The 229,840-nt window shown below is 37.2% G+C and overlaps 3 protein-coding genes across 3 annotated transcripts; all 3 read left to right on the plus strand.

Annotated features, from left to right (window-relative positions):
• Positions 1-7,306: 7,306 nt before the first annotated feature.
• Positions 7,307-55,646, plus strand: LOC145998783 (chitinase-3-like protein 2). Its single transcript, XM_083135374.1, has 8 exons — positions 7,307-7,612; positions 17,464-17,603; positions 28,394-28,653; positions 34,033-34,157; positions 35,232-35,465; positions 36,551-36,766; positions 40,875-41,082; positions 48,143-55,646. The coding sequence occupies exons 1-8, from the start codon at positions 7,536-7,538 to the stop codon at positions 48,272-48,274; spliced, it is 1,392 nt and encodes a 463-aa protein (XP_082991500.1). The 5' UTR covers positions 7,307-7,535; the 3' UTR covers positions 48,275-55,646.
• Positions 55,647-58,729: 3,083 nt separating this feature from the next.
• On the plus strand, positions 58,730-162,243 carry LOC145998328 (uncharacterized). Its single transcript, XM_083134733.1, has 21 exons — positions 58,730-59,027; positions 65,101-65,214; positions 73,582-73,660; positions 74,735-74,910; positions 75,824-76,003; positions 81,837-81,992; positions 82,927-83,074; positions 86,155-86,300; positions 87,948-88,167; positions 89,539-89,663; positions 92,106-92,242; positions 96,048-99,459; positions 104,935-105,404; positions 110,052-110,269; positions 112,715-112,845; positions 114,618-114,803; positions 120,519-120,554; positions 130,597-130,721; positions 131,960-132,107; positions 143,138-143,227; positions 157,179-162,243. Exons 1-21 carry the CDS (start codon positions 58,941-58,943, stop codon positions 157,218-157,220), a joined length of 6,426 nt encoding a protein of 2,141 aa, XP_082990859.1. The 5' UTR covers positions 58,730-58,940; the 3' UTR covers positions 157,221-162,243.
• Positions 162,244-189,968: 27,725 nt separating this feature from the next.
• Positions 189,969-226,025, plus strand: ATPsynbeta (ATP synthase, beta subunit). Its single transcript, XM_083135375.1, has 10 exons — positions 189,969-190,127; positions 200,416-200,592; positions 203,363-203,497; positions 204,385-204,546; positions 209,025-209,209; positions 209,874-210,032; positions 212,011-212,133; positions 221,999-222,211; positions 224,033-224,212; positions 225,587-226,025. The coding sequence occupies exons 1-10, from the start codon at positions 190,007-190,009 to the stop codon at positions 225,701-225,703; spliced, it is 1,572 nt and encodes a 523-aa protein (XP_082991501.1). The 5' UTR covers positions 189,969-190,006; the 3' UTR covers positions 225,704-226,025.
• The last annotated feature ends 3,815 nt before the right edge of the window (positions 226,026-229,840 follow it).

Below are 229,840 nucleotides of genomic sequence, written 5' to 3' on the forward strand. Positions count from 1 at the left end.
TTATTTCACCTCAAGAAATGTTCCGCAATGCAGGATAGTACGTTAGCAATGTAAAAAATTGCGAAATAAATCATTGATAGGTGTCTCTGGTATAGTAAAGTAGTACCATAACACTAAAGCATGAAGACAAAAGCATTGTCAATCCCCAAGATGTAGCATCAAATTTCAATAAATACTTTACAGGGATAGTAGAAAAAATAACAAAAAACATCCGAAAACAAAATTATAAAACTAGTGATATAACTAAAGTGGATTCTAGCAGTGACAGCTGGCAACTAATATGATGGGTACTGCCAATATGATCAAGAAATCAAAATTTTTTTGCTAGCATATGTCATAGAAATCTAATGAAAGAGGTAATTTTAATGGAACTTTGTTTACTAAAGTTAACTCTCTCTAACTCTCTAGCCTTCTCAAACCTGAAGGTTCATGGCTGCAGCAACACAGGCCTTCCATCTGTCCCTACCTTGAGCAAGATCTATATATTCTTTTCCATCCTTACCGATTTCCTTTAGGTCCATCTCAACGTTGTCCCTCCATCTTCGTCTTGGCCTTCCTACAGGTCTCTTACCATCAGGTTTCCCAACAAGAATACTCTTTCCTCTCCCATTCGTGCCACATGGCCTACCCACCTAACTCTTCTTGATTTAATTATTCTAATAATATCTGGACATGAATACAAATTATGTAGTTCTAAATTATGTAACCTTCTCCACTCACCTGTCTCCTCATCCCTTTTAGGTCCAAATATTTTCCTAAGGATCTTATTTTCAAATACTCTCAATTTATGTTCTTCTTTCAATGTAAGGGACCAAGTTTCACACCCATATAATACTACAGGCAAAATTACTGTTTTGTGTATTTTAACTTTTAGTTTCTTAGATATTAAACGAGAAGACAATAGTTTATGAAGAGAGAAGCAACATGCATTTCCTGAATTAAGCCTACTTTTTATTTCCTCTTTAATATAATTTTCACTTGTTAATATTACTCCTAAGTATTTGAATTTGGAAACTGGTTCAAACGAGTTATCAATAATTAGATTTTGATTATTACCTAACACTTGGTTTCGGCCTGTAAGCATATATTTAGTTTTATCTTTGTTAACTTCCAAACCTATCTCTTTAGCAGTTTTGAAAAATATTTTAGCATTATTCTTAATTGTATTTATATCATCCCCTAATAAGTCTACATCATCTGGATATGCTAACAACTGAGTCATACTATTTAATTTTAGTCCTTCGTTAGTTTCTTTTACCTTCCTAACAGCATATTCTAAGGCAAAATTAAAGAGCAATGGAGATAATGCATCTCCTTGTTTTAACCCATCATGAATTGTAAATTTGTCAGACATATTAATACCCACACGAATTTTACTTTCTGTTTCACTGGTGCATACTTTTATCATACTAACAAGTTCTTAGGTATTCCAAACTCTACTAATATATTATATAATTTATCTCTTTTGACCGAATCATATGCTTTTTTGAAATCAATGAATAGCTGATGGACATTTTGATTATATTACCACTTTTTTCAAGTGTCTGTCTGATGTGAAAAATTTGATCTGTAGTTGATTTGTTATGTTTAAATGCACATTGATAATCACCAGTGGCATAGCGTTATAGTACGCCTGGCGTTCCCAGATTTAAAATTTCAAAAATGCTTAAATGCTGTGATTATAAAGTAAAACGTGACTAATTTCATATATGTTTGACCTTCATGGCATTATAATAGCTATTTTTCGCGATCCGCTTGCAACGCTCCACTCTCAACACTCGTTCTAGCATCTCTTTTCAATGCCTTTCCCGGCCGGATGCCGAGCAGGTTCGGCGTACAGGACTCTATATTCCTTGCTGCCTTTCTGGAGGGAAAGCTTCGATTTCTACAGCACGTGCGTAAATGGTCTCTCTTACGCCAGCGTACGAGAGGTCTACCGTGATTGGTTCATGTGACCCTTCCTGCCTTCTGAAGCAGATGACAGCGGCAGAATTCCAACCCGGTTCTTCGATCTTCGCGCTCATGCAACTCGTGCTATATGATGCTACAATACGCAATATTGACTGACGTAACTTTACCAATCTCAAATATACTGCTTCTTAATGGCCACTGCATTGTATAATTTATCGCACGAACAGCGATGTGTATTAGAAACTAAAAGATCAACACAGTTTTTGTCAAATAAATTGGTGAAGTCCTCGTGGTAGAAATTCAGCCTGTGCCCGACCCTGTGGCCGAGTGGTTAGCACATCGCGCTGCGACGCCAAGGGTCCCGGGTTCGAATCCCGGTCGGGCTTGGTTGTTTGTGAATGTCCATTCATCAATTTCATCATTTCATCACTCATCCCCATCTTCGCAAATTAGCCAAGAGGCACAAAACGCGAAGTAAAATAAACTAAATCAAATCAAAAATCAAATCAAATTCAGCCTGTGGCTGCTCTGCCACTTAACCTGCAAAACTATTATTTTTTATTGTATTTTTTCGTTATTATCAAACTACTTAATAATGTGTGAATGGAAATGTTTAGCATTCATTTGAAAACTCTTAACATCGAATGGTCTCTGGAGAAAATTATTTTAAAATGTTTAATCAGCTTTCTCAAGATGTAATAAACAGTGGTCTGAATTACTAATCTGCACTGTTACGTCAGTAGAGTGTACAATATTTGGATCATCCACTCTGCTTTTCACAGTGTGCCAAGACGACAGAGGTCCCTGGTTCGAATCCCGGCGTGAGCACGCGTGTTCTTTGTCAGTGTGCCTTCATCAATATCATCACTCATATTCATATTCGAAATTAACCAAAAGTTGTAGAAAAGCGAAATAAAATAAACCAAATCAATCAGTAGTTGGATCGCCCACAACAATGACGTCTACTGTTGTGCAGAGGCGCTTGTGATTCAGGTAGGTTTTTAATGACTTGCGAAAGATATAAAAAAAGGTATAGAACACCAGAGTTCAAAACATCTGTGGCATAGTGAGGCATCTAATTTTCTAGCTAAAACATGCAATGATGATGTTTTATTGAAAACCCAGCTTACTTCAGGCAAATAATACCTGTGGCGACTAATACCATAAGTAAATTATTAAGCAAGAAAGGGCCGACTCTTCCTTCGGACTTGGCGTTCCCACCCGAAATGTCCATGCTACGCCACTGATAATCACCTATAATTTCATTAGCATATGGGGTTAGTCTTGTTAGTTAGATAATATTTTTTATGTTGTTGAGAGTAGAGAAATTCCACGGTAATTATTGCAGTTCATTTTATCACCTTTTTTAAACAGGAACAATTATGGATTCTTTCCACTGTTGAGGGATTTCTTCTTTATTCCATATTAAACAAATTAATTTATGAATTTCCACCATATTTAATTAACTCAGCTGGTATTAAATCAATGCCAGGTGCTTTGTTATTCTTTAGCCTTTTAATAGCATCTTTAACTTCAGTCAAGTTAGGTTCTGGAACTAAAGGTTCTGCTATGTGCACTTCATTTACTTCTGATTTATCTCCTATATGAACATTTAAAAAGTCATTAAAGTAGTTCTTCCATCTATTTAGAATATCACTTGGGTCAGCTAGAAAAATCACCGTCTTTATCTTTTATCAAGTTTACTTTAGGGTGCCACCCCTTTCTAAATTCATTTACACCTTTATTTATTTATTTATTGTTTACTAAAGTTGCAGACAAAAATTCAGAGTTCCTAAGATTGGTTTATTTTACTTCGTATTTGTACTAATTTTGGCTAATCGCGAAGATAAGGACGAGTGAACACTCTCAAAGAACACTGATGCCCAGGTTGGGATTCGATCCCGTGCATGCCTCTGCACACAGGACAGACTATGCTGGCCCAGAGCAATTGAGAAAACAGCTGGGGATGTTGAACGCTTACGAGATTTGAATTTCCTCGTTCGTAAATGTATTAACTATATTTTGGCAAAGCCAAGTGCTTTTTTCTTTTTCTGAGGGTAGAGCCATGGCACGGTGGCTCTCCCCTTAGAGCTGCCGCTGTATTCTAGTACTTATTCCTTGCAGACAACAAGGAAATATTTAGTATAATAAGTCGCTTAAAAAACAATTATTCTGTTGGCATAGACGAGATACCTGACATTGTAATTAAAAATGTGCAGCACACCTATCCAGCCCAATATGCCATGTAGTTAATCTAAGTCTCTCTACTGGTAAATATCCAACAACAAGGCTGCCATAGTAAAACCTTTGCACAAGAAAGGGTGAAAAAAAAATGAAATGAGTAATTACAGACCAATATCGCTTCTCCGGGTCCTCTCAAAAATACTTTAAAGGGTTGTGTACAATAGATTCATAACATTTTTCAACAAATTTTCCATCAGTTCAACATGATTTTCATAAAAGGAAAATCTACACAATCTGCTATACACACATTCACAGAAACAATTAGAGGAATTTTGGATAAAAAAAAGAACAATGTGTAGGGCTATTTCTTGATCTAACAAAAGCATTTGACACTGTCAACCACAAAATTTTGGTAAATAAAATGGACCAATATGGGATCAGGTGAGTAGCAAAAGAATGGTTTAAATCATATCTAACGGACAGGAATCAAATAGTAGAAATATCTCACACCGATAAGGCTAATAACAAGGGAAATTATCGATCAGAAAAACTATTACATGTGGTGTGCCCCAAGGATCCATTTTAGGACCCTTGCTTTTTTTAAATTTACATTAATGACCTTCAACAAAACTGTAGAGATGCAAATGCAACACTCTTTGCAGATGATACAACCATTAACTTTCAAAATCAAAGCATAGAATTTGTATCTAACATCAAATTTCTTGGCGTACAACTATCTGAAAATTTAAAGTGGGATCTACATATTGAAGCTACAGCAAACAAGGTTAGTGGGTTTTGTTATGCATAAAAACAGTAAGAAATGTAGTAAATCTAGAAGCAGTAAAAACACTATACTATGGCATCATTTATTCTGTACTGTGGTATGGCATAATTTTCTTGGGGAACATGAACAAAAGCATTACATTATTCAGTTACAAAAAAGAGCATTTAGAATTCTGGCAAATGTCCCAACAGATGCACCATGCAAACCATTATTTAAAGAACTACAGATTTTACCAGTTCCATGCATATACCTGTATGAAATCCTAACACTCATGAAAATTTGTCAAATGTATGTACGCAGTAAATAGGAACTACCACACACACAACACAAGGGGGAAGAATGACGGTACCAGTTTCATAGATCGGAGACACATTAAAATCGGATATTTTGTGTTTCGCATGGTTCGTACTTACCAATTGTGTATTGCAGAACGTAGTTCAAGGTGCCATTATGCTTTTTACATGAAAAAAACAAAACAATTTTTCACATAGAGAGTAATTTCTTTGACTCCTTTTTTCGCTTCCATAACACAGAATATGGCGGGCAAATCTTGACTACCGTAGTGGGCATGCAGTGTATCAAACATCTTTCACCGAAAAATACCTACTATCGTGTTCGTCACTTGTGCAAATTGTACATTATGCACGGGTAGCTGACGGATATCCTCACAAACCATTCACGGATAGCCCCACGAACCATTTAAGATAAGGTTAGGTTTGGTTACGTTAGGCAAGCATAGTAAAAAAAAAAGGGGGTGTTTGAAACGCTGACAGAGGCTTACATCATCAAACGTACGCAGCATCCGGTTGTCGTAGGGCAAGCAAATAAAAGCAATGGAATTGTGCGTCGGTATGATATTTCTCTTGAAAAATACATGATTTCCCAAATATATTCCACGATGAAAGAAAATACCTCGACGAATGTTGTAAACCTTGGAGAAACTCATTTCCGTAAGTAGTTTTTTGTGTAAAATTGAAGAAATGTGTTTCCGATGTATGAAACTGTTAACAGAATGACTTACATATATGGAACTGCACAATACCACATTCTACCAAAAAGGGATAACATATAATGGCATACGATTATTTAACATGCTAACAAATGCAATCAAAGACATAAATTTATTACCAGTGTACAAGTTAAATCTAAAAAGATTCCTAAGGGAATATTGTTTTTACACAGTACAAGAGTACATCGATACCGTAAGTGGCAGGAACAACAATAATAATATAAAATGAAGCTGCATGCATTATCATCAGTATTTATAACTTAGTTTATTTTCCTATTCCTTTGTAGCTTTGATTGCAGTTTAGTTCCATTTATCTAGATGTAAATATAGGTGACTATTTGATGCTCTTGTATAATATTGTAGAAGATGAAACAAACACAAATTATATTTTATCTCTTGTAATTTATATAATGTATTATGCCTGTAGTTTTACAGATGTATTCTGTTTGTACATGTACAATTCCAAACTTTGTAAAAGTTGAATGGATGCTAATAAATCAATCAATTAGTATCCAGATAATGTATGAAGGACATTAATAACTCTCATAGTTAGCTCTAACAGGCAGATCTCTCATACTTATTCCTAAGAAAAGATCTTTGATATGCTATTTTTTTATGCAATTTCAATTTCTTGCTTTAATATTAACTGACTTTGAAAGTGCAAGGATAGGAGGTCAGACACAAATGCTGCATTAAATACTAGATTTCTCTGCACATGAAATAACTAACACTGGAGCTAATCTCAACTTCCATAGGAAATTTACCCATTGTGTACTAATTAAGTATACACAAAATACAATACAATTTATTGATAGAAACATTTTACAGCAAGTTTCCTATTAATATATAAAAAGTACAAAAATTAGTAGCTGCTGGTCCTAGAAAAAAGGCAATTAATATACGTTTGCATGAACATATGTCCAAGTTCAATTCTGAATATTTATTTGCTTTGTGTAAAACACTGCTGACAGTCGCTATCTTGACACATTTATTTCAGGGCTCGGTCTCACTAATCTTACCCAGGGCTCAATTATCTATTTCTGCTTTCTCATTGTAAAACTCTCGACATATATATATATATATTTTTTTTTTTGACACTCCAGTCTGGTTTCGAAATTATGTACGAGCTTTTTCTTTTTATTGCATTTTAATGTTTTTCTCTCTGTCATGGAGACACATATCAAATTCAACATTATAGGTAAACGCCAGACAAAACATAGGAATGAAATTTTACTTGTAAACTATCACTAATTTGGAAAATTGAAACATTGCTTCGTGTTATGTTTCTTCAACATGTTTTGTACTTCTTTCACAGCAGAAGACAAATATTGGCACGTCACTTCCGCCAAGTCAACCAATCAGGGTGGCAACTGGTCCATGTGACTGACATGACAGTTCCGTGACTTCCGTTAAAAACAACAGAAATCATACGTCCTGCTCTGCCTGTAGCTCTGCCGATCTGTATCGTACTTTTTGGTTCAGTTGTGAAAGAGATTGCTTGTATTTCTAAAAACTATTGTTTAGTACAGTGTTAAGGAATGGAATTTTATCCAGTAATGAAACTTATGTTTATAAAACTAGAAATGTCATAGTGAATATAATAGGACAGGTGCTAGGAGTATTTAGACGTATTGATAGAGCAGAGCGATGCGTCGCGTTCCAGAAAATCAACTGTCCGTGCGTCCTTTTAGGCCTGGCGACGGTATTTCAACTTGGACGAACAGGTGGGTTTTTTAAAAAGATAAAACACAATATGTAAAATCGATAGAAATCAATAAAATTTACGTACACTTCTTAGAATTGTGTCGATATGAAAGCACACAACCATCACCGCGCCTGGCAAACATAAAAATAAAGGGGTCCTAGGTTCGACACTCTCTGGAGGTCCAGTTCCGATTAGGCTTTCTGTGCATAAAGTGGATTTCAAACACAAACTCAAGTTTCAAATTAAAGATATTATTCTTATCACTTCCTCTTTCCAACTTCAAAATAAGAATATTAGTAAGCAAACAGTAATGTGTAATATTCGGTTTTTATTGTTCTCAGAATCAACGTTTTCTTTTTTATTTCAGTCCGCAGATTTTGATTTTCTACGTTACACAAATTTATTTCAAGACGCCGCCAAATCACAAGTGACCGAGATATGGAATACCCTTTATATGTACACACAAAAGCCAAAATAAACATGGAAATGCTAACGGCATCGAACTGGCGGTAACAGTTTAGAATGTTGAATGATTTTGTGTAGGAACATTAGGTTGTTTTGTAGAATACTGGAATGATCGTAGAAAAAGCTTGAATATTGCAGAAAGTAATTAGCGCAGTTTCAAAGTTTCACAAATTATTATTTATCCGAGAAAGTATGATTTCAAATATAGCTTACACAATCATCTGCATTTCCCACCAAGCAGCCATTCTTTGTTACTGTCATCTTGCACCCACGCACACACACTATTGCTGGAGTTTTGTGTGTTACTTGCAGAGGTTTACTGCTTAAGGGCATGAGGGAAGAATGTTCATGTGACCATCCTCTCTGCGTGAGCTAGAGCACTGTTGCCTTTGGCTGTGAACTGGGTCGCATGCCTCCCTGCGCCACTATGGTGCCATCACTGGCTTTGGCTTACATAGACCAATTTCTGCCATAAGAATACATTTTGCACGTGATTGTTATATTTGCTTCATCACCCCACCCCCTCTTACCTCTCCAGCTACTTTTTTTTATATCACCTTGGCTGACGTGAAGAGAATGTAATATTGTTATCTAGACAGTGAAACACTAAGAATAAATTGCCATCACTTTAAAGCTAACAGTAATAGTAGTACCCCCCACCCATTTGACACCTAAAATTACCCTAGGAGGCACTTTATACAGTTTCGTAAATGTAGTTCCTTGAAAGTTTTTACTCCATTTACGGAGAAATTTAGCTCTTTTATGCACATCAGGTTTTGCAACACTGCCAAGATGACCATAGGAGGCAAGGAGAAATGCATTGCGCTTATGGACGTATTATTTGATTTGTTCTCCTGGGAGGTAAATTTCTTGTATCGGACAAACTGATTTATTCAAATTTACAGGAGAAATTACTTACCGAATGCAGTTTCTTCATACTTGTGAAAGTTTGGGGAAGTGTTTTCTTGCATCGTTCATTGAATTTTGCACCTAAATCATCTATTTTTCGATATAAATGTGTGACCGATGCACGAAAGCTCTTGCATCCATTTACTTCCAGGTGGATGTAGCCTGTGTGTGATAACGTAATCCCGGTCATTGTTTCCAAACATGTGTTTTTGTTACTGAAGAAGGTATGTTTCCACAAATGGTTTGTGGGGCTATGTGTCAATGGTTCGTGGGGCTATGCGAGAATGGTGTATGGGGCTACGCATATTTTTTTCGAAACCAATTTTTAACTATTGTAACCTATACGTGACCCTACCTAACCTAACCTTACTGGAAATGGTTCGTGGGACTATGTGTCACTGGTTTGTGGGGCTACGTTGGTATTTTTGGGTGCAGTGGGGTGGAAACACTGCATGCCGAGTACGGCAGTGAAATATCAGGCATTTTGCATGTTACCGAAGGCAAAAAGAAATGAAGAAAATTTACTCGATATGTTGCAAATAGGGCATATTTCCATGAAATAAGCGAAATGCCACCTTCAGCAATGTTTCTCAATGCAGAATACGTAAGTACGAATATTCAAATTAAATGAATAGCAAATTTCAGCCGTTTGTCCGTTACAAGAAATTTACCCTCTTGGGAATATCAAACTTCCGATGGCATAAGAAAAATATATCAATGGTAAAGGACAGACTGAAGTAGTAATTGAGAGGCAGAAAAGTGAAATCTTCCATTTGATTAGCCATAACTTGAAGTTGATTCCCCATAAGAAATACATGGGTTTCTGAAAATTTTTATTCATCATATTTTTCAAACATCGTATCTAGCAATATAAAAGAGTAAATACCTAAATAGTATCAAAAAATTCACAACTTACGTGAGAGTATAAATTTATCCAAACTACGTTTCGGAGGTCAATATTTCATCCTTCTTCAGGTCCACATGAATATCTAGACACCAATCATGGTGTACCCATGACCAGTTGGTGTTTTTAGCTCCAGTTTCCTATTCATTCTCTTTGTTAAATCAGGCAGAATTCTTTGTTCTTTCACTAAGTTCCTGACTAAATTATCAGAAACCTTCAGTTCTTCACATATATTTTTTCTTGACCAAGTGGTAGCAATCAAACTGATGATTCTGACCTTTTCAACATTAGTTTTCGCTAATCTACATTTTTCTTTGTATAATTTCCGTGATATGATTGTACTGGCCATGCAAACGATTGTCACACTTGCCTTCCATTTCTTTGGTTCTAATAATTGGTGAAAAGCAACTTTCCAGTTTCCTTTGCACTCCTTGTATGATGTGAATAATTTTTCGAGGAAGAGCTCTTTATTGTTTTTCTGCAGTCAGCCTCCTCAGTTTTTAAACAGGAAATACATCAAAAACAGAACAGACTTCATGCATTTCCTTTAGTTTTTCTTGTGTCGGCACAAAGACATCATTTCCATTCTGGCATTTAAGTGAGTCACTTTCTCCAGATATGAAAATTTTATTCCAACATGTCAGGCATATTGATTTAACTGGTATAAGGCTTACTTGATACTTTTTGCCTTACTATATGATGCAAATTGATTTTAAAAATTCCCTTACTTAAAGAAAAAGTTAACTGGTACTTCTGAAAATCACATATTTTACCATATAAAAAAACATTTTCAATGGTATTTGCATATTGTCTCTAAGCCATCCACCTGTAGCCTTGACCTAAGAAGTGTATTATCATTTTCACTGAGTTCCTTAAGATTAATTATGTCTTTGAGAACCTTACCAAAGTGTATTTATGACAGTCCTCTCCAGTTTAAAATTCTACAGGACACTACATTTCCAGTCACTGATAACAAACATTCACAAGTCACTACTCTTGGCACATTGGGCAAAGGAAGAATGATAGCAGAGATTGTCCATGCACTGATCAATTCCTGGCTTGCCTTACATCAGCAGAACTCATATCTACTTCAACGAATGTCTTTTCTTGAAGAAAGAAAAAAAAACGTGGAAAATAAAGGAAACAAAAATAATATATTCTACCAGCTTTGACCCTCCAAAATAAATAGCCTACTCTCAGCGGAGTGCCCAAGGAGGGGTTGGTGGGGGTTATAACCCAATACCTTTGGCCTAGTATCCATAAACAATTATGTCAAAGGCAGGATAATGTGGAAAAAACAGGGCTGTATACTAAAAAAAGTATATGGAACCCCCTCCCACCCCTTTCAAAATTTCTGGGCATGCCACTGCCTATCTTAAGTGCCATGTACTGCTACATTTAAAATATATGGGGGAAGCTCAGTTTTGGAGCTGACAATACCAACTGGTCATGGGTACCTAATAAATCAAACTTTTGCAATTAGATTTCACAAATTTTCAATTTCTGGTAAGTCAAGTGTTAAAACCTTATGTTACTATATTTTCTGAAGCTTTATTTAACCCAAATTTAAAAAAGAAAAGACTTCATTATTCTAAGTATGGGATGTAGTTTAACCTTACTTTGCAACATCAGAAATTAGGTGACATACATTACCTCATATTCACCAAAACGAGTTGAATCTAAAAGTTGAGATTTTTACTGTGAGTTAGGTTCGTGCAGGGCTTCTTTTGTGCCAAATTTCAGAATTTTTCAAGAGTACCGATCTGATATATATATATATACACACAGGAATAGGGTCAGAAATGGTGCCGGAAGATATATATATATATAACCCCAAAAACTGTCAAAATTCAATGAATGGCCATGTTTGAGCCCATGCTGTAAAAAAGGATTGCATTTCTAAGCACTGGTAAGCACTAAGCACTGCCCTGCAGGCAGATCTACACATGAAAAAGAAATCAAGCCTTAGATTAAACCCCTTCACTGAAAAAATCGTACTTGAGAATCCAATGTTTTAACTATTGTTACTCCAATTTCCACCATAATTTTCGTACTTACGATGCAATTTTATGCAAAACATACTTGAATATCATAGAAAGTATACTTCATTAGCTACAAAATGAATTTTGTTTCAGGTCTCTAGCTCTTATGGTTTTTGAGATATTAAGGTTTCTGAAAAGTGCTACATGTGCAAAAAAAGCCATGTGCCATGTTGGAAAAATGGCTGCCCCAGAAGAACTAAAGACAATAAATTTTCTTGAACATTGGTTTTGATATCTAGAAACATGTACAAACGTATGTACTAAAAATGAAAATTTTCTAAAATAGTCATGCAACCACCATTGGACCGTTTGGCATGGAATGGCCCTACAGGGATGTCATGTTAATGCTAAGAGCCCTAAACCTGACCCTCCTCACCTAACTATGAAAGCTGGTACAATTTATTAGCTTATCATGATGTGAGAGTAACTTGTTTCAAGCAGGAAACCTCTTCAAAACCACATGCAAATAGCAGCTGCAATCCACATTACCCAAGTTACAAATTTAATTCCAAGCCAATCATGGTACACACACGTGAGCCAAAACTGTATATATTGATAAATTAGGGTGGACAGGTACAAATTTAACACATTATGAGTTCTGCAATTATTTAATCTTCCTCTGTGCCTTTCACTCGATTTTCTTCTTAGGTAGGAAGCTGATTCATAATGAACCGATTGAGGTATCTTTTGATGGCCTAGATATTATGAAATATACACTATAATTAACCTTATGGGACCCAAGCGTCTCGATCGAGATACCCAAATGTAACCCTCCCGGTACCAAGCATCTCGATCGACACGCTGTGTCAAGGTCGTAGTTTTTACGTTATAACTTTTCTATTTTTGGCTAGAATTTCGATTTTTTTATATTGTTCCTAACATGTATTTAACAGAAATGTTTTTTTGCATTTTTTTGTCTTCATGAAAATGGAGGGGAAAAGGGACTTCTCTTTTGCGTCTCTTTTCAAGGTCAAATTTTTGCCGACAAAGGAAGACCGGCTTTGTTGTTCTAAAGCAATGCTTTTCACTCCCTCCTGTTAACTGCATTCGAAGGAAGCTTGTTTATCAGTATCCGATGTCAAAATGAAAGTTTTCCGTGAGGCTGCAGCAGGGGGTGGGGGGAGGGGGAAGACTGGTTGTTGAATCTGCGTTGTGAATATGGAATTTCGAAGCGCGCTGAAGGAAACCTATGTTTTTTTAGCACAAGTGTCCACAAGTTGCAACAGGGGTTACCCTGCATTGTCTAAAAATAGAATTTCAAGCAGCTGCAAGAATCGGCGCTCATTTTTCACTGCGTTCTAGCTTATTGTGCGTAGGTGTCGTTTTGTGCCCAAGTGCGAGGACATTTTTTGGGTGAAGTGACAATTTTTTAAAATAATTTTTGAGGGTTTTCTCCCTTCCCCCTCCATATATACGCCGAATGTGCATAAATTATATATCGTCTGAATCTGTGATTCATTCTGCGTACAACGTTATATCGTTCATATCTCCAGGGCAAATAGTCTCTGAGCTAAAGTCATTTCAAGGTACCGCTGCATTTTGAAGCTTGAATCAGTGGCGTGCCGACCATTCCTTTTGGGGGTACAACTCAAGTTACATTGGTCATATGATAATAATGCAAATATTTTTGTGTTCCTTACATGTCAGCGATCATTTCCATGTGCATGTCGACACTGTCATGTACTTTTTTCTTGAGGGGAGACTGGGGGAACCAAATTTTTTTTTCCGAAATTTTGGAATTTTGAGAGTTAGCCCCCTCCCCCCACCACATATACGCCGAATTTGCTTAAATTTTATATAGTCTGAATCTCTGTTTCATTACGCGTACAACGGTATATCACTCATCTCTCTAGGGCAATTAGCCTCCGATCTACGCTCAATTAATTGAAACTCTGCATTTTTCCTCAAAATCAGCTTGGACATCAAGGGGGTTACATGTGAAAATTGCCTTGGGCACCAAAAGGTTAAATTTAAATTTTCTTTGGTAGAAGGGAGCCATTACCAATTTAATTATTTTATTATCAGAATCTGAAAGGTTCAGTTGGCATTCAATCACTGATGCCAAGCAATATATTTTTAAATCTGTGTGGCTTAGTTTCTCTTTTTTCTCCATAAATACAACCTCGAATACACCGGCTTCATCCCTTCCCAACCTCCGTCCAGTTTGCTGTCACACTCTAACGTCTCTCTCCACGTCTCCAGAAGAAGTGCAACACATCCTATCTTCAATGCCTCAAAATCGCGCCAATGGTCCTGATGAAATCCCTTCTATTTTCCTAAAAAATGCTGCTTCCTCTCTCGCTATTCCCTTCTCTATTTTATTAAACAGATGCTTCAATGAGGGTACATTTCCAGATTCATGGAAAAATGCTAACGTGGTACCATTATATAAATCTGGAGACAAGTGTGCTGTTTCTTCTTATAGGCCTATTTCCCTTCTTTCACCACTTTCTATCGCCTGTGAAAAGATAATAAAGGACCGACTCTACAAATTTACCTCTCCATATATAAATACAGCACAGCACGGCTTTTTACCAGGCAGCTCCTGCTTAACCAACTTAAGCATTTTATTATCTGACGCTATCAACTCTATATCCGGAAACTCTCAACTGGATGTAATATATATCTGGATTTTTCGAAAGCTTTTGACTCTATAAACCACAATTTCCTGCTTCATAAATTATCCCACCGTTTCAATATTCATGGAAACTTTCTCTCTCTGCTCAAGCACTACCTCCAAAACAGACAACAAAAAGTTGTTCTTTCCGGAATGTCTTCTTCTTATCAAGCTGTATCTTCTGGTGTACCTCAAGGCAGTGTTCTTGGACCTCTTCTCTTCATCCTGTACCTTGATGATCTTCCAGAATATCTTTCCGAGTCATGCAAGAACCTTCTCTTGTTCGCTGACGATTGCAAAATATATAGTAAAATCTCCAATTTCAGTGACATGACACTTCTGCAAAAGAATTTAGATTCTCTAATAAAGTGGTGTGAATTATGGAACTTAAAATTCAACCCTCAAAAATGTACCATGATGACCTTCTCTTTAAAGAAAAACACATTTAATACTAAGTATTTCATAAGAAATAATTGTGTTCAAAGAGTTGCCGCACAAAAGGACCTGGGCGTCATATTTGACGAGAAACTTTCCTTTTCTGAGCACATCTCTACAGTCACAAGGGGTTCAATGCGTATGCTGGGTCTTCTTTATTGTTTCACGGAAATAAACAACTTGACTGCCCTCGGCACCTTTTACAAATCTTTTGTGTCACCTAAAATTGAATACTGTTCTCCGATCTGGTCTATGGCATGCCCCTCAAATTCAGATAGACTTAATTCCGTCCTAAATTTCTTCCGAATTCCATCCATAAAACACTTGCAAAAGTCCATCCTCCTGCAAATGTTAAATATCCAAACTCCACAAGAAAGACATAGACAGGCTGACCATATATTTCTACAAAAAATAGTGAATGGCAACATCAGAAGTGACTGCCTTCTTCAGGAAATTCACTTTCGTGTGCCTGCCCGCTCAACAAGAAGCACTCAACTTTTTGCCTCTCAGAAGCCGAGATTGTGCCTCATCCAGCACTCTCTGTTCCATAGACTGCCCAGTGAATATAATAATCTAGGAAGCCAAATAGACATTTTTGAAAATCTGGACAGTTTTAGAAGAAAGTTAGCAAAAAATATGTAAGTCTCTTAACCACATGTAATTTTTTTTATGTTATTATTTTTGATGTATTATGTTGTTATTTTTTGTCCTTATGTTCTATAAAAACGTTCCAATGTAAAATGGCTAACGCTGTATTTGGAATCTTCTATTAAATAAATAAATAAAAAGTGTTACATGGTTCTTTTTGCTGTCTGAATATCCCGAAAATTATGCATTTTTTGTGAACATTTTAAAGCAAAACTGGTGCCATTTACCCACTGTACCCCCTTGAGAATTATGTTGATTTTTATTTAATCGATATATTTTGATGTTTTACGTAATATAAAAATTGCTTCCAGCACGTGGAAAACACAAATGCTGGAGATAATATGATCTCAAAGTATGGCCCATGTAAGTAAAAGCCTGCCAACTCAGGTGTTCTTGCAGCTTTTTATTAGTAAAACCATTTGTATGCATACTAAAATAGCAAACTAACATGTGGGAATATCAGTGTTTCTACGTGTCTGGAAATTTGCAAAATGAACAAGCAGCTCGCTGCCACTTTTGAATTCGGTTCTTGTGATTCCACTCTCCAAAATTATTAAGTTCAGAAACTTGTTTCTTTTGTTCTTATGATTCTCAGTCTTGTGCAAAATTATGGTTCCTTCGAATTTCTGTAATAAATTTTCACTTTTATAATTCACTAATTTTTGAAAGAATCTCAAAGTAAAACTTGCAGTCCAGATATCTGATTGATAACTAAAGTACATTGACAATATGATCACAATTATCTGAAAGGTTGGTGAACATGAGGTTATTGTCTAGCTATTATTTTATAATCTTAGTCTTGTTGGCATTTCCTATAGAATTCCTATGCAACAAAAATTTCTTCGGGTCCAGTGTAAGCAAAAAAAGCAGTATTTTCTATGACACTATAACTCCGAAAGAAAATGAAAAACTGTGTATGGTTTATGAACTTTTTTCTGTTGTTTTTATATTATGGAGATCTGTTATAGTGAAATAATGTATGTCTGTTACCATAGCTTGAAGGCTAGATTCACGTGATTGTAGCACCCAATACATTTGATGCTGATTATAATTTTACATTTTATTCTTCAAATTTTCACGTGTTTTTGTGCATGTAGAATGAAATTTGCTTAAAAAGAAAGTGTTGTAAAAGTGAATATTCATAATAATTAACGGATTATATATTTAATTGAAAAACAAGATTCAAAGGCAAAAATCATGATGAGAAACATGTCTGGAAAAATTTCATTTTTGGACTGGAAAACCTGGAAATGTCAGGGAATTTCATAACCAAAAAATCGTAGCTACCCTTGAATATGCTATCAGCTCCAAACCTAACACTCCTAACCCAGTGACATAAAATTATAGCTGCTGTTGTGGAATGCCATGTTGAGTGCTATATTCACTTGCGCGAACCCTTTGAGTTGCTCTGTTTCATGGTAAGATAACACTCACTTTACTTCACAAGAACACATTTCCGCGAGCTAAAAACAACTGAAAATGTTCAAAAACAACAAACAATCTTCATAAACCATGCAAGGTACTCCAAGGGGATACAGTGTGTCAAGAGTACCACAGAAGTTTATTGGATTGATAGAGTATAATTCCAATGGAAATACCTATACATGAAAATTTGTAAATTCTGAACTGCTTTGAATTGCTACAATTTTCAAGTATCGATTTAACCTTGGTGGAAATCTGTAAGGTGTTGATATCACTAGCAGTTCAAAGTGATATCTGCTTAAATCTAATCTTTCCTCATTTAATTTCTTGATTGCAAATATAAGGCAACATTTTTTTCAAAATATTATTTGAATAATTTTTGTATGTAACTTTTTGTCTAGTGCACTGATTCACCTTCTTGATTGCAGATTCCCTGTTATCTTAGGATGGAGTCTTCTAATACTGGCAATAATTCTCACATTAACCACATTTTCTTTTCCGATGGTTCATGGTCCCTTAACTTGGTTTTCACCATACTCTGTGATAGACATAACAGGAAACACATCTGGTAAGTTTATATGTGCTAGTTTTAGAAAAGTTGTACAAACGTTTTAAAACAAGTTATTAATAAATTAAAACTGAGATAAAATTTCACACTACCTGAAAGAGAGAGTCATGGAAAGGTTAAGACATAGTTAAAAAGTATATAAATTTGATGTACTGTTCAATCTCTGAAGCAATCAACCATGTCTTGCAGCTACCTTGACGTGACATCAGCATTTACCATCAATTCTTCTATACCACCACCTGACACAGCTACATGCGATTTTATCTTGTTTTTAATATGTTGACAAAATGTGGTTCAAATACAAACTTTTCTTTTAAACAATTGTATTCGTTAAGTAGTCATCAATTGTACAGTTTTCTTTATATTGTTGTATAAATATGTATTTTATCTTTCATGCTGAATTTCTAATAGTTGTGAAGTTGAATATTGCTTCTGTTCCAGTAAACTAGGGCCTCTCCAATGGCACAGTGGTAGCGTCGTCGCCTTGTAATCAAGGGGTCTCGGGTTTGATACCCGGTGGAGGAACATAGTGGTTCGGATCCCACTCTAAACTGTAGGTCCAGTCCCGATTAGCCTTACTGTGCATAAAGTGGACTTAAAACAACAAATCAATCAATCAATCATGTTCAAGTAAACTATTGTTGTATGTTGTAAAAGCATAGACTATAGGAAGCACAGTTCATAGCTTAACTTTTAAAAGCAACAAAGAGGATACTGATCAGTTTGTTGACAGTATAAAAAGTCAGTCGTTCTGAACTGACAATAAATGGGCAAATGGTGATGGTAAATATTGTTGGGCACAGGAAAAGTAGTAAGATGCATACTACTATAAAAAGAAAAATATAGGAATTTTCATTGTTCCAGTAAAATTCGTATCATGTGGTTATTAGAGATGCTTCATTTTCACAGTGTCTTATATTAATCAGACATATAATGTCAAGAAAAAAATGAAGCTTGTATACTTTGAAAGTGACAGGCAGAGTTTAGTTCAAACTTAGTATCTTCATTAAATGTTGAACTGATGAATTAACGGTCACAAGAGTTGGATGCCGTAGTTGGATATATTTTTATATTTGCACACTGCTTCGTGCATAAGCACTGAAGACGGATGGTTGGGAGATTGCCGTCTGGGAAGAAGTTTCAATTTCAGAGAAGTGTTTAGCGCACCGTGCTATGACACCAAAGGTCTCACAGGGTGGCGACAGACCTGGAAAACCTGGAAAACCGGGAAAAGTCAGGGAATTTGAGGTGTCAAAAAAAGTCAGGGAAATGTCAGGGAATTTCGTCTTCATTGATTTTTATTTTTTTTTATTTTTTTTTTATTATTATTTTTTTATTAAGATATCGTTATGGAACTCTGCACGGGAACAGGAAATCTCGTTCGCAAGTTTCGGCCCCAACTTTTAGGCCCCTTTTATGCGCAAAACCATAGAACTAACTTTTCTATGGCAACACGACCACGGCGCCAGAAACCAGTGATGCCAGGAGGAGGAGAGAGAGAAATTTTTCTCGCCCGGGCTTCTCGGCGGGAATTTTAAATTCGAACACTCTTTGGAGGAAAATTGTTATAACTCGGGCACTATGTGAGCAATCTACTTCGGATAACTTTCGTTTTGCAGCTAAAACATCAGCGCATGCAACCGTGTACAATTCAGAACGCCGGACTGAGGAAAAAGGGACTTGGGGGGCACGTCCCCCGAATCTCAATGGAAAAAACAAAAATCTGGTGTTTGCCCCCTCTTCTCCCGCTATTTTGGAGAGAAGGCGAGAACTTTAGTATTCTTTTTAAAGAATGTACATTTTTCAAGAGAATGAAACATATTTCACGTTGTTGGTTGCCATACAAGTTGAATAATAAGCCAAAATATTATTATTATTTTTTTTTACGAAAAATAGGTAATTTGCATTTTTGGAGGAAAATTGTTATAACTCGGGCACTATGGGAGCAATCTACTTCGGATAAGTTTTGTTTTTCAGCTAAAACATCAGAGCATGCAACCGTGCACAATTCAGAACGCCGGACCGAGGAAGGGGCCTTGGGGGCACGACCTCCGAATTTCAATGAAAAAAAAATGTAAAAATCTGTAGTTTGCCCCTTCTTGCCTCGCTATTTTGGGGAGAGGTCGCGAACTTTAGTATTCTTTTCAAAGAATGTACATTTCTCGAGAGAATGAAACATATTTCATGTTCTTGTGTGCCATACAAGTTGAATAATAAGCCAAAATGTATTTTTTTTTTATGAAAAATAGGTAATTTGCATTTTTGGAGGAACATTGTTATAACTCGGGCACTATGGGAGCAATCTACTTCGGATAAGTTTTGTTTTTCAGCTAAAACCTCAGATCATGCAACCGTTCACAATTCAGAACGCTGGACCGAGGAAGGGGGCTTGGGGGCACGTCCGCCGAATTTCAATTTAAAAAAAACTAGTTTGCCCCCTCTTCTCCCACTATTTTGGGGATAAGGTGCAAATTTTAGTATTATTTTCAAAGAATGGACATTTCTCAAGAGAATGAAACATATTTTATGTTCTTGGGTGCCATACAAGTTGAATAATAAGCCAAAATGTGATTTTTTTTTTTACGAAAAATATGTAATTTGCATTTTTGGAGGAAAATTGTTATAACTCGGCCACTATGGGAGCAATCTACTTCGGATCAGTTTTGTTTTTCAGCTAAAACATCAGAGCATGCAACCGTGTACAACCCAGAACGCCGAACCGAGGAAAGGGGGGGGGGGGTTGGAGGCGCAACCTCCGAATTTCAATATTTCAATGCAAAAAAATAAGAATAGGTACTTTGCCCCCTCTTCTCCCACTATTTTGGGGAGAAGGCGCGAACTTTGTATTATTTTCAAAGAATGGACATTTCTCAACAGAATTAAACATGTTTCATGTTCTTCGGTGCCATACAAGTTGAATAATAAGCCTATTTTTTTTTTTTTACGAAAAATAGGTAATTTGCATTTTTGGAGGAAAATTGTTATAACTCGGCCACTATGTGAGGAATCTACTTCGGATAAGTTTTGTTTTGCAGCTAAAACATCATAGCATGCAACCGTGTAGAACTCAGAACGCCGAACCGAGGAGGGGGGGGGGAGGTTGGGGGTCGCGACCTCCAAATTTTAATGGAAAAAAATAAGAATCTGGACTTTGTCCCCTGTTCTCCCGCTATTTTGGGGAGAAGGCGCAAACCTTAGTATTCTCTTCAAGGAATGGACGTTTTCAAAGAGATTGATTGAAACATGTTTCATGTTCCTGGGTGCCATGCAAGTTGAATAATGAGCCAAAATGTGAAACTCTGTTCGGAAATGTGGCTTTGATATGTTGCGGAGAGGGGGCGAGGTTGGTCTTCAATATGAATTTCCCAGGCTTGCTCCAGGCCTGTGTCTGAGTTTTCACCCAAACATAAGAGTTCGAAGTTCCAAAAAGCACATTCATTTCGTAATCAGCACGATGATACCGTATGGTATCATCGGGGCAGTACGACCTTACTCTGATGATACCATATGGTATCATCGGGGGAGTAAATGTTTAGTTTAGCCTCTAAATATTACGTGGAAAAAACATTGAATTATCATTTTTTCTTGTCCGCATGGGAGTAGTAAGGGGACTTGTCAGCAGATGGAGGGGATAAGAGCGGGTGGCGCCGTCCGATAGTAAGGCATTTTGTTGGGCAAACTGAAGGAACTTGGAAGAAAATAGGTTCTATTGATACATACAATTTTTATCGAATATCGCCACCCGACAAAGTATCTCACTACAACATGCGACAGAAATTGCATGGACTGCAACATCCAACAAAAATCACATGCATAAACAAGAAGAGCTTTAGACTGAAAATATGCTGCTGGAATTTTATTACTCTTCTGGCTCACTTCACCTTATTTAATGTAGCAGTGCTTACGAAGGTTTTCTTTCATCATCCTGACGTATTACCGGTTTCGCACAAGTTAACATACGTTTACAGTGACATTGCACTATTTTTAGATATCAAGAAGAATCCAACCAAACGGGACATATATTGAATACTATCACGAAAAAGTTAAACATAAATCTGCATTGGTGAACATTATAAAAATTGGCAAGTGCATGCTCGCAACCTCAAATTTACTGCAACACTAGTATTGCAATTAAATTAACGCCACTCTCTGTCCTGTCTGTTTAAACTCGTGAGAGATGGTCATTAATCTCTCACTGAGTGAAGTTAATGTCCAATATTATGAAATAAAATACTAATAATAAATACGTAAATATTTTAATATCATATTTACTCGAATCACTCAATCATAAAAGCAAATCACTTTTTTCAAGAATTGACTTTTCTCTGCCAGCCCTGCTAAATTTTCACTTTTCATCTACTGATTTATACAAGGGGTGGCCAGAAAGTAATTTCCGATTAGTAGGGAACCGCAAATGCCAAAACCGTGAAAACTGGTAATTGCTGCGAAGTTATGTTTAGGAATGTGCAGTGATGTCTGGACTAGGGATGGCCAGATCCGGATCCGAAATCCGGATCCTAAAATTTTTTGGATCCGGATCCGGTACTTTCGGATCCGGATCCAGAACTTTCGGATCCGGATCCAGATTCGGTACTTTTGGATCCGGATCTGGTACTTTTGAATCCGGATTCGGAATTTTCGGATCCGGATCCGTTTTGCCATCCCACATGCGCTTCTTTGGAAAGTAAGAATGTGTTTATAACATATTGTTACCTGCTAATATACATATATATATAATATACATACACACACACACACACACACATATATATATATAGTGTGTGTGTGCACGATTTGTAATTAATTAATACACTTACAAGGGAGGTCTAAGTCTCCCCCTCAGATTTCCATGAAACTTGGCAGGTGTATAGAAGCCCCCCCCCCTCAAACGTCAAGATGAGGAGAAATTGAAGTAGAGATCTGACACCGAAACCACGTAAATAGGGCATAGGAAGAAACAGGGGGCATAGGGTCTCTCCATACACCTGTCAAATTTCATGGGAATCGGAGGGGGACACAGGGGTCAGATGATCCCCACGTCAATTTTTCCTCATCTTGACATTTGAGGTGGGTTTTGCCCCCTAAAACAGTTTTTTAGCCGAAACAAAAAAAAAACACGTATTTCTTCCTTTGGGCCCCTCTATACACCTACCACGTTTCATGGAAATCGGAGGTGAACACAGGGGTCAGATCCCCACTTCAATTTTTCCTCATCTTGACATTTGAGGGCAGGTTGCCCCCTAGAACAGATTTTTAGCCGAAACAAAAAAACACGTATTTCTTCATTTGGGCCCGTTTATACACACACCTGCCAAGTTTCATGGAAATCGGAGGGGGCCACAGGGGTCAGATCCCCACTTCAATTTGTCCTCATCTTGACAATTGAGTGGGTTTTGCCCTGTAAAACAGTTTTTAGCTGAAACCAAAAAACACGTATTTCTTCCTTTGGGCCCCTCTATACACCTACCACGTTTCATGGAAATCGGAGGGGAACACATGGGTCAGATCCCCACTTCAATTGTCCTCATCTTGACAATTGAGTGGGTTTTGCCCTGTAAAACAGTTTTTAGCTGAAACCAAAAAACACGTATTTCTTCCTTTGGGCCCCTCTATACACCTACCACGTTTCATGGAAATCGGAGGGGAACACATGGGTCAGATCCCCACTTCAATTGTCCTCATCTTGACATTTGAGGGCAGGTTGTCCCCTAAAACAGATTTTTAGCCGAAACAAAAAAACACGTATTTCTTCATTTGGGCCCGTTAATACACACACCTGCCAAGTTTCATGGAAATCGGAGGGGGCCACAGGGGTCAGATCCCCACTTCAATTTGTCCTCATCTTGACATTTGAAGGGGTTTTGACCCCTAAAACCGTTTTTTAGTTGAAACAAAAAAACACGTATTTCTTCCATTGGGCCCCACTATACACCTGCCAAGTTTCATGGAAATCGGAGGGACACAGGGGTCAGATCCTCACTTCAATTTGTCCTCATCTTGACATTTGAGTGGTTTTTTCCCCATAAAAGAGTTTTTTAGCTGAAACAAAAAGACACGTATTTCTTCCATTGGGCCCCACTATACACCTGCCAAGTTTCATGGAAATCAGAGGGACACAGGGGTCAGATCCTCACATCAATTTGTCCTCATCTTGACATTTGAGGGGATTTTGGCCCTTAAAACAGTTTTTTAGGTGAAACAAAAAAACACGTATATCTTCCTTTGGGCCCGTTTATACACACACCTGCTAAGTATCATGGAAATCGGAGGGGGACACAGGGGTCAGATACTCACATCAATTTGTCCTCATCTTGACATTTGAGGGGGTTTTGCCCCCTAAAACAGTTTTTTAGCTGAAACAAAAAAATATGTATTTCTTCCATTGGGGCCCACTATACACCTGCCAAGTTTCATGGAAATTGGAGGGGGACACTTATATAACCAACCTCCCTTGTTAGTCTTACACTTTGTAATTATATAACACTGCATATATTATAATGTTTTATTTTAATTTTTAAAACTGTAACTGTAGAACAATTGTATAATTTTTGTATAACATTTCTATCTTGTTATATGTGTTAAAGGTTTCATCCTGGAATGGAATGTCTCACATTTATGTGTGTTTTCATTTCCAATATATTCGAATGAATACATATTCATTTCAATGGCATTTACAAAATCACCTCTGACATATTATGTTAAACAAGTAAGATTATTTTTGTGTACGAGTGTGTTAGCCGATGCGTAGCAAAGTATTTTAGGAACAACACTTGAAAAAAATTCTTGTAGGACTAACTAATGAAAAATTTCTTTGTAATCAAAGATCATAATACCTTTTAAGGTTTGATAATATTATAATGGGATTGAGATACGAAACTCTCGGATCCGAATCCGGATCCAGATCCGAAACTTTCAGACCCGGATCAGGATCCAGAATTTTCAGATCCGGATCCAGATCCGTAAATTTTGGATCCGGACCCGGATCCGAATTTTTCGGATCCGGATCCGTTTGGCCATCCCTAGTCTGGACACATTTTTCGCCCGTTCGAAATATCGAAATAATGCGAATTGTTGTGTTGGCGCTTTTAGCGATTTTTTTTAAAGAAATGTCCTAAAACAACGAAAAATGTCATGAAATACAACATTCTTGTATTTTCTAGGCCATGTTTATGTACAAAGAACATGCAAGTTTTCCAACATTTTACTCAAGAGTCAACTATATAGTTATACGTACATGGAATAATTCCGACAGCCACCTTAAATCATGTATTTCTCTCGATTTTTTCAACTTCTATCGAAACCATTTGCATCACAGAGCAAAGCGGCTGGGTTCTAACAGGAGATCGAGTGCGTATCTACCGTCACACGAGAGCCACATCTTCGTATTTGTCGCACCAGATATGTTTTGAATTACCAAGCTAAGTGCGCACCATCGGCATTTGTCGAGCGAGTAATAATGGAGCTCAGTCGTTAGGGCATCTGACTACTATGCGAGAGACCCGGAGTCGATCCCCTGCAGGGGAGAACCGGGATGTTTTCCACCTATTCAAACTGCTCCGGCACCCACCCAGCATCATATGAAGCTGGTACCTTGAGGAAACTTTGAGGGATAAATGTAGCCAGGAGCGTGGTGCTGATCAAATCACCCCCACCTTCGGCCGTGATCAAGAAAGTGTGGGACCCTAACTCCACACCCCTATACACCTTCATGGAAAAGTGCAGGGGAGCACTTTACCTTTACTTCCTCAAAAATCTGTTCCAACATATCAAACTGTCACGAAATTACAAGCACAATGGAGCATTAAGTTTCGGTATATCTGGCAGATAAATGTTTCGAAAACAAAAATGCAAATTTTGGGAAATGTAACACTAACAAATCAAAAAAATATAATGCCAATTTTTGGTGCCATAATATATCGGTATCTGTCACGTGAGATTGATTGATTTTAATTTTTTGGGTGCATCGCCACTTATGGTTAGTGTTGCCCACGAGACGAGACTTTGGCCTGTCTCGTCTTGTGGAAATGCTGTCTCGTCTCGAAAATATTCGTTTGTCTCGGGACACATGATCAATCTCGTCTCGTCTCGAATTTTTAAAAGCCTGTCCCATCTCGTCCCGTGGGCAACACTACTTATGGTCATTATGCACCCTTCAGTATATAAGGAGAAAATTCCATTATCTAAAATTCTTACCTTAGAATTAAGAAAGGGGTATGGAAAATAACTTTCCCAAAATAAATTTCAAGATATCAAACTCTCACGAAGAGGTGTAAGCCATGTGACTTACAATTTGAAACAGTAGTTTTAAAACACAATGAAGGTATAATTTCAGATATTTGCCAGAAAATGCGCTAAAATGAAAATGTGAATTTTGGGAAAAATAACACCGTATAGTAAAAAATAAGAAAAATAAGAAAATACACCAATTTTAAAAAAAATAACAAAATAGTCTGCCGATTAGGTATAAATAAGACAAGAATATCAGTTGTAATTTATTGCATTAGACACAGTGAGTCCTAACCTAATTTTCGGCATAATCACCACCGTTGTTCTGGCATTTGTCATAGCATGGCACTAAATTTTGTATGTCCATGGTATATGTGTCTGACAGCAAAGACTGGAACTATATCTACCGCAGTGTAGCTGTCAAATCCTTGCCCTGCCAGAAACCTCTTCAGTTAAGCAAAGAGATGAAATTCGGTACATTCAAGGCCAGGGCTGTTCAGGGAGGAGTGGTCCAAGATCTCTCACCTGAAGTGATGCAAAGGGCCCGTGTGTACTCAGCTGTATGGGGTTGTTCACATTCGATTGGCCTTCCGTGAATTGTCTGCACCATCGTCTGACCATACTATCACTCATGACGTCCAATCTGCACACCTCACACGATTGCTGGTGGCTCTGTGCCAAATTCTGTGCGTGCAATGTATGCTACATCGTAGTCGGTGGGAGACTGTGTGAGAGCTGCAATCTTTAACCTAAAACTGTCCTAAAACGGCTGTATTGCAACTGTACCAGATTATAGCTACATGCCACTTCTTCCTGCCTGCATTTGTGTGTGTCGCTCTCCGACCACTAGTGTTGTGTATAGGCACCATTGGAGCTTTTTTCAGGATGCCCCTCGTATATGAACTTTCAGAAGCTTTTATTATTAGTGTTTTCCTGTTTTAATATGTGGTTAGCTAAATCAGGTACCTATACAATGCAATTCTATAAATTCCTTGCGTTAAATTTCTAATACCTACATACCCTTTTTGTCAGCAATAATGGTATAACTGCATGTTGTGAGTTTCACAGTACTTCACTTGGATATACTGTACTGAAGCAGAAATCCCATTGATAATGTAAGGAAATATGACACTTTATTTTGTTCGATTCAGTTCACTTATATGCAAGAGTTAATTTGTTTGCTTTACATAGAAGAGAGAAGTAGCTTTATGCATTGAAAAATGAGTCTGCACTCATGGTTCTTGCAAGCAGAGGGTTCTAACCTCAGTGCAAATATCAACATATAATACCGAGAATGTATAAGGAGACTGATAAGTTACAAACTGTATTTATTAATCAATCTCTCTTCACTCTTATCTCATTTAGTCGTAACTTTAAAAATAATCAAGTATTTTATTTTAAACTTACTGCGTATGACAAAATTCCGTAATCCTTCCGTAGCTTGTGAATTGTAATAATTTTCCAAATTCACTATTTTGCAGCTTGAATTCAAATCATAGAGAATAGAGAAATTAAGTCAATTTCATAGAAGATAATATTGGTACTTAACAAAATCATACGTGGATCTGTATAGTTTATTATTTCCATTTGGAAAAACATCGATTTTGTTTAGTTTGTAATTGTCAGGGAAAAATGTAAATTTTGTCCTGGAAAACCTGGAAAAGTCAGGGAATTTCATTTCTGCTTGTTTGTAGCCACCCTGTCTCAGGTTCTAATCCTGACCTTGGCATGGGTGTTCTTTGTGAGTGTGTCTTCATTATTTTCATCACATCACTCATCCCTACCTTCACGATAGCCAAACGTGGCAGAAAAGCTTAGTAAAAGTTAATCAATTCAGAGATGCAGTGGAAGATGCATTAAGAACATCTAGAATAAAGTAGCCTGAAAGACTGTACACAAATGGTTAAGCTGCTGAAACGTGGGTACAAACTTAGCCATTCGTTTCTTCAACAAGACTATTGAAATTGTGAACTGAAATTTTCAAATTGTATTGCAGTGTGTAAAAGTTCCATTGACAAAATTTTGTTCCAGCAACTTAAAAAGTAATGATTGATTAAAAAATAATGTGCCAATTGTAGAAATCACATACCATGTAGGGTTCTTATGGATACAAGATAGAGTTAAGTAATTTTATAAGAACATTCAAAACCTTGATAAATTGTGAAATATTGTTGTTGGTTGTATAAATTATGAAGTTTTTACATACTTGTAAGTAATATTTTGTCTGTGTGCTGCGAAGCCAGAGGTACCAGGTTCAAGGCTTGGTCAAACATAGATGTATCATTATGTTTGTTCCATCATTATTCATCCTCATCATCATATTAACTCAAGAGGTAAAGTAACCAAAAATGAAATAGAAATTTCTTGTCTAACATGACATGTACTTAAATACTGTATATTGCAATTTTCACTCTGTGACTATTCTGTTTTTCAATGGCCTTTAACTTTATTTAAAATTATCTTTAAAAATTGGGATTTTTTTTTTGCCAAAATGACTGGGGACCCTGTTGTAAAATGAGAACCACATAATTTTGCATTATTATTATTGCAATTCTCTTTCATAGGGGATTTAGCAACAAAACATAAATGGCCTTCATTAGACATGAGCTCTGGCATCTATCAGAAGAGTGCCTTACCTGAAACACAAAGTCCGCATGCACAAGAAGGAAGCAGCTATAAGATTGTTTGTTATTATGGTATGCCCCGATCAGAATCAAATCTCCAGCCGGAAGAACTTGACCCTTTTTTGTGCACTCACATCAACGTGGCTTTTGCAAGAGTGCGTAATTTGACACTCGTACCTGATTTACCCAAAGACATTGAGGTAAGTTTAGAAGTAAAATTTGCATATTGTCAAAACAATAATCTGGCAACCCTTGGAACTCAAGAGTTGTGGTGTGTTAGAGAGTTTGTTTTCAAAGAGTGAGATATTTTTAATATATATGGTTAGTAATACTGCAGTTTACACTCCAATGCTTGACAAGACAGGCCAGTGATTGCATTTCTCCTACATGTTTATGCACAAGAGTATATTAACAGTTTCCTGGACTCTGGAGATGAGTCTCGCCAATGGTGTAAGTTCTAACGCCATTACCTCATAGTCAGGGGGCTTGGGTTCGATTCCTGATGGATACACATTGCACAATTTTGGATTTCACTTCAAATTGTAGGTTCAGTCTTGGTTAGCCTATCAGCATAAAACAAACTTTGTAAAACTTTTAAATTTATTTTAACCTACCTTTAAGTTATGAGAATCTCCATGGTACATAGATGATACTTCAGGCCTCGTTTGTTTGGTCCAAGGTTTGATACCTGGTGGAGGCACATTGCACAGTGGGTCAGATCCCACTTTGTTTGTGGTGATTGTTTATAATGTTTGCAAACATTGAAAATTTGACACTGTATAAGACCATTCATGGTGTTCTCCAGCATCTTTTGAAATTGAACTTTTCTTTGCAATTTTTTCATAGTTTTCTTTATCTGAAAGTGAAAGAAGTGTGATTTGTTTATTCTTCTTGCTAGGATTTGGTACAGTTACTGTCACTTCCTCATAATGACCATACTGGCTCATTTCAGTCAGGAAGTCCCTGTGACTAAAACTGTCATGCAATAATGAGGAGAAAAAATATATCGTGATTGGGATAACCAAAAGCCATATCTCAAAATTGTGATTTTGAGTTATGCCTGTAGTTTATAGATTCCATGAGGTCTTCCAGTTGCTATAAAAACCATGCACAATGCACATATACAGTGTGTCATTAGAATGGTGCCTAGGAACCACAGAAATGTACAGAGGACACAAAAACAAATAACTTTTCTCAGTACCATTTTTGTCGTTGGTGCGTCGTTTCGGCACAACAGACATTCGAAAGTACTGTTTTGCCGCATGTATACTGGCAACCAGTGGCGTCTCGTCCCTTGGGGCTTAGCCCCTAAAGAAAAACGGACGTATTCACGTAATTATCAATCACCATAAGGCATAACTATCACACAGTCTTTTAAAAGGCGATTTTTACCCACGTAAATTCATCGTCTGTTGCAATGGATACGACAGCACTCCTAGCGGCTTACTTACTTATTCCGATCCTCTTCTACCGATTGGTGTCGAGGTTTTGTAGAGAGCTCGCCATCTGTCACGATCTTCTGCCAGCTTCCTTCCTTCACTCCACGAGATGTTCCTTCTGCTCAGGATATCCTTCATTCCCTCATTCCATGTCCTACGTGGTCTTCCTTTCGGTCTCTTTGCACCCAATCCTCCCATTCTTGCTTCCCATACCTGTTTAGGTATTCGATGTTCAGGCATTCTGCTGAGGTGTCCAAACCATCTGAGTTGTGCTTGCTCCACATCCTGATATATTGGTTTTGTGTTTAATGTTATTCTGATTGTTTGATTCCTGATTTTGTCCCTTCTGGTCTTTCCCACTGTTCTCCTCAAATATTTCATTTCTACTGTTTGTAAGTTTTGTTTTTGTTTTTCATTAATTATCCAGGATTCACTTCCATATATCACTGTTGGTACATAAGTTGATTTGTACACAATCATTTTTGTTTTTTGGCTTATTTCCTTTTTCCCTAAAAATCCTTTGTTTATGGCATAATATAATCTGTTTGTATTCTTTATTCGAGTGTTTAATTCTGCATCTATTTTTCCATTACTATTGATTGTAACACCTAGATACTTAAAACTTTGTACTTGTTTTAGCTCTGAATCTTCAAGGCTTATTATGCAAGGTGTTTCTATTCTCCCTATCCTTAACACAGTTGTTTTATCTTTGGTTATTTTCATATATTTCTTTGACATATTACCATTTATTATTTCTAAATTTCTTTGTAGGTTTGCTTGTGAATTTGCAAACAATACAATATCATCTGCATATAAAAGTTCAGATACAGTTACAGTTTTCAGTTTCCAATTTCCTACTTTGAATTTTCTCATCTTTGGTTTTATTTCTTCCAGAACATCATCCATTAGAATGATAAACAAGTATGGGGATAAAATATCACCTTGTCTTACTCCTGTTGATGTTTTGAATTCCTCTGATCTGTTATTGCCAGTTCTGACATAGCATCTATTTGTTCTGTAGAAACTTTGTATTGCTTCTACTAATTGTTTGTTTACATTGTTTTTCTTTAGGGTTTTCCATAGCTCTTGCCATGGCACCCTATCAAAAGCCTTTTCCAAATCTATAAAGCATAGGTATAATTCTCTATTGTATTCTATAACTTTCTCTATTATTTGCCTTATTGTAAATATGTGATCTTGGATACCTCTACCTGGTCTGAATCCACTTAGTGTCTCCTCTAATTTATCCTCGATTTCTTGTCTTAGTCTAGTTTCCAAAATTCTTGAATAGACTTTGCCAGGCACACTGGGGAGTGAAATACCTCTGTGATTTCTGCATTCCCTGTTATCTCCTTTCTTATATATTGGTATTAGTATTGATGTTTCCCAATCCTTCACTATCTTCTTTTCCTTCCATGCCACATTTATTATTCTGAGCAACAGATCTTCTCCTTCCTTTCCCATATCCTTGATCATTTCTGGTGCAATGCCATCATGACCAGCTGCCTTTCCTAGTTTCATTCTACTAATAGCTTTCTTTAACTCTTCCCATGTAATTACTTCTTGTTCTACATCTAGCATATCTGGTTCTTCAGGCCTTCTCTCCTCCTCCTCCTCCTCCTCCTCCTCCTCTTCATTTGGTACGTTTCTTTCGTTTTCACTTAATAATTTTTGGAAATAGTTTTTCCATCTTTTCATTATTTCTTCAGAATTTGTTAATAATTTCTTATTTTCATCATATATAAATTTTAAATTGCAATCTTTTTGTTTCCTCATGTTCTTCAAAACTTTGTAAAAAAGTTTTTGATTTTCCTCACGATTTTGCTCCATATTTCTTCCAAATTGCTCCCACATTTCTTTCTTTGCCTCTTGAACCACTTTCTTCACTTTATCCCTCTGCTTTCTATATTCTAAATGCCTCCAGAGTACCCACTGACAGGTATTTCTTCCATTTTTCTTTCTTATCTTTTACCTCTGCTTCTATTTCTGGATTCCACCAATTTGTTATCTTCTTGCTTCCTACTCTAGATGTTCCACATACTTGTTGAGCAGCAGATATTATTGCCCCTTTCCATTTACTCCAGAGTTTTTCTAAGTCATCTTCTCTTTCTTCTACTTGCTCATTCGCTAGTTCTTCTTTCACTTTCTTTCTAAATTCTCCTTGAACATTTTTCTCTTTCAACTTGTATAACTTTATCTTCTCTCTTATGTTGTAATTTATAGTTTTCTTCCTTCTATTCATCCTTGATGTCTTACTTTTAACCCCTATGGTCATATCTAATATGAGAAGTTTATGATCAGTGTTTACTTCTGGCCCTCTTTTAACTCTTGCATCTCTTATGAACTTTTTCATATCTCTCCGCACAATGATGTAATCTATTACAGATTTTTCATTTCTACTTGGTTCTTCTCTAGTATATTTGTGTATGTCTTTATGTATATACATAGTGTTGGTGATAATCAGATCATTTATTATGCAGAGTTCCAACAGTCTCTCTCCATTGTTATTTATAACTCCTTCTCCATACTTTCCTATTACTTTTCCCCATCGATCAGTTTTATTTCCCACTCTGGCATTCATATCTCCTAGGATAATAACTTCTTTATCTATGTCTTCAATAGTTCTTTGTAGTATTTCATAAAACTGATCTTTGTTGTTTGAAGTTTCATTCTCGTTAGGGGCATATACAATCACTAGAGTTAATTCTTTCTGCTCTAAAATGTCTACTGTCATTATTCTCTCATCTATAAATTTCCATCCCTTGACATTTTCCTTTCTATCTTTATGTATCATACATGCCACTCCTGATCTTGCTCTTTCTTGTTTTGGTACTCCACTGTAGAATAGAAGAAAGTTTTCATCAAGTTCTTCAATTCCATTAACTTTCTTCTTTGTTTCTGTAACTGCAAGGTATTTCACTTTTGTTTCCTTTATCTCTCTTACTAATTCACATTCTTTCCCATTTAGACCCCTTACATTCCATGTTCCAACATTCACTGAGCCATATCCTCGCCAATTCGTCGTCGTCGTGATCTGTCCGGCTTGCTCTCTTGTTCTTCTTTTAATCATTGTAGGTTCAAATGTGCAGGGGATTGGCCTACAGCATTTTAGCCCAGTGGAGGGGCTGCCTCCTTTCTGCCTCTGGGCTTGCAGTGAGCATAGCTTAGCTGTTGTTAGCTGTTCTGCTCTACGTTTTACGGGTAGAGTTAAAGTCTCTCACTCCAACCCCTTAGCCTTTGAAGTTCCCCTTCTCCACAAGGCAGTGGTTTCCCTCTTCTCCCGTTCCGAAGGTCTCCTTCTCCGCCACAGATGTCGTTGAGGTCTTCACCGTAACCCTGGCAAGGGACCCTTACAAGGTGCTACCATCCGGAGCCAGATGGATCAAGTTTTTTTATAGAGGTATTACTCCTCTAGGTTCCTCCGCCTCCTCAGCCGTTGAGATGACCATCCATCTTCTTCCGCCTTTGGAGTCGTTGACCGTTAGGTTGCTTCTTAGTGTGGCTCTTTACCCGCTAGCCTGCCCGGCATGGGAGACCCTGCCAGTAGCTATGCTACCGCCGGTATAGCCTAGGGGATCATCAGAGCACGCAAGCCCCACCACCAACTACAAGGTCCTGCAACCACTAGGTGGGGAAACCACAGAAATGTATAGAGGACACGAAAACAAATAACTTTTCTCAGTAACATTTTTTGTCGTTTGGTGCGTCGTTTCGGCACAACAGACATTCGAAAGTACTGTTTTGCCGCATGTATACTGGCAACCAGTGGCATCTCGTCCCTTGGGGCTTCCGGGGCTTAGCCCTTAAAAACGGACGTATTCACGTAATTATCTGTTGATTTTACTTATGTCTACATGCTTGAATTTTGCTGGTCTCTGTGGAATAATTTCCTAGAGCTAAAGGTTTGAAGTTTGAATGTAGAGTTGGTCATGAGTGTGTCATTTCCTTTATCCTGTCATGTTTTTCATGATTCATTCTAGATGGAGAGAATAAATTTATGTAAAAGAGCCAAAATAGAACAAATGGAACATGTGTTGAAATTAAGGAAAATTATAAGAATTGAAAAGTTCATTGTTTTTCTTATTCTTACTTGAAATGCATTGTAGTTTTATGAAAGTTACTTTTCTTTTGTTTTCATAGACTTACAAGAAGGTATTAGCTCTTAGAAGCAAGAATCCAAATTTGAAAGTGCTTCTGTCCATTGGAGGTTATTCTAGGCATGGTGGATTCCCCGATATGGTAGCTACAAGAAAACGAAGATTTCGGTAAGCCCTCTAGTTATATTTGCAGTGGTTCTTCCAGTTACATTTTGTTTTCATCAACTTTGTCATTTGTTGATAGTAACTGTAGTGGCAGTGGTTTAATTTTCAAGTTATCTGATACCTACCTAGCCTATCAAGTAAAGGAAAGGTATTCAGTGTGTTTGATGTTCACACTATCTCCGACTTTGGCCAAGATCGAGAATCCCACAGTCTCTATGCTAAGCATCAGTATAGCATTTGATTAATTTTTATTAATCACATTATTTTTATGGAATGAATTTGGCAGCATTATTTAATTTGCTAACATGAAATGAACACACAAGATTAAGGAATACAAAGTGAATTGCAGTTGTATTACTGTATTGTCTAGTGTTGTCAGATGACATTCAAATATTGATGCAAGGCTATACTTGATAGTTTAAACTACTTGAATGCTTTTTATGTATTTATTTACATCATGATTGTCTTAGACGTATTAGTTCCCACAATAATGAGAATGGTTAATAATTAATGAAAAAGTCTTAGAACTGCCACTTTTGTGTCACTGTATTCTGAAAATGTACTAACCTGTGGACCATTAGTTAGTCAGTAGAAGTAATCTAATATTTGCCTTGGATTTGCAATAACAAATGCAGGTGCAGGTACATTAAATTGATTGATTGATTTGCTTTATTTTACTTCACTTTTGTGCCACTTTTGGCTAATTTGTGAAGATGGGGATGAGTGATGATATGATGAAATTGATGAATGGACACTCTCAAACATCCATGCTGGGATTTGAACCCGGGACCCCTGGCGTCATAGTGCGATGTGATAACCAATCCACCATGAGGGCCGGTGCACATTAAATTGGATTGATTGCTGACTTCTTAAGTGGATCGAGACATTTGGCATTGAAGTGTGTCAAATTAAACAGTGTATTTACTTTTTAAGTAAAATGTGTCAATACATCCTACATTTGCAATGTAAGGAGTACTTTAAGGCAGTAACTATTGACACAAACACTTGTGCATGTTTCATACCAGTTGTTTTATAGAACATGGTTTTCTATTTGGATAACATGTATTTTCTTTCCAGCTTCTTGCTGAGAACAATTACGTTCCTGGAGGAGCTTGGGTTTGATGGAGTAGATTTTGATTGGGAATTTCCTTCCTGGAATGGTCCAGAAATTGAGAGATTCCGCTTTACATACCTGCTGGAGCATTTCAGAAAGGAATTTACGAAGAGGAATTCATCGATGCTTCTCACAGTTGCAGTTGGTGCTCCTAAGACCATTGTTGATACCTGTTATGAGACGAGGAAGTTGGCAAGGTATGTGTTAGTTCAGTTTTCTATTTTATTTCTAACGAGTAAGCAATTCTGCCCAAAATCAGAGAATGCTTGATTTCCCTCCAAACTACGAGGAAAATTTATTTGTGTCTGTGATATATGCGCCTTGTGAATAGATTGATATTTCACTTGAAAATACAACATATTGATAATTTGGAAGAAATTTTTTATGCCACATTAAAAGAAACTTTAAAAAAGGACTGATTGAACATTTGCTATACGTAAGCAGTAACAAACCAAAAGTTGGGATTCTCCAATCACATGAATATGGAAAAATATACAAATTGCAATGCAAATTATTAAAGCAAGCACATGGAACTCAACATGAGAATTATTTACCATTCTGCATGCATGTGAAATGTAAACTTGCATACAATAATATTTAGACACTGGCTGTCTGAAATTCCTGGGAAATTTAAATTAAAAACAAAGTGTGTCACCCCTACACGTGTACACTACTCATTTTTACATGCATTGTATATGCACATCCACCCAACCAGCCAGTCATTAGCACACACTTTCTAACACATACTTTCCATTCTAAAGACCTGCTAAGAACTGGCTTACTCCAGAAGCAGCTTGTGCAACACAATTCTGAGCAAGAAATATCACGAATATGTCAAGTCAAGAACTTGTGATCATGATATCTACAGAAGACATTAATACTCCAATGAAGGCATATGTTGTTTAGTAGAGGTAGACCAGACTACTCTTGGTTGTTTGGTTTGATTCATATTGCTTTTGTTCTATTAATAATGTTGTTTTTTTTGTATTTTTTCTTCTTCACATTGCCAGCATTTTGTAGATGTATTCCTGCAATCCAATGTTAGTAGATAAAACTAATAATTTTGGTTGTATGAGCCCTGTCTAGTTCGCTGCACTTTTTCACTCTCTTTGCACTTGCACATCTAGTTGGTTACAAAGTACAACAACGAATTGTCTACTTTGTTGATTTGATGTAATGTAGTGTATTTGGTTTTTGCACCACATTCAGGAACGGTGTAGTCACATGGTTCCTTTTAACCAATCAAATGTATGATGAAAGCCTGATGTTCTTTTTTTTTCAGACTCGTTGACTTCATAAATTTGATGTCGTATGATTACCACTACTATCTGTGGTATTTGCCCATGACAGGCATGAATGCACCAGTATACAAGAGAGAAAATGAAGTGGGCCTCGCAAGTACACTTAATACTAACTGGTCATCGTATTATTGGGTTGAAAATGGAATGCCGAAAGAGAAAGTAATCGTTGGAATTCCTGCATATGGACACACATACACGTAAGTGTTTGCTCAATTTGGTATGAGCACGTAAACTTAAAAGATCATGAAACATAATCAGAATTTTAATGTTTTTGCATGACGCTGCTTTAATAATAAAAATACAAAATATGTGTTTCTATTTGCGTATGGTGTGTGTTATTCACTATATAATATAATCAATACTAAATTAGTATAAAATTGAATTTTCTTACGTGAGTGAGTATAAAGTTTAGAAAACAACGTTTCAGGGTACAACTGCCCCCTTCTTCAGGTTCTTATTTTCTCTAGGCACTAATCATAATGCCACGTCACGAAGTTAGAAAAGGATTAAGTTAGAGGTATTAGTTAGAAACACTTAAAATAATCACAGCCAACATTCCTGTCCAAAAACAAGCAGTTAAAAATCCCATTTTAAAAAGTTCCCTATTTCCCCTCGAGACCTCTTAAACCCGGGGGTCTTATACAATCGGTAAAACACGTTCAGTTGCACAGCCAGCACTGGCGACCAACTCCTGTTCAAGAAGTCATGAAGGTTATTTCCCCTCCTTTGCTGTTCCACCCTCCCCTCCATTATGTCACCATTCCAACTTAAATTCCCGTTCCACCCCGGCCGCTCTGGCAACTTCTGGAGTAACATGGAATCCCATCTTTCGTTCTTTTCTCATTGTTCTGTCCCATTTTTTGAAAAGTTTTACCCATCCTTCCTCTAAGTTACCATCATCTCTGTTTAGTTTTATATTTCTCCCAGTGCAAATGTTCGTAGTCTCATAGACATTTCTATTTATTTTTTTGTTTTCTTTTCTAATAACCTCTTTCTTTATGATTTTATGCCCGCTCATGATTATATGTTCGCATAATCCAGTTTTGGGGACTCCTTCTCTAATATTGCCCTCGTGTCCCCCCCCCCCCCCCCCCCGCCAATCTTATACGCATGCTTCTTCTAGTCTGTCCAATATACTCTTTGCCACATTCACATTTAATTCTATATATGCCTTTAGATTCCTCTGGGTTTCCTTTTCCACCCTTTTTGTATTCGGTGGAATGTTTCTCTATACTCCGGGGGCCTTCATCCCACATCTAATCCCGTATTCCCTTACGGTTTTCTCAATTTTTTCTGATACCCCTTTAAAGTACGGAATCCCTACAAAACTAACTTTCTCCGTACTTTTTTCTTTTTCACCCTCCCTTGTTATTTCCTCATTCTTATCCATGTTTGTCTCTCTGTTGATAATTTTCTGCGCCATTCCTTAGTATTCTTTTCATTTCGTTTGTCTTAAAACCATTTTTCCTTCCTACTTTCATTATCCATTCTTCTTCCTTTACTCTTTCCTCCTCTCCATTACACAATCTTTCTGCCCTAATGAAAAAAAATTCTTCCGCGCTTCCTAACGAAATGCTAGTTTCAATCCCCTTCCTAACCTCATTCCTGATTTTATTGATCGGGTTCCCCGAAATTTCCTCAAAGTCGTCATTTTCAAAGCTCTCCTTCAATTTCCTATGATATTCTTCCTTTCCCATTACTACCATCTTATTTTCTTTATCTGATCTGATTATGTATGCCCCTTTATCTTTTACCCATTTTTTTACACTAAGTAATCTTTCCGTAAGGTCTTTATCCTTTTTTCCAATTCTTCTTACATTTTCGTTTCGATTTTTTTTTTTTCAGTTATGTCGTGCATTTTTTGCCTGACTTCCATTTTGTCATCTTTGTCATCTAAGCTTCCCACGATCCTTTCTGTTGCTGTAATAAATTCGTCTTTCTCAATGTTTTCACTTTTCATAGCGAACTTCTGCCCTTTTTCCATAATTTTCATTAAGCCTACAGGTAGTTTATGTGTTGTTAAGTTAAAAAGATTATCCTCACTTTTCCCCCTCCCCTCATTATTTCCTGATTCCCTAGTCATCCCATTATTTTTTCTTAACTTCGCTAGCTTATTCTTTATTGTTTTACTCTCGTTAGCCCTAACTATTTCTATGGTTCTGAAATGTCTTTCTTCAATACGATTACATGTTATTCCGTCTAATCGTCCGCTGACCTCCAAATGCAATTGCATACATTTTCTTAGATCTTAGCATCACAAAAACAGGTAAGAAAATAAGAATGGGGGTATACTATAAACAGTTAGTCGGGGACCTGTACATTAATAAAAAATCGGAACATCCAGGGAGGATTAAAACGAACGTATTCCTTAATTTCTTCATTAGGGCAGGAAGATTGTGTAATGGAGAGGAGGAAAGAGTAAAGGAAGAAGAATGGATAATGAAAGTAGGAAGGAAAAATGGTTTTAAGAAAAACGAAATGAAAAGAATACTAAGGAATGGCGCAGAAAATTATCAACAGAGAGACAAACATGGATAAGAATGAGGAAATAACAAGGGAGGGTGAAAAAGAAAAAAGTACGGAGAAAGTTAGTTTTGTAGGGATTCCGTACTTTAAAGGGGTATCAGAAAAAATTGAGAAAACCGTAAGGGAATACGGGATTAGATGTGGGATGAAGGCCCCCGGAGTATAGAGAAACATTCCACCGAATACAAAAAGGGTGGAAAAGGAAACCCAGAGGAATCTAAAGGCATATATAGAATTAAATGTGAATGTGGCAAAGAGTATATTGGACAGACTAGAAGAAGCATGCGTATAAGATTGGCGGGGGGGGGGGGGGGGACACGAGGGCAATATTAGAGAAGGAGTCCCCAAAACTGGATTATGCGAACATATAATCATGAGCGGGCATAAAATCATAAAGAAAGAGGTTATTAGAAAAGAAAACAAAAAAATAAATAGAAATGTCTATGAGACTACGAACATTTGCACTGGGAGAAATATAAAACTAAACAGAGATGATGGTAACTTAGAGGAAGGATGGGTAAAACTTTTCAAAAAATGGGACAGAACAATGAGAAAAGAACGAAAGATGGGATTCCATGTTACTCCGGAAGTTGCCAGAGCGGCCGGGGTGGAACGGGAATTTAAGTTGGAATGGTGACGTAATGGAGGGGAGGGTGGAACAGCAAAGGAGGGGAAATAACCTTCATGACTTCTTGAACAGGAGTTGGTCGCCAGTGCTGGCTGTGCAACTGAACGTGTTTTACCGATTGTATAAGACCCCCGGGTTTAAGAGGTCTCGAGGGGAAATAGGGAACTTTTTAAAATGGGATTTTTAACTGCTTGTTTTTGGACAGGAATGTTGGCTGTGATTATTTTAAGTGTTTCTAACTAATACCTCTAACCTAATCCTTTTCTAACACTTAGTGACGTGGCATTATGATTAGTGCCTAGAGAAAATAAGAACCTGAAGAAGGGCGCAGTTGTACCCTGAAACATTGTTTTCTAAACTTCATACTCAGTCACGTAAGAAAATTCAATTTTATACTAATTTAGTTTGATTATATGTGTTTTTGTTATTGAGCATTACTTTTCTGCCACTTTTAGCTCGTTGCAACAATGTGGGTTTGTGATGATTAGATAAAATTGATAAAGGGATACTGACAAAGAACGTTTCCAAGCTGGGTTGTGTTGGGGGTGGGGGTAGCTGTTGCCATCCAGTTTCCTTGAGTGTTTTATGTTGTTATATCGAGATGTATTGCTGGGAGAGGTCACTATATTTTAGACAAGGAAAAAACGGGGGATGTATTATAAAACCCCATTTTAATCTAAATGACGTTCAACATCGACACTTGACTATTCTTCCATAGTTTTAGACATCTCATGTGAGGTGATTGAGGTTACAAGGGGGAGAGTGTTGATTCTTATGTACTCTTATGTTGTTAGTTTTTGATATCTCAAGGTGGGTTCCAGACATTATTCACATGCTTAGTAAAATATATTTGTAAATATTTAGTGTAAATGTTAATATGAATTTTTTATAACTTGATGTTATTTTTTACCTTGAATTTTTGGAATGGAAACTTGAATTTGTACTTGAATTTTATTTGGATCATAGAGCAGCCGCCGTGTAGTAAGTGCCTCCTCCAGTGGCTAAGGAAGGAATGTAGAATTTACAAAACATACAGCAAGGGATAACATGTAAATTTAACTTAGATTTCCATATTGCCCAAGTATGCAATGGAATTTGTTTCTTCAAAAAATATTTCTTATAATATTTATATCATACCTTCTCTTTCCTAGCCTGTCAAATGCAGAAAATAATGGCATAGGTGCACCTGCATCCGGAATCGGTTCTTTGGGAAGTGGAGGCTTTATTAACTACCCTGATTTGTGCAAGTTTTTGTACAATGGATCGACAAGAGTTTTTGACACAGAGAGCATGGCACCTTATGCGTACAATGGCATGCAATGGGTATCTTATGATGATGTACCGAGCGTGACATTTAAGGTAAGATGATAAGAACATCTTCTGGGTTCTTATAATTTTAATATTAATTTTTAGAATGCAGCATCTTCCAAGCTCTAAAGTGTCCTTTATCATGCTTGGGGGGGGGGGGGGGGGGGAAGTGAAGGAAAAAAAAACACGCTTGTGAATGAAGCTTTAATTGATCTGTAGACATAAAATTATTAGCTTACTTGCAGTGTCATAGTTAAGGCCTTAACTCCATCGACTAAATCATTTTTTACATTATCGTTTTTGACGGAAACATGAAATGTGAAATAACATGCAATGAAATGAACTGCAGAATGCAAAATAAACTCTTAGACACGAAATTTAGAGTTCATTTACTACACAACATGTTCTGAAGTCTGATTATTCTGTAAGATATGCAAAGTCATGGAAAATTGATCAATTCTACTGTAAAAATTCGAGAAGCAAAAGTGGAATTGTACACCCAAATAAACTGAACACCCTGAGAGCTACAAAAATGTGCTATTATCCTTGTACTTTTGAACTTTTCAACACCTTAACCATATTCCTGTGATTGTGTCATCATTGGGGGCATGCATATTTCGTTTTTGACGAAAAAACGAAATTTGAAAAAACACATTGTAATGTTAATTTTTCATGTTTTTGAAAGGTGCGAGATGCATTTTGTGACCATGTTTTGTCACGAAATATTGCGAAATGAACTGCAAAAAGCGAAATTAACTCTTAAACACGAAATTTAGGGTTTATTCACCGACGCGGCACCTTCTGAGGTCTGAATTATCCTGAGAGTTATGCAATTCCCGGAAAATTGATTAATTCTGCTGTTAATATTGGAGAAACAAAAATTGATTCCTTTACGCAGAAATAAACTTAATACTCGGATAACTACATAAATGTGCTATTAGAAGTGAAATGTAAATTCTGTGGAATAAGTGTAGTTTTTAAATCAAATTTAGGATTATATTCACAATTTTAAAACCAAAATGTATTTTTATATACCACTTTTGATCCAATTTTTCACCGCTATAACACCGATATTTTATTTTATTTACCGCTTTTGAAACCGAAATTGACTTAGTTTTTATACCGAAATTTTGCTTTTTTATTTACCAAAAATATGTGCCTCTAGTCATCATAGTAGGGATGGTACAGATTAATTGGTATTCTTATCAGTATTGGCTGATATAGGCATATTGGTTTATCGGTAAAATTACAGATTATTTTACCGATCCGATATATCTATAAATATCTTATAATTTAGTGCAAAATTCTGCCAGTTTCTTATAATTTTTATGAATGATCTCCATGTCGTACTATTTAAAAAAGTAAACGTCTAAATGTGCAACTTCTTTTGCACTCCAGTCACCTGGAAACACACATTTATTAAGAAGGTCAATGAACTATTCAGGTGCTTCAAGGTCAATTAGGAATTTTATATCAGATTGGTTATCGGTATTGGTAAGTTTTATATCAGTACTTCACCGGTATTGGCCAAAATTTCATATCGGGCCATCCCAAAGTCATAGTGCCATTTTAACATGAACATTAAGTTTCTACGAAAACAACAGTTCCCTGCGGTACATTGTAAATTTATTTTCTTATAACATTTAAGAATACAGAAATATGCTACCATATTTCTTCGAATCCAAGATGCCATCAAATGTAAGGTGCACCTTAAATATTGCTTCAGCCTTTGAGAAAAAGAAACACGGTACACAATGCCATAGTATTACATTTACATTTTGGTTACCATTCACAATACTACCATTGCCATTAATATTTCCATTTGATGATACCAGCACATTACACTACAGGGTGTATCAGAAGTGATAGCACAAACTGAGAAGCTGAAAAGTACACAATAGTAGAAGCAAAAAAGTCTCGGTAAACACAAGGTTGCAAACAAACCGTTTCCGAGATAATTGTGAATGTATGGTTATGATCCACCCCTGTCTTGATTGTAGGCATAATGCTTGCAAGCCTACCTGGTAGAATACCATGTGCGAAGGTCCCATATTCCCTGTAGCATTGATGTATCCTTGTGAATGTGCGACTTTCGGGGTGCCTGTTGTGCCTTCCATTCTGTACAGGACTTATGGTTTGCAGTGATCAGAAGTAGCATGCTAATTGTAGCATTGCTACTGTAGTTACCTACAACAGTTGTAGCAGTAGCTGTAGTGGCGCTACATTTTGAAAATTGTAAATGTAGCAAAGCTACAAAATTCCTGTTACAGCTACATTTCTTCTCAGAATTTTGAGGAAAATTTGGATGTGACCACAGCATCAAAGAAATATTCGACAATAACGCTTACTTTTGCAGTAGGTTCATAAAGACAAAGTCTATTAGATGGAAATAATGTAGATTATAAATATCTTGACATCACAGATTATAGATATCTGCGTAATTTATTTCATTAGTATAGAATAAATCTAATATCCAGATAACTAAAGCGAACTGGCATATATGAATGAATATATTCTGGCTAACAGCTACGTTTTTTGAGCTGCATCGCTATTTTTAAGAGAGACATGCCCCTCTTGCTGCACCCCTGGGCAAAATGCCTAGTTTGCAGCAGCCCAGGAACAAATCCTGTGGATATCCCTGGTGTAAGAAACAGGTAAATGTTATTAATTACTGTGTAAAACACACCTTGCAGTGCAAAAACGAGCGATCAATGGATGGACAATGACAAGGCAATAGTGCCAGCATTCAATGGCTCAGTACGTTAACAGCATAGATCATTGATAGTACATAGGATCTCACCAGCAAAAAATTATTGTTACAAGAATGATAGACATACACTTTCGGGAATTTCAATTATTTTCTTCATAATATTTGTTCACAAATGTAAAAATTGCAATATGTTTAGAACACTCGGGTTTACACATGAGTTTCCTCAGTATGTTTTATGATATTGTAAGAAGTATGTACGAGTGATTGACTTTTCTGCAGAAACTATAATTTTCTTTAGTTAATATGCAGTTTATTTATTGAAATTTCCAGTACAGCAGAAGCCATTTTAAACCAGAAAGAAACAACAGTAAAACAATAGACTAAGATTAAAAACACAAAAGAAAGGATAACATAAAATAAACAAAAATAAAACAAGCCAAAACAATACCAAGGTAAATAGATCAGTTTCACAAAAGCATTATTTATGTACAATTTTTTCTATGTTGCTGATAAAAAATGAATATGAGGTGAATATATCTATTTGGTTTGAGATTATATTGAACTGATTCGGTAGCCTATGGAGTAGTGAACGTTGTATGAGTGAGAGCCTGGGAGTTGTAGTGTGGAAAGTTTCCTTGCTCCGTGTTTTATGTCTAGGCACTCTGAGTGAGAGTTCGTGGAGTGGGATGCTGCATCTTAAGTTTCCATTTATGATCTTATATAGCAATTTCATATCTGCAATGTATCTACAAGTTTCTGGAGTATTAATGTGCAGATTTACAAGCAGATCTCTCTTAGACAGGTGTCTCAGGGCAGGCACACTATATCGAACGATGGAGAGGAAAAAGCTGAGAACACTGTCGATCTTGGAGGTATGAGAATGTGCAGCCATGTTCCAGATTGGTGAACAATATTCTAGAATGGGGGACACAAATGTCTTGAAGTAAATGGAAAGTGCTTTCGGGTTATTGATTTCGGTGAATCTGTAAAGTAGGCCTAGCATACGCATTGCCTATTTTGTGATTGTTGATATGTGATTATCAAAATTTAGTTTTGAATCTATGAGGATACCTAGATCTCGGTGTTGTGTTTCTTTTGCTAGAGGGATTTCGGTGAGCGTATAATTGCCTTCAAGAATGTTTTGTTTCAATGAAATTGTTATGTAAGAGCATTTAGAAGGGTTTCTGGACAGTTTCCATTGCTTACACCATTCAGAGAATCTGTTAATGTCATTTTGGAGAATTTGCATGTCTGATGGCTGTTTTATTTCTCTCATAATCTTGCAATCATCAGCAAACATTAGAATTGTGCTTGAGATGGGGGAATTAAAGAGGTCTGTGAGATCATCCAGATATAACACAAATAACAAAGGGCCAAGAACGCTTCCTTGCGGCACACCAGATATAACAGGAAGTCAGTTAGAATGAGTTCCAGGAAGTACGAGGGTCACTATTTATATTTTGAGCCTTGGCAACACTGATTGAAGTTAGGCGCGATTTGACGTTTGCACGGAATCGTCTGGCATTATTGACCATAACGTACTTCAAATGTTTTGTCAATAGCTTCATTTGTGTTGTTTTGCGCGACAACAATAAAATTGAATTAACTCGTGAACATTTTTGTGCGATGATTTTTTACGATTTTCGACGTGGATTATCAAGACAAGAGTGCATCGATCAACTTACTTCCACATTTGGCGATGAAGCCCCATCCTTTGCCACTGTGAAACGCTGGTATAACGAATTTAATCGTGGCTGCCATTCGCTCACCGACGAGATTCGCGAAGGTCGTCCAAAATCAGTTGTTGTTCAAGAAAACATTGATGCTGTGCAAAACCTAATACTGCAAGATCGTCATGTGACATACTGTGAGATTGAGGCAACCATAGGCATTAGTTCCACCAGCATATATAAAATATTACATGATCATTTAGCTGTGAGAAAGGTGTGTTCTCGTTGGATCCCACCCAATTTGACAAAAACTCAAAAAGACGCTCGCGTCAATTGGTGCAAACAAATGCTCGATAAATACAATCGTGGTGCTTCAAAAGACGTATATAAGATTGTAGCAGGTGACGAATCATGGATATATGCATATGATCCGGAACGTAAACAGCAGTCGACTGTATGGGTGTTTCAAGATGAACCCAATCCAACAAAAAGTTGTTTGCGCTCGAAGCACATCGAAACAAATGGTCGCCTGTTTTTTCGGGAAAACTGGTCATGTGGCAACTGTGCCTTTAGAGGAACGTAGAACGGTCAACTCTGAATGGTCCACAACAATTTGTTTGCCAGAGGTCTTCGGTCAAATACGGAAAACAAACAAACGCCGTCCGATCATTCTTCATCAAGAAAATGCCAGCTGTCACACATCTCGTCTAACAACCGACTTTATGAACAGTCAAAAAATCGAATTGATGGGTCATCCGCCGTACAGTCCTGATTTGGCACCCAATGACTTCTTCTTGTTCCCGAATGTCAAGAATAAATTACGTGGACAACGATTTTCGTCGGCGGAAGATGCCGTCGATGCGTTGAAAAACCATATTATGGAGGTGTCTCAAGAAGATTGGAAAAACTGCTTTGACAAATGGTTCGAACGAATGCAAAAGTGTATTGACCATACAGGAGAATACTTCGAAAAACAATAAAGCAGTTTTCAATGCCAAATTCCTGTTTTTTCATTGTTAGGTTCAAAATATAAATATTGACCCTCGTATAACGCGTTGTTGTCTATTTCTTAGATAGTCTTTCACTAATTTTAACGTGTTTCCTGTGATGTTAAATCTGTTAGATAATTTATGCAGTAAATAATGGTGATCCACTGAATCAAAAGCTTTGGACAGATCAAAGTAAACAACATCTAACTGATTACGATTAGTAATTGCGTTTATGGCACAGGATTGCATACAAGACAGATTGGTAAGGCATGAAGAATTTGGAAGAAAGCCGTGTTGTGCTGGGTTAATGTAAGGGGATGTGAATTTCAGAAGTCTTTTTTTAAGAATCTTTTCACAGACAATAGCATCTGTGGAAAGGAGAGAAATGGGCCTATAACATGTAGTATCGTTATTATTTCCAGATTTAAAAATAGGAATGATATTTGCTTTCTTCCATTGAGTGGGAAAGCAGCCTTCAGAGAAGCACCTATTGTATAACATTGCAAGAGGAGTAGCTAGTGAGTGAGCTGTTTTTTGAAGGAAAATAGTAGGAATATTGTCTGGTCCAGATGCTCGGTGAGAAGAAAATGTATGTATTTCTTCTAATTTTACGTCGCTTTTCTGTAACTTTTACTAATCATGACAATGAGGATGAATGGTTTATTTTGTTATTCTGTTAGCTAGAGTTGCTTTTTGCCACTTTTGGCTAATTGTGAGAATTAGGAAGAATGATGAATAATGATGATGATGAGCAGCGTGGGGAGTGGAGGAGCAGGAGGATCCATCCTTCCAACTAGGTGTCTTTCGTAGTTTTTGTATTGAGTCCACTTTATGCACAGGTAAGCTAATTGAGATGACCGAATCACTAGTGCGCCTCGGCCAGGTACCGAACCTGGTGCCCTTTGATTACAAGGGACAAAATTTCCACTGTCTTCAGGAAAGCATTCCCAACAGGAAACTTACATAAAGCATCGCTCCACCTGTTGCTCATTCGCTTGCTATCCGTAATGTTGCAGGAAATATCTAACGGATTACGGGAATTATGATAATAAATAACGATCTATTTTCAAGTAAGTACAGCTATCATACTAGAGGCTTCTTTTGAATATCCATGTGGTGGTTTCAAGTTTTTTTTCTTATGCAGAAGTAGCATGAAAGTAGCAAAGTAGTGAATAGCGCACTTGAGTAGCATAGCGATCTACTTTTTGGTAAATGTAGCTGTAGCTGTAGTGAAGCTACATTTTTGGACGAGTAGCGGTAGCTGTGAAGCTACTTTTAAAATGCAGCATTCTGATCACTGATGGTTTGTTTACAGCGCCCCCTTTTCCCATTGTTCAGTTTTAAACAAAGAAACCTCGGACTGCGCAAGGAGACAAGCATACTGTGTGTACAAACAATCATGTTAGTGGTCGATCATAACCATACATTCACAATTATCTCACAAATGGTTCATTTGCGATTACATGTTTAATGATACTTTTTTTTTTTTTTTTTTTGCTTCTACTGTCGTGTACTTTTCACTTTTTCAGTTTGCGCTATCACTTCTGGTATACCCTGTATATGACACTATACCATGGTATATTTGTACATATGTACTCAAATCCAGATTGCTCCTAAATTTTCAACATCCAAAATCCGAAAAAAATGGTGCAACTTAGATTCAAAGAAATATGGTAATTGCTTCTTCTACTGTCCAATTTGAATATTTTACTCAAATAATACTAAAAATATATTTTTTGCAGGCTGAGTATGTTAGAAACAATAGCTTTGGTGGAGCCATGATCCTGTCTCTTGATTCTGATGATTTTCAAGGAAAATGTTTGGGATACAGCTTCCCCCTATCGAAGGCTGTCAAAGGTGTACTTGGAACATAAATAATTTCATGGGTCTATGGATTATTCAGATGTATTCTGCGACCTTGTTGTCGACATGAAGAACAAAACCAGAAGTATTTTTGTACCTCATTTTTCATAAAATTGTCTTGTCAGTATGTGAAAAATCTTAGTCAATAAGTTAACAATATTTATAACTCAGCAGTGTTTCCATCTCACAACTTAATGTTGATTTTCCAGTATTAATTGCAATTTCATTAGTAATGTGTAAGTTACAATTCTTTAAGGACCAAATGTAATGTGAAGTACATCAGTGCTAAAAAAAGAAATGTTTAATATCTTGTATGTATGATGAGGGACGAATATGTACCTATATAAAATATTTGTGTAGCAGCTTTAGAATAATGTAGGATGGAATATTGTTTATTTTTCATGAAACTCAAATAATGTTTTGTTTGTAGAAGATATGTTCTTTAACTGTAATTGTTATTGTTTCATGGTTGCTGTTATTGCAAATTGCTGGCCATTAAAATTGCAATGTGATGAAAGATGATCTATCAAAACCATATTTATTGTACAGATGGTACAAGGGTGAAATGATTACATTTACAGCTTGGTAATCTTTGCATTGACCTCCCATTATTTACGCATTCTGCAAACATTGAGTTGATTAGGAGTATCTTTCCTGATGGTGTAAATTTCGTGGCCAGCAGACTGGGTTTAGTAACAAGTTTGTACATATTTAAGTGGTTTGGATCCCACTTTAAACTAAAGATCTACTTCTCTTAACTACAGAATAAGCAATAATATATAATTATTATCTTTCCCCTGCTTCCTAATGGAGCTAATTTTACAAACTTAGTGCATGCAACAACGTACATAGATGTAATAATTTTCATGGCATGTGGAAGTTTTACAGTTCATCAAACTATGATTCTCTGTGATGTGTTTCTCAGGTACTCCTTAACATTTCATTATGTGCTACCCAAAAGAAATAAACTGTGATCTTATTTTTAAATGAAAAACTTGCATCCCACCTAACTGTAATTGACATAATAGAAAAGGAGCATTTTTATAAGACTGTTGAGAATACTACCTTATTGTTTCTAGCCACACAACTCCACATCACCTATTGATTCTAGTTACTCATTGATCATTTTTTTTACAACCTTGGTGAATATGAAAAAGACAATGTGGTCTACAAGACTCAAGTGAATGACAATAATAAACTTTTCATGGTGCCAGTGACTAGCATCAAAGCATGTTAATTAACACTTCAAAAATTTATACATCTGCTGGAGGAGTAAATGGTTGCTGGACAAACTATGCAAATTTATGTGGTAATGAAAAAAAATATGGCAACACTGGATATAATAAAGACTAAGTCTTTTGGTGAAGCCCAATATTTATAGCGATTATAATGGACTTGAACTAAAGTTTAAACAACGGGAGTGGTCACTACGATATAGTTAAATTTCTTCTGGAGCATATATCACTTGGATACATTTTACCTCCTATTTTTTTTGCTTACCTCATTGCTAGCACACCTTGTAAGACACTTTGGTTTATTTCTTCAATTTAAAGTGTGTGTACCTTTGACTGACTTTAAGAACAGTAATAATGATTTTAACCCATTAGGTTTTCCAGTTAGATATATGTACATTGATATTTGATATACATTGCAGTTGTTAGTCAACATCACTGTATATAATTACTATGACCATTCTGAACAGGTACACATACTGATGCCATTGCTTGAAAATTGTAACAATTAGCTTTTCAAATTGTGATTAATATTAGTATGTTAAATTTCCACTCTACATGCATAAATTTACCAGAAGTTTGCTTTGAAATAATCAGGAATCACATCAGAATATTGAAATACATGTTATCTAAAAAACAGTTTTTCACACAATACTTGTGCAAAATAAATGCAAACTTGAATTTTGATTAATTTCCAGGATTTTTGGATTCCACAAAAGTGTCACACGTAATTGTTTGCAAAGTTCATAAAAGACCAAAATGATGGAAAAGTATTGTTACATAAATTCCAACCAATACTTTCAAATACTGACACAATTGGTATCAGTTCAGCCCCAATAATTTTCAAATTCATTATTTGAAATTATCAAATTCGATATTTAAATTTTTCGCACAAATTTGCAAGACTCAAATTCTAAAGGTTCATGTAATTTGGTAGAAATAAAATGTATATGTTACATAGTGATGCATTTCCTCGTTTCGGTGGCTAAAACTGTTAACTCTGTAATCATGAGTTTGCCCAGTAGATGTATGCAAAGTTTTTTGAAACATGCACTCAGAACAAACATTGCCATCAGGCATGTGCTTGGTTTAGGTGCATCTTTTTCCAACACTATTACCTTAAGGACATGAAAATTACAAGATAGCAGCCAAAACCAACATTGTGGCAGCTTACAGTATGAGAATATTCCTCCTAAAGAGGAAAAGGAATCATATGTTATACATGAATCAAATAATTCATATACTTAACATTCCATTGGGATACATTTAATTTGGTCATAGTTTATAGCATATGAAACTCTAAAAATATTATTTAGACCCATGTACTTGTAGGAAGAGAGGGGCATTCCCAATGGCATAGTGTTAATGTCGTCGCCTTGTAATCAAGGGGTCCCAGGTTCAATACTCGGTGGAGACACATTGCACAGTGGTTCAGATCGGGTAGGTCCAGTCCTGATTATACTATCTGTGCATAAAGTGGGCTTAAAACAACAATTCAATTCAATAGTAGGAGGAGAGTGAAGAGATATACCAAGAATTGAATGACAACAATGACAGATAGGAATTTGGCATAGGGCAGAAGCAGAGCAGATAGTTCCATTTCAGATAGTACAGGTATTGTACACTTGTTTATTAATAATAATATTTCTTGTATTATGCAGAGTTTGGTATAATTGAGCAATAAAACTGCTTGGAAATGTGATTCCTTCAAATATTTTACTTTCTATGCAGATATAGTGGACTCGATTTAATTCAAACTTGGATAATTCGAATTACTTGGTTATTTGAACAGAAGTTTATTCCCCTTGGAATCGTCTTTGATGATACATGTTCTTGTTAATTCGAATTTTGGATAATTCATTTTTTTTTGTGTCCACTTTGAGTTTGAATTAAAAAGAGTTCACTCTATTAGTTTTAAGATGTTTATATATGATCTAAACTTGTTAAACTTGATTTTCGTGTTATGAAGTATACTGTATGAAAGCTGTTATAGCAAGCCCTTTTCAACCTTTTAATTATTTGTACAATCACTGAATTTCCCTTGAAGTGATATTCAGGTATCTGTGTAATTTAATCTGCTGTAGATTTGGAACTCAGTGTTCATGATCTGTTCCAATATTTTTGTCACACCTCAGAATATTGCAGTGATGTTTTGTGGTACAGTGGGATGCACAAGTATTGCTTGGCAAATTGGCCATGACTATTTTCATTAATTGTTTGTCTTGCGCAACCTATGTGATTTTAAGGAGTGAATTTTTATGTACATTGGTGCAAAGGTTACAAGCAGCTTGTTTGGCATGTTGTTTCTATTCTTGATGCTCTCATGGCATAAAACAATGAGAATAAACATGGTGATGGACAATTTGTTTGCAAATACTTATGCAGCCCACTGTACAAACTGCAACCCAGTCTGGCCAGTGTATTCAAATTTGTTGACTGTTGTGGTGAAAGTGAGATAATGTAATCAGGCAGTGGTTGCATGTGGGCAGCTATTTAAGTTGAACAGTTTCTATTGTACAGTGGGATACAGAAATAATACCAGATAATTATTTTTTTCTGATGCTGGTGCAGTGGGTTTCAAAGGTTGTTGCTATTTTGGTTCGGTTCTTGAACTTTTCATACCACAAAACAAAGTGAACGATCAACAATTATCATTCATTGTTGGTGTTTTAAGTCCACTGTATGCACAGTAAGGCTAATTGGGACTGGACCTACAGTTTAAAGTGGGATCCGAACCACTATGTGCATCCACCGAGTATCAGACCTGGGACACCTTGATTTGATCAACAATTAGCATGTTAATATGCAAACATCCCAGTCTACCACATAGTTAAGTGGTATTTACATGAATCCTTAGATAATTTGATGATTAAACCAGGGTTGTTAAATGTCCGGGAACCCATAAATTGTAATCAGTTCTATTGGGTTCAGTAACATTGAACAGAACCTTCTTCCTCACACAATTTAAACATGGTACTGTTTCTTTTCAGTACTGAAATTGGACCATTTTTAAATGGGTTCTAGGAAAATTATTCTGGTTCGTGGTAATTCCGGTTTTATGTGGATTCCAAATTGATTCTCTTCTCAATCAGGTAGGTCTATAAATGAGTATATTTTATATTGAAATGGCACACTCCACAGTTATAGAAAGACATAGTGCAGGAAAGCAATGTCATCACTATTGTGCTCTTATGGGCCACATTCATAAACCTACCTTGGTGAAGTGTTGACACTAGTGTGCTGCAATGAGCATTTTTTACTCGAGCAGCAAATAGTTCGCACGGGCAATGCTAGATGGCATGCAGAATTGATAGGTCTTACGCTCAAGCAAAAAACGAGCGAAATACACTCGAACTCTCGTACCCTATTAATACACATATTTCAGTCATTTGTCTATTATAGTGGGCCCTCAAAAATGGCTCGTGAAGTAAAAAGATTAAGTGAAATTGAAAAATAAGTGAACATACTCATCATCTCCATGTAAAAATGCAGTTTTGTGTATCTTACCGAGATATGTGAAAATGAAATAAATGATTATGGGCTGAAACTACCTAGACTGACATTTTATGTTTCTACGATTATTGTCACATTGAAATGATGTTTGATTGAATGTTATAACTACATTTTATTATTTCGAAAAATATTATTATCCTATTTGGTAAGTGCACAATGATGTACACGTACTCGTTGCACTGTGATACGATATTTGTAATTGCTTAGGCAGGTCTGTCAGCATGTGTATCCATTTTACGTTTTCGTCTAAAGATGTTGCATACTTTCATATGTGCTGTATTTGAATCTTACATAATATACAAAATTATTATTTAGAATTGTAATTGCATAGAGTGGTTTTCTTCCATGTATGGGTTTTAGGTTAACAGTGCTGCTTATTAGGCTCTGAAATACAGGATGTTGTCAATCATTCCACTACGAGTGCAATACGTTCGACCGTAGCATGCTTGAGCGTGAGAGATTGGAACGAGTTTGAGCGAGTTAAAGTGGTCCGATGCAGTACTCTAGTTGACAAAGAGTAAATCTGATCAAGAATGAAATGTGAAAAATGGGTGTTATTCACCACAAAGCAAGCATCTGACAGAAAATGATGTATTGGAATTGGCTAAATACAGTTGTGAATTCTTACATTTTCCCATTTTGTGCATTAATTCTTCTTGATTTCTTGATTGCAATGAGGCAACATGTTGTTAAATTTTCTTGCAAAAATGTAATATCCAGATTTCACTGTTTTCAGTATAGAGTTATGGTAGGATAATTATTCTGTACAAATATATCAGTTAAGGTACCATAATCCAAAATAAAAAGTCTCACAAAAATGCCTGTTTGCTATCTTGGAATATCTTTTAGACCACACAAAAGTACTTTCATCAGTTATGTGGAATAGTAGTGAAAAAAAACCACTAAAACTGTATTTTTTACTCTAATATAGTTTTAACATCTTTTGTTTACACTATTTAATTTGCAGAAGTGGACTTTTGTTTTTGTTGTGTAATCGAACTTGTATAGCTCTATTATCATATACCAACACAAAATTGTGTGTTAACTTTTGAGAAAGCACAAATGTAAGTTTTTTGATTTGTAAACTGTATATGAAACTTGTTAAATGAAAATAAACAGATAATGGAACTTTGAAAAAGTCTTTCAGGTGTAATAAAAATAAAAGTGTGACTGCAGGGTGATATGATTTTTAAGACATTTGATATCTGTATAAGTTGTTACTAATGATGTTATCAGTTCTATAAATTTTACTACACATAATAATAATGTTTTATTTCTGTAGACCTATAGTATGGTTGCATATATTTTACATGAGATATTACAAATTTATCACATTATATTTACTATCATTGTATACATTAATATGATTAAGTATTTTATTTACATATCTGTGAGAGTACTAGTAACTTTTTTAGAATTATTATAAAAATTCAGCAATAAACATATTTGAGGTAATAAGCATATTATGTAAGTTTCAGTACCAGGTTTAGTATGTTTAAATGTGGAAGCTGACCAATAATTGATCCGGAAATATAAATTTGTACTTTGCACTATGCATGTACAGAGCATTCCCTGACATTCGCTACAAGACTGCGGCACGGCGCCAGCGCTTGTCTTTCCCAGCAAACGGGTCTGCGACAATCTCACTACAGTCTGTTCTTTTCGCTCTGTTTCCCTTTCTGTTGACATTGCAGACTGACGCCAGTATAATCCTCCCTCGGAAGTTGTGTTGTGTTGTGTCATGTCGTGTTCGTGTGTTGAAGATTGTGGCTTAATATGGCACCACAAAAGTTTACATTACAACAAAGGATTTATCTTGTCGAGTGTTACTTCGGAAAAAGGAATTGTGGAGAAGTGCGACGACGTTTTGTAACGAAATTTCCTGGTGTTCCCGTTCCACATAGAACCACTATATTAAACCTCGTAAAAAAGTTTAGAGTAACAGGGTCAGTTCTGAATAAAAGTGGAAAGAAAAATGGGAAAATCTAAAAAAAATAAAGTATACAAAGACAATCCGCACACCATCCGGGAGTTAAAAGAGAGTATTGTACGAGAAAATGGGAGAATTACAGTAGACGAACTTGCACGTGTAAATGCCAATTTCCTTTGGAGATGCCAGGAATGTGTTGAAGCAGAGGGACATCATTTTCAACACCTTCTGTAGTCAAGGTTAGTACACAATATGAAAACTGTAATTTTAATAGCCGACTCAAGCGACTGTCACGGACCCGTTCACCTGGAAAGTCAAGCGCTGATGCCGAGCCACTTGCCACCGAGTCTCGTAGCGAATGTACAATGTACAACATGTTAAGTAAGTTTTCTCTTTTTTGTGTTACTATGTTGTCTGTTACTTTAAATATTTGTTCTTGATAAACATTTCTGCTTATTGTTTTGTGAGTGTGAATTTGATTATTTATGGACATTTCACTAGCATTTAGAACAATCAATATGGCAGTACACAGTCATTATTCTTTTCTCTTTGAATATTTCTTTACATGATGTCCTGTATCCTAATTTGTACATGAAACTTATATACTGATATGTGTGTATTTAATTTTAAGAGAGAACAGAAAAATATGAGTTGAAGTGTTCTTGTTACAAATTCTATCTTGAAAAGAAACTGAATAAATAGAATTTACAAAGCAACAAGAACATTTATTCCTTTCATTAAAAAGATGCAGGAAGACAAGCTTTTAATGAGGGAGAACCACATCAGACTGCATATATACTGGGGAAGGAGGGTGGGGCTTGTTTAGCATGTGCTATGCCTGTCTAGGGGATGACTGGTCAGCTGGTGTTGAATATTTTGGTCAAGTTCAATGTGAAAACTGTGATAGTGCTCGTTATATTGCAGTTCAGTTCAGTCTAATAAACTTACAGTTCATTTTTCCATGCAGTTTTTGTTTGCTATCGCTACTTTTCTGGTGGCTTCTTCATGTATGTACTGGCTTGCTGCAGGTGGCGTGGTTCTTTCTGTCCTTTAGCACGGGCACTGTACTTCCTTCTTCGGCCACACATTGGGATTTTGGTGCTGTGTGTGTATTTTCTGTATTCTCTTGGTGAGTATGACACTTTATCTTTCTTGTCACTATACTGACAAAAATATTCAATATCCGCCAACCACCCACCCCTTAGCGGTAGCATTCACTACCCATGGTTATATGGAGTGCCCTCCACTGGATACAAGAATGAATGAAATGTTACCAGTTGAGCTCCTTTTCGGTGATCGTGGCTGCTAGGATTATACAATTGCAACTGTAAGCATTAACTAACTTAAAATGCTTATTTTTATCACCTGAACATTTTAACTATTTTGTTAAGCAGGGGAGAAGGCTCAGACTGTATCTTAGTGGACTAACACCACCACCACACAAATGACAGCACCACCCTACAACAAATACGACAACTTGCCACTAGATAGTAAGTCCTATGTTGTTTATGAAAATAAGTTCTTCACAAAAAAAATTATTGTGTTTCATTCGAGGTACATATCAAGAGAACAGGAATCTAAATTGATATTTGGAAACAGTCGGTGACGGCGATTGGGTTCCAAAATTGGTGGGGGTGGGAGGACAGTTTACTTTCCATTTATAGATAAGGTTTAGCATAGTGCAGGAGCAAAAGGGGGAGGGAACCCAATCGCCACCACTGGAAACAGTTGTAGTGGTGAATCACAACCCTCAAAATGAATGTACATGACATTAATGAATTCTTTGAAATTAACATTAAATTTGTGAATGAGAAACATAGTAGACTGAATGAGAAAATTAGATTCTGGGTCGCATCTAATGAATTATATATGCATGTGTATTGGCAATTTAATATTGTTCCTAAACTTTAAAAGTGTCTCAACATATTTCAATATTGCCACTTCTACTCGCATGGCATGCACCTACTGTGTCATGATTAACCCAAGAGAGAGAGAGAAATACCTTGATCAGTTTAATCATAGAGTACTCACTAGAACTAGTGGGTACTCCGTGGTTTAGTTCAAAATCAAGTTATTTCAGTGCACCTAGATGTTTTGGATGTTGTAACATCTTTTAGGCCATCACCCCTCCCTCTCCACCAGACCATGCACTTTTGAGAGTTCTAATTGCAACTGTAGCCCAAATAATATCTAAATGAAACCCTTGTGAATGTAGTTCTCAAAGTTTAAAAAAATGTATTCAAAACAGGGTTTTGAAGATGTGAAAGATGAGGACAGGTTGAAAATGCTGGTACTGAGGACATTTTGAATGTCATAAACAGTTGGACCCCCCCCCCCTCTCCCGTAACAGCATATCTCTTACACTGGCTCTTGCTGTCTGCATTCTATTGTTAAAAGAGCCCTTAATTTTTCCATTATAGTGGCCCCAGGGTGCAATTGTGATGATACTAGTTTTGTTTTCTTCATCGAGTTTTTGGCTGGCAAGATGTCAACTTGGTGAAACATGGAAAAGTATAAAGTATAGACAAGGAGCTAGCATGAACAGAGAATCACATGTGTTTCTTCAGTGGAAAACCAGCAGTCAAAATATGAAGCACAAAAACATTTTAAACACTGGTATACGCAGGCCGACCTGATGGGGCTACACCTCCCTCTGAAATTTTAATAAAACTAAAATTTTTAAATGGAAGCAGAAAAGAAATTGGGAAAACCGAAAGTGCAAAAGTGGTAATAAATGCAAGTCGTCCTTAAAATGACTCCCTTGGTAGATAAGGTTTAGCATAGAGCATGGGTAAAAGTGGAGGGAACTGGCCCCCATGACCCTAATCGCCGCCGCCACTATTATTTTACAAACTATAAAATTGAAACTGTCTTGAAACTACTTTGGCATTGTTGACAAGGTTAAGTACAATATTTATATAGAAACTGGATTTGACTTGCATCCTTTCAATAAACACACTCCTGAATGGTTCCTGATTTTTCTACATTTCCACCGATAGCATAGAATAGTTAGGAGACAGTCAACGTGATAACGTTCTATCGTCTTTCTTGTTTGGCGTGACAGTTAATTGATGTAACTTACAGCCTGTAATGAAATATACGTAGTTACAATTTCAAGATTCAAATTATTCCAGATACGTAATTCAAGGGGCAAGAATCCCCTGTACATTCTTGTGTAAAAAAAATCCTTCGAAGTTATTTTATTTATATATTGGAATGAGACAAATTCAGGTGTGTTTTATATTTTCAAAACAAAAAAAAGTGCCGAGTGTGGAGAAAATTACGTGAATGACGGAATTTTGTGGGTCTTCCTTATTCCACAGCTCTTCTGCAACCTTGTGTTCTGACGTCAGATGAAGAATTCCTACGTTGTTAGGTTAGGTCTGTTAGGTTTGGTTCTATTAGCATAAATACACTGCAAATTTATTATCTATGCTAGGAAAACTAAACCTAGATAACCTAACCTAGCAACTTTTGTATTTAGCCTAAAAATAAGATTAGTCTATTGACGTCAGAACGCAACGTTGCAGGAGTGAAGTGCGATATGGGAGACCCGATTTCCGGGTCTCACTTATCGCACAACAATTTAGCAACCTCGTGTTCTGACGTCATGGGAGAAAGCTTTTTAATCTTAGGCTAGATGATTACTTTGTTAGGTTCGGCTAACTAGGTTTAGTTCTCTTAGCCTCAATAATAATTTTTCAGTGTATTTATGCTAATAGAACAAAACCTAACCTAACCTAGTAAGTATTGTTCTTCTGACGTCAGACCACAAGGTAGCAAAGTGTTGTGCGACAGGAGAGACCTGAATTTTCCAGGGAAAGTAATACGGTTTACGTTTCGCGACTGTTTACGGAAACGCGTGTGCATGGGGTGTCGGGTCGAGGGTGATTTTACGCATTATTATGACAAAACAGATGATAAATTTTGCAAACGTAAACAGCTGGATATGCAATTAGTTGCATCATTAAGTATTGAGCTGGTGAAAAGATAAACGAAGAGATGTTTAGGAAATTGAAGGATAAAATAGCTGAAGAAGTTAAACAGTCACCCCTAAAACTTCAAAGTTCTGTACAACAGCTAGCTCAGGTAAATATCATTTAACGAGTAGCTACTGTATCAAAGCTATATTTTCCTTTGAATTCTCATTACAGTAAACTATATTTTGTTGTAGAACTGATATTTTCTTCTCCATTTGTATTTTTCGATTTCATAGCTTATGCCCACGTATGTAAAGAATTTCCAGTGCAATATTGACTCAATTTATTGAGAACAATTATGATTGTGATCGATATATATTTTTATACACTGTTTTGAAATATATAGAAAAAAAGAATAGCCTTTCATATAGATTCATGTCCCCCACTGTTTTAGTATCGACGTAAAGAATATTGTAATTGTCTTATTTTACATCGATATTCTGTACTCTCGATGATGATGATGATTAGATGCAATCAATGGACACTCGAACACTAATACCCAGGCCAGGATTCGAACATTGAACCTTTGGTAGTGAGATGACGAGTTGGCTGCTCAATGCACTTCACCACCAAAGCACCCTTGGTGGTACTACTTTACTATACCGGAGACACCTATCAATGATTTATTTCGCAGTCTTTAACATTGCTAACGTACTCTTCTGCATTGCGGAACATTTCTTTAGGTGAAATAATGAATTACCTATATTAACGAGTACTTACTGTTGTTCCTCATTTCCCACAAACCATCCACGGGTAGCCCCAAAAACCATTGGCGTTAGCCCAAAAATTCACGATAGCCCAACGAACCATCACGGGGACGAGATATGCCTACTAGGTTAGGTTAGGTTCCATTAGCACTCCTTTTGTTCAATTTAGCATATATGGACAACATCGTGGCGGCAGCAGCAATAGCACATCGGAAATAGATTTTCGTAGAAAACCACATGCATTAGCATTAAAATGGATCAAAACTACATTCCCGAACGTCAACAATGCTACACAAAATGATTTGCGTAAGTACTTTCTCCTGTAAATTTGAAGAAATCCGTCTCCGGTATAGTAAAGTGTTACCCCCTTTGCAAATAAATGTTCGGTAAATTTCAGCTGAAATTTGCTAGTTCATTTAATTTGAATATTCGTACTTACATATTCTGCATTGAGAAACATTGCTGAAGGTGGCATTTCGCTTATTTCACGGAAATAAGCTCTATTTGCGACATATCGAGTAAGTTTTCTTCGTTTCTTGTTGCCTTCGGTAACACACAAAATGGTCCATGTCCATGCACCCAAAATTACCTACGTAGTCCCACAAACCATTGACGCATAGCCCCACGAACCATATCTGGTAAGGTTAGGTTAGGTAGGGTCATGTATAGGTTACAATAGTTAATTGGTTTCGAAAAAAATGTGTGTAGCCCCACACACCATTCTCACATAGCCCCACGAACAATTGACACACAGCCCCACGAACCATTGACACACAGCCCCACAAACCATTTGCGAAAACGTACCTTCTTCACTTACAAAAACACATGCTTGGAAACACTGACCGGGATTACGTCATCACACACAGGCTACATTCAAATGGAAGTAAATGGATGCAAGAGCTTTCGTGCATCGGTCACACATTTATATCGAAAAACAGATGATTTACCAGCAAAATTGAATGAACGATGCGAGAAAACACTTCCCCGAACTTCCAGAAGTATAAAGAAACTGCTTTCAGTAAGTAATTTCTCCTGTAAATTTGATGAAATCCGTCTGTCCCTTACGAGAAATTTACCAAATGTTCTGTTTCATAAGCCCTCAATCTGGAGGGGGGGGATGGTGACCGATCGTAGCCTCTCGGAAATTCCAACTTTTTCCTTGACCCAAGTTCTTTTTGTTTTATTTACAATTTTAACATGGGTTGATTAACCACATACACTGCGAAGTTTTAGCGATTACTTAAGATTTTGTTCAATATATGCTTTCGTAGTTAGGTTAGGCAGGCCAGGTTTGGTTCTTTTAGCATTAAAATAAAGACCCTAAATGCATTCTAGTAAGGTTCCGATTTACTTCTACATTAATTCCCACTAGTCTACAATACTTACAGTTGCTTGTCAACAGGAAATACATTGTCCATGGGAAGCGCGCATGTTTGTGTAAGATGATTTTAAAGTTGTTTTTCTCAACATAAATACCTTTTTTTCGAAATCCAATCAGTGCTCATTACTTTAAGGAAGGTTCAAATTTCGTGTGACAATGATTGCCAAAATTCTACGATAATTAGTCTTCCTGCTAGAAGAATTTGAAAAAAAAATAATCATAAAACAATCGGAACTCTTACCCTTTTCTTTCCAATATGCACATTTTGATGTTTAAGGTGCCTGAAACTGATTTTAACATGCAGAAACCACAAATGAGCGAGATATTTATTCTCTAAATATGACGACTTTCGCCACTTATTTGAAGATATTTTCATCCTACACATAAGAAACCAATGACAGATATCAAAGGATAATGCGTAATTACTATCACCATGAAAAATAAAAAGTGTAAAATTTTAAAAATAATCTCTGCTATACCACACATTTCTTGTTCTTGGCAACTCACGAACGTACATGCAGGCTCTCTATTGAAGAAATCTTAAATTTGAAATGTAGTAGAACAACGTGACAACATGTTTGGTATAACACTTTCCACTTGTGATGTTCACTTCAACGATATTTATGCTAAGAGAACCAAACCTAACAGGCTTATGTACATCTACGAGGGAGAATCAAATGAAAACCGCAATTAATTTTTTCCCACTATTTTAATGCAGGGATTATGTTTAGTTGTACATTATTTTTCTATATAGTCCCCTCCCAGTTCAATGCACTTACGCCATCGGATAGGTAGTGCTTCGATACCGCGTGAGAAAAAATATTTCGGTTGACTGTGTAGCCACTCGTGCACCGCCGATTGGATGTCTTCATCAGACTTGAAACTCTGCCCTGTTTTAATGGACCAAAGATGTGGAAATCAGATGGTGCCAAATCTGGTGAGTATGGCGGATGTGGTAGTCACTTGAACCGTAGGTCATCGATGGTTTTCATGGTTGCACGAGCAGAATGAGGACGGGCGTTATCATGTTGAAGCAAAACACCTGCACTCAGAAATCCCTTCGCTTTGTGCTTATCGCTGGCCTCAAATGGTTCTTGAGAAGCTCAGTGTAGGTGGCACTAGTCACTGTCGTACGTGGGGGCATGTAGTGTTCCAGAATAGGACCTTTCTTATCCCAGAATAAAGTCAACATGACTTTCCCTGCAGAGGGCTGGCTGCGAAATTTCTTTGGTTTCGGCGAAAACAAATGTCGCCATTCTTTGCTTGCACGTTTCGTCTCCGGTTGAAAATGGTGCACCCAACTTTCATCCCCAGTGACAATGTAAGCTAGGAAATCCTCACCCTCCTCTTCATAACGCCTCAGCAGCTCTTGACAAGCATCAACCCGACGGACTTTCAGTTCCTGCGTCATCTGTCGAGGAACCCACCTGGCGGACACTTTTCTGTAGCGGAGTTCGTCATGCACTATGTATTGTACAGAACCGAAACTCATATTCAGAAAAGAAGCCATTTCAGTCAGGGTGACACGCCGGTTTTCCTGAATAAGCCGATCTGCTGCGGCTATGGACTCCTCTGTCAGAACTCGCTGAGCCTGGCCCGGACGGGGAGCATCAGTCAATAAAGTCGTACCTTCTGCGAATTTCTTGCACCAATCGTAGACTTGCCGCTGTGACAGACAGGCGTCCCCATACTTCGTCTGCATTCTCCGATGAATATCAACCGGTTTCACACCTTCACTCCATAAAAATAGAATAACTCCACGCGGTTCCTGCTTGGTGCAACTGCGTAGTGGTGCCGCCATCTTGAATCAGCTGTTACTCACATCCAACCCCACCTACCGGCACTGCTTCGTACTACCAGTTCGGAAAGACATCAAGGACTGTGTCTGCAAATTTCGAAACGCCTAGAAAGAAAAACAGATTTTTAATGGCACTTTTGCGGTTTTCAATTGATTCTCCCTCGTATGTCTATGAGCACACAATGAACAAGTTTTGTAACTATGTATTTCTTTTTGAGTATGCACAAGGATTTATTCCATCCTAAGGTTAGAGAGATCAGGTTTCGTGCTCTTGGAATTATAATTGTGCATACCGTGTTAATTAGGTTACTATGTTTGAATGTCTTAGTATTTCCACACTTTGCTTCATATCTCTACATGTGTATACTCTTTTTTTTTTCTTTGCCGGAATGCCTCAGACAGCAGCAAGAGAGGTCACATGCACAACCATTTTCAGAACATAAATTCTTAGAAAATCATACTCTAGCCATATTTACAATGGACAAATTAGTTTTGTCTGAATTTCAAATTCACTTGCACAATCATTCCCAGTATTTTGAATGTATTTCTCAGCCTTTCTCCACACAACGTGCAAAAATTATTACACATTCGGAACTGTGACTGCAGTGCCTGACTCACCTTATAGTTCGTTTGTATAAGCTTGTGGTTTGTGTCGAAGCACAGATATCAAGATGACGCAAATCTTGAGGCAGACATGAAACATATCTATTGTGAATCGTACGAGAGATGAATTAAAAGTAAAGGCACAGGAATCCCGCACAAAATTTTTGATAATATTTTATTTTCTAAGGCACCGATAAGTGAAAAACAATCACACTTTCTTGTACAAAGTCGAAAAAGGTGGTCAAATTTATCAGGAGGAGAGACTTGTAAAATATAGATCTAACTTTTAATTCTTGGTGCTTTTAGTTTAATGCTAATAATTTTGTTAAGGAACAGGATAACAATTTGGTCAGGCTACGGTCAAATGTATTTTGTAGGTAGTTAATATTAACTTTAATGCTTTTGGTGATGGCAAAAATAACATGAAATGTGAAAATCGTAACGAAAAGTCTATGAACTAGGAGATTGGTTAGTACAAAACACCGAATTTGCACTATATGTGTGTGTGTGTGTGTGTTTGTTTTTAGAATATGTATACTTAATCTTCCAGTAAACCAAACAAAAAATATTTTTTTTTTTTAATTTATCCCTTACAGTTTTGCCTGTTATATTAATCTGCACGTTCAATTAATTTTACCAAGAACTATATTTCTGTGCAAATTTTCATATACACTGCAAGACTTAGTGGAATTGATTTTGTATTGTATTTTAATGAAAAACTTATCTTTTGAAATATTTGAAAAATAGTAGGACACTTTTACGTTCCTATAGGTAGGCAAAAAGGCTGAATATTAACCCCTCATGTCATACTGCATGAAAAATAGTTTGCCTCCTAATGTTAAATGGTAGCTTAATAATTAATCAACCATAGTTACCAGAGGGCCATTCTATGCCAATTCAATCAAAAAATAGGAGTTTTGGAACCCATGATCTCAGATTTTGATGGAACGTGACACATTTAATCCTTCCATGGTGGTGAGAAACCACATAATTTTTTTTTGTCTCTAACTTGTCTGGTTTCATTTTTATTGTCCTTCCATTCCCAAAGCCTCCAGTGTGAGCTGCACTGTCTTACGGGGGAAAAAATCTACCTCCCTTGTAAATTATTCAATCCTTTTGAAATGTCACAACTATGTTAACCAAATGATAATGATTTCAGAAGAAAATATTACATCATATCACATTCACATTGTAGTACACTAAAAAATTAGTAAACTATTATTATATTTTGCTGACCTCCATGGCGGACGGGTTAGTAAAGTGAGCTATGATGCCACCCCAGGTTCGAATCCTGGCCTGGATGTTCCTTGTTAGTATCCCTTCTTCAGTTTAATCATATCATCATTTTCGCATCTGCCAAAAGTGGCAGAAAAGCAAAGCATAAATAAACCAAATCAAATCAATCAATGATTATTACATTCTACAATATATTTTCTTAATTTGAACTTACAAGCATGTGAGTGAACTTGAGTATTGAAAAAGTAATGAGGGTATTGAAATGCCTTGTGCAAACTAATTAATATTAATTTAAGATAATTCATCAGTTTGTAACTGGAAACTTTGTATACTTTGTGCAAGGTCTGGAACATATTAAAGTTATATAATTTTGTTCTGCATCATCATTGTCTTTGCATGTTAAATCTATAGACATGGCATCCATTTTTGTTCGTTGACCATTGAGATTGTTTTCCAGTTTTCTCCATTTAATCGCGACGTGCTACAGAGAAGTGATCTGAACAACTCCAAAGATCATTCGCCAACCCAGGAAACAAGCAATGAGAAAGATACAGCTTCAGAAACAGAACCGGTAACTTGATAGTTTTGAAACTGCAAGACTAATAAAACTCACCCACTGAATGAATTTTGATGACTTCCTAGAATTGGGTTCTGTCCAAATAGCATGTTGTTCTCCTGATTCTCTGCTAACATGGTTAGGCAACTGTTGACAGAAATGTGTCCTGTAGCATCTGTCACTTTGAGGTTTCTTTATAAGGGGTATTTCTACTGCATGAAACTGATGTTTTGTACTGGTATTGGTGCATATAGTAGTTTGCAAGTTGGGATTCAACAGTGTGTAAGTCTATATGTAGGTAGTAGTATACTCTTGTATTATGTGCTATGTCTGGAAGGGTTATTAGGGGTAAGGTACTAGAAGGTTCAAGTATAATCCTGTTAGAACTGTAAAGCCATGCAGTTTGAACAAACATCTGGATTTGAATGATTATGCATGCAAAGTGCTCGTCCTGTAAGAGAATTTAAGTGCAACCCTGTAATTTTATAATGTTTATGTAATTTGAATTAATACAGTTCCTAAATGGACCATGTTAGTGTAACATCTAGAGCATAAAACTGAGCATGATTGAGTCCAGACAAACCTTCATGCGGCGTTTATGTACGCAATAGCATTGGATTTTTCGTCGCAGGGCATAAATGTAACTTGGCGGGGTCAAGAGGACCACTTGCCCCCCCCCCCCTTCCAATAAAATTTTCAGGTTTATTAAAATTTACAAGTTAAGGGTACTTTTGTTAACATCCTAAGACCTGAGGAGCTAAGTAATAAATAAGCTATAATTGTTTGGATTTTTACATAAATAATAATCTTTGTTAACCATTAGTCAATATGTGGCAAGTATTTCGTAAAAGCTTACCTCTGATACTCCTGTCAGTCGGTTAGTTTCTGTTCAGCTTCTCTTCTCGTTATTACTTTTAACATGTGAAGTGAATATCTTAAAAACTTAGTTAAGTAAAATTCGTAAGTGTGATGTTTAGCTAAAGTATAGTGACCGTCTTATACACATTTAAATACAACAATTACTCTAACGACTAGGTCTGGAAAATTTTGCTTCTTGGTCTGGAAAAGTCTGGGAATTTTCCTTTTATGAAATGGTAGACACCCTCTTGAAATATTACACATACCTTGCAGAGTCAAAAGTAACAAATAACTGGAATAAGAAATCAAATAAAGGGCGGCTCCTAGCTGGCAACCAATGTATGAACCTCACCCAACAGATGGCACATCATGGCAACGGCATGCCAGTTGAGCTTCGGAGCCAGGATGGCTCGATTTTCTTTAAAAGTGCATGATTTCCTTCCTTCACCGCATAATGAGTTTGTGCTTGGATCTGCTTGTGATGTCACCACTAATAAGGTCCATTTGTGAAGTACTTACTCCCATGTCAGACCTCCTTAATGATGCCAATATGTCCAGTCTTGTCTTCTAATTTCTGTAGGTCCATTACCATGTAGCATTGCTCGACATTTTTTTTTTTTCTAAATTTGATTGTGCACCCTGATGCATAATAGAATTTATTTCCTTTTACTAGTCTTACTGAGACATCTGCCTCTTCATCATACTTGTTAGTTAAAAACTCAAAATACTGACCAAGGCAGTAATTTATTTTATTTTAAAAACATAAACTAAACGTAACGTTTCAACCTTCTAGCAAGGTCTTCTTCAGACTCTGTATCAAGTACAAATGTAACAAGATACAAAAACAGGGCATTATATATACACAAACATTACTCCCTCCAGACTATTAGAAAGTTGTTCTGGAACTTTCTAGCAGGTGGCTTTCCCTTGTCAACTGTACTTTCACCTAAAAGGCTAAACATATTTGCTTCTATATAGAATGTGGTTGGACTTTTTATCTCACGCTCTTTTTCCTTCATTTTTCTTCCTTCTCCTCTCCTCTTTCTCTCTTGTCCTTTCCACTCTTTCTAACACCTTCATCCATGCTTTGTTTAACTTCAGCCCCCCATTCCAGTTCATTGTGTCTTCTTCACCTTTCTTCTCTATTTCCTTCGCCACCTTCAATTTTCTCACTAGCATTCTCTTCTCCCTTCTTTTCTGCTTAGTCTCATCCCACTCTATGTCATGTCCTGTTTCTCTCGTGTGTTTAAATATCGCATTTCTTTCTCTCTTAAGTCGTACATCATCCCTATGTTGTTTCAGCCTGTCTTTCAGCCTCTTTTTCGTTTCTCCTTTGTACACACACTGACATTCTTTACATTTCACTTCGTAGATAATCCCTTCCTCTTCTCTGTTTTCCTTTTTCTTGTTTGCATTCTTTGCTATTCTTAAGATGCTTCTCCCTCCCTTCCTGTAAGTGTTAATGCCCACTTTCCTAAGCAGTTTGCATATCTTTTCTGTGGTCTTCCCCATACTCCTTATTCCAAACCTTCTCTCTTTTTCTTTCTCTCCATCCCCTTTTCTTCCTTCTTCTGTTTATGTCCAGTCTATCCTGCTTCTCATAGCCATTCTTTTCCAGCTGTGTCCATAGGCTATTTATTTTGCCTTCTTTTTCACATTCTTTCATGCATATTTTCTTTATTCTGTCCTCCATATTCTTTATAAAATTTATTTTTGTCACCTCACTCACATCACTTCTTTTGTGGCAGAATAATCCTGCTTCACACTTCTTCTGATGCCAAACGGTTTCAATTTCTTGTCCTCTCTTCCTTTTCATCAATATATCTAGGTAGCTTAACTTGTCTTCTTCTATTTCAAGTTCCAATAATATCCCTCTTTCTTCATCTTGTATTTCTTTGGCAAAAATGTCGAGCTGCCTCTTCATTCCCTTCCATATGCCAAAACAATCGTCCATGTATCTGCAAAACAGAATTATTTTGTGATCTCCTTTTTCTATCACTTTCTTTTCCCATTCATTCATAGCCAATTCAGCCAATGCTGGGCTTAGGCTAGAACCTATATTCAGTCCTTCACTCATTAACATTATTTTATCTCCCATTATACTGTAACCGTTATTCCAAATGGTTTCCAGCGCCTTCACTACCCTTTCACTATCCCATTCTCCTATAATTTCTTGTCCCATTTTTTTTTTTTTTTTTATGTCCAAAACGTGTCCCCTCTTGATGCTTGGGAACATACTTTTCACGTCTAAGCTAAACATTGTCGTCTTCATCTCATTTAACTTAAGTCCTTTTATGAGGTCTACTACTTGTTCACTGTTCTTAACTGCTCTGCTTTCTTGCTGTGTTACTAACACTTCAATAGCTTTCTTTAATTTCTTTTCCGAGGGTTCCAAAATATTGTTTCTGCAGTTCATTACTGGTCTTAAGTTTATCTCCTCTTTGTGTATCTTTGGAAAGCCTTTCAAACTTGCTAGTCTTCCTGTCTCCTTTATGCATTTCTTGAATTCACTCCTCCTACAGTCTTGTATGACCCTTTCTTTTATAGTTTGTTCTTCTTCTGTTCCACAAATCTCCTCATATCCGTTTTCTTTTAGGTCTTCAAACTTCCTCTCGTACCATTCTCTTTCCATCACCACAATTGCTCCTCCTTTATCTGCCTGCTCTATCACCACATCATTTCTTGTCTTGATTTTCTTCATCCCTTCCCTTTCTTTTTGACTCAAATTATCTACTTTTCTTTGTTTTCCCATTTCTTTCTTCAGTATGGCTACTGTTCTTCTTCTAATCTTGTCTCTTTCTGGTGCTTCTTTTATATGGAGCACTGCTTCTTCAATGTCATATAACTTCTTCATAATCTACATTTCTTTCTTTAACTTTGAAACCTCTTCCTAGTTTTAAAAAAGCTTCCTCTTCTTTTGATAGGTCTACATTCCCTATTACCACAACTCTTCTTCTGGTATCCTCTTCTTCTTCCTCTTTTCCCCTTTCTTCTTTCCATCCTAATCCCTCTCCTTTCTTCTTCAACTTTATTTTTATTTTCTCTCTAAATTTCTCCTGCCAGCTTTTCATTTCGTAAAATGTATATTCTCTCGTAAAAATGGTGAGACCATATTCAATAGATTTTTCAATTCTTGTCAGGTTCTCCTTTATTGTTTTTATCTCCTTTCTTCTTGCCCTTATTTCATTCCATATCAGTTCTTTTTCCATTTTCTGAACCAATATCTTCCATCTCCTGGTGTTGCAAACCACTCCCTTTTATTTTTAATCCTTTAGGCACTGCCTCTCTCCAAACATTTTCTCAGAAACTTCTCTTGTTCGTCTTTGTGTATTTCTTTCCTCTTCAAGTCCTTCCAGTTGTTAATTTTCCTCATCAGCCTTGGAAAATGTCCAATTATAACACCGTTAAGCATTGTTTCCATGATTATGAAAAACTAAATATGCTGACCAAGGCAGTAATTTATTTTATTATGAAGGAAAAAGAGCGCGAGATAAAAAGTCCAACCACATTCTATATGGAAGTAAATATGTTTAGCCTTTTAGGTGAAAGTACAGTTGACAAGGGAAAGCCACCTGCTAGAAAGTTCCAGAACAACTTTCTAATAGTCTGGAGGGAGTAATGTTTGTGTATATATAATGCCCTGTTTTTGTATCTTGTTACATTTGTACTTGATACAGAGTCTGAAGAAGACCTTGCTAGAAGGTTACGTTTAGTTTATGTTTTTAATAAAATAAATTACTGCTTTGGTCAGCATATTTAGTTTTTCATAATCATGGAAACAAGGCTTAACGGTGTTATTGTTAGTTAAAATGGTTTCCAGATATTCAATCTGCTTCACTCGATGAAACTGGCATCTTATTTTTATGCTGGCTATACCATTCCATTTTCCCCTCATTCCTAAATGATGTCATGTGTTTTGTTTTCTGCCTGTTTAGCAGCATCTTTGGTTAGTTCTAATGATGTTTGTTTAGTGCATTTGTGTTTCTTCTGATTCATCAGTATATGATATTGGTACGAGGCGCATCCAGAAAGTAAGTTTCCCTTTTTTTAAAAAAAAAACAACAACACAGTTTCAGGAAACCATTTATTGGCAACAGGTACAACAAAGGTTCAGCTATTTTTCAACATAGCAACCACCAGAATTGAGACACTTGTCGTATCGTGGTATCAACTTTTGGATCCCACTGTCGTAGAACTCTGCCGCCTGTGAATGGAACCAGCGTGTGACAGACATCTTCAGCTCTTCGTCGTTGCCAAAACGCTCACCGGAGGACAGGAATTTCTTGAGGTGCAAGAAAACGTGAAAATCGCTGGGAGCCAGATCAGGACTGTAAGGTGGATGATCAAACAACTCCCAGCCAAATTCCGTCAAAACAGCTGCTGTGCGCCGAGCCGTATGTGGACGAGCATTGTCATGGAGGAGCACAACACCTGCAGTAAGCATGCCACGCTTCTTGTTTTGAATGGCACGTCGCAATTTCCTTAGTGTTTCACAGTAATGGTCAGCGTGCACCGTTTCACCTCTGGGGAGAAAGTCAATGAGCAAAATGCCCTTCCTGTCCCAAAACACGGTGCACATCACTTTCTGTACCTACAGCGTCTGTTTGAATTTCTTCTTGACCGGAGATCCACTATGCCGCCAATGCATTGACTGCTGCTTGGTTTCCGGGGTGAAGTGCGAAATCCACGTCTCATCGCCCGTGACGATCCTGTTGAGGAAATCATCGCCGTCATCATGGTACTGTTGCAGGAATGTCAGTGCTGCTCCTGAACGTTTCATTTTGTGTTCGGGTGTCAGGTTTTTCGGCACCCACCTGGAACACAATTTTTTGAACAGCAGGCGCTGCGTGACGATCTCATGCAACACGGATCGCGATATCTGCGGAAAAAGGCTACTCAACTCCGTAATCGTGAAGCGACGGTTCTCTACGATGCGCTGCCGCACCAGCTCAACCAGATCATCAGTGATGAGGGACGGACGCCCACTGCGCTCTTCATCATGGACACTTGGACGACCTTCCGAAAACTGCCGACACCAGCGACGCACCATCTGCTTACTCATAATGTTCGCCCATAGACCTCACAGAGCTGACGATGAATGTCAATTGGAGCAATGCTTTGTGCATTCAGGAACTTTATCACCGACCGAACCTCGCATGCATCAGGATAAGGAATACGAGCTTCCATTTCGGACCACTGCTGCCTCGCTACCGGCATGCGGCGGGAGAAGGAATACGAGCTTCCACTTCGGACCACTGCTGCCTCGCTACTGGCGCCGGGCGAGATCTGTCCGCCTGGCATATGATTGATACGTCTTAGCTCTGCTACGACGTATCAATCAATATTAGCTCATTATGTTTACTTTCACGGGAAAAAAATAGGGAAACTTACTTTCTGGATGCACCTCGTACATACATACCATCATGTACTGCCTCAGCCTGTTAATTTGGGTGAATTAGTTTTGAGACTATGTTATATCAGGTAGCATACCTATTAAATTATTTCAGTGAAGGCACAAATGGAAGTACTGATTTAATAAACTGTTTTAAAATAACTAAATGTACCATTGTACTTCAATCTTTGTAAATTAGTTACATATTATTATTGGATTGCTATAATGAATTCCGTTGTCTTCGTAATGTATGTTCAGCATATTATTTATTTGCACACTATGGAAAGAGAAATGTGTTCTCTTGCTTCGAACATAACATTCTTGCACCATATTTTAAATTTATAACAAATTTAATTTTATAATAAGCTGAATATATATGAAGTAAAATTAGAAGCATTTCTCCATAAAAAAATTGTGAAATAAGTACAGAAAAATTAAATAAAATGTTCCGTACTGGTTATGGTAAGACTGAACATACAATCATAGTTATCTTCGTTACTTTCTATCTATGCTGAACATTTGTTTTACAGATGTTACTTTTGATTTCCTTTCTTCTTTTCAAGTTCGTAAATTTTTGCATTTCCGGAAGCTCAAGAGATTTTTATATCAGTGTTTGTTGATATACTCCCCCCCCTCTCCCTCAAAACTACATCTGAAACTGCACAATTGAAACGTTAGTTAGTATTGGTACATATATATATATATGTGTGTGTGTGTGCACACACACTCATGTTTCCATCAGGATGAAGATTTTTCCTTCTCTCCTAAGTGTAAAATTTTAATTGGATATTTTGTGTGGTCACATATTTTTCAAGACAACATGAACTGATATTTCCATTCTGAGGTGAAGTTGGCTGTTTTCTGATTTCAGTTTTTTGTAGGGCTTCCACACAGTAGGGTGTTTATTTATTCCTAACATTTTGATGCATTTTAAGTCATGTTTGTGCAAGGATTCAATAAAGGCTCCTATTGCATTTTGTGCAAGCTGTCACACATTTGATCACCAGTGTGGGGTCCAAAATTTGTGAGGATAATTGCGGAGCTGCTTGAATGGAAGAAGTAGCATGCTGCCAGAAAATAACTGCGATGGTACTCAATGTACTGACCCAGTGGAAAAGCACTTGGCCCTCAAAGGGCTGTTGAGCCGCATAGTCCAATTTAATTTATTTGTAACGATCTCAGGTTCTGAATAGCACATCGATGTTGAGTTATTTTTTCAGTGTAATGGTTCCTAAATTCAATTAGATTTCATTCATAATAATTAGACCCACATATTTATGGTTGAATGAAACATCAAGATTTCGGTGCAAGAACTGGTCACATTTTGGTATCAAGACCGGTATTGAAAAATAGCATAACACTTATTACGTAAAATAAACATTTCCCTTCTAATAGAACATTTATTTAGTTATCAGAGTAATAAGCTTACTCCTGCGTAAAGGAGTCCATTTTTGCTTCTCAAATATTTGCAGCAGAAATAATTCATTTTCCATGATTTGTGTAACTCACAGGATAATTCAGACTTCAGAAAGGGTCGCATTGGTAAATAAACTCTAAACTTTGTGTTTAAAAGTTTATTTTGCATTTTGCATACTTTCACGACAAAACATGGTAGGAAAATGCACCTCACACCTTTCAAAAACATGAAAAATGAGCATTACAATGTATTTTGTATTTTCATCAAAGTGAAATATGCATGCCTCTAACAATAGTAACTTCAGATATTCAGTGCAGAAACCAGTACAAAGACAAAATGTAGTCTCATCACTGCATCTATCACACATCACACTATCGAAGTTTCCATGGTGTAGCTTTCTTGCCAAAGTAGTATTGCATCTCAATTTTAGCAGTGAACTTAATTATTAAAGGTATAGCAAAAGTTGATGCAATCCAGGCAAGGGAAAATTAATAAATTTACATGCATTATGGTAATATCTTGGAGCATATATTAAGAATGTGATAGTCATATGTGAGTGTCGATATGCTCCTGTTGTTGCGTAAGTAAGTATTTCACCTCTTATGTTGTAAAAAATAAAATAGAGATCATAGCTACTAATGAACTTTAATGTCTTATATGAAATAATTCTATTGCGTGTGGATAATTGAATTAAGTATTGGCATTATTGTTTCAGTCTGTGGTTACATCATCAAGTAGTTCGGTTGTAGAACCAGCATCAAATGATCATTTTACCATTGGAGATGACAGTGAAGGTAGGCATTTAACTTTAGATGATACCTGGTGATTGGTTACTGTCATATTACTATTTTTTATTCCTACCTTTTGTTAAAACAGTAGGTGCCTAAGAAGAAACACTAGTTTTATGCCAGTATGGTGAGGTGATAGCATATCAACATTATGAGTGTTGGGACAGCACTGTATTTAGTGAAACCTAGATGATAAATTTTTTTTAGAGGTCAGAGGCTGAAATTTTTGTGGAATACAAGAACAATCAGAGTTCCGTTCCATTGTGTGTGTATGTGTGTTGGTGTTTTGACAAAATCTGTACTCTTCTTTGATTCCAAATATCAATTGAAGGGCTCAGGAGTAAAACATGGCAAGTGACATTTTGGTCGGTATTGTGTTTATTAAGCAGAAAGTTTATTAGAAGCTATACTTGTGTTGTGTTTACCAATTTCAGAAGCGTTCAATGAGTCCAATGAAAATTACATTACTTTGGCAATTACACATGAACATTGAAGAACGCCTCTTTTTACCTTGGAACTCAATGATGACCGAAATGCCACTTGATTTACTCCCAAGCCCTTAAGTTTTTATTATTTTCACTAGAAGTATGTGTTAGAGAATTTGATTATTTTCTTAAACATTATGTAAAAGTTGAAAGAAGCATGTACAAAATAATTTAACTTTAGAACTTTAACAGCTTAGAAGTATGTGGGTAATTTCTAGTGTTGGCTGACATTTCGTCCAGATGATATATCGTGATATTGAAAAAATATTGACCAGGCAATATCAACTAGATGATATATTGTCATGATGTTATGTTGGCAATATATGGGCACAATTTTTTGGCTGTATATATTTTCACAATATTTGGCAATATATGTCATGTTGGTGATATTTATCGTGTTGGTGATATATCATCATGATATTTAGTGATATATATTGTGGAGGCGATATATTGCTGATATCACGATATGGAAAAAAAATTGTATTATCTGTGACAATATTTTCTTGATGATATATTGCGATATAACATTTCCAATATCGTCCATCCCTAGTAATTTCCAGGTTCTACACACTTTGATTTCCTTCTTATTTTACAGAAACGCCACAAAATTCTCCTGCCAAGGATGCTTTCCATACAGTTGATCTGCGAGATATTTCCTCGCCACCACCTGCTTCAGGACACAGGTCACGCCGTTCCTCTACTAGCTCTGTTATGAGTGACACTTCTTTGTTTCCAATATTTGAATCCTCAACACCAACATTCCACTTACAGGTATACTGTGAACTATGTTATTCAAGATTTAAACTAGATTGTATGGGTAGACATGGGGACCATAACAGTTGAAGCAGTAGCTAGGTGTTGCAATGGAATTCTGCTTTTATAATGTGACCCCCATTGCAACATTTAGCTTTATGAAACTGTATAGTGTGTCATTGTTGCATGACTTTCAGTAAAATGCAAGGGATGAAATTTACTAGGATTTAACTATTTGCATTGTCTCTTTATTGCAAATGCCTTGAAATGTTAATTGTACATTTTTCAAATTGGGGTGGGGGAGGGCAAGTTGTCTAGGGAAATTTTATAACTAGTATGGGGAAATTGTAAAATCTTTGCATTAGGGCTGAGCCGATACCACTTTGACCCAATGCCGATACTCTTACCGATTCCCACCGATATTGGTACTGAAAAATGTAATAATTAAAATTTGTTCTCAATGTGTGAATCTTCTACTCTGATTATGTGTATGAATTTGAAAAGAATTTCGCTTTAAAATATTCAAGAATTTGTGCAGAATAAAAATAAAGTTAGAATTTTGCATAATTTCTGTGAAAGTGTCGCGTGGTATTTTTGCAGACCACGTGAAGGTCCAAAATGCCAGAAAAGTATCAACTTGTATCAGTAAATAAATTCCAACCGATACCAGTGGCATCTGTATCAGCTCAGCCCTAGTTTTCATACATGTCATTGTATGTAAAGTTCTATTTTAGTTCAACCATTCAATTTGATTATTATTTAATGTCATTATAGAGATTGGATTTTCTAGTGAGTAATATGTTTGTTGCCGAATTTCAGAATCATATTAATGCATAATACTTGGAATGTTATCATAATTATTACCACATTTGCAGTCTTAAGGAGAATCCATCATGGTATTTATTAACTATAACTTGGTGATATATTACAGTCTGATCTAGAATCTGCAAGTGAAGTAGATGATTCCTCCTACCAGTTAGATATTGTGACAAAAGAGCAGCTACTCCTTGCTTACAAAAAGATGCAACAGAGGTATAATAAGTACAAGGGCAGATATGTTGACCTGGCAAGACATTACCGGGAAGTTGAGAGAGAAAATGTGAAGTCCAAAGTAAGTAATTTTATTTCTTTGTCATCACGGAATATTTGCTTACTTTATATTATTAATAATAGTTTGTTATATTTGAGTATTAGCATTTTATTTGACTTTCACAGCATGCTACAAATGCCTGGGTACCAGGTTCGAATCCTGGCCTTTGTGAGTGTCTCTTCATTAATTTCATCACTCATCCTCATAGTCGCAATTAGCCAAACGTGGCAGAAAGGTGACATAAAATAACCTAATTCAATTAATCAATCAATTTATTTGACTTAACCTTTTGCCGCCCAAGGCCTTTTTCACAAGTAAGCCTCTATTGCCCGAGCCGATTTTGAGTAAAATGCAGAGTTTCAATTAAATGAGTGTAGATCGGAGGCTAATTGCCCTAGAGAGATGAGTGATATACCGTTGTACGCGGAATGAACCAGAGATTCAGACTATATGAATTTTTTTGAAAATTCTGCGTATATGTGGTGAGCGGGAGGGGGCTAACTCTCAAAATTCCAATATTTCGGAAAAAAAATTTGGTTCCCCCACCCTTCCCCCAAGAAAAAAGTACATGACAGTGTCGACATGCACATGGAAATGATCGCTGACATGTAAGGAACACAAAAATATTTGCATTATTATCATCATATGACCAATGTAACTTGAGTTGTACCCCCAAAAGGAATGGTCGGCACGCCACTGATTCAAGCTTCAAAATGCAGCGGTACCTTGAAATGACTATAGCTCAGAAACTAAATGCCCTAGAGATATGAAAGATATACCGTTGTACGCAGAATGAATCACAGATTTAGACGATATATAATTTATGCACATTCGGCGTATATATATGGAGGGGAAAGGGGGGAAATCCCATGAAAGTACTTTTTTAAAAAAATGGGGTTCCCCCCCCCCCTCCGAAAAAAAGGATATGAAAAGTTCAAAATGCACTTAGAAATTATCGCTGGCATGTAAGAAACAGAAAAATATTTGCATCATTGTCGTATGACCAATGTAACTTGAGTTGTACCCCCGAAAGGAATGGCCACTGATTCAAGTTTCAAAATGCAGCGGTACCTTGAAATGACTAGCTCAGAAACTAAATGCCCTAGAGATATGAAAGATATACCGTTGTACGCAGAATGAATCACAGATTCAGACGATATATAATTTATGCACATTCGGCATACATATGGAGGGGGAAAGGGGGGGAAATCCCCTCAAAAATACTTTTCTTAAAAAAATTGTGTTCCCCCCCCCCCCTGCCCCGAAAAAATGTCAAAATGCACAAAATGCAAAATTTATGCAAATTTGGTGTATATATGGAGGGGGAAGGGAGAAAACCCCCAAAAGTTATTTTAAAAAATTGTCACCACCCAAAATATGTCCTCGCACTTGGGCACAAAACGACACCTACGCACAACATTCACGGACGAAAAGCTAGAACGTAGTGACAAATGAGCGCCAATTCTTGCAGTTGCTTGAAATTCTATTTTTTAGACAATACTGGGTAACCCCTGTTGCCACTTGTGCTAAAAAAACAAAGGTTTCCTTCAGCACGCTTCGAAATTCCATTCTCACAATGTAGATTCAGCAACCAGTCTTCCCCCTCCCCCCCTGCTTGCGCTCTCACGGAAAACTTTCATTTTGACATCGGATACTGATAAACAAGCTTCCTTTGAATGCACTTAGCAAGAGGGACAACAAAGCCAGCCTTCCTTTGTCGGCAAAAAATTGACCTTGAAAAGAGACGCTAAAGAGAAGTCCCTTTCCCCGCCTTTCCCCCTCCATTTTCATGAAGACAAAAAAAAAATGCAAAAACCATTTCTGTTAAATACATGTGTTAGGAACAATATAAAAAAATAAAATCGAAATTCTAGCCAAAAATAGAAAAGTTATAACGTAAAAACTACGACCTTGACACAGCATCTCGATCGAGATGCTTGGTGGCCTGAGGGTTACTTTTGGGTATCTCGTTCGAGACGCTTGGGCAGCAAAAGGTTAAAATGTACAATATTAAAAATGAGATAGAAGTACAACACATACCTTGTTTTATCTTCCAAATTTCTGCACTGACCTCAATCCTTCTTCAGGGATCGGGCTGTAACCACGTTTTTACTTTTCCATAACACATTCTTTTCTCCCACCCTTGAAGGATAGAGGTCAGTCCGAAAATTCAGAAACAAAACAAAGTATATTTTGTGATTTTGATATTGTGTTAATATGTTGATGACATGTGGTTAGAAATACTACATTTGTGTAGAAAATGTTAAGATCATTCCACAGTTGTAAATTTGGATCTAGTCATCATGGTATTCATACATGTCCAAAAAAGGTTTTTGCTAGCATGAAAGTAGGGTGGGACAGATTTATTGGTAAGTCTTTATCAGTTATATGTAAGACCATATCAGTCTATGCATACTTGTCAATGTCGTGGTACATTATGTAACGTACCAGGTGGGTAAGTATAAATATGCAAAGTGAAGCTGTGCATGAGGCTGCAAATCGTCAACTATACCCTATCCTAGTAACTTACAAGTCACTGGTTAGAAGCATATGACTTGTTACAAATCGGTTCTGTCTCAATTGAGTGTTACAAATCGGTTCTGTCTCAATTGAGAACCAAATTGACAATCACAAATATCCTTTCAAACACGTACTTGCGATTTAACCAAGGTAATCTAATTTGATTAATTAGCATCAATTACCAAACGTCGATTCATCAAATAATGCACACACTCTTGTGGACAACAGTTCAACACCACTCAATTAGTATGCTTCTTACACTAATATAATTTGTTTGTACGACGTAGGCAATAATAACATTCATGTCCATTTAAACGTAACAATTTTATTATAACGTTAATGCATTTCAAGAATGAGGTTTGTTAAAATCAATAATAACAATGACATACCAGCGTCATCATTTCTGTTTCAAAGAGGGTATTCATAACAATGAATCTTTTGTTCAAATTCTCAAATTATTAACAACAATTACTTATCTTTTCATTCATGTAACATTGCACTCGTGTCAACATTACTGACCATCCACATTAATTAGGTTTACTAAGTTCAAGGTGCACTAGTCAATTAAACCCCTCCCATTTAATACCCTGATGCTCTTTAACATTTATTCTCCCGATGATACCATATGGTATCATCAGAATAAGGTCGTACTGTCCCAATGATACCATATGATATCATGGTGCTGATTACAAAATGAATGTGCATTTTTGACCTGCATACTCTTATGTTTGGGTGGAAACTCTGACACAGGTCTGGAGCAAGCCTGGGAAATTCACATTGATGACCAACCTTCCGCCTCGCACCCCCCCCCCCCCCCCCCCTCCGCAACATATCCATGCCACATTTCCGAACAGAGTTTCACATTTTGGCTCATTATTCAACTTGTATGGCACCCAGGAACATGAAACATATTTCATTCTCTTTGGAAACGTCCATTCTTTGAAAAGAATACTAAGGTTTGCACCTTCTCCCCAAAATAGTGGGAGAAGAGGGGGGCAAACTCCAGATTTTTATGTTTTTTTCCATTGAAATTCGGGGGTCGCGGCCCTCAAACCCCCCTTCCTCAGTTCGGCATTCTGAATTGTAGAGGGTTGCATGCTCTGATGTTTTAGCTGAAAAACAAAACTTATCCAAAGTAGATTGCTCCCATAGTGCCAGAGTTATAACAATTTTTCTCCAAAAATACAAATTACCTATTTTTCGTAAAAAAAATAAATAAATCACATTTTGGCTTATTATTCAACTTGTATGGCACCCAAGAACATGAAACATGTTTCATTCTCTTGAGAAATGCCCATTCTTTGAAAAGAATACTAAAGTTCGCACCTTCTCCCCAAAATCCCAAAATAGCAGGTGAAGAGGGGTCAAAGTCCAAATTTTTATGTTTTTTCCATTGAAATTTGGGGGTCGTGCCCCCCAAGCACCCCTTCCTCGGTCCGGCATTCTGAATTGTGCACGGTTGCATGTGCTGATGTTTTAGCTGCAAAACAAAAGTTATCCGAAACAGATTGCTCTCATAGTGCCTGAATTATAACAATTTTCCTCCAAAGAGTGTTCGAATTTAAAATTCCCGCCGAGAAGCTCAGGCGAGAATGGGGATACTTTCGTAAACCTGCTCGATAGTGTAAAGGTTAAGTACTCAAATGGATAGAAAGAAAGTATCATTTATTTTTCTACTAACTCTGCACGTAACTGTATTTGTGATTCTACTTGTCTCATTTTTGTCCAACTCTAAATAGTTCTGGCAAGACTTTTGTAATTTTCTCTTTATGATTGGTTATTACGTTCTGTAAACACACATCTGTACACAATGTGAAATTTCACGAGGTAGTTTTTACACTTTCGTTCTCTAGTTTAGTGCAATTTGTGTGAACAAAAATAATAATGTCACTGATAATTATTCTTTAATTTTTTAGGCAATATAATTCACTATCAGGTTCGAGCGATCTTTCACGTTATGCACGCAAACTTCACAGCTGCACTTTTTTATGTAGTACACCTCAAAATCTAGTAAAGGCATCCTGTTGAACTGGCGAATCGTGACGGCTTCTTCTTCCGCTACTTCAAATGACGTCATGTTCCGTTTTCCCTCTCGTACTCCAAAATCGTGCAGAAGCTCTTCGGACTGACGCGGTACATCAAAATTCAATGGGTCGTCAAATCGTGATTTGGGGCAACTGCGACTCTTCTTTTCCAGCCATTCCCACTCGTGACGTATCTTGGATCAATTCGTCAAATTGTTCTGCATCGTCATTGATCAGTCTTCGCACGTACCATCCTACTTGTGCCTTAAAGCGTTTTCATTCCTCCAGAATAACCGTTGTGGGTATAATCCTTAACGTGCCACATGCCCATTCGTAAAATTGACCAAACTCTCACATGCTGTTCCCATCAAAACTGTGTTTGGCGAATACTTCTTTTGGCCTTTTTTTTACTCACAAAACACGTTGAATGGGACACTCGTCAAAACTCTTCTTGCTGGCTAAACTTCATGGTACACGTAACTTCACTAAAGAACCTGCATCAAAGTACGCGTGTACTTTGGTATCCAAACCAACAAGAACTTGGCACTGCAATTTCGCTATCCATGTATTCTGTCCTTTCCTAGAATCCTTGCGAGTCGACGACACATACAACTTCTTCCTTCCTTCCACGTACTCGTACAGCGAGAACGTACTCGTACAGCGAGAACGTACTCGTACAGCGAGAACGTACTCGTACAGCGAGAACGTATGCCAAACTGTGTGTGTGTGTGTCTCACCGGACTGCGTGTGTTTGTAGCCGAGCGTAGCAATGCTGAGACTAAGTAGAGTGCCTCTAGCGGAGAATTCTGCAACTACCAACCAAAACACAATCGTGACACAGAACGCATGCCGACTGAAACGAGGTGAAACCTGTGACATATTTTGCGGCGTAAATTCACAGTTAAAAATACCTTTTGTAACTGCCGCAGGAAAATTACGTCACAATTACAGTAACTTTATGAATCTGGTGTTTCTAAAACTGAGGTCAAAATTCTGCCATTTTGTTATTGTTTTGTATGTCTTATGAATAATTAATGTACATGGTTTTGTAAAGTAAATGCTTAAATATGCTGTTTATTTTAGCAAACCCATTGCAGTCACCTGGTTACATACATTAATTAAGAGGGTGAATAAACTGTTCAGGTTTGTTGTGTATCAAGACCTGATTTATTGCAGTTGTAAAAATAAATTGTTGAAAATTGTCATTGGTGTGTTGTTGATGATAACTTAAAATTGTAGTGTGTGACTTGGAGGCAGAAACTAATGTATTGTGAATTTATGTTTTGTTAATTTATTTTCTTTTCTTTCAGACTATTCTGGCTGATACTCAGGACAAAGCCTTGCGTAGAATTGCAGAATTAAAGGAGCAGTGCCAACTAGAGCAAAAAGCCAAAGCTCACTTGGAGGAACTTCTGAGAAACGACTTGGAAGAAAAGGATCATTTAATTAGTACGTTGCAAACAAAGGTCAGTGATATACATATGTCTGCTTTCAGTTGAAAGGAAAATACACTTAATTGCATATCCTGTTCATTTTGAGAAATTGTAGGATTTTTGAGAATGAATTGAGATAATTTTTCAGCTTATATAATTTCAGGGCTTACTCATAGGATAATAAATTGTGAGATACTTTACGTGAGCAATTACTTTTATGCACCACAAGTTTCTTTTGTGTGCTAGAATGTGTTTAGTATTAATGCTGTATTGTTATATGTAGGACTGAATTGATATTGATCCTGATGTATTAGTATCAGTATCGGAAAGCATCAATTGGTATTTATTTACCAATGCTTGCTGATACTTTTCCTCCTTTTTGGCTTTGCATGGGTGTGGGCAAAAAATGCCATGCAACACTTTCGCAGAGTAAAATTATCCTGGAAATTATGTAAAATTCAAGGTTTCCATTTATTTTGCATCAGTAGTTTGTAGAAAAATCTGTATTTTGTGATTACAGAAGAAGCATATTAATATTCTGATATAATTCTTGAACATTTTGAAGCAAAGCTCTGATAAATTGATGCTTGTAATTGGAATGCAATACTTTACTTTTAATACAGTGGAACCCCAATTTCCTGGATTTTACATTTTCTACATTATATGTTCAATCTTGATGGTCACAACATAGGAAATGTTTTAAATTTCCCTCGATTTTACTTTTTCCCCACATTTTAAGTATTTAAGTAATATCGAGGTTCCATTGTAATTACAATTTTCAAGTGTCTGTATTGGTGGAATTTGGAATGGGTATCAGTTCAAAGTGGTATCGCCGCAGTCCTAGTTAGATTGCAAACCACTGTGCAGTGTAACTGTAAAATGTGAAACCTTAGCAAGTGCCACACCAAATATTGATTTCTTTATAAACAACAGGTTTTTAATTATTGCTGCATTTTAATTTCAATAGATCAAGTTGCTGAAAGAAAATGGAGCTGTTGAGAGTGTTGAATTACAAGTTGCAGACAAGGAAAAGCCGCTTATTGACTTGAGTCCAGATCCTGCTTCAGAAGAACAGGAAAAGGTGAATGATGCAAATGAAGCGGCTGCATTACAAGGTAAAACACCCTTTAATACACTTTTTTACGCACACATACAGTGTTCGTAACAATTATAATTTGCTATTGGTATTTTGATCTAAATTTAAAAAAAAAAGAACTTAAACAAGTTATTGTTACAAAAAAAAAAGAGACAAGAAAATCAGATGAGATTTCGTATCTCTCATTTATGAGTCGCAACCCAACCCACAGATTATCTGATTCAAGCTTAGCAAGCCACTGATTTTTTTTAACATGGAGATGTATTGGGTTGATGCATAGGTTTGTAGCATTCTTTTAATGTGTCAAAAGTTTTCATTTTATTTTATTTGATACTCAATTGAAATGACTAGAAGACAGAAACTAATTAGTGATATGTTCTCCTTTATTGTCCATGACTGTTTGTCAACGCTGGGTCAGATTTTTGGATTCACTCCTAAAGAAATCAGCTGATTTGGAGTCAAAGAAGTCGTCAAGCCAAGTTTGAAAAGCATTTTCTTTATCAAAGGCGTTTACTTGAAGATTGTTGGATAGAGAGCGACAAAGGAGGATATCCAAGGGTGCAAGATCGGATGGATGTTCCCAATAACTCTCCAACGAAGTTTCTGGATAGCAGCTTTGGTGATGTTATCGTAGTGCGGGCATGCATTGTCATGTTGCAGCAGTGCTTGATGCACTCTTCCTCATCGTTTTTCTGGAATTGCAGCCACATGGCATCTGAGGTGTACCCATTTTCCAATTCTTGGGTTGACTGACTTGGATCATCGTGGATTAAAGCATTTAAACGGTCTTCGTCAGAGCTGAATGGTCTTCCTCAACGTGGAGAATCACTCAAGTCAGAAAGGTGCCCTCTTTGAAATGACAAAACCCTTTTCTTGGCGTGCTTTTCCCTGATGGCATTCTCCCCGTACAAGGCACAAATGTTCCGAATATCCTCTGCTGTCTTTGCTCCTCTGTTAAACTCAAACAGAAGATGAATATGTGGGAAGTGTTAGTTTCCTCTGCTTGACACAACATATTCTTTTGTCCACACATAACACTAACTTCCTTCAAATACTGCAAAATTCAAGGCGTATTCACAAGCAGAACAATGCCACTCCAAATGACGAACGTTTAACTATAAACAAACTCCTAACACCGCAGTGTTGCCAATCAAAAACAAACGCTACGAACTTATGCATCAACCCAATGGAAACATGAATACACAAGATGAACCTGCATTTCCTGTGTAACTGCACAGTGTTCCATATGTTCATTGAACAAACTGACCACTCAGAAAAATTTATATAGAAATCAACGAATGTTTTTGATGGGTCATTTAGTAACACCAAATTTTATATTTCTTTTTATCTACAAGTAATCAGTAGGGATTAAATTATTCAGTTGTAGGCTTGATCAGATTGATTAAGAGGCCAGTCATGAATAGTATGTGAGGGGTGACTTTTCCGCATGGCACTCAAGTGCTAAGCTCTCTTCTTCTTAGTACACTTGGAAACATCACTGCAGGGCAATGAGGCTGTGGTACCAGAATGGCAGTTGTTTTGTGTGCCTAGTGCTTCTAAACATCTAACAGCTGGAGGTTTCAATTACTCCTGAGGTACTTGCATTGCCTGAGATATTTTCATTATGAGTTGTAATCCAGAGCTGTGTTCTCTCTTGTATTTAGTTTTTTAATCCCTTAAGTGTGGATGGCACATATATATACACACCATCTGCAATGTGCTGTTGCAATGTGGAAGGCATATATACACTTTGTGTTTGCTTTGACTAGATTCGCCTGCAGGTGGCATATATATTTGCCTAGGCATTGAGAACATACCAATCACGTTAGGTGAGATTATGATAGCTGTAGTAAAAAAAAGCAGAAGAAATATGAGAATGTAAGTTAGATGTAAGAAAAGTTGTCTGCTTTTGTGTGTTGTAGTTCATGCGTAATAGAAACAGAAATTTGGCTCAGAAATGAAGTTTGTGTTAACGTGAACATTGAGTTCCTCTTGTTTCAAAGGCTTCCACACCAGAAAGATTTATTCGGCTTGATCCCAAAGTACATACATGCCAACAAGTATGTATTATTGTATAATTGTATTTGTGTATTATTTACATGCGTCAGAATGTGAAAGCAAATTACATAAACAACACTGCATAATAGAAGAAAGCAGACAAATAAAACACTACATTTTCCACTAGCAACTTGTTCAGAAAGTTCCACACTTAATGGGTTAGGGCAAGGGTTCCCAAATTTTTACGTTTCACGGCACCCTTTGTGTTTCAAGATATTTTTGTGGCGCCCAAGTCAGAGTATAAGCCTATCTAACACTTGCAATGCTCAGTTAGTGTGGTTAAGTTGCTTACCTGAAGTTAAAAAATAAACACACATTTAAAATTCATAAACATTTTATATGTAAGAAGTACTAAATAAGCACATATTGAAATATTAAGTGGCATCTCTGCAAGTCAGTGGCATCTCTGCAAGTCAGTGGTACCACTTCACACTCTGGGAACCACTGGGTGATGTATTGTAATATTCTTAAGTGCTAAGGCACTTATAATTTTATTCCAGTCAGTTATATGAAGCTTGTGTTTTTTATAGCTTGAGTACAGTTTAGTAAAGTTACTGGTTGATATATTGGTTTCTCATCTCTAACATAATAAAATACTAAATAATAACATTGGTATTTGTCATGCAAGAAATAATGGAAAATACTTCCTCCATAATCATTGTCATGAACAGGTGTAGGCCATGTGACCTACAATTTGAAATAATAGTTTGAAAGTGCAATGAAGGCATAATTTTAAGTAAATTTGCGTGAACAGTGTGCTGAAACAATAATGCAAAATCACACACGCACACCCAAAGTGAAAATTGAAGTCCCTATCCATTGGATATAATAGCATAAACAGAGTGTTTGTAATACATGATCAGCTGCAGTTTAATGTGCAGTTCATGGTTATAAATGAGACTGTATAACACTGCAGTTCATTCATTGATAGTGAAAGGCACAGTTTGTAACAGATTAATATGTTATTTTGTAGTAGATATGCCAAGTTCTTGATTAGTGTTGAATACTTGATTACTTACCTTACATCTCCTTTTATTCTAGAGAGAGTAAAACGTTTAGAAGAGTTCCTGAATAAATTCAAAGATTCCTTGAAGAAAATGAAGGAAAAGAATTCCCAGCTCTCTCAAGAAAAGGAACAGCTTGAAGTAAAGTTGAATAACAAGGTTGAGGACATGGAAAATTTGAAGGTTAGTTTTGTTTAAGTTTTAGCAGAATTTCGTAAATACTGTAATTCACTGCACAATTTTATGGCAATTTTTTTTATTTTGCAAAAAGTGGGTGTGACTATTATGTGAACCTTTTTTTTAAACAAATATATATATATATATTCTGCGCCTCTATCATTAGATTTGTTATCCAATGTGACAGTGACTATGAAAAGTTATAAACCAATTTTCGGACTGAAAAATCAGATTGCAATGATTATGTGGTAAAATACAGTCTTGCTTGATTAGTTGTGAAAAATTTAACTTGCACTATTGTGATATTTTGGATGTGACATGGTCATTGATATTGATGGTACAAATTTGAAGATATTGTTAAGGAAAAATCACCAGTTTCTTTCTTTTTTTTTCAATATTGAGTATGGATGAACCAGTATGGCACTTTCATCATTAAAGGACTGATACCAAATTAACTGATACCAATAACGGATATTCTTCTAATCCATTGTAAACTTGCAAATTATCCTCAAAAACATGAATGGGTTGTTCACCTTCTTAAATTAACTAAATGACCAGTTGAATGTTGGGCTGAGCCAATATCTATGCCAATGTATGGGTTGGATTTTATTTACCGATACCGTTTTGATACTTTTTCATCAGTTTGTTCTTGGTCGGGTCTGCAAAAATGCCGCACAATACTTTCACAGAGTCTAATCATTCTGGAATTCAAAACTTTTTGCATCAGTATTACATATATATATCTTAATATTCCAATGTAATACTTGAACATTTTGAAGCAAAACTCTGGTAAATCGATACTTAGAATTGGAGTCGAACGCTCACTCACTAATATTAATCAATATTTTGAACATCTTTTAATTGTTGCAATTTTCAGTGCATTGGTACCTTATCTGTGTGAATCGGTAAGTGTGTCGGCATCAGTGTGGCTATCTGTTGAAAGTGGTATTGCCTCAGCTCTACTGGAATGGTATTTGTATTGGAAAGTATTGGTTAATGTGGAGTCACTAATACAAGCTGATATTTTTCGGGAGTCTGGGTAGCTTGCATGTATCGCTTTTGATCCCATCATGTGCCCAGATTTTGTACTGAAATCTTGATCCTTTATTCACCATGAACACCATAAATGGCCTAATTGACATTTAATTTTTGAAAATAATTTCTGGCATATGTCCACCACAACTAGCTGTGATGAACCGGATTCGATCAGTCCAATTTTGAACCACTTTTCAAGTAATTGGGGACGTATGTCGTTAATAACACGAGTTATGTTGGCTTCCAAAGCGTCAATTGTTGCTGGTTTATCAGCATAAACCAGAGACTTTAGATATCCCAAAGAAAATAATCCAGTGGCGTTAGGTCCCATGATCTTGTGAGGCCAATTCACTGACAGCGCCGATATGTCCGAAGTGCTCTATACGTTTGGCGAACAGAACATTGATTTTGGAAATATATTTCCACAATTTGTAAACGTTGTTGCGGCGTCAGTCTTTCCATGATCATTTGCCAATGCTCACTGATATGAAATGACAAAACAACATGTCATCAAAACAAAACAAATGACAGCTATCCTTATCGAAAGTTTAAAAAAAACTCTTAAAAAACACCTTTTATCTCTGGAAGATGTTGATTTTTTTCTTGATTTTTTTATAGAAATCAAGTTTGGAGCAAATAAGTGCCCTGCAGGGGGAACTGGATGCAGCAAAGGAGAACCTGAGTAAGGTGCGACAATGTGAAGAGGAAGCTGCACTATCTATGGCGGAGACAAAGATGCAGATTCATCAGGAGTTGGAGAAGAAGGAAGAAGAGATGAAGCAGCTGAAGAGCATGTTGACTACATTGAATACAGACAAGGAAGAACTAAGTGCCAAAGGTTTGTTCTATGGAATGGATTATTTTTTTTCTGCTAGGTAATAATATATCAGATTGATAGAGTATTGGTGATAATGGTGATTACATTTCTTATTGGTACTCAGTTGCATTTGTATCAACTTAAATACAGTGTAAGCTCAATATTATGTTCTTGCATTTTATGCAGGAACAGTTTCAGTGTCCAGCCAGACACTAGCATCTGGAAAGGCCATAAACTGACTTTTCTTCACGGCGAGCTGGAGTAAGAGAGATATCTGTGCACTGAATGGTTGTAGGAGGGGGAGATACTTAACATTACACTTATGGCAGTATTATTTTACCTGTTCTCTTGAAATATCAAACTTCCGATATCATAAACACATGAACAGAAAGACCGGTTGAAGATTTTGTTTCTGCTGAGAAAAGTTGAAACTTCTAGAAATTCATACTCTCTTATACATTTTTTTCTTTTCTTCTTCAGGTATTGAAATACCTAAATGATCAACTGGTCTGAAACTATCACTCTTCACCTTTATATGTTGTCATCCAGTTCTTGGCAAAAGGCCATGTTAATTAATGGGTCATTTATCTCAGTCTAATGTTTGCCATAACTCCCGTTCCCTGCTTTGTATGTTTTTATAACTGTGCTGGTGTCATAAAATGTGCCAGAAGACTGATCGATTGGCCATGCGACTTCTCCCTCTCCTTTTCCTGTACCTAAGGGTCCTGGGTTTGAATCGCAGCCTGGGCATGGGTGTTCTTGGTGAGTGTCCCTTCATCAATTTCATCATATCATCTCATCCTCATTGTTGCAATTAGCCAAAAGGGGCAGAAAATGCAAAATAAAATAAACCAGATTAATCAATCAGCCAATTTACCTCTTCCTTACTCTTGCAGCAGTTTCATTCACAAACCAACTTTGAACTTCCTGTGGGTAGACCTTTCATGGGAGAGGATAGAGGAGGCGTAACTAAGTGCCGAGAGGGGATGCGCAAGTTACATTTGTCGTACCTTCCTTGACCTACAGGAAGGAAAACTTCATATAGCACATCAAGTAGAAATTGGTCAAGGACTTACGCCTTAGGAACATAGAACAAGCGCACTGTTGCCAAACTGATAGTCACTAAATCCTCCTTTTCCTAGAGTTTGAATACAATCTAAGAATGTGACAGGTGTCTTTGTTTACCCTTCCCCCTCCACCTAAGCATGCATGAATTATTAGCAATAGGGCTCGATCACAATCACTTCTTTACCCATGATTTTATGGAATGCTTCCTAGTTGATGGGGGGAGTGGGTAAAACTTGTTTTGGAACCATAGATGTATTTTTCATAGAATGAGTTATTTTTTTCTTTGTAGGCAAGCTAGATTAATAATTTATAATTACGTTTCAGCAACAGCTTTACAAAATGAAATGGCAGAGCTGAAAGCATCCCATGAAAAGCAACTGTCGGAAGTTCAATCCCAGATGAAGAAATCTGAAACTAGCATAGAGGAAGAGAAACAAAACTTGATACAGGTAGGGTGAGAATCATTTCAATAATACATGGTATAAATGTTTCAAATCAGAGCAAACTTAAATTGAAGGGGATTCAAATCTAAATGGCCTTTGTCATCAGTGGGTGATTGGTGTGACTAATACTTCATGATATGATTCATGAAATATACCACTTAACTGTTGATGATATGAAATCTACCACTTAACTTACTGTTCAGGGTTGAAACCCGAGAGTCCTAGAGGTGCTCTGTGTAGAGACATAGCCAGAAAAATTCCCACCCTGGGACTCAAATCCAGGTTTTCTTTGTGGCAGCCAGATGCTTCACAATACAATTAATATTATGTACACAGTCATGAGATTGTTGAGAAATGAAATAAGGTTAGACACGAAAGAAACTAAACATCCTTATTCATATTATTAATAGATTATTAACATGTTTATGTGTTGTGTGAGTTACTCACTGTATAATACAATCTATACAAATTTTGTATAAAATGGTCGTACTTATGTGAGTGAGTATTGAATTTCGAAACTACATTTCGGGGTTCGACTGCCCCCTTCTTCAGGTTCCTTTTCTTCTAGGCACAAATCATTTTATGCTGCATCAAGGGTGTTAAAAGGTTTGGTTAAAAACACTTGTTAAAAACCAGTTCACAATTCCATTAAAACCCCCCAGCTAAATATTCTGCTTCAAGGTGTAGCCCATTTTCTGTAAAACCTCTTCTCCCCGGGATCCTATTAAACTGACTAGACACCTCCTGTTGTTCAGCTTGCTCCGAAAGTTTACTCCTGACTGAGAAGTCGTAAAGGTTATTTTCCCCTCCTCCTCCACTCTGCCTTCCCCTACTTGTGTCATCAATCCAACTCAAACTCTCGTTCCATCTCGGTCACAGGGACCACTTCCGGAGTAACATGGAATCCTATCTTACGATTTTCTTTCTTTGTTATATCCCATTTTTGAAAAACAATTCACCCATCCCTCCTCTAAATTTCCATCATCTCTGTTCAATTTTTTACTTCTCCCCGTGCAAATATTTGCAGTCTCGTAGACATTTCTATTCAATTTGTTGTCTTCTTTTCTTATAACCTCTTTCTTTACGATCTTATGTCCGCTTACGATTGTGTGTTTGGACAATCCGGTTTTGGGGACTCCCTCCCTGATGTCGGCCTCGTGTTCCCCCATCTTATACGCATACTTCTTCCCATTTGTTCTATATACTCTTTGTCACATTCACATTTAATCCTATATACGACTTTGCCTTCCTCAGGGTTTCCTTTCCCTATTCCTCCTTTTTTATATTCAGTGAAATATTTCTCTATATTCCATGGGACCTTCATCCCACATCTAATCCCATACTATCTTACTGTTTTCTCAATTTTCTCGGATAACCCTTTGAAATACGGGATCCCTACAAAACTAATTTTCTCTTTTTCTCCCCCCCCCCTTTGTTTCCTCATTCTTATCTTTAATCATCTCTCAGTTAATGATTTTTTGTGCATTCCTTGTATGCGTTTCATTTCATGGTTCTTAAATCTATTTTTTCTTCCTACTTCCATTATCCATTCCTCTTCCCTTACCTTTTCTTTCTCCCCACTACATATTCTTCCTGCTCTAATAAAGAAGTTGAGGTATACGTTCCTTTTAACCCTACTTGCATGTTCCGATTATTTATTGATGTACAGGTCCCCAGCTAATTGTTTATGATATACCCCCATTCTTATTTTCTTACACGCCTTGTTAATACTGAGATCTAAGAAATTAATTTTATCATCTACAAGGTTTTCTCTATTGAATTTGATCCATTCATCCTGTTTCCCCAAACATTCAAATACCTTATCCAACCTATCCTTCTTCCCTATTATTAAAATATCATCCACATATGTCCCGTAGTATTTAATTCCATCCCTTACCTGTTCTAGAGCTGCCTTGACGCCTTAAGACTCTTGACGCAGCATAAAATTATTTGTGCCTAGAAGAAAAGGAACCTGAAGAAGTGGGCAGTCGAACCCCGAAACGTAGTTTCGAAATTCAATACTCACTCACGTAAGTAAGACCATTTTATACAAATTTTGTATAGATTGTAATAGATTATTAATAATTGTTACAATATTGTAATGTGGATGTGTCTACATCGACACTTTGCTAAGATTTAACTTCACAATATGTGCTCATAATTGTGAATTACTCTTATCCTTTGGAAAGAACCGAGCCCCGTGGCAGATTGGTTATCACATCCCACTATGTCTTCAGAGGTCCCGGGTTTGAATCCTGGTCTGGGCATGGATGTGTTAGTGTCCATTCATCCATATCATCACTCATCCCCATCATTGCAATTAGCCAAAAGTGGCACAAGAACAAAGTAAAATAAAGCAAATCAATCAACCTTTGGAAAGAGGAGAGAAGTGTTAAGAATATACTAATGTAGATACAAATATAGCAAGTCTTTTTGTTGTAATTCCAGGAATTTTCACGAGGTAAATCTGAGGCCATTCGCCTAATGCAGCATGAAATGCAGAAAAAACTGGAAGCTGCTGAGAAGAAAATGAATGAAAGTTTAAAGAAGAAGGAGGATGAATGGACAGAAGAAATGTTGAAAAGGTTCTTGTACTTTTTTTAGTTGCTACAGTGAACTGTATTTTAATGATATAAATGTTTCTTTACTTTGAAATACCATTTTTTAATGGTTTGTTTGAAGATGGCAGACTAACAGCTTGAAATTTAGAATGGTAAAAATGTTATTCTGAAACACAGTACTGACCATATTATCCTTGTTAAATGCACAGAGATATGTAAAAGTAAAGTTCTTGCCTATAGCCAGTATTGTGACTCAGGATCATATAGAATTATTATTCTATGATAAAAGTATCTTTATTAACAGCAGTTATTTGCACAGAGTTTGTTTCTTCAAGATCAAAGCCTTTGCTTCTTTGATGCAAGCAGTAGAGGAACTCTGTGTTTTTTGTTATAGTTCTGAGTAGTTAGTAGAGATTAAATTGTTCAAGATATGTAAATGTAGATAATTGAATAGCATGCAGAATGAAGACTTGAACTTTTACTTGTAATTATATCCATACATGATGTGAAGGTGATAAAGCCTTTGTATGTTCTACAACTTTTTAACCCAAACTGATACGTGCATTATTGTGCAAACCACAATATTTCATCAGAATAAACAGCTTTCATTGCTGATCCCACCAAAGATGCCATTTTATGATGTACAAATTCTCAATTTCAGTTAGAGTACATTTCTTCCCACAAATTAATTATGCAATCACCCCTTAGACTGAATTAACATGCCGATACTACCATTCGAGTTCAGTAACCGCAGTTTGCATATAGAGGTCTGAATTTTCATATTATTTTTTCCTTAGAAGCAGACCAATTCTATTTGGAATATGTAAAATGCTCCATAACACGCTTTCTAGTCCACCTCCATTCCTCCATTGTATGGCTTTCCTTTCTATTTACATGGATATTAATTAGAGCTGAGCCAATACCACTATTGATATCAATACTGATTCTTGAAAATTATAACAATTCATAGTACTTCCTTTAAAATAATCATAATTACACATCCCCTGGAACTGCAATCTTTCAGATCAACAAGGCTCTGGTGCCTGGACCCACAGCCAGTATAATCCTCTGCGGGGTCATGTTGTCGTGTGTTTGTCCCAATATGTGTGCTGAGTGACCCTTTGCAGCCTCAGTTTTTAACCTAGGTATGAAGATTTTATCCTTGAAGATAGGGTAGTTTAAGTTGCTAAGAAGTCTTGAGTTTTTGAAAATACATTTAATTTTATTAGGTCGTATCCTCATTTTTGTTAAGGGGCTTGTTCCCATACTGTGTGACAGGCACAAATAGCTTATGTGCCCATAATTTAAAATCAATCAATTATAATTGCACATGAGATCACAAAATCCACTTCTTCTCACAACCTTGCTGTAAAAAGAAGATAATTATGCATTTTGCATAATTTCCAGGATATATAGAATGCAAAAGTGTTATGTGGTATTTTTGTGAACTCCACAAGAGACCCTGGAGAAGTATGGATCCAGCTTTGAAACAAAGTAGGTGTGGCCAATAAGTTACCGAAATTTGTATTAATGCGTGCGGTGCCCACTTTCTATTTGCCATCACTTGCTCCTCCCTCCTAGCGCACATGTTATCTTCAGTGTCAGTATTTTCCACATGTCAGAACTAGAGTGACCTTTTTAAATGCAAATATTAGTTTTTAAAATGAACAATGTTTTAAATATGAGAGATGAAAAAATATAATAAAAAAGAAGAAATAACTTACCAATGATGTCAGTTCTCTTCGATGGGTAATATAACATGTAAGAAGTCTTAAGAATTCAAAATTGAAATCGTGCAGGAGTTAATTTAACGTCGGGACGACTAATCTTGCACATATCAGTATTATTACTGATTTCAAACAATAATTCATCCTGCTGGGCTCCGTAGTGGAGTGGTTATCACTGTGTGGTACGATGCCAGGAGTCCTGAGTTCGAATCCCGGCCTAGACATGGATGTTCTCTGTGAGTGTTCCTTCATCAATTTCATCATATCATCTTTACGATTAGCCAAAAATGGCAGAAATGTGAAGTAAAATAAACCAAATCAATCATTCAATAATTTATCCAGCGTAGGCAAACTCATATCCAGATAAAATGCATTCACTTTTACTTCTGATGGTAGTAAGTCCAAAATCGGATAAAATGTGTCCTCTGCATTTGTGTTCGGCTGTTATTTCGGAGTAACCACTGTACCATTTAGCTGAATTTCCTTGCGGGCTACATACATGCTTGTTTTCAAAACACCTGTGCATTCAGAAGTTAACGATTCCACACAACACTGGATTTTTCTGTGTAAGATAATTGAACACATTCAGCACAATTTTGTTATCGCCACTTGTTAAAGGTTTCAAATGGAGATGCTTTGTAACACTTGCTGTTGAAACCACATCAACATTCAACGATACATGCAACCAATATAAACACTACACAAAATCTCGAGAACCACACCACAACCGATGACAATGGGGCAGGTTTTGCAGGGGTCGAGGAAAGCTATAAATAGCTGTGTGCTTGAGGGTAACCATGTTTCAGAGGATTCTTGACCAGGAAAAGTAGTATCTCCAACTTTTAATTTTTCCCTGTTTGAATTAGATACAATAAATGTGAAGGTCTTATTACGTACACACATGTTGGAACATTAATAAAACTTTGTAGTTGCGAAGTTGGCTGTATAGCAGTTAGATACAATAACAGCTTTGTAATATTACGGAATGGTAACGATGTTTCTATAAAGATTGGGTAGCAACACAGAATGGCAAAGTTTGCCCATTTGTAACGCCAAAAGCTTGTGTCCCCGCCCTCTACAAATTCCTTCTTGAAAGCAGTTGCCAGTGTATACATCTGGCATTTTCTTTGACAAGCTGGGGAATTCAGATTCCTGGAATCTGCACATGTTTTATTGGGAAGTAAAGAAAAGGAAGCATAGGTGGAACATTTAATAAATGATAAAGTAACATTCCGTGTGATTTTAAGCATCACTGGTTGTATTTGCACAAAGCACAGTGCCTTTCTCAAAATTTTCCCTACAATCTTTTGTAATGGGTTGATGTTACTGTTCTAGATAAAGCGCATGAAGTTTGAAAGTATGTGTGTGCCTATTTGTAGTATATACATCCAATGCATGTGTAATCTAGAGATTCCCACGTCAGTCACTAGCTGTCGAAATCATGTTTTCTAATTCTGTCTAGTCCGGTGTTTCAAGACTATAGACTACTTAAATTGCGAATTTGCAACACTGCACAACACAGAGTGACGGACAAGTAGCAGAAATTTTGTTAATCTGAATGAGTGAATGTCATCGTAGGTGCTGTACTAAAGAATGGTTATGAATTCATAAGCAAGGATAAGGCTACTAAATGCTTTGAACAGCATACAATGCTGTATAACTCTAGTTTTGAGATGGCATTGAATGGACTATCTTATCAGGATGCAAAAGGTCTGCGGAGAGACTGCTGCCATAATCCACCAAATAGGGCTGCACTGGCGTTCTCTGGAACACACGCTTTTGTTTACATCCACTTCGTAGTGGAAAAAAAAACGGACGTTAGTGTCTGTGATTAATTTCCAATACTTTCTGATATCGATACATCAGTGTTGGCTCAGCCCTAATATTAATATTTAAACACTAATAATTTATGTCTATTGATGATCAAATCTGGAATTACTAAATATGTTTTTATATCATTATGGTTTCAGTATTTCTATTTTTCATGAAAGCATCATATTTGTATGTATATTTTTTGACAATTACTGTGTGTATTTATTGAACTTGTTTTTCATGTTATTTTCAATGTCCAGTTTGCTAATGTAATGTTATTTTTGCTCTAGTCAACAGGATGAGGAAAAAAAGCACAAGCAACAAACTATGGAATATGAAAACAAGATTGAAGCCTTGAAGAAAGAAATATCAGACTGTGTGAAGGAGAAAGATAATGTGATTAAAGATCTAGAAGAAAAGTTGCATGACTCACATCTGACTGCACAGAAATTGGAAGAACAGGTAGAGATTGCAGAAAATAACATTAAATCGTTGACGGTAGAATGTGACACTGCACAGAAGCATGTTGTAGATTTAGAAGAGAAGTTGACGCAGAGCGTGCATAGTGCTAATGCACTTAATGAAAGGCTTAAGGCAAGAAATGTGGAGGTTGAGAAGCAAGGCGAAGAGTTCAACAAGCACGAGTTAACTCTGTCGGAATTGAAAGTGAAGATTCAAGAGCTCGAGGAAAGTTTGAAGGAAGCTGTGGAATCAAAGAATGAGTTGCAAGGAAAGTTGAAGGAACTAGAAAGCATTAAGCAAGAAGCTACAGAAATGAGAGCTAAGATTGGTTTATTAGAGGATGATTTGGCTTCTAAGTGTAATGAAGCAGAGCACCTAAGAACGAAGTACGAACAGGAAATGTCTGAAAAGGCCCACAAGGTGGCTGAGCTCGAAAGTATTGTAGAGCAGCACCAGAAGGATATTTCCGACAAGGATCAGCTCGTAATGTCCCTGCAGAATGACCATAAAAATGATTTGGAGAAGCAACAAATAGATTTGAATGAGTACAAGGAGAAACTGACCGATGGCGAAGGAAAATTCAATTCAGTCATTAAAGAGCGGGACCAACTAAAGACTGACAACGAAGCTAAGGTGTCCCAAATCGAAACTATGCAGTGCGAGATTGAAGCATTAAATGAAGCTCTGAAGCAAACACAGAGTAAGCTTGAAGAAGTGGAAAGGAGCAGAGGGAAGGCTATGAAAGAAAGAGAAAACATTCTCCATTCTCTGAAGCAGAATCAGACAGTGATAGCAGAGCTGAAACATCAGCTTCAGATTCTGAAAGAGGAAACCAGAGAACAGGTCGACGATGTTGTTTCGATTGCGAGAATCGCAAATGAACGATACGAGGTTGTTGCTCACAAGTTTTTGGACGCTGTCACCTCCTTGGAGAGTTTAAAAAAGCAGTTGGCTGAGAAGGAGAGCGGAGAGCAAGAACTTCGGTCCAGATTGGCAGATCTCGAGCAACAAAGGGAAATGGAAAAGAAAAGTTTGCACAATAACATGGAAGCATGCCTCGAAAGTAAAGAGAAAATCATGCAGAAACTGGAAGAAGAGAAAAGCACTCTACTATCCAAAGTGAGTCAAAGTGAGAAAGAGATTCAAATGCTCCAGCAGAACCTGAATGATAAGTGTAAATCTGACCAAGATAAAGGTAATTGCATTTTGCTTCTGCAGGATGCTTTGGAAAACATAAAGAGAAGGATGGAATCAAATGTATCTGAAACGAACAACAGAATCAACTCTCTATTAGATTCCCAGAGTAAAAGATTAGAAGACAACAGCTTGAAGGTGAAGATGCTGGCTGAGTCTGTGAATAATCTGAGACAATTGCTTACAGAAAAGAGTAATTCAGAGAGAGACACTAGTGAGAGATGTGAGTCTTTAAGCAGCGAAAACAGTGACCTTGTAGCAAGACTAGATGTTGTAATGTCTCAGAACACTGAGATGTCTAAAGCAATGGCGACTATCAAGGAGGAGAATTTGAATAGAAGAATTAAAGAAGAGGAAGAACTTAGAGAGGAATTACAGAGAAGTATCCTGAGCTTAAACAGTGCTCTAGAATCGATCCGAATGGAGAAGACGCAACTCGAAATGGAGCTGGTACAGACAAAGTCCTCCGCGACTACCTTGTGTCAGGAACTTACGTCATCTCTCGAAGTGAGCGAGGAAAGTGTGAAAAAATTACAAGAAGAAAACCAGAACTTATCGACTTTGTTGAAGAACTTTGACAAAGAGATGGAGTTGAAGGAGCTCGACTTCGACGACAAGATGCAGGCAGCAGAGAAGGAATGGGCAGGCCAGCTGGAACAGGTGAGTAACGTTCAGAAAAAGGAACTAGAGGATGTAAATAAGAAATGGGGTGAAGCTATGGAGGAGAAAGAGGAGCATATCTCCTGCCTTAAAAACGACATACTTGCCAAAGAAAGGTGCATATGCGATTTGCAGTTTAGAGAGAAGGAGCTTAGCGATTTGCTAGAGAAGGCAAGAAAGGATTACGACAATAGCTTATTGTTAATGGGTGAACGGGTTAGGGGCGATATCGATAACATGAGAAAGGACACTGAAAATTTGACCACGGAGCTTGATATGCTGAAAGCTCAGCTTCAGGCTAGTAAAATAGCTCATGAAAATAGCATACAGCATTACAAGCAGGAAATTGCTAACCTGTCAAATGAATTGTGTAAAAAAAGCGATGACTTGAATCATTGCAAGGCAGACAAGGCAACGCTAGAAGACAAGCTGAAAGAGTACGAAATGAACAACAAAAACATGAAACAGGAATTTGGCATCATTCTGGCTGATTCCGAAACTCTCCGCAGCCAGTGTGACAATTTGAAACAGGTGCTAAGTGAGTTGAAAGAGCGAAATAGGACTTTGGAAGAAGAAACTGCCAAACAAAAGCAAGTAATAAGCGACATCGATGTAATAGAGGAAGAGTATTCCAGAGCCTTAAGCATAGCTGAAGCAAATTTGAAGCAGAAGTACGTAGATTTCTTAAGAATATTTAAGACTGAAACGAACGAATCTTTGAAGGCACTGCGCTCTTCACTTCACGGTTTATACGAGATGGTTAAGGATTGGGAGGATGACTTTTCTACCGAGTTTCACGAAAACCAGAGAAAATGTTCCCATCTTTTGCAACAAAGTGAATGTCTTATTAATGACTTGAAAGAAGAAATTGTGATGCGTGAAAACTTAAACTCATCCTGCATCGAGGAAGAGAAAATAACCATCACTTTGAAAAAGGACTATGAGAATTTTCAGAATTTATGGAAGAAGAAATTAAAAGTGTGTCATACAATTTGGATAGCTACCTTGACGTTTCTAGGACAAAGACTGGAAACATTAGTGAGTGAAATTATATGTACGTGTCTTGCTGTTAGTGATACTGTCAGTTTTGAACAGAATCAGCAATCGCGTGTGAAACAGTGTGAGCACGTGAAAGGTGAAATTAAGGAGCTGTTAAAACTTGCTAAACAAAGATACGAAGCTGATTTAAAGACATTGCTTTCCCAGTTTTCAGATGAGACAGTTAAACAGCTGGAAAGTGTAGAGCAGTGTGCAAATTCTAATTTAGAAGCTGAAGAAAGTACTATTCCTGTGGACACGGACATGAATTTGATGGAGGTGCGCAGCGAAAAGGAAGACACTGATGACTATGGCAGATCAGCCGAGAGCAGAGCAGATGAAATTAAGGTAGCTCCTAGTTTATGCGTATAATGAACACAATACGCACACACCTGTAGATTTTTATTTGTGTTGCATTCGTAGATGGAATTTTTTATTTGGTCACGCTTGCATGAGCATATTAATGTGCATTGAATTATGAGTGGCTGGCATGAAAGTTGTGCTGTTTGAAAAGTCATAACTGAGTTAGGCATTTGCTTTGGTGTTAATATTCCATTTGGAATGAAGAATGTTCCGATTTGCATCAGGAATAGTGTGTTCCCATTTCACAACATTTATCACCTGTTTCAAATTGTCTGTTTGAAAATTTGGTTAGCGCACTCCTGTATTCAATAACAGCTTTGTCTTGATGTATTTTTAGTGAAATGCGTAATACTTTGCTGCTGTAAAATCAATAATTAGTTGCATGAACAGTACAGTTAATTACATACTGCACTGGTGATTCAAGATCATGTTGTTGTTTTTTTTTTTTTTGCATGTTGACTTGTATGTTGGTATGTACAGTGTTTTATTTACAGCTTGCTTGATATTAATTTGCTTTTTTTTAAGTTTTTAGTTACAATTATTAACATTATTTTAAGAGTAACCTTATTTGTATTCATGTGTGTGGCTTTATGTTTACATTGAAAGTAGCCATTACATTTCAGTAATTTGGCAACAATTTGAATAGTAGTGAATGTTAGAACTTATTATTAAATTAGTTTTTACCATGTCTCAATCAGATATACTTAAACATCTGACACTGTGAAAATCTCAAATTCGGCACACTATTTCTTCCTGCCATTTCCAAGAAATGTCTTTCACTTAACGATTTGTGTGCATAAAACTTCCAGAATTATTTACAGTGAAACCTCGATTTTACACTTTTCAGGGGACCAAGCTGAAAAAAAACTTTTAAATGCGGGAAAATGTAACATCGAGGAAAATTCTATAACATTCTACCATGTTGGGACCATCAAGATTGAATGTATAATGTGGTAAAATGTAAAATCGGGATTCCACTACTCTTAATTACCATTTGACATGTGGCCGAGCCTCTGTGATACGGAAAATCAGAAAATCATTTTACAAAGTTAATTGGCATATAAACTTTCTTTCTCTACTCTGGTGCTGATATTTTGTGACCCTGCACACCCTGACCTGGCAGGAATCTAACAGACTTTTGATTGTAAGACAGCAGTTGTGTTAAAATCTGCGAATCACTACATGTTACATATTAATTATATACCCAAATACAGTGAAATCCCATTTTACATTTTCCTGCATTATACATCCAATCTTCATGGTTGCAATAAAGCAAAATGTTATAAAATTTTCCCAGATTTTAAGTTTTTGTGCATTTTATGTTGTTTTTTTAACTTCGTTCCTTAAAAAATGTAAATTTGAGTTTGCACTGTACATCTTAACTTTTATTTTTTTTGCTTCCCAGTTGAATCTTGACCTATAGAAATTACCATAATTATTAGGAAGAGCCGGCCACTGTGGAGTAGTTGTTAGCACAGTGTGCTACATCACCAGGGGTCCTGGGTTCAAATCACAGCCTGGGCATTGGTGTTCTTTGTGAGTGTTTCTTCGTCAATTTCATCTCATCGTCACTCATCCTCATCTTTGCAATTAGCCAAAAGTGGCAGAAAAGTGAAGTAAAATCAACCAAATCAATCAATATGTATGCTACGAGGGCTGCTGGAAAAGGTTCTGCAATCAATATGAAAAAAGACGTGAAATTCTTGGAATGGGAATGGCTGTATTGTTTTTCAAAGTATTCACCCTTAAGATCGATACACTTTTGCATATGCTCAAACCAATTTTGAAAGCATTTTTTTCCAGTCTGAAGCTGATACCTCAGAAACAGCCATTCGGAATTGCATCAACAGCTGCTTCAGGCGACACAAATCGCTCACCATGCATCTTATTTTTATATGTGGGAACAAAAAGAAGTCATTAGGTGATAAATCAGCTGAGTACAGACAATGAGTCATTAATTCGACATTTTTACTGGACAAAAAATCAACAGTTTGGTGTGCTGAGTGGGAACTGGCATTGTTGTGGTGAATAATAATGCTATGATTTGGGTTTGTTTTACGCAAATCATTGTTGACCTCTGACAAACAGATGGTTGTATACCACTCAGCATTTACAGTCCTTCGATCTTCTAAAGCTATTGCTGCCACATGTCCGGTATAACCGAAGAAACTAGCAATCATTTGCTTGGCAGCACTCTTTGAACGAACAAATTTTGTTGGTTTCGGCTCACTTTGACACACCCAAACAGTGGATTGCTGTTTAGTTTCGGGTTTGTATGAATAGATCCAAGTTTCGTCCCCTGTAACGATGTAGTACACAAAATTTGACTTGCATCGGTTGAATTTTTTGAGTATTTCTTTACACCAATTTACACGAGCCTGTTTTTGAGCTTCGGTCAAATTGTGTGGGATCCAACGGCTTGAAAGTTTTTGTACGTTCAGATGACCATGCAAAATCGTATGTATTGCTTTCATGTCAATGTTTAAGGATGCCTGAATCTCACGGTACGTCACATGCCGATCTCTCTCAATCATTTCACACACGCATCAACATTACTGGCAACAACAGACGTGGATGGACGACCTTCACAAAGTTCATCACTGAGAAATGTGCGACCATGCTGGAATTCGGAAGACCAATTGTACACAGTCCTATTGGATGGTGCTTCATCCCCAAAAGCTAAATGAAGTCGCTCGATGCATTCTTTCGGTGTTAAACTACATTTGAAATCATAAAGAAATCATTGCGCAAAAGTGTTCACGAGAAATTTCCATTTCTCACATGAAACTACTTCTTCAAACTGCTGTGAAAAATAAAAGAATAGGCTTAATCGAACAATCAAAGATAATTTAAACATAAAAAAGGTCTATTCTTCCGATTTTTATAATAGCAGAACACGAGCGCCACTGTTGGTGGTAGTTTGCAGAAATTTTTCCAGCAACCCTCGTATAATGTTAGTACAAAGAAAATATGGAGAGAACATTACACTTAAAGTGATAATAGATCAGTTACATAGTAACACTTTATGTTTTGTAATATGCTAAAACAAGACGAATCATATTCAATGTTACTGCATAAATTATTTTTGAAAAGTTGCATATAGCATGTTTATGAATGTGAAATGCTATAATTTGTTGATATTATTTGCATGCCAAGTTTCAGTTGTCTTTCTTTCTCTCTCTTTTATTTTCACATTTCCTTGCTGTAATTGCTTCTTCATAATTGTGATAAAGAAAATGTTTAGCATCATAATTTAATACCAATGAATTGCCTAGATTAACTTTTTTGTATTGCATGTTGCTTATGTTGCTGGAAATAATGCTGTGAATGTTATGGATTGTCAAATTTGTGGATTTTTGAGGATATTGGAGGTACAGCCAAGAAAACTTGAGTGTGTAATGCAGTCTGTGTTGGTGTTGTCTTCTGTTTGCAGACCTCCCTGATGGCATTGTGGTAACGTTGCCACCTTGTAATCAAGGGGTCCTGGGCTCAATACCTGTTGGAGGCACATAGAGGTTCCAGAACCCACTTTAAACTGTAGGTCCAGTCTCATTTACCATTTCCATGCATGAAGTGGACTTAAGAAACAAATTCACTGTAGTTTACGGAACTTGAACTTTCTTTAGGAAATTCAAAAAGTTTGACATGTAAAAGTTCAACAATTTAAAATTTCACTCCACTGTTCTATTGTCGCTTCCATTGTGAGAATTCATGAAAGTAGATGAAATGGTGGTAACAAAGTTAATGTCCTTTCAGTGGCATGTAATTTATTTTATTTTATTTAAATGCATTTTGATATATGAATTTGAGGAACCGTTGTCCACATCACTGCAGCTGATATTGCATTGTATTTACACAATGCCCCTAATCGAATTATTCTTATTAATAATTTCATTCATTGTATCACATAAGGTAACATACTTCAGTGTCTTTGTGGCCTATGTTTATCATGTTAGGCTGCATTTCTGTGGACATGTTAAATGTTTCTTCATGTACTTTTTCTGATCATTCATTTTCTTCGTATGCATTCATCCGAGTGGTGTATAATTAGTATGCAAACACAGAAGAATCATTTGTGCAGATATTAAATTACAAGTATACCATTTTTTAAAAATGTATGCTTGTATGATCATACGCAGATGTTAGTTGTTATTAAAATATAAAAGCATAGGGATGGGAATTCGAATTCAGACAACTTAGTTTATAATAGATAGAGGCATGCATATTCCGTTTTTTTACAAAAACACGAAATTCGAAATAACACATTGTAATGTTAATTTTTCATGTTTCTGAAAGGTGTGAGGTGCATTTTCCTACCTTGTTTTGTCACAAAATAATGCGAAATGAACTGTAAAATGCGAAATAGACTCTTAAACACGAAATTTAGAGTTTATTTACTGACGCGACACTTTCTGAAGTCAGCCCGACCCTGTGGCCAAGTGGTTAGCACATTGCGTTGCAATGCCAATGGTCCCGATTTCGAATCCCGGTTGTTGTTGTTTTGGTTGTTTGGTTGGCTTGGTTTTTTGTGAATGTCCATTCATCAATTTCATCATTTCATCACTCATCCCCCATCTTCGCAAATTAGCCAAGAGGCACAAAACGCGAATTAAAATGAACTAAATCAAATCAAAACTTTCTGAAGTCAGAATTATCCTGCGAGTTATGCAATTCACGGAAAATTGATTAATTCTACTGTAAATATTTGAGAAGCAAAAATGGACCCCTTTATACAGGAATAAACTTAATATTCTGGTAACAACATAAATGTGCTATAAGAAGGAATATGTTTATTTTGTGTAGTGCAGTTTTAAAATCAAATTTGGGATTATATTAACATTTATAAAACCAAAATGTCATTTTATATCCTGCTTTTTCATCGCTATAACAGCAAAATTTTATTTTATTTACCACTTTTGAACCCGAAATTGACTCGGTTTTTGTACCAAAATTTTGCTTTTTTATTTGCCAAAAATATGTGCCTCTAATAATAGGTATTACATCTTATGTTTGAGTTTTTGTTAAGTCCACTTTATGCAAAGATTGGCTAATTGGGACTGGAACTACAGTTTAAAATGGGATCCGAACCACTATGTGCCTCCACCAGGTATTGAACCTGGGACCCCTTCATTACAAGGCAATGATGTTACTGGTATGCCATAGAGGAGGGCCACATTACATCTTAAGCTTATCATTCTATGATAGCAGTGGATTGTGCATCCATGTCAATACTTGATGGTGATCGTTTGATAAGCAAAATATACACCAGAATTATAATAAAACCGTGATTTTATATAATTATTACTAGTTTGCTTTACATTATTCTTAGATTCATTGTTAGAGTTTTCAGAATTAGTGATGGTTGACAAACGTTTCTTTAAAGTTTATTCTGATCAAGACTTCTTGTGTTGTTTTGAGAAGCAAGTAATTGCAAATTGTTAATCACTTTATTATTTCCAGACTCTTGCTTCTAAAGAGAGGGAAATTAAAGAGTTGAAGGAAAATAACAAACAATGTGAAGAGGCATGGAATAGTAAGTATGGTGAACTTCAAACCAAATTGGATGAAGCTGTGCAGAAGAACAGTGCTAATGTGGATATGTGCAAGGAATTAAAGTGTACAGTTGACAGGTTGTCAATAGAAAAGATGGAGCTTGAGGAAACTGTGTCACGTTTAAGCTCAGAGTTGGAGGAGTGCAAACTAAAAGTCTCCGAGAGGACCGACCGGGAGAAAAACTCTAGGACAGAAGTGGAACGGTTATTGTCGGAAAAGGAGAAACTGGAAACCCAACTTGACGAAACACTGCTTGCGTTGCAGGGGAAAGAAGTGCAACTTACCAAAGTGATAGAGAATTTGAAAACTGAGCTTAAGTGCTCAGAAGACAAGTTTACCAGTCAGCTACGACAACTTCAAGAAGAGACTAGTCAAAGGTATTTGGTTTTTTGTTTTATGTACAGCATAAGTAAGCAAGCAACTTTAATATTTGCATTAGCCTAATTGTCTACAAGTAATGATGATGATAATGGAATTATATAATCTTTAATAATTTATGGGGAATAAATCAAATTAAATACAAGGTTAGGACTTTGGGTCCAGTTGTTTTGAATGGTTTACTCTGAACTATGGTTGAACCAATACTAATGCCGGTGTATCTGTACCAGTGGTAACAATATCAGAAAGTATCGGTTGGATTTTATTATTTTAGTTACTGATACTGGCAGATCCTTTTCGGGCATTTTGGTTTAGCGAGATACTTTCATAGAGTCTAATTATCCTGGAAGTTATGCAGATTTCAAAGTTTGGATTGATTTTTCACAAGTATTATGTGTATTTTAATATTCTGATGTAATTTTTTAATCAAAACCCTGCTAAATTGATGCTTATAACTGGGGTGGAATACCCATCCACTAATATTTTTAACAACTTTTAAATGTTACAATTTTAAAGTATCTGTATTAGTGGGGATCGGTAATACTGTATTTACTCATGTATAATGCACACTTTTTTCCAAAATTTTTGCCTCCAAAAACTGTGGCGTGTATTATGCATGGAATAATTCAGACAGCCAACATGAAACCGTACAGGGTCGTTCCATAATTTTGGGACACTTGCATTGATTTTTCATGTTTACGGAAAACTCTCAAGTTATATATCATTGCAAAGCTTTGATCCTGCAGTTCCTGAATATGGCAACAGTATTTCATTCAAGATGGCGACCCTAATGTGCAATGAGGTTGAAATAAGCTCATCAGATAATGAAGGCACGTTATGATTTTTATCGTACTTTGGATGAAAGAAAAGATAAGGAAAAATAAAATAATAATTAAAATGTATTACTGAGCAAATAATACGACATATTTGGAGTGTGTAAAATCCTTAATGGAAGAAATCTTGTTCTGCTAACTGCTAGTGTGAGGGTGTTGAATGTGCCTCATATGAAAAACTAAATATACTGACCAAGGCAGTAATTTATTTTATTAAAAACATAAACATTACGTTTTTATTTTATTAAAAACATAAACTAAACGTAATGTTTATGTTTTTAATAAAATAAATTACTGCCTTGGTCAGCATATTTAGTTTTTCATAATCATGGAAACAAGGCTTAATGGTGCCTCGTATAAATGTTACACATAATCACGGAAGAAGTATATATTTTAAAGTTTTTTAGAAAAAGTAAAGAATGAATGAATGAGCAAAACCACCTTTTAAAATTATAAAGGCAATTTCCCATGATTTTTCACTTTATAATGTAATATTCTGTGACACCAAGAAAAGCAGTGCCATTCTGGTGGAATTTGAGCATGGACCTCCCATAACATGGGATGCGTATCAGTGGTATTTGTTGGGCGAGAAAAAGTAGAAAATAACTTCCTGAGCACTGCAAATCCATAAGGTAATTTTGATCTTACTTTCTACTATAACAGAATAAATAATGTGGTTAAAGAGTGAAAGCTTTGCGATACTAAACACAGTGGAGGGAGAGAGGGGAGGTGGTGTAGTTTGGTGACTTATTGTTTACACAAGAAGATAATCTCTTGGTCCACATAGCAACAGGTGACTTATTGAATAGATCATTCACTCTTGATTGGCATAGCAACAGCTTTATAACCTACAACTAAGAAAGCCATTTCTTAGAACTGGATTGTACCATGCATTATATACGAGATATAATTAATTGTCTCACTTTTCCCCATCAAAAACCAGTGTGTGCACTATACACGCACGCGCATTATACACGCGTAAATATGGTATATCAGTATTGTTATGGGCATCAGTTCAAAATTGTTTCGACTCAGCCCTACTGTTTAGGTGCAACTTTACTTCCTCTTTTGAGATAACAAAATGTATTATTGCACTGAATTTGCGAGAATGCTCTTAGCATGCAATGTTAATTCGACATTATCCATTGTCTAGTGCTTGCTCTTGCCATATCTTCTACATGCACTGAGTACATTTGAAGGGAAGGTTACAAACTACACCCAGATAACCTTTTTTTGCCATATCCCACATGTTAGTTGCTGTTTGATTTCTATTTTGCTATTACTGTATTGGCCAAAAAATGAGCCACACTCAGATATAAGCCACATCCTAAAAATTCGAGAGGGAAAAAGAAAAGACAACACCCAGTTTTAAGCTGCATCCTTAAATTTTGAAGATGGAATGGAAAAAAAAAAAACTATATCGGAGATTGAGGGAATAAAATTACCAGTATCAATTTTATTTGATATATACACCTATACTGGTTGCATTTCCAGCTGTGGCGGCTGGGAATCAATGAATCAGCAATCAGTTGTATTCTCTTCGACTGACATTGGGCATATTCGTATCCAGTGGCGAAGCGTGCTGTCTCGGGAAGGGTAGGCACAGGACGGAGCAGGGTTTGGGGGGAGGGGAAGATGTGATTTTTTTTAACAGTAGTATGTTAAAATATAGCCCCTAGAAAATAAAATAAAACATATTGCCTGAATCTCGTCTACTTAAGTCGGGATAATGTAGTGATTAACGCTCTCGCCTTATAATCAAGAAGTAGAAGGTTCGATTCCCCCTGGAGGCATTGGTTCAGATTCTACTTTAATCTAGTCTCGATTAGATATCTGAGAATAAAGGCGAAGGCTTCTGTCTCGAAGGTCATTAAAAAGTGACAATGAGACTCGATGTTCTGACCACGCTTCACCCAATGAAAAAGCCGTTCTGTCAGGCCCTAGCCATCTTACATTTGTTAGATTAAAGCTGCTCGTAAAATTATTTGCTACTTCAATAACAGTATTGTAAATGTTTCTCGCATTACAGAAATGGTTGGTTCACTTGATCTCACTTACCGTTTATTTCTTTTTAATGCTGACCTCCGCGGCAGATTGGTTATAACAGAGTGCTACGACAAGGGCTTCAGGTTGGAATTCCCACCTGTTTATAGGTGTTCTTCGTGAGTTTCCCTTCGTCAATGTCATCATATTATCGCTCATTCTCATCTTCCCAATTAACCAAAAATGGCAGAAAGCCAAGTAAAATAAACTAAATCTATCAATCAATTATTTCTTTTTAACTTTTTTATGCATATAATTCTTCTTCAACAGGCGACTTTTTTTAAAAAAAAAATTATAATATGATTTAGAAAATGATGAAATGCTAAATGAGAACACGGACTGTGTAACACACCGACCAGAAAATATCAGTAACATGGATTTTCTCTATACGTTTGCATTGTACGTACTTTGCTTCATTTTAAAAGTAGCGAGTTTTCAGTTATGTCACTAATCATGAAAGGAAATTTCGTCTCAATATCCCTTTACTCAAAGAAATAAAATACTTTCCCTCTCTGAATCGGGATTGGTGTGGGGCACATCCAGCAGCTAACACTTCGCGAAAAGCGGTTCCTCAAAAGAGCTGAAAGCACCAAACTTAACACTGGTAACCAACTTGCATGCATTATTTGCAGTTAGAATTCTAATAATGCCTACTTTGATAGGTTAGGAGGCCAGGCTTAGAGGTGTTAGCAACACATTTTCGCTACATGTTAGCAGCTGGATGTGCTCCGCTCCCGGCACAGCTCTGAATCTTCCATGGAAACACTGCTTCAACAAGCTCTGTACGTCCACTGCCTGCTTCGTCACGCGCTCGTACACGATCGGCACTCTTCGGAAGTCAGGGAGAGGGGGTGAGAGAGAGAAAAGAGGCCGGCCTCTCAGGTTACATTACAGACGAACGCACCCCTGAAATTATGCTTTCCCGCACGAATCACATAGGTTGTTATGGGACCAGCTGAGGCACTCTCAGGCGGGCCTCGCTGAATGCTCAGATACGGTTCCAGGCAGGGTTGCAAACTTGCGGTAATTATCGGAAGACCAAGAATTTCAGTTTTCTTTTATTAAGCGTCGTTTAATGAAATTTATAAATAATAAAATAATTCGTTATAGAGAAATATATTAGGGTAGGCCCGGCCTCCGGGCCTCATAGGACGCTTCGCCACTGTTCGTATCACAAGGCACTGATAGTTGCTGGCAGGATGAAACAAATGAGTGTGATACACAGCATGTTGCTAAACATACTGTAGAACAGGAGGAGGAGAGAGTAAGTGTTGTTACTGGATAAAAGTTGTACAATAGTAAACAGAGCATGGGAAATTAGTACAAAAACACCCAAACACTGTACAAACAAGCTAATAAAAACAACTGACAAAAATAGTGATGTTATTCCTACAGCTTTTAATTTGCAACTGAGCTTGTTTACACCCCCCTGAAAACAATTGGTGGACAGATGGAGCTATGTTGGTCAGCTGCCAGTTGGGCCTGCGATCAATATAGTTTTTGGTAAACTATGTACCTATAGAATTTCCCTTCAACACATTTCTTGTTAAACACAAACATCATAATCAAAAGAGGTCACGAATATAAACCACACCTTAACATTTCACAGTTGAAACTTTTATAAAAAATGCAGCTTATTTTCAGGCCACTACGGTAGGTATGCAATGTTTTCAGTCTATTGCTGTGTGGTGGACCTCCTACAACTAATTACATATTTGTACTATCGTGTATATATTTAAAGCAATTTCCATTATTTCTTTACTATTACAGAGAAACCGTAGACAAATTAACTAGTGATAACCAAGCTTTAAGGAAGGAAGTAGTGGAGCTGATGAAAGTTAAAGAAGATTTTGATAAAATGCTTGCAGAGAAGACATCGGAGCAAGAAGACATCCATGCCCAGAAACTGAAGCAGCTGGTGAAGGAATTTGAAAGGCAACATGCAACCAAGGAAGAAGAGTATGAAACTTCACTTTCAGAGGAGATTGGTAAGTTTCATTAGTCGTCAGTCCCAACTTTCTTAATTATGTTGTTATTAAAGAATATGTCATGTAGACTGACCGGAGCCACATATTTATGGACAATAAGATATCAAGATTTCATTACAAAAAACTGGGCACATTTTTGGATCAAAAGTGGTATATAAAATGAGAGTTTGGTGTTATAATGGTGAATATAACCATAAATTTGATTTAAAAACTATACTAATTACACTCTTTCTAATAGCACATTTATGTTCATAGTTGTCAGAGTAAAGTAGTCCATTTTCAAAATTTCGTGTTTAAGAGTTTATTTTGCAGTTCATTTCGTGTCAAAACATGGTAGGAAAATGCACCTCATACCTTTCAAAACCATGAGAAATGATTATTACAGTGTATTATTTGACATTTTGTGTTTCCGTCAACAATATATGGACACCTCTACAAATAATCATGACAATAATGATATAAATCATAGGCAGACAGTCTTACATGTAAATCTAATAGTACTAGACCTGTTCCTACTTAACAAATATCTGACATGCAGTAGCGTGCCCAGGATTTTCGAAGGGGTGAAGGGGGGTTGCATATTTTTTTTGGTAGTTCTTCCTCTGTTTGACATCTTTTCCTACTTGCGATGTTCTTTTTGTAGGAATGTTAGGCCAAAGGGGGGAGGGGTTATGACCCCTTCCCCCCCTTGGGCACGCCACTGCTGACATACATATTCTTTACGAGTAGTAACTATGATAGTGTATTTTCCAGTGAAGCCAAACAATGCAGGTGGATATGTCCCATTTTATGTAATGTTAATATGTACCAGGAAATTGTTTCATAACAGTTACATTCGTCATCCAGTGTCTAGAAAGTAGAAAATACTTGTAACGCAATTACAAGTAAGTAGGGCTGAGCTGATACTGATGTATTGGCTGATGTCAGTGGTATTGATATTAGTTGGAATTTATTTACCGATTCCTGCCAATACTTTGTCATTTTTGTCTTTCACAGTCTGCAAAAATGTTTCGCAGATCTAATTATCGTGGAAATTATGCAAAATTTTGAAGCTTGTCATTTATATTCCACCAGCACACTGAAGAAAAAGTGTATTTTTTTGTTTACATGCCATGTGTTTTCATATTTTAATGTAATTCCCAAATATTTTAAAACAAGTTGATACATATAATTGGAGTCCAATACTTACACAATAATATTAACACATTCGGATCTGGCCTCATAATAATGCTTTTTTACCTCTGGCCTGCGGTTTTTGGTTGTTTTTAAAAAAATCGTAGAAAAAAATATTTTTAATTTGTTTTTATTTACCACACATGTCTTAAATCTACAAAACTTCCTCTTTTCAATGAACAAAAATTTGTTAAATTTTCTTTTCATTTTCAGACATTTTTGAATATTTTTTCAGCAATGTTTTGTGAAAAATGAAAAAGTACAACATTGTAACAAATGTTTATATAGAGATATTTTAAGTTCGTAATCTGGAAATTTCAATAATTAACAATGCAAGAGCTAGATAAACTATCAATACATCTTTTGAATCTTCCATAAGAATACTTCTTATGTGCACATAACAAAAAATAATTACAAATTACAGGTAATTAGCGTTTGTATGAAAAAGTTCGAAACATTCAGGAATGCAGAGAGCAATGTCACAGCTGGGGCAGTAAAATGTTGTGTCTTTTCTTGCCCACTTGCCAGTTTCTTTTTTGTGCCTGTCTCCACAAACTTTACATGACCTACAGGGCCTTGACTTTTTCTCTGTAGGGGGGATTTTCCTTGGAAAATGTCGGCCTGTTAGCCTATCTGCTGTAGTTGACATTGATGTTTGACTTTGAATATCTTCGCCCTACTTGGATGATGAACTCTTCCAGAGACATATTATATTATGATTTTCCCTGTTTACTTTCTTATAAATTACATACGCATTCACCACTGACCTAATGAACAAATGGAATGCAGAATTTCCGCTATGAGGTCTGGATCTAATGACGCCATTCTAAACAATGCAACGTAGATTAACCCGACAAGAAACAGTAGCAGGTGCGAGATAAAAATAGGACATGAGTCACCTAGCGGTCGGAATTTCAACCGAGAGGCTTGAAGGAACACGCACATGAGACGAACTACGAACATAGCCTGTAGTTCAATCGGCAAAGCGATTGCATACCGCAGGATGGGCTATGCCCGTGTTTCGTCCACATTGACTTTAAGTGCACTGCGGGCTATGCCCGTCGTGAGACCCCAATGTGTTAAACAGTATTTTGAACAACTTTTAATTGAACAATTTTCAAGCATTGTTATTGGTGGACACCGGTAAGAGAATCGGCTCAGTCATAGTAATTTTCATATAAAAAAATCTTGCTGATACAGCGTTATAACCTAACGGAAACATTAACTCAAGCTGGCACCACTTTTCAATAATATATTATTTTTTCACTATAGCTGCAAAGGAAGCTGAGGAGGGATATATTGTCACTCAGTTCAGAGAGCAAATAGAAGACTTGCAGAAGGAATTAGTGGAACGGGCAGAAGCATATGAGAGAGTTTTAGAAGACAACAAATTAAAAGTAAAGGTGAGTTATTACATTATTGGTAAATGCATCATGTGGAATTTCACACTGGTCCAACACAAGAATAAAGTAGTACCTCACATATTTAGTGAGGGATACAAGCTGAGAAATCACAAATCTTAACCTTAAAGGAAAGTCTTGTTCATATGGGCACTTCAAGCAAGGTTAATGTAGTGTAGTGTTTCGCATGGGTTTCTCCAACTGTAGCCTCGAGGAGGATCTCCTGCATGTGGCATCATAGGACAATTATAGTTGCTCTACTCAGAGCACCAGAGCCCATTTGAGGCCCCAGATTGTGCTGAAACTTTGTATACAGGCTATGGAAACCATAAAGAAGCTAATGCTGACTAAAAAGAAATAGTTCAAATTTTCACCAGCAGGTTGAAATGTGGTGCACAGAGAACATCTTGGGTAACACTTTGTGCACCCATTGATCACACTGTCTTATGCTTCCAAAGGGTCGTTTGCATTGACAGGGTGCATATTGAACACTGCTGCACCGACATGGAACTCAAATTACTGGTTATTGTTACTCCATTGCCACGTTTCAACCTGGTAGTGGAAATTTGAACTACTTTTTACTCAGCATTTGTTCCCAAATAGTCTCCATAGTCTCTGTATCAAGTTTCACCTCAGTCCTTTTCTTCAACCAGGCTCCAGAAGTCTCTGAGTAGCACAACTTTAATTTTGGCCACCCTGTTTCCCCCCAGATTAGGGATTTCCACATCCAAGGTTCCCACTGATCTGGAAATTCTAGTAAGTTGGGGAATTCGGAGTGAAAGTTTCATGGAAATTTTAAAAATACATCCAAAAAACACAAGTGATTTTTTTCTTTTTTGTACTCGCCGAGCTTTGGAAATGAAAATAAATCACATATTTTTCTTGAACTGTCTTGTGGAAGATATTCTATATATTTTTTGATAATTTGTTCTGAATACACTTTATTCTCATGAACTGCAAGAGTAATTTAACACGTTAATCTTGGTTATTTGCATGCTACAGCACTCCAGAATTGTCTAGAAATTCATTTTAAAATGCCTGAAGCCAGCCTCTGTGGCAGAGTGGTAATCACAGCATTATCTAATGCCAGAGATCCCAGGTTCAAATCCCATCCTGGACATGAGTGATATTTGTGAGCATTCCTTCATAAATGTTATCATATCAACAGTCATTCTCATCCTTGTGATTAGCCAAGCCAAAAGTGGCAGAAAAGTGTATTAAATAATGAAAGTCACATAAAATGTCTGGAAAACCTGGAAAAGTGAAGGAATTTGTATTGTCAAAATAAGTGTGAACCAGACGTTGCTTATAATCAAAAAGTCCTAGTGTTGGTTCTTCTTGATGGGTGCCACACTGCTGCAGTTCAAGTCCATGTTCAACTCTTGGGTTCGATACTCGGTGGCACAGTGGTACAGATCCCACTTTAAACTGTAGGTCCAGTTCCGATTAGCCTATCTGTGCATAAAGTGGACTTAAAAATTGAGAAACTTGCTTGTCTTATTCAGGTGGCGAGACTGTGGAAAGACAGATAAGTACTTGTCTGTGCCACATATTATGTTAGGATCCCCATGAAAGAGTTTTGCAGGATAAAGGGTGAGAATTTAGAGAACTGGATTGGTTCTGGGGATTCAAAAAGCACGGCTGGAAAGATGAGCAGGTACTAGATTCACCTGTGTTAACCACCTCCTACTAGGAGACCCTTGCATGCCTTGTAGACAATGACAATAAATATTTTGTGTTCATTGTTAAAATAAAACAATCTTACTTTTCTGTAGGAGCTGGCAGAATTTCAGAAGTCTTTTAATTCTGAAATAACAGAAATAAAAAATCAACATAAGAAAGAGCTAGTTGAACAGGACAACAGGTGGCATACACTCATGGAGAAAAAGTTGAATGAAAAAGACACTCATCATCATCGGGAGGTAGAAGAATTAACAAAAGAATGGCAGTGGGAAAGGAAGGTAAAATCTAATTACACATCTTTTTTTCTTTCTTCTTAACAGTATTCTATATGCATTAACTGATAATGTTAGGTAAGTTAATGAAATCTGTGTCTTCTTAAAAGTAATGAATTGTAGAGCAATATTTATCAAAAATGTTATTGGCTAGTGAGAATTACAATTAACTCCTTTTCTGCGGCGACGTTGAAAGGAAGTGCTTCCAAAAAGATATCGTCTATATATAGATTCAACTGCAAATTTGTTTCATCATCGTAAATAATAACTAGAAAAAGTCTTGTCGCATAATGAAGGTAAGGAAAGCAATCTCTATATATATAGATTCTGCCGCAAATTGTAAAACACAAGAAAACACTCATTACAAAAAGAAATATTTTCCAGGAACCGACAAAGCATCAACGATGGATTCTTTGCTCATATAGACTAATGAAAGCACAAAGAAGTGGTGTCTAGAAATGACTTTCCGCAATACAACAACTATTGTCTATATATAGATGCTCCGCAAGAAAGGGACCATTTTTAGAGAGTGTATATGTATATCCACCACAGGTAATGGGTTGAGGAAAATTCAGAATTGGTTGAGAGTTGACATCATATTAGAATCTTTTTGGACTGCATAATTTGTGTGGGTAATTTGAAGGTGTGTTATGTTTTTATTGCCATGAGAAGGGGGGGGAGGTGTTTTTTATCAATCTTTTAATACAATTCGTAAACTCTTGGTGCAGTATATTGAATTATGTGATAACTCAATACACCATTTTGATGCCAGTTAGTACCAACAAGAAAGACATCATGAGTATGCAATTTACTGAATATCCTGCAAGATATGCAAAAGTGAAACATTGCTAAAACAAAACAGATTTAGATAAAGCATAAGTTACACCATATGCCTTAATTTCACTAAGTAACTGAAGTCCAGTTTTGGCATGTGCTTACTTACTTTACTCAAGCATTTGCCATATCATGTATCTTCTTCAGGAGTTAAGACACAAATAGTCAAAGTTTAAAACATGGAAGGTAAGTTGTGTTAATATGGTTAAAATTGAAGGTAAAAGATAATGCAGGGTGCCATGTCTCTGCTTCCTGCTACATCTCTGGCTGGCAACTGACTTTGCACACATGATGTGGCAGAAACGTCAGTAAAATTATTAAGTACATGCCAAAGCTGGACTTTATTTACTTAGAGATAAACAGATTTATTTACAGTTTTGCAATTATTACATAAATATAGGAATTGTGAAGCACTTGGATATATTAACATAGTTGAAATGTAATATTTACTGTATGTTGCAAAATTCTTAACCATACAGGAAAATTGGAAATTTTCAAAATATCCAAATAACAACATCAGCATGGACAGGAATATTACCTTTGTCAATTATGATGAAATGCTGGTTGTGATTGATGCTGAAAGTTCAGAAACTGAAGGATACATTTGCCTCTTTAAAATGAATGCTGCTTAGATAGGAAATTCCACATTTAGAAATATATTGGAACCCCAATTTTATGTTTACCCACTTATAAGTTGTTGAGGTACGTCCCTGGATAAACTGCTGATCGAGGTTCTTATGTTCATAAGAAAATGATAGGATATGTTAATATTTTTTTGCATTGACAGTGGCAAAATGGAATTTTAGAAGTATTATTGGATTGGGAATTATCAGCAATGGTCAGTAATCATTATCAACTGAGTAATGAATATTTGGTAATATATTTTCACTAACTTGTTCATAGTTCCACACATTCCTTTAGTAGGCTATTTTGCTGCATGGATAAGCGATTCGAAGGGTGGTGATATCGTTCACTCATGAAAGGAATTAGCGAGAATAGTTTATCTTCTTTTATACACCTGTCAAGTTAACTTTCTTTAGATGTAATAAATATTTGATCTAATCTGTAGAACAAGTCTGTGGTATGGTCAGATAGCTGCATGCTATGTCCTGGAGGGAGTGTATCTATCCTTAAGGTGTGTGAGAATGCTGATAAATAAAGAAAATTAAAATTCTCGCTAGAATTATAGTTAAGTTCACTATTTCATAAGATAGATCATATTCTCATTGATAAGAGAAGGCATACTAGTATAATTGACGTTCGTACACATAGAGGTGTTGACTGTGCCAGTGACCATTATTTAGTAATTGCTAAATTAAGAGAAAGACTCTCAGTGATAAATCATAAGCAACAAAATCTAAAATATAAATACGGAGAAACTAGTACTCACTTTTATCCGCGAAGCTGTTTTTTCTTCTTTTTCGATTAATTTCAGTGGCAGTGGCAGTGGCCACTGAAATTAATCGAAAAAGAAGAAAAAACAGCTTCGCGGATAAAAGTTGAGTACTAGTTTCTCCGTATTTATATACTACCGCGTCTCTCTTTTCCCAATTATGAAAATCTAAAAGTTCTAAAATTTGATACAGGAAAGTTTACTGATGAAAGAATTAAGAAAGATTACCAAATTTAACTGTCAAATAGATTTGATGTTTTGCAGGATTTAAATGATGATGAAAATATAAATGAAACAGACGTAAATAAAAATTGGGAGCACATATGTAATGCAATAGAATCAGCAGCTAAAGAAAGTATAGGATACCATAAACCGAGAAAAAGTAAGCCATGGTTTGATAATGAATGTCATAATCTAATAGAAATAAGAAATCAGGCTAGTCTTAGGTGGTTAAATAACTCTGATGATACAAATCTAAACAATTATAATAGAATAAAGCGAGAAGTTAACCGCACGTTTAGAAGTAAAAATAGAGATTACTTGAAAAGCAAAATTAACGAAATTGAAACAAACAGCAAAAATAAAAATATCAGAGATTTATATAAAGGTGTAAATGAGTTTAGAAAGGGGTGGCAACCTAAAGTAAACTTGATAAAAGATAAAGACGGTGATTTTCTATCTGACCCAAGCGATATTCTAAATAGATGGAAGAACTACTTCAATGACCTTTTAAATGTCCATGTAGGAGATAAATCAGAAGTAAATGAAGTCCACACAGCAGAACCTTTAGTTCCAGAACCTAACTTGACTGAAGTTAAAGATGCTATTAAAAGGCTAAAGAATAACAAAGCACCTGGCATTGATTTAATACCAGCTGAGTTAATTAAATATGGTGGAAATTCATTAATATGTCAAATTCATAAATTAATTTGTTTAATATGGAATAAAGAAGAAATCCCTCAACAGTGGAAAGAATCCATAATTGTTCCTGTGTTTAAAAAAGGTGATAAAATGAACTGCAATAATTACCGTGGCATTTCTCTACTCTCAACAACATACAAAATATTGTCTAACATTCTTTTAACAAGACTAACAACACCATATGCTAATGAAATTATAGGTGATTATCAATGTGGATTTAAACGTAACAGATCAACTACAGATCAAATTTTTCACATCAGACAGACACTTGAAAAAAAGTGGGAATATAATGAAAATGTCCATCAGCTATTCATTGATTTCAAAAAAGCATATGATTCGGTCAAAAGAGATAAATTATATAATATATTAGTAGAGTTTGGAATACCTAAGAAGCTTGTTAGTATGATAAAAATATGCACCAGTGAAACAGAAAGTAAAATTCGTGTGGGTATTAATATATCTGACAAATTTACAATTCATGATGGGTTAAAACAAGGAGATGCATTATCTCCATTGCTCTTTAATTTTGCCTTAGAATATGCTGTTAGGAAGGTAAAAGAAACTAAAGAAGGACTAAAATTAAATGGTGTGACTCAGTTGTTAGCATATGCAGATGATGTAGACTTGCTGGGGGATGATGTGAATACAATTAAGAATAATGCTAAAATATTTTTCAAAACTGCTAAAGACATAGGTTTGGAAGTTAACAAAAAGAAAACTAAATATATGCTTACAGGCCGAAACCAAGTGTTAGGTAATAATCAAAATCTAATTTTTGATAACAACTCGTTCGAACCAGTTTCGAAATTCAAATACTTAGGAGTAATATTAACAAATGAAAATTATATTAAAGAGGAAATAAAAAGTAGGCTTAATTCAGGAAATGCATGTTACTTCTCTCTTCATAAACTTTTGTCTTCTCGTTTAATATCTAAGAAACTAAAAGTTAAATTACACAAAACAGTAATTTTGCCTGTAGTATTATATGGATGTGAAACTTGGTCCCTTACATTGAAAGAGGAACATAAATTGAGAGTATTTGAAAATAAGATCCTTAGGAAAATCTTTGGACCTAAAAGGGATGAGGAGACAGGTGAGTGGAGAAGGTTACATAATTTAGAACTACATAATTTGTATTCATGTCCAGATATTATTAGAATAATTAAATCAAGAAGACTTAGGTGGGCAGGCCATGTGGCACGAATGGGAGAGGAAAGAGGAGTTTACAGGATTCTTGTTGGGAAACCTGATGGTAAGAGACCTATAGGAAGACCAAGACGAAGAAGGAGGGACAACGTTGAGATGGACCTAAGGGAAATCTGTAGGGATGGAAAAGAATATATAGAACTTGCTCAAGATAGGGAAAGATGTAAGGCCTGTGTTGCTGCAGCCATGAACCTTCGGGTTTAAGAAGGCTAGGGAGTTAGTTATTTCATAAGCCTGGCCGCATCTTTAGGTTTCTTTTCCATTTTCTTTTTTCATTTGGAGATATGACGTGCTTGAATTTCAATGCAATATGGGTATAGCAGGTTTGTTGAAAGCTGGCATTTCTTTTAATTGGAATTTGTATTCAAAAGCACTGTCTTTTCAAACATGATAATCATCACCAAATGAGAAATGTTTGTCCTACAGTGTTGATGGTTGGTTTATTCTGGACTGAACGTCAAGGAAATATTGATATCCTCCTCTCGTATAAACACAATTAGATTTGGTTGGACCATATTGACTTCCAAATTAGTATGTTTTGGATAAAATTTCAATTTTTTTTCTTCATCTTCTGTTGTTGGGAAGAAGGATGAAAATATTTTGCTTCCCGCGAGAGAGTGGCCTTCCCCTGAATAAGCAAAAACAACTTTGATTTTCTACGAGTATGAGTAGTAGTTTGTCTTCAACAATTTATTTTTGTTAAATCACTACACATTTGAAAAGCACGTATCTGACAACCTTATGTCTGTTGAATGTTAGTAAAAATCTAAATATGAGGTTTCTTTTCTTTTGTGAGAAGTAGAAAAATGTACCATTGAGATTCTTGCATAATGTGTATTATTTTATATTCTCATTTTATAGGTATCGGTAAACATCTTCACATTTGAACACTTCTTCATACATTACAACCGAGTAAACAACTAACAGTTATTGCTAGTTACAATAACTTTCTTATTTGGGACATCAGAACATGTAAAAAATGACGAACAACAAAGCTTATCTCAGCAGCTTAATGTTAGATTTTAGGCTCCTTTTGCATATGCGCTATTACCACCCTGCCTACTGTACTCTACTTTCTTAATTTTACTCCCCTTTAAAAATGACAGGAAAGCAAAACATGCTTTAGTTTTCTTTTATCAGAAATATTGAAGTGTATTTTGCCCTATTATGGTTGGTTTTTCTGTTTTGAGTATGATTAATGATATCAAACGAATGCAGTGTGATTTGACCACTGCTTGTTATATTTGCGCATGTTCAAAATTCTTCCCCTTACGCTGTACCAAAATGTGTGTGAAGCAGTAGTAATTTTTAAGCGATAATTAAGTTCATTTATTATTTTCTTCATGCATTATTGGTTTTAATTCCAGAACCCTGGCACTGGTCTTGCAGCTACACGGCCTGAGGTACTTCATCATTTATTTTGTTTCGTTCTGTACTGCCTTTTTCATACATTATTTACTTGATGTGCTGTTCTTCTAACTCCTTGTCACATACTTCTTACCAAATATACACTTATGCATGCTACTAAACATATTCTGCATTGTGGTGTTGGTAACTTGTTTTTGTTTTGTAAAATGTTTATTGTGTGGAGTAATAAATATAGTTTCAAGTGTTTTTTTTATCTGGATTGTTTAAGGATATTACTGTAAGAAGTGAAACTTTTTTTACTCACGGTGTGCATTCTGTGTAGTGTTCTGAAAATTATCAATGTTGTTCTTAAAAGTTTGCATAGCAACTGTTTGATATTACAAAATAATATCCTAAACATTGCTTTTAAAATTGTTATTCTTGTATCAACATTTTCTCCTGCCTCCAGAACTTTCAATCTTACACTACCAAGACCCCTCCCCTTCCCACACACACACAGACAAAGAAAACCTTACTTTACTAGGTGTGACTCGACAGCAGGTGTAGCGAGGTAGAAAAACTAGTTTTCCTACATTGGAACCTGGAGAGGACACAAACTGGTCATATTCAATTAGTGTAGAGTTACAAGCAATCGAAGGTTTTGTTGTCATCCCCCCTGCCTGGTCTCTCTCTCTCTCTCTCTCTCTCTCTCTCTCTCTCTCTCTCTCTCTCTCTCCTCTGGAAGTCTAAACTTGAAAATGTTCTGAGAAACCAGGCCGAAGTGTTGCCACAAGAGGTGGATTTACGAGGTGGTATCAAAAAGTTTCGAGACTAGCTCTGTTTACAAGAAAGTACTTTATTTATGTACGTTCACACACGATCACCTTCAAAATAGTCACCTTGTACAGCAATACAGCGCTCCCAGCATTTCTGCCACTGCTGGAATGCATCCTGGAAGTCTTCTTTTTGAAGCGTGTCAAGCATCTTCTGCGATTTGCACTGGATCTCCACAATGGTGTCAAGACGGCGACCTTTGAGCTGGACCTTCAGCTTCGGGACGATGGCAAAGTCCGCAGGAGCCAAATCTGGCGAGTAGGGTGGGTGTGGAAGTGCGATCATCTTGTTTCTGGTGAGAAACTCACGTGTGAGGAGAGCACAGTGACAGGGTGCATTGTCGTCTTGGATCAACCAGTTTTTCGTGCACCACAGATCCGGTCGCACACACGTGTGGATTGCCTGCACTGTTCCGTATGACACACCGACAATGGCAGCAATGTTGTGGATTGTTCTCCAACGATCCTCATGCACAAGTTGCCAAATGGTTTTGACTTTTTCGGGTGTTGTGCTCGTTGAAAGTCGTCCTGATCTCTCGTCGTCTTCCAGTGATGTTCTTCCACTCAAAACACCTCGCACGACTCATTGCAGCATCGCCGTACACTTGCCGAATCATGTCAAGTGTCTCTGTGGCGGATTTGCCCAGTTTCACACAGAATTTCACATTTGCTCGTTGTTCTAACTTGCTGTCCATGATGAAATCGCAGATGTGGTAACGCACGTGGTCAGAAGAGCACCAGCTGCACAGCTCACGATGTACACAGGACGATGTCTCTTGGCACACTGACTTATGAAGGTTGGTGCTCCCTGTGCCTGTGTGTGCAGCCTTGCGCTGCCATCTGTTGGCATGTTACAGAACTAGTCTCGAAACTTTTTGATACCACCTCGTAGTGTACTATTTTGTAATTCTCTTAAGTTAACTTTTGTTCTTCATTCAATATTTTGTAATTTTTTTGTGCTTGAATTCTTGGTCATATATTACTGAATTTGAAGTCTAGTTCAATAATAGTGGATAAACTCTAATAGGTATTAGGGATATTTAACTTTAAGATTTCCTTTCTCTCTCTTGTCCACGGATTTCCTTCAGCAAAGCTGAGTAAAAATTAAATGAGCTTGTTAGTGATGACTCATTTTGATTGGTTCAAGAGAAACATTGAATATTTTGCAATCCAATTATCATCATGCATAAATAAATAAAACACAACTTTCACAAGCTAAACATGAAATAAAAATAGTAGAGGTTGTTCTAGCTAATGTGTTAACTTCATTCTTTTCCTTCTGGTCCGTTAAATTATGAGAAGTCTTTTTTTCAAACTCTGGCAGGTCAAACTGAGTCTTACAGTAATTAACCAAAATACAAAATCTTTGAATGTGACATCAGTCACCACACTAATCAGCACAGTTGTTAATTCTTTAATATTGCAAAGCTAGCATCTTGTGCATATACATTTTATAAATATGAAAGTAAATACACAAACACTTGTGTGTTTTATTTGTATTTCTAATACATATTTCTTTTTTAATGCAACATTTCAACTGATGGCAACTGTAGATACAGTTTTATTGTGTTTAAAGAATATTATGTGCAAATATAAATAAAACACAAAGTAACTGCTCGTATAATTAATTCATTGTTGTTTTGAATCTTGAAGGATAGTATTTATTGGCTTTAAGGTTACTGCATGCCAGTAATAGTTTCTAAACATTTTTAAATTATGAAGTTTGTTAATTGCATAAGACTTATGAACTATGACTAAGCCAGTGCTGGTACTTTTTCTTTTCAGAACCCAGGTAAAGTTGCAAAGTAAAATTTGGAATTGTCATTCATTCTGCATCAAAAATTTGATGTAAAAAATAATTCTTTATAGTGACTGGACCTTTTTCAATTCTGTGCTAATCTTTCCCCACTGAACTATTAAGTCCACGTAAACTGAACACTTATCACTACTTTTACTGGTACTACATATTCCAAGCTGGAAATATGAGTTCAGCTTCCAATCAGATTCTATTACACATCATCTTTGTAGGGTGGTTTTCTTAGCTAAATGTTGTTACCCTGGATTGTAATTGGCCCCAAACCATTTTGTTTTCCAGGCAATTGAGCTATGTGGAACTTTCCATCCTCTCTGCAAAATAACACATTGAATTATGCATGTCAAATAACACCAGTTAACATAGTAACAAGTGTGTCATTATAAAAAGTATTGTAAACACCCACCCACGGTCAACACGAAAGCGCTTGCAACTGTAATGGTACGTGCATTAAGTAAAAAAAAAAAATAGGGAAAATGAATGATGAGCTTGCAGGGATGGATGGGACACTGATGCCTGTGCTCTACAAGATGCTGGGACAAAAACCAACATGTTATTTAAGACTGAGTTGATACCACTTTGAACTGATGCCTACACCAATACTGATACCGATGATTGAAAATTGTAACAATTAGAAAGTTGTTAAAAAATATTGTTTAATATAAGTGGCTGAGTAATAATTCACTCCAATTATAAGCATGAATTCATATTTGAGAAACAAGAGATAAAGTAAATAAATTAGGGATGGGACAGATTAATCGGTACTCTGTCAGTGTCGGTCGATATAGGCATATCCGTGTATTTGTTTATCAGTAAAATTACTGATTATTTTACCAATCCGATATATCTATAAGTATCTTATAATTTACTGCAAAATTCTGACATTTTGTTATTTTTATGAATAATCTCCATGCGTTACTTTTTAAAAAAGTAAATGTCTAAATATGCAACTTCTTTTGCATGCAGTCACCTGGAAACAAACATTTATTAAGGATGTCAATGAACTGTTCAGGTTCTTCAAGGATCATTTGGAATTTTATAGCAGATCGGTAGAATATCAGTTATCAGTATCGGTAAATTTTATATCAATACTTTATCGATATCAGCCAAAATTTTATATCGACTCATCCCTAAAATAAATACAGAACCTTAGTATTCACTTTTTCCACAAAGCTGTTTTTCATAGTTCTGTTAATTTCGGTGGCCCCTGCCACCATTGTTGTTTGAAATTGTTGCTTGGCATGCTTCTATTGTTTTTAGTTCTTTGGCTGCCGCTAGGTGTCTGCACGAGTTAAACATTGATAGCGGACAAGCACACCCCATGTGTATTCCCCTACTGCAGCAGTTAACACATGGCAATAGAAGATGACCCGAATGCAGGCAGGCAGATGACAACAGCGCACCTAGCGGCAGCCAAAGAACTAAAAACAATAGAAGCACACCAAGCAACAGTGCAACAAGTTCCAACGAGGATGGTGGCAGTTCCTTCCGAAATTAATAGAACTATGAAAAATAGATTTGTGGAAAAGTGAGTACTAAGGTTCTCTGTATTTATTAGTATCAATTTACCAAAGTTTTGATTTAAAATATTAAAAAATTACATCTGAATTTTAAAATACCCGTTAAGGAATCACAAAATATATTTTTTTTCTAGAGTATGTTACATCAGCATTGGTTCAGCCTCAATGTTATTGTATACACCAGCTTTGAACATGCGCATCAGAAATTATCAAGCACACGTAATCCTTAAGTTGCAATTTGATGGGGTCTTACTTGCCACACTGCAAGCTGAAGCCATCTTTCTGTGCCTCAAGCTGTGTAATTCTTTTTACCATGCCAGTGATACTTTACGTCTTTTTTGTCATTACCTGTAAATATGTAAGCACTGACTGTGTGCCATAAGTTAATTTGTGTAACTAGTTCAGTGTGGAGATACCATGTAACCACAGGATTAGTGCCTTTAGTAAAAGCAGTCCTGAGTTTGATCCCCAATTGGAGCTCTGTAATTTCAGTCTTGATCCAGTATCATGAGCACAACTATCAGGTCACTTGAAAGCATCACTTGTTCAACCTCCAAAACCAGAAAAATAGTGTCAATGGGACTGAATGCAGTGACCATATGTCACCTAACTAAACACTTGCTTAGCAGGCCTGGAACCTGAAAAGGCTGTTGCACTGTGAAGTTTAGTTCAGTTCAGTGTGAATTAATTCCTTCAATTGCAAGGAAACTCACTGGAACATCATTAGTAAGAATGTCAAAGTCCCAGAATGAATCCCTAGTTGAATCACAATTTTCACATAACTTTGCAATACATTATAATTTTTCGCTACCCTAATTTTAACTGCTGAACGCCCGCTTGGGTGACATAATGGTTAAGTTGTTGCCTTGTATCTGAAAGGCCTTGGGTTTGATTCCCTGTAGAAGAACATTGCATGATGGTTTGCAACCCAGTTCAAACTCTATATCCAGTCCCCATTAGTCCATTAGAAATGATTGGACTTAAAACATGGTTTGACAAACTTTTTAATTGCTTAAATGTAAAAATATCAGTAAGAATGCAAGTATTGGGTGTTAGTAGTGTTGAGTAAGCCCTAATTCATCTTGTAACTTAATATGGACTGAATTTTTTGATAATAATATAATTGGGATATTTTATGCGATTCCAGTGCTATTAAGTGTTACTCTGCTGCACCAAATTGAAGCATGTAATATTTACTCTATTATGGCCATTGAATTTCTTGCTTTAGAAATCCACAAACTACACATGTATCACCATGATAATGGATGACTATACTAAGGCCTTTCATTTATACCTCACAAATATTGTCAAAAACATTTATTTTAAAATTATCAAAAAATTAAAAACAAATTTTGAAATAAAGGTACCCTGAAATTTCATCCACACACCCACATTCTTGAAGAACCAAAAATATAAAGCCAAAAAATGGAGGAAGAGGACAGTCATGTATACTGGACAACAGAAGTACAGTGGGAAGTTAGTTACACTGTATGGCAACACTTGTATTTTGTTTCTACCTTGATGGTATGATGCAAATTAAATGCCAGTATAGAACTGTTTTATAGCATGCTAACTAAGATGTCTTGATTAATATATTGCATGAAAGAATGACTTTCCAGTACTTATATTCAACTATTAATTTCACATCTAAGTAATATTGAAGATCGTGCTAGCACCAATGTAGCTACTATTTTACTAGTATTTAGAGGGCACAATTACTGACAAGTAGATGTAGGCCTGAATGTAATGCAGGCAAGCACTTATATGTAGCATAAAATTTGATGGCGAAACCAAATGAACCACTTAGATTGATAGGAAAAACACGCGCAATAATTTTCTAATAATTTCCATCAGATAGAGGGACTGGCAAATCACAGATAAGCTACTCTAACAGACTAAGATATTGTCAAATTATCCAGGTAAAACCATGGTACATATTTGTAATAATCCTCCTTTCGCAATATTATTGATATATTATAATTATTAGAGCCCGGATTTCTATGCAAAATGCATGTTTCATGTAGCATGCAAAATCTTATGGAAAATATTTTTTTCTTTCCGACGAACTTGTAAAGAGTCTTTTGAGACGCATATGATAGCGCATATAAGTGCATATTTTGAGTGAATTTTGTTTTGCATGCATATTTCTTAAACTTTGCAGGATAAGGCATATTTCGAATTTTATTGCTACATACTAGCATATTTAATAGTCTATCAAGAGATAATAGCGTTGAACTTGTTGCCCACAATTGTTGGTAAATTCACTTTCGACTGCACGGCGATAACCGAATGGCGAACATACCAATTTAATATACAATATACACTATAATTTTTAAAGTTTTTTTTAGCATTTTATGTAGCGCTTTTTAAACAACAGCGATCTAGCACCTTCTGATGCTTTTACAACTGTCAACTAGCGCGAAGCCTTTCTCGCGACTTGGCAACTATGTGGAAAGGGTTTCTGCTGTCAGTATCAAAGGAGTTCACGAACGTGTAAGTGTTATTTTGTGTTGTATTAAACATGCCACCTGAAAAATCAAGTAAGGCAGTATTGTTGCGTAAATACGTACAAGAATTTGGAAGTAGTGTATTTACAGAAGATGGGTCAGTTTTGTTCTGTGTGGTGTGCGAAAAAAGAGTTTCAGCAGAGAAGAAATTTCAAGTTACTCAACATGTCAATACAGCAAGACACAGGGAAGCCCTTCAAAGAAGATCGCGCAGTAGACAACAACTGCTTACTACCGCGTCCACTAATTCAACATTTGAATGCACAGTAAGTGATACATTCTATGTAGATCTGTGTTCTGCGTTTGTGAGTGCTAATATTCCTTTGTGGAAACTGAGCAATGCCCATCTACGAGGTTTCCTTGAAAAGTACACGGGAAAGAAAGTGCCAGATGAATCAACCCTACGTAAAAACTATGTGCCTGTTTGTTTTAATGAGGTCATGGGAGAAATTCGGGAAGCGTTGAAGCACGAGAAAATATGGGTGTCTATCGATGAGACTATTGACGCGGCAGGACGTTGTGTTTGCAATGCTGTTGTTGGTGCAATGAAGGCGAGTGGTAAACCGTACTTACTGAATATCGAGGTGTTTGAGAAAGTGAATCATTCCACAATTGCCAAATTCTTTAACGATTCGTTAACTTTGTTGTGGCCAGATCACATCCAGTATGACAATGTGCTACTGTTTGTTACTGACGCGGCACCGTACATTGTCAAAGCAGCATCTGGTTTGAAAGTGTTGTATCCTAAATTAGTCCATCTGACTTGTCTTTCACACGGTCTTCATCGCGTAGCAGAAATAATCAGATACCAATACCCGGAAGTAGACGCACTTGTATCAAATGTAAAGAAAGTATTTGTGAAAGCTCCCTCGCGAGTACGTCTCTTTCGCGAACTGGCGAAAAATGTTCCGTTACCTCCGCAACCGGTATTAACACGATGGGGCTCGTGGCTAGAAGCTGTGTCGTATTATGCAGAAAATTTCAATGAAGTGAAGGCGGTCATAGACTCACTAAAGCCAGAAGACGCAGCCGCTATTTGTGTGTCACAGAAATATTTCTCTAGAAGTGGCATTGAGAACGAAATTAAGTATATACACAATCACTTCTCGAGTATACCTGCAATTATTACACAGTTAGAGTCCCGTAATAATCCTTTGCAGCATTCACTCTCCTTGTTGGGCGAAGTATCGCAAACTTTGTCCAATGAAACTCACGGTGTCGCCAAAATAGCGTCTGAAAAACTTCGCCAAGTATTAGACAAAAATCCCGGGTACAGAACAATCTGTGACATTGCAAATGTACTGAATGGTGAATGTGCACTTGGAAGAGGACCTAACACAGGAGGAAGTTTGGTGTTTCTCACATGCACCAGTGACTTCTGCTGATGTAGAAAGGAACTTCTCGATCTACAAAACGTTTCTCACTGATAAACGCAGAGGGTTTACAGAAGAAAACCTAAGGAAGACGTTCATAGTTCATTGCAACAGAGGTCATTAAGGTAAGATGTTTGGAAAAGAAATAATTGTTCATGCATATCTTAGTGCATATTTTTGATATTTTTCGTGCATATTTGCATGCATATTTTGCTGTTTGTTTGTGCATGGAAATCCGGGCTCTAATAATTATTAACCTTGTTCTCCCCCTTCACCCCTACCTACCTGTTATTATCTCCCTGGTATTGAAAAATATTAGAGGATGCCACCATCAAAAACAAACAACAACATTGATATTTCAATAACATGCCTGTGTACGTGTCTGTGGGATTCTTCCAGCCACTGATGTACCTGGTGAGGTGTAAAATTGGTTAGAGCATGTTGCTGATCACACCATATTCATTATTGCATCCTCTGTGTGCTTTCATGACATGGTGCAATGCAGAGGGGCAGTTTTAACTTCAGCAGTCAAGAAAAAAGCATCATCATACAAGAATGGCTATTTATACAGAATTATACAAATACCAGTGACCCACATTACAGCCAACCGTAGTGGCTCAAGTTTTAATGTATCAGGGTGTGAATGTGATAGGTCAATAAACTAAAACTTTCATCCAGTGATGACAGGTGAAAGAATGAGTTGGAGGACAAGAGCATCACATTTAATAAACCTCAAAATACCATGCAAGAAAAGCATATTTGGGCTTCAAAAAAGGCATTTACAACGGCCGTTCAAGGTTGACAGAGACTTTTATTTCTAGGGGAAAATTGGAAAGTCCTAGAAGCACCAAACTGTGTGAGTTTTTCAAAGGAATCCCCTGAGCATCCAGGCACTGCTGCCATCTTTGTCTCAGTTCCCCGAGTCCTTTGGCGTAGAAGGAAGTTGACAAATGTCGTAGGCGCTGCAGGACATCTTTTGTCATTGCTTCATCTGTCTTCAATTTCTTTCCTCTGATATGCTCTTTAAGTGGCTCAAACAAATCTGATAATCACGAGGGCTAAGTCCGGAGTGTAAGAACATGGAGCAAACCTTTTGGAGAGTTGACCATCTGGGGCCTTGTATTGTCATGGTGAAGAATAACATTTGCAGATAACATCCCTGGTCTTTTCTTGAAAATGATATCACAGCACCCTTCATCAATGTGCAGGAATACTGGGCATTAATCGTCACCCTTTCCCAAAGTTATCCACATAAAGAACAAGCTTGCATGTCCCAGTCGGACAACTGTGTCCATACGGTTCATTCGTCAGCAACCAGCATTCTTTGCTAAACTGTTGACATCATTTGTACACTCTTGCCCGTGACATGGTTTGTTCACCATACTGAGTTTACAATCTTCCTAAAGTTTCAGCAGGCTTCAGGTTCTCCTTCACAAGGAATTTGATCATACACTGCTGCTCCACAGCTACACACACGCCACTTGCTATTTTTGATAACACTACTATGCATTCCCAATTACAAAGTGAAAGTGCAATAATCACGAAGAATGAAGGTACATCCTCTGTTAGTTTTATCCTTCTCCAGCTATTTACCACTTTTTTTATTCGCAAATGTCTCGGATGTTGAATGGCCCTTATATTTATCTAGTTTTCACTTTTTTACTGAGATAGCCTAATATATGTTGCCACTGCCTACATCCATGTGAAAATGGCTGCAGAAGGAATGTAAAAAGAATCTATGCTGTATTGTTCAACCCACTATTCTGTGATAATGTGGACAATGGCAAAGAGTTTACAAAGAGTACATAAAGTGGACCGTGGAGAAAGAATGGCCCTGATGAATGTGCATGTTTCAATTTATGGCACTTGAGGTGAGTGTTCTCTTCTCTCTACATATGCATTTTCACAAAATACAATTCAGCCTAAGTATGATGAATTTCCAGTGCATGTTATAAATTCAGATTTGGTCTAAATTTTCAAAATGTCATTTTAAGCAAATATGTACACAGCAAGACAATTTGAAGTCACATTTTTGTTTCTTGCGATTCCTAGGAGTTGGAGTGCACGAGTCAATTGGCAGTCGCAGCTGTGGAAAGTGGGACAGGTAGCATAGAACTACTTCATCGCCAGTTGGTAACCCAGGCCTTGGAAATGAAAGAACTTAAGAAGAGGCATAGGTAAAACACATTGTTGTATTTTAGTTATTTTACATTACCTTTCTGCCTCTTGGGTTAGCCGTCTTCCTTGGCAGAGGAGCGCAGCACAGCATGTTATGACGCTAGAGATCCCGGGCTCACCTCTGTGGTGGAGTGGTTAGCACAGCATGCTATGGAGCAGGGATCCCAGGTTCAGAGCCTGCCGTGTGCTTGTGTATTCTTTGTGAATGTCCATTCATCGTGCCATCACTCATCTTTGTGATTAGCCAAAAGTGTCTGAAAAGGGAAATAAGAAAAATCAAATCAATCAATCGACCAACTAGAGGTCCCAGGTTTGAGCTATGTGTGTCCCTTCATCAATTTCATCATATCACTAATCCTTATCTTTGCAGTTAGTCCCTGGATTTGATACCCAGTAGAGGCACACAGTGGTTCGGATTCCACTTTAAACTGTAGGTCCAGTCCCGATTAGCCTTACTGTGCATAAAGTGGACTTAAAACAAGAAATCAACCTATCTTTGCAGTTAGTCGAAAGTGGCAGAAAAGCAATGTAAAATAAACCAATTTAATGTCACTTGGGTTCATTGCAGCATTGAGGATGAATGATGAATTGATGCAATGCTAAAAATGTATAAATAAAATTCCACACTACCTTGATATTCACTTGATGAAAGTAATCAAATGTTAGATTTTAACTTTTCATAACTTCAAGTTTTTGCCTATTCTTTTAAAATTTGTCAGCGTAAGAAAAGCAGTAAAGTCACAGTGTCAAACAGAGAGACTATGTATATGTATTTTTGAATGAAATAACCGGAAGTAAGAAGTTTATTTGTGGTTTTATTCCTTTATCATTATTATCATGTTGGAACATCTTAAGCAATAACATTGAGGCGATATTATGGGACTAAAATAATTGTGAGAAGTAATAAAAAACTATTCATAAGCAGTCCATGTGATATTGTCGGTCAGTGAATTTGTAATAAAATTAATAATAATAATCAATCACTATTGGTACTAAGTGCTTAATTGTTAGTTGATTTATTATTTGTGCTTCTTCTTTTAACAGTCTACATAATTATTTAAATTGCAGGAAAATGGTTCATATGTTAACAAAAATTAGCATTTGGTGTAATTTCCAGCCTTAATAATCATTAAGCACATTTTAATCTCCATCTGTACATGCAGCAATCTAATTACTGTACAAGCTTATGTATCATTACATAATTTAAATAGTTGTGATATTAACTCGAACTTTTCAGATCTGAAGTAACTGAACTTCGTCGTTTACTTGGAATGAGTGGAAGTACAAGGAGTAGTGTGATGGAATCAATTAGCTTAGAAGATGCGACGGAGCTGGAATATCTTAGGAACATTCTCTACGAATACATGATGGGCAAGGAGCCTGTGGTAAGATAATTTTTTAATAGCACATGCCTATGTATCTACCCATAATTTTACATGGAACTGACACAGCACATTGTATATGGAACATTATACTATGGAAAGAGAACTTAACGAAGGGTTTGCTGGGAAGATAAGCATAGCAAAACTATTGCAAATGTCAAAACAATGTAATACAGGAATCAGTTTCATTATCACCATTTCAACCTCTTAAAAACTTAATTTCATGTATCTTTTTTAAGCTTTCCTGATGTCGAATAATGAAGAGATTCTCTCAGGATATGAACCATGTCAGTTCCGAATATGCTTCCAATCTTTCCAAAGCTAAGACCACTATCATATTCAGGGATTGAAGCAATTTTGGTTTTTTTTTTTTTTTTTTTTTTTAATTATGCACAAAATATATGATGGTATTGTATAATTAGTACATCCATCCTGGTTCCTGCTTTGAGGTTTTAGCCACGTGTTAATCTATGGTAACTTTGTGAAAGAGAGTACAAAGTGAATTAACAAGTAGCACGTAATAATAATAATAATTAGGGATGGGCAGATATTTTGGCTGATACCGATAAAGTATCAATACAAAATTTACCAACACCGATAACCGATATTCTACTGATCTGACTTGAAATTTTAAATGGTCCTTCAAGAATGATGAATTATGGTTCATTCATAAATCTATGTTACTAGTTGATTGCAATATAAAAGAAGCTGCGTATTTAGATTTAGGTGATTTGCTTTATTTTACTTCGCTTTTTGTGCCAATTTTTGGCTAATTTGCGAAGATGGGGATCAGTGATGAATGATATGATGAAATTGATGAATGGACACTCACAAACATCCATGCCCGGGCCAGGATTCGAACCCGGAACCCCTGGCATCATAACACGATGTGCTAACCACTCCGCCACAGGGGCCGGCTACATATTTAGACATTTATTTTCAAAGAAAGGTAGAGAATGGAGATTATATGTTTATATCCATAGATATAAACTAGATCGGTAGAATTATCCTTAATTTTACTGATAAACCGATATGCCTATATTGGCGGATACCTATAGAGTACTGATTAATCTGTCCCATCCCTAATTACCAGGTGTGCCAGTTAATAATTCTTAATTGATCCGAAAGAAAACAAGTGTATCTGGGGAGAAAGGTAACAAATGCTTTATTCAAAGTATGCGCCATCGCTAGCTATACATTGTGCCCATCTGTCCGTCAAATTGTGGATGCCCTTCCAGAAAAATCGTTCACATTTTGAGGTGATCCAGTCAGCACGCCATTGTTCGACATCTTCGTAATTGTTGAAGTGTTGCTGGGAAAGTGAGTGAGACATTGATGAAAACAAGTGGTAATCCGAAGGGGCTAAGTCTGGTGAGTATGACGGGTGGGGAAAGAATTCCCAGCCAAGTGCAGAAATGGTGTGTCTGACACCTTTCGCTGTGTGTGATTTATGGTGTGTCTGACGCCTTTCGCTGTGTGTGATGAGACATTGTCGTGCTGCAAAATCACTTTTTCATGTCTTGTTGCCCAATCTGGGTGCTTTTCGATCAATGCATGGTTGATATTGATGAGTTGTTGACGGTAGCGAACGGCATTCACTGTTTCACCTGGTTTCAGAAGCTCATGATACACTACACCCTTCTGATCCCACCAAATGCACAGCATTGTCTTCCTTCCGAAGCGATTCGGTTTTGCGGTCGATGTTGAAGGTTGTCCTGGGTCAACCCATGACTTTTTGCATTTTGGGTTCTCGAAGTAGATCCATTTTTTGTCCTCAGTCACTATCTGATGCAAGAAAGACTTTCTTTCATGCCGAGAAAGCAACACTTCACACACCGTTTTTCGCTTTTCCATTTGTCTGTCGTTCAGATGATGAGGGACCCATTTTCCTGCCTTCTGGATCTTTCCCATGGCATGAAGACGATCAGATATGGTTTGGCGACCAACATTTAACTTCTCTGCCAGTTGTTGTTGCGTTTGTGTATCGTCTTCGTCCAACAGTGCTTGCAATTCGGCATCTTGGAATTTTTTCGGTGGGCCCGGGCGATCTTTGTCTTTCAAGTCGAAATCACCACTTTTGAATCGTCGAAACCAACGCACACACGCGTCTTGCGTTAGAACATTGTCACCGTATGTTTCCACAAGGATACGGTGGCTTTCACTCGCGTTTTTCTTTTGATTGAACAAGAAAAGCAGGACGTGCCGCACATACTCCTTATTTGGTTTGAAGGTCAACATGTTTCCCACACAAACCCAATATCACGATCACTCTCACTCGGTTGCACATCCAAGGCATTTTGACGGGTACTGTCCTGGCAACACACCGACGTAACAGTTGAGACTGTGCACCAACCCTTGCTTCCAGCGCCATCCAGCGATAAAATTAAGAATTATTAACCAACACACCTGGTACAATAATACCAAACCTGCTGCGAAGATATGCAGTGGTGTTTTTGCCTTATGTATGGTACCCACCCAGACCATGACTCCACGACCACCATTCTGTGGATGGTAGCGGGTTCCTCACTCTCTCTACCAGCTGGTGTTCAGAATGTCTCACACTGAACCACTGAACACTGAACACTGAGAACAACACCTTGGACCACTTCCTATGACTTCACTCACAATGTTTCATACACCACTGCAATCTGGCACAGCAGTGGGTGGGAGATAATTGTACATACTTCACTGGCTTCTGAGCATATAAGCTGACACTATGCAGTCATCGTGAAATGGTTTTAGGGGATACGTGGGTGCCTGAAGTACTTGCAAGATCCACATCAATCTGTGCAGGAGTTGCTGTTCAATTCCTTCTTGCCAATTGCGCTATGTACTGTTCCTCTCAGACTGTTGCACTCCTTCCTCGACATCCACCATGCACACACACGGCTGTTTCTCTGGTTACAGTGGCTTTCTTCAGTTCGGAAATCACAATTTTGGATACTCCCATCACGAGCGCAACTTTGGTGACACTTTGACCTGCATAAAGCCTACCAACTGCCCTTGAATGATCATAATCACCCAATTGACATCTATTAGCCATCCTTCTACAGCAGCTTCACTTTACGTGACAGTATTTCTCTGTGACCTCAAAATTTAACTTTTTTGCTTGATACCGCATTCAGCTGTCTCCCTCGGTTTGTGCCAACAGACTGACCGGCTGAGTTTCTCAGCAACGTGGGCTCTGATAGCACTGTTGTTTCTTCCACAGGTACAGACTACTGCCTTGTGCCCTCTACTTGTAGCGTTATGCAGCTACACAGCCACTGCGCAGAGATATTTGCAGAACTTCCGTTGTTCCCTAGCAATTGCAGGGTGGCGACAGACCTGGAAAACCTGGAAAACCGGGAAAAGTCAGGGAATTTGAGGTGTCAAAAATAGTCAGGGAAATGTCAGGGAATTTCGTCTTCATTGACTTTTTTTTTTTTAATTTAAAGATATCGTTATGGAACTCTGCACGGGAACAGAAGATTGTTATAACTCTGGGACTGTGGGAGCAATCTACTTCGGATAAGTTTTAATTTGCAGCTGAAACATCAGCGCATGCAACCGTGTACAATTCAGAACGCCGGACCGAGGAAGGGGGTTTGGGAGGCGCGACCCCCGAATTTCAATAGAAAAAACAAAAAACCTGAAGTTTGCCCCCTCTTCTCCCACTATTTTGGGAAGAAGGCGCGAACTTTAGTATTCTTTTCAAAGAATGGACATTTCTTAAGAGAATGAAACATGTTTCATGTTCTTGGGTGCCATACAAGTTGAATAATAAGCCAGAATGTGATTTTTTTTCGAAAAATATGTAATTTGAATTTTTAGAGGTAAATTGTTATAACTCGGCCACTATGGGAGCAATCTACTTCAGATAAGTTTTGTTTTTCAGATAAAACATCCCAGCATACAACCGTGTACAATTCAGAATGCCTGACCGAGGAAGGGGGTTTGGAGGACCCCGACCCCCGAATTTCAATGAAAAAAACAAAAAAATCTGTAGTTTGCCCCCTCTTCTCCTGCTATTTTGGGGATAAGGCGCAAACCTTAGTATTCTCTTCAAAGAATGGACGTTTCCAAAGAGAATGAAACATGTTTCATGTTCTTGGGTGCCATAAGCCAAAATGTGAAACACTGTTTTTTTTTTACTAAAAATAGGTAATTTGCATATTGCTCAGAAAATTGTTATAACTCATGCACTATGCGAGCAGTCTACTTCGGATAAGTTTTAATTTGCAGCTAAAACATCAGAGCATGCAACCGTGTACAATTTAGAACGCTGAACCGAGGAAAGGGGGTTTGGGGCGCAGCCCCCTTATTTCAATGAAGAAACCATAAGAATCTGGAGTTTGCCCCCTCTTCCTTGCTATTTGGGAAGAAGGCGCGAACTTAAGTGTTATTTTCAAAGAATGGACATTTCTGAAGAGAACGTAACATGTTTCATGTTCTTGGGTGCCATACAAGATGAATAATAAGCCAAAATGTGATTTTTTAATAATTTTTTTTTACAAAAAATAGGTAATTTGCATTTTTGGAGTAAAATTGTTATAACTCGGGCACTATAGGAGCAATCTACTTTGGATAAGTTTTGTTTTGCAGCTAAATCATCATAGCATGCAACCATGTATAATTCAGAATGCCGAACCGAGGAAGGGGGGTTTGGGGGCGCGACCACCGAATTTCGATGAAAAAAGAAAAAATCTGGAGTTTGCCCCCTCTTCTGCCGCTATTTTGGGAAGAAAGCGCAAATCTTAGTATTCTCTTCAAAGAATTGACGTTTCCAAAGAGATTGAAACATGTTTCATGTTCCTGGGTGCCATACAAGTTGAATAATGAGCCAAAATGTGAAACTCTGTTCGGAAATGTGGCATGGATATGTTGCAGAGAAGGGGGAGGTTGGTCATCAATATGAATTTCCCAGGCTTGCTCCAGACCTGTGTCAGAGTTTCCACCCAAACATAAGAGTATGAAGGTCCAAAAAGCACATTCATTTCGTAATCAGCACCATGATACGTGGGTCGTTCAATATATAAGTTTCCCTATGCTGTAAAAAAAAATATTTTTAAGATACATGAGAAAACTATACATACATACATGTGTAGGAGGATCCTTCCTCACTCCTCCACATAATCCCCATAGAGATTCAGGCATTTGTCCCACCGTTGCACCAATTTGTCCATACCCTTTGCAAGAAAATCAGGGCTCTGGCTATTGAGCACTATTCTCACATTCCGCTTAACTTCTTCATCTCTTTCGAAACGGTAACCTTGCCATTCAGACTTTAACACCGGAAAAAGATGGAAATCACTCGGCGCTAAATCGGGGCAGCCGTTCCCACCTCAATTCTTCAATTTTGTGTTGTGTTTGCACTGCTGAGTGGGGTAGAGCGTTATCGTCAAGAAGAATGACACCAGCTTACAGGAGACCTGGTCGCTTGTGTCGGAATTGCGTTTTTCAGTTTATCCAATGGTTGACAATAACGGTCAGCATTAATTATTCTTCCTCGTTCCAAAAAGTCAATAAGCAGAACGCTCTTAGCATCCATGCTTCTGAACTCCTTATGACGCGAGCCCGCGTTTTCCGAACAAGCATTTACTTTTTGCCCTTGAGCGCATGCGCCTTCACGTCTGATAGCGAATTGATTGTTGTTCCTTGTAGACGAAGGATGGCTCTTGTCAACCATGTGCTTCTTTTTAATGGCATTGCTTTATACAATATTTTATAGCACAGGGAAACTTATATATTGAACGTCCCTAGTACCATATGGTATCATCGGGGGAGTAAATGTTAAGCCTCTAAATATTACGTGGAAAATGAATTGAATTATCATTTTTTTTCTTGTCCATATGGGAGTAGTAAGGGGACTTGTCAACAGATGGAGGGGATAAGAGCGGGTGGCGCCGTCCGATAGTTGTCGGACGTCGTAGTAAGGCATTTTGTTGGGCAAACGGAAGGAACATGGAAACAAATAGGTTCCATTGATACATACGATTTTACTCGAATATCGCCACCCGACAAAGTATCTCACTACAACATGCGACAGAAATTGCATGGACTGCAACATCCAACAAAAATCGAATGCTTAAACAAGAAGAGCTATAGACTGCAAATATGCTGCTGGAAGTTTATTACTCTTCTGGCTCACTTCACCTTATTAAATGTAGCAGTGCTTACGAAGGTTTTCTTTCATCATCCTGACGTATTACTGGTTTCGCACAAGTTAACATACGTTTACAATAACATTCCACTATTCTTAGATATCAAGAAGAATCCAACCAAATGGAATATATATTGAATACTATCACGAAAAAGTGAAACATAAATCTGCATTAGTGAACGTTATAAAAATTGGCAAGTGCATGCTCCCAACCTCAAATTTACTGCAACACTGTAAATTCCTGTCTGTTTAAACTCATGAGAAATGGTCATTAATCTCTCACTGAGTAAGGTTAATGTCCAATATTATGAAATAAAATACTAATAATAGATACGTAAATATTTTAATATCATATTTACTCGAATCATTCAATCATAAAAACAAATCACTTGCTTCAAGAATTGACTTTTCTCTGCCAGCCCTGCTAAATTTTCACTTTCCATCTACTGATTTATACGAGGGGTGGCCAGAAAGTAATTTCCAATTAGTAGGGACATTGATTTTTTTCGAAAAATGGTAATTGCTGCGAAATTATGTTTAGGAATGTGCAGTGATGATGTCTGGACACATTTTTCGCTCGTTGGAAATAATATTAATTTGGCATAAAATGCGAATTGTTGGCATTTTTAGCGATTTTTTTTAAAGAAATGTGCTAAATCAACGAAAAATTCAATTAAATTCAACATTCTTGTCTTTTCTAGACCATGTTTGTGTACATAGAACATGCAAGGTTTCCAACATTTTACTCAAGAGTAAACTATAGAGTTATACGTACATGGAATAATTCCGACAGCCACATTAAATCATGTATTTCCCACAATTTTTTAGACTTAACAAGTCAAAAAAAGATAATGCCAATTTTTGGTGCCATAATATATCTGTATCTGTCACGTGAGATTGATTGATTTTAATTTTTTGGGTGCGTCGCCACTTATGGTCATTATGCACCGTTCAGTATATATGGGGAAAATTCCATTATCTAAAATCCTTACCTTAAAATTAAAAAGGGGGTATGAAAAATAACTTTCCCGAAATAACTTTCAAGATATCAAACTCTCACGAAGAGGCGTAAGCCATTTGACTTACTTTGAAACAGTAGTTTAAAAACACCATGAAGGTATAATTTCAGATATTTGCCAGAAAATGGGCTAAAATGAAAATTTGAATTTTGGGGAAAATAACACCTTGTAGTAAAAAATTAAAAAAATAAGAAAATTCACCAATTTTAAAAAAAATAACAAAATATCAAGTTCCCTACCGATTAGGCATAAATAAAACAAGAATATCAGTTGTAATTTATTACATTAGTAACAGTGAGTCCTAACCTAATTTTCAGCATAATCACCACTGGTGTTCTGGCATTTGTCGTAGCATGGCACTAAATTTTGTATGCCCATGTTATATGTGTCTGACAGCAAAGACTGGAACTATCTCTACCGCAGTGTAGCTGTCAAATCCTTGCCCTGCCAGAAACCTCTTCAGTTAAACAAAGAGATGAAAGTTGGTACATTCAAGGCTAGGGCTGTACAGGGAGTTGTCCAAGATCTCTCGCCCGAAGTGATGCAAAGTACCCGTGGGTACTCAGCTGTATGGGGTTGTACACATTCGATTGGCCTTCCGTGAATTGTCTGCACCATCGTCTGACCTTACTATCACTCACGACTTCCGGTCTGCACACCTGACACGATTGCTGGTGGCTCTGTGCCAAATTCTGAGGGGACAAAACTCTAATTACTACACGTAGGCTACATCGCAGTCAGTGGGAGACTGTATGAGAGCTGCAATCTTTAACCTAGAACTGTCCTAAAGCGGCTGCATTGCAACTGTACCAGATTACAGCTACATGCCACTTCTTCCTGCCTGCATGTGTGTGTGTAGCTCTCCGACCACTAGTGCTGCGTATAGGCACCTTTGGAGGAGTTTTTTTCAGGATGCCCCTCGTATATGAACTTTCAGAACCCTTTTTATTAGAGTGTTCCTGTTTTAATGTGTGGTTAGCTAAATCAGGTACCTATACAATGCAATTCTATAAATTCCTTGCGTTCAATTTCTAATACCTACATACCCTTTTCGTCAGTATTAATGGTATAACTGCATATTGTGTGTTTCACAGTACTTCACTTGGATATATTGTACTGAAGCAGAAATCCCATTGATAATGTAAGGAAATATGACACTTTATTTTGTTCGATTCAATTGTTTCACTTATATGCAAGAGTTAAGTTGTTTGCTTTACAGAGAAGACAGAAGTAGCTTTGTGCATTGAAAAATGAGTCCGCACGCATGGTTCTTGCAAGCAGAGGGTTCCAAATCTCAGTGGAAATATCTACATATAATACGGAGAATGTATAGCTAAGGAGTCTGATAAATTACAAATTGTATTTCTTAATCAATCGCTCTTCACTCTTATCTCATTTAGTCGTAACTTTAAAAATAATCAAGTATTTTATTTTAAACTTACTGCGTATGAAAAATTCCGTAATTGTTCCCTAGCTTGTGAATTGTAATAATTTTCCAAATTCACTATTTTGCAGTTTGAATTCAAATCATAGAGAATAGAGAAATTAAGTTAATTTCATAGAAGATAATATTGGTACTTAACAAAACCATACGTGGATCTGTGTGAGTTTATTATTTCTATTTGCAAAAACTTCGATTTCGTTTAGTTTGTAATTGTCAGGGAAAAATGTAAATTTTGTCCTGGAAAACCTGGAAAAGTCAGGAATTTCATTTCTGCTTGTTTGTAGCCACCCTGAATTGTCCAGCACTGTATATTCAATTTATTTGATGAATTACAAATCTTGTTTAAAATGTGGTAAACATATTAAGAGGTACATTTTTTTTAGAAAAAGGGCCGATATTTTATAGCAAACAAAAAAGTAAGTTTTCATATTTTGGAAGCATGCGACTTACTCACTACCATATATAAGCATAAAATCAAAATTTGTTATTTACTTACATACAGTGAGTATATACTTGTCAAAGACAATGTTTCGGTGGCAACTGCCCCCTTCCGTAAAGCAGACTTTTTGACCTGAAGCATATAAGCATAAAATCAAAATTTGTTATTTACTTACGTACAGTGAGTATATACTTGTCAAAGACAACATTTCGGTGGCAACTGCCCCCTTCCGTAAAGCCGACTTTTTGACCTGAAGAATTAGGCAGTTGCCACCAAAACATTGTCTTTGACAAGTATATACTCACTGTATGTAAGTAAATAACAAATTTTGATTTTATGCTTATAAAAAAGTATTAGTTGTTACAAATATGTACATATCCACTTCATGTTTCAACATAGTCACCATTATTTTCCAAGCACTTTCTGTACCGTGGCACAAGCTTTTTTATACCCTCTACATAAAAGTTTGCCACTGGGAGTTCAGCCAATTCAACACTGCCATTTTCAACACATTAGTTTCTTCAAATCGTTGAGATGAAAGCCACTTTTTTAGGTACAGGAAGAGGTGAAAGTCACTTGGTGCAAGGTCCGGACTGTACAGGGGTGATCAAAAGTTCCCATCCGAACTTCTGAATCGTCTGGACAGTGAGGACAGCAGTGCATGGTCTGGCGTTGTCATGGAGAATCACAATTCCTGAACACAGCATTCCATATCGTTGGTTTTGTATGGCAGGTCTGATCGTATAGTGTTTCACAGTACACTTGTGATGTGATTGTTCTCCCCAGTTCCACGAAATCCACCAAAAGCACCATACACTTCACACAATTCTCAGTGAATTTCAGCATCATTTTGACTGTTGACGTGAAGAAACTGAATCACAGAATGGACAACGCACCTGGTGGGATTGTGTATGCGCCCAGCCATTTTAACATGCTCTAACACATGATAACGAACAGCTGACTAGCGAAACTTTGGTTGCTGGATCGCCAATGGACCAAGTGTTGTTACTGTGCATGCGCAATTTGATCACTGTTGCGAGTCGGTTCTTATACAAAATTGGCACTTTTTTTTTTGTTGTTGTTGTTTAATGCACCTCATATTTAATCAATACATTATTATTCTTTTGGTGGTGCCAAGTTCCTACTGTTGCTATCTGGCAAAAGTCAAACATCTCATATCTTGTTATTTGACATTGTTGTTCAAAGCAAAATATTTGGTAACTAACTCTTTTAAAACAAAGAATAGTGATAGAGCAGATAATGATACTTTCAGTTGTTTGATTCTGACTTATAAATGATGTTAGAATGTACAATCCGGGAAATTTATCATGTTTCACTCTATTGGGATCAGAAAGTAAAATATTTAGTGAGAAAATGTAAAATATCCACTGTGTAACTGTTATGCTAACATGTTGATGCAGAAAATGATTATTTCAGACTAATTAGAATTCAGTTGAACCTCAATTTTACATTCCTGGATTTCACATTTTCCCACATTCAATCTTGATGGTTTCAACATAGAAAAATGTTATAAAATTTTCCCCGATTGTAAATTTTCCCACATTTTAAGTTTAAGTTTTTTAAACTCATCCCCATGAAAAACATAAAATCAAGGTTCCATTGTAGTTACATCTCTTCATGAAACTAGATACAAGACCTTAAGAAATTTTGGAGGGAGAAGAATTTGAAAATCTTATGTTTATCCTTTGTAACGTGTACATAATTAAAAAATTCAGTTGGCTTCACTTCATATAGATAAAATTCTCTCACAAAAAGTACTTTTCAAGCATTTGGTATATCATGCAAACACAAATGTGTGTAAACAGTACTGCATATCCTCATGGTATAAGCAAGTTTAGCCATGATCCCTTAAAAACATTTAAATTGACAACCGTTATATGTTTCTAAATGTCTTATTCATGAGTAGAATGTTAGTTTACCATGTTTGATCAGCCAGTCTTATTTACAAATTGATATGTTCTGTTTCAGGTCTTAGCAAAAGTGTTAGCTGCTGTTGTAAAATTCAATGATGAGCAGACAAGGAATGTTCTTCAAAAGGAAGAACAAAAACAAAGCATGGTATGTCATTGGAAGATTTCTTTGGTAACTAAAACACAATATCAGAATACATAAAAATTAACATACACATATATAATGTTTTTAATTTAAAATTTTGTTCTGTTTCTTCATAAAAATCTGATTTACTCTGATAAGCTTACTTTTCATTTTTCCGCGCAGATGTTCTTCGCGATCAATTTTGCCACCCGTCTAGTGGGTTCGTCAGGCATGCACTGTCTTGCTGCAGGCGATGTGGTGCCTTCTTCTTCCGCTTGCACTCATGGCGGCGCTAGTTAACGTAGTCCTTTCACTTTCTGCTGTTCTGGTCAGGGTTGTGGCACTGTAGGTGTTGGCTCTCAGTTTCGGCAGAGTGGTGTTTGTTCGCATGTGAAGGCGGGCTTTTTTGCGAACACTTAAGGCCTGTGCTTGGTTTCTTGTCATGCGGGGGGATGCAGGTTGGGTGGGTAGGTATATGCCTGATAGCGGGAAGCCAGGTTTTATGGAGGGCCCTGGATTTAGTGTTGAGGTTAGCGAGAGTGGTCACTATTGAATAGGTTTCTTTTGAGAACCTTTCCAAGATGGATTTCACTTGCATGACTATTTTGGCAGAGTTTATGTTATGGTTTTTGTCTATAAGGTGGCAGGAAAGGCCTGTTCTTCTCCTCCCGAGTCTGTGATCAGCATCATGCTCATTGAGCCTATCATCAAGTCTGCGCTTAGTCATACCTACATACTTGCTTCCAGCAAGACAGTACATGCCTGATGAAGCCACCAGATGGCTGGCAAAGTCAATCGCGAAGAAAATTTGTACAGAAAAATTAAAAGTAAGCTTATCAGAGTAAATTACCTATCTCCGCATAATCGCCAAACAGATATCTTTAGATACAAAAATCTGATGTTTCTACAACTAGTCTGAAACTTAGTGTAAATTTGTGATTATTTTTACAAATCCAAACATGTAATTCATACATCCTGGTTTTCTCAGTAAATGTCTAAATGGACATTTTCTTTCATTTTTCTAAAGGGAACACTATTATAGTTAACTAGTTGCATTAATTCATCATGTGAAAAGCAGATTGATGTAACTCCCAATTTATGAAATTTACAGGGGAGAGAAAATTTTGTGTTCTTTCGAATATGTATGACTAAAAAAAGTCAGTAAATTGGAGATGCAATGACTCTACGACTAAAGAGAAGAAATGGAGATACATCAAGCTGACTCCATAGAGCTCTTCAGGGGAGATATGTTAACACTAGAAGTGCCAAGCCGGTCATTTTGACCATTTTTCAAATTTCAATTTCTCCTTTGTACAGAAAAAAATTTCTTCGTGCATTGAAATTTTGTGATTTTCCTAAAATTTGCAGTACATTATTACTGCTATGCGTTACTTACAAAAAAAATAATACTAATGGAAATATTTGTGTTTCTACCTAGAAGCACCGTTGCCGGTCATTTTGACCGCTAATGTATTTCAATGGAAAACCACTTCTCGGTTGGAACGTTGCACTTACAGTTTCCACCCCTATTCTTCCTTCCTCTTTTGGACTCTCCCATATATGTTTGCGTATTGTCGAAGCTGATAAGATAGAGAAAGTGAAGACTCAGTTTCGTTTGAACACTGCAGTTTGTAAGCATGTTTTCTAGACATGTTTCCTCAGTCCAGAGGAATATTTGAAAGTATTACAGGAGATCAGTGAAAATGAATCCAATGTCGAGGACCCAGATCTTACTGTAGACGATTCCATGCTTCGACACATACAGAAGTGTACGGAAGAAGAAGCAGCTCGAAACCAGCAACCCAACTGGCGTTTGTTATTACTAGAGCCCGGAAGTTCAGGCATTTATTTTTGTTAAAATAGGCAGGCAAAAAGGCATTTATAATGTGGAAAATAGGCACTAAAAATGGGAAAAAAGGCAAAATAAACTGAAAAAGGCACATTTGAAAGTCACTTACTTTTATCTATAATTTCTGGCAAAATGTTAATGAAGCATACATAAAACAAGCAAATGTAGCTGGACTCATTTCGATAACAGCATTTTCACCTTTTAGAATATCACAAATTGTTTTCAATTGTTTCAAGTCATCATTTGCACTCACTACCCATTTGCACTTTTCCACAACAGCTGACCCCTTTTCTCCTGACACTTCCATCATCTGCTGCATAGATTCCTCGAAGATTTTCATAGATGCTACAAGAGTCTCACCTCTCTTTTCTAGCTTTGTAATTGTCTCTGGCAATGCACCATAATGTGCAAAAATAAACGACAGTTCATTCTTCAGTTCTGAATAGCACAGGAGTTTTTTCACTTCACGAATTGAAGCCGCTTTATTTTCTGGAAGAGCATCGATCACCTCACTGATTTTTTCAAGGTTGTTAGCTGATATCCAGGTTCCCCATCTCGTCAAGACTGGTTGCAGAGGTAAACTAAGCTCAGGTGCAACTTCCTGAAATGTTCGGGTTCGAGAGGGAGATTTCAGAAATATCTTCTTTGTGTTCGAAATCAACCTGTCCACTTCTGGATGCAACACTCTAACTTTTTCGGCGATTTTGTGCATTGCGTGGGCTACACATGTGATATGAAGCATGTTCGGGAAGAGAATTTTCAATGCTATGGCAGCCTTCTTTATATAGGGAGCTGCATCACTGATAAAAAGTAACATGTCATCATGATGTGCACCATCTGGCCAGAGCAGAAGTAGGGAATTTGAGAATAACTGAGCTATTGACGAACCATTGGCTCTCTCTAGTTGTTCTGACGTGAGAAGAAATGACGAGGATTCTCCGCATGTTGGTTCCATAGTTCATATGATGACGTTGGCTATTCAGCATCCCATAGCGTCATTACTTTCATCTGTTTAAATCCAAACCTTTCCACCAACTTCAGCACGAATTCTTTGCAGAGCTTCTTCATAGCAGATGCTTAAATATGTTTTCCGCAGCGTAGATTCCGACGTCACCGTTTCCTTAGTGTATTCTCCAGGAATTTCCTCAGTGACTTGTTTTCCACTTTCCAGAAAGGTATCCCTGCTTCCATGAAAGCTTTGCACAGTTCAAGAGAAAACTGAGATTGCCTGTTGGATGAAGTGCCCACTGTTGAAATTAGGGATATCTTCTTCTGTCCAACCTTTTTGGCAACTGCAGATTTATGTTTTGCTGTTGACACATGCTGAGATATAAAGTATTTTTTCTCATGGTTGAATGTTTTTTCGCATATCTTGCAGAGAAGAATAGTACCATCTGTCAAAAATGTGCTTTCACCAAATTCATGCACGTAACCATGTAACTTACCACTTAATAGTACACTAAATTTCGGCATGATGACAACTACACGATCCTTTCCTTCCAAAGTGCAGAACTAAACTAAAGATAGAGAACTTGATTTTGGAATCCATGCACAGGCCCTTGGGCATTAGTGCTGTTTCTTGTCAATAACCTCCTGACATGGACGCTGGACATGATGACGTAATTGTGCAGGTGTTCTGCAACAGGTTTTCAGCAGTCAATCATTCACAAGGACATGTTAACGGAGAGGCAATATCTTAACTCAGCATGAAATACTATTTTTTTTAAACACACTTTTCTCCTTCAGCAATGTTGAAACATACGTGAGTTCAATATTAGTTAAATAAGGCGAAAATTATTCACGTAATAAACGGAAGAAAAATAAATGCCAACAACGTTTTTTGGGAGAAAAATAATTTATTTACACATTTTTTTTAAAAAAATGTTCAAATTTCATTGAAAAAGGGAAAAAAAAGGCATTATAATTAAAAATAGGCAATGGGGTCCCAAATAGGCAAAATAGGCAAAATGAAAAGGTTTCTAAAACATTCGAAACAACATAAAAAACATATATCCGGAAAAATTTTATCAATATATGCAGTAGATAAAAAGAGGCATTTTGCCAAACTTCCAGGCTCTAGTTATTACAAGAACTTGACGCTTTCCTGGCTATTTTATATGCTAGAGGAGTGTATGGGTGCAGTTCTATAGACTACGATTTTTTTTATGGAAAACTACTTTGGGGGCCACCTTTCTTTCAACAAACAATATCAAGAAACAGATTCATCGAAATAATGAAATATCTTAGATTCGATTCAAAATCATCCACTGAAAGATTACAAACTGATAAATTTGCACTGTGCTCTGAAATTTGGGACAAATTTATAGCGAATTGTAGGAATTGCTACACTCCAGGGGTATATCTGACAGCTGACGAACAATTGTTTCCTTCGAAAGCGAGGTGTAGATTTACACAGTACATGCCAAACAAACCAGACAAATTTGGTATAAAATTTTGGATTTCCCATACCTTGGGAAAATGAATCAAGGAATGATAATGTTACTGTACCTGAAAATGTTGTATTGAGAATTACTTCACCTTATCTAAATGCGGGTAGAAATGTAACTAATGACAATTATTTCACATCGCTAAAACTCGCTCAGAAGCTAAAGGAGATGAAGATGAGCCTAATTGACATTATGAAGAAAAATAGAAAGGAGATTCCTAATGAAATTGTGAACATTAGAACACAAGTGTATAAAATATCTTTGCTAAAAAAGGGGGACATTACATTGTGTGCATACCAAGCTAAACCAAACAAAAATGTTCTACTCCTAAGCTCCGTGCATTCAGATGTAGAAGTAGATTTGCAAAGCCAGAAAAAACTCCTAGAAACAATCAAGTATTACAACAAAACTAAATGCGGTGTTGATGTTGATCAAATGGCACGCAAATATTCAGTCCGTGCTTCATCACGTAGATGGCCGGTACATGTGTTTTACAATATCTTAGATCTGGCAGCAATAAATGCATGGGTAGTTTACAACACAGTCACGGGGAGGAACGTTACGAGACATAACTTTTTCATAGAATTAGCTGAGGAACTGAGAGGACATTTGAATGCAAAGCCCAATAAAATATTGTCAACATCAATATCACATGCACGGAATGTAAGTGGCTCTGTTTCCAGAAAGAGGCGCCAATGCCAGGTGGCATTGTGCAATGAAAAAAGTGACATTTGTTCAATGTGCAACAAATATGTTTGTGGAAAATGTGTTTCTGGTGTAGAAAAGGTATTGAAATGCAAAAAATGTAATATGTGAAATTTCATGACGGAAACTTATTTCCTTGAAGAAAATGAATATTTATTGTTGTAATTAGTGCATAGAAAAAAAAATCGCTGGGTTTCATGATATTTTTATATTTTTTTTACAAAATATTTTGTTTTATTAGTAATAAGATGATTATTGGCAATATCAATTTTGAGAAATGGTCAAATTTTAAATACCGGTCATTTTGACTGGAGGTGGTGCTTCCAGGTAGTAAAAAATCCTGGCGCTTCTAGTGTTAAACAAAACAAAAAAATGCATTTCTGGAGTTACTTTCCTCTCGTTCTCAAAAGACGAATTAGAAATGTGAGAATGAACTATTCATGCTTTTCCTGGAACATTTCTAACTTTATATTGGATTGGTAGAATATAGTTACTTCGTTGCTATTGGTAAATATTTGTATTGGTCCATCATCAGAAACAGCTTTGGACAGACAAGAGATGTTGAAATAACTAACAGAAAAGTTGTTACGGCAAGAACAAAGAATTCCAGAGGCCCAAGGTTTAATTCCTGGTTGTGGGTAGGCTTATTTTTTTATTTGGGTGTGTGTGGAGTGGGGGGACCTTTTCCACCTGTTCAAACTGCTCCGGCACCCACCCAGTGTCATATCAAGCGGGTACCGGGGGGAAACTTTGAGGAAACACTTTCTTGACCACAGCTGAAGGTGGGGGTGATGTAATCAGCACCATGCTCCTGGCTAACTTTATCCCGCAGGGAATTGACCCCGGGTCTCTCGCATGGTAGTCAGATGCTCTAACGACTGAGCTCCATTATTTCTCACTCGACAAATGCCGATGGTGCTCACTTAGCTTGGTAATTCAAAACACATCTCGCACGACAAATACTGAAGATGTGGCTTCCGTATGACGGTAGATACACACTCAATCTCTTGTTAGAACCCTGCCACTTTGCTCTATGATGCAAATAGTTTTGATAGAAGTTGAAAAACTCGTGAGAAATACATGATCTAATGTGGCTGTCGGAATTATTTCATGTATGACAAGCATTATAGTTTACTCTTGAATAAAATGTTGGAAAACTTGCACGTTCTATGTACACAAACATGGCCTAGAAAAGACAAGAGTGTTGGATTTCATGGCACTGTGGCCAGTATAATTTTGTGTGTGTTTTCTTGTTTTTTTGTCCTTGTGTGTGCTGAGTGCCCCTTTACATCCTCAGCTTTTAACGAAAGCCAGAAAATTTTAAGATTTTAGTTGTATGGCATTGCAGTTACGCCACTTTAGTTGTGGTAAGGGGCTGGACCCTGTATAGTATGACAGGTGCAAAATAGCCTTAGTGCTGATGCACCCAAAATTTTAAATTCAAATTCAAATATAATCCTATCTTTGCTCTTACAAAATGAAGCATTGTCCATTCATGTATTTTAATATGTCAGTGGTTTCTCAGTTTACTCCATGCAGGAAATTTTATAAATTAATTAATAGCACAGTGATTTTTTTATTTTTCAGAGTGCCAATTTTTGGAAGGAAAAAGGATAAGAAATTATCAAAGGGTCAACATTTGAAGGTTTGTGACTCATTATCCAATTCTGTGGTTTCCAATTAATAGCACTTGGTGAATTTTGGAATAATCATTTTATGGGTGAAGTAAGAAAGTGAAAAGTAGTATGTAATTATAATAGTCATAATTTTATCCTGGAATGGTGCTATTAGGTGCACTGGTTTGACATTCCCATACTCCAGCTGCACTGACTTCATCCTTGCTCATTGGTATAATTGACACTTGAAAGTAAAATTCGGGGTAATATTATGACGTACGACTTTTCATGCGATTGTGTGGTCAGCACTTGCGTACATCCTGCCTGCATCTACCAACAAAATTAGTGCTGTCAATAAGGATTAAATACTACTAAAATGTCACTTATTTTGAATTATGACTGTGATAATTTCTTATCCATTTTCCTTTGAAACTGTCATTCTGGAAAAATCACTGACTTGAGCCATTAACACTGGAGTGGTCATGCAGATCACAATAGGATCCACTCATTTAGATTGGTATCCTACTGCCGTTTGGCAACACTGTTGACCTTTGCTCCAGTGTATATTCCTGGAGCAGTCCAGGAACTATGTTCGTTCAGCATTTGTTTGAAAAAGATCCATTGTTGACTTGTTATGGAGCACAACAGTGATTCACATAGCATTTTCGGACGTGTAGCATATTCATATATGTAAGAACATGTTTCTAAAAATATATTATAAATCAGGGTGATGACAGACCTGGAAAACCGGGAAAGGTCAGGGAATTTGAGGTGTCAAAATAAGTCAGGGAATTTTGTCTTGATTCATTTTTTTCCCCGTTAAATATAGATATCGTTATGGCACTCTGAACGGGGGAACAGGAAATCTTATTGCTACGTTTCGGCCTCAACTTTTAGGCCCCTTTTATATAGAACACAACTATGGCGCCAGAAACCAGTGATGGCAGGAGGATGGGGGGAGGGGAGAGAGAGAGAGATATATAGATATATATATATTCTGGAGGGGCAGAAAAATGTGTTAAGTCTCTAAATATTTCATGGAAAATGCATTGAATTATCATTTTTTCTTGTCCGTATGGGAGTAGTAAGGGGACAGAACTGTCAACAAATGGAGGGGATGGGAGCGGGTGGCGTCGTCCGATTGTTGTTGGACGTCGTAGTAAGGCATTTTGTTGGACAAACTGAAGGAACGCGGAAACAAATAGGCTCCATTGATACATACGATTTTGTCTAATATTGCCACCCGACAAAGTATCTCATTACAATATACGACAGAAATTGCATGCTTGGCACTCGTATGAAATTAATTTTTGTTGGATGTCTTAAGACTGCAACATCCAACAAAAATCACATGCATAAACAAGAAGAGCTTTAGACTGCAAATATGCTGCTGTAATTTTATTACTCTTCTGGCTCACTTCACCTTATTTAATGTAGCAGTGCTTACGAAGGCTTTCTATCATCATCCTGACGTATTACTGGTTTTGCACAAGTTAACAAACTTTTACAATGACATGCACTATTCTTAGATATCAAGAAGAATCCAACAAAACAGGATATATATATTGAATACCATCACGAAAAATGAAACATAAATCTGCATTGGTGAATGTTATAAAAATTGGCAAGTACATGCTTCCAACCTCAAATTTACTGCAACACTAGTATTGCAATGAAATTAACACCACTCTCTGTCCTGTCTGTTTAAACTCGTAAGAGATGGTCATTAATCTCTCACTGAGTGAAGTTAATGTCCAATATTATGAAATAAAATACTAATAATAAATATGTAAATATTTTAATATCATATTTAATCGAATCTTTCAATCATAAAAGCAAATCACTTTCTTCAAGAATTGACTTTTCTCTGCCAGCCCTGCTAAATTTTCACTTTCCATCTACTGATTTATATGAGAGGTGGCCTGAAAGTAATTTCCAATTAGTAGGGACATTGATTTTTCGCAAACATGAAAACTGTGAAAAATGGTAATTGCTGCGAACTTGTGTTTATGAATGTGCAGTGATGTCTGTACACATTTTTCGCCCATTCGAAATATTGAAATAATGCGAATTTGGCATCAAATGTGAATTGTTGGCGGTTTAGCAAATTTTTTTTAAAAATGTCCTAAAACAACGAAAAATTCCATGAAATCCAACATTTTTGTCTTTTTTAGGCCATGTTTGTGTTCATAGAATGTGCAAGTTTTCCAACATTTTATTCAAGAGTAAACTATAATGCTTGTTATACATGAAATAATTCCGACAGCCACATTAGATCATGTATTTCTCTCGAGTTTTTCAACTTCTATCAAAACTATTTGCATCACAGAGCAAAGAGGCGTGGTTCTAACAGGAGATCGAGTGCGTATCTACCGTCATACGGAAGCCACATCTTCAGTATTTGTCGCGCGAGATGTGTTTTGAATTACCAAGCTAAGTGCGCACCATCGGCATTTGTCGAGCGAGAAATAATGGAGCTCAGTCGTTAGGGCATCTGACTATCATGCGAGAGACCCGGGGCCAATTCCCTGCGGGGGAGAACCAGGACCTTTTCCACCTGTTCAAACTGCTCCGGTGCCCACCCAGTGTCATCAAGTGGGTACCTGGAGGAAACTTTGAGGGATAAAGTTAGCCAGGAGCGTGGTGCTGATCACATCACCCCCACCTTCAGCCATGGTCAAGTAAGTGTGGGGCCCTAACTCCACACCCCTATACACCTTCATGGCAAAGTGCAGGGGAGCACTTTACTTTTTACTTCCTCAAAAATCTGTTCCAACATATCAAACTGTCACGAAAATACGTAGACCATGTGACCTACAATTTAAAATAATAGTTTATAAGTACAATGCAGTATTAAGTTTCGGTATATTTGCAGAAAAATGTTCTAAAACAAAAACGTGAATTTTGGGAAACGTGACACTAACAAGTCAAAAAAAGATCATGCCAATTTTTGGTGCCATAATATATCGGTATTTGTCACGTGAGATTGATTGATTTAAATTTTGTTTGGGTGCGTCGCCACTTATGGTCATTATGCACCCTTCAGTATATACGGGGAAAATTCCATTATCTAAAACCCTTACCTTAAAATTAAAAAGAGGATATGGAAAATAACTTTCCCAAAATAACTTTCAAGATATCAAACTCTCACGAAGAGGCATAGGCCATTTGACTTACAATTTGAAACAGTAGTTTAAAAACGCCATGAAGGTATAATTTCAGATATTTGCCAGGAAATGCGCTAAAATGAAAATGTGAATTTTGGGTAAAATAACACCGAATAGTAAAAAATAAAAAATAAGAAATAAAAAAATACACCAATGTGAAAAACAATAACAAAAAATCAAGGTCCTACCAATTAGGCATAAATAAACAAGAATATCAGTTGTAATTTATTGCATTAGTAACAGTGAGTCCTAACCTAATTTTCGGCATAATCACCACCGTTGTTCTGGCATTTGTCATAGCATGGCACTAAATTTTGTATACCCATGGCATATGTGTCTCACAGCAAAGACTGGAACTATCTACTGCAGTGTAGCTTTCAAATCCTTGTCCTGCCAGAAACCTCTTCAGTTAAAGAAAGAGATGAAAGCCGGTACATGCAAGGCCAGGGTTGTACAGGGAGTGGTCCAAGATCTCTCACCTGAAGTAATGCAAAGGGCCCGCGAGTACTCAGCTGTATGGGGTTGTGCACATTCGATTGGCCTTCCGTGAATTGTCTGCACCATGGTCTGACCATACTATCACTCACGATGTCCGGTCTGCACATCTCACACGATTGCTGGTGGCTCTGTGCCAAATTCTGAGCGTGCAAAATTCTGATTACTACACGTAGGCTACATCGCAGTCGGTGGGAGACTGTATGAGAGCTGCAATCTTTAACCTAGAACTGTCCTAAAACGGCTGCATTGCAACTGTACCAGATTACAGCTACATGCCACTTCTTCTTGCCTGCATGTGTCGCTCTCCGACCACTAGTACTGTGTATAGGCACCATTGGAGCTTTTTTCAGGATGGCCCTCATATATGAACTTTCAGAAGCTGTTATTAACAGTGTGTTCCTGTTCTATTGTGTGGTTAGCTAAATCAGGTACCTATACAGTGCAATTCTATAAATTTCTAATATCTACATACCCTTTTCGTCAGCAATAATGGTATAACTGCATGTTGTCAGTTTCACAGTACTTCACTTGGATATACTGTACTGAAGCAGATAATGTAAGGAAATATAACACTTTCTTTTGTACCATTCAGGTGTTTCACTTATATGCAAGAGTTAAGTTGTTTACTTTACAGAGAAGAGAGAAGTAGCTTTATGCATCGAAAAATGAGTCCGCACTCATGGTTCTTGCAAGCAGACTGATAAATTACAAATTGAATTTCTTAATCAATCACTCTTCACTCTTATCTCATTTTGAGGTAACTTTAAAAATAATGAAGCATTTTATTTTAAAGTTACTGCGTATGATAAAATTCCGTAATCCTTCCCTAGCTTGTGAATTGTAATAATTTTCCAAATTCGCTATTTTGCTGTTTGAATTCAAATCATAGAGAATAGAGAAATTAAGTCAATTTCATAAAAGACAATATTGGTACTTAACAAATCTATACCTGGATCTGTATGAGTTTATTATTTCCATTTGCAAAAACATTGATTTAGTTTAGTTTGTAATTGTCAGGGAAACAAGTAAATTTTGTCCTGGAAAACCTGGAAAAGTCAGGGAATTTCATTTCTGCTAGTTTGTAGCCACCCTGTAAATGTATGAAGTGGGTGTGTCTAGACCACAAGAAACCTGTTTGTGAATCTTGTGTGTTAAAAAGATAATAAGTAAGATTCTGTACGTATTGTTTCATCACATTCAAATGTAATTCACTAAATTTAGTATTTCCTCTCTCCTGTAATGTGTTGAGTGAAATAACTTTGAATTTTTTTGCTAAGTGAACCAGAATACTTTAATAAGGACATTCTCACTATGAGATAACTTTTGACAAATAATGGGTAAAAACTACAATGTCGATGGATCACAATTGTGATCTGTGTGACAGAAGACTTGTATTTTTTTCCTCATGACCACTGCAGTGTTAATTAATTTACAGATATTTTTGGATAGATTAAACTTGCAATAAAAGGCATTTTAAAATATGCCGTGGATGAGGCTTCATAATGTGGAAAATCCAATTAGGGTATCTGTCAGTTTTCATTTTATAAAGAATTAGGGTATCTGCCAATTTTAATTTTATAAAGAATAAATGTTGTGCAAATTTCGAAACACTGATTTGATGAAAATGCCCCAACCAAAAAATGTCCAACTCTGGTTACAACTGTAAATTAACAGTTTATTTTTTTGTAATATCTTAAATTATTTCCTTAATAACCACATGTACGTACATGAATATATGAATAAATAGAAATGTAACATTTGGTAGGCAAGTTTTCCAGTAAACTTCTATGCAATAAATTATTCATACTTTGTCTCATAAGTGAATATAGGAATGATTATGGTAGTAAAAACTACTTAAAACTAAACTCCATTGTGCAACAGCTTTTTAAGGGTTTGTCTGTTGTTTGTTTTTTTTCATTGGGTGATGTGTGGTTATCCCATCCCTGCTGTTTTTTGGCTTCCTAAACCTGAGCCCGCTATGTATTCTTTTTAAGGCGAAGAGGGACAGTTACGCACCAATTGTGCATTTATTTCAATATCATTGGATTGGGCACTGCTATTTAAAAAAGGGAATAGTATGCAAGAGAGTATAAAGTTCTCTCCATGTTGTAAGTGGAAACTGTTTTTCAAGTTGATTAGTAAGCTAGACACGATGTTTGAAAAATATGATTAATAAGTATTTACATAATCCCATGTATTCCTTATGGGAAATCAACTTCAAGTTATGGCTAATCAAATGGAAGTTTAGACTTTTCCTACTACTATGACATAGGCCTAGTTCAATGAGTCCTTTTTTGTCCATGTACTTTTCTATGTTATTGTATGTTTGATATTTCCAAGAGAACGAATAAAATAATGCTCCCATAAGCCTAAAGCCTCCTTGCCTCCTATGGCCATCCTGGCAGTGTTGCCAAACGTGATGTGCATGAAAGAGCTAGATTTACAAAGGCTGCATAAAGTGCCTCCTAGGGTAATTTTAGTTGTCAGAGGGGTGGGGATGCTGCTATTACCGTTAGCTTTAAAGTTATGGCAATTTATTCTTAATTTTCACTGCCTAGATTTGGCTGCATCATCCACTCAATAATCCACTGATGCTCATATGAAATTGAAAATAAAGGATTCCCGGATAACAATATTGCCATCTTCACTCTGGCCACGGAGCTATATAAAAGTAGCTGGGGAGGTAAGAGGGGGTGGGTGATGCAGCCAATATAACAATATCACGTCACGTGCAAAATGTACTCGTGGCAAAAGTTTGTCTTTGTGGGCCGGAGGCAGTGGTGGCATCATAGTGGGGCAGGGGGCGGGTGCCACAGTTCACAGCCAAACAAATGCACGAAATAGCCAGATTTGGCTCCAAAAGAGTGAAGTTAGCAACAGTGATCTGCATCTCCTGCAGCAAAAAAGACCTAGGGGAAATTGTCCTTCTCCTCCTGAAGTAGCTGCCCAATTGTCCTTGGATGCTGGGTCAACACCAAAATTTTAGGGCTTCCAATGGGAATGAAACCTGGGACCAAAGGTGAGAGTGTTAAACCATTTGGTTACACAGTAACCTGATGATTATTTTAGCAGTTGAATAAATTACCATGATAAAGTTGCATTGTGATACGTTCAAACATACATAACTATTTCATGTAATTTTTATTTACTCAAGCACAGAAAGAATATGCAAGGAAGGTTGGTGAAGCTCGAGGAACCCATACATTTGGTGAAAAGATTCTCCTGAAGGTGAGAGTGACAGCTCTCAAAAGCTTGGAATCTTTTCCACAACTCACCTGGTCGATAGCCCGAGATAATCTTTTCATCATTCGTCACCAGGATAGCTTGAAAACTGACTTCCATACATTTGGGTTCCATAAAAGGACTGGAACCTTTCTTCTCGCACAATTTAAATTTGGTCCAAGTTGCATATTGCATCATTTCAATACTGATCTTGGACTGTATTTAAATTGATTCAGAAGAAAGGTTCCGGGACTGAATTAAAAATAAAAAGTTTCTTTACTGTTGCTGATTTTCTCTCCTGGACTAGAATTGAATTTATTTACAATTCCTGAACCTTTAACAACCCTAAATGCAAGACTATTGGTAATATTAAAAAATATATATATGTGTGTGTGACCTTTTTATGCGAGGTAGCTGATCACAATATTTTTTATTATTTCAACTTGCTCAAATCTACCCTTTTTTTTTCAGCTTGGTCAGTTTGGACTTCTTCCCTCAAGCTTTGGAACTTAACCCACCAGCTGCTTAAGTGGCTATAATATGTGACATGTGTTCATATATGTGCTGAATGAAATTATTTTCTGTGTGGAGGAATGAAACTGTATGCATTAGGAAAAAAAAAACCTTGCCTAATACTGGTAATCTGATTTGGGATTACAGAATTTGCAAGTCCAAAAATATTGCAAAAAAAAAATATATATTTAATATTTTTTAATGAAGAAAATTGAAATTGTGTATAATTTGTTGTTACATATGTTGGCTATTAAGTAATTCATGTTCATTGAAATGCTATATATTTTATATAATTATATACATGTGTATGTATGTTGAGGACTACTTGCTGTTTTTCAAAGGACTAATATTTAAATGTACGTATATACATATATATATTTATTTTGGTGAAAGATGTTTGCAATAATATTTGCATGGGAGAGAATGTTTTTATTAGATATGTCATTTAAAGAGATATATTAGCTTGTTGGCATTGTGTAAAAGTTTAAAATGTTGAATTCAGACTTTTTTATGTTTTCTTTATTGTAAGAAGCACATTTATGTTGTATATTCACAATTTTCAAGTATGACTTTGTTTGTATAATCAGCAATGACAATTCTGCAATGAACTACAATTTTCTGCAAGTATAGGGATGTCATATGAAACCAAAATTAGGAGTAGGTTTATTTCTAGCCAAGTGTATAGACATCAAAGGTTGTAAGTTTAATTACTATGAATATTCAGGGATAGTGATTTTCTTTTAAATTTAAAGTTACCATTGTAGGAGTGGATTAATAACTAACTCTTGTAATTGTGCAAACTGCTGTAATTGGGTTACAGTGTGAATAATGCAAAATGCCCAACGTTACTCTGTCAAAAGTACTTAGTACCATGTGCTAATAACACATTAGGCTCCACATATTTATGATCACCCTGTAGATGGGTGTGGTGTGCTCTTCAGTACTCAACCAAACTTTCCAGAGAGTCACTAGCAATATATTCATGTTACAATGTCCATTTTCTCTCAAGCATATTGTTACGTGTTTACCATTACCTTTTGTTCAAATAACGAATGGAATCCAATGGTATAAGTTACGGACACCTTTCACTCTGAGAGAAAGCAAGGATCAGTGGAATTATTGTTGAAAGAATGAGAATCAATAAAATAAATTACATGTGATGATGGATACACATATCTTGGATGTTACACTTCCAACTTTCCGGACTCCCCAAGTTCACATAATTCAACAGGCAAAAGTGCATACAGTGAAACCCAATTTTAAATTCCTGGACTTGACATTTCCCCACATTTTACATTCTTGAACCAGTCACGTGAAGAATATTCAAGCAAGGTTGCACTGTATATACAGCTGAACAAGATACCTGTGATTCATTGGGATCTGTATCCTACAGGTACCTAATATAAAGTACCCCATACTTGCTGGGCCATTCGTCTAAATGCAACATCCCCGAGTATAATCTGATTTGAGTTTTGTGCAGATTTCATAATCTACAATTTCAGTTCTTAGGTTTCCAGGATTGTTAACGTTACTTGGCTAACTGCAGCATGCATAAGGTTATACATAAACAGCATCAAGATATACTTTCTTTATGTGAAAGTTTAAAAAATGGAAGAAAATTGAAGGGAGGTAAATGAGCCCCCCTCATCTTTCTCTAACTTAGGAAGTCAGTGTATGTTGTACTGTTATTTACAATACAGGGTGGTCCAAAAAAGATAACCAAAATTTGGATAACAACACTTTTGGTTACTTTTTTTGGCCCATCCCCTCTTTCTTTTTTGACCAATTGAATGATGTGCCAAATTGAAATAATAATACCGTGTATATCATTTATTACTCAGCTGAGTGTATGTAATTCAATTATGATTGCACTTGAACTATTGACACTAAGGTGTTCCTAACACCTTGCACAGTGTGACTTCAATATTAATATAATACCAAGTACGTAAAAAGCAATGTAAATGCTTGAAACTTCTATGTGAAAATTAACCATGCTTTCTGCACATCATGAACTGACTGAGGCTATACAAGGTTAATGTGAATGGAATTCTCATTACAGCCCCCTTCACGATAAAGTAAATTTTCTCCCACAGGTGGAAACCTTTAATTTTCTCTGTGGTGCATGACCTATAGTAATTTCTTATGTGAATATTGTGTCCAAATTGTTGTGTTGATCTGCTTGCTATTCAACAGTGCTGTTTGTGATGATGGGGTCTATTTTAGGGATGGCCAAATCCAGATTTTGGATATTCTGATATCCAGATATCCAAATTGCCCAGATTATCCAGATATTTGGATTATCCTAAATGTCCGGATATCTGAATGTGTTCATTATCTGGACAGTTTTATCATTTTTCTGTTTTACAGGCTATCCACATAAGAAAATGTATTCTTTTATTCATCATGTTCATATTTCACTGTACAGATTTTCTATAAATCCTTAATCAAATCTGTACTATCCAGGTGTCCGAATTTCTCGATATTCGGATTATCCAGATATCCAAATTATCTGGATATTCTGATATCCAGATTATCCATTGCATCTGAAATGGATATTGGATAATTTGATATTCGGATATCCACTGTCTGGATTTTGTGGCTATCATTAGATAATTTATCCATACAAATTTTACCATAAGCAAATATAAGTCCCAATTGTTGAAGAAGTTTTCTCGGGATATCAGCCAGGTGATTTCCGGATAGGCTTCCGAGAGCTAATGTCTCTCTCATCTTCAGGGATTGAAGGGCAGAGAATAGTTAGGGTATGGTTATATGTATTTGATGTGGGAGGGGTACTGTGTAGGTAGGCCAATCAGGTACTCTGTCTACTACGTCCGCGCTCCCAGTCGACAGATTGGCCCGCCACCTATACCATACCGCTCCCACTCAAATACCCTAACTATTCTCTGCACTTCAGTCCCTGAAGATAAGAGTGACATTAGCTCTCGAAAGCTCGGAAGCCTATCTGGAAATCACCTGGCTGATATCCCGAGAAAACTTCATCATTGGCCGCCAGGAAAAACTTCAAGAATTATTTCATAGCTTTCAATTGTTTATAATATAAAATTATAGTTTCAAAAGAACATTCTTATGTTTTATTTGGATGTCAGTTATTTACAGAAATGCCTATGATTGTAAAGGCATCAAGATATAATTGTACCATAGTGTAGAATTATGGTACAATCATGGACACTGCTGGGTTCTAATCATCCCATTGAAAATCCATTTTGTCCATGACTGTACCACGGCACTGTAGGAACAAACGTTTATGAAAATATTAGAGCTGAGCCGATACCGATACTTGTATAATTCCAGTATAAAATAACAAAGGCTAGTTACAGAGTCATACTAACTCGTCACATCACTAGACATGTATTTAGAAATATATAATTTGGGGAGTCAGTCCGAGCCAAGTGTCTCAGAAATAAAATAATAAAATTGTTTCTATTTAATACGTTAATATAATTATTTGTAATAATATGAAAATTAATTAATTAGTACTAAATTTCTCTGATGCGTATGGTGTACTGGTGTATGTAACCACAGACTAAGAAGCAGAGGAAAGACAAGGTTAATACTATTTTGTTCTTTCTGTCTTGACTAAAAAATATTATTACATAAGTAGTAAAAAGATGCTATAAAATCAGAAATAAAACAGCAAATATTCATCATCTAGCTTACATGTAGTTAAGACCACTAAAATTTGTGTAAACACAACAGTCATGGCAAGGAAATGTATGTAAAAGAAGTAAAAAATTGAATATTTATTGCATAACAAAAAGAATGATGGTACGTCCATTAGATGAAGAGTAAAGTTCCTGATAAATATTTTATGTACATTATTGTAAGTAGTGGTGTACATAAATCTTTAGAGGGGCGCCTCTGATTGTGCCACCATCGCCTTGTAATCAATAGATCGCGGGTTCAATAGTGGAGGCACATTCCCGATTAGCTTATCTTTCTTAGTACTGTCATTCAAAGCCATATGTTCCCAATATAATTTCGGCAGAAATTATTGATTTTACTTTGCTTTTTGTGCCACTGTTGTCTAATTTGCGAAGATGGGGATGAGTGCTGATGTGATGAAATTAATGAATGGACACTCCCAAACATCCATGCCCAGGCCAGGATTTGAACCCTGGCATCGTAGCACGATGTGCTAACCACTCCGCCACGGGCGCCAGCTTTCGGTGGAAATAAATAGCCATCATTGGCCGATACGGGCAGTCACACGAAAGACAGAAGTGAAGAGGATAAGTATAAATTGCTGAATTTAGATAAAACAAAGCTAATTTCACAGTGACTTTCATCCCCTTTTCCAAGAACTCCGCAACTACCTGACCCAGCATTAGTGCGGCAGGGGGTTAAAAACATCCACCTATCTTACCACCACGAGCTTCAAGCAAGAATTGGCAATGAATTGTTTATTTCCCAACATTAACTAAGCAGTTACATGCCTTCATGTTTGGGTTCAGCTTTCACTTACTCATCCCTTTGATCTTGCCATCAGCTTCCCAGGAGGGTGGGGTTTTATCCAGTGTTTCTAGGAAAATCTGTGGAATTTCCTGTGCTGGTCTCCCAATCTGTCACAAGGAAGGGTGAACGAACTTTTAAGAAGGATAAATGTTGAGACGAGCTGTTGCCTTTGCCCGCTCTTCTAGCCACTGAAAATATTTGGTATCGGATGGTATCCGTAAAAGAAAATCAACTGATGCCAATCTCAGCCCTAGAAAACATATAAATAAAATTTAATATTTTATGGATAAACCCAGAATAAACTAAAAATAAGGAATAACAAATATTTAAGTAATAGAATAAAGGGACCTTGTGCAGCTGTCCCATTGGTTGCAGGAGCAACTACTGTGCTATATTGCAGAAAGAGGTGAGGAACATGTAATGTATCTAAATCATGCTATTATAAACAAAATATATTATATTGTCTCCCTTGCAACTTGACACCTTTTTAAACAGGCGAGCTTTTCATTTATCACTTGAATTTTGCTCTCATGGTTTTAACTTGCAGGGGGTGCTTGCAGGGGGTGGGGGGGGGGCTGATATCCTGAGCACAGTACTATGTATATTAAAAATAATTTGATACTTTTTTAATTTAATAAGTTATACATATATTTTGGATTATCTCTGCAGCATATAAAGATATATTTTTGTTAGCGTTAATTTCCATCTGAGTAAGCAAGAAATGTGAAATGTTTATTTGCAAACATGTTTCCTGATGTGAACTCGTAAAAAAAAAACATTTAAGGTAAGCAGCAATGCGTACTTCATTCCTTTCTTTCACATTTCCAAAAACCATAACTGACGACAATACTACAGTGGAACCCTGATTTTACGTTTCCGGATTTTACATTTTCCCACATTATACATTTAATCTTGATGGTCCCAACATAGCAAAATGTAATAAAATTTTCCTCAATTTTACATTTTCATGCATTTTGAGTTTTTCCGGCTTGTTCCCCTGAAAAATGTAAAATCGAGGTTGCACTGTATATTCACATGCTTAATTATTTCTAGTCCTTTTCTTTTTAATTATTTTTGTTGGAGTATTTTATAATTTTATCCCTTGTTCTTTTTTTATGTATGTCTCTTCCTTACTGTTTACAAAGCTGCAATATAAGTAGTTAAATTATGTGTTAATAATTTTGACTTCAACTGTCTTGTGTTCAAAATATTAAAAGTGGTGAAAGAAAGAGCTTTGCGTGGATTGAGATTGTCGTGGTGCCAATTGTCAATGTACCAAATGTATTCTTTCCCTATTTAAAGTACTTGCAAATCAAGACTAGAAAAGGATGCAGTTGTTTTATATGAAATTATCTAACAAAATTCATTGTACATAGTACCTGTAAATAAATGCATTGATTTGAGTATGAAGATCTATGGTATTTTTTTTTACTAATTCAGTCCTGACTTACTTTTTAAGTCTAAGGGAGTTTTTCATGTGTCTTGGAATGAACCAATGAATTGCACCATTTTACACCCAGGAATCTTGAAAGGAGGGGAGAGTTCAGTATACTTTTTTCAGGAATCAACCCTCTTTTCCTGCCTTATGACCCCCACCAACCCATTCCCCCCTTTTGGCATGCCACTTATTTCACACCATAATGACATGGAATGTTGCACCAGCCTGCAGTCAATTGGTCAGAGTAAAAGTGATGTGTTGCATGTCACTTTCATGAAGGCTCCCTGAGGATACTTATGTTCATGAATACACAAATAGTTAACAAATGAGAAATTTCACATGTTGGTAAATGAACAATAATGGAACTCGCTCAAACAAAATCACGTATATGCATGCTAATTTAGTAATCAAAATTTATCCATGGCGTATTCTGAAAATTTAATGTGGTTTACCACAACAATTCTTATTTATTGTATATTTTAATTAGATAAAAGACACCAATGCAGATACGAGGGTCACTATTTATATTTTGAGCTTTGGCAACACTGATTGAAGTTAGGCGTGATTTGACGTTTGCACGGAATCGTCTGGCATTATTGACCATAACGTACTTCAAATGTTTTGTCAATAGCTTCATTTGTGTTGTTTATGTTGCCTTGGAGATTGCGCGACAACAATAAAATGGAATTAACTTGTGAACATTTTCGTGCGATGATTTTTTTACGATTTTCGACGTGGATTATCAAGACAAGAGTGCATCGATCAACTTACTTCCACATTTGGCGATGAATCCCCATCCTGTTCCACTGTGAAACGCTGGTATAACGAATTTAATCGTGGCCGCCATTCGCTCACCGACAAGATTCGCGAAGGTCGTCCAAAATCAGTTGTTGTTCAAGAAAACATTGATGCTGTGCAAAACCTAATACTGCAAGATCGTCATGTGACATACTGTGAGATTGAGGCAACCATAGGCATTAGTTCCACCAGCATATATAAAATATTACATGATCATTTAGCTGTGAGAAAGGTATGTTCTCGTTGGATCCCACACAATTTGACAAAAACTCAAGACGACGCTCGCGTCAATTGGTGCAAACAAATGCTCAATAAATACAATCGTGGTGCTTCAAAAGACGTATATAAGATTGTAACAGGTGACGAATCATGGATATATGCATATGAGCCGGAACGTAAACAGCAGTCGACTGTATGGGTGTTTCAAGATGAACCCAATCCAACAAAAGTTGTTCGCGCTCGAAGCACATTGAAACAAATGGTCGCCTGTTTTTTCGGGAAAACTGGTCATATGGCAACTGTGCCTTTAGAGGAACGTAGAACGGTCAACTCTGAATGGTACACAACAATTTGTTTGCCAGAGGTCTTCGGTCAAATACAGAAAACAAACAAACGGCGTCGGATCATTCTTCATCAAGACAATGCCAGCTGTCACACATCTCGTCTAACAACCGACTTTATGAACAGTCAAAAAATCGAAATGATGGGTCATCCGCCATACATTCCTGATTTGGCACCCAATGACTTCTTCTTGTTCCCGAATGTCAAGAATAAATTGCATGGACAACGATTTTCGTCGGCGGAAGACGCCGTTGATGCGTTCAAAAACTATATTATGGAGGTGTCTCAAGAAGATTGGAAAAACTGCTTTGACAAATGGTTCGAACGAATGCAAAAGTGTATTGACCATAAAGGAGAATACTTCGAAAAACAATAAAGCAGTTTTCAATGCCAAATTCCTGTTTTTTCATTGTTAGGCTCAAAATATAAATAGTGACCCTCGTAAAACAAAAACAGATGTCTGACAACTTCAAATTTTCCAGCAATTTCTATGTACCTATATGAAAAAGTTTGTTGGTAAAACAGGTAACATGTTAGAATTCACCACTGAAATTTATGTAAATTGATTTGTCTAGTATGGTGCACCATTGATGAGCTAGTAATGGTTAATAATGATCAATCATCATATTCTTCTTTTTGGGGTTTGCTGTACGAAATAGAAACCAATCTGCCCATGCACTCACTGCCTTTGCTAGTGATGCCAGCTATTGGGATCGTTTAACATTTATTTCCATTTGTTGCATCATTGTTTTGTTTGTGTGTGTGTGTGTGTGTGTGTGTTTGGTGTGTGTGGGGGGGGGGGGTGCTAAGATGTGGGGAAAACTTGTACAGGATATTGTGAGAAATATATGAGCCACATGCAGTGTTGTGACTGGTATTTGCATTTGAAAATCCAAAGTTAATATTAAAAGAGTCCATATAAGGTGCCAATACGTGCAAATTGTACAATGCATGCTAGCCGAGTGAGGAACATATAAGGAACATAGTGTGACATAGGAACAAAAGGGAAATAGAACATACTAGAGAAAAATGAAAATGGGAAATGGTCATAACAAGGTGGCCATTGAATAAGGACAGAAGATATTTAAAAAGAAAGCTTAAGGGAAATCAGTGACATGGACACTTGGGTAGCAATCAGTGGCATGCCCAAGGGGGGTTGTGTGGGTCATAACCTTACCCCTTTAGGATACAGTATTCCTAAAAAAGGAATGTCTAAGGCAGAAAAAGATTGCAAAATGAGGAATGACTACTAAAGAAAAGTACACGTAACTCCCACCCCCTTTTGAAAATCAAAAACGATTTGATTTGACTACTAAGCCAGAGACCCGGGTTCAAATCCCGGCTTGGCCATGGGTGTTCTTTGTGTCCGTCCCTTCATCAATTTTATCATATCATGTTCGTGATTAGCCAAATGTGACGGAAAAGCTAAGTAAAATAAACCAAATCAAACAATCAATCAATGATTTACTTAGCGTCGCTTTTTTGTCACATTTGGTTAATTGCGAAGATGATACGATAAAATTAATGAAGGGACAAACCCAGGTTTGGGTTTGAACCTGGAACTCCTGGTGGCGTAGCATGTTTTGATAACCACTCCCCGATTGTTATTTGGTGTTTTAAGTCCACATTATGCACAGAAAGGCTAATTGGAATGACCTACAGTTTAAAGTGGAATCCGAACCACTATGTGCCTTCACCGGATAGTGATCTGGAACAACTTGCACTACCCCACGGAGGTTGACAGACAACAAAGAAGAGAGGAAAATGCTAACCATTCGGGATACGTGGGTATCAGTAAAACAATCTGCATTTTTTCTCAGTGGTAATTTTCAATTAGATTTTTGAGACACCATCTATGTATATGATTAACATTTTTTCAAAAATTTTGCATTCCTTGATTTCCCTAATTTCTATATCTCACGATCTCATTACTGAAGGATCCAGGCTTGAGCCCTGCCCTGTGCATGAGTGTTTCTTTGTATCCACCCTTCACCCGTTTAATTTAATCAACGTTCATCATCATGGCAGAAGTTAGGTAAAGTGATGGAAGAGTAATGCTATATATAATTTAAAAAAAAAAAAAATCTCCCAGTGCTTCTGCAGGGCACTGTGAAATCAGGAGTCCAGAGTTCTCTGTTTATGATTGTCCCTCATGACTTTCATAAGCTCATTAGCTAATTATCGCAATTAAATCTATACAGCTAGAAAAAGTGATGGGAGTTGGCAAGAATTCAATATATTAAAGGGATAAACGGGTAACAAAACACATTTCTTTGTAGTTTCATCTATATGTAATCTTCATTTGGCTTTTTGAGTTCTGGGATAAATTTTTCATTCCAAATTATTTCATTATTCACTGCAGGTACAACAAATAGGAACAAGAATGCGCACTCGTCACGGGTTCAAATCCCAGCCTGGATTGTTCTTCGTGAGGTCCCTTCATCAATTTCATCAAATCATCACTCATCCTCACTTTCGCGATAACCAAATGTGACAGAAAAGTGAAGCAAAATAAACCAAACCAACAACAACAATAAGAACGTGCCTTCTCTTGCCAAATAAGTACATCCATATTTATGACTGTTTAGCTTACCCATTTCTTTATTGGAGGCCAAGGGATTCAGGGACGTTGGAACTGGGTGGGCAGGGGGGCGAATTGCCCCCACTCATCATCTAGGGGAGGCAAAATAGTCATTTTGCCTCCCCCCCCCCCCATCGCGTGCTAGAAATGAGAATATATTTTTTCCAACTTGTGTTTCATTTTGAAAAAAAATGGAAAAATGTTTTCGCACTAGTTAAACGAACGTGGACTCAAGTTTCGATACCAGTAAGAAGTAAGTGACAGATAAGAATCGTATCCACGTCTCCGCAAATCAAGTGTAAGGTAGAATTATCCCCTTAGAAATTTGCCGCTTCGATTTTACGGACAATAAACCCCACGTACCCCAATGGGAAGGGGGCAGAGAGCAGCCTAATTTTAAATCTCCTCTTTTCCATCTGCAACTACATTCCATGGATGCAAGGTCTCCGAACCAGGGGGAGCAGGTGGAGCTTGAGCCTTGTAGATAAAAAAGGTGAAGGTGGGAAAAATTCGAGACAAATGCGAGACGACGCTGTGGTCTAGTGAGTAGTGCATCTGACTGGCACGCGGAGACTCTGGTTCGGTTTCCGTGGTCAGTGATCTAAGGTCGGAATTTTTCCAGCCTTATCCCCGCAAAAAGCGGCTCCCTGGCTCATCCAGCCTAAAACGAATGGGTACCTGGGGGAAACCCTGGGAGGTAAATGCGGCCGGACCATGGTGCTGATCACATCACCTCCAAAATGTGTGGGCCCTATCCCCACACCCCTTAAATGTGCCTACATGGCATGGTCGTATTAGCACAGGTAAAAAAACAAAATCACATGTGAACATAAGAATGAATGGTGTTACTTCTCTCTCAGGTCTAAAACTAAGCCACCAGTCCTGTTAACTTTCTGCGTTAACAAACAGTAAAGTTTTAATAAATCTCAATGGCCAATAAATGAAAGTTCTGCCTCTACCCACAAGTGCTTTCAGTATTGCCTGATGTTAAGAAGCCATAAAGGAGGGGCAAGATTGTCTTTTTGCTCCCCCTCCCCCAGTCACACCCTCAAAAATGAGACTACATATATATTTCAACTTATCTTGGTTATGAAGAATATTTGGAAAAAAAAAATCACTAGATTTGTGAATGTGCACTCAAGTTTCCGTTAACAACAAGAAGCATGTGACATCGCAGTCATCTCTGCAAATCAAGTATCCCCGTAGGAATTCTCTGCTCCTGTTTCCAGTTTTGCTTTGAAGCATGCCAGGTTTTGTACCTACAAGTGCGCTCGCATATAACAATGCACCGGGGAGGGGCACAGAGGACAGCTTAACTTTAAATCTTCCGGTGCACTTTCCGAACACGAGCTTTCTTTAGAGACCCCTTGCTGTCAAAAAGGTCATCGGCCATGAGAAAAGGTGCACCTTGTAAGTTCTTGGAAATTCAAGTCTAGGCAAATCTCCCCTTCGCTTTCCAAATTTAGACTTGATCAATCGACCCGATCATTGTTCAGAGTAGAATAACTGCAGAAGGCGTGTTTTGACATTTACTCTGCAAATTGTAGTGATGAGTTTGGATTTCCTTCCACACCAAGCGATATAACTGTGCTTATATAGTTAGTTTTTATACATTTAAATCATTTGCAGAAAGTTGACCGACTGCAAGATCGCGCATCAGTGCACTGCAATTAGTCTCCTGATATAGAATCAAGAGATTGGTAAGTTTTACTTCTCTCCTTACGTTTTCTTTACTAATTTATATTTTCTGTGTGAAACAGGGACGTCGTTAGGGGGGGGGGGGCATGTGGGGGCACTGGCCCCGGCAAAGGTCCTCGTGGCCCCGGGAAACTGTTCTGCATTTGCTGGAAATTTTGCTTTGATGACAAATATTGCAAAATAATTCTTCAGTAACTTTTGCTTGCAGTTTGAAACACTTCTTCAATTTTTAGTAGAACGAACCCAAGCAAGGCATTTCTTTCTTATTTCTCTGTTTCTTGCTTGTTGAACACAAACAGATGTATTGGGAGGGGATGCAGTTAATGGTTTTGTGGTCCGCCCCGGTCAGGGAAGTCTGAGACCTATTGAAAATGCACTTTTCCTCCCTGCTGCACACCAGATCCAGGATCCCCCCAAAACCCGCACTTTCTCTTCATCTGGCACTGTAGTAGCTCCATGGGCGCCGGGGGCCTCCCCGATGGTGCAGTGGTAGCGTCGTCGCCTTGTAATCAAGGGGTCCCGGGTTCGATACCTGGTGGAGGCACAAGTGGTTCGGATTCCACTTTAAACTGTAGGTCCAGTCCCGATTAGCCTTACTGTGCATGAAGTGGACTTCAATTAACATATCAATATCAACCATGGGCGCCGAAAGGGCGACACAAACAGGAAGATTTAGCTACGGGTGGCTAGAACTTTCTGCGTTAATTATTTTATGCTTCAGAAAAGATATCCCCATGCGTTTCAAATTCCAAGAACAGAATTCTATTGCTTGTCCCTTTTTCGGCGCGGGAATGAATGACATAGCGGTTCTTCTCACATGCACTCAACCCTCCTGGTAATGACCTGCCCTGCAAGGAGGGAAGGGCCACTTTCTGAAAATTCGGAGAAACATCGAAGCGATCGGTTCATCTGTTGATTTGGTGGACAGTTGATATATGTCAGATACTTTGAAGTAGGATTTGTTGTCCGAGCGGTGGTAAACTTCTGTAAACGCGAGAAGATAGCATCACGAAGTGTTTGTGATCTCGTCTTCCTACATCGCGAGTAAAATGTCGAATGAGAAGCTGCCAGATTGTCTTCCTCTGGAAACAATGGATCAGGATCGACTGATCGACCAAATATCCATCATATTGGCATTCTAAAAGAGAGTCTGACTACCACACAAGATCCTGGGTTCGACTCCCAGGGTGGTTGATCTCATGTATAATGAAGAATAAACCACGTTTCAATTAAGGAAGGAAACTAGGTATGTAGCAATTGTTTTACAGCCGTCTGCATGCTCTATAAGTATTATGTTACAAAATTTGTATATATTTCTGACTTTCTGTGATTTTTCTTCATTTAGCCTCCACCTGCAAATGCAGAAGCTGCTGCTGCTTAGGTGGTGGCTAGGTTGGCTGGACATACAAATATAATTAATCCCTAGTCATACAGCGAATAATACTTATAATATAATCATGAGTTATGGAGAAGCAAATAACTTATCAAGCGTTTTCTGTTTCTATTTGTTGTGGAGTGGTTAACAAGGTGCATTATGATGCCAGGGGTCCTGGGTTCGAATCCCGGACTGGGCGTGTGTGTTCTTTATGATGGTCCTCTCATCCATTTCACATCACTCATTTTCATCTTCATCTTCAGGATTAGCCAAAAAGTGTCAGAAAAGCGAAGTAAAATACACCAAATCAATCATTTATATATTTCTGTATTACGCCGCTTTTCTACCTCTTGGGTTAAATGCGACGATGAGGATGAATGAGCCAAAGGAATGGCGATGGGACAGACATGATACAACCATACCTGTCCAATGTCCGAACCTTGGACCTCTGGTTTCGTAGCGTGTTATACTCGGTGGAATTCTTAGGAACAAAAACTAAAAGTAGGGTGCATAAAACGCCATGTTTAGTTCTTCTAAAACCTTCCAATTATCGAGTTCGTGTTTTAAGTCCACTGTATGCACAGTAAGGCTAATCGGGGATCCGAACCACTATGTGCCTCCACCGGGTATCGAACCCGGGACCCCTGGATTGCAAGGCGGCGACGCTACCACTGCGTCATCGAGGAGGCCGAGAAAAACTTACAATTAGTCAGTAAAATTAATATTGAGGGACAAGGCCTGCGAAGAGTTCTTTCATTCGGTTGCGCGTGGTCATCACATCGAATTCCATAGTTTCGAGAGCAGAATTTGCTTCCATGTCGCTTTCAAGTACTTTCCAAATTGTGCTCACGATGTTGGAACAGCACAGAAATCTTGGAACTAATACAAGCAGGCACATATCGAGGGAAGGGGCTCGGGAGCTGCAGTCCTTTCCCGAAATCCTACAAATATCTGATTTTAATAATGTGTAGTAATAATTAAATGTACCTCATTAATAGGATTAAACATCTTGTATATGGTAAGTTGCAATATACCAAGAAATTCATCTTCAGCGCATTTACTCCTCCCCCCAACCTTTTCGTCTTTAGATGGCGGCTACCGATAAGGGATAAGCCCCTTCAGAAATCAAATTCTGGCTACTGGCCTGACCACCAGCGATCGAACCTTGAACCTTTCGATTGATTGATTAATTGAACTGGTGTTTTAAGTCCACTTTATGCACAATAAGGCTAATCGGGACTGGAAGTTTAACGTGAGATCCGAAAAACTATGTGCCTCCATCGGGAATCGAACCCGAGCAGGTTCTTGAACCTGCCGAACTAAAGACGACAGCGTAATTATTTGAGCATGTGGGAACTTTGTTTTATTCAGCGCCATCATATATTCAGTTTTCCACACACAAATAAGATTAATTTTAAGAAATTAGACGTGTGCATATAATTTCTTATCGTCATCATTTCCCAAGTGAACAATCAGATGTCATAGAAGACTCGGGCCCGCCCTTGAACTAAGAGATACCGGATTCGATTCTGGTATGAACTGTATACATGAGATGCCTAGCTTGAACTCATTACGCACACATTTCATATTTGCACTGTTGCCAATACTTGTAAACCTGGTTCCAGCACTTTATATCTAAAACCACGGAAAAGGGTTTTATCCATTCTCAATTTTTTCCCAGCAAATTTACAAATCTAAAGACTAAAAACATTGTTCTTGGTGTATAAGCCATTAAGCTAATGAGTTCATTCTGCATTTAGTTTCCCGAATAATGGCTTTGTATTTCGCGAGAGTATAATCCGTAGACTGTTGGGGGCTACAGAAGAAAATGATGTTCCTTTCCAATTTATTGATTGATTGAGTTGGTGTTTTAAGTCCACTTTATACACAGTAAGGCTAATCGGGACTGGTTCTACAGTGTAAAGTGGGATCCGAACCACTATGAGCATCCACCGGGTATCGAACCCGGAACCCCTTGATTACAAGGCGACGATGCTACTATGCGCCACCGAGGAGGCCCTTGATCATTTTCTGTCCAAGACTATATATACACACACACACATACATATATAATGTATGTATACAGAATAGGCCTATATGGTGTATAAATAAATAGTTTGTTAATTTATATTAGTTTGATAGAAAAAATCTTACGTTTGGGCCCCCCCAAACTGATCAACCTAGCTACGTCCCTGGTGTGAAAGGATATAAAAAGACGAGATAGAGACAGACAAGTATCGTTCCGATACACCATCAGTTCTCTGCCCTTTTGGGCTTTAACGCTGCAAACTTTGGAGTGTATGAACCATCTCCTCTCGTGGGAAGTGGGGGGGGGGGACTTTTATTTCTTGGCCATTTAGACTTATTAAACGTTTACTGTTTTATTTTAAACGTCATGTTTAGTGCTGATGGCTTGGTTTTAGACCTCAGAGAAAGGTAAAGTTCATTCTTATGTTCATGGGTGATTTATTATTACGTTGGGAGGTTAGTTTTAGGTGGCAAGGTAGAGGCATGATCGATATTTTAGACTTCTTGGGGTTGGGGGTATTGGGGTGGGGGGGCACCTTCAGTCTTAGGTTCTTCTCTCAAATCTGAAACATCTAAGAGGGGCCATTGATCTGAAAAGACATGTAAAGCTCAGACTGATTTCATTCAAATGCAATACCGATAATTACAGATCAAAATATCTTATTTTAAAACTGTTGGCGTAGCGTGGCGACTTGCCCCATATTTGACACCTCGGCCCTCTCCAACCATGCCACTATATTTGAAAGCCTTCGTTGCAAAATTTTAGCCTACAAATACTCTAAAATTACTGATAGTTTCATTTCTTAATCTTAATCTCTGAATAGCAGTCGGGGGTTTGAAAATATCAGTAAAAGGTGAAAGAATTGTTTTGTTACGCCATTTAAGAATCAGAAATGTTTTATATGTTGAAATATGAAAAATATAGCGCTTACCAAATAAAATATACCATATTGCCCCCATCTCATTGACTGCCTTTGCGATCAGCCAAAAATGGTAGAAAAGTGAAGTAAAATAAACTAAATCTATAATTAAATTATTTCCTTTTAACTCTTTCATTCATGTAATTCTTTTTTAGTATGAGAACATGGCCACGGGCAACTTTATTTTTAACACATCGATCAGAAAGCTTCAGAAACATGGATTTTCTCAATACGTTTGCATGTGAACTTCGCACCCTTTTAAAAGTAGTGCGTTTTCAGTTATGTTACTAAACATTAAAGGAATGTCTCAATACTATCATGCTTCACTGCATGCGAAGATCGAGTACCAGGCAGGAGTGAAAATTTGCGGTAATTATCTTAAGACCTAAAATTTCAGTTTTCATGTATTAAGCGCCGTTTAATGGAATTATAAGTAATAAAATATTCCGTAATAGAGGTCTCTAGGCCTTCTCTTATCTCTTATGAGGCTTCACCACTTCATATATATATATAGTAATTATTATCAAATAACATTTCATTTTATTGTTATATATATATATATATTTATTACATAAATAATAAATATATACTTATTGAATAGCCTATATGAATATCCACAGTGGTGAAGCCTCATAAGAGATAAGAGAAGGCGTAGAGACCTCTATTACGGAATATTTTATTACTTATAATTCCATTAAACGGCGCTTAATACATGAAAACTGAAATTTTAGGTCTTACGATAATTACCCATCATATATATATATATATATATGGGGGATGAGATTGTAAAAACTGGTTGATAGATTTGAAAACCTGCCCCCCCCCCCCTCCAAAATAAGTTCCGACGTCCCTGAAGGGATTGGTATAATTAAATAAAAAAACTGCTAAAACGAGAGCGCCAGAGAGCGTGAGCAAATATTTGTTATTTAATCATATATTTGAAAAAAAAAAGCATAACATTTTTGCCTGCACATAATACGTTCCCATTTCATAAATAATAAAACTACATCCCATATTATACATGCATATTGTAGAACGTGTAAAAAGTTGTGGTGTAAATACAGAGAACGTAAGTACTGCAGAAATTTTACCCCTAAGTTCTTTCGAGGATTTACAAAGGAATCGAGGGGAAACCAATCCCCTATCTGTTCCTATAGGAGATAGACTGGGATACCATAAACCACGACCTTCCAACCAGTGCAGTGGGGCGAGGGAGGTAGAGGCAGAAATCTTCCCTTTCCCTTTGGACGGATGTTTCTACCTTGAACTGGTGAGGCGGAGGAAAAGCCAGCTATAGTGGAACCACAAGGAAAGAAACCTACGCAGAACCCCATCGCGCTGGCGGGTGGTGAAAGGGCAGGGGGAAGGAGCCTTCAGCCCGGCTCACGTCAGTGTTGCCAGACCTATTGATTTCTCGGGAGAATTTCTTAATAGACTATTGCTATGGAACCTCCAACGGCCTGCTCAAAATCACGTTTCCTGCTCATCTTACTTGAACATGGAGGGGAGAGATACGGTGGAACTCCACCAAGCCATGAAAAGTGCTGTTTGAACTGTGACATTATGCCAAACGATACTCAATTGTGTAGGACATTATTATTATTTTATTATTATTACTACATTACTATTTTTAGATGGTTGTATTTTATCCCACCCGAAAATCTATTTCTATTTTAGTTATTTTACGTCGCTTTTGTGCCTCTACGGGTAAGTACGACAATATGGATTAATGAAAAACTGATGAAATGAATGAAGTGACACAAACGCAGTGAAACGTCCTTGCCTTACTATATAGAAACACTGACTTCGTAGCGTGGGCAAATGTGTGTGTGTGTTTATATATATATATATATATATATATATATATATATATATATATATATATATATATATATGTATATGTATATGTATATGTATATTAAATGCAGCATCATGGAGCCAGCATAACTGACGAATAAAGCATGTGAGTGTTAATAACAAGAAATTTGCTAGAGAACGAAGCGGCATAATTACAAAGAAAATAATGCACCACCTCCCCTGTAGTTGCTTGGAACTTTCATCGGCTTGAAAATACTTAATTGATGGTCGCCACCCCCCGTCCTCTTCTGGAAAATGAATGTTGACATAAAAGTGCCTATTATTTCAGAGGTATGAGTTGATTTCAGTCACAGTAATTTACATCCATTATTATAATAGGGATGTAGGAACGTGATAATATCAAACTCAAGTGGTGTTTTCTGCGAGGGCAACATTATACGGGGTAATATGCCTCGTTTATCCGCCTGATAAAAATACATTGTTTCCCCCCTCGCTGGAAAAAATCTGCAGACATCCCCTTGCCCCCAGTGCCCACGCCTATGCCACCCCCCGCCCCCGAGAACGTCGTTCATCCGCTACTATTAGATCATCGGGTTTTGTAGCAGATCTTCTGGTTTCCCAAGGAACAATCTCCCGATTTTTTTAAGTTCTGACCTGGCAACACTGCCCCGAGCACCGATAACGGCAAGGAAGATGCGCGAACGCTTTTGACGGATCGCACCGAGGGACGAGAAGCGCGTAAAAAAAAAGTATTGCATAAGAAATGTGGCTTCAACAAGACAATAAATATTGTGATTTGAAAATAATTTGAGATGTGAGATTGATTGATCTATCTCTGCTAAACTAGCTACTCTTCAGTGCACGTCAATGAGAGGAATGGTGGGTGAAAATTTATGAAGTAAATAGAGGAGAGACAGGCCCTTTGCTAGAACAGATCTCCGGGGGGGGGGGGGGGCTGACTGGTTATCAGGGGGGCTTTGTAAACCAAGTCCCATTTCTCAAAAGGTTAACAGTATTAAATGAAGGTAAAATATGTGTGTGGTGGAGGGGGAGTAGGGGATCATTATGTTATATGTATATACAAATTAGAAACATCATACAAATATTACCTTTTTTTCTATATCTTTTAAAATATCGCTTGAAGTGTCAATTGACTGCTATGAGGGGTGTGCGAGACAGAATTTTTTGGGTCGGGACGAGACTGGACGGGAAAAATTTTTAAATCTCGACATTCGGGACGGGAAAAATTCGCCATTTCCCGACAAAGTCTGGAAATTTTCGGGAAGGGAAATGTTCAAAATTTCCCGAAGCTTTGGAAATCTCGAATTCTACACGTCATTTTTACTTAAGTGATTGTTTTCGCATTTCTGGTACAAAAACGAACAATTTTCTATAAGTTCCAGACATTTACAATGCAGAAAACGTCGAGAATTAACGACTTTTTAAAATGACCATTCGGTATTTCCCGACTGCTCGTAATCCTAAAAAGTCGTCAGGAATTAATTTCCCGAAGTCGGGATCGGGACGGGAAATTTTTTTCCCGGTCCCGACTTTTCGGGATCCCGCACACCCCTAACTGCTACTGAAATCATCCCTTACCACACACTCTATACCATGTCTATACTACTTTTGATGATACAGATATTTATATCACACAAGAAAAATGGACAGTATTCAGTCATAGTGTCTAGCATACGTTCCACCCCCTGGCCGAAACAATAAAACTCCCCTTCGTTCCATGTTGACCTTCGACGCATATACGGAGGGAATTTGCATGATGACGTCGTGCCAAAGTTACAGGTTTCTGTCTAATCGGAAGGTTGCAACTCGCAACCGGGGCAGCGAAGGTACAGTGGGATCCACGAGTATTACCCTGCAAATTGTCCATGACTATTTTCATTAATTTTTCTCTTACATCCTATGTGTTTTTAAGCGATGGATTTTTATGTATGCTGGTGAAGAAGTTGTCAACAACTTGTTTTGAGTTTTCTTTTAATTTTTGAAGCTATTGTTGGGTCAAAGAAAGTGCACGAACATGGTGATGGACAATTTGCAAGGTAATACTCATGGATCCCACTGTACAAATAAAGAAGCTCCCTTATGAAGGAACTTTCTTAAGTTTAGAGAAGAGAATATTCTAAACATTTGTCGCTATTTAGACTTCTTATAAATAAGATGAACGAATGTAATAGCTGCTGTTCATTCTCTGTGAATGTATCCTTCAAAGTTGGGAGCAGAATAATGGGCCCGTTCCGTAAGTCGCACGAGTTTAACGCGTTAAACGAGTTATGGCAACTGGCCGTTCCATAAGTGCATCCGTGCGTTTCGTGAGGTTCATTATGCTGTCCCAAAAGTCGCATTCAGTGCAAGAACGAGATTCACCAAACGCACGGGCGAGGAGGCTGGTTTGTTAAGCGAGAATCGTCTGCTGGCTGCAGACACCGCGAGTGCATGATGGCTTCAAACTGCACTAGTTCGGGAATTGTATTATAATTTTAACAGAGAGCGATATGAAGAAACATGCACAAGATGAGTGTGCCTCAACTGTTCTTACAATGTGATTAAAATGAGTAACAGTATCCGCAGTAGAGTTTATTTCTGTCAGAAGGAAATGCCTTCCGCTGGACGCCATGCGGAAAATTTTAAAAACAAAAACGCTGCGCCTGCGCTTTCGTCTAGAGCGTCCCATAAGTCTGTAAAATAACTGGTTTCACCAGGTTCACGAGCCCAGTTACTTTCGTTCGATTCGTTATGACTTTCGGAACGCACCCAATATCTGCTTCCACATTTTCACTCTTCACTGCAAACAAATTACACAAAATAGTTTTACCTAATGTCAAGGGGGCTGACGGCAGTGTCAGGTGGGCTCAGCCCCACCGGGCCCCTACCTGGCTACGAGCCTGGAGAGAGAGGAAGAAAAGTATCACAGTGTAAATGAAGGAAAGAAAACTGCAAGGTCTGTAGATCAAGGAACTATATTTTTGTACAGGAAAACATTTTGCAGGATGGGGGGGGGGGGGGAGGGAATGTGTCTCCCCTAGGGTTGTGCGGGCAGAATTTTTTTTGGTCGGGACGGGATCGGGACGGGAATTTTTTTCAATCCCTACATTCGGGACGGGAAGAATTCGCCATTTCCCGACGAAGTCGGAAAATTTTCGGGATGGGAAATGTTCGAAATTTCCCGAAGGTCTGAAAATCTCGAATTCTACACATCATTTTCAACTTAAGCGATTGTTTTTGCATTTCTGGAATAAAAACATACAATTTCCGATTAGTTCCAGACACTTGCAATGCAGAACACGTCGAGAATTAACAACTTTTTGAAATGACCATTCGGTATTTCCCGACTGCTTAGGATTCTCAAAAGTCGGGAAATGATTTCCCGAAGTCGGGGTCGGGACTGGATTTCCCCCCCCCCCCCCGATCCCGGTCCCGACTTTTCGGGATCCCGCACACCCCTAGTCTCCCCTGTAGGTGTCCAAGAGGGTATGGGTGGTGAATCCAGATTTTTTTTTAAAAAAGGGAGTTCGATTTCAGGCGCGTGCCCAGGATTTTCGTAAGGGAGGGGGGGTTATGAATCCAACACATTTTCCAGTTCACAGGTCAAATTTCTTGTAATAAATTAGATAATTAATATACTTGGATTTTACCCCAATGAACGCAATCAATGTATTTGCTATGGATGCTTCATGTTTTTATTGCATCATATAAAAGCACCTGCTTGATTATTTCCAAATTATTAATATTTTATATTTAATTGCTCAAATATAATTTTTAAACAAAAAAATATGTACACTCAACATTGTAACAACATTAAAGAGATTAAGACTACTTGATGTCTTAAAGACAGTAATAAATAAGGTACCACAGTTCAACAATTTAAATTCTGAAATTTAGTCATCGAGGTATCTGTGCGAGTTCTGACAATATGTCATCACAAGTAACTTTTATATCCCGGTGAATGTTCAGAGCAGCTAACCCATTTAATCTTTCTTCGCAAATGGTATTTCGAAGATAGGTCTTCAACCGCCTCAAAGTTGAGAATGATTTCTCATTTGATGTTGTAGTTACCGGGATTGTACGTAATATGCGCAAACGTGTGTTTATCCAGGGAAATATTACTTCACTGCACATATCAATTGCTTCAAGAGCATTTACTGGACGTGTTTGCATTGCTGCAAGATGACGATACCACAGTCTCATTTCAGTGGGACCGTCGTCGCCTTGTAATCAGGGTGTCCCGGGTTCGATACCCGGTGGAGGCTCATAGTGGTTCGGATCTTACCTTAAACTTTAGGCCCAGTCCCGATTAGCCTTACTGTGCATAAAGTGGATTTAAAACATCAATTCAATCAACATTGTACTTGTTGGAGAGATGATTTTGCTAAATATTGTGTACATTTTTGGCATTGTATTATTATATTATTGGTCAAAACATTTGTTTGACAGTCGATAAACAAATACGAACCCCTTCAGTAATTAACATTTTCTACTACAGTGTCATTAATGTGTCATATTCATTTTCATATTAGGTCTATGGAGAGGAATTTTGTATAATGTTAACGTTATGGAACTGCGAAACCAACTGTTGAAGGGGCCACTCCCCCCTTCCCCTCCGAAGCCCAGTACCGCACCACAGGATCTGTCACTGAGCCCGACAAAATCTTGCCAGACAGTGCTCGAAATAGAAATTCGTAGCCGAAAAGGGAGGGGATATTTGATCGATTTTGGAAATACGAGAGGTAACATTCTTGTATGGATGGATCAACATGGAGACAATACAGTAGGTGGAGGATGCTCAATATGAAAATTATTCTAATTGGGGGTATGATTTGTGAAACTTTCTTAACTGGAGGCATCCCCTACTTCGACCACTGATGCCAGAAAAGATGCTTTCAGAAAACGAATTTATTACTGCACATACACATTACTTATTGTATTTGTTGCGTTTGTACAAGAGAAATATTCAGAAGATTTGTAAGGAATATTTACAGTTCATAGGATGCCTACCTAGTCTATCCCGTGTCGTAATACAAATTTTATCCCTTTCCTACAAAATAATAAAACTGTCCATGGCAACCGTGATTTTATAATGTGGTTGCATACATATATAGTAGCACCAAGCTTTCTGGGACCTCGGAAAATACGTGAACCACAGGCTTTCCCGTGGCTTTAACTAGCGACAATAGTGCCACTGCTCCGACTCCAGGGTTTCAAATGCCTTGGTGGATCTATAAGATAGTAATGTCGTTTTTCGAAGGTTCGTTAACAAAACAAAAAGTAAATGGTTTTAAAGTCCATTTTATATTCAGATACGTTAATCGGGACTGGACTTAAAGTTTAAATCGGGATACGTACCACTGTGCAATGCATCTTCACAGGGGATCAAACCCAGGACCTCTTTGATTACACCACCATCGGTGAGGCCCCTGAAATCATTGAGGAAATTCTTTCATCTTCATGTTCTCTCGCCCTGCGAAAGTTTATTGGTGATATAGGGTGACATCCTACACACGTCTTCCAGACATACACACGCGGGCACCCCCCTCCCCTGCACACACACGTTTGTATGCTTACAGCACATGCTGTGCCCTCCCAGAAAAACAATTCTAAATCCGCCTATGGATATATCTGCTATCAAATAATGAACGTCACTTACCTCGACAGTTCCTTGATATAATTTTGCAACAAGGTTTGCAATATCTTCTGTTATGCCTTCTTGTTGAATATCAAGAGTCTGAAAGTTCGCACGTTTCACTCTCGCAATTCGGATGGAATTCCTCTGAACTTAAATCGACCTTTTCTGACGTTCTATTTGTGGAAGGTGAAGCTTCAACTTCCATTTTTTGTTTCTTTTGGAAATAATCTAATAATGTATTTCTCCTCTTTTCTCTATCCATCTTTAGTTCCACGTCAAAAATCTATTACACACGCAGAAACGTAACACACAACACGACCACTTCGACTTGACCACTACCTTGCAGACTGCAACTCGCTACAACCCCAGTGAACACCAGGACTTGGGACAAAGATACCGGGCGGTCGAATGTCTGAACCATGCATCCAGCTTGGTCCAGCTCAAATTACGTCACCAGTGTTGACAGCAACCAGTAGTGTCAGTGTCAGTAGTGTTGGCAACTGCTAAATTATTTACGCACAAATTCAAGTGAGATCTTACACACATGTTAAAAGAAAATTCAATAAACTGAAGGCTGGAAATTGGTTTAGAAAAAAAATATCTAATTTGTAAAGAGCACAAGAGTAAAACGTATAATATTTTGGCATATTAATTGCTTTTATTTTGTTTATGAAACTGACTGGGCCAGTTGGGCTATATAACGCATCCTTCACCCCTCCCTTCCTCCCGGCATACTATTGTACAAAACATCGCTTGCCTCCTTCGTAAAACCATGCTTCGCTACTGCCTGCAACAATTATTATTATTATTATAATTATTGATATTTTGAAATAAATATGCATCCAGGTGCGAAATAAGATTTTGACTTACTTTGCCAACCAATTGTAGTGATTCAAATCTCACAGAACTTTGCTCTGCTGGCATAAATGGTATAAGAAGGGAAAAGAAAGAAAAGGGAAGTTAGCAGCACTGTCGTAACAGGAAAGGGAGGGTCATTCTCCTAAGAGGGCCATCGTGGGTGAAAGAAAGGGGAGGAGGGATTCCTTCCGTTCGCATTCCAAGGGTTACGGCTCTTTTCTTGACCATACTGAGAAGGAAATTCTCCTTCCTTTTCAGTGACTAAGGAATGAATGAATGCTTGTGCATTTCTGTAACTCAACTCCAATATTATCAAAAGTAATTGAAGAAGCAATACATTTCTCATTGCCAAATGTAAACATTTTACAATATTGGCAACTTATGAAATAAAATGTATTTCTGCTTTGAATTTTTTTAAATGACGAAACCAATGGGGGGTTTAACCCCCACCAACCCCCCCCCCCTGGGCACGCCACTGTTCGATTTACTTTGTGCAATGGACATTTCCACTTTGACATGAAAAACGTTTTAAATCCATTCATTTTACAGATAATGACACAAACATGAGATGTGCAAAATATCTCGGCGATATTTGTTTCGGTTCTCGAGAAACACGCCTTCAAACACCGCTGAAATTCACCTACTACGTCACGGATTTGAAAACGTCCTCTCCACAGACAGGAGGTCCTCTGACGTCAACACTTAGAAATGCGTGCAGGCGGGGCTTCTGCTTGTCCCGTCAACTTAGCATGAGCCGCGGAAGCGACAGAAAATTCACTTGTTACTGTGTAAAACAAGTATCTTACAACCTCCAGTGCAAAAATCTGTGCTCCATTTCTTGGAGATGAATTATGCCCTAGCAGTATAGTAGTATTTACTATAATTCAGCAACTCGGTAGAGGGTTTTCCCATTAGGGTGACAAAGCAAAACTTGTAACAGTCAATGGCTGAACACGTGGACAGCCTTGTTCATTGCGAATACATAGGTTAGTTCTGACTGGCAAGAACTTTATGTTATAGGCAGGCGCGTGCCCAGGATTTTCGTAAGGGGGGGGGGTTATGAATACAACACCATTTTTCAGTTCACAGGTCAAATTTCTTGTAATAAATTAGATAATTAATATACTTGGATTTTACCCCAATGTATTTGCTATGGATGCTTCATGTTTTTATTGCATCATATAAAAGCACCTGCTTGATTATTTCCAAATTATTAATATTTTATATTTAATTGCTCAAATATAATTTTTAAACAAAAAAATATGTACACTCAACATTGTAACAACATTAAAGAGATTAAGACTACTTGATGTCTTAAAGACAGTAATAAATAAGGTACCACAGTTCAACAATTTAAATTCTGAAATTTAGTCATCGAGGTATCTGTGCGAGTTCTGACAATATGTCATCACAAGTAACTTTTATATCCCGGTGAATGTTCAGAGCAGCTAACCCATTTAATCTTTCTTCGCAAATGGTATTTCGAAGATAGGTCTTCAACCGCCTCAAAGTTGAGAATGATTTCTCATTTGATGTTGTTGTTACCGGGATTGTACATAATATGCGCAAACGTGTGTTTACCCAGGGAAATATTACTTCACTGCACATATCAATTACTTCAAGAGCATTTATTGGACGTGTTTGCATTGCTGCAAGATGACGATACCACAGTTTCATTTCAGTGTGAGCGTCGTCGCCTCGTAATCAAGATGTCCCGGGTTCAATACCCGGTGGAGGCTCATAGTGGTTCGGATCTTACTTTAAACTTTAGGCCCAGTCCCGATTAGCCTTACAGTGCATAAAGTGGATTTAAAACATCAATTCAATCAACACTGTACTTGTTGTGGAGAAGATTTTGCTAAATATTGTGTACATTTTTGGCATTGTATTATTATATTATTGGTCAAAACATTTGTTTAACAGTCGACAAACAAATACGAACCCCTTCAGTAATTAACATTTTCTACAACAGTGTCATTAATGTGTCATATTCATTTTCATATTAAATTTTGTATAATGTTAACGTTATGGAACTGCGAAACCAACTGTTGAAGTGGCCAGTCTCCCCCTTCCCCTCCGAAGCCCAGTACCGCACCACAGGATCTGTCACTGAGCCCGACAAAATCTTGCCGGACAGTGCTCGAAATGGAAATTCGTAGCCGAAAAGGGGGGGATATTTGATCGATTTTGGAGATACGAGGGGGTACATCCTTGTATGGATCAACATGGAGACAATACAGTATGTGGAGGATGCTCAATATCCAAATTATTCTAATTGGGGGTATGCTTTGTGAAACTTTCTTAACTGGAGGCAGCATCCCCTACTTCGACCACTGATGCCAGAAAAGATGCTTTCAAAAAATGAATTTATTACTGCACACACATATTACTTATTGTATTTGTTGCGTTTGTACAAGAGAAATATTCAGAAGATTTGTAAGGAATATTTACAGTTCATAGGATGCCTACCTAGTCTATCCCGTGTCGTAATACAAATTTTATCCCTTTCCTACAAAATAATAAAACTGTCCATGGCAACCGTGATTTTATAATGTGGTTGCATACATATACACTGTATAGTAGCACCAAGCTTTCTGGGACCTGGGAAAATACGTGAACCACAGGTTTCCCCGTGGCTTTAACTAGCGACACTAGTGCCACTGCTCCGACTCCAGGGTTTCAAATGCCTTGGTGGATCTATAAGATAGATAATATCGTTTTTCGAGGTTCGTGAACAAAACAAAAAGTAAATGATTTTACAGTCCATTTTATATTCAGATACGTTAATCGGGACTGGACTTAAAGTTTAAATCGGGATACGTACCACTGTGCAATGCATCTTCACAGGGGATCAAACCCAGGACCTCTTTGATTACACCACCATCGGTGAGGCCCCTGAAATCATTGAGGAAACTCTTTCATCTTCATGTTCTCTCGCCCTGCGAAAGTTTATTGGTGATATAGGGTGACATCCTACACACGTCTTCCAGACATACACACGCGGGCACCCCCCTCCCCTGCACACACACGATTGTATGCTTACAGCACATGCTATGCCCTCCCAGAAAAACAATTCTAAATCCGCCTATGGATATATCTGCTATCAAATAATGAACGTCACTTACCTCGACAGTTCCTTGACATAATTTTGCAACAAGGTTTGCAATATCTTCTGTTATGCCTTCTTGTTGAATATCAAGAGTCTGAAAGTTCGCACGTTTCACTCTCGCAATTCGGATGGAATTCCTCTGAACTTAAATCGACCTTTTCTGACGTTCTATTTGTGGAAGGTGAAGCTTCAACTTCCATTTTTTGTTTCTTTTGGAAATAATCTAATAATGTATTTCTCCTTTTTTTTCTATCCATCTTTAGTTCCACGTCAAAAATCTATTACACACGCAGAAACGTAACACACAACACGACCACTTCGACTTGCTACCTTGCAGACTGCAACTCGCTACAACCCCAGTGAACACCAGGACTTGGGACAAAGATACCGGGCGGTCGAATGTCTGAACCATGCATCCAGCTTGGTCCAGCTCAAATTACGTCACTAGTGTTGACAGCAACCAGTAGTGTCAGTAGTGTTGGCAACTGCTAAATTATTTACGCACAAATTCAAGTGAGATCTTTCACAGATGTTACAAGAAAATTCAATAAACTGAAGGCTGGAAATTGGTTGAGAAAAAAATATCTAATTTGTAAAGAGCACAAGAGTAAAACGTATAATATTTTGCCATATTAATTGTCTTTATTTTGTTTATGAAACTGACTGGGCCAGTTGGGTTATATAACGCATCCTTCACCCCTCCCTTCCTCCCGGCATGCTATTGTACAAAACATCGCTTGCCTCCTTCGTAAAACCGTGCCTCGCTACTGCCTGCAACAATTATTATTATTATTATTGATATTTTGAAATAAATATGCATTCAGGTGCGATATAAGTACTACCATACTAATTGTATAGTAGTACTTATACAAATCTCACAGAACTTTGCTCTGCTGGCATAAATGGTATAAGAAGGGAAAAGAAAGAAAAGGGAAGTTAGCAGCACTGTCGTAACAGGAAAGGGAGGGTCATTCTCCTAAGAGGGCCATCGTGGGTGAAAGAAAGGGGAGGAGGGATTCCTTCCGTTCGCATTCCAAGGGTTACGGCTCTTTTCTTGACCATAAACATAACCCACAGCGCTACAGCCCTTGAAGGGCCTTGGCTTGACCATACTGAGAAGGAAATTCTCCTTCCTTTTCAGTGAATAAGGAATGAATGAATGCCTGTGCATTGCTGTAACTCAACTCCAATATTATCAAAAGTAATTGAAGAAGCAATACATTTCTCATTGGCAAATGTAAACATTTTACAATATTGGCAATTTGGTACTCAAACACATTTATGAAATAAAATTTATTTTTGCTTTGAATTTTTTTTAAATGACGAAACCAATGGGAGGGTTTTAACCCCCACCAACCCCCCCATGGGCACGCCACTGGTTATAGGAATGCCTTTTCTGGAATTACAATTATTTTCGTCATAATATTTTCTTCACAAATTTTAAGATAATACTTTTAGAACACACTGGTTTACACGCCAATTTCTGCAATATAAGAGGTGATACGGTATAAAAACGTACGGTGAGTTTTTAAATTTCCTGCAGTAAATGACAGTTTTCTTCAGTTAATATATATATTGCATTTTTTTGTATTTAGCCTACTTTTACGTCGCTTTTCCGTTCACTTTGTTTAACCGCAACGATGAGAACGCATGGTTAATTTATTATGTATGATCTCTAACATCACATTTCTTCCCACTTTTGGCTAATCGCTACAATGAAGATGAATAACTACAAGCAGTATTCGAAGTCGGGGTACAGGAGTAACCCCCCCGACCCCCACACACACACACTACCACCAACTGCACAATCTAAGTATCACCCAACCTGCCACGATAAGAGACTAACTTTTTCTTCTGTCCCATCTCATTTCGAAATCATTCACTTGTCCCATCTCCTTTTATGAGACGAGACGGAACATGCCTTGTCTCGTGAAGAACGCTAACATTAACAATAGAAGCATCCCCTTACCTGTCCCCAAAGTCTCGAGCAAACATCCTCCCATGTAACAATTTCCAGTTCAATGAAATGTCACTCACAAGGAAACAGTCATGCCCAGGTCGAGTCAAACCTGGAACATGCGACTTCCTCAGATAAATCATGAATTATGTGTATAATAATTACAACGTCAGTTCATTCCTGGTAATTCTGAATCTGCAGTTTGGTTTGCATATATAAGCAGAATAATATTTAGTTTTCGAGGGCTGTACCGTCGAAACGAGGAGTCAAAGAAAATATATATATTAAAAAAGTTTTTATTTGTATTTATAATGATAAGCTTTTGCATACGTTGTTAATTCTATATTTTTCTAGACTTGAGACGAGAACTAGAATTGCCCTCTCAAACCGAGACGGATGTTTATAAATTGAGACGAGACTGTCAATGAGACATTTACAAATAAACACGAGACAGACATTTACAACTCTCAACGAGAACGAGACCAAGGCTGCCATGTCTCGTCTCGATAGGATTCTTAGTGGTGAAGTTGTGAACCAACCAATTAATGAGTTCGGGGTAACGAGATGAGGCCGCTTTTTTCGCAATACAAAATTCAAAATAATTATATCGTACCATTTCAGTATGGGATATTGTTATACACATGGGCGTATACTATATAGTTCACGGGGGGGGGGGAGGGATGGATCAACTTTTGGTATGATTAGGGTTGCTTTATTTCGTAAGTGAAAATCCAGGACACTGCTAGCCGGAAGCTTGTTGGGGAGCAGGAGGGGGGGAAGGGGTGCTGGACCCGACAAAGTTGTGTGTATGTAGTCACACTACTTATTAGTATTGATACTTTTCTGTTCATCTTGTGTCACTACGTTTTTAAGAACCAAATTTCTTTAATATGATTCGAGGGGGGGGGGGGGGGGAAAGAACTGATTTGACAGTCTCAATGTAGTTTCTTATCGCAGAAATTCCGAAACTATCAGGAAATTGAAGACATTTGGTCTGCAGTCCCATCTAGTGTGTGGAATTACGAAATTTCCTTCCCATCCGTATCCCGTCCTATACGTCTCTAATTTAAGATAATGAAATAAGTCCGAAGGAATTTTTTATGAACAAGCGGATAGAACAAGGAAACTGGTAATTTTAGTGAACCAAAAAAAGAGGGGGTATGACCCGTTGGTTATACATATTATTTCCTTGTAATGATTATACATAAACTAAGTATAGATATGTACTGTGCAACTAACGTAATCTTCTCAGTGTATTTTCTCTTATCTGCACAAAAATATTTGATCATAATTTGCGCAACAGAAATGGAACACAAACTGAAATTGCTTTATGGAAAAGAAAGTTAAATAGGCTTTAGAAATAAAGTGAAGAATGTGAAAATTCCTATTTTGCACTTCATAGGTTACGGTAAATATCGATAAATATAAGTTTAAAAAATATTTTTGAGTGTCTGGTCAGCAATAAATTTTATAAGCAATATTTTTCGCATGGCCTGAGAACACACACGCAGCTGAACCCTTTCATTTATCTTGCACGTGAGCAGTAGGGATATTTCATAGAAGAATGATCATTACAAAGCATAGCTTTCCTTTCTCCTATCCCTTCTTCTTCAATTATTTAAATCGGTACAGACACAGAGAAGATAATTATAAAATTATCTTCTCTGTGGTAGATAATTATAAAATTATCTTCTCTGTGGTACAGATTTGTAAAACTGCTGCACGTGTTCGCTCACCGTGGGCTACGCTCGAAGCAGACGACAAACGAGCTCTCCCTAAGGAGTGACGTAGTAACATGGCGGCGGCGTGTTTTCAGCGCAACGCTAGCCTCGCAACTTTGGAAGTCTCGTTTCTGCCTTAAACTGGACGCAGAGAAACGCGAGAACTTGCAGGGGTCATTTTTCCAGGGTGTAGTTTTTAAAATTGTTGTAAAAAAAATTGAGTGGAAATGTCCATTATGAATTGAAATATGAAACAAAATTACCAAGTAAAAATTTACTATCCATCGGACACCTATAACTTCTTCCTCTCGTCAATTTTTGACATTTGTACTTACCTATCTGCTTCGCGGAACATTCCTTAAGGTGTATTGACTTTTTTTGATCAAAGTAATTGAAATTTTTCACATTACGAGTACTTCTTTCTCGTAGTATTTTCGCTTGCATGAGAGACAATATGGAGCCTACACTACACCTTCCTACATAATCGTGCTGTGTTTTGTCGATTTTCATTCTTTATGCAGTGTTTCAATCTTCGGAACCCAAGAAATACCCGTGAACAAAGCTCATCTGATCTAATTTTTTTAAAAACTTTTTCGCATTGTTTTACGAAGAAAATTGTAATGTTTCGTGGCGCTATCCGTGAATGGTTTTTGGGGCTATCCGTCCCGGAATCCGAGGGAAATTTAAACTAAAAAATTATTTTCGTTTGAAATTTTTGAGTCTAAATTTCCCACCGATTCCGGGCTCCACCCCTGGGGTAATTGACCTACCGCCCCCTACCGCTACCGCGGCCCCGCCTCCGCTCTGGCTACCCGGCTTTCTCTATAGAGTCCCTGTTAAAGGCATGTTAGAAATTGGCCGGAGTCACCTGCCCCCAAATGAGCCCCAAACTTTTAAATTTGAAGAAATCCGTTTCCAGGATATAGAAAACTTACCTACCTGAATTTCACCACGCATCCACGACACGTCATGTTTCTAACTTTCGTTGCAAACACAGACAGTTCGAAACACTGGATACCCAATGTGCATGAACAAAACACAATCACGATGCGTGATGATGTACGAACGTGTACGCGCCAAATGCTATTGTCCGTCGGGGAATTAATTTTCAACAAAGAACATGAATTTCCGCTATGAAACATTCCCGCATCATAAAAAACACCTTCCAGATGTTAGACAATGCTATAGGAAGTTATTACCATGAGTAGTTTCTTGTGTAAAAATGAAGAAATCTGTCCGAAGTACAGTAAATTAGTACCCAAAATCATTATATTGGCGCATGTTCTTCAGTAATATAAAGTTCAAAGAAGTGTTTTTTACTTATCCCCCCCAGATTATCCGCTCATAATGGTTCTATGTCCATCAGGAAAAAAAATATGAGTGGGAAGGTACGGGGATCTTTTACGGACATTGACATTACCCGCAAATAGCAAACCAAACCTGCGTATTTGATCGTTCTACTTATTTATTTGCTGTGGGAAGTGATGGATCGGGAGCCTCCGCCCTCCAGTGTTCCACTCTGGCGTCTTCGCTGCGTTCAATTTCCAGAATTCTCATATCTTTAGATTAAATTAATTTTAAGGTAGAACATGGAGCAGAGATAATTTCCAGCAACTCCAAAAAACAAAAACATTAACAGAATAACAAAGGTGATGAACGGTGTAAGATTAAACTGAAATGCGTATTGTGCGAAAAGAAAATGTTGTGCCATCTTTTGTTAAACTTCGGAATTAATATCCGGGACACCACGAACACGAACATTACCCATACCCATTCGTTCCATTCTTCTCTCTTCCCTCTTGGGTCGGCCATGATGTTGAATGCTACGGCAAGGGCTTCTGTGGGAGCCTTAAGGGCAATTAAACCTGCCTTTTCTCTACCAAAACTGCGAAATGAAGCTCCGAGAACACTCGCTGCTCTTTATTTCAATAGTAAGTGAATGTAATATCTAAAATACTGTTAATTGAGACTTATTTAAGCCTTTTGTTATTCTCAGGCTGAACCTGTTTCGCTAATGTACCGGGCAGGTATGCTAAAATTACGTAAACTAAATCTTGTAGTGAATTAAATAACAAGTTAGAGAACAATTTTTCTTGAGATTGGTACGACGTTAGTACTATATAAGATAATTATACGCTAGTGTCGTGAGATGTATACGGTACATGACCGAGTTGACCTAGTCTATGCAGTACGAAACCAATGTATTTTTACGATAGGTTTAGTCGACATCTGTTTTATCGTTCAAAAACTTGTTGAAGCCTAACTCAAAAACTAATTGAAGTTTAATCAATCCAGGATATCCTCGAAACAGTTGTGTGGGCTTGTGATTAGGTAGTTTGGCTGCAGATAAAAATCCCCGGTACTACTTTACTATACCGGAGACACCTACCAATGATTTATTTCGCAATTTTTTACATTGCTAACGAACTATTCTGCATTGCGGAACATTTCTTTAGGTGAAATAATGAAGTTTGGAGCGATTTTACAATACCGGGAATGTCTATTTCGTACAATAACGAGTACTTACTGTTGTTCCTCATTTCCCACAAACCTTCCACGGGCAGCCCCAAAAACCATTGACGTTAGCCCAAAAGTTCACGATAGCCCCACGAACCATCACAGAAACGAGGTATGCCTACTAGGTTAGGCCTGTTAGGTTAGGTTACATTAGCACTCCTTGCATTCAATGTAGCATATACGGACAATACGAGAGCGTATTGTGCTCTCGTGCAGAAAGCAAATGGCGGCAGCAGCAATAGCACGTCGGAAATAGATTTTCGTAGAAAACCACATGCTTTCGCATTAAAATGGATCAAAACTACATTCCTGAACATCAACAACGCTACAGAAAATGATTTGCGTAAGTACTTTCTCCTGTAAATTTGAAGAAATCCGTCTCCGGTATAGTAAAGTGTTACCAAATCCCCTAGTTATTTTGTAGCCTTACACATATTTCACCTTGTACTCCCAAAATTTTACGTTATATTTGGCTGTAGTGTTTCCCGCATGTCAATTTTCGTTGTTTGGTACGAACCTGTTTATTTACAAGTAATGTAAATCACTGTAAAAAGTATGTTACAGTAGAAATTTGCTTAGAAGGTATCACCAAATGGACGTTGTCCCCTTGCAGTACTCCTACTGGCAAACTTACGACCATTCCAATAGAAATGGTATCCCAATATTGGATTTGAGTCTAAATATACAATAGTATAAGTAACGAACTATACCCTGTATACACACACACATGTATATTGCTAGTTTATAATATTTCATAAACATTTAGCAGAATTGTATTGAAAATTGCAGATTTGCACAAGGCAGAATGTTAAGGTTTCATTAGCTATTCATTGTTCGCTATGGCAGTAATGGCAAGGAAAAAGAGGTAACGGTTCACATTGTTTTATTTCTCCTAGGACAGAGACTAATTATCGTAGAATTTTGGAAATCATTGTCACGAAATTTTAACCTTCCTTAAAGTATTGAACGCTGTTTGGACTCAAAAAAAAGTTATTTATGTTGAAAAAAATAACTTTAAAATTACCTTACGCACTTCTCATGGACAAGATATTCTCAGTCGACAACAGACAGTAAATATCGTAGAAGTAAATCGGAACCTTAGTAGAATGCATTTAGGGACTTTATTTTAACCTTTAGGTGCCCAAGCGTCTCGATCGAGATACCCAAAAGTAACCTTCAATTGCCCAAGCGTCTCAATCGAGATGCTGTGTCAAGGTCGTTTTGAGAGTTAGCCCCCTCCCCCCGCCACATATATGCCCGAATTTGCAAAAAATTCATATAGTCTGAATCTCTGGTTCATTCCGCGTACAACGGTATATCACTCATCTCTCTAGGGCAATTAGCTTCCGAACTACACTCATTTAATTGAAACTCTACATTTTGCTCAAAATCGGCTTGGGCAACCGAGGCTTACTATTGAAAAAGGGCTTGGGCGTCAAAAGGTTAATGCTAAGGGAACCAAACCTAACCTGCCTAACCTAACCACGATAGCATATATTGAACAAAATATTAACTGATCGCTAAAACTCCGCAGTATGTGTTAACAGACATAAATCGAAATTGAACCATGTAAAAATTGCATTCGTAGCATGATGAAATTTCAATAAAACAAAAGGAACTTGGGCCGAAAAGGATACTAATCCAGTGGCGACTAGTGGCTTTTATTAGGTGTAGGAAATCATGATAAACGGACCGAGGGAAGACTTTGAAAATGCATTCAATTAAACAGGCACACATATTGCTTTTACTCCATTGCATTTAGCTGCAACCCTGTACCCACTTTTGGCCAGTTTGCCACCATGCTGATTGGATAGACCACAGATAAAAATACAGTATGTAACATTCTTATTCGTACACAAGGATTTTCAAAGAAAATGCTTTAATATCCGAAAGGAAATACACTATTTTGAAATTGTTTCTTTACAATTCAATAACTAATATCATTAGGAACATAAAATCTTACCCAAATTCTGTATAACCAATGACAATAATAAATTAAATGAAACTGAAAGAGAAACATGCAATTTTTTGTACAACTTTTCTATTCGTACACGTAATAATATAAAAGAAAAAAATATATTCAGAGCAAATTGACTGACAGTTCTAATACTTTGATGTGTATCCTTTGGCTTTAATTACCGCTTGACACCTGTTCTTCATAGAATTAACCAGTTTTGACATGTTTCAGAGCTTATTTTATTCAACTCTGCTTGCACAACAGTTTTCAGCTCTTGTTTGGACTTGATGCCTGCTTTATGGAGTCGCCGCTTCAAAATTGCCCATAAATGCTCAATGGTGTTTGTAGTAGTTTTGGCACATTCCATATTAGCCAATTCATGTTAACTCTCGCCTTATGCTTACTGTCATTGTCTTGTTGGAATCTGTAGATAGGCGGCATGTCCATTTTTTGGGCACTCTGCTTTATATTGTTCTTCAATATGTCCAAATATACATATGCATCCATGATACCATCAATAAATTGGATGGTACCAACACCTTTGGAGGACATACAGCCCCAAACCATTAATGACTCACCACCGTGTTTAACTGTTGGAACTGTGTTAAGGTGATCATTGTCTTTATTTGATTTTCTCCAGACCCTATTTATCCCACCTGACCCGTATATATTAATCTTGGACTCGTCTGACCATATGACACTATCCCAAAATTCCTGGTCCTTGTGGATGTGCTCTTTCGCGAATGAAAGTATATTCCTGCGATTCATCTTATTTACATACGGCCTCTTTCGTGGTATTCTGCCATGATATCCATGCTTCCACAATGCACGTCGGACAGTTTGATCGGACATCTTGCCAGCAACATTTTCTACTAACGGTCGTAACTGAGGAACACTTAGTTGGGGGTTTTCTCGCACTCTTTTTAAAATGAAGCATTCATCACGTTTATCAACAGTCTCTCTGTTGGTTTTCTTGGCACATTGTGTGTTGAACCTTTCTCTCTAAATTTGTTTACTATGTATTGAACTGTGGAGTGTGATTTATTGACTGTTTGTCCAATTTTTCTTAACGAATAACCTCTAAGGGCCAAATTTATAACAACATCTTGTCACTAAATGAGAAAAAATACTGTTAATATATGCCAAACTGCCCTTCAACTGAGGTTTAGCCATTAGATCTTGCGACAACTGAGGTTTAGCCATTAGATCTTGCGACATGGCTATAGAAGCAGCATCTTCCCTATCGAAGCTGTTAATCACAGATTTAATCAAGTCAAAATGATTGCAGTAATACATGCAAGCTCCTAACCAAGTAGCACACAGTGTTCGAACTGGTTCCGGAGGTAGAGGTATATTAGAGGCATTCTCACGAAAATGGCACACACTGTACGGTGATTTTAAGAAAACTTTCTTAACATTGGACACTAGTTTGTCAACATCTGGAAAACTTTTTCGCACTTCACGCACTCGATGTAAAGCATGCGCGAGGTAGGTTACATGAACCGACTTGGGATAAAACGATTTAATTGCTTTTCCCGCCTTGGCCATGTATGGTGCCGCGTCAGTGAGAAAAAGCAGAACATTGTCATGTTTTATTCCCTGTGGGCACAACAGAAAGAGGCTTCTGTCAAACAGCTGGCAAATAGTTTGGTGATTCACTTTCTCCAGGATGTCCATTGCGAGGAGAAATATTTTCCCAGGTTTGTCCTCTAATGTGCCAACAAAAACTCATTTGCAATTGAGCGACCCACTTCATCACATATTTAGTCAATAGACACAAAAATAGACTTACCCGCAACGTAGTCGCAAATTTTTTCAATCCTGTCTTCATAGCAACGGTGCACGTACTGCTTTCGGAGGATGGACTTGTCAGGAATGTTATGATTTGTATACTGTTCCAATTTTTTTTTTAAAGATTCATTGTTTATCTTTGCTAATGGGATATTTGCTGTAACTAAGGCACTGCAAAGGTCTTTGTAAAATGGAGACATTGAGAATATTCACTACTACTTGCTACTTTGCCCTAACAGAAGCTGCGATTTCCTTTTCTCTGTGGCCCGGGAAGCTGCTCTCACATATTTCTCACGCCCAACATGCTGTTGGACATGGAACCGCTTTTCTGCGCTAACTTTCACCTCGCAATATTTGCAGAAAGAATACTTCCATCCGTGGAAAACACCCCTGCTCCAAATTCAGACACCAGCTGTTGCAAAAATGAAGTTTTACTAGGTCTTGCTTTAGGCATGTTAATGGTCTGGCTTTCTTCCACAAACTGAAGTCAAACATAAAGTCTGAAGACAACCTCTCCACTCCCTCCCTTTGCACGGCACCGCCATATCTGACGAGATCTTTGCAGGCACGTGCTGTCTGGTCGTATAAGATGTGCTGAAAGCTTGAAAACAAGAGAAAGTTGCCACTTACAGTGCGACCTTCCAGACAAGTTACGGTTAAAGGACCTTGTACTGTACCTGCTTCAGTCGTCCAAGAATGTTTTTCTCTCGTTTCAGGATTGGTTCAAATATATATATATATATTTTTATTTCTTTACTACAGAAAGGATGTTTAAGAGGTGATGAACTGATTAAGACTCGAATTGAGAATGGGCAGTAAAAACTTAGTCGAAAAAAGGTGAAGTTGCTTAAAAAAAGCCGTTAAGACCTAAAAAAAAACAAAAGGACCAATAAGCCAAAAATGACCTGGCCTACAATGTCCCAAAATGAACATATATTATGTTGGGCCTTGTCTTCGGATACTAGGAAAAAAAACTATTTTTCCTCAACTTCTGAGCCCTAACTATAAGTTAATGTGTGTGTATATTAATGAAGACCTTTTGTGCAAGGTTAGTGTTTCCAACGCCTAATAATCTTAGTGCTCTAGCTCCTGTCAACATAGCAGATTCTGATAAGTGGCGACGAATCTTATAAGTTAATGGCACATACATAATTAAATTTTTAAACTAACTATTGATGAAGAAGAGTGATTTTTCAGGAAAATATGAAGACATTCATCCAGCCTGTACTCATTTTGGGAGCTCTATTATCCTACTTTTGTGTTCAAATTACAAGCTAGAAAAGCAGTTTGCATATGTAAGAGAAAGTAAAATGGAAGTGATCCTGAAGTCACGTCATTCGGGCCGTGATAGATATTCTTATTGCTTTGGATTGTTTATTTTTTGACATTGCTGTTACGTTAAGCTAGGGAAAGAGGTAATGGAACCACTATCCACTCTCCTTTGGTTTCAAATGAATATAAGCTTTTCCCAAGCGGAAAGGATTGAGGTAGTTTTTTTTTAGATTCGTTATGGGATACTTAGTATCGCAAATATTTTCCAGAATTTTTCCTGCCTTTTTCTTTTAAAATTGGAGAATACGGAGACTGCATTGCATTAACAATTAAAATGCAATGCTTTCCTGTAACCGTTTCTTTTCACTCAGCAAGTCGGAAAGTTCCCTGCATCCGGTGAAAAACTTTAGTGGTAAGTGCTGTTTACCCGAACCTATACTTTGGCTGTACTGCCACACTCGATCGGCTCCGAAGCTGATCTTTAACTGAAACCAGTGTGCCACTTTCTGCAAACGGAAATGTACAAGTGTGTACCACTGACTGTATTCAGGTTGGGCTTTATTCTTTATTCTTTATTTGCGTGGGCGAGGTTCAGCCTGAGGCTGGTACACATGTGAACCAGCATCGTGAGGCAGCAATTAACACACCATTTCTTGAAAACTACACATGTTTCCATTCAGTCTTTTTTTATCTTTAGTATACATATCAAGGTATCACATACTCAAATTACAAAACAATATATCCATTGTTACTATTATTAACAAGCGAAGTTCGAAAAAGTCCTTATTTTCCCTTTGAAACCCCATTATTATTGAGATAAATTTATATAAATAGCTCTAATTTCTAAACTGCATATTTTTGAGAAAATTAAATTCTACAAGCATGAATGAGTAAAATGCAACATTGTAAGCAATGTCAGACAATTAAGAATTCAGGGGGGACGCGGGGCCAAAGGTCATATTGTCGAAATTTGCCCCTGCCACGTGTTAGCACATCACAACAGTTAACGTGCCATTTCTTGAAAACCATCCAATGTATTTCAGTTCTGTCTTTTTTGTTCATTAGTTTGTCCAAAGGTATTTTATACTCTAATTACAAAACAATACAGCCATTGTTACTATCATTAACAAGCGCAATTTCAAAAAGCCTCTTGTTTCCCTTTTATTAGTTATTATGGGATAAATTGAAGATAGTAGGCTGTAACTCCTAAACCACTGCATCTTTGGAAACAATTTAAATTCTAAATGTAAGAGTGAATGAAAAGCAACATTTGAAGTAACACCAGACAATTATGGGTCCAGGGGGAGGGAAGCTGGGGCAATGGCCTAAAATGCGAAATTTTTCGTGTTTTTCGAAGTTCCAGCATGGGCATTACACATCCTGATAGAGTGGTCTTTTGTCGTGCTTCCCTCCAAAATGGACCAGCTAGCATCCATAGAAGCAAAATTCAGCACATTGTCCCGAAGCTGGCAACACTGCCACCTTATATAATGTTGTTATTTTTTACTTAAGAAGTATGTCTGATTTCAACCATACTTTGCATGGTTCTAGGAATGTACCACCGCTACATACTACATTCTTTACATTCACTTTGGTCTATTGCAGAGGGCACAGGGGCATGCGTGCCTTACGTCAATTTTTAAAGTTCTTCTTTCCTTGAACATTAATTATTTAGAGGCATAATAAATAATTTTTACTTCCACTAGAAGCCTGTCTTTAAGAAAGAAAACAAAACCAATTTCATCTCTATGAGAATCAGTTCTCGAGCTACGATTTTTTTTGTATTGCGTGGAAAGTTTGAAAAGCGCATGTTTTAAAAGGTCAAGACCGCTGAGGCTTTCCAGGTGTGCGAGGCTCTGTCCGCTAAATGTGAACATGCCTTTTGTACATCAGTGCAAGGATACGTGTGGTGTTACTTCCATAGGAAATGTGAAATGCTCTCCATAAGCTGTCATTATTTCACAAACCTCTTATTTAACACTCTGACCCACTGCAATACCCGAAAGTGACAGAAATGAGACTTAAAATACAATTATGAACCTCCTAAGTATTCAGTGGCAGGATAAGATTTTTGTAGTCTCAATGTAATACAAATTTTAATTATAAAATCACACTGTATTTTCTGTTTTGATTTAGCATTTTTACAACTATGGAAGTATGTCCGACTACTGTGAATTCCCTATACTTGAGCATTGAAAACTGGCTATAAGGGGTAACTTTTATACTGATAGCCATTAATAAACTGAATGTTCCTGTGTAAAGATTACATTCTGGATACTTTACTCATTCCTCCTAGAACCAGTATTTGGTAACGGTTCATATTGTTTTAAGATTTTTTTCAAATTCTCCTAGCAGGAAGACTAATTATCGTAGAATTTTGGCAATCTTCACACAAAATTTGAACCTTCCTTAAAGTAATGAGCACACTGCTTGGATTTTTTTAAAAAAAATATTTATGTTGAAAAAACAACTTACAAATTTACATTATGCAAGCTTGTATGCTTCCCATGGACAATGTATTTTCCATTGACAAGCGACTAAGTGTTGTAGACTAGTGAGAATTAATGTAGAAGTAAATCAGAACCTTAGTAGAATGCATTTAGGGACTTTATTTTGATGCTAAGAGAACCTGGCCTGCCTAACCTAACTACGAAAGCATATATTGAACAAAATCTTAAGTAATCACTAAAACTCCGCAGTATGTGTTAACAAAAGTACATCAAAATCGAACCATGTTAAAATTGCATTCGTAGCATGATTAAATCTCAATAAAACTAAAGGAACTTGGGCCAATTATTTTTTTAAATTCAAATTCATTTTTATTGAATGATGTGTTTCAGCCTGTGGCAAGCAATTTACTGTAAGAACATTGATTTTTGGCTGCCTGAACCCACCATTACTGTAAGGTTGAAAATCATGGCTTATCTTTGTCACCGGATGTAAATTCTGTGGCTTGTGATTTCTGGTGATAGAAAGAAATACAAATTACACTTGGGAAGAAATAATCACTTAATTTTTTTTTCATGAGGTAATGAATATTGTAAGCAATTTTCATATTGTTTGAATTAAGGAAGTGTGCGTTGTACTATTATTTTGAATAATTTAGATGTAACACTGCCATGTCATCTGCCAGGACTTTCATGTAAGCTGTAAATATAGATTTTTGTCTTGCTAGATCATACTTCTTGGTGCATCGAAATTGACACATTAGGTACCAGATCTGATAAGCTTTTTCCTAATGAGTGTTAAATGTCAGAACTATGTAAATTAAAATTCAGACTAGCTTTTGAGCTATTTTCACCAGATTTTAAACTACAACCTGGCCTGTTACATGAATATGCATGCTCTTTAATTTGTTGGCAACCGGCGTGTATCAAGTTACACTATCAGTCTACTTGGTTGAATGTCTTTTCCTTGCACCAGCCTGACACCACAATGCACCTGCACTACACCTACTGTCGGATTAAAAATCATGGATATTACAGTTTGGACTCCAATTAGAAATTAACCAGTAGACCTACATAAAAACAACACAAGTTACATCAAAATTTAACTTTTTTAGATTGTGTGTTAATCTATGCTATTTTTTTCTAGTATGCCTTCTATTTTTTGTCATAAGAACAAAACAAATATTTTTTTTAGTATTGCAAAAATTGCTCTTTCAAATTCTATAAATAAAAAGTGGGTGGTTCAATCGTTCAGTGCAAGGAGAAAGGTTTTAAACACAGTACTTAATTTTCAGGTTTTTAAAATTTGTCAAAAAAAACTGTTCTTATCAATTTTGCAAAACACCTATTTCTTAGTATTGGATAGTTCTATGAATACAATATTGGTCTTGTTTTGAAACTCTTTGATCTGTTTTTAAAATCCATTATCGTTGTCAATTCAGATTTTTATTCAACGGAGTATGTGGCTGCATCATCACATTAGTTATGTAAATTAAGTATAACCAGATTGATTTATGTATTAACACACTGACATTCAATATAGCACTATAATTACAAGAGATGTAAACGAATACTATACCAATTTGAGTTTTTTTGAGTTCTGATGTCTTCCATATTGTTGACAATCATTTTCATTTAAAAGCAGTTGATTTTTCATCCATGTTTTTACATAATTTCTTGGGCTAAAATCAAACTTGTCATTTAATAAATGGATCACAGAGATGTGTGGTACAATTATGTACTTCTGCTGCTACCTTAGCCTTACATGCATGTGATTATAGCACCTGATATGTTTGATGCCAATTGTAATTTTACATCATTTGAATTTCCACATGTTTTTGTACATTTAGAATGAAATTTGCTTTTTTTAAAAAAGTGGTAAAAGTAAATTTTCATAATAATTAACAGGCTTGTATATTTAATTGCAAAACGCAAGGTCCAAAAGCAAAAATCATGATAATGAACGCATCTGGAAAAATTTCATTTTTGGACTGGAAAACCTGGAAATGTTGGGGAATTTCATAATCAAATGATTGTAGCAACCCTGTTGATTAAACTGCAGTTTAATGTAACTTCAAAGAAGATATTATTTGTTAGTTCTCTATACATGTGTATAGTGCAGTTTCTAGCAGAGGTTTTCACTTGTTAAAATCTTTTAATTTATACAGATTTTGTTTAAAAAAATTTTAGGTTTGAAATATTTGTTCAACGTAATTTTGTGTTGATTCATTTCAGATCGAAGCTATGCAGCTAAAGCACAGCCAAAGGGTGCTATAGCTAAGGGGAAGATAGTGGCAGTCATTGGTGCCGTTGTGGACGTGCAGTTTGATGAGAATCTGCCACCTATCCTCAATGCATTGGAAGTTCAAAACAGAAAACCCAGGTTGATCCTGGAGGTTGCACAACATTTAGGTACGTTGCCAAACTAGTTAGCATGATTGTGTAGGAATCACTGTAAGAAGAGGTAGTGTGAAACTGTAAAATTTATTTAACTGATCAGTTATCTTAATGTAGAGTCAAAAGTAGGGTCTTATCAGTAGGATATTTGTGATTAAGTCCGCGCCTTCATTTTATCCCTAGTAGTTAACAAAGGGAGCGGTAATCTTTATTAAAAGAAACACCCAAGCAGGCGGTTTTCTCTTGAAGTAGAAGCAAACAAACTGGAGTAGGAAACCGATGTTGCCAACTTGGAGATAGAGGAAAAGCAGAAGGAAATGGTAAAGGAAAAGAAAAACAAAATTAAAGAATATGGAAAGAGAAAAGAAATACAGATAAAGATTAAAGCGGAAGTGTTTAAGGGTATTATCGAAGGGGGGGGGGGATATCCAAATCTTACATATTAGGCCTTTTGACACGAGGGTTCTGGGGGGATTGAACATTAAATTGAGGGAAGTATCCAAATCTTGTGTATTACTATTGTCTTACACTGTTGCGGAAATTCTTGTGTGGAGACTGAGAATTAATTTTTTTGGAGGAGGAAATGCTGTCTAAAATTAGCATGGAAATTTTCGTGGTAGGATTGAGTATTAAATTTAAAGGAGGAAATGGGAAGGTCTTGATAAAGTGTTAAATCTTAGATTATCGAGAGATTTCTGTAGTGGAGAGAGAGAGAGAGAGAGTTCGAACATTAAATTTTGGAGACTGTATTTAGCGATATTGTATCTACACGTTTCAGACCTCAAACGTGCGAAAAAAGAAGCTGGAAAAGACTAAATATCTCGGGATCTTAAGAAAGTATTGACACCCCATTAAATTAATATTCTTGAAAGCCTGCAAAGAAATGGATGTAAACATTTTCTTACTCGCTTCACTTGCAATCATGTGTTGCGAGAATGCATGTTTGGCACTTTACTGAGGTGAATGTGAAGTTCATTAATAACACCACTTCTTAAAATATAATGCTTAGTGTTGGTATACTGCTTAATTTAAAGCAGGTGCATCATTTAGGACAAAATAGATCGAATCCGCATTACTAACTTGTCACAGGAAAATTTTAAATTTGCACTGGAGATAAAATCCAAGTAATTATTGTTATGAATTTGGTTTGTTACTAAAATAATTATATTTACCCCAGGAGAACAGGGGTTGGGGGTGAGTTCTTTGAAAGAGGAACCCTATTACATTATCGCCCTGACGTTAAGAATTTCTAGCTAGGGTTCTGTAATGTCTCGTGAAACAAATTGAATCTGCCATATGGCTGGAGCATATTATTTGGTTTGCCAAGGTTGAATTATTCTATCTTTATCTTAAGTTGTGTAACAATTTGTGTTAAATACTCAAATTGAGTTTTATAAACCCACTCAAAAATACTATTTACGTATATACATATTTTAATTTACTACTTTTAACCAATCAATGTGCTAGCTTTAAGTTTTTTCGAATATCCAACAATAAAAAAATATGGACAATGTAACATATTTCATTCAAATAGACATAAACTATTAGGCATTCATCCAAACTATTTTCGCGGGATTATGATGAACTATTTTAGGGCTGGTCTTGAGTGATGGGCACCCCTGTTTAGGGAGGAGGGGCAGATCAAGTATAGTGTTCTGTAAAGCTAAGAAAAAAGTTACTTTCGGTAGACACGCTGTCGTAATTAAATACTTTGTGGGGATTATGATATGGGTGCGAATGATGTTTTCTTTTTGGGGGGACGTGCCATTTGCTTTTGGGGGATAGGCACCTCTGCTCTCCATGAAGGAAATAATATCCTGCGGTTTTGTCTTCATACTTGGGATTTTCACTAGCAGCCGTGAGTGATAACTTGCATTATGCAAAGTCTAAGAAAAAAACTAAAAGCACAACACTATAACAAAGCAACAAAACAGCACCATAACACAACAAAGAAATAACACCACACAACTAGTTAAAAAAAAATATCAACCCCGCACGTGGTTATGGTGCAAAAATAATGAGAGACGCCTTGCAACTACAAGAAATGTAAAGAAAATGTGGGAACAACGTCTGAGTGCACGCACTTATCGGGAGCGGTTTGGCTATTGTTGCCAGTGTTAAGTTTCATGAAAGTGTGGCCGATGGGGACTTAATAAACGTGCGGACTTGATGCATTACCTTTTGTAACATTACATGGACATACGGTCAGACAATGAAATTCTGTGTAGCATAACATAAGAGAAATCTATTATTGCATATGAAAAAGCAACGTAGAGATTTAGTGCAGCTCTTAAAGGTCATTTTAAACTATATTTATACATATAATTAGTGTAGGAAAAATTATCAGTCTGTGGATTGCTTGCTAAATACGGAAAGTGTAAGGGCAAAATGTAGCTTTACACATTGATTGTTCATGCACCAGAGAAGTTTTACAAAGAACCTTAATTTATTTTGACGTCTGATGTTGGAAAAGATTGCACAACTTGTATTAATTTTGATGTTTTTGTTTCAATCAATGGCCCATGATTTATCACACCCTACTTTTCAATTTATTGGTTACGTTACCAAATATTTTTTCATAATTACATAAAACTTAAGCATGAGTAAATACAGTTTTAATCATCCTAAAAGCAAGATATTAAAGACATGTGAAATATTAAACAAGTGAATATAGTTCTATTCTATTTTAGTGTAGCTATAAGAAGTGTTAATTTTCCTCCGTCTCGTTCACTTTATTATTATTATTTTAGAATAACTTGATAATCATGCATTCCTTATCTCGCAGGTGAAAGCGTAGTACGTACCATTGCCATGGATGGTACAGAGGGTCTTATCAGAGGCCAAGACGTTCACGACACAGGACTTCCCATCAGTATTCCTGTGGGCCGTGAGACTCTTGGGAGAATCATCAATGTTATTGGTAAGCATAGTGAATTTTCACGGTTTGTTGGCATTATCTGCTGTGAATTTATGTTGAGGATTCCTGAGTCAAACTACAATTTGGATTTTTAAGGAATCTGATAGTAGAAAATGATCATAAATGGTAAAGAATGTAGAGAAATCGGCCATAAATAATTGGCAGGTTTGTATGGGGGTGGGGTAATATTGAGGTGCAAATAATCAGCAATCCTTAGTTTTCCTCTTGCCTTCAATTTCACCCATTCATTATTCATCTCATTACTGTTAGTCAGTAGTTGCAGAGGAGCAAGTTAAAATGAGTAGATAAAGAATCAGGATAAAGTGTTTTATACTTAGTTTGGTGTTTCCACATTATGAATTATGTTAATTAATTTAATTTCCACAAACAACTGTTGCCCGGAAACAAACAAAGCCGTAACGCACTACCATCTCCATCCCAGATGCTGTATCCTCAGTTCCTGAAGGCAGTGGCCCTTCGAACTTAATCGATAAACATCCCAATTTGCATATGAAACACTAAAACCGTGTTTATATTTTTCTTGATATTTATAGTTTTTAATTAAAATAACTGTCAGTGTCCCTTCATCAATTTCATCATATTACTCATCCTCATTGTGATTAGCTAAAAGGGGCAGATGTGTAAAAGAAACCCAATCAATCTTCAGCTATATCCTGCAGTTTCATGTGGATGATTAATATAACAGGAACATGAAGAGGTCTCCAGGTTTTCCTTTGTTTCAACTTTTTTTTAATGTAGAATTTTAGCTTTTACTTCTTCCTCCCAGGTTCAAGAGGAGATGGTAGTGATTTGGTGTGAATGGTGAATATTTCCCACAGTTTTTCTACTTACATCAGACTGTTAGTGAATATCTTGATTTTCTGATGCAGGTGAACCAATTGATGAAAGAGGCCCAGTCGAGACAACCAAGTATGCATCCATCCATGCTGAAGCCCCCGCATTCGTGGATATGAGTGTGGAGCAGGAAATTCTGGTAACAGGCATCAAGGTTGTAGACTTGCTTGCTCCCTATGCCAGGGGAGGAAAGATTGGTAAGTGTATTGTATCTACATGTTCGTAGCACACTGATTGATAATATTGTAGCTTTTTTATTAGATGCTTACAACATTTTTACGTAAGATAGGTGACTAGTAATGTCTAGAAATTATTTTGCTTCAATTTTTTTTAACATTAAAAATTATTTTGCTTCAATTTTTTTAACATTAAAAATTATTTTGCTTCAATTTTTTTTAACATTAAAAATTATTTTGCTTCAATTTTTTTTTAACATTACATTAACATCTGCATCTGGGCATTCCTTGTACAGAGGTATAGCATACTGTATTTAGTCATTTATAATGTACACTTTTTTTCAAAATTTTTGCCCCCCAAAACTGTGGTGTGTATCAGGCACAGAATAATTTGGACAACCAACATTAAAATCATGCATGTTTTCACTATGTCACTGCATATAACACGTATATATCAACAGGCCAAATACAAATTACCAGTTGGATTTCTTTAGTAATAATATTTTTTAAAAAAACACTATAAAAGTGAAATGGCAAGTTCCCATGATTTTTCACTTTGTAACAGAACGTTTTGACACACCAAGAAAAGTGCTGTTGTGCTGTTATGGCAGAAAAGTGCTGTTGTGCTGTTATGGCAGAATACGAGCATGTACCTCAGCCACGCGTTACGTAGTAGCCTCACCGACACATTCTCTCACTGCTGAAGTTCTGGCGGATTTTTTGTACACTAAAATCATATTACCATTTGGCTTTCCAGAAAAAATCATAGTGGACCAACTTCCAGGTCAAACTTCAGATTTATTCAAAGAATTGGCCAACAAATTCCAAATTGAACTAAGCTTTGTCTGCCCAGGATTTCATCAGAGCCTTGGCTTAGTTGAAAAAATGCAACAAACGCTGGAAGGAATGATCAAATTTTATGTCAATGCCAAACACAATAATTGGTCCAATTTCTTACCAACAGCGGTCTCAGCTATCAACAACATGCCGCATTCATCTGCACGGTACTCACCTACCTATTTACTGATGGGTTATCATCCTCGCACCTTACCGGATGCGATTTTTCAAACCCCGCCGCAGCATGTGAGCAATTATGAACGGCTGGAACACATGAAGCTTTCGCGTCGATTTGCACAAGATAATCTCCTCAAACGCCACAGAACGGACAAGGCACGGCTTGATCCTCACTATTCTCAAGCAGCGTTTAAATCTGGCGATCAAATACTTTTTGTGGAACAATCGACGCTTATCAAAGACGTCCAAAGCGTTTTCAGGCAAGTACGAAGGCCCCTTCACAATAATCGAGCGACTTGACAAAAACCATTACAGAATTGAAGGGATCAAGCAAGGAAAACGGTTTGAACAAAAGACAGCATCGGTCAGGATGAAACTTTACACACCACAAACGGTAACTCTCGATCGACCACGTACAGAGGAAGATAATGTGAATGCCTTAAAGTTACATTCAGGAGTGCAAGCGGATATCCCTAGTACTCTAGAGGGACTTTATCTGGAAGAATTCACAACTAGTGAACTTTATATATCAGAAGTTGACAACACTGCAAGAAACATTGAAACACTGGCAGTATAAAACAGCTACTTCCTAACGAAGACGATCATCATCATCCTTCATAGTTCCTCGCCGCGACGAAAATTCGAACAGAAATAGTAACAACTCCTCAACTATATATTTTACCAAGCTGAATAACGCGTATAAACTATGCTTCTTTTTATAAATTCTGCTATTTTCTCTCTGCACCAATAACTCGCAGAACAAGAAGAAAATTAAATATATCTCGTACACGCGACAGCACTCGCCGCAGACATAATGCAGCCAGCCAACCAGCAGACATTCATTTTGCCCCCCTCACTTGTGCGATTCTATTAAATATTGGTGAAGAGCAATGAGCGCAATTTATTCCATTCTTCATACACACATCCTCTTGCAGCCAAGCAGTTTAAGCCGGCGATCGGCCTAAACGTAACACCATCACATGGGATTTGTATCAGGGGTATTTGTCAGGCAAGAAATGATAGAAAATAACTTCTGAGCACTGCAAATGCATAACACAGTTCTGATCTCACTTTCTTCTACTACAGAATAAACAAGGTGGTTACAGAAGTGAATGCTTTGAGATACTGAACAGTGGAGGAAGAGGGGGGATGTGGCATAGGTCTATATTTTTTTGTTGCTCAGGGTGCACATTATACACGTGTAAATAGTGTTTTATAAAGAGTGCATTAAAGGTTAGTTACATTCTTTATCAAATTTCAATCTTAGAAGTTTACTGTACTATGTACTAAATTGTGGTTAAAGGTAGATTGGGCTGGTATTGGTTGTCCAGCGAAAAGAATAGACTGTTGGGTATATGAGAACAGCGTTGCTGCTTGCCGCAGGGGCAAGTAATGGACCTGCTGGCAGTGAAAGTAACGACCAAAAACGTGCGTGGCTCTTGAATCGCGGGTACGTACAAATTGAAGAAATAAGTTCACGGTTAGCTATTATTAAAAACAAGAAACAAATTCACAAAATTACATAAACTGAAAGAATAATTCTTAATGAACTTACTTTTCTCTCGCATGTCACACCAGAGGGTTAATACCTTCCATTGCAGAATCATCACCAGAATAATTTTCTTCTGTCAGATCATCACTCTTGCTGGAATCTTCACCCAAGTGGATTATTATCTGATCAATGTCATCCTGCAATTCATCTGCATTCCACATTTCCTTCTCTATGTCCATGACATGTTTTTTGTAATTTTGCCAGTTTTCTACTGTTACTGTCTGAAATGATTCAGTAATTAAATTTTCAATGTCTTTAGTTTTGAATGTAGTGTTACACCACACACAATGTTTAACCTGTGACAACACAAGTTTAATCGGGTTCAGTTCGCAATGATATGGGAGCAAACGAAGCATCGTATGCTCCATCTGTTTTGCCATCTCATCGATCTTATACTTATCGTACTTAATTTTATGAATATTTGTAAGTTCCAGAAGATCTCTCCGTAACATGTCGTCATCATAACAAATTCCATGAGATTTCAACCATTCTCTTAAATCATTCTTCTTCCACGAGGTTGTCGGCATTGGCTCTTGCTTGCGTCTATGATAAGAGGCAGTGTCAACAACAATAACAGATCCCGGAGGGAGATTGGCAAGCAACTGTTCCTGAAAAACATCTCATACGTTTTTCCATCCATTTCCTCATGGGCATCTGCTGTATTATTTTTGCACTGAAACACAAGTTGGGCGTGTTGCAGAAAACCGCGTTCGTTACCTGCATGCACTAAAGCATATTGCGCTCTGCGAGATGTTGGATTTTTTAAATCCTGTGGAAAGTCCTGCCAGAAATGCTTGTTTTGCAGTTGTAATTGTCTTGTCTTCCCATTCATAATTCACTGAGGTTCCGGTGTTCACCCAGGATTCATCGGTGTAAACAATATTTCTATTTTCACGCCTAAACTTGCTAATTTCTCTTAAATATTTATGGCGAGGAGAAATTAAATCTTCTTTTTCCATTAACATGGATTTGTTGCCCCTTTCCTCATACGAAAAGCCAAGTTCTTTGAGAAGACATGATTTTTAAAATTCGGTAATGTGGAGTCTGAATTAAAAGCAGCAAGAACCGAATTAAATGTTGGGGCTTGTTTTTTAAAAAAGAATTTGTGAACTTTACATCTCTCAGCACTTCTGACAAAATTATATTTTACATTTCTACTTGTAATTGGCTTTCTTTTCCTGGATTGTTCCGTTCCTTACCTGTTATTTCAAGAGGACCTTGAGAAACCTCACCCCGAACTTTATACACAGTAGCCCATGAAACTCCAGTTGCTTTTGCTGTCTCGCTGGGTAACCAACTTACACTGTGATCCGGATTTTTCTGTTTTAAATAAACAAAAATATTCATTACTATTTGCCTTTCTTTACTTCTGAGAACCTCACCATGCCTTCTCTTTTTTACACTAATTTCGCTCATATTAAACCAATGGTTTTTTACAGCACAGCACAGCACAACACAACACACCCCAACGCACAGATCCGCCACAGTCAATCCTCGTCGAAACCAACAGTCAGTCACCCTCGGCTCTCCGCTCCCCTCCGGGCACCCCTGCAAAAATAAAATTAAAAGCACGCACTGCTGGAAGGAAATTTTGCTGGTCTGAAAGCTTAACCAGTTCCAGAATATAGTTTTACATTCTAAACAAAAGCAAGTGTTTTCCCCTTTGCTCTCAGTGGTGAAAACAAAATTTAAAAAGAGGGAGGCGGTAGGAAAGTAAAAGCCCATTTGAAGCAACAGTCTATTCTTTTCGCTGGACAACCGATAGTTCAGTGCTACAGAATGCAGTCATGAAATTGCATTCTAAGGTATATTTGATGTTTTAATCAAGATTTTTTGCTAAATTTATTGTGCTGCAACAGCCTTTGAGACTTGGATAAGTAAATATCTGACGCGTCCATCAGTTTTTGAGTGCTCATTACACTTTCTTCCTCAGGTCTGTTTGGTGGTGCTGGTGTGGGCAAGACTGTGTTGATTATGGAGCTCATCAACAATGTTGCCAAGGCTCATGGTGGCTACTCAGTATTTGCTGGAGTAGGAGAGCGCACCAGAGAGGGAAATGACTTGTACCATGAAATGATTGAGTCTGGTGTCATCTCTTTGAAGGATAAGTCATCTAAGGTAAAAAAAATAGAAAATGATTGTGTAATTGTGCCCATTTGGGAAAAAAAATATCAAAACTACGAGGGAGGGCTGAAAAGTAATGCCTGCTATTTTTTTATGACAGTGTAAAGACATTTTGGATTTTGAACAACCATGTATTGTACTCTTCAGAATTTCCCCCTTCTCCATTCCAAGTTTCAAACTTCTATCACTAGGGGTTGTTGAACTAGAGTGAGGAGAATGGCAGCATGTAACCATACTATGTCTGTGCACCTGAAACTGCATGTTGTGACCGAATTTCTAACTGCAGGAAATGTGTCCCCCAATTTACATTCATCAGAGAATGAAGGCTTTTTATGGCAATGAATGTGTAACGTCAGTACTGTATGGTGTTGGGCTGTTCATGCTCACAATGAAAACCTTCTGAGGAACTCTCAACTCTCAAGAAGTTCTTTGTCACACACGTTGAGAGTTCCTCGGCACGGATTAATTAATTAAAATTCTCTAGTATTTTTACTGAAATTTTGGTTGTATGATTGCATGTAGATAATGTATTTTTGAAATTAGTGAGTGTGCTAATTTTAGAAATCTATAGTTCATAAATGTGTTTTAACTCCATGAGAAATGTACTGTTTGTATGTATTTGTGAATGTATTTTGATGATTGTACTTCCATTATCCAGGTAGCGTTGGTATACGGACAGATGAATGAACCCCCAGGTGCTCGTGCCCGTGTTGCCTTGACTGGTTTGACTGTTGCAGAGTACTTCAGAGACGAGGAAGGACAGGATGTGTTGCTTTTCATTGATAACATCTTCAGATTCACCCAGGCTGGCTCAGAGGTAAGTGCTTATATACCAGGAAGGCAGGCAGAATAAATAAATGTATACTATTGTAGTTTTCACGTTCAGAAGACAACGGCGCTTATGGAGAAACCGCACAGTGTGGCCAATACAGCGCTAGCTCATGTCGCCGGGAAATGATGACCTTCCTTCATAATGAAGGTGTTACATATTTTGTATATATAATGATAATTATATGTAATTATTAATATTATTATTATACTGTGAACGTTACAGTTATCCTTTTTACTATGATCCATTGCGATCACTACACACGCGAGTGTAATGCACGAATATGACACTTCAGAAATCACTTAAAAAAGTAAAAATCACTGAGCGCTCACACAACTGAAAACACTTTTTCGAGAGAGGGAAAAAGTCTAAACAGACCAAAGCAGATCTCTCACTCAAGTAAGGGGAACCTGGCACATGGGTTAGATTCAAGTTGCAACCCAAACTAACAAATGAGATGGCCCACGTGAACTGATAAGACGTGAATGACTCAAGCAAGGCATGTCATATTTCTATCTTGTAGCCCCATATTTTGTCACGTGTTGGAAAGCCTTTCAAAGGTTAATATGGTGTCTATGAATTTATGTGTACGTTGAAAACTGAAAGGTGATCTTCATTTCAATATTAATGTAGACAGTAATGTAAACAAGAACAACGTGTATTTGCGACAGCACTAATGTTGCTCACAACAGCAGCATTGGAAATAATTGTCAATTATTAAATTTAAGTAATTGCAATTCTATTATAACAAACTGCATGAAGTTAATATTTATACTGAATGGAAATAAAATAACAACTCGAAAACTTGGTGGTGATTAGCCGGAATGCTGCGGTGAGCCAGCTCAAGATGGCCAGACGACGTCTCCTTACTTCGTGCGCGGTTCGGGTTAAAAAGAAACTCCAAATGCATGGAAGTAATATTTCTGGGAACCTTCGAGTGGTTATAAAAAATAATTTCATTATTTTCTCCACAACTTTGTCGCTGGAAGTTTTTACTTGGAATTACAGAACAAGAAATGGCCAGCGACGACATTTTCTACTGCACGAATATAAAAAATCTCCACATACTTTATTTGAATATTTTTTTAATGCAAATATGCTTTAAAGTATTGATAAATTCTGAGTACCACCATCACCTATGACAATTAAAAAACAGTGTCAATTTTTTTAATAATGAATGCTTCAATTTTACGGCATGTTTCAACATTAGGAATGAAAACAATGTAAAAATTGTGTTTTCACAGAAAATTTGCGTTTTTAATTTATCTAAAATTATGTAAGCAAGTTACCAGTTTTTTGTGTTCACCATCGTATTCTCTACAAAATTTCCTGCAAAACTGCAGGTACCGATTTTACTTTAGCTAAATTTGTAAATCCAGAAATTTCACAACAGCGCGCTTGTATTTCCCATAAGAAAAGCATTGCCCATAAGAGCCCATTGTGTCTTCTGAACGTGAAAACGACTATAGAGCAAATTGAGGGAGATTTGTACTGCTTTTTCAGATAGAAATTGAATATCCCTACTATTTTAAGCTGACCTCTGTGGTGGAGTGTTTAGCACATGGTGCTATGGCATCAGAGGTCCTGGGTTTGAATCGCGGCCTGGGCGTGGGTGTTCTTTGTGATTGTCCCTTCATCAATTTCATCATATCATCAGTCATCCTCATCTTAGTGATTAGCCAAAGGATGGCAGAAAAGCAAAGTAAAATAAACCAAATTAATGCTACTGTTTTATACCGGTAGTGGAAAAGTAATGAGTTGATTGCTTAACACTAGTAAATTTCAATTTTTCTCCACAAAGTGCTATTTCATGGTCACTAAGCAGTGTCATTTAGCTAGTATTTTATGCAAGAGAATTCATTTTGTTCATTAACATTTTCTAATTCTTACTATCAAAAATGAAACTGTCATGGACATTGAGATATCATTCTTAAGGAAAACTAACTTAACGTGTTTCTCTTCGTAGGTGTCAGCCTTGTTGGGTCGTATCCCTTCTGCTGTAGGTTACCAACCTACTTTGGCCACTGACATGGGTACTATGCAGGAGCGTATCACCACCACAAAGAAGGGATCAATCACATCAGTACAGGTGAATATCTACACACACACACACACACACATACATACACTAGCGTGCAAAAGTCTTTGCCCAAAGTCATTATCTGTGATTTATGTTATGAAATTCAAATAAATATCAGTTTTGACTCTATTCTGGAATGTCTTGGATGTATATCAACAAGTTAGAACAGCCTACATTTTAATTCGGAACATACACAATCGTATTTCATACAAAAACATAGACAGACGTCGTGACGACAACGAGTTGAACCTTTATGTGTATACTGAATGTTGCACTTGTTCCTTGTTTCATATCAAATTTCGGTGTGTATATTGACGAATATGTTCTATTATTATTTTTTTAAATATATACTTAACATTAATTTACATTTAATGTGCATTTTGTAATGATAATAGATGATTTGTAATTATATCTTTCTTATTGAAGGTCAAATAATATAATAGTCACGAAATGAAGAAAAGACACGAATATTCAACTGAATTGCGTGGTAAATACAAATTTTATCAGAAGGTTATACTCATGCGTGAATTGCATGAAGTGTTACATATACGTTAGCTCGTCTGAAAGCAACAGGGACAAATATGACGAAGAAACGTTCTGGACGGCCCAAAAGCACAACAACAGTTGAAGATAAACATATTATCGTCATGAGCAAGTGAAATCGAAGACTTCCAGCAACTGCAATTGTAGAAGACAGAAACAGAATTTGAAAAACTCAGATTTCGGTTGATACGGTTAAGAGGCGACTGCGTAGCGTAGGTTTAAATGGTCGAATATCCTGTCGAAAACCTTTCTTGCAGCCTCAAAATAAAGTGAAACGTCTGAAGTGGGCTAAGACACATCAAACATGGACATTAAGACAGTGGAAGAAAGTGTTATGGACTGATGAATCGAAGTCTGATTTGTTTGGAACAAACATTATATAACGATTATACGTTCGAAGAAAGGTCGGAGAACGAATGCTTGACAGTTCTTTGTCACAATACTAAACATGGAGGAGGTAATGACACGGTCTGGGGTGGTTTTGGAGCAGGAAAAGTTGGAGTTTTGGTGCAAATAAAGTCAACTATGGACAAAAACATGTACCATAATATCTTAGTACGTCATGCAGTGCCATCTGGAACGAAGACTATTGGAAAGGGATTTATATTTCAACAGGACAATGACCCAAAACACACCTCCAAACTGTGTACGAACTATTTAAAAACAAAGGAGAGGCAAAAAATTCTCAAAGTGATGTTGTGGCCTCCACAATCACCCAATGTCAACTCGATTGAGAAGCTGTGGAACGAGTTGGTCAGAAAGGTTCGTATGATGGCTCCAACGAATCTTCAAAATTTGTGGCAGTGTTTAGAAGATGCCTGGAAAAATATTGGACACGAAACACTGCAAAATTTAGTGTCTCGAATGCCGAAGTTATGTCAAGCTGTGATACGTGCTAAAGGGGGTCATATTGATGAGAGCAAAATATACGTTTATTTACGTTGTTTATGTTAACTAATGAACCTCTACGTTTATATTTTGTTCAAATGTGATATAATATAACATTTCAAATAAAGTTTATCTCATTTTTCCATATATTTGGTTCATTTTTGACAGTTATTACCTTTGGGCAAAGACTTTTGCACGCTAGTGTGTGTGTGTAAAAATATACTGAGTGACCAGTTCAAAGCTGAGTAAGTCATTGTGGAGGTAATGATATGTAATTTTATAACATAAACATGTTGACTGGGCATTTTTTGTGAGATTTCTACAATGCCAGAAAAAAAATAGGTACAGTCGTGGACACTTCTGGGTTGTAACAATACCATTGAAAATAAATGTTTTAATTACAAGCCAGAAGTGTCCATGACTACATATAGTGAAACCCCGATTTTACATTTTTCAGGTGACCAAGCTGGAAAAACTTAAAATGTGGGAAAATATATAGAGGAGAATTTTATAACATTTTGCTATTTTTTTTTTTACCATGAATGTATAATGCAGGAACATAACATGGGGTTTCCACTGTATATATTTTTTATTACTCTAAATATTCGAGTATTTAAAACTGAAATTGTTTTATTTTGTAATTTCACTTTCTGCGAGGACATCGTATACATGCTTACAACTGCAGTTTCTGCTATGAGTAGTTTCCTGTAATACATAGTGCTGTATCATAATGAGCTCTGGTATGCAAGACATCAATAACCACAGACTTTGTCTGTTGTGGTATCTGATAGAGAAAACAAACATTATTGAGGAGACATTGACTCCCAACTCATCCTATTCAGGGAATTACAAGCCACTAGAATGTTACACGTCCTCCTCCATGACCGTGCTGTCTAAGGTGCTGTGCTTTGGACTCAGACTAGAGGATGGCATAGGTTAGAATCTGCCTGGGTTCTCGGTCTGTGTATGTAACTGGTGGCATACCCACCATTGCGAGGACATTGGGAAGCTAAGAGTGAGTACCGTAACACAGTCTCGGAAATCACCTATAACGGCTGGGGGTTCGACGTGCTGACCCCACATCACCCCAATACCGGTTGAAGATCTCCACACAATCGTTGGCGAGAGACTGGTTGTCAGGATATTGACCTAGGCCCTTCAAGGGCTGTCGAGCCACGGTTTTTTTTATTATCATTTTACAATGTTACAGACTACATCATATTGGAGGGAAAATATTTATACTACCCTGATTTGCAGTCCCTAATTCTGTATTTTGCCTTCTAGGTCTCATTAGGCAAAGTGTTAGAGAATGTCATTTAGTTCGGACACATGTACAGGGAGTCCATAAAGTCCTGCAAAAAACAAATACTCTCTAACTTGAAAACTATTAAGTTTATTAATAAAATATTTTGTGTGTACTTACAGCAAGGTTCAAAGTTTATTTCCTGCTTGTTAGGTTCATCGCCAAACCTCCAATTGTGCACCATTCACGTCCAAACACTGTTGCAGTCTTTTTGTGAAACCGAGAATTGCGTGCTGACGGTGCTCTCCTGGGATATTCAGAATCACATCTCTTATTTTTTCTTTTAGGTCATCCAGATTAGCTGGTTTCTGTGAATACACCTCGGTCTTTACATGTCCCCACAACCAATAATCGCAAGGTGTCAACTCTGGTGATCTTGCAGGCCAAGGCGTGGGCCCTCTTCGGCCAATCCATCTACCTTGAAATTGTTCGTTAAGAAACTGCCGAACTTGTAGGGCTGGCCTTCTTGCGTACAATCTTGTGTAATGTTGACTTCGGTATTCCCAGTTCCAGTGATCTTCGTTTCAGCGATTTCATTGGACTCCGATGCACGCTATCCTGCACTGACTGAATCACATCGTCACTCGATCCTGGCCTTCCACTGCGTGGCAAATCTGACACACTTCCCGTTGCCTTGAACTTTTCATACCATCTCTTGATACTTGAATTTGCTGGGGGTGGTTTCCCATATGTTGTCTGGAACTTTCTCTGCACTGAAACACAAGATTTTAACTCTGCAAACCACAGAACACACTGTGCCTTTTCCTGGATGGACGCCATCTTAAGTCACATGATCACGTGATTACCAGTGCAAGCGTCACTGAGCAGTGTGGCCAGAACAAAACTTTAAACTTCCACCCTTCTCACCCAAAAAATGTGTATTGTTAAACGCAACAGCTAAAAAGTTATAGAGTTTTAGTTTTTTGCAGGACTTTATGGACTCCCTGTATTATTGTATGGTTTCTTTCATGCAGATTGTGTGACTTGCATGTTGTACAGTAATTGAGTGGGGGAAAAGTGAGTGGATAAACAAGAAGTGTGGCAATATTCTCTGGGAGCAGCAAAATTTAGTGCACATCTGAATACCATTAAAATGCTTATTTGGGCCAAAAGAGCATATATTTAATTACTTTTTCTCATTCGCTGGGAGCTGTGGTCACCTAGTCTGTAGGGCATCTTGACTCCCACACTGGAAACCCAGGGCTCTAGCAGCTCTAGAGCTCGCGTAGCCTCAAATAAATGGGTACCTTGGGGCAACCCTGGAGGGTAAAGGCTGCCCAAGCATGGTGTTGATCACATCACCTCCAGATTGGCTGAGATTGAAGAATGGGGGGTAAAGGCAGTGAGAGCATGGTGTAATGTGAACAGGGATCTTTACCTTCACTGTTTCTAGTTTACTTGGGGTGTTGTATAAGCATAAAATCGAAATTAGTTAATTTACTTATGTAAAGTGAGTATAAAGTTGTCGTAGACGACGATTCGGATATTAGATATTAGAGATGGAAACCCCCGCATGGGATTATCGGAGCATGTATTAGAAGAGGAACATGAGATAATCACTCGGGAAGTTATACGTGTGGAAGACAAATTATTAAGGAGGGATGTTTATGAGACCTCATTTATATGTAAATATAGAGAAAATAAGCTGAATAGGGATGATGGGAATATTCATGAAATTTGGTTAGGAATGTTGATGAAATGGAATAATCAAGAATATAAAGAAATCTGTTTCAAGGTTAACCCAGATGTTGAGCCGGAGGCAAGTATCATACGCAACTTCTCGTTTGAAATGACGTAACAGGCTTTTTATGGAAATGAATGTGTAACGTCAGTACTTTATGGTGTTGGGCTGTTCATGCTCACAATGAAAAACCTCTGCTGAGGAACTCTCAACTCTCAAGAAGTTCTTTGTCACAGGAAAAGTGACTCACTCGCAACCTCGAGCATTTGAAAGCATACCAGTTCCTGTCTACGTGCATCAGTGTTAGGGTAGCCTCACCGGTTTTAACAATTTTTAATAGTAATTGAACATACACGTTGCTGTCAACATGGAGCTATGATAGAGTAACATTATGGGTTTTAACAGTTTTTATATCAGTTTTAACAGTTTTATCATGTTTTAGTCATTAGTTATCCTAACATTCAACCTGTTCATACATATACCTTGATCCTTTCTAAATGACGAAGCTTTACGTAGGCACGTAATAGCCGATTTCGTGACCTGAAGAAGGGGGCAGTTGCCACCGAAACTTCTTCTACGACAACTTTATACTCACTTTACGTAAGTAAATTAACTAATTTCGATTTTATACTTATATATGATTAGGGCTCGAAAATTCCCGGTCGCCATGGTGACTAAAAATTTCAGCCTGGCGACTGTGATCTTTTGCTGTAATATGTGCGAAATTTTGATGATTCTAAGTTCAAATTGCAGTACAGCGTAAGTTAGCAATTTTTTTTTTATCATCAACGTTGTGAACATTCCATAGTTAGTAACAATTTCTTACCCTTTGTCCCCAAACACCCCATTTCCTGCTTTATCGAATAATATAGCGATGTTTTGAATACCGTGATGCTCAACATCTTATACGAGTGGCCGCGGTGGCTCAGTCGGTAACGCGTCTGACTACCATGCTCAAGGTCCCGGGTTCGATCCCCGGCCGGTTCAAATCCGGGAACTTTTCTAACGGTGGAAGCGGCCCCGGTGCCTACCCAGCGTCGAATAACATGGGTACCTGGGGGAAACCCTGGGGGGTAAAGGCGGTCAGGGGCGTGATGCTGATCACATCACCCCCACTCACGACCGGATCAAGAAAGTGTGGTGCGTTACCCCCACACCCCCTATATGCCTTCATGGCGTGGTGCTATGCACAGGGGAGAACTTTACTTTTTACTTTTTTTTCCAACATCTTATACAGTGTTACAAAAGTCGCACAACCCAAAACTTTGGAAATGTATATCATGCAAACTGTAAGAGATATTTACACCGGGTTTTCTGCATTATAAAGCCTCGTCCATCGAGATATTTTTCAGTGCTTAAAATTATCAGTTCACTCCGTACAGAAAATTATATAAATTAATAACTGACCGAAAGCAGCATTCAAATTTTTCTAGAAATGAACTTCTAGGTGAGAGAAATATGTAAGAAATTATCGAAGGGTCATAATTAGACATTTGATGACTGATACCGTGTCAGTCTGTCATTTGCAAGCACTTTTGGTCACTGGCGATTTTATGGGTTGAGTGAAAAGTGCCATTTTTGGGACATATCTCCGTATGTGGCAACACTACCAGGTCGAAATATTGCCAACAGTCGCATGCAACATGTGTCTAAGTATTGGCTATACATTTACGTGAAAAATCAAGATTTTGTGTAGAAATTGGACTCTTGAGAGAATCCTAGGCTGCCCCTGGTTACATTGTTCTCTTCGCTCACTTTCGCCGCTACTGTCCCTGTTTTTTTTAATTCATTCAGTATGGCGTATTCATTGGAGCAGTGCGTGTGCATTGCTGAAGAGTATTTTACTATTCATTCTTACACTCACGTGCAAGAGGTTTTCCAATAAAAATTCTCTGCTTCTGCTGTACCCCACAAAGCAACAGTTTTACAACCAGTCAAACACAAACAAATGATCCCACAAATTCTTTAAGAGTTGGTGTTTATTGTTGAAAATCAGTTCTCAGATGTTTTCAGCAAATAAACAATGTATTTGAAAATAATGTAATTGCTCTTATTTAGATAGATGCTACATAAATTTATGAACCCAGTGATAGCCTACAGGATTAGTGTAGTGCATAAAACCCTGTGTAAATATCTCTTTAAGATATTCATTATATACATTTTCAAAGTTTGGATTGCTTGACTTTTTAAACATACTGTAGTATGCACAATTGGTAGTAGGTGGTTTCCTGGTGCCTGATTTTCAGAGCTGGCGCCTAGCTTTGAAGAAAAATTTTCGAGCACTGTATATGATAGTGAGTAAGTTGCAAGGAACTAAAAAATGAATTGGAGTGTTGTTTGCCCTCCTCATGTCCCCTATGGTATCAGCATGGAATTGCATATAATTACTAATAAGTACAAAGTATTTCTGACCTGGTTTTCTTGCTCGTCTGCAGTCTACAATTAAGCAGTCGCTCCTACGTACAGTCTACAAATACAAACATAGCACACATCTTCCCCAACACGAGCTCATTAATCTGGGTGGTGCAGTCAATTTCTCTCATTTTTTTAATGCCTCTATCTGGGTTGGAAATGTTGTTGCTCGTATGTCAGTAGTATTTAGGTGAAAGCATGGGAGAGTGTAAAGCAGTGATCCTCCCCCTCCTTCTTTCTGCATTGGCGCCGCCGCAACACCCACCTGTTGTCTTCACTTCTATCGCTGGTCGAGTGGCATCTGCAGGCAGTGGGCGTCAGTGTTTTGTCTCAAGCAGTGACTCATCCATCATAAACAAGAAAAACGGCATTGTTCTGAATCTTGCCTCAGAAAGTCGTTTTGCTTATGAAGATTATGAAACACGCAACAGTTAAAAGACAAGCAATTTTTTTTCTTGTTTTGCCTTCTGTTAAACATCTTGAACATACAGAACAATGCAGGAAGGAAATGCACATTATGGGAAAACTATTGGCGGAAGGGGTGTTTGCCCTCCGCAACACTGCTAAATTCAACAATAAATTGTCTATTAATATGGACGTAAATAACAATCAGTGGCATGCCCAGGGGAGGGCTTGATGGGGGTTCTAGCCCCTCTTTTCCCCAGTATCTCTAAAAAAACAACTTCAAAGGCAAGAAAAGATGCAAAATGAGGGCTATTACAAAATGTATTCATAACCCCCCCCCCCCCACCATTTCGAAAATACTGGGTGGGTCATTGATGATAAACCCCCTATTGTGAAGTCTAAAAATGCGCAAGTTTGACAAATGTTTTCAGTTCACTTTATGATACTGGGCTGATCGGGACTGGACACACATGCAGCTTAAAGTGAACTGAATCCAGGACACACTGATTACAGTATATAAAGATACTTGACGTCCAACTTTAAATGATCACCCCCTTCCAATTACCCGATACTTCTAAACTAGCAACTAATTACCAGTTTACAGAGTAAATGATCCCACACAATCAGGAGCATAAATTGAACCTAATAGGCGGCAGATAGCAGTAGTCATCTACCGTCCCTACCCTCGAAAGTGGGTCACATTAATCTGCCACAAGTTTTCACAGCAGGTCTTGCTTTTTTCCCCTTAGAAATACATAACCATACTTCTTTACCTTTGTTGAATTATTTTTGACACAATATACCCTCTAAAAGTTGATTGTGAAGTCATTTCTTATTGATACTTAAGTTTCACCCCTCCCTTATGCTTTCCCGCTTTTTAGTTTTTTTTTTTTTTATTTAGAGACCCCTGAAAAACGTAAAATCGGGGTTCCTCTGTATTGTCTTGGAATATCAGTCAGGTTCAGATATGATTTCGAACTTTTTAAGAGAACATTATACTCATCTTCACTGAAGATGGCTCTCATAAGTTTGGAAGCATATCCGGACTAATATTCCAAGAGAACCTATTCAGTAAAATATTAGTAGTTTCACAGAAAAGGTATTATTTAATTAAGAAATCAAATATTCTAACAAATTTTATAAACTTATTAGGGCTGAGGCGATATCACTTTCAACAGATACTCTTACTGATTGCTACCAATATCAATGCTTGAGAATTGTAACAAATAATAGTTCAAAATATTTATTAATATAATTGAGTTTTCCACTACAATTATATGCAACAATTTACCAGAGCTTTGTTCTATCAGAACATTAAAATACCTGTTATGTAATGACTAGACCTCGGATTTTAGATTTTTAACCAATTTTACCTTTACAGGTATGTAAGAAATCATAAGTTGTCAGTTTTTTGTTAAAAAACTCAACACTGATGAAGTTATATAATGCCTAAATCAAGCCTTTTTTTTAGTTTTTTATATATCTTGAAAGGTTTTACAGGATTTTTATGCCACACAGAGGTATATGCTTTGTTTGGTCACGAAAAAATCAATGACGGAAGTGTTTGAAAGGTACTCTTTGTCGATTTCCCTTCCTCCAAGTCTATTCTGATTTTTCAAAGCTCTAAACAAAGCAAAATGTCTGGTGCCACTGTTACCTATACAATCCAAAGTTGGCTGATCTGTGTGGTCTTGCTCACTTTCGCTTCACTTCGGTGCTTTGTGGCATTCACGCCTTGCAAACTAACATTTCAGCATTGAAGTTTGCACCACTGACTATGTTTTCGTTGAAAGATTATTTTCAGTATATAAGATGATCCTCACAAACAAAATTGCAGAGTTTGACTGTGAATAACATGAAATAAAATGTTGTCTGACTATACGGCGAAGAGTGGATTTCTATAGAAAATTGCCATGGTAATTTCTGCCATCGCCGTAGGGTTAGGCAACACACATAACATTATGGAAGATAGTGCGTATTTCAGGATATAGGTGTCCCATTTTCATTGCCGGTGACTATACCTAATCAGCATTTTTCAGGATTTTTTAAGTATTTTAAGTTGTTTTTTTTAACCTACTTCAAGATTTTTCGAGCCTAACTTAAGATTCTTAGGACCTATTTTAGGATTTTTAGAGCCTATTTTAGGAGCCTAAAAGCACACTTTTAGAACCTAAATATTCGAAGTCTAGTAATGACAAAATACAGTTCTTTACACAATATTTATGCAAAATCAATGGAACCTTCGAATTTTGCATAACTTCCAGGAAAATTACTACATAAAAGTATCGTGTTGAATCAAAATGCAGGAAAGGTGTCAGTAAATAAGCAACCAATCAGATAGCTCAGCTACAAAATTTATACATTTAGATATATTTAGACTTTGTAAATGCCGTGGACAAACCGGAATTTCACAGTTGACAAGAACCGATAGAAATGAGAACTTTGGAAGCCATTTGATAAAAGTAGTTTGAAGGTAATTAATAACACGGGTGTGTCTTAACAAGCTGCACACAGTGTACTTTGTTAGTCACTCAAATTTACAATGTTCTCCATCTACGGTAGTGTTAGTTGGATATGTTGCTCTTTGGTCAATTTCCTCTTACTCTGCATAATGGATTTTATAAAGAAATTGTTTGTTGTAGGCTATCTATGTGCCTGCTGATGATTTGACTGATCCTGCTCCTGCTACCACCTTCGCTCACTTGGATGCCACCACCGTATTGTCCAGAGCCATTGCAGAATTGGGAATCTACCCTGCTGTGGATCCTCTGGATTCAACCTCCCGAATTATGGACCCCTATATCATCGGACAGGACCATTATGATGTCGCCCGAAGTATCCAGAAGATTTTGCAGGTCAGTTTGAGGTTTTTTATGTTCATGTGCCTTCAGATAAACTTATTTTTATTAACGTTAGTAGAAGGCTGCTTACCAACATCATGTGGCAGCAATTAATGCAGGATATTTCAGTTCTGTCTTTTTTGTTAATTTGTATACATGTGAAGGAATGACATACTCGAAATTCAAAACAAAATCAATATATCCATTGTTACTATTATTAACAATTGGTAGGACCCCATATTTATGGTGAATAGAAGATCAAGATGTCTAGTACAAAAACTGGGCATATTTCCAGATCAAAAGTGATATATAAAATGGTATTTTGCTGTTAAAATGGTGAATATAACCTTAAATTTGATTTCAAAACTCTTCTTATTACACAAACATTTCCCTTTTAATAGCACATTTACGTGACAAAACGTGGTAGGAGAATGCATCTTACACCTTTCAAAACTATGAAAAATGAACATTAGACCATGTTATTTCACATTTCGTTTGAATGTCTAAAACTAAATATGCATACATATTTCAAACAGTCAGTTTGAAAATGTCAGTTTTTTCCCCTCATCATATGGGATAGATTTTATAAGTGAGCCTTCATGGGATTTCATGAAAGTAAAATTTATACATGAAGGACAATATAGAACTATAATTGTAATAGCTGCAGAATTAGGCATCGCTTATACCTAGAGACATGCAAAATTCGTTTTTGACGAAAACATGAAATATGAAATAACATGCTGTAATGCTCATTATTCATGTTTCTGAAAGGTGTGAGGTACATTTTCCTACCCTGTTTTGTCACGAAATAATGCAAAATTAACTGCAAAATGCGAAATATACTCTTAAACACTAAATTTACCGTTTATATACAGACGCGAAGTCTGAAGTATCCTGTGAGTTATGCAAATCATGGAAAATTGATTAATTCTGCTGTAAATATTTGAGAAGTAAAAATGGACCCCTTTGCACAGGAATAAACTTAATACTCTGGTAACTACATAAATGTGTTATTAGAAGGGATAAGTTTATTTTGTTTAATAAGTGCAGTTTTTAAATCAAATTTAGGATTATATAAACAATTTTAAAACCAAAATGTATTCTTATATAGCACTTTTGATGTGATTATTCACTGCTATAGCACCGAAATTTTATTTTATTTACCGCTTTTGAACCCGAAATCGACTCTGTTTTTGTACCGAAATTTTCCTTTATTTACCAAAAATATGTGCCTCTACTTATACCACACTTGGACCAGTCATTTGTATAAGAAATGCTATTTCAGACAATTTTTAAAATTGGGTAGTAATAGTAGAAGTAGTAGTAAATCAACAAAATGTGCCATCAAGAAGAGGGAATATAATCAGATTCATAAAAAGCACTTCTTACATGTATTTAAGAATCACACTTTTATTAATTAGGAAAAGAGACGTGGTAGTATATAAATATGGAGAAACTAGTAATCACTTTATCCGTGAAACTGTTTTTTCTTCTTTGTTCAGTGGCAGTGACCACTGAAATTAATAGAACAAAGAAGAAAAAACAGTTTCACGGATAAAGTGATTACTAGTTTCTCCATATTTATACACACTTTTATATTGGTTAATTTACCACTTTATATCTTGTTTCACAAAACAGATACAATTACAGTATTTTAATAATGATATGGTATCTAAATCTGATTTGTAAGTAGTTCTCAGTTGTACATATTATTTTCTCTTCACCTTGGCATATGTATAACTAGGTTCAACTGTAGTTATCACTTTATGGTGGGAGTTACTGTACTGGTTTGCTTATCAGCACATGATTCACACTAATTCGTGTTGTTCTTTTCAGGACTACAAGTCCTTGCAAGATATCATTGCTATCCTGGGTATGGATGAATTGTCTGAAGAAGATAAGTTGACTGTATCCAGAGCACGTAAGATTCAGAGGTTTTTGTCCCAGCCTTTCCAGGTAGCTGAAGTATTCACAGGCCATCCTGGCAAACTAGTTCCATTGGAAGAGACAATTAAGGTATGTAATACGGGAGAACATTGAACTGGCCATCAGTGATTACGATTAGCAAATTTTAACTACCATGCTTCTGTAAATAGCCATAATGGACATAGAAATACTCCACAAACTTAAGTTGTGGAAAGATGACTTTGGGTCGTCATGGTTGAGCATTAACACAGAATGCTAAAGAAGACCAAGAGTTCTATTCTTAGTTGAGATAAATTGTCAGCAAGCTGTATTTTTTGTACCGTATTTACTCATGTATAATGCACACTTTTTTCCAAATTTTTTGCCACCAAAAACTATGCATATTATGCATGGAATAAATGGGGGGGGGGGTAAAAGTTTTGATTAAGTTCAGTCTGGAAAGAAAAACTGTTTCATTACATTGATGGCTCGTATCTAGGCATATACAAATTTTTGCAAAATGAAAACATTATTGATTTCATATGGCACAAAAAATTTCATGGGGAGCCATGGCATTCTCTTTTAGAATTATTTTTCATTTAGATTGTTTGGAGCCCAGGCCCAACTCTCACTGCCCCCTAGCCACGACTCTGAGCTTGACAAGGTTGTAAGAAAGCAGACTTTGAGAGCGAAGTGAGCAAGAAAATTTTACGAAATATATTTTCATTTGTATAAAATTTTATATAGAGGGGGCCAATTTTCCCTTTGTTTCACCCTGCAAGTGCTCTTGGCCACCTGGAGGGAATGATGCAAGAAAGACTTGAAAAATAATTCCATCTTGAGTATCCTTTTGTCCTGCTACTCTTAGTTCTTTTACCCCAATGTTTGCCCCCCCCCCCCCCCGAATTGATTTCCATCCAAGGTTGGGGAGGGGCAATGCTTATTAACACCCATGTGGTTGCTCCACTGCACCCCCTTTCCCCATAGTTGCTTTGAACTTTAATCAGCTTGAAAATACTTTTTCTTTAAGAGTATAATATAGTTGAATAACTACACTAAATTTCTAGGTGAAAGTATAATAATTTATGGACGTCTGGAAGGGGAAGCAACGATGGCCACACCTCCCCCTTAGTAATCGAATGTCAACCTAAAAGTATATATTTCACATGTATAATTTGATTTCAGTCATAGTAATTTACATTAATGCAATAATTTCAAATTCAAGTGGTGTTTTTTAAGGGGGCAACACTGTTATCAGGGTAATATACCCCATGCTTATATATACACCTTGCTTGTCCCTCCGTTGAAAATTTTATGCGAATGGCCATGATTATTGAGGGGCAACTGCCCCCCTGTGCGCACGTCTATGATACACGCATAAATACGGTATTTAGGGTTTCTCAAATGGAAGTGGTCCGACATAGGGGGGAGTAAGGATCCAGTGGGTGTGACTTGCATGAACCATAATTCATGTTCTTCTTGCAGGGCTTCAAGCAAATCCTGAATGGTGAACTCGACCATTTGCCCGAAGCTGCATTCTACATGGTAGGTCCCATTGAGGAAGTTTCCGAGAAGGCAGAAAAGCTGGCCGAGTCTGTGTAAAGGAGGGTGCATTTAGCAGTGTATATTTCTGTGTCGTAGAAGATTTAGTGATGTACAAAGAGATCAGGGTGGTGATCTGTTCAAAATAGAAATGGACACCTTAAGTGCTGCAAACATTATTCCACCTTAAGATAAAAAGAATAGAAAAGGAAAGTGTGCTGTGGCTTGTAATTCAGTTTTTCCATTCTCATCCGTAATTGGCATAAAATAGGCATTTCATTGAATTAGGTGTCAGTCTATTGACATGTTCAGAGTAATTTGTAAAGAATGAAACTGTATTGTTGTTAATCATTTTGTCAATAAAGACCTTACATTAATGTTATTTATTCAGTGTGTTTGTTCCAATCCTAATGTGATGGTATGTTACATTAAATATTAAAACATGGCAGGCATAAAAATATCGGCTAGTATTGAATATTGGAATCAGCTAGTAGCAGTACTGAATATTACAAGCAGGATTTTGGTTAGGATCACCAACTCAGAGGTTACACCTAAGTTAGTTTATGTTAAACACAAAAACTTGTTAATCAGGTATGTCTTGAGGTAAAGGTATGATGCAATGGCAGATCAACGTAAAATGTGGGCATCTCGAAATGTTGCTCCTCACATTGAGATATTAAGTTTGGAGTAAACTTATGCCACACAATGTTGGCACACAATTGCACATTATGTAATTTCCAGAAAAGTATGTGATGAAATTCGAACTGGCTCTTTCAGATAGAGAAATTGAGTTTCTTGGAGAGTTTCAGTTAATTTTGTGAAATATAATTGAAAAAAACTGAAGAATAGATGAGAGAGGAGGTACACAGAAGGCTGAAAACAGGGTTGTGCATATGAAATTGTTTTTGACGGAAACTCAAAATATGAAATAAGATGCTGTAAAGTTCATATTTCATGTTTTTGAAAGGTGTGATTCAAATTTTTGCTATCATGTTTTGTCATAAAATGAATTGCAAAATGCGAAATAAACTGTTAAATGTAAAGTTGAGTTTAATTACAAACATTTTCGAAAACTTTAATTATCCTGCAAGTTATGCAACATCTCAGGAAATCGATTGTGCTGTATATATTTGAGAAGCAAAATTGGATGGCTGTTTCCTCGGTTACCGGACTTCAGTGAGTGATTTCTTCCTGTGGGGTTTCATCAGAGAAGATGATTCCGTTCAACTTTCACACACAGGTGCATTTGGGAACATCGCACAAGACATGCTTGAGAGGGTTTGGCGAGAATGGGAGCACTGCCTGGACATCTGCCCACACGTGGGGCATACACAATGCATTTAAGGCAGGTACAAAACTTCAAATATCCCTCTTTCACACAGTGGTAATCATGTCTGTTCAATATTTGTGAAACTGTAGTATTACAAAATCGTTCAATAACACTGGTCTACAAAAATGAACTTTTTTCTTTCGCAAGAACAAAATTAACTGAAGTATTTTTAATGCTGAATGCGAATATATATTTTTAGATTTTTTCCATCAGGCAAGGTTTTTGTGTGACATGTATAAAGGTTTATGAAATCTGCACTTAACTTGTTATTCTGGCTTACCTAAAACATTCAAGATGATTTAATGGCATATTTTACGTTTGGGATATCTCTCTTCATGGTCTAGCAGTTGTGAGCCAGTGTACAGGGACTCCATTTGCCTTGGTACCTTTTTCCATTACAGAAATGTGCTGGTGGAAACGATCGCCAAGCTCATCGCTGACAGCCCGAAGATTTTCTGGGAGGGAGTCTTAAGAAGTGAAAGTTTAAAAGACCTGTTGCATCCAATAGCTTTGTATGAATTCACAGGTACATTCACTATACGAGGGTCACTATTTATATTTTGAGCCTAACAATGAAAAAACAGGAATTTGGCATTGAAAACTGCTTTATTGTTTTTCGAAGTATTCTCCTTTATGGTCAATACACTTTTGCATTCGTTCGAACCATTTGTCAAAGCAGTTTTTCCAATCTTCTTGAGACACCTCCATAATATGGTTTTTGAACGCATCAACGGCGTCTTCCGCCGACGAAAATTGTTGACCACGCAATTTATTCTTGACATTCGGGAACAAGAAGTCATTGGGTGCCAAATCAGGACTGTATGGCAGATGGCCCATCAATTCGATTTTTTGACTGTTCATAAAGTCTGTTGTTAGATGAGATGTGTGACAGCTGGCATTGTCTTGATGAAGAATGATCCGACGCCGTTTGTTTGTTTTCCGTATTTGACCGAAGACCTCTGGCAAACAAATTGTTGTCTACCATTCAGAGTTGACCGTTCTACGTTCCTCTAAAGGCACAGTTGCCACATGACCAGTTTTCCCGAAAAAACAGGGGACCATTTGTTTCGATGTGCTTCGAGCGTGAACAACTTTTGTTGGATTGGATTCATCTTGAAACACCCATACAGTCGACTGCTGTTTACGTTCCGGCTCATATGCATATATCCACGATTCGTCACCTGTTACAATCTTATATACGTCTTTTGAAGCACCACGATAGTATTTATTGAGCATTTGTTTGCACCAATTGACGCATCTTTTTGAGTTTTTGTGAAATTGTGTGGGATCCAACGAGAACATACCTTTCTCACAGCTAAATGATCATGTAATATTTTATATATGCTGGTGGAACTAATGCCTATGGTTGCCTCAATCTCACAGTATGTCACATGACGATCTTGCAGTATTAGGTTTTGCACAGCATCAATGTTTTCTTGAACAACAACTGATTTTGGACGACCTTTGCGAATCTAGTCGGTGAGCGAATGGCGGCCACGATTAAATTCGTTATACCAGCGTTTCATGGTGGCAAAGGATGGGGCTTCATCGCCAAATGTGGAAGTAAGTTGATCGATGCACTCTTGTCTTGATAATCCACATCGAAAATCGTAAAAAATCATCGCACGAAAATGTTCACGAGTTAATTCCATTTTATTGTTGTCGTCGTGCAATCTCCAAGGCAACAAACAACACAAATGAAGCTATTGACAAAACATTTGAAGTACGTTATGGTCAATAATGCCAGACGATTCCGTGCAAACGTCAAATCGCACCTAACTTCAATCAGTGTTGCCAAGGCTCAAAATATAAATAGTGTCCCTCGTATTACGAAAGTTTTCTGCTTTGATTTCCAAAAAAAATGCAACATATTTGATCTACTACGAGACTGCTTTTCCCAGTGGATTTAAGAGTTTCTAAGAAATGTTCATTAGTGATCTTATTTGTGGCCCAATAAAAATATCTTCTTTGTTTCTCATCACTGACATTGGAAAATTTAGATTTCAAGTGCAGTTTTTATCCATTGCTTTCAGAAAATTTTTCATTATTCCCGGTTTGATATGCAATGGAGGTAAATACATTTCTTTAGGACACATTTTTAGCTCTCAGTGCCACTGCTAGGCGATATGTTATCTGTTTGGTCGGTGGCGAATTCTCCACTCTCCACTTCGCCTTCCTTCTCTACTACTCAACACGTCAGAACATGCATAAACTTACTCAGACTTGACTTTCTGATGTCAACATTAACACAACACTTATACATCTTGAAAAAATTATAATCACAGTAATTCTTGATCCTCAATTTTTTTCGCATTTCATTACACGTATTTCTCATTCCAGCAGCTAGTACTTGGTCTATCCTTATTAATTATATCAATTAAACTTTCTTGAGTAGGTAACCTAGATGTTATAATTTTTTTTCCATTTGATTCATTTTAAACTATCAGCTGCTGCAATTACTGCCTTGCGATATACCTTATCTTGAACATACCTGCAGCAAACGCCCTAAGTTAAGTACAGGTTAAAGCATCAGATGGCAGGCCATAAAGAACACTACAGTTCGATTTCAAAATGTAACTGTCACAGAAAAACTGTGCCTGATGGAAAAATTCTAATTACATATTTGAATTTAGGGTTAAAAAATACACCAAACTTGCCATTTAGTTTTCTTGTGAAAAAAATCATGTTGACCAGAGTAATTTGTGGACACTGTAAATAAGGCACAGATAAGGTGGTTGGAACACCTGAAGTGCAGTGGGACCATAGAGAAGCATACACTGCACAAGGAGTGTGAAATAGGCCAAGGGAAATATGAAGATGTCTGTGAAGAGAAAGCAGTATTGGAGAGTAAGAAAAAAACAGGATTG

The sequence above is a fragment of the Lepisma saccharinum genome, chromosome 14, assembly GCF_977018435.1.
Source record: "Lepisma saccharinum chromosome 14, izLepSacc3.1, whole genome shotgun sequence".
NCBI lineage: Eukaryota > Metazoa > Arthropoda > Insecta > Zygentoma > Lepismatidae > Lepisma > Lepisma saccharinum.

Coding starts and splice junctions, on each gene's coding strand:
- LOC145998783 (XM_083135374.1), top strand. CDS start 7,536: ATGCGTCGCGTTCCAGAAAATCAACTGTCCGTGCGTCCTTTTAGGCCT. Junction 17,604..28,393: donor CATAACAGGAAACACATCTG/GTAAGTTTATAT, acceptor TCTCTTTCATAG/GGGATTTAGCAACAAAACAT. Junction 36,767..40,874: donor GCATATGGACACACATACAC/GTAAGTGTTTGC, acceptor TCTCTTTCCTAG/CCTGTCAAATGCAGAAAATA.
- LOC145998328 (XM_083134733.1), top strand. CDS start 58,941: ATGTTTAGGAAATTGAAGGATAAAATAGCTGAAGAAGTTAAACAGTCA. Junction 59,028..65,100: donor CTGTACAACAGCTAGCTCAG/GTAAATATCATT, acceptor ATTGTTTTCCAG/TTTTCTCCATTTAATCGCGA. Junction 105,405..110,051: donor CAAGAAGAGACTAGTCAAAG/GTATTTGGTTTT, acceptor TTACTATTACAG/AGAAACCGTAGACAAATTAA.
- ATPsynbeta (XM_083135375.1), top strand. CDS start 190,007: ATGATGTTGAATGCTACGGCAAGGGCTTCTGTGGGAGCCTTAAGGGCA. Junction 200,593..203,362: donor GGAGGTTGCACAACATTTAG/GTACGTTGCCAA, acceptor CTTATCTCGCAG/GTGAAAGCGTAGTACGTACC. Junction 224,213..225,586: donor CATTGGAAGAGACAATTAAG/GTATGTAATACG, acceptor TTCTTCTTGCAG/GGCTTCAAGCAAATCCTGAA.